Source organism: Micromys minutus, assembly GCF_963924665.1.
Source record: "Micromys minutus genome assembly, chromosome: 21".
NCBI classification, from domain to species: Eukaryota; Metazoa; Chordata; class Mammalia; order Rodentia; family Muridae; genus Micromys; species Micromys minutus.
The window spans coordinates 30,431,197-30,673,113 of NC_137956.1; the positions used below are offsets into that span (position 1 = coordinate 30,431,197).

Genomic DNA, 241,917 nt, shown 5'->3' on the forward strand with positions numbered 1-241,917 from the left:
CCTGGTCGCTACGCCCCACCCTCCGTGGGTGGAGCTTCCTAGGCAGCCAGAAATATATAATGACATCAGGCACTCCTGCAGCCTACACTTCTGATCAGCTAGTCCTTCTGATCACATCTGCTCTGTCTCAGAGAGTTCACAGAGTCTCTTGCCACAGCCAGCCAGACAACAGTTGTCCCTGCAGGAAGTACAGCTCACAGGTCCAGCACCTGGGTCTTACCTCATTGGGCACCGGCCACCAAGAGCCTACACCATCACAACATGGAAGGAGTCAGGTCCTGCAACACCAGCGCTGCCCCTGGAGCCTATCTTTCCAATAGTCCTGGATGCCAACTAGACCAGCCTGCTCCCTACGACTGGCTCACTTCTGTGGTGTACCTGGCCTCTGGCAATGCATTGCAGCTGCCTCTGGATGGCTTCGACTTGGTGCTCGAGCCCCAGCCCACCTCAATACTGCAGGTTTCGCTCCAAGGACACACCGTCCTAGTGGTCCCAGAGGGCCTCCCGGGCTCCGCTTGGCCAGGACATCCTGACTTCTCACCTTCCAATCCGCTTGGATCTGCTCTCGCGGACGTGCCCCGGGAACTGATAGTCATCGATCCAGGGTTGTTCGGTGCTTTGGTAAGAGACAGCTTGGGCTTGAAAAATACCTCTCACTAGGGGATACGATGGATTAATGCGGCACCTTGCCTGGTCCCAGGCCTTCATCTCTCCTCTTCTTCCTTTCAGGGCCAAGTCCCACACTGCCTGAGCCCTTCATTCTCTCCCAGTGCAGAGGGATGTGATCCACGGTCCAGCTCAAGCCACAAAGGCAGCATGATGTCACCTCTTCCAGACTCACCCCTGCAGCCTCTCCCTCCACCTCCTCCTAGGAGTCCCGAAGAACAGCTCCCTCTGAGACCTAGGAACCCATCTCGCCCTCCATGCAAGGCCAGGAGGCGCCTCTTCTAAGGGAAATGGACTGCTCCAGGAACACACTGAGACTAGGACAAGGACCTGACTCCCAGCGCTCCCGTGGATTCCTAACAACCTGACCTCGATCCTGTGTGCACACTGTGCTTCCTGGAGCCCGGTAGAGCCACAAGGGAAAGACTTCAAGAAGAAGGGAGACACTACATCTCACCTTGGTAGTTTTAAAAAATCTGCCTTTGAAAACAGAAGATGGATTGTCAAACTACCGGCTTGACTCAAAACCTTTCGTTTTCACCTCATGGACACTTCGTGTAAGAACCTGTCAGCCGCTCCTGATTTCTAGAAACACTGTCCATCCATGACTCAATGAAGATTGTCCGTGTTGGTTCATGATTCCCTTCGAAGAAACGGACAATTACCAGCTTAGGAGAAGATGGGTGGAGCCCCAAATGGAGGATGCTTCTTTTCTTCTTCTCAGACATTCCTTAAAGTGCTGGACTTCACTTGTGATCGAGACTGTTCTCAAAAGGTCACCAGTTGTTTTCAGCATGTGCTGATGGTCCATTCTTTTTGACTGAAGTTCTCAAGGTGAATTTGTGTTAGACTCATTTAAATTGTTTGGGTTACAGTTTCACATGATTTTGTACTTTTAGCTTAATAACTTTTTTCAACTATTGACTTTTAAAAATGATCAGTTATTGGTTGTGCATTACTGTGTATAAAAATAAAGCATTATTTGTAAAATTTGAGCTAATGTGATAATTTTACTATCAAATCTTGTAACTTCAAGACACCATGGGGAACTGATTACATACAGGTGCACATCATCAGAAAAGGAAAATTAAATAGAAGCCCTTAGTTCAGTCATTAAAGTTGAAGCTGACATGGTATAGTTGCTGAAAGCATGGGGTGGGCCCCGTGTTTGTGGCACATTCCCTGGTTCCCAACACTCAGAAGCAGAGGTGGATATCTGGGTTCTGGGTAAGCCTTGACTATAGAAGCCCTGTCTTTATAAAGAAATAGGGAGAGGAAGCTAGAGATTAGGAAGTGGATGGGGGGAATTTAAAAGGTCTTTGGAGAGTCAGACCTGTAGGATGGTGCTTAGATAAGTCAGATTAGAAGGATTTTTTTTCCCTGAAACAGTCAGTGGACCAACAATATTCTTCTACAGCAAGCAGGTGGAGGACACGTGATGATGGATCTCTCACTAACTACACTACAGTATTTGTGTAACATGAATTGAATAGGTGATCTTAGTTTCTCCGGACCCCATAGAGAGAAACACAAACACACACACAGAAACACACACACACAAAACAAAAACATAAACAAAAAGCTTGTGGAGCTGTGCTGCATTTTCTTGGCAATTCTACTACCTCAGGCTGATTAGCAGAGTGCTGTCAGCTGAGCTAGATTCACCTATTGAGGCAAGTCACAGGCTAAGGCAATCCAAGACTTGGGCTTAAGAATAGACCTGTGGAGAACACATGATGTTTGGAATTAGTATAAACCAGACTGGACAGTGAGAGAGGCTATCCTTGGCTGGCTTGCAGAACAAAATCTTGCTGGTCTCCCCTCTTCCCTGATCTTTGCTCTGTCAGGAGAGGGGCAACTCCTGATATTTTTGTGGTCTGAATTTCTTCTGCCTGCCTGTTCCTGCTAGGGTCTCCCAAATCCTGTTATCTTGTCTCTACCTGAAGGAATCTACATTGGAGAGGTCTTTGTCAGCACTTCAACCTACGGCTGCTGTCGTGTGAATTCTCTGCAATTTCTAGACAATGCAGACATCAGTAACCACAAAGAGCCAGTTTTGAACACGTCCAAACTTCAGGTATCCTGTCTGTGCCACCTCCTCTGGTTGGCGGTTGGTCAAAAGAGAGGTTTAGGGATTTAATGGCCACCATTAAAATAGGCACTGACATATCATTAGGCAGTGTGATAGTTTGCATGTGCTTGGCCCAGGTAGTGGCACTAGTAGAAGGTATTGGCTTGTTGGAGGTAGTGTGTCACTCTGGGGGTGGGCTAGGGGACACCCCTCCTAGCTGTCTCAGGATGAACAGTCTGTTCCTGGTTTCCCTTGGATGAAAATGTAGAACTCTCAGCTTCTCCTGCACCAAGCCTGCCTGGATGCTGCCATGCTCTCATCTGGATGACACTGGACTGAAACTCTGAACCTGTAACCAGCTCCTATTAAATGCTGTCTTTAGAAGACTTGCCTTGGTCATGGTGTCTGTACACAACAATTAAACCCTACCTAAGGCTGAAGTTGGTACCAGGAGTGGGGTATTGCTCTGATAGGCCTGACCTTTGTTTGGAAGAATGTGTATTTGGGTCTTTGGATTTGGAAAACTCTGAAAGGCTTTAAATGGGGCTTAATGGGCTATGCTAGTAAGAATATGGAAGACTTTGCTACTGAGAGTGATTTGGAATATGCTGACCTGGAACAAGCTGTTTCAGTGGAGAATTTCAGGATGTGTCCAACAGACTGTTTTTGTAGTATTTTGGTGAAGAACATGGCTGCTTTTTGCAATTGTCCAAAGAGTCTTCCTGAGTTTAAGATGAAGAGATTTAGGTTCATTGCTTTGAAAAAGAAAGTCTCAAAACAGCCTGGTGTAAATTCTGTTGTGTGGTTACTAAAGCTAACCCTTATGAAGAGCATTTTAATTAAAAGGAGCAAGTTGAGAAAGGAAAGATACAAAATATATGGTTCCAGCATTAAAGGGACTCCAGGAAGTGAAATGGAGCTCAATTCTGTGTTCAAGAATTTTAAATTGAATGAAGAAAGTAAGGACCTTGGGACAAGATCCCACCCAGCTAGTTAGCCCCGGGCAATATAGTACAAACCTTTAATCCCAGATATCCAAGATGAGCCATTCTCTAAATTCAAGGCCAGCCTAGAACAGAGCAAGTTCTAGGTGAAGAAATCCTTAAATACCATATATCACATATATTTCCTAGCACAACATTTGTTGGCTTCTGAAGTTCAGTTTGTAGCTAATAGTTTTTGTTAACTGAAGTATGTCAAAGCAACGTGTGTTGTTTTTTTTCTCAAACATCTCCTCCTGATAAAGGTTTAGGGCTATATTGTGATTTTGAGAAAGCAGGGTAGCCTTGGGGTAGCTAAGAAAGAAATTTTATTGACTTAAGACCATGTATGTGCTGGCTTTTCTCATAAAGACCACACAGCTCATGCATTTAATAATCATTCATGATCTATACATCATAGGTCCATCTTGTATTCTCTATATAAATGAATACATACAATCTCTGCTCACATTGAGAAACGAACTCATTAGGACCATTAGCTTGTACGAGAGAGCACACACACACTCACACTAACACACCCAAAAATGCAAACACATCCACTTATACTAATGCAAAAACACATAAACACTCACACATTCTCAAGTGCTAACGCACACAGAAACACTCACACTCAAACACACTGTTGAAAAACACACACACACACATTACTAACTGGGATTGCTACAATGAGTAGGTGACAATGTGGCAGAGGGTGGAAAAATAATTTCCTGTGTATGTTGATACAAATAAAGGTAATGCAAATCATAAGGACATCCTAGGTCTGATTCCCTTTTCTTGATCCAGAAATTTCCAACATTCTTTCCCCTACCATATCCACTCCCCCTCCCTATCCTGTACCTGGTCGCTACGCCCCACCCTCCGTGGGTGGAGCTTCCTAGGCAGCCAGAAATATATAATGACATCAGGCACTCCTGCAGCCTACACTTCTGATCAGCGAGTCCTTCTGATCACATCTGCTCTGTCCCAGAGAGCTCACAGAGTCTCTTGCCACAGCCAGCCAGACAACAGTTGTCCCTGCAGGAAGTACAGCTCACAGGTTCAGCACTTGGGTCTTACCTTATTGGGCACCTGCCACCAAGAGCCTACACCATCACAACATGGAAGGAGTCAGGTCCTGCAACACCAGCGCTGCCCCTGGAGCCTATCTTTCCAATAGTCCTGGATGCCAACTAGACCAGCCTGCTCCCTACGACTGGCTCACTTCTGTGGTGTACCTGGCCTCTGGCAATGCATTGCAGCTGCCTCTGGATGGCTTCGACTTGGTGCTCGAGCCCCAGCCCACCTCAATACTGCAGGTTTCGCTCCAAGGACATACCGTCCTAGTTGTCCCAGAGGGCCTCCCGGGCTCGGCTTGGCCAGGACATCCTGACTTCTCACCTTCCAATCCGCTTGGATCTGCTCTCGCAGACGTGCCCCGGGAACTGATAGTCATCGATCCAGGGTTGTTCGGTGCTTTGGTAAGAGACAGCTTGGGCTTGGAAAATACCTCTCACTAGGGGATACGATGGATTAATGGCGACAGCTTGCCTGGTCCCAGGCCTTCATCTCTCCTCTTCTTCCTTTCAGGGCCAAGTCCCACACTGCCTGAGCCCTTCATTCTCTCCCAGTGCAGAGGGATGTGATCCTCGGTTCAGCTCAAGCCACAAAGGAAGCATGATGTCACCTCTTCCTGACTCACCCCTGCAGCCTCTCCCTCCACCTCCTCCTAGGAGTCCGGAAGAACAGCTCCCTCTGAGACCTAGGAACCCATCTCGCCCTCCATGCAAGGCCAGGAGGCGCCTCTTCTAAGGGAAATGGACTGCTCCAGGAACACACAGAGACTCGGACAACGACCTGACTCCCAGCGCTCCCGTGGATTCCTAACAACCTGACCTCGATCCTGAGTGCACACTGTGCTTCCTGGAGCCTCGTAGAGCCTCGAGGGAAAGACTTCAAGAAGACGGGAGACACTACATCTCACCTTGGTAGTTTATTAAAATCTGCCTTTGAAAACAGAAGATGGATTGTCAAACTTCCGGCTTGACTCAAAACCTTCCATTTTCACCTCATGGACACTTCGTGTAAGAACCTGTCAGCCTCTCCTGCTTCCTAGAAAAACTGTCCATCCATGACTCAATGAAGATTGTCCATGTTGGTTCAATACTCCCTTCGAAGAAACGGACAATTACCAGCGTAGGAGAAGATGGGTGGAGCCCCAAATGGAGGATGCTTCTTTTCTTCTTCTTAGACATTCCTTAAAGTGCTGGACTTCACTTGTGAGTGAGACTGGTCTGAAATGATCACCAGCTGTTTTCAGCATGCACTGATGGTCCTTTCTTTTTGACTGTTGTTTTCACAGTGACTTAGTGTTAGACTGATCTACATTGTTTGGGTTACCGTTTCACATGCTTTTGTACTTTTAGCCTATTAACTATTTTCTCATATAACTTTTATAAAATTTTCATCAGTTATTGAATGTGCATCTTGTGTATGGAAATAAAATATTACTTGTATATCCTGAGCTCATGTGATCATTTCATTATGTTTTAGCTTCAAGAAACCATGGGGAACAGATTACTGGTGCACATAACTAATAAAGAAATTACTGATTCACTGTACTCTCTCTGTTAATGTTAAATCTGACATTGTATAAGGACTGAAAGAATGGGATGGGCTGGTGATGGTAATACTCCTCCTTAGTCTGGATAATCAAAAATAGAGGACAATATATGAATTCCTGGTCACCCATTACTATAGGAGCCCTTTATTTAGAGAGAGAGACAGGGGAGAGAGGGAGGGGTAGAGCAGTAGTTAATGGCTGGTTTTGTGTCAACTTGACACAAGCTGGAGTTATCACAGAGAAAGGAGCCTCAGTTGAGAAAATGCCTCCATGAGATCCAGCTGTAATGCATTTTCTCAACTAGTGATAAAGGGGAGGGTGGTGCCATCCCTGGGCTGGTAGACTTGTGTTATCAGAAAGCAGGCTGAGCAAGCCAAGGGAAGCAAGCCATTAAGTGACATCCCTGTGTGGCCTCTTCATCAGCTCCTACTTTCTAACCCGCTTGAGTTCCAGTTGACTTCCCTTGGTGATGAACAGCAATGTGGAAGTGTAAGCTGAATAAATCCTTTCCTCCCCAACTTGCTTCTTGGTCGTGATGTTTTGTGCAGGAACGGAAACCCTGACTAAGGCAAAGGATGTGGGGGTAATTTAAATTTTCATTGGAGAGTCGGTCCTGCTGTATGATGTGTAGCTAAGGCAGGCTTAAAGGAAGGTTTCCCAGAGCATACAGTAGACAAAGGAGGTTCTGCTAAAGCAAGCAGATGGAAGGATGTGATGAAGGATGTGTTACTAACTACTCCTGATATTGCTGTACCTTGCATTGCACAGTTGAGCTCAGTTGCTCCTGACTCCACAGAAAGAAACACAGAAAAACTTGTGGAGGTGTGCTGCATTTTCTTGCCAATTCCACCACCTCAGGCTGATTGGCAGAGTGATGTCAGCTGAGCTAGATTCACCTACAGAGGCAAGTCACAGGCTAAAGCAAGCCAAGACTTGTGCTTAAGACAAGACCTGTGGAGAACACATGATGTTTGGAGTGAGTATAAACCAGACTGGACCGACAGTGAGACAGGTTGACCTTGGCTTGCTTGCAGAACAAAAGGCTTGTTGGTCTCCCCTCCTCCCTGATCTTTGCTTTGTCAAGAGAGGCACAGCTCCTGATATTTCTGCTGGTCTGAATTTCTGCTGTCTGGCTGTTCCCACTCGGTCCTGCCACCTCCTGCTATCCTGTCTCTACCAGGCTGGGGCTACATTGGAGAAGTCTTTGCCAGTGGATCAAGCTGCTGCTGCCAACCTGTGAATTCTCTGCCCATTTCCAGACAACACAGACATCAATTGCTCCAAGAAGCATTTCTAAACAAATCCAGTCCTCAGGTATCCTGTCTGTGCTACTGCCTCTGGTCTGTGATGTGCTAAAAGGGAGGTTAAGGGATTTAATGGCCATCATTAAAATAGGCATTGAAATAAGTAAAGGTAGAAAGAAAAGACAGAGCTAGAAGAATGGATTGGTATTACTACTTTCCTTCTTCTTCCTCTCCTTTTACAAAATTCACACCAACCTTGTCATAATCCTTGTAAATTGAAACCCAGAAAATATAAGAGACAAGATATGGCTGGAAATAATTGCATTTAGTGTTAAAGGATAATAAAAGTTTAAGTAGACTGTGATGGTATAATTTATTGTCTCTTCATATGACAAAAACAGAAACAAATGAAGTTGTTAAGTATTTAAAGATTAATACTTTTCATGCAGTAGACATAAGAATCTTAAGTGCACTGGTTGTGGTAAATTTTACCTGTAATTTCTGGGTAAAGCAATAGGAGGAGAATTTAATGCTCATTCTCAGCTACAGAGCAAGTTCATGGCCAGGCTGGATTCAGGGAACCATAAACAAAAGAGGGGAAGAGTCACAAACACAGGAGGCAACACTTATACTAGCAGATGGAGATGTGCTCAGAAATCCAACCCACTAAGTGCAGTAAGAAACAAGTTGTACAACATTTAGGCCCCTCACATTATATTAGTTCAGCTACTTAAGAAGGCTAGGGTAGGGGCTGAAAAGATGGCTCAGAGGTTAATAGCATTGTCTGACTTCCAGAGGTGCTGAGTTTAATCCCAAATATCACATGGGTGCTCACAACCATCTGCAATGGGATCTGATGCCCTCTTCTTGTGTATCTGAACACAGCTACAGTGCATTCATATGAATAAATAAATAAATTTAAAACAAAGGAAGGCGATACCCTCTTGTGTATTGGAGAGGCAGAGGCAGGAAGATCTCTGTTGAGTCCTCTCTGGTACAGATATTAAACTCCAGGACAATCAGGGCAACACAGAGAAACCCTTCCTCAAAACATGAAAACTAACAAACAAAGAAAAATAAAGCTGAAAAAGAAAGAAATGTGGGCAGTGAGCCTGGCAGGGGCCATTTGTTCCTAGCACTTCAGAGGGAGAGTCAGCTCTGTGTGTTGAAGTCTGCTGTGCAACAGATATCAACTGTTTCATTTCTTACTTTTAAAATGATTATACCAAAGCAAAGTCTGCATGTCCAACTTCACTTATAAATTAATAAAATTTGTATAGACCAAAAGAGGTGAGGGTTTTAAAATGAGCTTAACATAAAGAGAAAAAAAGTAACAAATCTACACACTAGAAATTCTGTAGTGTGGGGGGTAATGATAGAGCAGGTTTAATCCCAACACACCTGAGGCAGATGTTAATCAGGAGATACTGAGTTCAAGGTCATTGGGTCTATGTAGTAAATTCCAAGTGGGAAAGAGGAACACCATGAGACCTTTTTATTTTTTTTTTAATACAAAAATCCGTGGTTTCTCTTTTGAAATTATTATAAGACATTTTAAATATTTTCACCACAAAATGATATAAATGTGAAGAGATAAGCAGGGTAATGAGCTTTGTAACAGGGCCCAAGACCTAAGCACAGCTGACTCCATCATGAAGTACCATCATTAGCTGTTAAAAGCTAACACTTAGATACCAACAGCAGCCAAAACAAAGACCTGATCTATCAAAGTCTCTTTTTCTGACAAAGTCTCTGTGCTTTTGAGAGACCAGAATTTTTGGTGCACATTTCATCTTACAGAACCTGACCTTACAGCCATATACATGGAACCAGTTTCCAGGATTCCCCCCAACAAGACCTGTGTCTAGCACCATTTTCCAGGTTACCCTCAAAAAACCTGCATCTAATATGTTTTCAGATTATTCCCCGACAATCTCTACCTTCAGGTTACAAGCCTTTCTCTGAGACTTTACTTCCTAAAAACTACCAATCAGGAGGATAGCAGAGTTAGGTTCATTGTTTGGCTCTCAGCACCAGCCAACTATGTTAAAAGCCATAAAGGCCTCAAACAGATGTGGAACAGGCTAGAAACCCACTTCTTCCTCTGTAAATGCTTGCCTGAAACTGGTCTCAAAGCAGCTTCTCCCATTCTGCTGCATCAGAGATGGTGGTATGGACCAGACTTAAGTATCAATAAATAGACCCAGGTACTACTTCACTGGAATAATTTCATTCAGGTCCTTTCGGTGACCACAAACACTTCCTGGTACAAAATTTGTTGGCTTCTTTAGGTTCCCGTTCTAGCTAATAGTTTTTGTGAACTAAGTTTGTCAAAGTAAGATGTGATTTTTGTTCTTTAACATCTCATCCTGAGAAAGGCTTTGGGCTATACTGTGTCTTGAGAAAGCAGGGTAGTCTTGGGGTAGCTAATAAAGAAATTTGATTGACTTAAGCATTGTATGAGCTGGCTTCTCTCATAAATACCACAAAACAGCTCTGTTTAATAATCTATCTTCATCTATGCATCATAGGTCCACCTTGTATTCTCTGTATAAATGAAAACATGAGAAATGAACTCATTAGGACAATTAGGATGTGAGAGAGAGCAGAGCTCTTAAGAGCACTGACGCTCTTCAAGAAAGGCCTGGTCCAGAGCCCTCATCATGCTTCCAAGTGCATGCACTCAAATGCATGAAACCCCAAACACAAACACAACCACTCTAGTGTATCTGGTGAAGTTGGAACTCTTGGTTTTTTTTTTCTCAAACATTAAACAAAAGAAACCAATTTTAATTCAATCGTACATAAAATATCAGAACCAAAAACTAGTAAAGATACACTAACTTAGTTTTTATCATTTGGCATCAATTCAAACATTAAACATATAGTGATGAGCAGTAAAATCCTAAAAATATCAAATCTCTGAAATTGCCTCTGATCACTCACATGACTGCAAACTGAACTTTTTTAAAAACAAACGAATGTAATCAACACACACTCAAACACACACACATACAAACACACACCCACTAAATATGACTGAGTTCAGTGGGGGAAGCAAACTTTTGAATATCATATAACAAGACCATGTTTTTGCCCTTGAAAACTGAAATTGAATCACTATCTCTGGCTTCACATAATCTGTTCCATCAGGATCCAGAGGTTAAGTTGTGCTGCTGTGAGGTGCAGGCTTGTGACAGGAGCACTGAGGAGAAAAGAGAAGAGAACCAAGATGCAAGGCTACAGTGGATGCACTGACCCTTCTTATGTGGGACCAAGAGTTGAATTGTGAAAGTATCATGTGAAAATGGAGAAAAAGCCCAGTGTGGAGGTGCCTGCCTGTGTTCCCACTAGAAGGTTGATGGCTGGAGGCACGTGTGTTCGGAGTTTGCTCACACACTAAGCTACATGGAACATTCAAAGACAACCCTGTGTACATAAGAAAAGGTGTTACAGAAATTAAGATTAAGACTGAGAGACTGGAGAGATGGCTCAGCACTTAGAAGAATTATGGCTCTCCTCCCTTGGAGGGTTTGAGTGACTCTCACCTGGTGATCATTTAACAGGTATACTGGATATAAGATTTCTATACACCATAATAAATATAGCTAGTTACAGATATGAAAAAATGGAAATACTTTTATGCCTGGGTCAACACAATATGAGGACCTGATTCAATAGGTCCCAGCATGGAAAGGTTGAAGACCACTGCCTTAAAGGGCTAATAAGTCTGCAGCATTCACATGACCTCAGCCACCTGTGACTCCGGTTCCAACCATCCGACACCCTCTTTTCTCCAAGCTCTTGCATGCTGCATGACATAAGAACTAACAAGACATACTAACAGGCACACAAACAAATAAATACATGTTTTCTAAAAGAGAATGAGAAAATGTGAAGGTAAAACTTTTGACACAGGGAGTGTACCTGGTGGCGGTCCTTGGTTCTCAGCTTATATCCATCTGGGATTGACAAAAACCCAAGGGTTAAAGTACACCTTGAGGGATTTTTTGATTCAATCCTTTGAAGGGGCAGACACACCATGAATCTTGTTATCTGGAGGTAGAATAATCATCTTACATGTTTTCCAGCCCTTGTGAGGGGAAGAGAAGTCATTCTGAAGTTCAAGGTTATCCTCAGTTACACAGAGTGTTTTAGGCCAATGGGTTGAATACATGACATTCTTTGTGACAAGAAATACTAAAATTACTTTCAAAGTTATAAAATACAGTGGCACAGATTTAGGAAAATGAACAGACCCAGTAAAGAGGACAGGGCAATGGGCCTGAGTCATACCAAAGTCTATTTGCACATGTAGAGAATGTCAGCAGGAAACTGAAAGACATGAGAACAAATGTAGGGAGGCCTTTGGGAGACATTTTCCCCTATCACTTACACAGCAGGACAGTCAGAATCAAGACACAGCTGTCTCCCTGTTCCTTAACTCACACTGCCAGTGGATATCAATATATTCCTGTAGTAACTACATTGACCTAACATTTAAATGGTTAAAAACCCAAGAAAGATTCAAATGAAAACGTGTGGTATGCTCACCTCAGAGCTCGGGGGTACTTAACAATTACACTGGATACCACACTGACTTAGCTGGTGCCTCATAAATATAGTCAATAAATAAATAATACCATAGCAATGAATGGTCCAGCTGTGTCCCTTAGCTGTAGTGTTTGTCTAGTTTGTGTGAAGGTGAGCTCTAACAGAAAACTGAAGAGAGGAGAGAGACTTAAAAGGAGCTTCAAGTTTCAAACATATATAAATATAGCAAATGCTCAAAAATACCCCTTAGAAATCAAGCACAAAAGTACTTAACTATCATTTTCAACACAAAAGATTTAATTCTGAATTTCCCCCACTGTGATTATTTCTTAGAATGAATTAATTTTCTAAGACAGGATTCAATCGGTCCAGGCAATGGTAGAATTTACTGTGTACCCAGACTGGCCTAGTTGTCACCAGGTAGCAGGCTGGCCTTGATCTCATAGTCTTGTTGTTAATGTCTCCCAACCTCTAGGATTGTGCATGTTGTAAAGTATTCACAAGGATACTTTTTATGATCTTTTTCTGGAGATGGAACCAATTGGCCTCTAGCCTGCTAGGCAAATACTCAATCATCTTTGCATTTTCCCAGATCAATTATGTTCTTCAGTACAATACAAATAGAGGTGGGTTTTCTAATTCAAAAACAGTCACAATAAATATCTTGGTTACTGATGATAAGTCTTAATCTCCAAGAAACAACCAAAGTTTCTCTTTGGTTGTTTCCATTTCTAATTTATTTTGTGAATCAAGTAAATTTCTAGTTCCCCACCTAGAAATTAGAAATGCAATGAAGAGTTCCTGACAACGTGGTAGTGGGTGAGAAAATAATTTTCCTGTGTGCAGTGCCACAAATAAAGGCAATTCAATCCATAGGGACATCCAGGAGCAAATTCCTTTTCTAAACCCCCAAAACGCCCAACATTCCTCTACCACACCCCACAAGCACCTCTAGAATCACACACACACACACACACACACACACACACACACACACACACATTTCTAGGTGGGAGTGATTAAAAGAGTTCATAACATTGTGGCTGGGGTTGGGAAAATAATGTTCTTGTGCTTAAGGCCACAAAAAAAGGAAAGGTAAATCATAAGGACATTCAAGGACTAATTCCCTACTCTCAAACCCAGAAATTCCCAAAGATCCTTCCCCCCTGCCACACCCTCTGAGTGCCCTGCCCTGCCCTGCCTGGGCGGAGCTTCCTTGGAAGTCTGGGATATTTAAAGAACTGAGACCCTCTCCCAGCCAACACTCTAGATCAGCTAGTCTGTCTGATCACATCTGCTCTCTTCCCAAAGCTGGTCAGACAACAACTGTACCTAAAAAAAAAGTACAGCTCACAGGTCTAGCACCTGCATCACACCTCGTTGGACCAGCGACCCACATCACCACAACATGGCGGGAGTAAGACCCTGCAGCACCAGCGCTGACCCTGGACCCAATCCTCCTGCCAAGCGCCCTCGAATCCAACTAGACCACCCAGCTCAGTGGGACCTGGAAGGACCTATCCATCCCTGGACCTGGCAAGGACAGCCTGAGATCTTGCCCACCAGCCAGCTTGGGTCTGCTCCTGTCCACATGCCTGGGATCCAGGGTCGTTCGGTTCTTTGGTAAGAGACAGCTTGGGCTTGGAAAATACCTCTCACTAGGGGATGCGATGGATTAATGCGGCAGCTTGCCTGGTCCCAGGCCTTCATCTCTCCTCTTCTTCCTTTCAGGGCCAAGTCCCACACTGCCTGAGCCCTTCATTCTCTCCCAGTGCAGAGGGATGTGATCCACGGTCCAGCTCAAGCCACAAAGGCAACATGATGTCACCTCTTCCAGACTCACCCCTGCAGCCTCTCCCTCCACCTCCTCCTAGGAGTCCAGAAGAACAGCTCCCTCTGAGACCTAGAAACCCATCTCGCCCTCCATGCAAGGCCAGGAGGCGCCTCTTCTAAGGGAAATGGACTGCTCCAGGAACACACAGAGACTCGGACAACGACCTGACTCCCAGCGCTCCCGTGGATTCCTAACAACCTGACCTCGATAATGTGTGCACACTGTGCTTCCCAGAGCCCCGTAGAGCCACGAGGGAAAGACTCAAAAAAAAAAAAAAAAAAAAAAAAAAAAAAATCAGACTGCACTAGATGAACATTTGTTTTTGACTGAAGTTCTCACGGTGACTGTAGCATTAGAAAGTGTTCGGGTTACTGCTTTTTCAAATTGTTTTTATTCTTCTAAGTTAATAATGTTTTTTTGTCTACAGACTTGTATGAAATATTCAGTCTTCATTGAATTTTTGTATGGAAATAAAATATTACTTGTAAAGTTTAAGCCTGCGAGACAATTTTGTTGTCTTAAAGCTTTTAACTTTAGTTGAGCATGGGGAAAGGCTCAAAGGTGCACATAATCGCTACCTCCTTAGAGAGAAGCTTGGGGAGAAACTAGTCAGCTGGCTGTCTCTGGATTGGCAGGCCCGGGCTGGGCCCAGAAGCATGTTACTTGAGGTAGAATCTTGAATGCATGCTTTTTGCCGATGAGGCCCACGTCACAGCTAGCTTGGAAGGGGTCATGGGGAACCTGGAAAGACAGGGGTCAGTGGTGCCTCTGCCATTCTGCATCATGCCAGTTCACCCTCTAGCAGTCAGCCACCTTACTCTGACAGCAGCAGAAGCTTCCCTGCCTTGATAGGCGCTATGGCGTCCTTTGGAGGCGCCCCTGCTGCGGTGGTTTAAATAGGAATGGTCTCCACGGGCTCTTATATTTGAATGCTAGGTTATTAGGAAGTGCTGTTACTTGAGAGGAATGAAGAGGTGCGGCCCTGTTGGAGGAAGTATGTCACTGGGGGGTGGGCTTTGCGGTTTCAAGAGCTCAAGGCAGCCCCTCGGATCCTGATGTGGAATTCTCACCTTCCTCTCCAACGAAGTGTGTGTGCTACCACGCTTCCCACATAACAGTAAAGTAAACTCTGAACGGAAGCAAGTCCTAGTGGATGGCTTTCTTTTACAAGCCTTGCTACTGAGGCATCTCTTCTCAGCAACAGAACACTGACTAAGACACCTCCCTCCACCACAATTTTGGTTTAAATGACTTTATTTCTCCACGTGGCCTATGAGGGCGGGGACAATTTCTGGTCACAGGGTGGCCAGTGATAGCCCTGGGCCTGGCACATACACTTGGGAAATGTTAATCAATGCAGGCATGCATGAATGAATGAATGAATGAATGATAACACAGATGACATTCTGGAAGCCTGCCAGAGGACAGTTGGAGTCAACTGGCTGAGATTTGGTGGTCTGGTCCCAATTGTCTGTTTTCCACATTGATTTTGTAATTGGCTCCTGATCCAACTTACAACAGCAACTCTGGGTGATCCTCTCTCTGGCTTTAGGGCAAAGCTGGGATTTAAAAAAAAGAAAATCTGTGGCTAAGTGACCAGGGAGCTGCCCATGGCTCATTACTCATCCCAGAAACCCAAATGAGCTGCAATCTTCCTAGTTCACACTCGGAGCCAAAACATCCCAGGCCTGGTTTTACTTTCCCTCCTGAGTCCTTACACTTTCCCAACTGGGGGTCTTTCTGAAATCCTAGATGTCTGTTCCCAAGTGGAATGTTCCATATAGGGCCTGAAGTGGGATTATGGCAGAAGTAAATAAAAGATTAGCTTCCGAGTTTCAGGACTAAATAAAGGATTGGATTCTTGGTGATTGGGAGATAAAAGAAATTTGAGGGTTTGTTCTAGGATGAACCCATTCAGAAACTGTTTGGAGCAGTGGTCGGACCAGAAGCTCAGCTTTCCCTTGGTCACTCCAAGCCACACTCACTATCCACCCCAGCCATCTGGTTTTACTTGTGAGAAAGGAAACCCAGGCTATGGCAGCAAGGATCCTGAAAGGAGTCTGTGTGGAATGTAAGGAACACTAGGTAGTGACAGTCAGGGGTACTTCCATGTGTGACATCCAGGTAACCCTCCAAACATTCCTAGCCACTTAAGACCAACCAAAAGCAGTCATGTGACTCAGACTAGGCTTACTCTAACCCAAATTTAATAGTGCCCTGCTTGTCCTGGGTCCTAGTACACTTGTTACAGCTTAGAAGAGTCTCTGAAGCTGATGTGATGGAGTATGGAGTGCCTGAATGAAGAGAGGGGGAGCCATAGAAGAACTCAGGGAGAAAATGAACCCAAATGCCCTCACTAGGGATGGAGGAAAGGTCATGTGGCCATCTGACAAGTCAGGAAAGCAGAGGAATGGCGGCTGTGCCCACCAAGCCCGGTTTCCAAAAGCAGAGAGCTGATGTGGGCTCCTGTGATGGGAACTATCTCCACGCAAACTGCATTGTGACACACCGAAGCGCAAGGCTGGGAGATGTCATTTCTAACACAGGAGGCTTTGCAAGGATCTCTGTGTTCACTGGACAGGGAGCGGGGAGGGCAAATATTACATTTGCTTTTTACTTTCTACTTCTTGTTTTAGGCGCTATATAGATAAGCAAACCACACAGACACACCCACACACACACACACACACACACACACACACACATATACTATCAGTTAGTTTCATATTTATTGCTTCTTCTCAAGAAATATGGTTTAGGTTCAAGTTGGGGAGAATTATGTGGCACCCTCACAAGGCAGCAGAGGATTAGGGGCAGCTCAGACCCTAACATGCCCTAACCTTTCTGAGCCTGCCTTACAGCCCAGAGTATAACAGCTAAGAACATCTGCCAGCTGGGGACCTGTGTGGGAATCAGGCTTGGCCACGCCTCCCTATACCTCCCTCCCTGGTCCTGAGGCACTCAGAACTCCACAACACTGCCTGATCGGACTCCTGAACAGCAATGGGTACAAAGGGAGGAGGGAGGCCTCGGGGGTGTTAATTTCCGCCTAATCCTGAGCCCATGCTTCCCACAGAGTAGATAACAGACAGCCTGCAGCAGGATTCCCAGGACAGCCTGTAGAAAATGGGATTCCCGGGCCCCAGCCCAGCCATCTGGTTGATCTCCTTGGAGCCTTGGAATGTACAGGCTGAAAGGACTCCAGTCACTTAGATTCCATAAGGACAGAGTCCCACTTCCCTAGACATTCTTCGTGGGTTTGTAGTTCCTCGAGTTTCTGCAGATTTGACATTCTATTGCGCCGCTCTGGGCCAGGCGCTGTTCTAAACGCAGAGGGTGCAGCTGCGATGAGAACCCAGGCCCCGCCTACAAGAAAGCCACAGTGATTTCAAGGATGGGTTGAAACTCCCATTCTACAAATTAGAAGATAGAGCTTAGGGGACGTAAGCCACTTGTCCAAGGTCACAGAGCTGCTAGATGTACCAGTGACTGGGGTCAGACCTAAGTTCCTTGGCCTACCCTCAGAGCCCCGCTGTGTCCGGTAATAAAGCCACAGTGGCTGAGCTAAAAGGGTTGTTAGACAGCAAATAGCTCCAGAAATATCCAAGAGAATGACTGTCATTTCAACTCTAAGCGGTTGACAGTGATTATCTCCATGTGTGAGGGAGAACCCCGTGCCACATTCAGGATCATGGATGAAGATGCTGCAATTGATTAATCATGGTCTACGGTGGATATAAAACCAGGAAGTGGCCGCATGTGCACCACATATGCACATTAGCCCCGTGTATGGACAGCTCTCTCTGGTGTCTCTGATGAGGAAACAGAGGCTCAAACCCTGGACTAAAGGCCTCCTAAATTCTAGCACAAGGCTCTTATTCTAAAGAGCACTGCCTTTTCTGTGCAGCCTAACTCATTAAACAAAGAAATGAACCACTAGGATGGGTTGGAGAGATGGCTCAGCAGTTAAGAGCACTGACTGCTCTCCCAGAGGTCCTGAGTTCAAATCCCAGCAACCACATGGTGACTCATAAACATCTGGAATGAGATCTGATGCCTTCTGCTGGTGTGTCTAAAGACAGCTACAGTGTACTTATGTATAATAAATAAATTTTTAAAAAAGAAAAAGAATTCCCAATGTTAACACAAAAATGGCTTTGGGGAGGGGGAAGGGGGTTGGAGGTTAAACAGAAGAAGGGGTTTAAAGGGTAGAGGGAGTAGCCAGATACCTCCTATTTCTTTCCTTCCAAACCAAAAGGGAGACCCATATTCTGAGCCTTCTCTGAGTGTCTCAGGCACTGTACTAAATATACCGACATACTCATTCAGTCCTTTCCCCTATTCCAATGAGGTAGCTCTGCTCTGTAGGTAAGAAAACAGGGCTGGAGAGGCTGAGTGTGGCTAAGCTGGGCTCCCAGGTCAGTGGCCCCATAGCTTGTCCTCCAAGGCTGTACAGGGGCCAGTAGGGGGTGGTAGAACGCGGGCTTCAAAGTCCAACTTTAAAGACCTTACTTTTGAATTCCAACTCTACCAAAAATTAAGTAAATAAAAATGGCTTCAAGCTTTTGAGCTTAGATGTTCTCCTCCATTTGTTTCTTCATCTATAAGTGGGGAAAAACAGTCCAGGTGTGGGAGCACACACCTTTAATCCAAGCACTCAGGAGTGGGGATCTCCGTGAGTTCAAGGTCAACCTTGTCTACTTATCAAATTCTAAGCTGGCTAAGGCTACATAGTGAGAGCCTGTTGAGAAGAGGGGAGGGGGTGGTAAAGAGCCGGGTATAGCTTAGTGGGTTGCCGTGAGTTTAAATAGTCATTTGGGGGAAGTGTCCAGCCACATACATAAGCGGTACCCCTCACTCGTTGCCTTAGATTCATCACCTTGTCCCCCTCTAACTACTGATGGTCTGAATGACCTGTAGGGAGGCTCACTACCCTAGAGTTGTCTTGTGCACTTCTTTCCCTTAAGAGGAAGTGAAGACCCAAGCCCCTCATGTCAAAACAATGCATGCTGTAGAAGACACCAAGGCAGGGTATCTTCAGATACATTGGGACTGACAGGCAACTGAGCTGGGAGCAGTTTCCATAGGATGGAGGCCTAAGGCACCAAATCGACTGGGCTCCCTTAGATGAGGTCCCACTGGGCTTCTCAGCCAGCCTGTATCTCCTCAGTCATGTTCATACAAGGCGCAGACCTGTCTGGGCACAGCAACTCTTCAGATCAGGATGCTGCCTCTGCTCTACTATTCTCACTAGGGATCATCTGTGATTGGAGTCTTAGCCCAAGAATAAGCAAGGCTTCCTGTTCTGCCCACTCTTTGCTGGCCAAGAACAATCGACAAGCCCCCGTTACATGCATCTTTGATGGAGTCCCAACAGAAACAGAAATGGTGGTATACAAAATTGCAGAAACACCGGAGGCTGAGACAGATTATGAGTTACAAGCCATTTTAGGCGATTTAATAATCCTCTGCCTCAGAAGAAACAAGAACCAGGTTGTAGCACTATGGTAGAGAACTCACCATCACGGTAAGGTGCTGGGTTTGATCCCCTAGTTTACAAAATATACATGCTTAAACAAATGAACCTAAATAAAGAGTTAGGAAAGGAGACAATTAACATTAAGTACTGTGACCTATGCACATATACAAATAAGGGGCTGCTGGTTGTGGGGCGGGGCTGTCCTCTGGCTCATGTCACCTGATGACATTTAGTCTGCAAATATATGAGTTCTAGACTGGCAGGAAAGGACCATTCGTCTCTATTGTCTATTGTTGAACTAAATACTTCCAAGCAGTGAACTTGGAAGGCCTGAGAGCTGACTTCCAATGGATTGTGGTCTGCACAAGCATCTCTCCTGACCCTGAATCCAAGAAGGAGGACCTCTCCCCATGCATTCCACAGCTAGACATTTCTGGTCCATCCCCTGTTGCTAAGTACTGAACCACTGGGCCAAGCTCACCAAACCTTACATAACAACATACCTAGCATAGCATGACTCCTCACAGGTGGAAAACAAGCTAAATGTTATTAAGGATGTTGCCCCAAATTCTCATTCGGGAGGTGGCAGATCCAGGAAGACAATTTAAGTTTCTCTAATCCCAGACTTAATCCCTAACAAATTCTCTGCCCTCACCAAGCAAGTCTGAGCACCTCACAGGCCCGACAGATAAGAGAAGTGGAAAACCTATGTTTCTGCTTAAGGAAACTTGGCCTCTACTTGATGTCAGGAAAAGCAATCTGGTGCCACCATGAGGCTGAGGAGTTTTCCTTGGAGATGCATCTTAGGATAGGAAGATCTGAAAGAGGGTCTGGTGTCAAGAGCCCTTCCCTCCAAGTCTTTCTTACCACCCACTCCACCAGAATCCCAGAGAGGAACCCTTCTGAAGACTTTTCCCTGGAAGAAAGGATGTGCTAAGGCTGGTCTGTTCTAATGACAGAGACATCACAGTGTACATTAGCTTGACCTTGATGACTACCCACAGTGTCCCAGTCCAGAGGAAACACAATCTGTCACCTGCGGCAGGAGCTGATATGAAGTAGGTTTAGAATCCTCAGGTTTCTCCCGATGAACCATTCTGACCAAGAGAAGCACTTTCAAAGGGCAGGTGATGAAAAGGCCTTTTTAAAAAAATTTTCCTTTTGCCAGAAAGCCAGACATCAAATTGGTTTTCTTTTTTGTTAGTCCCATTATTGCAGAAATAGTGGGGAGTTGGTTGTATAACTAATTCCCCAAAAAAGGATGCTTACCAAGTAAGTAAACAAGATCTTTCCAGATACACACAGGTGTGTGTACACTGCTGTAGGCATGGGTCTCTCTCAGAGCATCTGGTCCCCTCACAATCCAAATGCCCTGACCAGGGGGACATATGGTCACCTAAGCATTGCCTCCAAAATCAACTTGAAAAGCAGAAATCCATACTGGAGAAATTATCATGTTAGTGACCCTCAAATCAACTGAAAGTGCAAAATAGAATTATATAATCAGCACATATTTACTGAGCATGAGGTGAGATGCTGAGAATATAAAACCGCTGCCCCTGCCCTTACACAGGATATAAAATAATGGAGTGACAGATGTAAGTCATCATGTAAGCATGAATAAACTGCCAAAAATATAAATAAATAAATTACCAAAGATGGGAGCCCTTGGGGGGGTCAAATGACACTTTCAGGGAAGTTAAAGATTGTGGATTGATGTTGCAGGCAGGTGAGGACAGGCACAAGAGAAGGCAAGGCCTGTGATTGGGCCGTGAAAAGGAAAAGCTGGGAGCAGAGTTTTTGAGAGGCGGGGAGAGAGAGGGAGGAAAGGAAGAAGAAACCAAGATGGGGGAAGAGAAGGATGACCCAGGCCCATGTGACTTTAAATAGCCACAGATATCTATGACTCTCTTATAAGGGATGGGTCATTACAGGACAATTTGTCATATCTAGATGAACAGTTTATATCGGTATCAATTAGCTCTGATTTTATTGTATGAACAATTTGTGGAGTGAGAATTTGCTAATATAAATCTGACTGATAAATTACAAACTTCTAGAGTTTTGATTTTACCGGTTTACTTGGAATTGTGACTATGACCACAGAGGGTGGATGCTGGGAACGTGAGCAGAGTCCACAGCAGAGAGTCACAAGATCGGGCTAGAGAGTAGCTGGCGCTAGTGTGGCATGTTGCCTGGTACTATCTCCACCTTTATCTCTGATATCCTTCACATCAGATATTTACTTTATGATTCCTAACAGTATCAGAATTACAATTATGAATTAGCAACAAAAAATAATTTTATAATTGGGGGGTCACCATAACATGAGGCACTGTATTAAAGGGTCACAGCATGGACTGCTGGATTAAACAAAGAACCAGGTACAAAACTGAGCCTAAGAAAACTTCACCACTGAGCTATGTTGGTATCTCCTCATTACCAAAACATCCCAGTCATTGTCCACCCATTGGTGCTGTGGTTCCCAGCTCTGCCATTGTTTTGTGTGTACATCTGAACCAGACATGTGGTCTCATATAGTCCTTTGTGAGTATTTGATCTCTCCCTGTTTGCCCCCTTCCTGCCCACGCATAATCCTTGTTCGACATATCCACCACTTCCAATCCACACCATCTTCACCTGCTCTGACCTGTACAGACTTTCAATGCCAGCTGGTTGTCCTATGAGGACTCCCAAGCCTAGGTGTTCTTTGCACCAACCACAGGGTTTAAGGAAATACTGGTGCCCTGGCCTCACCTAGAGATGCTGATGAAATGGATCTGGGGGGTCAGCATGTTGGGGATTTCTTCAAGATCTCCTGTAGTGTATCTGGGCAACAGGGATCACAACCATACGTTCACAATCACACGTTTTCAGCAAGGAAAGATGGAGTCACAAAAATTTGCCACAGGTTACTCTGACTTTGTACGTAATTAATTCCGTGACCAAAAGGATCTCTCCAGCACTTCCATTAGCAGCTCCAGTCGGAGCAGAATCTTCCCAGAAAGACATTCACATTCTAAAACCTTAGGAGAAGGGCATCTCTTGCCTCAGGACTGGGAATCTGTGAGGGGCTGAGAGTCAGGCCATGGCATTAAGCAACCTCAGCCTCATCTTGGGTTTGGACCATCACTGGAACTGCTGGAGCTTTGTTTCCCTTCGTTCTGTGTGGAACTGTCACAGGGAGCACTTGCTGCAGTCTCCACACGCAATACCTCCTGTCATAGGAAACTAATAATAAATAAATACTTGTAGGAGGGTTTTTCTTTTTTCAAAAAGATTTATTTATTTTTATTGTATGTGATGAGAGCTTGGCCTGCATGTTTGTGTACTGCATGCATGCAACGCCCACAAAAGCCAGCAGAGGGCATTAGATCACCTGTAATGAAAATTTCAGGAGGTTGTTAGCAATCACGTGGGTGCTGGAAGCCAGACCCTGATCTGCAAGAGCAACAAGTGCTCTTAACTGCTGAACTATCTCTCTGGGCCCACAAATAGAATTCCTAACAGCATCAAGGTTTCCTCCTACCTGCTGTGAGCCCCCCCCCTTTTTTTTCCCATTCTCCCTTTCTTCTCTGGACATTCCTTGTCTTCCCAAAACACTGAATAAGAAGCAAACACGTAGACATTCTCGACGGTAAAAGTGACAATAGGGCCAGCAATATGGCTCAACAGGAAAAGATGCTTGCTGCCAAGACTGACAACCTGAACTGCTTGGAGTTTGATCTCACGTGAGGGAGAGAGAATCAACTTCTTCAAACTGTCTGGACTCTGCATATATGCTGTGATATAGACACCTTCACAAGTAGACACACAGAAAATATTATTTTAAGTGGGAAAAAAGGTAATAATAATGGTGCCCATGTGTCACACACTCTTGCTAACATTTAGATCCTGGTACAGAATCTCACAGCAAAGGCAGGAGGCAGTTTTAGAAAATAGAGATCCCTAAAATGCCACAAGAGGTGATGGCAGCCACAGATGTTTGAGATAAGATTTTTTTTTCTCCCCTTTGTTGGCTACTTTTGCACTCAGATTATGTGACAATCGGAGTCCTGGCTCACATCACAGGAGAAAATTGTATCGTGCCCTGAAGACCCCCCCAGGACCCGTTTTACTTTGCATATGAAGTATCTCCACTTCCCAAATGGTGGCATCATTTTGGAAAGCTCTAGAAACTTTGCAAAGTGGGACCTTGCTGAAGAAAGCAAATCACTGGGGTAAGGCGCTTGGGGTCCGTGGCCACTTCCGGTCTGCTTTTCTGCTTCCTGTTTGGCCAAGTAGTGGAGAGCTCTCCACAGCCACACACTCCAGCTGCCGTAAAGCCCTTCTCAAGTGCTCACAGCCAAGCAACCAAGTTTGGCATTCTCTGAAACCAAGAGCTAAAATGAACTGTCCCTCCCCTAAACTGAGAAAAGTTACAAACACAAGTGCCCAAAATGTGCCTTATGAGCCATGTGAGACAATCTCCAAGAATCCCGACCAACCCCAGCCAGAAAACTTTTGGGCCCATCTACTAAAACCGCGGGGTGGGGGCTGGGGGTAGTTTCGCAGATGAAAAACATTCCAGTTAGTTAGAGGCAAACCTCTCCCCTCCTCTCAGAATGTAGAAAAGACCCATGGCCTTTCCAGTTCAGAGCTTACTCCTCTACAGCAAACCACCATTTCTACAGCCACAGGGGTGCTTCCTCTGCCTGGTGGGCCACTATTAGGGCACAGAGCAGAGGTTCAAACCCCACAGACCAAGAGGTCTCAGTGCCCTGTGTGCACTCCATTCCTGGGTCATTCTTATCGACCCCACTAGCTGCAGTGTCTCAGAGAGCATGCTCGCCCCGTGAGCCGGGTCACCTCGAGCTGCCTGTTTATTTTCCTTCCTGGACACATTGGTGACTTGGTGTTTGAAAAGCTCCAACGAGGATGGAATGAGAGAACACAAGAGAATGGATAGTCACCTCGAGGAGGCCTGCTGGTGATTTGGAATGTCCCTTTAGAAGGCTTTTTAATAAACTTTGTTTGTATCTGCCTTGATGAGGAACACATTTGCCTGGGACCGTGCAGAGATGTTTGGCTTCAAGGCTTCCCTTTCTTGGCCTTAGAAGTTCTTGGTGGCAGTGGCTGCCTGCAGGCCCTTGGGACTCCCCTGTGGAGCACTGACCTGCCTACAGCTTTGTCCCCGTAACTTTAGTCCTGCTACACTTCTGGACCCCATGTCTCTGATAGACTTCAGAGTCAAAAAACAAAACACAGGGTCAGATGGTTTGAGAGTTCAACAGGAAAAGGGGCCCATTACCTTTTTAAGAGGCTTCCAGACTCAGTGCTGGGATTTGTTTTCGAAATCTATCCAGCTTTGACTCCTGTTTCTCCCAGCCCTCCCTTGTCCGGACTCTAGGCATTAACATTAGTGTCTTATCCACATATGCAAGGCAGTTCCTGGCCAAGGGCCTCCTTTGTTATAAGCCAGAAGGTGAGAACTGGACTGAGCATGCCTGTAACCTTAGCACACAGTAGGGCTGCAGTGGGACTGTGAGTCTGAGGCCAGAGAGAGAGAGAGAGAGAGAGAGAGAGAGAGAGAGAACAGTAACTAGCTGTCTTTTCAGACTCTCACTTGAGATAGCTGCCCCTCAGTGCCTGAAGCTGTTCATCATATCCTATTTGGTAAAAATGCCAACAGCAAGGATGAACACTCAGCCCTTGGAGCTCACAGTCTAGGGAATGAAAATAGTGACCAACTGTACTCTGGCGAGAGGGTGGTAACCCTCCTCTGCTGACTCACTCCCATCTGGCTCTAGGGTGCCCAAGGCAGAATGTCCGTGTAAGTAAAACAGTTCAGCTGGCTGTCACTGAAGTCAGGGAAGGGCAGAGGCAGCCAGGCACAGCTCCGATTCCTTTATTCACGGTGACATCCATTTGGTCCGAATGTACTGAGTGTCCACCTCGGGTGACATATTTGATATAAATAATTGCCCGTGTGGAAGGGTAACAGAGGGGCGGCACAGGTGAGAAGCACATGAAAGTCTTGTTCACTAAGACTGAGCCTGGCTGGAGTTAGGGAAGCTCCAGAAAGTTCCATGGTCTGCCCACTACACTCTGCATTTCACATTCTCTTTGCCTCAGTTTTCCTATCTATAAAATGGAAATACTTTCCTTGCCAAAGCTAGTTCTTGCTTTTATGGTTGCAATAATACGTGGGGTGTCAGTGTCATGAAGAGACTCTGTAGACACCAGTTATGTTCGGAGAGAGGAGGAAGGGTTGGGAGATAGGGGAGGTATGCTCCCAGCTTCCAAGCATGGAAGGGCGACACACTTGGAAGAGACAGGGATGGACAGAAGGTGGAAAGGAATAGCAGAGAGCTATTGGAAGACAGTGAGTATCACTTTTTTCTTGAGACAGGGTCTTACTATGTAGCTCGGGCTTGTGTCAAACAGTCCTGAGCCTCTCGCCTCAGCCTCCCCAGTCCTGAGCCTCTCGCCTCAGCCTCCCCAGTCCTGAGCCTCTCGCCTCAGCCTCCCCAGTCCTGAGTCTCTCGCCTCAGCCTCCCCAGTCCTGAGCCTCTCGCCTCAGCCTCCCCAGTCCTGAGCCTCTCGCCTCAGCCTCCCCAGTCCTGGGATTCTGTCTGTGTACCGCCACATCTCACCGTTTTTGCTTTGTTTTGTTTTGTTTTGTTTTGTTTCTCTAACCGTCTGCCTACCTAGGGGTGTGGTTAATAGACTGTTTCCTTTCATTCTGAGGGAGAAAAGAGAGTAAAGAATTTTCGTCAGAGGACCCATAATCCTTTCTTTTGACTCAGCAGTGATGAGAGGAGAGAAAGCTGGGTGTGTGGACCCTCTGTGGTCATTTGCGTGCTATGAAACCCGAGCGAGAGCTTCCTGCCACGCTGGTAGACATGGGCCCCGCTTCAGGCTCCACGGGAGCTCCTCCCAGACCGTAGCGTCACCTCCTTCCTAATGCCACCCTGGAGGGGCAGCCAGATATGTGGTATAAAAACACAGCAGCGGCCCATTCCATAACATCACATGTCCAAATAAATGAAGCTGTTGACTCAGGCTGATTAGATGAGGGGCCTTTCCTAAAAAGCAATCCATGTGAGGCTAAGAAAAACAGGATTCTTGGTGGAATTAGGCCTTTAATCCCCCGCTTCCCCAGCCCGATGGATGGGGGGGGGGTTGCTCCAGAGATGCTGTCAAAAGCTGGCCGGAGAGACTGCATTCCTCTCTTGCTGCCTGCCTCCAGGCTGGCGGATCCTGCTGGACAGCAGGACTCTGGTCTGCAGGTTTCAGTGAGGCCAGGAACCCTGGGCTGCAGCCAGGGTCGGTGAAGGAAGCTCATGCCCTCTCATCACCCCAGTAAACATTTTATTAGAATCCAGTGGGTGCACGCTGTAGCTGCCCTGCTTCACACCTCTAGTGAGAACTGACCAAAATGACTGAGCTGGATTTATATAGCACATGTGTGCACCCATGGCTCCGTACACCTAGCAAAGCATGCAAAGGAAAGAACAGGAAAAGGCAGGAAGAGGCATGAAGTAAGGTCCCTTCAGAGTGGCTAGCCATCACTGAGTCGAGATGTACTGTATCCACAGCTCTCACTGCTGGTATGGTGCCCTGCACACACACACACATACACACTCACACACACACTCACACACACACTCACACACATACACTCACACACACACACTCACACACACACTCACACACACACACTCACACACATACATACTCACCCACACACTCACACATACACACTCACACACACACACATTCATACACACACATTCACATACACACACACTCACACACACACTCACACACACTCACACATACACACTCACACACTCACACACACACACACACACACACACACACACACACACTCACACACACACTGCTCTCATTTCAGGTTCAATGACCTGCATCCACAGCTCTTAGTCAGATACCTAGGAGCAAAGACCTGGCTCTAGTCACATGTATACCAGGGACAGCGCTGATCTAGTGCTTGCCCCTGCTTCACAGATGCTAGAGAGAAAGCAAGTGAGCAAAAGCACAGTGGGCTCTGGAGGGAGACCTATTCCATGCGCTCCCCCTCTAGGCACACTGCCCAGACTCTCTGAGTCTCCAGCTGTCTCAGGAGTTAGCCTGTGCTTGCCTCATGTGGAGGCTGTGAAGACTGAATCAGGAACTGCATGTGAAAAGCTAGACCCCTTAAGTTTGACCTACCCCCATTGCCCATGTGACCCCCTATCATTGCCCATGATGCCTGTGGAGCTTAGCCAAGAGTTGGGAGGCCTGGGGCCCCACTGGAACTGGGGAGGTGAGACTGACTGCGGGAAGAGGCGCAAGCACTTTGGACTAAAAATAAATGTAGACTTCCAGGGCACTGAAACTCCCATGGATATGGAAGAGATGGGCAGGGTTTAGAAAGGAAGGTGATGGAGGCAGGGAACAGGGGCAGCAAAAGCAAGGTAGAAGCCAAAACAGAACTCCATGATAACAGGAAAAAGCAAGTAGCCACAGAGAGGCTGAAGACAAGGCCAGCTGGAGAAGCCTATATCATGGTGACGAAGGCAGGCAGGACAGATAACTGCAAGGCCATCAAGAGGACCAAGCAGGGTACCAGTCCTAACTTCTCCCTCACTGACCCCATGCTTCATCAACTTGGTCCAGTTCCTTGCGTGTGTCTATTCACTTCCTACTACCTCCAAGATCCGCTAAAACCTCCCTATCTTTTGCTCCCATACATACCCACCAACCAGCCAACTAATCTTCCCCTCCAAAACCCCTCTCAGTGAGAAAATGGCTTTAGGGCCAGAGAGGGCTTAAGCAAGCCATTAACTTCAACACACCTAGATATGCGTATTGGCACCATGTAAAATGGGAAGCCCCCTGCTTCCGGGACTGTGATGAGGATGGGGTGCCTGATATCACAGAGGAAGCTTCGGTGCATCCTATAGATCCTATACTTTCCTTCCTCCTTATACTCACAGATATACATGTTCCATTGAGATAACCTCTGCCTTAACCAAAGCCCTCGTGGGGGAGAGACCCTCCTACCTAACATCACACAGCTTGTACTCTTGGAAGGCATGTCTGGCTGTCCACTCTTGGGGACAGAGAGCACACCTTCTTAACCTGTGCCTGCTTTGCATATGAGGTAAGCTAGGCACTCTGCCAAGAGCCGTGCTCAAATACCTTCAAGGGCCCAGCAGGTAATACACATGAGGCAGAGATGCTTGCTCGTACAATGGAGGATGGTAGAGCCTACGGCAAACTGTAGAACCAAGTGGAGCATTACTTGGTTTGTAGAGTGACAGAGGGGAGAGGCTTTGCAGAGACCTAAGAAGTCCCGGATCACCACACACAACTGGCTCCCCTTCTGTGCACTGCAGAGGTACTGTCATAGAGGCCACTGAGCCCATTCAGCCTGACCAGAGCCTCCCCGCCCCCGAAGATCAAACACATCAGCTCTTCTGAGAGCTTTGAAAGCCTGAGGCTCCACAGAGACCTTGGAGACTGTGTTCAGAAGTTCTGACGTTTTCCCAAACCAGTCCCCAAATCTCAGATGATCACGAACAGGTGTACAGTGAGGGGGGCTTAAAAGGCCCCCCTTGCTGCCCTGCTGGGAGCTGCCTCCTATCTCCTAGGGATCTCCCACAGCCCTGGCTCTGCAAAGAGATGGTAATTGGGTCCCTCTGGAAAACAGCAGAACCGGCTTAGGGCAGCTGGAGGCGGCAGAAACCCTATCCCCTCCAAAGCCCTGACAGTCTCACATCAGCGGAGCCTGTGCCTGCAGCCTCCTAAGACCACCTGGCCTCCCTGTTCCCATGGTGCCTTCCCACACACAGTGGCTGGCAGAGGCCAGAGATGGGAGACGCCATCTTCCCTCCAAGGTCCTGGTGGCAGCTGCCAAATGGCACAGTGACCTCCTCAAACCGAAGGTTCAGCGGTCACCCTCACCTCCTAGGGCAGAGGGACACTGAGCCCCAACCTGTGTTCCAATCTGACCTCAGACAGGGAAGCCAGGTGCCCTGGTCACCAAGACCACAAGCTGCATGTGATCAAATGTGCTCACTGGCTTCACATCAAAGGTAATGTGATTGTTGTCAAGACCCAGGCACCTGCTCCTCACGAAAATCTTTCCAAGATCTCCCAGCAAGTCCAGGAGACAGTGTTTTTACTCCTGCTTTTTAAATGGGGGGGAAATTGGCATATAGAAAGGCCAAGGGACAGAAGCAGAACCTATTCCTGGTCTACTGTAAGCTACATGCTTGTGCTAGCAAAATGCCTCATGTGCTAGAACTTACATTTTAAAAACAATTTTTGTTTAATTGTTTTTTTTTTTTTTAAGCTAGGTGTGCTACAGAGCCAGAACCAGAATTCCTGGGACTCGCTGACCAGCTAACCCAGCCCTACTTACAAGCTCCAGACCAGTAAGAGACCTTGTCTCAAGAGGGAATGGTGTGGGGTGGCAAGATGGCTCAGCAGGTAAAGAACAAGGTGTTGAACAAGCCTGACAACTTCCAAACCCACATAAAGGGAAGGGAAGCAGCTCCACAGGTTGTCCTCTGACGGCCATGTGTGCACCAAGGCACATGTGACAGCACTAGTAATAGTAATAATAATGATGATGATGATGATGATGATGATGATGATAATAATAATAATAATAACATATTTTAAAATAAAATAATAAAGAAAACTGGACAGTTCTGAAACACAGCCTCCAGTGTTTTACTCTGCCCTTCACATACACACACATACACATGTGCACATAAAAACGAAGAAATGAGATAAAGAAATGGTTGTCAGTGCTATAAGGAGCCATGTCAGGAGCCGTGTCATGCCTGACAGTGGTTCAGAAAAGCCTTCTGGGTAAGTGTCCATTAAGCCGGGGCCTAAGATCCTGCCAGTAAGAGCCAGGGAGCAGCCATAGGATCTAGGGTTCAGATTATCCCCATTAGGGCTATCTATCACACTCTTCATTAATAGCCATCCTGTCTCTCCTGACCTCTCATCGGTTTGTCTTTTTAAGGAAATGTCTTCTGTGGACCTCTTTATCCCACTCAATGAATTACAGTGTGGCTGTTACATCTCTCCTCTTAACCCAATGTCGAAAACAATAAAAATGTTTATGTCAGCTTTACAATAACATGCACCCAAAACTGAGCAAAACTAAGGTGTTCAACAACGAGACGACGATAAACCAGATGCAACTGCTGGTTGACACACACAGCACGAATTAATTGTTATTATCCAAAAACAGTGCTGAAGGCGAGAAACCTTGCCTAAGAGGGTGCGGCTGCTGAGAGCCCGCTTCTGTGATTTTTCTGTTCCGAGAAAAGCTAATCCATGGAAGGATATCAAGAGTGATCCTCTCCGGGAAGGGACAGAGACTCATCTACAAAATAGGGACACGCGCTTCATAAACACCTGCCTTAATCTCAGCTCACCGAATGGCAGAGCAAGGATGGATCCATCTGTGCCCAGAGAACCATTGAACAGATATTTAACTCCAGTTAACAATGCCCATGCTGAGCTGTTTAGGAGTGCAATGTATTTTGGAAGGTAGAGGGAGTGGATTGAGGCTCTGTGGGAAAGGTACTCACTGCACAAGCCGGCTAGCTGGAGTCTGGATCCCCAGAAGCCAGGCGAGAAGCTCGAGGTTGTGGGGAACATCTACACTATCCAGTCTCCTGCATTGAAACAGGGTGGAGACAGGAGACTGACCCCGATGCTCACAGGCCAGCTACCCAGAGCACTCAGACCGTGAGGGGGGACAAGAGAGGCCTGACTCAAGCAAGGTGGAAGGAGAGAACCAACTTTCCAGGGTTGTCTCTGACCTCCACATGTTTGCCAGGGCAGGTGTGAACACACACACACACATACACACACATACACACACACACACACACACACATGGCAGGGGGCAGGGAATAAGGGGTCCATAGACTAGTAGAGGGCTAGGCAAAGGAACACATCTATGATAAAGCAAATTTAGCAAAACGAAAACGGTGATTTAGAGATTTGATGTGTGTTTGACATGTGATGGATTATGTTTGGAGATTTCCATCATGAAAATCTGGACCTATCGCCATTGAAGGATTCCCTACATGCTGCATTCAGGGGTGTCAGAAAAGCCTGGGTTCAAATCCTGACCAGGCTGTTTCCCCTTGTGTGCTCTGGGTCAAGATTTAGACTTGTGAATACTTGGTATATGAATGCATGAGAGGAAGCTGATAAATGTCATCCGGAGAGCTTGTGGGGATGAGGGAACTGCACACAAAACAGTCTGCAAAAGTTCAGTGTGACCTGAAACTACAACAAATAATCTTTCAGGGAAGGCTCACAGTTCTTCTAAACCTCTCTCTCTCTCACGCTCTCTCTCTCTCTCTGTCCTGTGTGTATGTGTGTGAGTGTGTGTGTGTGTGAGTGTGTGTGAGAGAGTGTGTGTGAGAGAGTATGTGTGTGTGAGTGTGTGTGTGTGAGTGTGTATATACATGTGTGTGTGAGAGAGTGTGTGTGTATTTGTGTGTGTGGGAGTGTGTGTGAGAGTATGTGTGAGTGCATGTGTGTGAGTGTGTGTATGAGTATGTGTACATTCGTGTGCACGTGTGCACTCACCTGTGTGATGTGTGTGTGCATGCAAATGGGCAGGTATATTTCCTGGCGTATGGACACATGGAAGCCAGAGGTGGATGACAGGTGCCTTCCCTGTCACTCTTCCCTTTTATCTCCCCTGTCTCAGATGGGCTGGCTGGCCCACATGCCTGCTGGGACCCACCTACCGCCACACACCCCTGACGGCAGCACTGGGACTACAGAGTGCAGCGTTTCCACACTAGCTAAGGATCGGAACTCTGACCACTGGGATATCCCCTTAGCTCAAAACAACTAAGGCTTCTAATACTCAATAATACAACAGAATAACATTTCTCAAAAGAATTGTCTCAAAAATACTGGGTAAAAAATATCCTGACACAGTTACCTTGTATTATTAATGTATTGCAGTGGCGTGGTTTCTCCATAAATGTGCCTGATCACTACACGTGAACTAAAAATAAAATACGTTCAAGAAGCTACAAGAACAGCACGCATAGTGATATGGATTTAATCTCCACCATTAAAGTAATTAATTTATTTACTTAAAAAAAAAAAAAACAGGCTTGGGACTAAGAGGAGAGGAGTGGTTCTGTGGTTAAGAGAACACATCACACAGAGAAAAGTGTTCTGGGTGCTTGTTTGCTTTTTTCTTTCATTCATTCTTTTTTTTAAGATTCATTTATTTAGTGTTTATGAGCATCCTGTCGCTGATGATGATTGTGATCCACCATGTGGTTGCTGGGAATTGAACTCATGACATCTGGAAGAACAGATGGTGCTCTTAGTCGCTGAGCTGTCTCTCCAACCCTCTTTCTTTCTTTTTGCTCTGTTTGTTTATGGGTTGTCCCACCCCCAAGCCCCCCCCCCACCCGAGACAGGGCTTCTCTTCTCTGTGTACCCCTGGCTGTTTTGTAACTCATTCTATAGAGCTGGCTGGCCTTGAACTCAAAGGTCTTCCCGCCTCGGCCTCTAGACAGCTAGGTTTAAAGGCATGTGCCACCACCACCCAGTTTTAATGTTCACAGTTCACAGCCACCTGTAAGTCCAGCTCCAGGGAATCTGACGCCCTCTTCTGGCCACCTGAGGCACTGCATTCACATCCACACGCTATTATTTTGAAATGGAACCTTAAAACATAACTTTAGGATGTTGATGTGGTAAAGCGCTTCCCTGCTAATTTCAAGGCTCTGGATCCAATAACTCAGGACTTTTAGAGACCTTAACCCTTTATAAAAAGGAGGGGTTAGAAATCACCACCCCCACCCTACCCTCTCATCCCACCAGAACTGTACTGCAGAAGTTTGTCCTTTACAGGTTCTCCCAGGAGAAATCATAGTGCAGGCTAGGGCTGTGGAGTTGGGCTTACAGCGTCCTGTGCATTGATCCAACCCAAAAAATCAGCAAATAAACAGAAAAGACACGTCACAAACCCAGAATAAAATTCCTGTGAGGCTAAACTCCACAATACAGGCAACACAACGTTCTTTCAGATAAAGAAGTCACCACCGAGAGGCTAAAGAGATGGCTCAGTGGTTAAGAGCACTTTCTCCTTTCTGAGGACCTGGGTTCTATTCCCAGCTTCCATATGGTGGCACACAACTGTTTGTAACTCCAGTGCCAGGGGATCCAACACCTTCTTCTGGCCTCTGTGGGCACGGTGCACACACACAGCACACAGTCATACATACAGACAAAACAGCCATACACACAAATAAATAACAAATTCCAGGAATTTTTATTTAGAAACCAAATAGAGCTTCGGAGAATTAAAAGTAAATGGCCGTGCTCACTTCGGCAGAACATATATTAAAACTGAGAAGACACAGAACTCTCACACCCACGCACAAGGACAACACAAATTCTTGAGTATCCTATACTTCTCTCTCTGAGGTGGCATTACAGTGAATATTTACAAATCTCTTGCTCAGATCCCATCCTTTATGCTTATATCAACCTACTTAATTTCTTTTAAGTATGAGATTAAAACCTATGTGAGATCACTCACACGGAGTGAGAGGTCATCAGTTAGCTCAATGTGATAGCAAATACCTGTAATCCTAGAACTCAAAAAGCTGAGGCAGGAAGATCACAAGTTTAAGACCAGCCTGGACTTGTATAGTAAAACCCTGTTTCAAAAAAAAAAAAAAGAATAAATAAAAGGATCAATATTAAAACAGGTAAATCCATAGGTCAAATGAAGCTGAAGAGATAATTTGTGATATAGAAAATCACCGCAGGAATTATCCATAGGATTGAACCGTGTGGCGAGACAATAGAGAGACAGCTAAGGGAGATGAAAGGGTCCAGTAAGTCCGGAATAAGAAACCATGAAAATTGGAAAGAGATCATCTATAAAAGATCCAGTCACTGTGAGTTTCAGTAGCAATGAAAAAGACGAATCCTCATAAGGACAAAGCATTTCATGCCACCAAGCAAATTAAATGCAAACAACCTCACGCCTGGACCCGTCGCAGCAAACATAAAAAAATAAAAATTCCTGAAAATGTCAGGGAAGAAACGTGTCTTCTATAGAGGAATGAGTAGACTTCGTGACGGCGACCGCACATGCCAGATGCCAGAAAATAATGCAATAGCGTTTGTGTCTTCTATACGCTGGGGAGAAATAGCTGTTCTTCCTGTGTTCTGTGTTCAGCTATAATATCATTTGAGTTTTCAGTCAAAAAGTTATGACTCACAGACACTGATGGACGTACACACCACTAGAAGAGATTGGATTCAGGAAGGGATGGGGGATGGAGGTACAAAGAGAATGCAGTCATGGGCTAACTCTTAAGAAAGCAGTGACTGTTAAAATGTACACAGACCAGTTGCGTGGGCACACAAGCTGGACGCTCTTGCTTGGTCACTCCTGGTTGTCGGTGCCTCATCTGAGATGTTATTCTGCATGTGTTTGGGGTATGCTGCTCAGAATCGCTCTATTCACCATGGCTGTCACATCATGTTGGCTTCTTCAGTTCTGGAATGTTTCACCAGTTCCGGTCTAATAAGAATATCCCTTCCTTGTTTAAGCACAACCCCACACTTTATCTTTTTTTTTTTTTTTCATTTTTAACCATCTTTTGTTGGTAAGGGAGGGGATCCTAGTTCTTCATACTAGTTAGAAATTCCAAATGGGTAAGATTTAATTTAACTGGGAAAAATTATTTGCACTCCTTTGACGGCACTTCAAGAAAAATCGGTGCTGGTAAGATGGTTCAGCAGGTAGAATTTCCTGCTGCCTACCTGATGGTAATGTGAGACCTATCCCCAGGACCCACATGGTGGAAAGGAGAGAACCAACTCCCAGAAGTTACCCTCTGACCTCCATATGTGTACACACATACATACACACACATCATATCCACGTAAATACACATGTATACACATGCACACACATGCACATGAGCACACAAAATAAACGAATGTTATCTCTTCAAAAAGAACAATTTTCGTCTGCTGAATTCCAAAGGAGATTCTTACATGGTGACTTGTGTGGTTGAAGGTTAAGGGTCCAGCAACACAAACAAAGCCTGGGAAGCTACCCAGCATGGCTTCCACTGCAACAAATATCTCCGGACAGCCACAAACCCACTGAGATTCAAGGAAAGGACAGAGACCCGACCTTAAGGAGAAGACCACACAGAATATGGAAGCCACAGTATTTGTAGCACTGTTGAAATCAGATGCATGCACAGCCGGAGCTAAAATGTAAGATCTGTAATCGATGCGTACACACTGTGGTCCGTCCATCTTCCATAGTCTGTCTGTCTTGATGTCACAGAAAAGCAATGTGTACTGAAAAGTGCTGTAAATGTCCAAGATCCAACAGCTAGTGGGTGGCCACATTCAGAACAAGATGTGTGACGTGCATTCTTGTTTTAAAACAGCTCTCTTTGTAACCCCGGCTGGCCTTAAACTCCTAAAACATGCATGACGCTCTGATGTGCTGGGGTTATAGGTTTGTGCCGTCATACCGTAAGACCAGCCTTTCACCTACTCTGCCATCAAAACAGAATTAAATGACTTCAGTCCCATTCACTGAAGCAGCCTATGAAGAATGCAAGTTTAGATCCAGCCATCAAGAGAGGGAGGTGGCATCCAGGAGCAAGGGCTTCCTGTGTAAACAGGAGGTACATGGGAAGCGAGGCTGTGGTGCTGGGACAATGGGCAGTGAGCAGGCAGGGCCTCCAGTCTCCGGTGGGTGATCGGGACTGTAAGAGACCAGGCAGGAACAGCTGGGGCCCAGTGCTCTGCTGCCTGGCCCTGGAGAGGAACTGGCCTGCTTGTGGCTTTCCCAGGAGGAAGTTCCCCACTGCTTCTAGGGAAGCCCTTCCCATCCCTGGCCTCCCTGTGCCTCCGCTGGCTTTCTTCTTCAGGAGCCTGTTGTCTTTGGGGCTAATCTGGGAGACAGGCCTCTTGTGAAGTCCCTGTGGCCTGGAAGTGGGGGTGGGAGGTTGGGGTCGGGGAGGAAGACCAGGCCCAAAATGCCAATCCAGAAGGCAGCCCCTACTGGATGTACACCAACTAAAAAAGAATGGGGGGGGGGGGGGTAAGAGGCAAAGAGAGAGAACATGCAAAAAGGCCCAAAGGCAATCCTAGCCCAATTGTGGAAGAGCTGTGTGATCGAGACAAGATGCTTATCTTCCCGAGTCACGATTTCCTCGTTTGTAAAATCAGGAAAAGCATGTTGACCTGAGAAGCCTGGCTGAGGGATAAGACACGCTAACACAGGTAAAGCGACAGGCACCAAGAGTTGTATGAGCAAGAACGTGAGTATAGGACTGGGACTCTGAGCCAGTCTAGCAGGTGTTCCAAGCGGAGGGGACTCCTGAGCCTCACAGGAAGAGGCATATGTCTGTGCCCATAACTATGTGCACACTTTCACTGCACGCATGGGCGTTTAAGTGTGCAGCACAGACTGCAAGGCACACGGAACCCTCAACACGTTTCTGAGTTGATCCATACTTTGATGGTCACCAAGGTCTAGAGTTTGTCTTTGCACACAAACACGTAGTGCAAAGCGGCGGAAGTGTGCTGAGAGGCATTTCACCTTTAGAAGCCAGAAGAGGACAGGCAAAGGATCCCTTAAGTCCAGAAGGAAAGACAGTTGTAAGCCGCAGAGTAGGTGCTGTAGTCCTTTAATAAAGCAGTCAGTGCTCTTAACCACTGAGTCATCTCTCCAGATGTAGCCCTCCCCCACCCGCTTTGAACAGACTCTCGCTATGCACTTCCGGCTGCCCTGTTACTCTGTGCGTGAACCAGGCTGACCTCAATTTCACAAGGATCCACCTGGCCCTGTCTCTAAGTGCTGGGATTAAAGAAGTGAGATAATTTCTCATGTAACTGGAATCAGCAACTCAAACAGCAATTTTATGGACCAAAAAAAATTCTAACAAATACAGTCCAAGGACAGACCAATTCGATACTACACGATAAGGGCTGGAAATAAGAAGACATGTGTAAATTATCTTTACCTTACATGTATGGTTGCTTTGCCAGCATGTGTCTAGTGCACCGTGTCTCTTTATGACTGTTACCAGTAGAGTCCAGAAGAGAGCCTCAGACCCTCTGAAACAGGAGTTAGGCTGTTGTGAGTCACTTCATGGTTGACAGAAATCCGACCTGGTTCTCTGGAAAGAGCAACAATGCTCTTACCCACTGACCAATCCCAGCCCCAGAGAAATGTTTGTGGGGCCTGTATTTTCCGTAGTTAAATCCTTGTACAGTAAAAGTACTACTTCATAACTCAGTGGTCTCCAGTTTGAGTTCAGGGATTCTGGCTAGCATACCTGTGTGGTCAGAACTGGGGCGGCTGCGTCTCTCCACAAGCTGCAGGCGAGCCCTGCCGGAAATATCCAGTATTTGATTTTTTTTTTACTCTTTTTAATCCTTGTTTGTGAGAAATCTTTTAACATTGCCATTTTCCCCTAGGCTGGACAGTCCCATGCTAGTCCCAACAGTTGAAGAAGCTGTTCCCTGGAGCCCTTTCCCATAACAACGTTAGAACCAGGCAGGTCCATCTGTCTTCAAAGGCCCTACACGTGCCTCCATGAGGACTTCAGCTGGTTCCCGAAATTGTGCCTGCTGGGACAGAGTTGCCCTGGGCTTCCCTGGCCCAGGAACCTGCACTCCTGTGCTGAATGCAGACTCCTGGCAGAAAAATGACACCCCTAATTAGGTGGGGTGACTCCCTAAAGTGAGAAAGCCTCACACTCTGGGAGCCCTGCTGCTGGCCCAGAGAGATGTCCACGACGAAGCATCATTGAGCAAGCAGGCGTGGCACACAGGGAAGTGGTGCTCTGATCCTCTGCCCGCCACCCAAGTGTCTGGGACCCGTCTCAGAGCGCTCTTCCTCTGTGCATCCTGCTGCTATTGCTTTTACGTGGACACTAATGAGAGCCACAAACTCTGAGCCAGAGTCCCTCAGTCCCTGCCTCTCACCTACCTATAACTCAAACGGGACTGGTTTGGACGAGGGAGATGATTCAGCTCTCTTTCAGACAACCCAGGGTTGATTCCCAGCACCCACACAGCAGCTCACAACTGTCTGTTACAGAAGTCCCAGGAGATCTGAAGCCCTCTGCTGGCCTCCTGAGGAACCGAGCATGCGCACTGTGGACACGCAGGTGAAACGCCCATACACATTTGTAAAAAAAAAAAAAAAAAAAAAACAGCTTTTTTTTCCCACTAAGACAGGGTATCCTCTCTTCGACCTTGCTGTCCTGGAACTCACCCCATAGACCAGACTGGCTTCGAACTCATAGAGATCCACCTGCCTCTGCCTCCCAAGTTCTGCTGGGATTAAGGCAAGCAACATGACCATAACTGATTTTTTTTTAAAAAGGGGACTGGTACATATTAAAGAATCAATGACTAGCTGAATATTTAATTCCTCTCCAGACTAAAAGTTCGCCTAAAAGAAGAAACTCTAAATATGAGATTATAAGCATTTATTCAGTAAGTGTTTTTCTGCCAGATACTGTAAACATCAAGTCCTTAAGACTATAAGAATGGGGCTGGAGAGATGGTTTACCCACCAAGGGTACTGGATGCTTTTGCAGAGGACTCTGTTTCAGTTCCCAGTACCCTAAAGACGGCTCACAACCATTCGTAGGCACACACCAGCTTCACACCCATACATACTCGAAGGCAAAGCTCACACACATAAATGAACCTTATAAATAGAATAATATAAAGATGAGAAAGAGGTCGGGTGTGACAGAAGTCTGTAATCTCAGCTGCTGTAAACTGAGGCAGGAAGTCACTGGAGTGCAGATGTTTCAAGCTAGTACGGGCATCACAACGTGGGAGGCGGACACAGTGAGGCAGAGATGGGAACGGGCTAGCCTGCCCCGCCCTCTGGGGCCACAGTCTAGTGGGAGGAGACAGAAATGTAACAACTAAATGGTAGCACAGGACAGCAATTTCTCCCATAGGAGGAAGCACAGGCAAGGTGCTCAGGAACCCAAAGAGGGCCCAGCTGCTGCCATTCAAGAACCGGCCAGTGAGGCCTCCAAGAGGTTCCGTGAGACTGAGTATCTGTGGGCCGGCCAGATGGCACAGCAGATAAAGGGGCTTGCCAGGCAAACCTGGCAACCTGTCTGATTCCCAGAATCCACAGAAGGGTGAAAGCAGAAAAGCAACTGCACAAGGCTGTCATCTGACCTCCATACAAGCTGTATGTGCTTGTGTTCCCACACTTGTGGTCACACACACACACACACACACACACACACACATCATACACACACCACACCACACACATCAGACACACATATACCACACACATACACCACACACATCACACACACACACATACACACCACACACACCACACACACACATCATACACACACATACCACATACATACACACACATATCACACAACACATACCATACACACACATACATACCACACACCACACACACATCATACACACACATACCACATACATACACACACATATCACACAACACATACCATACACACACATACATACCACACACCACACACACATCATACACACACATACCACACACAAACACCACACACATCACACATACAACACATACACAACACACACCACACACATCACACACATACCACACACATCACACATACCACACACACACACACACACACACACCACATCATACATACCACACACCACATGTACACACACACACACATTCATGCTAATCGTGAGTTTTCAAAATAAATGAACATATTTTAAAAAGTCTAAGAGCAACTCAATTTTGCTATGTCCATGGAGGTCAGCCAGAAGAATGTACCCCTATTTCAAGAAGACAGGGAGAATGTAGGCATGAAGAACCCCCAGAAGATGGATATCCTGAGATGGCCAAGAGGCTATATCACTTATCCTCCTGACATGTGGACACCTCGCTAAACCATACTGAATATGTGGGTATCTTAGGCACAATAAGACCATAGCTTACACCTCCCAGAGCATGTGATACCTATTTTGGTCACTGTCAGTGTGTAGTTAATGGTCTCCCTGGACTTAGACACTGGCACTCACAGGAAATAGGGAATGACCAAAATCCTTCTTATTCTTTCTCTGAGACCCAACTCTTACCTGTGAGGCCGTCTCAGCTTGCCCAGTCTCAAGTCCCCCCTTTATGCGTCTTCCAGCCTGTGCCACTAGAACATGAGTTTGGAGGGGTACGGATGGTGGGGCCCTATTCCCTGGAGTTCTGCTGAGCAGAACTCCCTGTTCCTCCCATGGGCAAAACACCCATGCAGCACATGTCAGCAAGGAGACAAGGAGTGTGATGGGAAGTTGGAGTGTTTGACAGTCATTCTTTCTCTTTCCCTTTCTTCTCTGGTGGAAGATTCTGCCCGACCTTTCAGAACCGGTGAGTTCAATGGTCTTCCAAGTAGTGAGGTCAGTGGTCTTCCAAGTAGTGAGGTCAGTGGTCTCCCAAGTGGTTATTTGGAATCTCTTTGTCATTGTTATAAACATAAGAAAATTTTCCACTAGCCTGCCTGTCCTTCACAACCCCAAATCGTGGTTATTGGTTTCCTTTCTAGGTTTCCCTTTGTAAAGCAGCTTCATTAATTCCTGGAGAATAATAGAATTAAATTACCACTGTTTTTGCAACCCTTAATGAATAATGTCTCTAGGCAGTGATCATCAGTAATTGTTAAAATCAATAATAAGAATAATGCAGACACCGGTGTCATCTATGACCCTCTCCCCAGTGGAACTGCACAGGAGGAGTAAAAGTTCTTAATCTCCAAAATAATCAGAGTGAGCCTGTGGCCTGCTATGTTAGCCTTCCACTTCTGTAAAGTCTGGTATTCAGTGAACACCCTAGACAAATCATCTTTAAGTGAGGCAAGGCTTACTTTGCTCCAGGTTTTGAAGGTTTCAATTTGAAGTCTTTAGTCCTTTGCTGTGGGGCTTCGGTGGTATAGTGCATCATGTCAGGGACTTATGGTAGAGAAGATCTCAACTTTCTGGAAAGCAGAAATAGGAAGAGGCCAGATAGGTCTGACATCCCCTCATAGGCACACTCCTTGACTCAGTTACATACTTTCTGTTACTGTGATAAAATGCTATGACCAAAAGCAACTTAGGACAGAGTTTATTTTGGCTTTCAGCTCACAGCTCCAGAGAGAAACCATCAAAGCCCAGCCCCTAATGACATGCTTTTTCCAGCAGTAAGGCTCTGCCTCCTAAAGGTTCCATAAACTCCCAAACTTGGGAACCAATAACTGGGAAACAATTGTCCAAATATGGGAGCTTATAGAAGATATATCTAAGGCAACCCACCCACCATGACCTAGCTTTCTTCTTTTAAGGCTGTGCCTACTTAAAGGTCTCTGCCTATAGGACGACAGGCTGGGCCTTCAGGGAGATACTTCTGACCCAAACTACAACATCGACCAAGATCCAGGGACTATAAAGATTAGAGGTGCCACAGGATACAACCAGCATGATCCCATTGTGCTGAACTACAAACTGGTCACTACCTTAAATAGATATATGACAAGAAGGAAGAAGGGCTGTAGAACTAGCTTGGCTGGTAGTGTGCAAGAGTGAGAACTTTAGTTTGACTACCAGAATCTATATTTTAAGTCAGGCATAGTGGAACATGACTGCAATCAGACCCCTGGGATTTACTGAACAGCAAACCTAGACTAATCGGTAAGTCCCAGGTCCCAATGAGAAGCCATGTTTCTAAACACAAGGTAGATAGTTCCTAAAGAACAATACCCAACACACACACACACACACAGTTGTATTAGAAGTGAGGTGGGACAAGTGTTTTCAATAGCAAAAGAAAGAAAAGACTTTATAGACAATAACCAAAGGCAATGTATAGGTCTTGCTTGAATTCACTAACTTAGACAAACCAACTCTTGACCAAACTGAGCAAAAATGAACATTGAATGGGTATGCATTATACCAAAAAGGCTGTTCTCAGCTTTTAGGGGCAATTATGGTATGATCGTTATGTTCTCGTCAGTGTTTACATTTTTGGCCTACAACTTGAAATTCTTGAAAATGAAGTGATAGATGTCTCTGTGGTTGTATCCAAGTAGTCTTCTTCAAAGCAGACATAGCATGATAGTACACAACTGTAATCCCAGAATTCCAGAGGCTGAGGCAAGAGGATCAAAAGTTTAAGGATGGCCTCAGCTATGTAATGAGTCCCAAATCTGCTGGGACCATGTCTCTAATCACAAGGTATACGGTTCCTGAAGAACAACACCCAAGGGCTACCTCCAGCCTACACACATACACAAAGAGACCCAGGAGAAACAGAGAGGAACACAGGCAGAACAGAGAAATGCTAGGTGCCATCAGAACAGTAATGTGACTGGGACACTTCCCAGGTGGTGTTGGGTTCCTGTTATTTTCCTTCTTATAAATTGAAAGTTTCTGTTATTCCAATAAAGTTGAGTATTTTCTGGGAAAAAAAAAAAGAATACTTATATTATGAATGCTGATTGCTGAGATTTTTCTGCCAGACTCTATACTAAATATTTACATACACTACCTCAATTTGTCTATTTGGGAAGCCCACAACATGGATGTTACTACTGTCACCACTGGCATTTGCATTTGAGAGAACCAAGTCATAAAGAGGTTAAGAAGCCATTCCAAAGCCGCCCAACAAATACATCACAGAGCCAGGATGTCAGTGATATGACTGAAACCCAAGCTTACACTTTCTTCCATTGCTCCATCTTGCCTGCTGGTTCCAGCAAGATGGAGGCTCCACTGGCAGCAGCTGAGGCTCTGCTTGGTAGTAACTGGGCAACTTATTGTCTGTTACCTTTGACCCAACACTCCTACCCTTGGCAAACTGCAGACAATGCCCAGTAGCAGTAATGTCTAAGAAAGCCCAAAGCAGAGCTATGGGCAACAGTAAAGACTAGGAAATGATCCAATGCCTCTCAACAGGAACATGGATAAATAAACCACAGCGTGTTCATACAATGGAGTGGTGTCACACAGGGAGAATGAACAGCGCTTGTCTTTGTGTATCGACCAGGAATTTTTTCACAAACATATGGTCAAATTAAAAAAGCAAGCACGTGTCTTTTAGAACAACCAAATACCAGTTACATAAAGCTACGAAACCCAGAACTTGATTTATTGCCCCGGGTGCATACACATGTTGTACACATGTCATAACAGGTACAGGAATGTTAAACACCAAATTTGCCATGATGATCACTCCAGGAGAGAAACAGACAGAAAGAAGCCAAAGGAAGATGCAGATGAGTCCTCAGCTAATCTGTAAGATCTCTACCTTGAAAAGCAAAGATGTAGTGGGTGGCGCTGGCAGATGCCTCCAAATCCCAGCGCTTGTGAGGCAGAGGCAGAAGACACAAGTTTGAGGTAAGTCTGGTCTACATGGGAAACCTCTTCTGCACCTTAAAGTGTGTACTGAAATCTAGAAGAAACTAGACTTTAATTCCCTGCTGATGAGAGCCTATACTGGTGCTTCCTAGGAAGACAGCTTTGCATAACTTACCAGACTCATAAATGTACACACCAACACATAACTGCTGGAAAATGTTGCTTTCAAATATATGGATATGCCTACAAAATTAAGTATACAAGACTGTACACACTGGAGTATTGCTTTTGAAAGCAAAGGCTTGGAAACAACCTAGGCACCACTGTGTTAATTAAGTTTTGTGTTGTTGTGCTAACATATCTGGCAAAAAAAAAGGGGGGGCTGGGAAGATGGCTCAGGGAGTAAGAGAATTTACTGTTCTTCCAGGGGACCCAAGTTCAGTTCCCAGCACCCACACTGGGAAGTTCACAACTGCCTGGGACTCTAATTGGAATCCTCAGGCACACTCACACACATGTACACACATATACACAGAGACAAATACACACACACACACTGGGTAGGTATACACATACACAAATAAAAAAATTATACACACACATATGTCATGTGCGTGTGCATGTATGATAAAAGCCATCATTTGGGCTCCCAGATTGAGGTTGTATACAGTCCATCATGGTAGGGAGCATGGCAGTTAGAAGCATGAGGCAGCTGGTCACATTGTGTCCACAACCAGGAAGCAGTGAGATAAACGCTGCTGACTTCCTCCCATCTTCCATCTGCCCACTTCCTCCCTTCTTTGTATCCAGTCCAGGGCCCCAGTCCCTGGGATGCCCTCAAGTACAAACATGCTCACAAGTGTTTCCTATGTGATTCGAAATTCAATCAGGTTGACAGTGAAAATGCAGAAACACAGCCGCTCTCAGCTCTATAAAGAAAATGCATCGAGATGGGGACTGAAATCTGAGAGTGGAAAGGAGGAGTGTCTCAAACTCCAGGGTACTCTGTAACTATGAAAGTAGCAGTGTGGAAAGAGAGCTTGGATGGGCATAAAGCATGAGGCTCTGGCTGCCTGTGAGACAGGTAACTTAGGAAGAGTGAGAAAGAGACTTTGTACTGCAAGTCTTCTTTCTGTATTTGGGGGCTCTTCAAAAACTGGTAAAAAATGTAAACCGTGAAGCAAGACTTCCTTTATTTCCCAGGCTAGTTTAATTGAGAGTTAAACATGGGCCTTTGTCATCTGCCCCACTGTAGTGGTGTCCAGCCTGCCAATGCTACAAACAGACTGTGCCGTGCGGTTTGTTGGCACATACCTCTAATACCCATGCTAGACGTGCAGAGGCAGGCAGATCTCAGCCAAGGCCAAACTGGTCTACAACGAGAGTTCCAGGCCAGCAAGGACTATACAGTGGGACCTTGTCCTAAAACAAAACGACAGAGCCAGGCATAAGGACCCCCATTCTTTCTACACCATGTACCTCTGTGGGCTAACACGGACCATGCATATTTCTGGGTTTCCATGTCCATACAACAGTACCCTTTCTGTTCAGACAGGTCACTGATCTTTAATTTCACCAATGCCAAAACCAAAAGGTACCTGAAACGGGGCACACCAGTATCCTCAGTTATCCTCTGCCAAAGACCCCAAATGCAGACTGCTTGTCCCAGCTTGTGCTGCCACAGCAGTATGCCAGTAATTGTGTCCAATCACAATCCCAGAGCCCAGCAAGGCTTCAATTAGTCTATAGAGGGTCCTAAGGAAGGATGCTCAGACTGTTAAGCCCTTGCATATGACCTCTTCGGAGACCTGATAAGAAGTGGTTCCGAGGGGACAGCAGTTGGCTTATCTTGACTCCCCACCACCACCACCACCACCACCACCAAGACCCTGTCCACAAACCCACTTCCTGCCCTCTGGCTGTCCACAAACCCTCTCCTGGGAGCACTTTCCAGAACAAGGTGCAGCATCTTCAAGTCAGTGCCTCGGTCTAGAACATGTGACCATCCCCGAACAAACACTGGAGAGAGATGCTCAGGCTGGGCTTCAAGAAGGGAGACAGTGGCATCTTCTTTATGGTACTGAGAGACAAAAGGACCCTGGCCCGATCTGCAAATGTCCTGAGAACACTACTGGGTCTCTGGACCCACTGTCTGGCAGATGTTCACAAAATGGAATTCCCCTCACATGGAGCAAGCCTCTGGAAAGCCATGAAATGGGAGGGCATGCTGGTGTGTAAAGAGGCCTAAAATCCAAAACCCCATTTAACACACTTCTACTAAAAACGTTCAGGATCTGAACTAGGATTTGCAACAGGTAGGCTGGGGGAGAAAAGGGATGGAGAGGATTTGGGGTTGCTGGGGAGTGGGGGGTGGGGGAAACACTGTGTGTTAGAGAGACCTATGCGAAAGCTTAAGTTGTAGGTGTGAAGTTTGAGGTGGGTAGGGAGTGAACCCCCTACGGAAGCTCTCCTCTTTCCAATGTGTTGCAGAGGCAACTTGCACAAAAGAGGTCTTCAGCCTCCTCCTGGCTCTTCTCTTCTGGCAGGAACTATGGCTGGGACCGATAAGAAAGAGGATCTGAGGTACTAGCAGCCAGCTGAGGGGCTGAGTCCGACCTAAACAGTGCTGGGCAAACAGCAGCCTGCTTCTCTTAGCGGTCTGCGGTGCTTCAGCTGCAGGAAGCACCGGAGAAAAGCATCTTGATCAGAGAGCGACTAGACTTCAGAGCGCTAGACCTGAAGACTGAGAGGCTGCTCTGTCCGAGGCTCCCTGACAAGGCAGGCAGTTCTCCGGAGGCACGAGGGATCTGGAGGCGCTGAGGGCTCCTGAAAAACCCGGCCAGAGAAACGTGGAGCTCCGGAGCTCCGCAAGGTTCAAAACCGAGGCCGCTGGCGGTGGGCGCAGGCCAGGGGACCACGAAGAGGACGGTGCCCAGCCTTGTCAGAATAAAGCGGGCGAAAGCCAGCTGCCCGCACAACTTCTGCAGAACGGGCCTGAAGGAACAGAATCCCACTGTAGTCAGGACCTGGGGCCCCACCCAGCCTGCCTAAGGGGGTTGGGTAGGAGTGAGAAGTAAATTAAAGTGTGCTTGCAGCATCCACTGCCTGCTGGACCGCCAAACAGGCACGCACTTTAGCCTTAGTCTTCTTAGCTCTGGTTGCTTACTAAGGGCCAGACGCACAGGGTCGGAAAGGTGATCCTTGCAGGCGCCTGCAGTTGTTCCCCAGCCTTGTATACACAGGAGGCACCCTTTCTCCACCTGGGATTGGGCTGCTGACCCTGCAAAGGACAGCAAGAAGTCAGTTCCCCGGGAATGCGTGACTCTCTCGTTTCCACTCAGACAACAAACAAAAACAACAACAAACAAAAAAAAAAAAAAGTAAAGAGACTCTGAGCACCACTCCCAACACACACACACACACACACACACACACACACACACACACACACACACACACACCTCGGGCTCCTTAAAGACTGAAAAGGGAGCCGACAGAGGAATTCGGGGAAGCGATGACACATGCCACAGTGCCGTCACACCTGGCTGCTGAGGAGCAGCGGAAATGGAGCCCATGGAGGGGGTGGGGGATGAGACCCAGGGTCAGCTTGGGTGGTCGAGAGAACAAAAAGAAGAAGAAAGAAAAGATGAGAAATGGAGAGACTGACCTCCGTCCTCTTTGGTCCGGACCAAATATTTCACCCCTGCCCAGACCCATAGCCCAGGCATGCCTGAGGTTGAGGAAGAAGACAAACACCTGCAGGCCTGTTCAGAAAGCAGACAAATTCTGAAGAAGCGCTGTACATCTTGAGTGTGCTCAGGGCAGTGAGAGATAGCTTAGAAAAACACGAGGCCAGTTGGGAAATTTATCAATAAGGGTTAGAAGTGGGTCTCTTCCCAGAAAACTTTGGAGAAGCCTAGCTCCCTCCCATCCTCGTGGCTAGGCCGGGTTTGCCCTGATGATCTCTCTGGAGTCATCTTTGAGATGTTGGGTTACACACACACACACACACACACACACACCTTTTCCTTCATCGGAGAGTGGGGAACACACAGTGTAGATAAGTGATCTTTGGGATGCTGGAGTCACTGGCCAATGTGGGCTCGTGGGATTCTGGAGAACTCTTAAAGTTCAAGCAGCCTGAGAGAAAGCAGTAGAAACAGGCACTGAGCAGCCACCTAGACATGCCAATCGCTGACTCAGGTCGGCTTTCTTTCAGACCATCACCCTTCACAAGGTGTCTGATCCCTCTCTCCCAGCCTCTCACTCTCCCAAGACTGCAAACTTGTGTTAAGGCTGAGTGGCAGGCACACCTGATTTTGTGCTGGCACGGAATTCCTCTAAGTCCGTTTTCTATTCTTGAAGATGTAATTGGATCCCCACCAGACTTCTGTTATTATTTTAAAAACAAGGGGAAAGACCATGAGAACTACAGCCCATTCATGACTGAGGTGCGAGCAAGCACCTCAGCAGCCTGTCCTTTTCCTTTTGAGTCCTTCCTTCCTCACCTACGCCGGAAGGGGAAGAGGCTGGTAAAGGTTGTAAGGGGAGGGAAAGAAAAAGAAAGACAGAAAAAAAAAAGAAGACATTATATCCACGAACCATGTTTACCCCGTTGCTTGATTTGTACGCCTCACTAAGCTGAAATAAACAAATATAATTCTCACACCTTGTACGGAAGCATACCTGGGTTTCTGAACAGCACACTTGCTCTTGCGCGGTATTTCATGGATCTTAAGAACAGATGTTGCCCCATGTCTTCCACGCGTGGCACTTGTGCACGCAACAGTCCCCAAAGCCCCTCGACAATATCCTCATCTGTGTCTAAGCCAGAGTACAAGGGACACCATTAAATCTTTAAAACACACACCCAAACTGTGGAACTGCAAGGCGAATTCCAAGGAGAAAGCTGGCCCCTACATCCACAGCAGCACAGAGAAGCGAAGCGTCGTCGATGCCAACGGAACTCCTGGTTGCCTCCTCCAAGCGATCCTCTCCCCAGTCTCATTCGGGCCCAGGGAGCTCGAGGGACAGAGCAGGCCAAAGCTTCTGCCTTCCGTGACAGGAGCCCTGAGCTGGTTTACCTCCAGCTGCCGCAGAGTTCGGCCACTCCACCCCGGTCCGGCCCCCTCGCCATCTCGCCCCTCCCCAAGCCTCAGAACTAGAAGTCTAGCCTCAGCACAGCCTGAAGCGCACAGCAAAGGGTTTATTTTCTTTCACCTGAAAGCTACCAGAAGGCTTGGATCACCTCTCCTCTCTGGGGTCTGTGTTCCGGGGCACTGGCCGGGTGCAGCTAGCCCCAACCAGGGCCTTCGGCGAAGCAAGCACCCGTGGATTTCAAGGACTCACGAAAGCGTAAACCCCGCTGTCGGCGGGGCCCCGGGAGGCCGGGGAAGGCTGGTCCAAGCTCTGCTGGCCGTTTGAGAGAGAGAGAGAGAGAGAGAGAGAGAGAGAGAGAGAGAGAGAGAGAGAGAGAGAGAGAGAGAGAGAGAGAGAGAGAGAGAGAGACTTAGAGATGAACTCGCCCGTGCGCTGATGGCTGCCCCGCTATAGGGGCGAAGGCCCCTGACGCAAGCGGAACTCGGCGGAGCCCATACGAATCAGAACGGAGCGAAGCTCCTGGCGCACTAGGGACTCCAGGAGGCGGCTGCGCCAGAGACGCGGGTCGTGCCTCGGGAAACCGGGCGGTGGGGGGAGGGGAAAGCTCAGCCAAGAAAACCCACCGAGGCGGGGACTGGCCTGGACGGGGAGGGGCGGCGGGGCCGGAGCCCCTCGCTGTTGGGCAGACTCCCGATGGCCAGAGGCTGACTTCCACTCCCGCCGACCGCTCCCCGGGGGAAAAAGAGAAGAGAGCGAGAGCCGCGCGAGGCCGCCGGTCCCCGCAGCCTGCACAAGTTAGAGGCTCTGCGGCGAGCGCACACTCCTGCGCCCGCCTGCAAGGCAAGCCTGCGCCGGGAGAGCACAGCCCCCCGGCTGCCGTGCCGTGGAGAGCCGGCTTTTGTCATGATGGCCAGCTACCCGGAGCCCGAGGACACGGCGGGGACTCTGCTGGCCCCGGAGAGCGGGCGCGCAGTCAAAGAGGCCGAGGCGTCGCCGCCGAGTCCCGGCAAGGGTGGCGGGACAGCCCCGGAGAAGCCGGACCCCGCGCAGAAGCCCCCGTACTCGTACGTGGCGCTCATCGCCATGGCGATCCGGGAGAGCGCCGAGAAGAGGCTCACCCTGTCCGGCATCTACCAGTACATCATCGCCAAGTTCCCGTTCTACGAGAAGAACAAGAAGGGCTGGCAGAATAGCATCCGCCACAACCTCAGCCTCAACGAGTGCTTCATCAAGGTGCCGCGCGAGGGCGGCGGCGAGCGCAAGGGCAACTACTGGACGCTCGACCCGGCCTGCGAGGACATGTTCGAGAAGGGCAACTACCGGCGCCGCCGTCGCATGAAGCGGCCCTTCCGGCCGCCGCCCGCTCACTTCCAGCCGGGCAAGGGGCTCTTCGGGAGCGGAGGCGCGGCGGGCGGCTGCGGCGTGCCGGGCGCGGGGGCCGACGGCTACGGCTACCTGGCGCCACCCAAGTACCTGCAATCGGGGTTTCTCAACAACTCCTGGCCCCTGCCGCAGCCGCCCTCGCCCATGCCCTACGCCTCCTGCCAGATGGCGGCGGCCGCGGCAGCCGCCGCTGCAGCCGCAGCAGCCGCCGGCCCGGGCAGCCCCGGTGCAGCCGCGGTGGTCAAGGGGCTGGCCGGCCCCGCCGCCTCCTACGGGCCGTACTCGCGCGTGCAGAGCATGGCGCTGCCTCCGGGCGTCGTGAACTCCTACAACGGCCTGGGAGGCCCTCCCGCCGCGCCCCCGCCGCCGCCGCCGCCGCCGCATCCCCACCCGCACCCTCACGCACACCATCTGCACGCGGCCGCCGCACCCCCGCCAGCCCCGCCACACCACGGGGCTGCCGCGCCTCCCCCGGGTCAGCTCAGCCCGGCCAGCCCGGCCACCGCCGCGCCCCCGGCCCCCGCGCCCACGAGCGCGCCCGGCCTGCAGTTCGCCTGCGCCCGGCAACCCGAGCTCGCCATGATGCATTGCTCGTACTGGGACCACGACAGCAAGACGGGCGCGCTGCACTCGCGCCTGGATCTCTGAGTGCCACCGCGCGCCGGCGCGGTCTCTCCCGGAGGTGGAGGAGCCGAGCTCGGGGCGAAGCCACAGCAGCCAGCCGGACTGCGCGCACTACGGGACAGCCTCTTGATGCAGACACCCCCGCCCCCGACCCCCAGCCATCCGCGCCTCCTCCGTCCGCCCAGCTCCTGCGACTCGCTTTGTCGCCTTCGCTGCTCCCCCCGGTGCTCTTCCCCACCGCGGCCTCTGCCTTCCCGCGCTGCTGTCCCGAGGCCGCCCCCTCCGTGCTTTCCGCAGGCCTCCTCTCCTCCTGGAGTCCCAGAGTCACCGCAGGGAGTGAGTCCCCGGCCGAGGTGCAGTCGAAGTGTCCGTGGCACGGTTTACCTCTTGGCCTTCCAGGTCGGTGGACTCACGCTCGATTTTTTTTTCCTCTTCCCACCCCGACTGCCTTGCTGTCTGCGGCTAGAAGTGCTAGGCTGCTGGGGTAGTGGGACCCACACGGCCGGAGAACGGAAAGAACGAGTCCGGTCGCTCTGCGATCCCTCCTGGAACTGATCAGAAGCCGCTTGCTGAGGGGCCCACGGGGCGGGGCGGGGGTTGAGCCCCGGGCTGGAGCAGGGACAGCCTCGCTCCGCGGCCTGTAACGGGGTTCTCATCCCCTGCGCCTCGCGAGGCCGCGGTACCTCCACTCCGCAACGCACCGCTTCGGGCACCTCCAGACCAGGTCTTTATAAAAATAAAAGATTGGTGATGCTTCTGAAGATATTTTTTTAAATATACTTTTTAAGAAAAAAAGAGAATAAAGCATTCACCGGGGGAAAAAAAAACACGAAGTGGAGTTTGCTAAAAACCAAACAAACAAAATCAAAAGTTTTAGTTTTCTTCATCGTCCCTGCTGGGAGATTTGTGTAAGAATTCCCGTGGTGACTTCATTAGGCTATGTTCAAAGGCCGGAGAAAATAACTAGCTAAAAGAAGGTTTCCACGACAAATTGGGAGTTTTCCTCTCTATTTAAAAATTAAATTCAAAACAAATTTCCCCGGATCTTCCGATTCTAGCTCCGGATGCCAGAAGAGATCACTGGCTGACTGGCACACACCGCCCGGATAACATTCCCATCCCTGATTTTTGTTTTTCCAATGTGTTGCCTCTTCCTCCTTCGGAAGGAGAAATGTGAAACTCCACGGCCGGCCCACACGGGCTTGTGGCCCCAGCCCGCTAGCCCGAAATCCCGTGATCTGGTGGTTGAGTAATGTCTTTCCGGGGACCAAATTTTCTAGAGGGAACGAGAGCACTTTTGTTGTGTTTGTTTCTGTGTGCGGGCGTCCCTTGTCAATCTCCAAATAAAATTTTTGTTCTTTTTTTTTCTTTTAACACGAACTTACATGATTTCTTTTTACGCCTTAGCTCAGCTGCGAGCTAGCTAAAAAGAGCGAGCCTTTCGAGCAAAATTGTGTTCTTTTAAAAGTGACACCGACAGGAGTTGAGGGCGACCCGGGTGGCAGGCGCTTTGGGCTGTCGCTACTGCTTTGTTTTTCTGGAGATTGTTTGTTTTTCTGTGTCATTGCTGGTCTGTTGCGGCTGTTTTAACGCCGGCAAAGATACCCGGCCCTGCTTGAGGCTACTGTAGGCAAACTCTGTTCTATCTTCGCGTCCGTGTAAGTTTATATTTTGCCTCTTACATAATTGTACTAGGTGCGTGCGCTGTGTTTTCATTACTCTCCTCATACTTCTAAGACTTATTTGTGTCCAAAATGTGTAACGATTTGGGTTTTTAAATATAAAATCCCGATTTCAGAAACACCCTGGAAGCAGCAAGCTTTTCTACAGTGTAATGGGGTGGTTTGTCATACTGTTGTTTTTAACTATTGACAATCACATATCTTAAAATGAGTGTAGGAAACCTGGTTCTTTTGAGGGAGATTTTCGTTCACAATGTGCTAAGGAGGTAAGCTTTTGCTTTCTCTTTACTGAGTTCATCAAATAAGACCCCCGCTCTCGCGAAGATACAAAAGGTGTTTGACCTGGTTGCAGATTAAATCTCTCTGGTTGGTTAGTGGTGGCTGGCTTTCAGTTTTCCAATGGGGTGACAGATATTGGATCTCCCGAAGTGGCTGGGGGCTTGCACAACGGGAGCTAGATCCCATACCTCACCATGCATCTGTCACCTGCCTTTCTCCCTACCTGGATAAGAGACAGATCCAGAGGAATGAGCTGGGAGTAGCCAAGAGCTTCTGGGAATGAACCTATTTCACATTTCAGCTACCTGAAGGTCTAGCCTTAGGAATGCCAGGGTGGTATCTAGATTATATGTGCTGGGATCAAGGGATGCCTGTCCTGCTCAGAATGCACTCTCCTCCCTCCCAAGATCTCAGAAGGAGGCTACAGGGTATAGAGGAGGTTCTGTGGATTCCCGAAGCTGGAAACTAAAGCTTGCCCTCCTGCTGGGGGTAGGTTGAAAGGGAAATCTCAGCTGCAGTGGGAAGCAGAAGAATCCCTCAGGCCAGAGGCTGCATATGTACATGTCTCAAATGTACGGATAGCTGTGTGGTCTGTGCCTGGTTCGAGTGTTTCTAGTGTCTGTTATTAATGGTGATAGGGTAGGAACTGTGTATCTGTCATTCACCTGCAGAGAGGGGGGATGACATATATTTAGAAAAATGTACTAACCACAAGAATAATATTAAGGAGTGCTTACTAGAACCCCCGTATGTGTTGCATTCATACCTTGGGCTGATCTACACAGCTGTGCTCTGGGTATGTGTTTCTGGCTTGCTGAAGGATAACAAAATATGTGCACCCTTCAGTTCCTCTGACAGAGGCTCCCTGTTCTGGGACTAGCTGTCGGCACCCCAACAAACTGCTATCCAGAGTAGAAAACAGGAGGACAGCTTCAGAAGTGGACAGGTCATTGCCCAACTCAGTAAAATGGAGAAGCGGAAAAGGAGCCTGCATTGGAGGATGCCTCTCTGCACCCAACAACTAACCAGCAAGAGGCACGCACAGCTGGAAAGGCTTTGCCAAGTAAGGAAAGTTAGATGAAGGAATCACGGGGGCTTTCCCAAGTCTACACCATGGATGGCTGAGGTAAGAGAAGGGAGCCACTTCCCCATAGATGCCTCCAGGAAGACATCTGTGTCTAATTCCAGCCCTAAGGGGTTCTGCAAAGCGCTAAAATTTGGTCCTTTTCCCTAGTTGGGGACAATAACAGACCTTCCTTGTCTCAAATTTCCTTTCTCTCCTTTCTCCCCCACCCCTCGCACTTTTTTAATTTGTTAGAGAATCTGATTCAGATAATTCCCTAAGTGAGAGCAAAAATATTCAAGAGAGTTCCTGGTGCAGAACAATTATGCCTGAGTATACACAGTCTGGCGTGGGTAGCTAGCAGCCCATGTGGGTTTGAGCATGTGTGTTCGCAACATAAGCACAACATAAACAGAATTTGATATAAATATCCTACCAATTTCTGAAGAATACGGGCAATGAGTTGTGAAACCTGGTACTGAATGGTGTGTGTAGCAGTGGGGGTTGCAGGTATTGTCCCTAAATACTGACAGAATGCAACATTTTCTCTATGTTTGAATTCTTAAAGTAACCTTTGTGTTCCCTAAGAACCTAAAGTAAGAGGGTTGGTGGAGGGAAGTCTAATTCTCTAAAGGGACTAGGAAACATTTTTGCCAATGCAAGAGATACACTGGGGGAATCGTATTCAGCCTTTACATTGTCGTTTGCAAACTAGGACTGAAAAATTAGCCATGTAGAGAGAGCCCCCTGGTGGTAGGTAAAAACTGGGGGGCAAATCCAAGCTTCATGAAGCCAGGTAGCCATCTTCTGATAGGGTTGGGAGGGGAACCTTAGTGAAGGCTAGCAGCTTTTCAACTGCTAACTCAAATTCTTGCTGCCCAGAAAGGGGTCCCAAAGCCTGGAAGTGACTTGGTCAAGGTCAAGATTCCCCAAGTGTCCCCAATAGTACTTCCAAATATTTTCTTTTGGCGTGTTACAACTGTGTGGCAGCCCCTGCTCCTTCGCCCATGAGACCCATAGGAAGGGTTGAAATTAGGAGCCAGAACATACCTCTCTCTCTCTCTCTCTCTCTCTCTCTCTCTCTCTCTCTCTCTCTCTCTCTCTCTCTCTCTCTCTCTCAGGGACAGATCTTCAAACCAAGTAAGCCGGTGACTGTGAGCTTTCCGGACAGAGTGGGTTCCACACTGTACCAAAGAGTGCCTAGATCTCAGGAATCAAACTCACACAATTGAGTACCTAAAAAAAAAAAAAAAAAAAAAAAAAAAAAAAAAAAAAAAAAAAAAAAAAAAAAAACTGCCCTGGGTGCCAGTTGTTCAGACTGTTCAGCAGGAACTGTGATTTGTGGCCCAAGTTCTGGCTTGAGAAGAAGCTGTCTGAGCCCCCATTACCCCAGAAAGGTGGCTTGTGAAGGATGACACAGAAATGAGCCTGTCCACAGGGAAGAACACACCATGGAAGTCCAGTGTCCTCCTTTACTAACTCTAACCTTGGCAAAATACTGATTCCGAGTTTCTGTTTTCTCATCTATAGAACAGAGATAATGGGTGACCCATCCACCAGTGATTACAACAGTTAAATATTCCAGTTCAGAATATCTAGTTTTACTGTTAGTATGTTTCCCATTTCTGGAAGAAGGAAGGAAGAGAAGGATTCAGCCTGTAGTCATATCTCCAGAGGGTCCCACCAGCGGTCATTGCCAGGTCACCCCTGAATACCCCAGGACCCCCACCAGCCAGAACCTACTGGGCTCCAGGCACAGCCGATGGAGTCTGTCTTACCCAGTCCCTTGATATCTGAAATGAGGGATGCATGGTGTTGAGCAATTGTGCCTGAAGACACACAGGTGATGCACTCTTGGACTTACCCAGGAAATGTCCCCATTGCTTCACCCAAGGCCATTTTCTCAGATACTCGAAGTTTTCTCCGGGACAAAAAAAAAAAAAAAAAAAAAAAAAAGATGTTCCCCCACCAAAGGTCTCCCTCCTCACAGGTTCTGGAATGTTTTTTTTGTTTGTTTTGTTTTGTTTTTTGTTTGTTTGTTTGTTTGTTTGTTTTTTTCCTTCTTTACCTTTTTCCCCTCCCTGGAAAAGCAGAAGGTGAGGATTCTCTTGTGAAAATTTAGGGTGGGAGGCTTGTGTTAGTCTGGGCCTTTGTTAAGAATCTGGGGGGGGGGGAGATTAAGGTTGGGCAAACGCTGGATCCGGGCTAAACTGAGTCATGGAAGATGCTGGGAGCTGAGGTAGTGTGAGAACAGCTGCTGGAAAAAAAAACCCAAAAAACAAAACAAACAAAACAAAACAGGTGCTCAACCTCTAGTTTGCATGCTCAACATGCAAGCTCAGACCCTCCAGCTTGGGTTGAGACTCTCCAGCTAGCTCTACACATACTTTGGAAATGAGAGAACCAATGATTTGGCAGGCGGGTCTGAGTCTAAGGTAGTGTGCGTTGTAAGGAAAGGGAAAGAATCCTGTGGGGGCCAAAAGCCCGCAGTGGGCAAGAGCAATCGGACAAGGGAGACCAAAACTGAGACCACAGCTTGATTAACTAACTGTCTTTGGTAATATTACCAGCACATCAAACAAAGCAACGCCTTTCCCTGGATTCTCATCTGTGTAAAAGAAACTTGGTTTGGGCAGACAAACAAAAGTTCAGGGTCCCGGGAAATGTTCATCCCCGCAGCCTAGGGGGAAGGGGCATTTACCATTTGCTTTTTTGTTGTTTGCTTCTAGAAGACAGAGAGGGGAAAAAAAGGAAATTCGCACATATTTTTTGAAAAATCTTGCCCAACTACCACTGAAGGCTGCTAGAGTGAGCCGAGAGTCAGGAAACCGGGCCCCCGCCCGTGATGACATCGGGCCTTTGTCCTCCTTCCTGAAGCCCCCGCGACTGCTGACCGTGCTGAGATAAAGGCCGGGTCAGGGCCTTGTGGAATCCCGGGGGAGGGGGCAGCAGGTCGTCCTGATGGCCCTTTCAACTCCGTGTGGAGAGTCGACGTTTCCAACCTGCTGACCTCGTGGATCTACGGAACAGGGGCCAGAGCCCGCCTGCGTTCCCAAGCCGCTTCTGCCCCGAGAGCTTTCTGCCGGTCATTCTTACCAGCACTTTTATTTTCTATTTAGAGATTTGGAAGGGGAAGAGCTGTGCTCCCTGCGGACTTGCCCCTCATCGGAGAGACAGTGTTTAGCTTTTGCAGCCACTGCTAGGGTGGGTTGTCCCTATCGGATTCCATCTGGTGTCTGTGCTACCCTAACTATGTGCTTGGCGATCTTTGTCTCCCACAGCTGAATTTCAGATTGTCTGGATAGTGTATTCTGCCCTCCCAAAACCTCCTCAGAGAAGGCAAGAGAGAGACTGGGAGCCTAGGGCACTAATCTGCTGGGTCTCAAGCCTGCTTGGGTAACTTTTGTGACAGTGGCCTTGGCGTCCCCAGGGTGCACCGGAGGGCCCTGCTGCTCAGAACTCCTCTGAAGGAACAGAGGAGGAGAGCCAAGCAACTGGCTGGTGTGGGAATGCAGTTACCCTGCAGCCAAGCAGAGCACTGTCCCTTCAAGCCTTGTAGTTCCCTGAGACTCCTTAGCCCCAAAGGGCCCTGGAGGCACACATTCTCCCAAGGCACCAAGTTCTACTTCTTCCTCCAAGGAGACTTTCCGGGGAAGACTCCATTCGATCTTCCCTGAACCAATTGTTTTTTTTTTTTATATATATATATATATAATTTTATTCATTTATTTACTACATTAGATCTCATTACAGATGGTTGTGAGCCACCCTGTGGTTGCTGGGAACTGAACTCAGGACCTCTGGAAGAGCAGTCAGTGCTCTTAACCGCTGAGCCTTCTCTCCAGCCCTACTTTTTATCCTCAGGATAGTTAGACCTGAGGAGGACCAGGGTACCCTCTACCACCTCCTTCTCTGGCTCTTTGCTCCCATCAACCGCCCGCCCGGGGTCTCTGTCCCCAGTGAAACTGGAGCTGCCCACCGCCAGCAGATGAGAGGATGATAAAGGAACCCGGTGGCGCCAAGTCGAGCTGACCTAGAGACCCGGATCCGGCCTTTCCGCACCCCAGAGCGGCAGAGCAGCACAGGAGACCCTACTTCCACGGAGCCATTGACCTAACTAGGTAGAAATAGATCGGCTGAACAATGTATACACCCTGCCTGCTAAGTGCAGTGTGCACGTGCTTGGCTGTGGAAGGATGTCCTGAATCTGTGTCCTTGTCCAGGCATCCTTGTCACTGTGTTTGCACAGAGACCAACATGCACATTTAACACAGCAACGATGCTAATGTGCGCATGCACACAAATGGCAAAATACACAGGTAGTAAACAGGCCCCGCTACTTGCCAGTCACGATGATAACTTACACTTTGGCTTTCACGGTTTTCAAACATGATTTTCACAACAACCCCGAGAAACGCTCTTCTTTCCAATTTTACAGAAGGGGGAAAGAGCCAAGAGTTATCAAATAAGGGCCCTTTACAACCAATCTGAGAGAGACAGAAATTAGCCAAAGCTCCCGGGATTTTAGCTGCCTAAGTTGTGTTTGCACAACTTAGAGTTCTCCCAAAAGCGCAGCATTTATTTAGGGTTTTCTGGGGACCCCAGCTAGGTAGACCTTTTTGTTTCTTTGGACAGACTTTCTTGGAGACAAACCACACCTAGCACAGATTTTTTTTTTTCATTCGTTTGCAATGATCCCTCCCTATCTGGGTGACCCAAGTGCCCATTACAGAATAGTTCCAGGTGGGCATGAAAGCTGTGAGGGCACTTCCTGCTGCATTCAAGTGGTGGCCTGACCTTGTGAAAACAGATCCCAAATCTCACCTGACTTTCTGAGGCAGCAACTCTGGCATGGAGAAAAGATTGTCCCCACCCCACCCCCCAAGACAAACCTAATATCTTTGTTGAGCCAAAGAAGCAAAGAGACCTGAGTTCATTTAGCTCCTGCTGTCTGGAATCCCTAACTTAAGACCCAGAGCCAACCGTGCCTATTTTTCAGCAGTGATTACTAGGAGACTAGAAGCAGTGAGTTCTTTCAGCTCACCACCCAGCGAAGGGCAGGGAAAGGCTGGAATCCCTAGTAAGGATCCTAACCTTAGGTCCTTCTGTTCCAGTGGATCAGCTGGTTACTGGTAGCTACGTGTCTACACGTTGGGACCATCCCACTATTAGCCTCTGACCTCCCTTGCCAAGGACTTTTCCCTAGAGTTCACTAAACTAAGGTTTCTACACGCTTGGACTTTATTGCGGGATAGGGTAGAGCAAACATTTCCTGGATACAGAATCTTTCCCTTTTTTTCCTGAGGCAATTGGTCCTCACCCCCAACCCCCACTCCCCACCCCGCCCCGTGCCCTTCTCCTCAAACCCTCATTGTCGCAGAGTGAGGTTGCCCGAGAACTGTAGCTTAACCACATCTAGCAGGGTGCCCTTGGGCCTCGGCGTCTGGCTCCTCCGACAAAGGTCGCTGCTCTGGGAGCTCCAAGGCCGCCTCCGCTCTGCAGGGTCGGGTCACTGGAACCCAGCCCGAGGTTCGCAAGGCTGTCGTTCGGCTTCACGGACTACAGGCTGCCCTCTGCTGGCACCGAACAACGCCGCCACCTCCTTTGTCACTCGGGAGGGGTAGCCATTAAAAAGGTGCAGAAATAGGCGCCCCTACTCTTACTCGATCCCCCAAAGTGAATGTCGCACCTTCAACTACCAAACCCTCCCATATGCATCACCTATACTAGCTCATAAATATATATATAACTCTAGGTGGTCTGCGCTGGCAACTCGGTGGCATTGCGGTTTTCACCAGGACCCAGGACAATCCACCCTCCCCAAGACAAGTTTGGAAAGAGAACCGGTAGCGCCCGGCGGCGCCAGCCAGACTCCTGTCTGCAGACCGCTGGAGGGCTCAGGGGTCTCCAGGGTGAGCTCTAGGCTGTGCGCTCAGGACTTTCAGCCACCAGCATCATCCAGACCCCCAAAAGCGTACTCAACACCACTGCCTGGCTCTAGGTGCCTCCTAATTTTGCAATGCATTGCATTTGCCCCATCTCCCTCCCCCCCCTCCCCAACAAATGGGCAGTGCTGCAGCGACAGAGAGGGCCCTCCTCCGGGTTTGCTGACAGGACCGATTTCAGATGACTCTAGAAGTATGTTCCACCCGCTGTAATCCACGCTGCGGTAAAATCAGTAATCACACCTGTGCGTCTCCAGGGGGACTCTGCACATTCCCACTTTTCCCTGTAGTTCCAAAAATATTTCAAATTAAAAATCAGGAGAGTAAAGTATTAAGATGTGCTCGCTCTCCTGTCCTCTCTCTCCGTCTCTGCATCTTTGTCTAGTTTTCTATCTCTATCTTAATCTCTCTGTCTCTATTTTCCTTCATCTTTATCCATCTCTCTGTTGTGTCTCTATCTCTGTCTCTCTTTCACACACACACACACACACACACAAAATTACAGCAATCCCAACCATCCTCCGATGGAGGTGACACAGCTAACATCTTTATGACACTTCTCTTTTAGTTTATTCATATGCTGTAACACAAGTCAAATCCAATTCCCAAATTAGCAGACTGTGATTTTCTTACAAGTTATAGGATCTTGGTATTATATGTCGCCCCAGCTGGCCTCCTCCTGCCTCGGGCTCCCAAGTGAAAATTTTCGATTTTGTGTTCTGCTTGTCTTAAATGCTGTCTATAAGGATTTCTCCAGATCTTGTTTGGGAAAAACAAAAACAAAAAACAAAAAAACCCACAATGACTGTTTAGTAACTCATCCTGTGGATGAGCCACCAAGTCTGTCTCCTCATCAAGACGAGTTCCTTAGCCATTTGGAACTATACCTCTTGGGCCATTCAATACACATCTGATAGTTAATCAGAATAAATATTAACCTTTAAATAGTCTAATAAAGAGAGCTAGGGTCCCATTCTTAGGACACAAAGAATCTACCCCAAAATGTGTGGCTGTCCTGCTGTGGAAGAGAGCCTTCCAGTCCCTTCTGACAGCTATCTTCCTCATCTGGAGACCCCAGAGCCAGATTGATAAGATGGCTTGGAAATCAGCAGGAATCTGCATTGTATCTGGATAGCCGTCTATGCTGCTTCTAGGACCAAGGCCAGGTAAACTGACCTGGGCTTATGCAATGCCTTTCGAGGGTTATGGGTCAAACATGCATTCACTTGACCCCCAGAAAAGCTACTAATGCTCCCGGAACTTAAATTCCATCGACAATGGAGCACATAATTACAGTCCTAGCCTGGTGACTGTACAAAGAAGGCTCCATGTGGTAGCTACCACTCTCCTGTCTCTGTCTCTGTAATCAACTATGGCTGCCACTCTCTGCAGTTGTCCTCTCCTTCAACTCCTGACCCCATCGCTACTGCTAAACATAAGCCAACGTTCTGGCACGAAGCCGGGCACAGGTTCTCAGGGCTCAGGCAGTTGTTTCAACAGGCTCCTTGGGCTGCTCATGACCCACTGACAATCAGGCTCGGGCTTGGGTTGTTAAAACAGGAAAATATGCAAACCCTTCATTCACAGGGATCCGGCTATTGTTGGGTCAGAAGTTATATTTTTGTTTCTAAAATAAAAGGTACATTTGCTGCCATGCACACTCACACATACACACACACACACACACACACACACACACAGACACACACACACACACACACACACACACTTTTTGCTTGCATATCTAGAGCTCAGAAGGCAAATAATCTGATTCATTTCACCAGCTCAAAGAGCCAGGCTGGAAAGGCCCATTTGGCTTGAATTTATGTCTGACATACTCCAGAATGATTAAGCTTCTCTGGGTTCTGGTTTCTTTCCTTCTTTCCTTCCTTCCTTCTTTCTTTCTTTCTTTCTTTCTTTCTTTCTTTCTTTCTTTCTTTCTTTTTTTTGTCCATAATAAAAGTAGGCTTTTACCTGGGCTATGGTGGCACACAGCTTTAATCCCAGCACTCAGGAGACAGAGGCAGGCTGATCTTGGAGAGACCAGCCTGGTCTACACAGTGAGTTCCAGGACATCCAGAGAAATCCTGTCTTGAGAAACCAAAATAAGGAGAAAAAAAAAAATAGTCTTTATTGGTTTGCCACCCAAACTGCCTCCCAAAACCCATCTGCCAGATGAGATAATACGATGAGAACACTACTTCCCCTCTTGGAAAGGAACTCAAAAGTATTTGTTTTTGTTTTGAGACAGGGTTTCACTATGCAGCCTTGACTGGTCTGGAACCCACTGTGTGTATCAGGACAGTCTCATGCTCAATTCTGTGTCTGCCTCAGCCCATTAGAGGCATGTGCCACCACACTGAACATAATTTTAAAAAAACTTTAATTTAGACTCAAGTTTGGTAACATAATCTCAGCACGCAACAAACAAAGCAGGAAGATCCATGTGTTTGAGGCGATCTTGGGCTACATCAAGGTAGAGTAGGTTTCCTTGGCAAGACCTGTCTTCAAAACAAAGCAACAAAGCCAATTTTAACCCAACCTGTTTAACCCTGTAATCTCAAATGCACACACACATACACACATACACACATACACACACACACTTATCACAGAGAAAGTTTTAAAATCAGATAGATGAATAGTAACATCGATAGATTAAATAGATAAATAGACAGATACATACATATATACATATTATATATACATATATGGATTCATAGATAAATATATACATAAATACATAGAAACATCATACATACATACATTATGCATACATAGATTAGAGTTAAGACAAAGCCTCACTTTATAACCCAAGCTGGCTTGAAACTTGCTATGTGGCCCATTCTAGGCTTAAACTAATAGCTTCTTTGTGCTTTAGTCTCCCGAGTACTGTCAAAAGAGGCATGAGCCACCCTGCCCAGCTCTTTAGAGAATGTCTCTGTTTCTAGAGATGCTTTGCAATCCTGGAGCCTGTAGCTCCTCCACAGGATGCTGATGAAGCGTGTGCAGTCACATCAGGAAATCGCTGATGTTCCTACTTGAACAGAAAATTGAGGTTTTTCCAAGTGGTCAGATTTACAGAATTCCTGAGTCCAGCATGTATGTGTGTGTGTGCGTGCGTGTGTGTGTGTGTGTGTGTGTGTGTGTGAGAGAGAGAGAGAGAGAGAGAGAGAGAGTAGATGTCAGGTAAATGCACATTTTGTTTCTGTGAATGATGGTTATGCTGTCATCTTGGTAAATGACAAGTCACTTTGGTCACAAGAAACATAAGTGACTTAACCAAACCATGGGCAGAAGACAGGTATAAAGATTTGTGGGTGATCATGGAACCCCAGTCAGAATACCTAAAAGACTACCAAAAAAAAAAAAAAAAAAAAAAAAAAAAAAAAAAAAAAAAACTCAAGGGTTTTCAGAATTAATTTGTCTCTGGGCATGGTGTACATGCCTTTTATCCCAGCAGTGAGGAAGCAGAGGCAGGAGGATCTCTGTAAGTTCAATGCCAGGCTAGTCTATATATAGGTTTCAGGCCAGCCAGGGCTTCCTCATCAGACCCTGGCTTCAGAAAAGAATTAATTTGTCTTGCTGTTCCTGGTGATGCACACTTATAATTCCATTCATTTGGGAAGCTAAGGAAAGAAAGCTGCAAGCTGAAAACAAACCTGAGCTATGCAGCAAGTTCAAGACCAGCCTAGACAACTTAATGAGCCCCTTTCTCAAAATAAACAGTTAAAAGGTGCTGGGGAGAGAGCTCAGTACCAAATGACATGCCCTTGCCCCAAGTTCAGCTCCAGTAGCAGAAAAACAAACAAATAAAAAATAAATTAACCTGTCTCCCTAGCCTGGTCAGTTCTTTCTTCTGCTCTGTGCAAGAGGTGAGCCTCAATTCCATTCTCCTATTTGAAAGGATCTGACTGGCCCAGCAGGGCCCAGCTGTCCTGGTTCTGTCAACTGGAAGTGTTGAGGGAAAAAGTTAGTACTCATTGGAAAGCAGGCAAGCAGACAACCTCTAACCTCTTAGTTTCTTTAGTCTGGAACCAATCAAATCATGTACTTGCTATAGTGGTTTAAATGAGAATGGCCCCCATAGGCTCATCTGCTTGAATACTTGGTCCCTAGTTGGTGGAACTGTTTAGGAAGGATTAGCAACGAGGTGTGGCCTTGTTGGAGGAGGTGTGTCACCAGGAATGAACTTTGAGATTTCAAAAGCCCATGCCAAACTCAGCACCTGCTTATGGATGGTCTGCTGTTCCAGGTACCTATACCATGCCTTCATCTACCATCATAGACGTTGACCCTCTGGAACTGGAAGCCCAATTAAACACTTTCATTTTATAAGTTACCTTGATCTTTGTAAGTACTCACTGCATCTTACCATTAGCAATAAGGAAGGAACTAACACACCCACTCAAGAGTTTCTGATCCCAACTGATGTCTAAGAGTATTTAGGTGGCTTTAAAATGACGGTTCCCAGGCTCCACAGGACCCTTGGGGTTTTCTAAAGTAACCTCTGACCATTCCAATATAGAGCGGAAATTGAGTTCCATAGCAAAAACCAGAAACAAAACAATAGCTAATTTAGCCATTCCACAACAACACAGATTCAAAGGAACCAAAATTAAGAGAATTATTAAAATATAATTTGGGGCCGGAGAGATGGTTAAGAGCACTGGTCACTTTTCTAGAGGATCCAGGTTTGAGTCTCAACACCCACATGGTGGCTCATAACCATCTGAAACTCCAGTTTCAGGGGACCTGATGTCCTCAGCCGGCCTTCTTAGGTACCAGGCACACAAATGGTGCACAGACCTATAGGTAGGCAAAACATCCATACACATAAAAATAGAATATAGATTGTTAAAGTGATAGTTTATATACATTATTTTTATCTAGATACTTACATCTTAATCTAATTTTCAAATACCATGCTTATTCACATTTGGTATATTCTAAATCTCTTAAATAAATTCCCAAAGGAACGTACTTTTCCAAAGATCTCAGGAATAATATTCCCTGTGCTTTCCCAAAGCTCTTTCCAAATTGGACAGTATCTCTCGTGCCTCCAACCAGAGTCTCAAACTTCAGGATGCCCGCAAAAGTGTTTCTAACCATCTCCCTGCCTTCAGGTCACAGAAGAGACTAGCCCCCTTCTAGCCTGGAAACAGTGATCCAGACCTGCCCCAGTTCATGGTGTGCTGACAGAATGACTTCATTCTCCCTTGTTTTCTTTCCTCCCTGGTAGTTTTCCCTAACCAGTCAACCACCAGATAAGTCAAAACTGCCAAATGCGGGGGGGGGGGGTCCTAGTGTAAAAAGAGAAGTATCACCTCAGAGTTGTCCCTGGCAGAAGTGCCCAAGCTGCTGCTGCTAGCTTGGCTTTGCATGGACCCTGAGGTGAATATGAAAGGGATCCATCCCCTCCTCTGGGAAGGGAGAGGGTAAAGGAGAGTAGAGAAAGAGTTATGAGAACAAAGAAAGGAGACCCTTTCTTCCCAGAGACCCTACATCCAAGACATTGCCAAGGTTTTAGAAAACCGAGCAGGTTTTACAGAGCCAGGTATAGCTCTATTTTGACAAACCTCTGCAAAAATCACCACACCTTCAGCTTGCTGTCAGTAACCTACTCCTGCCCTTACCCCCAAACTGTTCCAGGCAGGATAACACCAGGACCAGGAACCTTCTCTAGCCACTACCTGTGCATCTGGAATGAAACATTGCCAAGAGGGATCGCCTGGAGTTTCGTTTTCAAAGGGGTTTGACAGTTGCTCACACACGGGCACAGGCTGTGGGGGGGCAAGTCCCAATAGGTTCAACCTTCATCAAGAACTCATGAAACAAGACGGGAATATTCATCTCCTGGTGGGTCCTAGTGTGTGTGCGCGTGTAGAACTCCCTAGAACTCATCCATCCATCTGAATATGGACATGGAGGTGGGATGAAGTAGCCAGACCCAAGACCAAGTTGCTCACCTGTTCACATCTGTCAAACGACTCTCAAAGTGGTACCACAGGCCCAATTACCTGGAAAACCCACCCATTCTGAGGCTCCGCCCTCACCCACCTATGAAGCCAGAAACTCTGGGTTGCATCCCAACACTTCAAACTTCATCTGGCCCCTCGGAGAAGCCCAAGCTTGGAGACCTCTGCTCTGAAAATGATTTGCCCTCCACCCCCACCTACTCTGCTGTAGCTTTGAGCGCAGAGTCCCTGCCCAGAGTCGCGGGTCCTCAGGCCAGGGCCGCCAGCGAAGGCTGGCGGAGAGGAATGAAGGCCGTGAGATTCCGCCCTGACTGATTTTGTTCCATTCCGGGAGGAATAATTTGTTTCGTATTGGAATCAAAGCGCCTCTAGCGGTTCATGCGTTTTATCTCGGCCGCTCTCGGCCCCGTGGGAAGAGGCTTGGCCTCCGTGCTGCGGCTGCTTCCCATTAGGCCCAGCATGGTCCCCATTATGCGCCCAACTCCGTGCGGAGCCTGTCCCTGCTAACTGGACGCAGCTGACCCGCCTGTGCGTGGCGACACCCAGGACCCGCCCCTCCCCACCCGGTTACAGATGGCCCCACAGGGGAGAGGAAATGAGTGGCTGGGGCGCTGCGGCAGGAGGTCACAGAGCCCACTGTCGCCTGCCAGGACACTTCGAAGGAACACCCTTCTGATTAGATGCTGTTCCCCCAAAGAGCACCATAGACACCTGTCCCTTGGGTGGAAAGTGAGTGAGTTCAAAGGTCTCTTGGCTTTAGTTCTGGGCCTACTCAATGTGACACTTAAGAATAGCAGGCACCCCTAACCTGGGAGAGAAAAGTAAACCCCCTTCACCTGTCGGGACCCCCACACAGACTCTATAGATCACTTGTCTGCCTTGAGTGGCATCCGTTTCACGGATAGTGTCAAACATCAGTGAAAAGAGAAAAACCACACCGGGTCCCTTTCCTTAAGATCGCTAGCAGATGAGGACAGATCCAGAACCCACTATAAAACCGATGAGTGGTCACATGGTTTGGGCAAACCAAAGAGCAGTGTCTTCCACATTCTGGCCTCCAAGAGAGTCAACGGGTCTGCCTTGGGGACCTGCCTGGGATGTGAGAAACAGCTACGTCCTGCAGCTACGACCGACCGCAAGAGAAAAAGGATGGACTCCCGAAGTCACACACAGTCTGATCGAATTTCACACTTATTTTCTTTTATTTCATTAACTTTTTATTACAAAACAATATTGTAGTAAATCATGGTAACTTACAAATAGGATGAGAATCCAACAATCTTCCTGTCTGACCACTAACAAAGCCATTAATGTATCCATTTTTCTACACAGTTCTTAACCATTTAAAAACTCTGGTGTCAATGCAACCTGGTCTATTTAGCCACCCCACTTTAGGAGGCTACCAAGTTTTCTACTATTATAAAAAGACAATATTGTTGTAGGCATTTTGATTGCTGCTTTTTTTTAAATTGTGTATTAAGAAGTTCACATTGTGTTTTTATGAGTTTTATGTGACTATACCAGCAGTATTTTTGAGCAGGGAATTCGAAAAATTAGGAACATAAAAATGTAAAAATTAGCTAAGACTCCAATTCCTCTTTTGCTCATTAAGCCTTTTCTTGCCTCAACTCTGACAACACATGTTCCCATTGCTCCTTTATGTGTCTCCTTTTGCTTTGTATTTCACGGTTGCTCTCTCTCTCTCTCTCTCTCTCTCTCTCTCTCTCTCTCTCTCTCTCTCTCTCTCTGTGTGTGTGTGTGTGTGTGTGTAATTGTAATATGGCTAAAGCAATGTTTGTACTTTTTTCATTTGGATAATAACCATTACAACTAGTTTGTATTGTGGCCTGGGTGTGTTCGAGCCACAATACTCTATCACATTTATATTTTCATCTCTTTCAACTTACAAAGAAAGTAAGACTAATAAAAATGAAACAATTTGTCAGGGTCCCCAGCTTGGAATTAACAACACCAGGGCAGAAACTGATTCCACACCCATAGGCTTTCCACAACATAAATCAGAATAGAATTCCTTGCAACAGGACCTCTAAGTCTCCTCCAATTCTGGGTACTTTCATCTAGTTGTGATTCATAACTGCTATACCTTTGTATCTGTCACTCAAATGCTGAAGACATTATTGTTGCTGTTGTTGTTGTCTTACAAGAAGGGGTACTCAGAGATCAGTGTCTCCAACCTGATACAGGAGCTAACAGACCTGCTAACCAACCCTGCTACTTAACCACCTTTTCCCTCCCAAGACTGCAGAAAACATCACAGTCACACTTAAAATACCCAACAGCGGGAGGACCCAGCTCTTCCAGGATCTCCCTTTGGAATCTGAACCACATTCCCAGAGGCCTGTGGTGATTGCTAAACTCTGTCATGTGCTTGACTGACAACCAGCCCATGGTGGGGAGGAGATGGGCTGCCTCAGGCTCACTGGAGCATATTAGAGTGGACACCAGATTGCTATAACATTTGAGTTACTGAAATCTCTGAGGTACATAGCACTCTGGCATTGAAAGGAAATGTATTCCCCAAGATTAATGGACTAGATATACCTAGCACATAGAAGGCTGAAGCAGGAGGATTATAGAAAGGTCTACAGAGTAAGTTCCAGGCCAGTCTGGACTTGGAGACTCTGTCTCGGAAAATAACTAATGTGTATGATCTATAATTTAAGCAATTTGAAAATCTTCTTCACTCATTTGGAATGTTTGTATGTGTCTTTAAACATTCTTGAATGTGTCGATAGTTGTTAAATCAGTTAAATGCAAAATTTCGAATCAGTATGGTTTGGATCATGAAGTTTTTCTGAAGAAAGAAAAGGGATGTCATTGTGTGGTCTTGAAACTGGATACCAACAGTACCAGGGTTTCTCTGTGGTCTGGCTAGCCAGCCCTCCCTCCCTCCCGGACAGCTTCTGCTTTTCTTACATTTACCACAGTCTGATGGATCAACTTCTTGCTCCCTCCTGGAGCTGTTGTACAATGATCCTCCTGTCTCTAACCCCTCTGCCAACTGACAGCCTCACCTTTGTTGCCCAGATTGGCCTTGAATACATGGACAAGCAATCCTCCTGCCTCAGCATCCCAAGTAGCTGGCTTGCCTCACCAAATTATGCTCTGCCTTTCTTCTCTTTCCTTTCTCTGTCTTCCTTCCTTCTTTCCTTCTTCCTTCTTTTCTGATTGTGTGTTTATTGTTGGAGCAGGGAGGAAAATGTGGGTGAGGACATTTCTCACTAAATAGAACAGAGCATCAATGGTTATGTGACTCTCCCCTCTAGCCAGAATACTTGTGACCCATAGCCACACTCCCTCCTTCAGTAGTTGTGGTTGGGCAGTGCTGCATCAGTGTACCCTAGCTCCCTGCTCTCCAGACCACTATGGGGATTAGGGTTGTGAAGAGCTGTCCACTGTGATGTGGCAGTATTTCTAGCCTTTGCCACTAGATGTCAGTGCCCCTTTCCTACCCCAACTCAACTTTAACAACCAACCCTGTAGACAGTGCAAAAGTCTTGGTGTATGTGTGTGTATGTGAATATGCACACATGTATGAGTGTGCGTGGTGTGTGTGTGTGTGTGTGTGTGTGTGTGTGCGCACGCTCAAGCATGTGTGTGTGAGTGCCTGAACATATTTCCCCAGGTTGAGCATTGTAGCACAGCTATATTGATAGAAACCTGTCCATCACAGCTAGGATTGGAGCTGGAAGCTGAGATGGGAGAGCAAGTGGCTACAGTGAGATCCTGTCCCAAACAACAAAGCACAAAGCTTGGAACATCCCTCCCTTGAGTCGGTGCCTTCCTATCATGTGTGAAGCCCTTGGTTGAGCTGCTAAAACCGCATAAGCCATCTGTGTTGACACAGGTACATAATCGTAGGATCCAGGGTGCTGAGGCAGGGGAACCAGTAGTTTAAGGCCATCCTGGCTACACAGTGAGTTTCAGGCCAGTCTGGATCACAAAAGAACCTGTCTCAGAAAACAAAACAGTCCAAAAACAAAGCCCTGGTCCTTGACCAGAAGCCCATACTCTATGCCAGGCACACCAATAATCTCAAAAACTGGGAATGGTAGCCTTCATGTTCTTCCCTTTATAAAAGACAAAAGCAAGGGCTTGTGCCTACAGGACACTGCAGGAAGGGCTTGTGCCTACAGGACACTGCAGGCATGATCTTCCCTCCTCACCTTCAGCTTCCCCTGCCTCACAACCATCTCCTTTACTAGAACACAAAGGATGTTCCTAGACCCAATGTCTCAGCCACGGACACACATTAGAATCACCAGAAACATCTCTTAGACCCGACCTTTGGAGAGTCTGGTGAACCGCTCAGTGGTAGATCCCAGAATATGGTTAGTTTTACCTCAGCCAAGTGGTTCTAATGCTCATCGAGCCGGCTGAGAACCTGAGACTGTGAAAGGCCTGGGCACCTTCCCTCTGCACGGGGCAGACTGCCAAGTCAAAGACACAAGGCCCGGAGGAAATCAAGTTGCTATAAAACAGCCTTTAGGGGAAACTATTTCCTCTCCCCAGCATGATATTAGTCATTTCCCTTCTCTTTGAAGCAGTATACAGCAAGTATTTCCTTAGTTACTTAATGGGAGATAAGAGACAGACAGAGAGAGAGAGAGAGAGAGAGAGAGAGACAGAGAGAGAGAGAGATTGGGTTTAATTTATTGGTGCTGGACAGCCACAGCCTGGTCTGAAGAGATTTCTGTGTTAGTCACCTAGTTGAGGCAATGAGAGCCATGCTCATCACGGGGAATGTGATTACACAACCCATCCTGAAGATCCTGGAGTCCATACACTGTGTGTGGGGGGGGGGCACCAACTTCGGTTCTGTGAAGTTTATTTTTAGAAACTCACTCCCTAAAAGGATGGCTCTGACCTGACTGTTGAGCCTCTTGGGAACTCAAGGCAGCCACTCCTGAGAAGGGAACCAGAAGGGATTCCCATTGCCTATCAGGGTCTCTGCTGGTTTCCCCTGTTCCTCCTAATGTCCTGGACGTGGGGGAATCTCAGCTGGAAATCCTTGCTGTTAAAACGTCCCCTCTTAGCTAGATTTATACACATCTATAATGACAGCATTCAGACAGCGAAGGCAGAAGAAAAGGCAGAAGTTCAAAGTCCTCCTTGGCCACATGATGAAACCCATGCCAGTCTTCACAACTCTAGCAACTGCATAAAAAAAAAAAAAAAAAAAAAAAAAAAAAACGAGTAAAAATAAACAAACAAGTAAATAAAATCCCTTGTTTCCTGAACTTCCAGTAGAATCTGTCTTTGTTACTATAGTGATTAGCTCTAACAATTGACAAGTCTATATTGTCTCCCCAATATTTTAAGGGTTCACAAAGTCTAAAAACTAAGAACTGCCACACACACACACACACACACACACACACACACACACACACACACTGCTCTGGGGCTCATAGGAGCCGGAGAGCCTTGGCTTTTCCAGTGAGATTTTCCCTTCCTCTTTACTCATTGTGCCACATTAATGATATGACTTACAACACCAGCTCTTTTAAAACTGACCTCTGCACCTCGGAGCCTTTGATCAGAAGCATTGTTGAACTGTCACCAGTGTTTAAATGATTAGTGTTTAAATGACAAACAAAGGTACTTGTACTATAGAATGTAGAAAATAATGAGTGAATAGTCATTCTATTACTGAAATCTTAGCAGCTGGGCCTAGATGTAACTGACTCCACAGAGCAGATGAACCACAGACTTTGGCTTCTACCACAGCAGACCTGGGTCCTGGTTCATGGTGGGTGTGGCTGCATCATCAATCAGAGTAACTGAGAGAGGGCATTTTTTTAAAGAATCAAACAGGTAAACAAACAAAATGAGAAAGGGGGTTAAAAAGATAAAGCTGCTGAAGAAGAAGAGGAAGAGAAGGTGGAGAAGGAGGAAGAGAGAGCAAGAGGGAAAAAGAACGAGAACTGAGTACACAAGCCCCCCCCCCCCCATACATCAAACTGTTAAAACAAAATGTGGATTGAGTCATAACAAAAAACGTCAAGGGCCGGGGTCAGGGGTGCGGGCCTTTAATCCCAGCACTTGAGAGGTGGAGGCAGGTGGATCTCTTTGAGTCAAGGCCAGCCTGATCTACAGAGCGAGGTCCAGGACAGTCAGGGCTACACAGAGAATTCCTGTCTCAAATTCCCCCACCCAAAAGTGATGAGAAACCTTGGTCCTGCAACAAAGTCTCCCCAATCTCCGTGCTGTCTCCAGCTTGATTTCTGCCCTGGGGGAGTTGGGCCAACCTTGTTTGTGGCCTGACTAGGACCAAGCCCTTGCCATAGTTTAATGTTTTATCAAAACAAAATCTAAAAGTAGATCAGTAGGAGGTAGACGGGGAGAGACAGACAGACTCTCTCAATCTCATAAGTAGATTGCTCATTCTTAACTCTTCAAACCCCAATCCCCCTGCACCATAGAATACAAGCCAGGCTCCAACCTCTAGCTGACAAGGACCAGGAATCTTGGGGCAGTGAGGACAGGTTGGGAGCCAGCTCCTTACACCAGGGTGCTTTGTTAGGGCTACCAGCTAAGGCTAGGTGACTCCCTGACATTGGTTCTCAGGAGCCTCACCACCCACCGCAGGAGAGCCAAGTCTGAGAGGAGGAGAAAGTTGTCGCTGAGGTGGGGTCTGGGGTAAACTAAAGCCCTCCAAAAATAAGCGGTCTTTCCCCCTTGAAAAAAGAACGCTTTCCAAATGACATCAAGGTTCCTGCCGGCCTGGTCTTGCATCCTCCACCCTTTGCATCTCCTGGAAAGCAAAACTTCAGAAAGTCTCTACAGAACCGCAGAAACGCCTACAGTGTCCTGCGCCTGCGCAGAGTCACCTGAGCGGCTCAGGCCGGTGCCCGCCAGAGGGCGCGCTGCCTGGCGACAGGAGGATACCGGTTAAGTAGCTATAAAATGCTGGGCTGTTGTCTCAGACCTTTTGTCCTGGCAAGATGTTAGCGAACTACAACGAAATAAGACATAATCCTGCGGTTGTGAAGCGTTTGTTCAACTTCAGGGGAGGCAGATATTGTAAAAGGGTGTCAGAAGTGATAACAAGGAGGAGGGGCGCGGTGCGGGGAGCGGCTCAGGGTTAAGGGAGAGCTCTGTGAGCCAAGAGCCTGGCTCCTTACTTGATGGTCAGACTAGCTGAAGGGAGAAGTCAGCCAAACAGCTGTTGAAGGTAAGACTACGAGAGTATGGGCAGGGGGTAAAACTGTGTGTATGTTATATTTAGTAAGCTTTTAAAAATTCCTACATTTTGTTTATTTGCAGGGGTGGGCACATGTCTGCCACAGTGCCGGTGTGGATGTCAGGGGTAGTGGGGTTGTGTGTTTCTCTACTCAGTGGGTCCCAGGGATCAAACTCAGGGCCTCGGGCTTGGCAGTAAGAACCTTACCTACTGAGCTAGCTCATCAGTCCTCAAATGAGTGAGCTTTTGTTTTCCTTAGGATATACTAATATGCATAATGGGTTTCATACATGTTCATACTTGAATACTGTGTTCTGATTGTATATAACTCTCTTTTTAACGATTCATTTATTTATGTATTTTATCTATATGAGTGTTCTATCTGCATTCCCAGAAGAGGGCATCAGAACTCATTACAAATGGTTGTGAGCCACTATAAAGTTCCTGGGAATTGAACTCAGGACCTCTGGAAGAGCGGCTAGTGCTCTTAACCACTGAGCTACCTCTCCAACCCCCTTATATTTAGCTCTTATTACTTCCTCTTGTCCCCTTGCCATTTCCATCCATCCCCTTCCTTTTGTCAGTTTAGTCACCTTCTACTTTGAGTATCTTCTGCTCCTGTGAGTAATCCCTTACAGGACCCACACTTGGTCCTGTAAGTAACCCCTGATGAAACCCATCTGTCCACCAAGTTGGATGTTGGTGGTATCCTTCCTTGGTCTGTTGTTGGTTCCTTATCTAGGACGAGTAGGGTAGATGTTTGCTCATGTCTATCCAGGAATAAAGTCACAGAACAAATCTTCATGACACAGTTGTACCAGTGGATACATCTTACCAGGCAGGTCACTATTCAGCTTTAAATTTATGGATGAGACGGGGCTGGACCTAAAACCCAGTCAACTTGATTCAGATAGCAGCCCCAGACACAGTATGAAATGCTCAGTCTGAGTGGGCTCCTGCAAATGGTGACCTCATCTCTCAGTCTCTGAAATGTCTGTGTCATGTTCTAGTTCCATCATAGTCAGAATGAAGTTGTTTTTACTTAAAAAAGCAAAAACAAAAACAAAAACGTTTGTTTGAGATATAATTTTAAAGGTAGCCCAGTCCAGTCTGGAACGTCTAAACCTCCTGCTCTTTCTTCCCAGAGCTAGGATTACATGCATTTTGTGCACCACACACTGAGGGCCCCTCCCCCCTTTAACTGCACATTCCACCATTTCATTTCCATGTCTGTGTAAGGGAACTAGAACCGAAATACACCCACTATAAAGACCTGCCTGTATGGAATCTCATCCTTGGCTTTATATTCTTTCTGCCATCTCTTCTGGGATGTTCTTGCATCTTGGAGGGAGTTCTATAGATGCCTGCACTTAGGGCATTTATTGTTAGAATTTAAAAAAAGACTTATTTATTTATGTGAGTACACTGCTGTCTCCAGACACACCAGAAGAGACATCGGATCCCATTACAAATGGTTTCGAGCCAACATGTGGTTGCTGGGAATTGAACTCAGGATCTCTAGAAGAGCAGCCAGTGCCCTTAACCACTGAACAATCTCTCTGGCCCCTATTCTTAGCATTTGACTAGTTATGAATCAACCAGTGAACTTTAAAGGACAGGTAACAAGCCTTAAATGCCTCTCTATCTGGTTTATATTACCCTCCATACCTGTCATCAGTGGGCATCTGAGGCCTATACTGGATATTTTCCAGTTTTACTATAACCTACTTTCCTGATGTTGCCACCAATGTAATTGGGGAAAAAATGTGTGAATTTATGATTTTCTTTGTTATCCTACTATAAACATTTCATGAAACTGGTACCACATTTGAACATAGAATTTGGGCCCCAGTCACTTTGGGTTACTGAGGTGATGTGTTCTTGTGTAACATGTTTTAAAATTAAGGGGTACACACAAATTGCTCTCTCATGCCAAACAATATAAGAATAGTAACCCTCCCTCTTTATCTTGTAAAATTGGGTATAGTCATGTAGCGTAGGCTAGCTGAGCTGGCTTCCAACTTGAGATCCTCCTGCCTCGGCTTTTCATGTACTGAGATAACAGGCATGCATCACCACTATTGTAAGTGTGTGTTATCCTACGTGACTGATAGATTTGCTGTTGCCAAATCTTTTCCAAATAAAAAAAAAAAATCTTACAAACCAGTCATGGCGGTGCACATGTCCTATCTCCATAGGAGACAGGAAACTGAACGGAAGACCCTCGAGTTGCTTGCCAGCCTTGGCTCTGTAATGGGGTCTCATCTCAGAAAACATCTTGCAGAGTAGATGCATAGCAACTGGATGTTTAACTTTTAAAAGGACTATTGAATCCAGGTATGGTGGTGCTCCTCTGTGGTCCCAGCATGAGGGGGGTAGAGAAAGGCAGGGGGACCAAGAGTTTAAGATCATCTTCAGCTGCAGAGAGATTAGAACATCCTGCATTTTAAGACAGATATGACCCCAGGCAGGTGTCCTGAGAAAGCAAGACTGCAACCCCAGCACTGACCTTGGACTGTCCTCTTCTGTCTCATCCTCTAAAACACAGGGCTACAGTTCTAGTGTAACCCATTGCTTGGGGCCTTAGCTTTTTGTATTGATATTCATGTAGTGACTTTGGTTTTCTTTACCTTGCAGCTTTTCTGCTCTAATTGATACTTTTCTGATGTCCTGAGGCGTGGGATGGCAAGAGTGAGTCCAAGAGAAAGATGAACGAAAACTTGGACTATTTTAAAGAATCCCAATGAGCATGACAGAGAATAAGAACAAGAGTGTGAATGGGGAGACGGTACCAAAGCCATCACAATGTTTTTGAAAGCTACATGCTTCCTTGTATAAACAAAATCCAGGGAATTCCGAAGAGCCAATGGCAGAAGGAAGAAAATGCTTTTAATCCAGAGGCTTAGATGAGTACTTCTTGCAGCAGCAGCAGCAGCAGCAGCAGTATCTTGTCCCCATGGGAGGGATAAAAAGTCCCTGGCAGCTGTGGGCACATTTGCACACTGTGCTGTGCTCTGCTTGGCTGGATACAGCCTGGGCACACACCAGGAAATCTAGCCAGTTTCTTAGCATGCAGCTATCTCCTCCATATTTAAGCATTCCTTGGGCTGGAGAAGTGGCTCAGCAGTTAAGACTGCTCTTCCAGAGGTCCTGAGTTCAATTCCCAGCAACCACAAGGTGGCTCACAACCATCTGTAATGGGGATCCGATGCCCTTTTCTGGTGTGGATGAAGATAGGGACAGTGAACTCACATAAATTAAATAAATAAATAAATAAATAAATAAATAATCTTTTAAAATAATACATTCCTTATGAAGGGAAGGGAGAGAAAGTAGGAGGTTGCTCAGGAGGCAGACTCCCAAGAAAATTAGAACTCAGAAGAATGCTAAGATTCATGAGGCATAAAGCCCCTCACTGAGGTCATTTAAGCAGTAAACTTTTGCTGGGGTTGAGGAGACTCTCCTGTGGAATTCCTTGCAATCTGTAAAATAAACCAATCTGTTCACAAAGCTGGATAAAGTTGGACTAATTTCTCTGGCCAGTGCTTGGTGCCCTGGGGTGAGTGGGGAAAGGTGTCAGCTCACATCCCTCCAGGAAAAGTGGAGTTGCAGGTCTCTAAAGGATGCTTTGTACCACTTCCAATTTCTCATCCGCCAGCGTGGGCAGAATCAGTGTCTGTGACACATCATGAGAAAAATGGCTTCTTTGTGATGTGAACACTTTCCCTTACCAACCGGACTGTTTGTCTGTTTGTAGTTGTATGTGCTGGTGCGGTCATTCATTCAACATGTGTGCACCAAGATCAAGGTGCCCAATGGACCAGTTTCTACTGTTAACAGATTGCCATAGAGATAGTAGTAGCTGAAAGAAAGAAAGAAAGGAAGAAAGAAAGAAAGAAAGAAAGAAAGAAAGAAAGAGCATATATCACAGCTCTAGAGGCTGACAGGTTGATATGGACGTGCTGGCAAACCCTGCTCCCTCTGCAGCTTCTAACGAAGCACCTTTCCTGTGTCTATTTCTGTGACAACGCACCTTTCCTGTGTCTATTTCTGTGACAACGAACAGTCCTTGGTGTTCTTTGATTTGTGGCTGCACAGTGCTCCAAACCCTGCCTCTGCCTTCAGTTTCCCTCTGGGTCTGTATGTTACAGGTTAAATTATGCCCCCGCCTCCAAAATTTGTATGTTGAGGTGCTAATTTGCAGAACCTCATACTAGTGTTTTTACAGAGTAAATTAAAATGAAGAACATAATTGCTCTAAATGGTCTTTAATTCTACTTAACTTATAAAGAAAGGAAATGGCTCACATATATATGTGACACCCCCCCACACTCACACACGTACACACACACACTGAAATAAAGGATGAAGGCAGAGTCCAGGGTGGTGCCTTTAGTAACCAAGGACTGCCAAAGACGGAAAACCAGCAGGAAGGCCTTCCCTCTCAAATTGAACAACCAACTCTACTAACACCCTGATTCAGGACTTGTAGCATCCAAGACTGTGAGGGAATTCATTTCTCTCTTTTAAGTCTGTCCGTTTGTATACAGTCATCATCCCTTTGGTGTCTGTGGAGAATCAGTTCTAGAAATTCCCAGTAGATACTGAGATCTAAGGATGAGGGCTGAAGGTTTAACTCAGTGGTACATACATCCTCCTAGTATGTGTGATACCCTGGGCTTAATTCTCAGCACTTAAAAAAACAAAAACCAAGAATGCTAATATTCCACTTATAATGTCCCCACATTTGCACAAAATCTATATGCCCAACCCCATATACTTAATCATTGCTCATTTGTAATATGGTTGCTATATAAATAGTCATATCATATTTATGGGCTAGGAAGATGGGAATAATAAATCTGCATGTATTCAGTATGATTAAATTACAGGTGTATGCATTTGTGCATAGTGATTTTTTGATGGTGTGTTTTGTAGCGTTGGGTATTAGATTGAGGGCTTCATATATGCTAGGCAACTCTTCAGACCTCACCAAACATTTTTGAGTTGCAGTTGGTTGAGTCCATGTGAGCTTAGACTCTCCCCCACCCCCCATGCTAGAGATCAGAAAAGGTAATGTCTCTTTAAATTGATCATTTATATTTCCAGTCCTTTTAATATCCTACTTGTACATTGCACTAATAATTTAAAAACACCATTTGGCATTTAAAAAAATCTATTCATAGAAACCCTTTTATGTAAGGGTACAATGTGTCTGCCATCTGTTTTGTACAGTTCTCCCTCATTTGATTGTTCTTTCCTTAAAAAAAGTGTGTTTCCATGTCAGTCTGAATTTTCAGAATAGTAAGTAGACCAATGTTCTTTAATGTTGCGGATGTCCTGCCTAAAACTTCTGCTCCATTAAATTTTACTACTTCAGTTTTTGAAACAAGGCTTAATCCTAAACCTTAGGGTAGTCTGGAACCTACATTCCTCCTACTTCAACCTCCTGAGCGCCTGGTAGATAGATAGGCCTGGTGATCCACGCACTGCAGAGACTGAGGCAGGAGGGTCTGGAATCCATTACGTAGTGAGCTTCTCTTAAATATCAACTAAACAAGAACAAACACTCCCAAGTTAAATCTTTATCAAGTTTTTTTTTTTTTTTTTTAAATTCTGCTCCTTGAGTTCTGCTCAAGGAGGCTCTATTTGTACATTCTGACACTACTCATGTTTGTCTGAGTTTCTACAATAGCAGTATGTTACATTAGGAACAATGCAGTCATTGTGTGTTTGTATATACATATTATATACATTAAAAAATATGTTACCCAGGACTTCACTCAGGACAACTAAGTGCCCTATTATTGTGCTCTATCCCCATTCCCCAAGGTTTGTCTGTCAGTAAGTGAAATTCAAACATCTCACTAAAAGAAGAACTATAACATTTAGCTGTAATAAGGAGAGGAGGTGAGCAAAAAAGCGCTGGACTAAGTGTAAGTAAGGTTCAGAAGCCAAACGACATCTGTGGTCATGCAGAGAGTTTCAAAGGCTGGATGGACTCTTCCACCTAAAATGACCGTTCATATAGCCGAAAATGGAAGTCCAGCAGGGCAGGGGGAACAAAGGGTCTCTGCAGAGGAGATGCCTCACCCGGAGGTGCAGGTTAATCCCTAAGGCTACAAACAGGGCTGCAAAACACCAAGAAGCAACTACCCGCAGGGCCTAGGGGCTGCAGCAGCGCAGCAGGGTTCTTTCTATACAGCGCTCCGCTGGGCACCGCGGAGCACAGCAGGAGTAGGATTGGCCGGAGAGCGGAGGTAGGCGGGGCCTCTGGAGGCGGACACCAAGAATTGGCTTTCCGCGTAGAGGGTGGGCGGGGCCTCTGGAGAGGGCTCTCGCACTCGCGCAGGCTCAGTAGAGCACTGGGCGGGGTCTCCTTGAGCCCGGAAGGCAGTAGGAGGCTGGGCGCTTGGCATGCGGGTGCGGGAGCCCGGTGGGCGCGGCCGCGAGAGCTGCTGACTACGTCGCGGGCTCGGGAGCCGGTGGCGGCTCGCGGAGCAGGTGAGCGCGGGAGGCGATGCTAGCAGCTTCGGCGGGCGCACCCTAGTCCGCTCGGCCAAGCGTGCAACGAGTTGCGCGGTGCCCAGGCCTCGGTCGGCAAACACCGAGCCGCGGTGGACTCAGGTCAAGAGGCCCAGGAGGGGACGGGTGCGGGGCGGCTACTGGCAGCTGAGGACCCTCCGGTGCCTCGGCGCAGTGTTGGTCGATCCGGAGTTCTCAGGCTTCGGACCCGTCGGAGTCTCGGTGCTGCTGCTGATTGCGTCTCCGGCGGCCTGAGATACCCCTGAGAGACGTGAACCGCCTACTTGTACCTCCCAGGTTTGCAGGAGGCTGAGCTAACCTTGCTGTACGTGCTCAGTAGACAGGAACTCTTGAGAGCTGCCCGCTGCAGCATCTTTGCAGGCTGTGGCTACTTCCTTCATGTAGGTTGGCTTTGGGGACAAATTTATTCTTGAACCGCTCTTGTGTTGGTCTAAGGTTCAACTCGAGTTGCTTAATGAAGGAGCCTGTTATCTTACAGCGGCCAGAGTAGGATTCTGTAGTCGAATTCTGTAGTTTCTTGCAAAGGCTGACTTGGAAACCTGTCTCAGGTATGTAATGAATTGGTTCAATGAAACCCAGCGAAATCATGCTTTACTCAAGGTGGAAAGTGGTGGGTCCGGGAAAGTGAGTTGTTTTGCTGTTTAACCATCTGAACGTTGCATTCAGCCTGTCACCTGTTACAGCGTGTACTGCAACCAATGCTCATGTAAATTCCACTGTGGGTGGTGGTACTGTCTGGTGACAGTAACATAATTAGATTAGATAAGCACCGTTTCTGAAATACTGAATGAATGTTTGGAAATACCGTTTCTAGTAAAATCATCTCTATGGAGTCTGAGCACTTAGCAGGTCGTTAGTCATCTGGGGGTTGTTATTCTACTTTATAAGGTTTTATGCTAAAAGCAGACCCGTGCAGGTATGATGAGGCTTAGGACAGAGGTGAGCATTGAGGTCTGACGCAAGCATGAAACAAGTGAAAATCGAAAGGTATAATATGAATTATATTGACCACAGCCAAAGTAATTTAAGAAAAAAGAAACTGTTGGAACAAGAGAGCAACTCCAATTAACTTTTTTTTTTTTAAAGAAAATTTACTTATTTTATGTATGCAAGTATGCTGTTGCTCTTGTCAGACACACCAGAAGAGGGCATCAGATCTCATTACAGATGGTTGTGAGCCACCATGTGGTTGCTGGGATTTGAACTCAGGACCTCTGGAAGAGCAGTCTTGACTGCTGAGCCATCTCTTTAGCCCTCTAATGAACCTTTAAAATACTGAACTTGAAATCTGTAAGATCACAAGTCACAAGACTATTGGAACTTCTGGTTAAAAACAAAACAAAACAAAAAAAAAAAACCAAAGCTTGTAGTGAAACTTTAAAGCAGGACCCTTGCAGAGGTGTTTTGAACGTGTTCATAAATGTTATATAAGATTCATTGATGAGGATTACACTTCCAGATGGCATCTTGTGGATTCACAAGATGGCACTGAGTGTAAATATTCTTTACACTCAGGGCCCTCTGTGCCTGTGGTCTTGTTGGAAAGTTGAACAGATTAGGAATAGCAATGGAGTGTCACTTAAAGAGGCTTCTGTTACTTTGCTATCTCCATAAGGAGGGAGAGAGTCTAGCAGAAGTGAGCTCATTGGTTTTGCAACAACTTTTCATTATGGAAATTGTAGGACTGGGTTGTAGCAAGGTTTAATCCTGGCTTAGACAGCATGTTTAAGTTTCTCCTTGAAAGCAGGGCAGGAGTCCATGCTTTGCAGCCTTTCAGAAGCCTTGAATGCTGTTAAAAGATGCTACAGTTCTTTTTAAAAAAGAGTTTTAGGTCTTTGGGGGCTGGAGAGATGGAGGTTAAGGGGGCATACTGCTTTTGCAGAACAGAGTCCCAGAGGTTCTCAACCACCTGCAGCTCCAGTTGCAGATCTGCTATCCTCTTCTAGCCTCCATTGGCACCTGTGCTCACACGTGTGTGTGTGTGTGTGTGTGTGTGTGTGTGTGTGTGTGCGCGCGTGTGTGCTCTCAAAAAAATAAAAATAAAAATAATAACAAATCTTATTATTTTTTAAAGTCTTGCTTGGATACATGATACAGGGCAAACTGAAACACTTGCTGACTTTCATTAAGGCATCCTTTCTCTTATTTGGGCATATCTGCAGAAAAAACAAAGGTAGAAACTAACTTTGTGTTGATTTGTGAATTTGTGTTTCGCCAATTTGCTATGCACAAATAGAATTTGCCAGCTACTTGCTTACTCTGACCATTTTATATAATTTTCTCCTAAGATGTGTACTCTAAATTATGGAGAGCAAAACATCATTAATTTCTAGATAGTCCCTGAATAATTGTGCATGTATCAATATCTGTCGATAGCTTCAAATGGTTTTTAAAGATAAAATGTCATCTTGGGTTTTTCTGTGCTATGTTCATTTTAGCTATTCTGGACAGGGTTTCTTTGTGTGGCTCTGGCTGTCCTGCAACTCACTCCGTAGGTCAGGCTAGCTTTGCTCTCACAGAGATCTGCCTGCCTCTGCCTCCCAAGTGCTAGTATTAAAGGTGTAAGCCACTAACTACTACTGGCATAATCTTTTGTTTTTTAACTTCACTTTCATTTGTTGGTTTGTTTGGTGTTTTGTTTTGTTTTTGAGACAGAGTTTCACTCTGTAGCTCTGGCTATCTTGGAACTCAGTATGTAGACCAAGCTGACCTCACGGAGATCTGCCTGCTTCTGCTTCACAAGCACTGGGATCAAAGGCATTTGCTACCATACCCAATGACCCAGTACTTGGATTATTGTACTTGGATTAGAAAAAGTGTTAAAATTAAGGTGATCCTATGTGTTAGCTTTAAGAAAAAAATTACTTTTTATATTATGTATGTATGTGTGGAGGGGTGTGTATGCATGCACTGGAGTGCCCGTACCCTTAGAGTCTTAAGAGGACATTGAAACTTCCTACTGCATGAGTTACAGGTGGTTGGGAGCTGCCTAGGTTGGGTGGCAAGGCTTGAACTAGTGTTCTCTTAGAGAATAGTTCATGTTCTTAACCACTGAGCCATCTCTCCAGCCCCATGCTTTATTTAGTGCATCTTAGTAATATTTGGAGCTCTCTATAATACAGAATATACCAACTTTCTCAAGTTTGAGTGGTGACCTTTCTAGAACACTCTTAAAAGTTGTATAGCAAAATTTGAGTGACATCCCTTCGTCCTCTGAATTGCTGAGAATAGCCCAGCAGTTACAGTACATCACTGGGCGTGTTCTATTGATAGACATAGAGACCTTTCTCTAATGTTTTTTAAACAATCTGTGGCCCTTGTCTTTTTCCAGCAGAAGGGGCTGAGAGGCTCCTCTTGTTAGCAAAGGGAAAACTCCCTTGGACACGCAGGCGGTGGTGGTGGGGAGACGCTTATTGAGGAGGATGTTAAAACTGGAGTAGGCCGTGGGAGGAAAACACAGTCAAATCTATAAAAGCATTGCAGGAGTAGGCTGCTCACAGTAGCTTCCCCATCTGCCTCTCCTGTGCGTGTAAGCATTCGTAAGCTTCTGAGTAGTTCTCTAGCACCTCAGCCTTCTCTGTGTAGTGTTTGCTGCGCACGTAAGGGTAGGCGCACTTCTTGCTTACAAAACTTAACTAACACTAGAACAGTGCCCTCATTGCTTGGTCCTGGTCTCTGCTTCTAGGTGAGACTCTGCTGGAGAACTGAGTCCACAGCCTGTCGCCACAGGACTCGCTGGCTTTCGAAATGAGCAAATAAACTTTGCTCTCACAGAACAGGCTAGCATACCCTTAGCTACTTCACACAAATTCATGATTTAAATTATGTGTTAGCCTTCTAAAATATACTACAAGGATTGGGTTTTAAACCTCACCCTGAATATTGAAGCTGCCATTGTGTTTGCTTTGGAGTTTCACATACTTACTGAGTAGAGCTGTTTGTCTAGCATTTGAAGTGCTCCCTGGAGCACAGCCTCAAATCCTTGGGGCTTTCTGTGCCCCAGGCAAGACACCTGAGACTAGGATGGTTTCTTAGGCTCCTAGAGCTCCAATATGATGTAATATTCAGGATAAACTAGAATTTGTGCCTCTATTTTAACAAACTATTTTTAAGGAATTATAAATGCTTGCCAGGCAGTGGTGGTGCACACCTTTAATCCCAGCACTTGAGAGGCAGAGGCAGGCAGATTCATGAGTTTGAGGCCAGTCTGGTCTACAGAGCAAGTTCCAGGACAATCAGAGCTATACAGAGAAACTCTGTCTCAAAAACATTTTTTTAAAATAAGTAAATAAATTGTAAATGTTTAACATAGAAAAATGGATGATTTGTATGCTCAACTTTCTCTGAAAACAAAGACTGCCTTTCCACTGTACATAAACGCAGCTTCATTGGGACATGCAGGCAATTTATGAAAGGATCACAGAGTTTCAAAACAAAACAAAAGAACAACAACAAAAACTTTGTAGCTGCCTTGTGCTTCCAACCCCTCTCTGCTGCATTTCTGCTTTTCTCTCTTCTGGCTGCTAATTGGATTGCAGACTGTTGCTAACCATGGCATCTGGAGATGACAGTCCTATCTTTGAAGATGATGAAAGGTAAAAACGTCTCATTTTGCAATAAAACTGGCCCTTGACAGTTTGGGGGTTGTTAGGATAGGCTGGAAGGGTTCTGCATCTGTTGGGGACACGTTCTCTGTCATCACAGGGTGCAGACTCTGCTTTCTGACTTAGAGGAGGGTAATGGGTGTGTGAAAATGGCCACGTCAATGTCCATAGACCCTTTTCAGCACAGAAGGCTTAGCAACCACTTGAAGATGATGTAGAGCAAAGTAAGAGATTAGAACAGGGAGAGAGGGAGATTCCGGAAACAGTGTTGGAGCCAGAGTCCTTAGTTCACAGCATACTCCTATTGACATTTACTCTCACCGTGGCCCTGCTTAAACTTGGGGACTCTGTACCTCCTCTTTAAGGGACTGGCAGCATCCTTCTCATGAAGAGGAGTCTGTGATTGAGTGATGAGAGTGGTTTACAGAGAGCACCAGCCAGCCACAGGCAGCTGTGACCACCATTACTGCAGTAAACATTTCTATACGAAGCTCATCTAACTTCTTCCATGTTAGTTTTTGAATGATCAATCAGAACACTTTTTTTTTTTTGATGTTGTTGTTAAATTTCCAGTTATTGGTTTTGAAAAGTTTGAAGAATTCTCATCTGGGCTTTTTTTATTTTTTATTTTTCAGAAGTGGTCAGTCATAAAGTAGAGACTTTCACTGACCTTTCTGTGTGCTAGACTGGCCCAGCCCAGCGTGCTGTCCGGGATTAACTGTTACAGTCTTAATCTTATTAGTATTTAGGTGACTTTGGGATTATTAGACTATACCTGTCAGAGTTGCCACTTGAGGGAAGAGCTGGGGAGAGAAAACAGTTGCATGTGCTGTGAGTAGGGTACCTTGGAACAACACGTTATCATCTCATAATTTTAGGGCCCTTGAAAACCTGGTATTTTCACAGTGGAAAGGATAAGTTTCATTCTCTTGTTGTCTTGGCCCATTCTAATGGCTGTTTTATCCCTCTAGCCCTCTCTATAGCCTGGAAAAAATGACAGATCTCGTAGCTGTTTGGGACGTAGCATTAAGTGATGGAGTCCACAAGATTGAGTTTGAACATGGGACCACATCAGGCAAACGAGTTGTGTATGTGGATGGGAAGGTAAGAGAGCATATGTGTGACTTTGTAAGCACATGACAGCAAAGCTCGGCTTTATCTGTGTAGATTGCTTATATAAAGCAGTCTAATGGCCATTATAGACTACAGAGACTTTAACTTCTAACATCTAAACTTATAATGACTGCCCTGTGAGACCTGGACAAGAAGTAATAAACATATAAATAGTATTGTCACTCGAACAGTCTGAAAATTTTTTTTATGTAATTTTTAAAATTAAGTACTAATTCTTCTCTCTGTCTATTAAAACCATGTATGTTATCATCTAGGAAGAGATAAGAAGAGAGTGGATGTTCAAATTGGTGGGCAAAGAAACGTTCTGCGTTGGAGCTGCAAAAACCAAAGCCACCATTAACATAGATGCCATAAGTGGCTTCGCATATGAATACACGCTGGAGATCGACGGGAAGAGCCTCAAGAAGTACATGGAGAACAGGTCAAAGGTCACCAACACCTGGGTATTGCACTTGGACGGCGAGGAACTCAGAGTTGTTTTGGGTAAGCTGGGGCTGTTTCTGCAGAGCCTTCTGGCCATTGTGATGTCCTGCCCTCCTGGCTTTTGTGGATTCTTTCCTAGGCAAGGGGAAGGGTCTTCATTTAGCTCACTGGGTTTTGCATGGGGTGTCTTAATGCCAGGTTTGATACGGTTGGGTTTGAAGATGATAATCCTGGGTTTAAGTAATAACTCTCCACGCATCTACTGTTTGATATTTCTCTTTATAAATAAATTTTAAAAAGGCAGTTATAAATTTAAGAATTCTTGAAAGGACAAGAATTTTCCCCAGGTAATAGTAGGAGTAGGGTTCCATGAGATCAGAGCCCCCAAAGCCCAGTTGAAAATGAACTTTTGAAGAAGTAACCTTGCCAGCCGGGCAATGGTAGAGCAAGCCATTGGGAGTCAGAGACAGGCAGACCTCTGTGAGGCTAGCCTGGTCTACAGAGCAAGTTTCAGAACAGCCAGAGCTACACAGAGAAATCCTGTCTTGAAAAACAATAGCAGCAGCAGCAAGAAAAGCAGCACCTTTTGTTCTTCCAGTGCTCCCATTTCCTTCTCGCATTACTAAACGAAAATGGTGCAATAAATCATCTTAATTCCTTATTTAGGTCATGTTTGTTGAGTGCCTCTCAAAAAAAGACAATCTACCAGGTATTGAGGGTGCACAGGCAAAAGGGAACTTTGGCATGGCTTGGTGGTCCACATTCTAGCTGGGTGCAGGTAAATAGGGTTTTTGTTTGTCTGGATTTGATTTGGTTTTAGATGGGAAGTGTTTGTCAACTAATAAGTCACATTAAAAACTCAAAGCCAGGAGTGGTGGCTCACATCAGATGTCCCAGCACTTCAGAGACTGAAACAGGACAACCGGAAGGTTGAGGCCAATCTGGGTTACAGAATGAGACTGTGTTCTTTTGTAAGAAGAGAGGGGGGAAGTACATAAATAATTACTTACTATAAAATATCAGTTTGGTTTGTGGTGCTTCCATGTTTTCTTTAAAGTGGTACCTAGCTGAAGAACTGTCAAATTTAGGTTTTATTGGATTTTCTTTCTGGCAAAGCCAACTTAGAGTTTGCTGGTATCTTGATGTACACACAGTGTACATTGTTCTTTCTCTTCATCATTGACAACTGTGATGTAAATGTTCCCTAGTCAGGGTTTCCGAGAGAGAGAGAGAGAGAGAGAGAGAGAGAGAGAGAGAGAGAGAGAGAGAGAGAGAGAGAGAGAGAGAGAGGGAGAGAGAGAGAGAGAATTTGTTTTGAGACTGGGTCTTGCTCCATCTCTGCTGGCCTAGTGTTCACTGTGTCCACCAGGCTGGTTGTAAACGTTTCTGTCCTGCCATCCCTGCCTCCCAAGTGCTTAGATTACAGGTGTGAGCCACAAAAATGTGCTGTTTTAAACCCCCGAGGAGCTTGTCAGAGTGGTTCCTGAGTCCCTTTGGCATATTCTTAGTGAGCTTTGGCAGTTACCTCCAGCCTCCTTCCTTCCAACATTACAGGATGATTGGAGCTGTTTTGAACATTTGTGTCAACACTTGGATATTGAAGAAAAAAGTATTTCAACATTTGAATGTAATCTGACAAATACCAAGAGGGTTCTCTCATCATTTTCTGATTTTCAGTTAGCAGAACAAGGAAATTAGATTGGTTACAGATGGATGGCTAGATGGATGGATGGATGATGGGTGGGTGGATGGATGGATGGATGGATGGATGGATGGATGGGTGGGTGGGTGGATGGATGGATGGATGGATGGATGGATGGATGGATGGATGAATAGATGGGTGGATGATGGGTGGATGGATGAATAGACGGGTGAATGGATGATGGATGGATGAATAGATAGGTGGATGGATAGATGATGGATGGATGGATGGATGATGGGTGGATGGATAATAGGTGGATGGATGGATGATGTGATAGATGGATGGATGATGGGTAGATGGATGGATGAATGGATGATGGGTGGATTGTTGGAAAGATGGATATAAAAGATAGGGAGCAAGAGTGGTAATAGGACAGGGAAGAAGGAAAGTGGAAGAAATAGGGACAGATCTTTTCTGGTTTTGTTTTGTGTTTTGAGACAGGGTCTCTCTGTGTAGCCATGGCTAGCCTGGAACTTAATATGTAGACCAGATTGGACTTGGACTCACAGATCCTCCTGCCTCTGAGAGAACATTTCTTTGAGGTGTCTTCTGAGTTCATAATGATACTTGTTAGGTGAAGTTGAGAAGTGTAGGTTTTATTTAATCTTCTCTAACACCATTTCCCCACACTTAGAATCTTCCTTTTCATGGACACATGGGATGAATTACAGTATCACATAACTTACTTGCTTTTTGCCAAATTGCAGACAGATATAATAATTCCATGACATTATTCGTACTGCCAGCATGAACATAATCACCAGAAACACGTTCACACGGTTTCTGCATCATTCTCTGGCTGCTCTGTGCTCTGCTCCCCTCTTGCTGATCCTCACTACACGGAAATCAAGTCATGTTGTGGCTTCTGTCTGGTCACTGTGATGCCTAAATATTCTGTCAACATTCCCGAAGAAGGGCTCATGGAAACAGTTTCTTGAATTTTTGTATAGTGATAGTCTTATGGTGTGTGTGTGTGTGTGTGTATACACTTGAAAGTCAGCTTCACCCCATGTAATAGCCTCAGATTCGCAGTTTACATTTTCTTTCAAGAATTTTAGGTATAACAGGTTGAATTTGAAATGTCCCAGACAGCTCATATGTTTGAATACGTGGGCCCAAGTTGGCGAGCCTGTTTTGAGAGACTGTGAAACCTACTGGACAGAGGGTCTAGCTGGCGGATGTGTCTGGACCCTCAGACATGACTCCTGACCATAACTTTGTTCTTGGATCCCAGTGCCCATGCAGGTCACAAACATAGGCTTTCTCTGCTTCCTCATCTGGTTTCTTGTGATCACACTCTTCCAGCCCATTCTTAGGACACCCGTGTTGATGGGCAGTATTGGGGATTCCCCCTGCTGTGAACAATGTTGCGAACTACAGCCTGAGGATGCTGAGTGACCTGTGTCCCCTTCTTCCCTACTGTGGAGTCCCACATGTGATCTGTTTCTCCTTATCATCTAGGAGTTTATGCCACCATGAATGAGACAGGAGTTAGCTGGTCACTGGTGCTAAGTCACACTTCCAATGACCATTTCAGCTTACTGTTGTTTTCTATGAATAAGGCCCTCCTCATTCCCCCATTATTAGTAACTTCCTTTACAAAGAGAATTTGTTCTGTTTAATCAAACTTTTTAACCACATTCTGATGGGACTATGGCCTTCTTAAAGGATTTCAAAACTTTTTTTTTTTTGTTGTTTCATTTATGAGCAGAGTTTTTTTGAATTTTGAACATTCCAAAGACATTAAAAGTATTGAGTTTTAGAATGTTATTATAGTTTATCACTATACTGTTTCCAACTTTACAAAAGAAGTTAACCTGGGTACAGAATCATAACCTGAAATTCATGTCGCTCTCACAGAAAAAGACACTATGGATGTATGGTGCAATGGTCAGAAAATGGAGACAGCGGTGAGTTGCCTTCCTTTATCCTGGTGTATGAGTGACAGTGACAGTTCCTCGTCCTAGAGCTTTTAAAAAATAATATAGAGGCAAGGATATAGGGGTGGGGAGGGCAAAAGCTATAGAAAACTGCCAAGCAAGCACAAGGATCTGAGCTAGAGTTCCCAGTGCCATGAAGAAGCTAGACATGATTCTCTCTCTCTCTCTCTCTCTCTCTCTCTCTCTCTCTCTCTCTCTCTGTCTCTCTGTCTGTCTCTCTCTCTCTCTCTCTCTCTGTCTCTCTGTCTCTCTCTGTTTCTCTGTCTCTGTCTCTCTTTCTGTCTCTCTCTCTCTCTCTCTCTTCCCTTCTCTCACTCCCTCTCTTTCTGTCCTAGGGCGAGTTTGTAGATGACGGGACTGAAACACACTTCAGCGTTGGGAACCACGGCTGTTACATAAAAGCCGTCAGCAGCGGGAAGAGGAGAGAAGGGATCATTCATACGCTCATTGTGGATAATAGGGAGGTCCCAGAGCTCACGCAGTGACGCCATCTTACTGAGTTCTGAGCTGAACAGGTGACCTCAGGACTCCCCGATGGCTGTGGTAATTAAATGTGCTCAATGTGTACATATTGGTAGATTTAGTCTGCAATGTTTTTGTTTTTATCTTTTGTTACTTGAAACTGTAATATTCTAGTGGTCAAGAAAAAAATATGGACTCATAAAAATTATTTTTTAACTAATGTAAAATGTTTCTAATTCAAATGGAAAATAAAATGTGGACCAAAACGACTAACATCTCACAACAGTAACCTTGATTATAGTGAACACTATATAATAAAATGGTGCTGCTGGCTGTGCCCATATGAGTTTGGTTTCATGTGTTTCATGCTGTGAAGCTAGGCTGGCCTGTTGTTTGAAGCAATTGATGTCATCAGAGAAAATGAGGACATTTTTCTGCCTGAAAGCAGGAAAAAGAATTCAGTGATGTCATCAGAGAATGGAATTTAGGTGTTGAAGAGAAGGTTCAGCAGTTAGGAATGCATGCTTCTCTTGCAAAGGACCTGGGTTCAATTCCAGTATGTACCTGGCAGCTCACAACTATCTGTAATTCTAGCCCCAGGGGATCTAATACCCTCTTTCGGCCTTCATGAATATCAGACATGCATGTGGTATATATTCATACATCAGGACAAAACAATCGTACATTCAAAAGGAAAAAAATCACACCTTTAACCTTAGCACTTGGAAGACAGAGGCAGGTGGATCTCTGAGTTTGAGGCCAGCCTGGTCTATAGAGTGAGTTCCAGGACAGCCAGGGTTACACAGAGAAACACTGTCTTGAGAAGAACAAAAAAAAAAAAAATCAAATCTAGATAAATTCAGAGACAGAAAAAAAAAAAAAAAAAAAAAAAAACCCTTATATATGTATATAGCCTTAGAAGTCCTTTTTATAATGCCCACATTGGGAGGAAATTCATAACCAAAAGTGGCAAAAAAAGGAGCCTCAGGGCTATGATAATATTCTTGTCTTCATCCGAATGCTGGTTATAAAACAACTTATAAACATTAATATACCTATATGCCATTTACTTTTCTGTAACATTTGCTCTGCACAAACCTGAAAATAATAATTTTATAATTGGGTTTAGGGATAAGCTCAGTGGTAGAATCTGTGTTTGAACCCAGCACTACCCCCATGTGCACACACATCATGATTTAAATATATACATACCTACTCAACACATTCTTTAGAAGCACCCTCATTCTCTTTGAAGTCTATCACTTTGGAATGAAACCATGAGCGATCACTCAGTGGAAGAGAACTAGCCAGCCTTGAGCTAAAATAAATATCTGTGTCTTTTAAATTGTTTCCCTTGGGTATTTTGTCAAAGTGATGGGTGTGGCTCTCTTGCTCTTGCACTATTGCTCTTTCTCTCTCTCTCCCCTTACCCCTCCTCTTCCCCTTCCTTTAAAAAGAAAAAAGAAAAAGTGATGGGTGTGATCACAGAGGGAGAAGTAAAACAGATCCATGTAGAGAGAATCTCTTTAAATGTCACCTGTCAATAACAAAGTCAGTGGCCAATAAGCTGAGAAGCAGGCTGGGACTGAAGGAGAGGTAACTAACTACCTCACAAGTTAGGATAAGAGCAAACCAGTACAAGTGCCCACTCAACAAGGGTGGAACAGATACCCATAGCAAAAAATACAGCTCAAGACCAAACTCCAGATACAGATCCTACCACAAAACAAAACATGAATGACCAAGATAAAACATCTCCAAAATGAGTATCTCATAGTTGTATTCCCTGAGGAAAGCAAGTTAATGATACACAAAAAGTTATTTTAAAATAGCAATTACAAAGATGTCAAAGGAACTCAAGGAGGATATGAATAAATACCAAAATGAAGACCGAAAACAACTGAAAGGAACAAAGGAAGATGTTCAACATATGAAAATAGAATTAAAACCAAAAAGAATTTCTGAAGAAAAGAAAAAAGGAAACAAAATTATTAAACACTAGTTTATTCTCACTAAAGATTTCTTTTTACCAAGGATTTCTTTTTAGGCTGGTGGAGTGCACAAGGCACATTTCATTGAAGATACAGGATCAAGTACTCAGCAAAACTTAATTAAAAGATCAATCGATGTAATCTCTGGGGCAGATTATCAGTCTGAAAAAGAAAGGCATTTGCTTAGGAAAAGCAACTGTGTATGGTCATGTAAAATTTACATATGCTAATGAGAATTAGAAATATATTTTTAAATGTCAACAGTGCAAACCATTTACATATACAAACATATAATCCGAAGACTTGGGAGGAAAGGCAGAGGGAGCCCATGTTCAAGGTCAGCAAGAGCTACTTAATGAGACCCATAAAAATAAATCTATAATACAGATAAGAGTCTATACTGTCCTTGGGGCTTGAGAGATCTCTCTGTGATTAAAAACATTTACTGCCCCAGAGAGGACCCAGATTTGAGTCCCAGTATCCATATGGAGGCTCATAATTTAATGCTAGTCGCAAGGGATTTGACACCCTCTTCTGACCTCTGAGAGCAACAGGCATGCCTGTGGTGCAGACATACATATATGCAGGGAAACACACAAATCTTGAAATGATTTAAAGAAAGCACGTTGCCCTTATTAGAAAGCACAAGTGGGACTGCTGAGCTGGCTCAGTGGATAAAGCATTTGTTGGCAAACCATACACCTTGAATTTGATCCCTGGGACACACATGGAAGGAATAACCAACTCCTATGCGTTCTTTTATGACCTCCAGCATGTGTCATGGTACTTGAGCACACTCACACACACAGAAATAACTGATAAGAATACATGCACACATACATGCATAAGTAAACACATGAAGTGGTAACTGATAAATAAGAGAAATGACATGAAGTGTACTGAGGAATGCCAAGAAGTGCTTGGAGCAGTGAGATTGAGAACTATGGTTGGTCACTCATTCTGCTCACGTATTTCCCACTGTAGGGAACGTTATTACCTGGCAGCACTCAGACCAGACAGTGCCTTTGACTAGGGTCTACACTTACGCCGCTGCCTGCAGGAGACAGCACAACCCCACCACCACTTCCTCCCGCTGCCATGCCGCCTGCGAGCTGCACAGTGCATTTTCCTACCTAGTTCCTCTGCAGTTGTACCCCTGCTCAAGAGGAGCAGTTCAGAAAACCCTGACTTCCACATGGAGCGCTTCCTCACCTCTCCCCTTGAGTCCATAAACTAGAAGGAACGGGGAATCGCCTGCTTGTGGATGTGGGAGGGGCCATAGTCCCTTATTGTCTACACCTAGGGTTGTACCAATCAGAAATTCCTATAGAACACGTGACCCCCACAAAAAACTCTTCCAAATCAATAGACCCTAGGTCTCAAAACAGGGAGGTTATCTGCCATAACAGAACACTAGCCACCACCTGCATCCCGTCTGCTACTGTAAGAAGACCCCACTGTACTGCCAAGTACCACCTTTCCGATTCCTGAACTTGAAGGTATCCACCACGTTCCCACCCGGTCCACACAGAGATAGGAAACTTTGCAGCCTGCCGATCATAAGGAGCCCTCTTGTCCTCCCGATCACCGGCGAGAGCTGCTTCCCTTTGCAGACCGCCTCATCCCCCATTTTAAGGATAAAACAGTGACATGAGGGATGTAACATCACTGCCCGATATCCACGGGCTTCTCCAGTCCCTCGGTTGTCCTCTCTTCCAGCCCCAGTATCCTGAACTCCCAGCTCTTCACCTCAGAAACCACATCTGTCTTGAGCGGAAACTCAAGCTCAGAGCGCTCCCACGCATCCTTGAAGGGATGACTCGACAGGTATGGCCACAATTAAAGCTTTTTGCACTCTCTGTTTCCATACACACAGAGTAGACTGAGAAGAAATTGATTTAATGCTCAGGGCAAAGTCAGAAGACAAGGACCAAAAACAACCGCCGCAGTGCAAGATGCAGCTCCGGGTTCTTAGTCTCACAATAAACTTTCACTTATTTTGAAAATCATCAAGAAGTTTGCAAAGAAGTTATTCACTTCTTATTTTATTTTTCTGATCTAAACACATAGCTTTATATTTTAAGCTGTGTGAGGACATTAGAAATACTTTTGAAATGTTACATTATAATTCCAGGGCTAGGGATGGGGCTCAGGGGCAGAGTTCTTTCCTGCCAAGTATGAGGTTCGGGTTTCACTCCTAGCATAGTAAAAATGAACAAAACCAATTATTACTGTAAAAGCCATTTATTTGGCTTATGTAAGTGCTGTGACTTCACCCCTGTGACATTTCACCCTGTTACTGAGAAGGCGCTCTCTACCAGCTACAGTAACTTACCAACAACTGTCAGCCGAATGGTCCTCTTGGCAGTACCAAGGGCATGGGAAACTCCACACTGGTAAGTGCCAGCGTCAGAGAGCTGAACATTAGTTATGTTTATGGATGCGTCACCAGACCTGATGTTATTACTTGTAAATTGGACACGTTCTTTCATATCTTCATAGAAGTTGTTGTAAATCTTGTCTGCTAAATATACAATAAACTAAAACAAACAAAAAAACAAAAAAAAAAAAAAAACCCAAAAAACATAAATATGGGCTGAGGAGATGGCTCAGTGGTTAGAAGCATGCAGTTCTCTTCCAGGGGACCCAAGATGAGGTCTTAGCACACATAAGGCAGTTCACAATGGCCTGTAACTTTCAGATACATGGGATTTAATGTTCTCTTCTGACCTCCACAGACACTAGACACGTATGCAGAGCACAGATGTATATGTAGGCAAAAGACTCAAATGCGATAAAAAAAATAAATCTAGAAAAAATTTTTTTCATTAAAGATACACATACATTATGTCACCACAAAATTAAAAAAAAAAAAAAAAACAAGAAAGAAATAGAAATAGAAATAAAGAGAAAGTAAAGAGCTGTCGAACTGGCTCAGACAACAGAATGTCTGACAGTCAAGCACAAAGGCTGGCGCAGGTGTGAGGCACTCGCCTCTAATCCCCACAATCGGAGGCCGGAGGAGAGGGCCGGACCACTTGGAATCAAAGGAACGGCCATACCGCTGCTGGTAACTGAACCCAGGTCCTCTGGGAAAGCTGCCAGCACTTCTAAGTGCTGAGCCAAATTTTTGGCCTCCAGACTCCCATTTGGAATGGACACCCCGGTTTCAGTGTGATTAAATAATTTCTGATAATTAGATACCACAGCCCTGTACTAGAGAGAGGGTTGGCCAGACTGGACAGGTCCACACACCGTTCATTCATGTATATTCCTGTCTCCCAGCTGCATCAGAGGGTGTAGTAATAAGCCAAGTAAAAACAAAAACAGACTACCCTTTGCCCCCACAAAAGACTGATTATAGTTTATCTGTTTTTGTTTAAAAAGGACAGTGCTTGGCAGCACAAATACTTAAAACAAAACAAAACAAAAAAAAAAAAAAAAAAAAAGAACAGATTCCTTTGGAAGCAAGGCATGAAGGGACACACCTATAGTTCCAGTAACTAGAGAGGCTGAAGCTTGATCATGACAAATATACAGGACATAGAACACACACTACACACACACACACACACACACCCTTCTTGCCCAGCCTGCTCATCCACAACATCCTCATGTCTCCTGAAGCCTTCAAGACATCTAATGACCTTACTTCTTCTGAAATCATAGGTTATTCTATCCATGTTCACAGGCCTGGGCAGTGAGGCTTTGGACACAACACCATAGCTGCCTAGTGTGAGCAGGCACAGGGGGCACTCACCATGTGGTTCACCACCTCATTTTGAGGTCCAGTCAGCTGTATCCAGTCAATGAAGAGTGGTCCACGGTCAAGGCTAGGAGTAAACATGCAGGGCAGATGGACAGTTTCCCCTTGGGCTTTCTGAATTGTCTGTTCTGGAGTAGTGATGCTCACACTCCCAGTGAGATCTAGAGAGAGAGAGAGAGAGAGAGAGAGAGAGAGAGAGAGAGAGAGAGAGAGAGAGAGAGAGAGAGAGAGAGAGAGAGAGAGAGAGGGCACTGAGCATCTGCTGTCGCTCACTGCCTGGCTCCAGGCTGAAGCCACTCAGGATGGGGAGATGGTGAGACCTGGAACTAGAAGGATGCAGATCCCACCTGGGATGCCCAGGTTAGTTCATGCCTTCATGAAGTGGAGTGACTATGGGCATTTCCTCATCCTAAGTTATCTCCTTAGAGCACCATCACCTTCCTGCATTATGCAGACATGAGCTTCCAGCAGGAAGCTCTTGCTCTTCCCAGCAGGCACAGACAAGTGAACTTAGCTAGAGCCTTGGGGATCAGCCTTGTCTGCAAATGCAAGGCCAACCTGACCCAGGCTAGCCGCAGGACCACTCTAGCACTGCACACAGAGGCTAGAAGAAGGTATAGATCCCTGCGATTGGAGCGGCAGATAACTGTGAGTATCCATGGAACCCCTCAGGACTCCTATCCCAACCTCCTGTTGACCAGATCTTACTAATTGTGGAACTAAACCTGGAGAGCCATGGCAAAGTTAGCAGAGAGGAGAAGCAGCATTGTGGGGTGGCTTCGATCCTGTCTGCTCACACAGACAGTAGCAGATTTGGAAAGAGTCGCCAGAAACTGCAGTCTTTGGTACAAGCTCCACAAAAGAGAACAAGGTTTCTATCCTTTTATGACTTAATTCTCTCCTGAACATTGCATAACCCGATACTAAACAAGGAAAGGTGTTCCGAGAATGAAAGAGGGGGTAGGAGTAAGAAACTACTTCTGCTATGCACTTCTCAGTATAGAACCAAAGGTCACATGAAACACAAGCACCGCGTTCCCCCACCCCCAATTATTAATCCCATTATAAGAATCTCAATCAGAACAGCCTACAAGGTCTTCCAGAGAAGACATGTTTGCAGAAAACCTGCATGTGGTCAAGCCAGCCAGAATCCCAGGATGGATGGGCTTGGAATTTAGAAGTTTGTACATCTGAGGAACTGTTGGTTTCTCAGGAGAGACTTTTCCTCCAGGATAGAGGCCCTGAGAGCCTGTCCCTACGGCAGGAGATGAGCCTCATCCCACACACAGAAGGCAGCACTGAGTAGGGAAGAGGGGGGCAGACAAAGAGAGGGAGAAAAAAAGGAAGAGGGAACTGGGGGTAGATTTGATGAAAATACATTATATACATATAGGATATTCTTGAACAAAAATCCCTTCACTTGTTTTTATTTATTTATTCATTTATTTATTTGTGAATTTTAAAAGTTTGCCATGGTCTGGGGATGGTGCTGAATGCCCTTAACCCCAGCACTTGAGAGGCAAATGCAGGTTTATCTCTGTGAATCTGAGGCCATCATGGTTTACACAGAAAGATCCAGGCCACCCAAAAATGCAAAGTGGGAGCCTGCCTTAAAACCAAGTGGCTGGAGTGATGGCTCAGCAGCAAAGAACATTGGCCACACTTCTGGAATACCCTGGTTCCATTCACAGTACCCACACGGTAGCTCACAACCATCTGTAACTTTAGTTCCAGGGGATCCATCACCCTTTTCTGGCTTCCAGACATACATAATACATACATACATACATACATACATACATACATACATACATACATACATACCAAGATTCATATGCTTAAAATAAAATGACAAAAAAAATGAGAACAGAAAGAAAATGAAGCAAAAACAACATTGCTTCTTTTCTTTTGGGAAAAAAAAAGTTCACTTTGTTTCATACAGTGTGAGGTTGTTAGAAATACCTCCAAAGTTTAAAATTGTTATTCCAGGGCTAGGTGTATGGTTCAGTGTCAGAACCTTTCCTAGTAAGCATGAGCCCTGGGCTTCTCCCCAGAAGCATATATATGTATGTATGTATGTATATATATATATATATACACACATATACACACACACATATATATAATTATTTCTCCAGACTCAAAGCTTTGTCTTATAAATTACTGTGACATGTGCGTTGAGCACTTACCCTGATTCTAAGACACTCATCTACCAACAGAAACTTACGGGTGACAGCCAGCTGGAAGTTCCTGTTCACGACGCCAGGGTATTTTTTCACCTTGCACTGATAGGTGCCGGCGTCTGAGAGCTGGACATTTGTTATATTTATAGATGCATCACCAGACCTGACGTCATTACTGGTAAAATACACTCGTCCTTTTAGATCTGGATAGACATTGTCATGAATTTTGTCTGCAGAATATAAAATCACCTAAAAGAAATCAAAGAAGAAAAAACTAAACCAAAAACCAAACATGGGCTGTACTTGTGGAGCATGTGTGTGGTTATCTGCTGTAGTGGTCTGAATAGAAATGCCCCACCCCCCACCCCCATAGACTCGTGTGTATGAAAGCTTGGTCCATAGGGCAGGTGACACTCTAAGGAAAAGCATGTCATGGTGAAGGTGGGCTTTGAGGTCTCCTATGCTCAAGCTATGCCCAGTGTAGTATATAATCTCTTCCTGCTGCCTGTGGATCAAGATGTAGAACTCTCAGCTCCTTCTCCAGCATCATGCCTGCCTGCCCGCTGCCATGTTTCTTACCATGACAATAATGAGATAAATCTTTGAGACTGTAGCCCAGATCCAATTTAATGGTTTCCTTTACAAGAGTTGCTGTGGTCGGGGGGTGTCATCACAGTAATAAAGCCCTATGAGGGCACTGAGGAGAGAAAAGACTACTGGGTCCTTTGAGACTGGGTTTCTCACTGAACCTGGATCTGGCCTACCACCCAAAATGGCTCAGTCATGCTCCTGCCTCTGCCCTTTGAAAAGTTGGAGCTAATGGCATGAATTACCACACACAACTGTTTCTGTGTAGGCCAGGGCTTATGTTACAGTTCCTTGTCCTTCCTCATGATCCATCTCTCCAGCCCAAGGTTGATTTCTTAGATAAAACGTGTCAGATGAGGTAAAGCAAAACATGGAAGGACCCTCTAAAAGGCAAGTGTGTCACAGGTTCACTTTTAATAGAAAACCTTCTAGAACAATGCTCTACCTGATTTCTATAATTTAACACTGACGTTTTACAGACCTAAAATTTTTGCTTGTTCATTGTTTCTTATGGGGCCTTCCTATGTAGTTCAGGCTGCCCTGGAACTTGCTATGTAGCCCATGCTAGCCTTTGACTCTCCTCTCAATCCCCCTGCCTCACCGCACCTACATGGCAAAGGAGTGCAAGCATGTGCCGGCATGCTCAGCTTTTTTTTTTTTTTTTTTTTTTTTTAAGAAATTTGTTATATGGAAGATTTAACTTGAAATGAGGAAAACAGACTGATGATGCCCACCATTCTCTGTACGTTGAACTCCACTTTGCTGGCTTTAGGAGCCTCACATATATTTTAAAATATAGCATGGCCAGGTGCGGTGATACACACTTGTAGATTAGCTGCCGGGAAGGGGAGGCGGAGATACTGGAGGGCTATTGGGCCCTGGACTTTGAGACCAGACTGGACAGCACAGTGAAATGAAAGGGGACAAAAGTAACAAAGGCAGAGGACACTGATTCTAAGTTATGACAGAGTCTCTAGTGACACTGGCATACACACAATGTATGTCACCCTCGTTGCCCAGCCTGCTCAGCACACCCGTCTTGTTTCTTGTCTCCCATTACACACTTTCAGAACATCTACAACATCCTCTTGGCCTCTGAAGCCTTCACCATTCTTCTTCTGAAATCAAAGGTCATTGTTCTCAGGCCTAGGCACTGGGGCATCTGCCGTGACGCACCATACCTACCTAGTCAGAGTGAGCAGACGCAGGGCACACTCACCACACGGTCCATCGCCTCATTGTTAGGTCCCGAGAGCCGAAGCCACTGGATGTCCAGTGGTCCTTGGTCTCTGATAAAGGTGAACATGCAGGGCAGATGGACAGTTTCCCCTCGGGCTTCCTGAATTGCCTGCTCTGGAGTAGTGATGCTCACACTCCCAATGAGATCTGGAGAGAGAGGAGGGGGTGGTGCATGGCACTGAGCATTTATCTGCTGTCACTCACTTCCTGGCTCCAGGCAGAAGCCACTCAGGAGACAGGGTGGGGAGATGTGGGTGAGACCTGGGCCTAGAAGAGCAGGAAGCTCTTGCTCTTCCCAGCAGGCACAAACAAGTGAACTTAGCTAGAGCCCTAGAAGTCAGCCTTGTCTGCAAATGCAAGGCCAACCTGATTCCTGCTAACCACAGGGCTACAGGTTACATTATAATTCTAGTGCTAGGGGTGGGGCTCAGAGGCAGAGCTCTTTCCTAGCAAGCATGAGGCCCAGCCTTCACTCCTAGCATAGTGAAAATGAGCAAATTCAATTTTTGCTGTAAAGGCCAAGTTTGTCTTACATAAGCATTGTGACTTCAGCACTGTGACTTCTCACCCTGTTACTGAGAAGCTGCTCTCTACAAACTACAATGACTTACCAACAACTGTCAGCCGAATGGTTGTCTGGGCAACACCAGGGGCTTTTTTCACTCTGCACTGGTAGGTGCCACTGTCTGCAGACCGAATATTTCTTATTTTTATAGATGCGTCACCAGACACGATGTCATTACTTGTAAAATTCACTCGTCCTTTCAGATCTTGATAGAAGTCAGAAAAAATTTTATCTACAGTATACAAAATAATCTGAAGGAAAAAAAAAAACAGAAGAGAAAATAGCCCAAACAGAAAAATATAAATGAAAACCCATTTCATTACAGCTCTGTACATATTATGCTGCCATAGAATCAAAATTAGAAAGATGGAAGGAAGGAAGGAAGGAAGGAAGGAAGGAAGGGAGAGAGAGAGTAAGGGAGGGAGGAAGGGCCTAGGAAGGGTAGGAGGGAGACAGAGAGGAAGGGTCCCAGGGGAAGGGAAGGAGGGAGGGATGAAGGACAGACAGGGAGGAGTGGAGAGAGGGGGGAGGGTTTGCAGGTTGAGAAAACCTACAATATTTAAAGCACAAGATGACAATGTGGAAATGCACCCACGTGACTCCTGCTGCAGCCCCACACCCCCATTTCCAATAAATAGCAGAGCCTGAGAGTAAGTGGTGTTTGGTGAGACTGGACAGGAACACATGCACGTCCATTCCTTCTGCTCCTGTCTTTCAGCTGCCTCAGAGGCTGCAGCCCATCACCAGGGAGAAACAAGAGTGTGCCTCCCCTTTGCTTCCGAAGAAGGCTGATCATAATTTCCCTGTGCGAGCTAATAAAAACACAGGTTTCTTTCTTGATACAAAATTGGAAACCAGGCATCATGGGACACACCTGTAGTTCCAGTAAGTAGGAATACTGAGGAATGATCATGAGTTCAAGGCCAACCTGAACCTCCAGGCCAGCAGCAAGCTCCAGGCCAGCTAGAACTCTAGAGTGATTCGCAGTCCTAAGAAACTAAAATTAAAAAATAACACTACAGAGCTTTTGGCTGCTCTTTGAGGGGATCCAGACTCAGTGCGCAGCACCCATGTGGCAGCTCACGGCTATCTGTTCCTCCAGTTCCTCTGGGTCCAGGGCCCTCTCTGGCCTCTGTAGGCAGTGCATACAACAACCATGTATGTATAATAAATAAATAAACCTTAAAAGTACTACTTAGGCAGTTACAATTCATAAGTGCTAATAAAAAAAAATAGCAGAGCAACTGCTTTAGATAGTTTAAAAACCTACAAACAGAAAACCCAACATCTCCCAGAACTTACACGTCTAAAGCATGACCCCAATGCCAACGGCATTTCAGGCTTTCCCTGTTACAGGCATGGAGGGTCACATCTAAAGACAGATTTAGAAGGCAACAGACCCTGTGTTAAACTTGAGCTGGGAAAGAATTGTAATAATCTCCTTGATAATCTTTAAAGCCAATTTACCATGTCTTCTAATTTTCACATTGCTAGCAAAGTTCCTCACTGGAGACACATAAGACTTGTAACGGCAGCGCCTGCGTCCTAACCAGGAACGAACACCGCTGTGCCTTCCAGATGCATTTTCAATTAACTGTGGTGCTGAGCCTGCACCATCAGAGTCATTGGCATCTGGGAAGATGGCTTTCCAGGTGGGCTCTGTGGGAACCTACTGAGCAGAGGGGCAGGGCTCCTTGTCTGTGTCTCACACCCCTAGCTTGCAGATGCTCTCCCAGACCCCCTGGAGCTCCCCTCAGTATCTTCTCCAGCATCTTGGAAGCTAAGTACATAACAGATGAGGAGCCTAGGCTGGTTTCTCGCCACGCCTCTGAGTGTCAGCCAGGAGCACAGAAGATGTGTGCTCTTCACCTATGTCCACCCCGGCCTTCAACCATGTAGCCACCACATGAGAGTCTTGGATGTCGGTGGCAAGCCATGGATCTGTCGAGGGAGAGCAGGGAGTAGCAGAATCTGGGGTGGAAGCTGGTACTGAGGATTGTGGGAAAGGAAAAGTGGGGAGAACAAAGGGGACGGCAGCGTGGGTGAGTGCAGAGTTGGGTCCTACTTGTTATGCTTGGGAGAGAGTAGGGAGTTCCAGCAGCAGAGTACACAGAAGAAGTGCATTCTGGGAGAGGAAGACAAGCCATTCACAACCCTTGAAATGACCTCAGTTATCATCATGATGACATCATGGGCAAATTGCTGAAAACAACCAGCTGTCTGGCTGTCCTGGTTCATCACTGACTAGAGGAACATAACTTCTAGAGTTAAAATGACTATTTCTCTATGAACCACAAGTAAAAGCATTTCTTTCATGAAATATTTATTAGCTGACTCAAGAGATGGCTCAGTCCTTAAGGGTGTTTGCTGGTCATCCAGAGGATTCAAGTTCCAGTCTCAGTACCCATGTTGGAGGGCTCACAACAGCAGGTAACTCCAGCTCTAGGAGATACTGACTCATTGACCTCTGTGGAAACCCTTACCTGGGGCACATTTGCACTCCAAAATATATATATGCAATATATATTTATATTTTCATGTGCTTTCTTTCCCTGAGCTAATATAATTTAAATATCATTTTTATCATAAATACTGTATTTTCATTCATGGGCATGTGTGTGTTTGTGGGCCTATAGGTCTGCAGAGGTGAACAGACAGCAATGGGTTTCACTGAGATCACACTCCACCTTATTCCCTTAGGACAAGTGTTTTAGTTACTATTTCTGTGACAAAACACCATGACCCAAAGCAATCAGAGGAGAAAGGGTTTGATTGACTTCTGCTTCTTCATCATAATTGAAGGAAATCAGGAACTCACCAGGGTAGGGAGGGACCCAGAGGCCGGAGCTGCTGCAGAGGCCATGAAGGGGTGCAGATTGCTAACTTGCTCCTCATGGCTTGTCTAGCTTGCTTTCTTACAGAGCCCAGGACCACCATCAGAGAGATGGCACCACCCACAATGGGCTGGGCCTTCCCTCCATTGTTCACTAATTGAGAAAATGAGCTACAGGCTTCCTTACAGTCTGGTCTCTTGGAAGCATTTTCTTAATTGAGGTTCCCTCCTCTCCAGTGAATGACTGTAGCTTGTGTCAAGTTGACCTAAGAGTAGCCAGCTGAACCAGGGTCTCTCAGTGAACCAGCTGAGATAGAAACCAGCAGGCCTCCATGGTCCTCTTGTCTCTTGCCCGGGGCCCAGCGCTGCTGTTGCAGGCAAAAATTTCTACACAAAGCTTTCTACAGGAGTGCTCAAGTTCTTAGGTCTGCATAGCAACTACTCTTATGTCCAACACTGCTTAGTTTTTAAGGTAAAGGTGTCGAGTGGAGCTGATATAAAGCATTCCGAATAAAATATAAAAAACACTACATGACATGGGGTCATTGGGTGTGTCTCCTCCTAGGTACTACTGTCTTTGGCTTTCCAGTATTCTTTATTTGGCTCTGATCACTTTGATTAGAAAAACTTCTTATGGTGGTTTGAATATGTTTGGCCCATAGGTAGTGGTACTGTTAGTAAGGGGTGGCCTTGATGGAGGGAGTGTGTGTCTGTGAGATTGGGCTTTGGAGGTCTCCCTGATGCTTAGGCTCTTCCAGTTGTGGAAGAGAGCTTCCTCTAGCTGCCTGAGGATCCCAGTCTCTCCTGGTCGCCTTCGAATCAAGATGCAGAACTCTCAGCCTCTTCTCCTGAACCATGCCTGTCTGGATGCTGCTACGTTTCTGCCTTGGTGATAATGGACTAAACCTCTATGTTTGCCTTTATGAGAGTTGTCTTGGTCATGGTATCTCTTCATAGCAATGGAAACCCTAACTAAGATTCATCTACAACAATATTTCACATGATTTCTACAGTTTAACACATACTTTTATAGACTTTAAGGTTTTCTTCATTTTTATCTGCTTACTTGCTATTACTGTGCAGCCCAGGCTGGCCTCAGACTCTCCATCCCACTGCCTCACCCTCCCTACATAGGAAAGGATTGCAGGCATGTTCCATCATGCTCAGCTTTTGTTCTGCTTTTTAAGAAACTGGTTGTATGAGAGATTTATCTGGGAATGAGGAAAATAGACTGTGAGAATATATAGGCTTATCCCACTGTGTACATCTCATGACCCCTTTGCTAGTTATAGGAGCCTCATATAAATCTTAAAATCCTACCAGGGCCAGGTGCAGTGCAGTATACTTGCAGACTGGATGCTGTGAAGGAAGGGTTGATGTGGAAGGATGACCAGGCTCTGGAATTTGCATCCAGGCTGAGCAACAAAGGCAGAGGACATTGATTCTAAATTCTGACAGGGTCTAGTGATTCTGGTTCATACACACTCCACACACACACACACACACACACACACACACACACACACACACACACACACCCTTGCTGCCCAACCTGCTCAGCACACCCCTCTTGTTCCTTGTCTCCTCTTACACACTTTCAAGTCCACATTTTCAGAACATCCACATCATCCTCTTGTCTCTTGAAGCCTACAAGACATCTGATGACCCTTCCTCTTCTGAAATCGAAGGTCATTCTATCCATGTTTACAGGCCTGGTCAGTGGGGCTTCTGGCCACACTACATAGTGAGAATGAGCAGGGAACACTCACCACATGGTCCATCGCCTCATTATTAGGTCCAGAAAGCCGAAGCCACTCAATGTCCATCGGCCCAAGGTCATCAGGGCTAAGGGTGAACATGCAGGGCAGGTGGACAATTTCTCCTCGGGCTTCCTGAATTGTCTGCTCTGGAGTAGTGATGCTCACACTCTCAGTAAGATCTGGAGAGAGAGAGAGAGAGAGAGAGAGAGAGAGAGATGGCACTGAGCATTTGCTGTCACTCACTGCCTGGCTCCAGGCTGAAGCACTCAGGATGGGGAGATGGTGAGACCTGGAACTAGAAGGATGCACATCCCACCTGGGATGCACAGGTTCGTGCCTTCATGAAGTGGAGAGACTATGGGCATTTCCTCATCCTAAGTTATCTCCTTAGAGCACCATCACCTTCCTGCATTATGCAGACATGAGCTTCCAGCAGGAAGCTCTTGCTCTTCCCAGCAGGCACAGACAAGTGAACTTAGCTAGAGCCTTGGCATCAGCCTTGTCTGCAAATGCAAGGCCAACCTGACTCAGCCGCAGGACCACAGCCTCCCTGGGGGCCCTGTGTGCAGTGCACATGAGGATAAGTCTTGATGTATTTTCTGCCAAATTATCTCTAATTCTAAATTTTTACGAAATTGGTTCCATAATTTTTATTGATACTTTGTTCTTGTGGCAGTGGTCCTGAGGACTTAAGCTAGAGTTTATTTATATTAGGCAAGCAGTCCACAGTGGGCGATATTCCTAGCCCTGGATGGTTAAAATTATTTCTGAGGAACAGGTTTTGATAAAGGTATTTTATAAAGAAACACTGAGAGGTTTATATTTCATCTACCTGTCTGTTTATCTACTATCTATCTTCTATCTATCTATCTATCTATCTATCTATCTATCTATCTATCTATCTATCTATGAATATATATAAATATATTCATATCTTAATTCAAAATACAAACTAGTGCTGGTGGGATGGCTCAGTAGGTAAAGGTGCTTGCCATTAAAGCCTGGTGACCTGAGTTTGATCCCGGGAAACTTCCAATGAAGGACAACACTAGCCCCTGAATGTTTGCCCTGTGACGTGTGTACGCCATCCGTCCTGCACACAATTCCTTAGTTACTTATTATTGCTGTTATTAGACACCATGACCAAGGCTACTAATAAAAGAAAGAGTTTATTGGGCTATGATTCCTGTCCATGGTGTTGGAGCAGAGGCACAGGGACAGGTGGTCAAAGAAAAGCTGGGAGCTAACATCTCTTTTTGAAAAATTATTTAATTTTATGCACATATGCCTACAGCATATGCATGCAGTGCCATTGAAAGCCAAAGAAGGTGTCAGAGTCCTTGAAACTGGGGTGACAGAGAGGTGTGAGCCATAATGTGGGTGCTGGGAACCAAATCCAAGTCCTCTGCAAGAGCAAGTGCTCTTGACCACTGAGGCATCTCTCCATTTTGACTCAAAGCCAGGAGGTAGAGAAACCACTGGAAATAGCACAAGTCGTTTGAAACCTTGAAACCTGCCCCCCTGTGATGCACTTCTTTCAACAAGGCCATAACTCATTGTCTTCCCCAAGTAGTTACCAACTGGGGACCAAGGGGGGCAGTCTCATTCAAACCACCATATACGGTAATAATAGACAACATGGAATTTTAAAGAATTCAAATTTAAAGCTGAGCCCAAGGACACATGTCTTCAATCCCAGCCCTAGGATGGGATTAAAGACAGGTGGATGTCTATGAGTCTGAGGCCAGCCTGGTCTACATGGTGAGTTCCAGGATAGCCGAGACTGTTTCAACACTCTCTACCCTCACCACACACACACACACACACACACACACACACACACACACAATTCAGAGGCTGCAGATATCCTGTGCCTCCTGGTGTGAAAGATGCAGCAATGCTCCCAGGCCCTTGCTGAGGAAAATTCTGGAAGCCAGCCAGGATGGAAGGATATCAAGTGAACTTCATCACTAATGCACTCCCTGGGTAAATAGTTTCTGTTGTTTCTAGTGTCTCAGTTTCTCCCTAAACTTAGATAAACTGCACTAGGGCAACCAACACACTCATCCCCACTTCCTGTGTTTATTCCTCTGCCTGTACTACCCATACGGCACTCACCCCTATAGTATTCACTCATATGGCACTCACCCCTATAGTATTCACCCATATGGCACTCACACCTATAGTACTCACTCATATGGCACTCACACCTATAGTACTCACCCATATGGCACTCACCCCTATAGTACTCACTCATATGGCACTCACCCCTATAGTACTCACCCATATGGCACTCACCCCTATAGTACTCACCCATATGGCACTCACACCTATAGTACTCACCCATATGGCACTCACACCTATAGTACTCACCCATATGGCACTCACACCTATAGTACTCACTCATATGGCACTCACACCTATAGTACTCACTCATATGGCACTCACACCTATAGTATTCACTCATATGGCACTCACACCTATAGTATTCACTCATATGGCACTCACACCTATAGTACTCACTCATATGGCACTCACCCCTATAGTATTCACTCATATGGCACTCACCCCTATAGTATTCACCCATATGGCACTCATCCCTATAGTACTCACTCATATGGCACTCACACCTATAGTACTCACTCATATGGCACTCACACCTATAGTACTCACTCATATGGCACTCACCCCTATAGTACTCACTCATATGGCACTCACACCTATAGTACTCACTCATATGGCACTCACCCCTATAGTATTCACTCATATGGCACTCACACCTATAGTATTCACTCATATGGCACTCACACCTATAATACTCACTCATATGGCACTCACACCTATAATACTCACTCATATGGCACTCACACCTATAGTATTCGCTCATATGGCACTCACACCTATAATACTCACTCATATGGCACTCACACCTATAGTACTCACTCATATGGCACTCACACCTATAGTACTCACTCATATGGCACTCACCCCTATAGTATTCACTTATATGGCACTCACACCTATAGTATTCACTCATATGGCACTCACACCTATAATACTCACTCATATGGCACTCACACCTATAGTACTCACTCATATGGCACTCACACCTATAGTATTCGCTCATATGGCACTCACACCTATAATACTCACTCATATGGCACTCACACCTATAGTACTCACTCATTTGGCACTCACACCTATAGTACTCACTCATATGGCACTCACCCCTATAGTACTCACTCATATGGCACTCACACCTATAGTACTCACTCATATGGCACTCACCCCTATAGTATTCACTCATATGGCACTCACACCTATAGTATTCACTCATATGGCACTCACACCTATAATACTCACTCATATGGCACTCACACCTATAGTACTCACTCATATGGCACTCACACCTATAGTATTCGCTCATATAGCACTCACACCTATAATACTCACTCATATGGCACTCACACCTATAGTACTCACTCATATGGCACTCACACCTATAGTATTCGCTCATATGGCACTCACACCTATAATACTCACTCATATGGCACTCACACCTATAGTACTCACTCATTTGGCACTCACACCTATAGTACTCACTCATATGGTGATAACTATAAGTACTTACCACATGGCATATCCTGATTTGCATTTACCTTTGTAACTGTTAAGGTGAAGCTCATGGGCTGAGTTTTATCCCAGCTCTTAGCTTTTGATGGTCATTTCTTCTTCCCAAACTACTTGTACCCTTGGGTTGTTGTGGATTGGTTCTAATGCTATTTGTGTTAATTTGGCCCTCCCGAATTCCATGGGAACCAGCACATGGGCCTATAAGACGCTGAGGTTCCCTGCCCCTAGTTGGGTTTGGTTGGTGAAATAAGGTGTCTGGTGGCCAATGGTTGGGCAGGGAGACAGAGACAGGACTTTAGATTTCCTGGGCAAGGGAGCAGGAGGGAGGAAGAATTTTTAGAATTGCCATGGCAGGGGTTAGGGGGTTGGAGGAGCAGAAAGATCAAGCCTGAGAGCTGCATGAAAGAAAGCAAACAATATGTAAAAATTGGAGTAAAGTGACCCCAGGGGCCCTTCCCCCGATTGGGTCTGGGTAGCAGAGATAGAATATAGATTTTAGGGAGTGATTCAGGAATATCTGAGGGGAGAGTGTGGTAGCCATGGGGAGGTTTGGAATGCCGAACCATTGTTCTGTTTAAGGTATATTAAAAGTAATGTAGGCTCCCCCCCCCCCAGTATGTGTGTGTGTGTGTGTGTGTGTGTGTGTGTGTTTGTGTGTGTGTGTCTGTCTGTCTGTCTGTCTTTTGGGAATGCAAGTCATTTTGGGTGGGTGTAGAGGAGGAACACACTTCCACCAGGGAGTTTAGAGCAGATTAGCAATTTACCACAACACTGGGTATATTTTTAAAATGTTTATCCTGGTGAAGCACCAATCATTAGCCTCTTAGGATAGGAGAAACTGTAGATTTCTCTGAGCCTGTTGTAACTGTTTTCATACTGAAGGGAGCTGGTACCTCAATGTACATTTGATCACTTATAAAAGTGATGAATGATGTCTTCCTAAGTTCAATTTCTGGAACAAGGAATGAGGATTTTGAAAAATCCATTAATTTATCAATCCATTAAAAATATCATTAATGCATAATATTCCAGAAGCAGCTCCTGAAAGTTCAGTGGCTTTCTTACAGATTACAGTCTATTGCCAGTATTTACCTTCTCCAGACACGAATACTTTGTTTCAAGAGAAGACTGAATTTCTAGGTATACTCCAGTTTGAAAAGTTTACCTAAAATGAATGAAGATATAGCCCCCATACATGAAGATACAACTACATAAATGAGTGTTAGTAAGATGGCTCAGTGGGTATAGGGGCTTGCCACCGACACTGACCACCATAAACACATCCCCAAACACATAAACATACCCCAAACCCATAAACAGATCTCCCAAACCCATAAACAGACCCCAAACTTATAAACAGGCCCCAAACCCATAATCAGACCCCAAACCCATAAACAGACCCCCAAACTTATAAACAGACCCCCAAACCCATAAACAGACCCCAAACCCATAAACAGACCCCAAACCCATAAACAGACCCCCAAACTTACAAACAGGCACCACACCCACGAACAGACCCCAAACCCATAAACAGATCCCAAACCCATGTGGTGGAAAAAGAGAACCAACTCCTGCAAGTTGTCCTCTGACTTTCACATGTGCACTGTAATAAACACATGCCCAACACACACACACACACACACACACACACACACACACAAATAGAATGCAAATATTAAAAACATGTGCATGTATGTGAGAACAGACATTTATCTAACTAACGATGAAAGCATCCTGGTTTCTAGGTACCATCACAGTTTTTATTTTGCAGACTCAAACAAAAATTTAATTGTCTCAGTTGAACATCTAAACAAGTAAAATCTCAAACCTTCCTGATTTATAAGCAGTTCTTACCCTACTTACATAGTCATCAGAAGAATATATATCTTTCATTCCTTCTTATTTGATACACAGGAATACTTTTATTTTAAAAACCCATCTTTGGCTGGATGTGTAGTTCAGTTGGGAGAATGCCTGAGTTCCACATCTTACACTGAATAAAACTAGGTGTAGTGGTACGGAGGCAGGGGGTTCACAAGTTTAAGGTCGCCTACAGCTAACCTAGCATGTTAGAGGTCAGCCTAGGATGAATGAATATATATATGCATATATATGGCACTGTTTTAAAATTAAACTAATTAACTATTTTTAGCACCCCTTTAAGAAGGGTCACACATAAGTTTAAAATTATCTGGAAAAATGGATGCCAGACTGTCCACACCAGTCTTCGAGAGATGAGAGTTTTAAAAAGATGACTTCACAGTTCTCTTTCTCAATGTCCATGAGAATTCTTTCTCGTACTGATATTGTATTAACCCAGTGTTATTCATGGAGCAAATCTGAGCAATATATAGTTTAAAGACTTATTTTATGTGTACGTTGTTTTGCTTGCATTATGTCTGTAACCATTTTCATGCACAGCCCATGAAGCCGAAGAGGGTGTTGGATCCCTTGAAACTGGAGCTAGGATGATTGTGAGCCACCATGCAGGTGGTGGGAAACAAATTCTGGAGGGAAGCTCCTTAAACAGAAAAATCCTTAAACAACTCAAAAAGCTCCAGGAAGTTCCTGAAACTGACCAGACTTGGTAGGCCCCTACCTCCCAGAGTAAGCAATAAAGTTGCCAAGAGTCACTTTCAGACACTTTTTTTCCATTAGAGAGCTTAAATTATCTAAGACTATATTAGTATAATGCTCTTCAAAGACATTTATTGCCCACCCATGTCTGCTCTAACATGCCAGAGTGATCCCAATAAACCTTGGGAAGGTGTTAACAGATCATTGATAAGAATGTCATCAGTTAGCATCTTAGACTGACACCATGTTGCTATTTACATTCCCACCATGTGTCTGAAGAAGGCTTCATGATCACTTTCTTTGGTTTTGGATCTACAAGAATTTATATAACAACTTCTGTTGCTATGGAAAAACATGAGACACTGACAAGCTGAGGTGAGCAGTAGCTACCACCATGGAGGAAAGTACCCTCATAGGGTGAGAGTGGGCCATGGCCTGATAGCAGATAATGCCCACCTACCTATTCTAATAGGCTTTATGATATACAGTGTGTCTTGAAAAGTATACATTTCCTGAAAAGAGTTTTCCTATTCACATAATTGACAGAATATTTTGGGGAACCCTAAAAGGAAGAGACAATAGCAAGGCTTTATTCTTTACCAGAACCCCTCTGACTGCCATTGGCAGTAATCTTGTGATCTCTTGGGTGGTTCAGAAACTCAGGACTCAGGTCCATCAGAAACAGATTCATGAGGTTGCCTTTTTAGTTCCTGGTTTTAGAAGATACTGGTTATGAGGGAGAAGTTTATTCCCAGTGGCCTTGGAACCTGGTGGAACCTGTTATGAATCACAGAAACGATGCTCAGACATGAGGCTCTTTATCTGAGAGAACAACAAAAGAAGATCAAAAGAGATGAGAGGTGTCAGAAGAGGAGAAAGGTACGATGAATCGTGACTGAACATGACCACAGACAAGTCCTCGATGTCCTACACCTGTACAGATTACATCCAGAAGGAAGAAATAAAAGGGACAGCAGTGACACAGATGAGTAAGCCACACTGGGAACCCTCGTGGGATGTTCTGTCTTTTTCTGGCTTTCTCTACTGTTTCTGTTCTAGAGCCGACTAGTTATCAAAGCCAGTCTTTCTGGTGACCAGTCCCTCTCCATTCCCACGGGCAGCATTGACTGCTCTCTCTGTGTTTTATCAGAATTAATTAGTAGGATCTCAAGGGCCAGGGATCAAAGGGGAGACCAGATTATACAGCATTTCCTCTATTCTAGGAAATTATTTACAGGTCCTACCCTCAAGGACTGGGATTTTACTTTCTCACAAAGACTGGATACTTATCATTGGAGGGTGTGTCTGGCCTTTTTCATACCGAACCCAAGTGTAAGCAGAGGGAGGTGCACAGAGAAAAGTGAAACAAATTCACTCCATAAGTCCAGAAATAACTCACCTGCTGCAGTAAAATGCACGAGTCAGAAAGCTGTGGGGTGGCAGCATTTGACAAAAGGAAAAGAACAGGAGGCAAAGTGTCCGGAACATAGCACAGATCTCCATAGAACCATGCAGAAGAATCAGCTACCACCCAGAGCCTGAACAAGCTTACCTCCCTGAGGAGGAAATCTGGGGGCTGCTGTACAGCTTTGTGGACCACAGACATTAAATCAGCACAGCCTGCATCATCAGACAGCAAAAGTATCAGGCAGAGCCAGCTTTGAAGATGTGCATTCTGCTCCATTTCCTGACCTGACCTTAGATGTCTTGGCTCATTTTATGATGATGCTCTGACCTGGACCCTAAAACATCTCTCAACTGTGTGCCGTTCTGTGTCCACTGACACCAGAACATGAAGCAGATTCTCATAGAGCCATGCAAATGAATAAATAGCAACTCAGGGTCTGAACACCAGTTATGTTTCAACTCCATTGCAGGTTTTTTGTTTGTTTTGTTTTTCTTGGGACAGAATCTCCAGGGTAGATTATTATTGTAAGTGACTTACGGCCTTCCTCATTTCTGCTTTAGATGACTCCAAACCATGTCCCCCACCTCCTCCCTCCCCTTCTCTCCCCGACTCCCCAAGAGAACATCAGTGTGTTCTCAAACCTAGCTTCACTGAAGATGAGCCATAGAAATAACAGGGGCTCCCTGTGTAGCCTAAGCTATCCACACATTCGCCATCCTCCTGCCTCATCTTAAGTGCTGGGATCACTGGCATGTATCACACACATGACTGGTCCTTGCATCTTAAAAATGCTTCCTACCCCAACACCCACCCACTGCAGCCCCGCTGCCAAAGAAGGCAAAGCAACACAATGTATTTGATGTATTCTTTAGGGATTACCAAGTTATTCTGTCTGGTTTTAAAAAAAAAATCAGCCAATAGGTTATGAACATGAAGCAGAGGCCAGAGCTCCCTTTTGTATTTTGTGGGTCTGTAAGAAACAGCACTACTTGCTTTTTTGTTAGTTAACAACCCTGGCTGTGGTTGGCCTCTAAGCCTAAGAATTTGTCCATTCAGTGGCTTTCTTTTAAGGTAGCCTGGATTATCCAAGGCTGAGTAGTTGGGTATCCAGTAAATTTAGAATTTCTGCCAGTCAGCCTGTACCTGACCAAGCATTTGAAGTCTCTGGACAGATGCTAAGGAGAGACTAAGCACAAGTTAACATGGGACAAGGCAGAAACGAATCAACCACGTGCTGCAGCCTGGGCGACATGCTCTGGGAAAAAAGCAAGAGGCTCCCCTACCTCCCCTCTCCTACCTACCTCAGAGTTCAGTCCCCAGCTCTTCCACCATGCACCACAGACAGCTAGCTCCCTTGCAGAGGCTTCCTCCACTCCGAGCTCCAGCTCCTGTCCTTGCCCATGTCCTCCCTGGTGGCCCCATAGAAGCAAAACTAAGGCTGGAGGCCTAATGGCCCTTACCTGTGACTCCACACAGGAACAGGAAGCCCAGCAGAAGCACCATGGTGGCTGTCCAGTGGGGCTGTAGCACCAGGAACACAGCTGTCACTCTGGGTCCCCAGCTTCCCTAGAAATCTACTGGCATCAGGATTTCCCATCTAACAGAGCAGGTGCACCTGGTCCCTGTGCCAGCTCCACCCCATGTAAGGTGGAACCTGGCACAGCTCTGGACTGAGGGAAACTCCCAGTGCTGCTTGAGCTGAGCTGTCTGAACTCACCTGTTCAGTAGCTGGGAGTTTAAGCTCCTTGCTCTCTCCTGGCCCCTGCCTTTTCTCCAGAAACTAGTTGCAAGCCATGCTCCTGCGCCATACAACTTGCACCACTAAAATGACCATGTAGGTATCTCCAGCCATCTTTTGTCCCACCACTCACTGCAGAGCCTGGTCCGGAGTTCTAGGGAGCAGGAGAACTGGGCCGCTGCATTAGCAATCTTCTTCCAGAGGCAGGTGAGCTAAGGTAGACTGCATGAGATGACTTTTCTCTAGTAAGGTCCTAAGCCTGCAGCTGGGACTTGGGGGTTTCTGTTGTTTTAAAGATTACTCCATTATTGAGATTTAAGAGTGGAGCTATGCAGGACCAGCTGAAGGTGTAAGGTGGGCTGTAGGATGGAGGTGTGAGGACTGGAAGTCCTTCCGGGTTAGGCTGGTCCCTCGAGGTCAATTATGTCATCCTGCTGTTTGTTCTGGGTTGCTCCCCCTGGACAGTGTCAAATTGGCTTCAGAGAAACTCAGGGTTCCACTGCGGAAGCAGCAGCTGTGGTACGGCTGATGGCCTGGCCACCATCTGTCTGAGCTAGTTAGAAATGGCTCTATAGTGTGGGGAGACAAACACAGGTTTCCTGCTTGGCACATGTCAAAGAATGAACATGATATCCTGGGCCTGGCTGTGGTGGTGGTACACAGAGTTCATCCCAGCACTGGGAGGCACAAGAAAGCAGATTTTTGTGTTCAGGGTCAGCCTGGTTTACACATCGAGTTCCAGGACAGCCAGGGCTACACAGAAAAAGCCTGTCTCAAGGAAAACAAGCAAAGAAACAAATAAAAACCCACCTTTTTGTTGGGCCAGAAAGAACAAGAGAAATTAATTAGATTAACTCAGCTGCAACACCGGCTACACATTGTTTATGTGGAGAACACTTTTATTCAAAGACAGGGACAGAGCCACAGTCTAATTTAACTTGGCAGAGTTCTGTCGACTTAAGGTAAGTCTGCATACAAATGGGAGGTGACAGACCCAGGGAACTACCTCTTAGCCAAGGAACAAGAACCCTCCCAGCTATGGGTGCAGCTCGAAGCATTTAGAATTTAAATCTTTACCTCATCACATTTTAGGAGGTAGAAAAAGTTCGAAGTTATTCACTGTCACTGTTGAATGAAGATCTTATGGTGTTTTCGTACTTGGGTGGAAGGAAACGTGAAAGATGTGGGGAAGGGGAAATCATCCAGGTGGTCTTGAGGTAGGTGCTCTAAGATATTGTGGATAAGATACTGCTTCAGAGAATCCTGGAGATTAGTGAAGTGGTATCCTCCCAAATCGGGTGGCTTAAAATTCCTTCAGGAGTAAACAATGGTCTACTCCAGTCTATCTATTAAGTAGGTAATAAGACTACATTATTCCAACTTCAGCTGGTGGTAACCCCTCAGCCTGTTGCTGTGAGGAAAGCATTTATCTTACACTTCCACATTACAGCACATCACTGTGGGAAGTAAGGCCAGGAACTCAAACGGCGGGAACCCAGAGGCCATGGAGTATGTTGCTTGCTCAGTTTCTTATACCACCTAGGACTACCATCCCGCAGTGGGACCACCCACTCAGTCTGGGCCCTTCCACATCAATCACTAATTAAGAAGATGCCCTATGAAGCCTACAGCCCAATCTTACAAAGGCATTTTTTAAAATGCCAAGTAACCCACTGGTAGAGGTTACAGCACAAGTGCCTGGCTTTATGCCTCAAGGGGCCAAAACAGGAGCTGGTCAAGGCAGATGCATAAAACACATGCTGAAGACCTGACACCTCTTTTAAGGGCACCCGTTGACCCAAACGAGAATAGTGGCATCCTTAGGGTTCCTTTGACACTGAGGGGAATAGAAAGTATAGCTTCTGGGTAGAAGTTCTAAATTCAGGGTCGCAGGAATATAGTTATTTCTGAAAATCAAGTTAGAAAATACTAGGAACCATTTCTACTTGATGGATAGGTCTCACGTGACTCAGTTTGCCTTCAAACTGATTGTGGCTGAGTCTTGAGCTTCTGCTTCTCCTGGGTGCTGGGATTACAGAAACACAACACTCCGGCTCATACCTGACTAATCTGAGACATAGTTAACACATGCCCCGGGAACAGTGACCACTGTTCACCTGTGATCTGATGACCCTCAAGCCTGGGAATCTGTCAACTCTAGCCTGACAACCTCCAAATACTAACACCAGGGGCTTAAAGACAACCTGGAGGGAGTCTGGGCCTTTGGCTGAGAGCCAGAGAGAGAAAATGTGCCACATAACAAGGTTGGCATTTAAGGAAATAGAGACATACAGTAAAATACAGTGTGCTCAAAGTCAAGGCATTGGCTAATCAGTCTTTGTTCAAGCAGATGTCAGTACAGCCTGGAGTGTTCATTCATTCTAGAAAGAGGTTAGCTTTCTGCCTTCCAGCTTCTCAGACAGAGACAAGCAATTCAGCAAGAATGGATGGAATATCGTCACCGTCTAGCCACTGAACCACACTACCCTGGCTTTCGACCCAGTAAGATCAAGAGAGATGCGTTTGTTACAGCAAACTGACTTAGGTTTGCACTGGTCCAAGAGGCCTCCCAGGTTGTCCACGTGAAGCTAGAAAGCAAGGAGGAGCAGGGCAGAGGCCCTGAGCCCCAGCCTGCTCCCGAGGCTGGTTTGTCCACTGACGTGGCTATTTGAGAGAATCCAATGGCAGCAGTTTGCAAAGACTGTGCTTCCCAAGAAAGAAGACACCCACATGTCCCCAAACAGCCGAAACCACCCGTTTATTTGACTGAGGACATTAAGAAGGACAACAAAATTAAACACTCTTTAATAAAATTCCTATAGAAAACTGAAGTCACAGGGCAAGCACTCAGTTGTGTTTCCCTGGCCACTGAGGATTGAGGGCTCCCACGTGTCTTTGGAGAAGAAGCAGTAGTTTTGCTGGATCCTGACATCCATTTATACAGCAAACCAGTGGTTCCTATTGCACACGTTAACATCATTCGTTGCCTAGCACCCTAACTATATGGTACCTCAACAAATAAATTAAAGTTTCCCATGTGGCATGAATCCACTTCAATTTGAACTAATACCATTGGAAAAAAAATCACATTGTTATGCATTTTAATAAATACATTAAGAACAGCTGGCATATTACTAAAATACTGAAATTTAGGTTTCGAGTTTATTCCATAAATAGATTCCTTTTCATTCGCTCGCTTCCTTGGATACATCAAGTATTGTGTTCTATGAAATGAACTCTCAGAGCTACATAGAGAAAACGCATTCACGCGTGCCTCATACTGAAGCAGCCGGAAGAACTGGATCCACAGTTAACAAAAAGTAACTCAGGAAAAAGCTCCGCTTTTGTAAAACTTTAAAACACAGGCTGAAGAATACCAAAGAAACATCTTTTTATATAGAACTCCCACTAGAAATTTTATAAATATATATGCAGCATATATATATATTATATATATATATTATATTTGCCCCACCAATAGATTCTCAGTCTGAAATGATGCCATCATGATAAATATTAACAAAATTAGTGAGTTTTCACAGGTTTAAAATATTTCCTTTGAAAAATAATAAGTTCAACATAATCAATGTAATTTGTAGCTCACACGATTTAAAAAGGAGAGGGGATGCCTTTCTTTTAACAGTTCCCAGATTCCAAACATGGCAGGTTGCTGGCTGGGTCGCAGTACTTGGTCACAGCACTGAAAAGAAGTATTTACACCTCTCTGGTAAAGTACCAAATACTGAAGAAAAGAAAGAGAAGATCCCCAACGGTCCCTAGTAGCATTCCTCGGCGTGCAAGGTCAGCAGGAAAGGTCCTCCATGCTGCTGCTGTTCATGAGGAGTCCCGGAAGCACTCGAGAACAGAGGGTGGGCGTGGGGTGGTTCAGACCAGGCTCTGTGGGACGCCGTGCTCTGAACTCCACTCCAGGCTTCAGGATTTCATTCCCTTTGCATGGCTGGCAGGGTCATGTTCAGTAGTGCAAGTGCAAAATGGAGAGGAAGCAAACGGGCAGGAGCAGGAGAGCAGGGCGGGTGCTAAGACCTGTAGTCTTTCCGAACCGTGTGAGCCATCCAGTTCACTTTAGTAGTCCAGCTTTCCCTGAGCGCCTCATCAAACTTCTGCTTAAATTGTTTGAGTGCTTCTTCTTCACTCTTTCCTAAGGCAAGAGAGTCCTAAAACCGAAAGAGAAAAACGTGTGACGTTCTGCAGTTTTAGAAACATGTAACTGCCGTCCGTCATCTATAAGATGCTGGTGTGGCCAGCCTCTCCATTCGTCAGAATTCCAGGTTTCCATAGAAATGCCACCTGCAGAGCAGGATAAACACCAAGAAAGGACAATAATATGGCCTTAGCAAAGGACTTTTGAGGATGAAATTAATTTGTAATTATTGCAAGACACTCAACTATCTTTCTGCTCTAATGACTGAGGGTCAAAGACAAAGTGGTGGAAACCAAAGTGCCCAGCAGCTAGTGCCCCAGTGTGGGGAACAAATGCCAGTGTGGTAGCACCATCTGAAAGCCCTTCACTGTGGAGAAATCATCTACAGTACACAGTCTTTCATGGGAACGTCCTAGGTTTGGGTTTGTTTGTTTGGACGGTTGGTTTTTGGTAAACACCAGGGGAAATGACTTTGTTCCACTCCCTTCGATGCTCTATTTTTAACAGGATGACTGGAGGTTGGTATCTCTTAAAGTCATCTTTATAAAAAAATTATTACATTTATTTTGTGTACATGTGCATGCCCATGCCTGTGTGTGCACAAGCGCATGAGTGTGTGTGTGTGTGTGTGTGTGTGTGTGTGTGTGTGAGAGAGAGAGAGAGAGAGAGAGAGAGAGAGAGAGAGAGAGAGAGAGAGAGAGAGAGAGAGAGAGAGAGAGAGAGAGAGAGAGAGCGCATTCATGCAGTTTGGAGCAGATCTTTAGGGAGTCAGTTCTCTTTCCAGGGATTGAACTCAAGAGCTTCAGGCCACCTTCTCTGGGCCATCTTGCCAGTTCCCTTTGGAATGAATGAATGAGTAAATGAATGAATGAATGAATGAATGAATGAATGAATGAATGAATAAATGAATGAATAAGAGGCTTTCTGAGAGACAGGGTTTCTTTGTATAGCCCTGAATGTCCTGGAAATCCTTCTGTAGATCAGGCTGGCCTCAAACTCAGAGATCCAGCTGCTGCCTATCTTTGCTTCCTGAGAGTGATGGCTTTAAAGGCATGTGCCACCATTGCCTGGCTCCTCTGGACATTCTGAATGGAGCTCTAAGCCCTGTACCCACAAAGTCCAACAAACATACAGAGGAAGGTGTTTTACCTTAAGATACTGTATGTCTTTGACTGATGTGAGCTCAGGAAGCCCCGCAGTCAGCATCAGCGCGAACAGGGTGATGAAGAGATTCCCATGCCGCCGTAAGATCAGGTATGCATCTTCGCAGCACTGGCGGAACCTTGAGTTGAAGAAGCACCCCAGGGGCATGGCATTGGAGGGAAGTGAGACATTTGCAAAGAAAAACAAGAAGACATCTTTAGAGCCAGAGCATCTCTATGTGTGATTCTCTGAAAATAGTCTCCACACCACAATTTACATGATTCAAGCTTTCTAAAACCATAGGTCTCTCTTCAAACCAGAAATAATTAAGACTCGACAGTAACAGGCAAGGCAACAACAATCCATGTGGTGCATCTTCCCACTGACCACTTAGTTCCTTTTGTCCACACTGCTGACCACAAAACAAAGCAGCGACAGTTCCAATTCCTAGGCCTTTGTAAGCGTCCTCCCAAGCTCCAGCTTATCAATCTTTTCAGACCTCAAAACTGAAGCTGATGGTGTGCAGTCCTGTTTGTTTCTTTTCCCCCTTTAAGACGGTAGTGGTAACCAAGCCAGTTCTCACAGAGCCAAGGCACCATCAGTCTTTGCTGAGCACAGTCTAGCAGCCACATGGCACTCTGTTTCCACTCAATCACTTTTGCTTGCATTAACATTTCTGTTCACATTTATATATTCATTCATGCATGCCTTCATTTAGAGGGGAGAGTGAGGGGAGTAGCAGGGGCCAGGGGATAATGTAAGATAACTGGTTGTCCTTGCACCATGGCATTCTGAGGCTCAAACATTGACCTCAAGCTTGGTGGCAAGCACCACTTCCTGCTGAGCCATTTCTTCAATGCCCTTTGTCCACACTAAGAAACAGAGGCAATATAAGTGCTAGGGAACATTTGAGCAACAAACCCAGGCTCCCTGTGTTCCCCACACAGAATGACACTAGAAAAAACTTGTTTTCCCAGCAGTTTCCTGTTTTGAAATAAAGTTTTCTGAAGCAGGTAGAAAGGACACTAAAACACAGTCACGTCACATGTCTAGCCTTTTCTGTATTTCCCTCCTGGTCACTTTGGAACTGGTGAGGGATCTGACAGTAACTCCTCTCCGTGCCCTTCTTCTGTTATCAAACCAAGAATCTCCCAGACCTAACTGGTGTACAGTGTCAACTGTGCACTGGCAGGATCTACAGCAGCTGGGCACTGGGTCTGTGGGTGTGCCTGTGACTGTGAGCCTTGAGTGTGTTTAATCAGGGGGAGCACTAGATGCTGCAGCTCCCGGCTTCTAGCCTGTGGACACAAGGTGACTGCCCCCTCCTCAAGCTCCTGCTCCTAGGACTTTCCCCACAAGACCCCTAAACTGTGAGCCTCATAAGTCCTTTCTCCAGTAAGTTGCTGTTGTTGGGGTATTTTACCACAGTGGCAGAAAAGTAGTAAGACAGTCAGGAAATATGAGTTAGCCGGTCAGAAGTGGTAGATATTTCGCCTGGACACAAGGGCGATACTCACCTGCCAAATTTTTCTGTGTTTCCCGTTTTTCCTTGCTGAATGACATGAATGAAGTCATAAGTAAGAATAAAAGGTACTCGCTCTCTTTTAATGCCAAATTTAGATTTGAAATTTCCAAGAATATGCCCAAAATCTATGTGGAAAAGCTGTAAAACAAATGGGATTTTATTTTCCAAGTGATTCTCAAATATTTCTACTTGGCATGACTTCTGTAGTGCTAAGCCCTAACTTAATGTATCATCTGCTTGAACCATTCGCCAGATTGCAGCCTACACAGGACCCCGCTGTATGCATTGCTGTGTGCTTAGCATCTCTGGTCTCTACCCACTAAATACTGTAGCACTACCCTATTGCCCTTATTTGGAACATCTGGAACATCTGGAAAATGGCAAACATTTAAGGGGAGTATCTGGTTTAGACTGGCTTTGGTGGCTATCTTTTTTTCTGAGAAACAATATAATCCTCAATATAAACTTGTGCTTCATCCCATATCTAACATGGGGTCTTTGCTCCAGTGAAGCACCCAGTGTCTATGAGTCAGAAAACCAGTTGTTTTCTGAAACTACATCTTCGAGGTCCTTCTGGGAGGCTGGGGACGGGGGGGGGGGGGGAGCACTAGAAGAAAACTACTCTGTAAGGAACTCTCCACAACCCCATGTTTAATCCTTTCTGTATCTCTGCCTTGAGCTGTGCTGGTTCTTCAAGTTTCTCAGTTTCCTGACACTGCCATGGCTCCCTAAAACATTCAGGTTCCCATTCCTCGCTCTGCTGGGCATGGACACTGGTCCCTCTTACTGCTGTCACCCCTACATCTGTTGATGTCTTTCATTTGCTGGATTCTCTTCCTATTGTCTTTTACTTTTAGATTTACACAAGTTTCTGAACACTCTAGATGGGGCATCAGGGGAAAGTATATAAGCCAAAGTACTCAGTTTGTAACTACATGTTAGAGAGTCTGGGTTTGGACATGAGGCACACATATCAAAGCCCCAGCAGATCACAGCATCTCCTAGGAGGTGTAAAATTCTGTTCCCAATCAGCTAACCTCTGATCCCAAGACTCCAGAAATACTCAAGAGGCAGGCAGATCTCAGTGAGTTCAAAACCAGCCTGATCTACACAGGGCCCCCCAGCTATCTCATATCCACATGTTAATGTCTACCCCAGGACTACATTACATGGTAACCCAGAGATTTCCACTATGGTATGCCTCTAGCTAACAGCATCCAAGCATAGCTAAACTGAAAACCTATCTAAGTGTTTCACCTGCATAGTCTTTAAAAAATGTTACAAATAACACCTAGTTGTCTATGAACAATTTAGTTTTTATTTGAAATTAAAAGATACCACCTGGATTTCGTAGCTATCTCAGAAAGACACAACCTATATTTCTCCCAACTCCTACAATGATCAAGTTAGATGGTTAAAACATAATAAACAAAGAAACAAGAAACAGACTCCATGTTGGAGAGACGGATCAGTGACCAGTGGCTGAAAGCACTGGCTGCAGCTTACAGCTTCTCTCTAAGTCCAGTTTTAGGGGAGTACATACAGGCAGGATACACGCACACAAATAAAATTAAGAAAGAAAACTCACTCAGGTTCCATCCTGACTTTTATTTTTCAGCATTGGTTATTTTAAAAAGATCTTATTCAATACTTATTTGCATTGAGTGTTTTTGCCTACACGTATGCATGCCTGGTGCCTGTAGAAGATGGTGTCAAATCTTAACTATAACAGGAGTTACAGACAGTTGTGAGCCACCAGGTGGGTGCTGGGAAAGGAACCTGGGTCCTCCGGAAGAGTAGTGAGTGCTGAGCTACTGGGTCATCTCTCAAGTCCCCAACTGGTCATTTTCTTAAATTTTTACTTATTTAGCTTGAGACAGGGTCTCAAACAAGCAACTCCCCTGCCTCAGTCTTCTGAGTGCTGTGATTACAGGTATGTATCATCAAATCAGGTCCAATGCAAATTCTTTTAACGAAAAGACTGGCCACTTTTAAATAACAGCAGCTGTTAAACATTTAAATAAATGTTAGCATCAGATCATAAACAACAACACATAAAGCAGGCCGCCTCTAGAGTGGGGTTGTGTAAAGCAAGGCCATCGCTTTTTTACTGGCAGATGATGCTTACAAGAGATTCTCTCCACAGAGTTGGCAGGAAGGTGAAAGAAAAGGCCACACACACACACACACACACACACACACACACTCTGCCATTACTGCCACCCACAGCCTCTGCAGTGCAGCTTACCTGGCCGGTTTTCTTCACCATGATGTTGTCGCTGTGCCTGTCACCAATGCCGAGGACATAAGAAGCTACACAGTAGCCAGCACAGGACAGGGTGAACTCCTCAATCGCTCTGTCCAGGTCATCCCTGGAGACAGACACAGCAGTGACAGGAGTTAGAACTCCAGTTTGGTGGATGAGAACGAAGCCCCATCGAGGCTCACAGAACATAGCACCACGTTGCTAAGCTGAGTGAGCAGATGGGGCTGGGAAAGCAGATGAGTCAGGCTGGCTGCGAGCCCCAGCCACGTGTCCCTATGTCTCAGGGGTCCTGTTCAGCAAGGCTTAAGAGAGGCCACCATGGGTTTTGTTGGGTTATCCTTGGGCCTGGGAACATTGTTACCAGCTTTTGTATTTTAGCTGTTTGAAGGCAGTCTTACTCTACAGCCCAGGCTAGCATGAGTAATAAGCACGGAGCTTGCCAGGCCTTAAACCCATTGCAACTCTCTCCTCCCTCAGCCTCTTAACTGCTGGGTTACAATAGGAAGAAGCCATTCTAGTTAGGTGCCTCATATTAGAATCCAGGCTTCGGAGCCTCAGAACTGAGGACACAAACCCTTTGTAAGAGGCTGTAAGACTAAACTGGTCTGTTCTGTCTTGACGTGAATGACGACATGTAAATCTGACTTAAGCATTTGGCCATTTCAGTACCTGGAAAGCACCTTCCTTCACAGTGAGATCTTTACTTCCTACAGTAGTGATGCTGTCCATTACCTTAGCCATGAATAACACTTATTCATATGGCATTATGGAAGCAGGGTCTCGTGGCTGTCTTCTGCCTCTACCTCCTGAATCCTGAGATTACAAGCATGTATCATTTTCCAACTGTCTGTGGTCCTAGGGCTTTTTGCAAATACCAGGAGAGCACGCCACTAACTGATAGATACCCTCCAGCCCAGTAACAAATTTTTAAATATTTTTCCTTTGTTTTAGAGAGAGCAGACTATATAAACCCATTAACTTTGATCATAAAGTTAACTTATTAGGGCTAGAAAGATGGCCTAAGAGCATTTGTTCTTCTCCTAAAGGACCTGAGTTTAGTTCCCTGCACCCACATCAGGTGGTTCACAGTCACCTGCAACTCCAGCTCTAGGGCATCTAAACCCCTCTTCTGGGCTCCATGGGCCTCTGTGCTGAATGAGGCAATACAGACATCCCCTCTGAGCAGCAGGGCTTCTGGTCACCATGACCTGTCCGAACGTTTATGTGGAGAAATGAAGAGGGCATACGCACCCGGAATTGTACTCTTTTAGCCAGTTCAGGAGCGCGTCTTTGTTGAAGGCTGCTGTGGCAGCCACATTGCTACTGTTGAGCTGAATGTCAGCGATTGTCTCAGAGGTGCTCACAACCTCAATGAGGCCAGAGCGATCTCCTGTTGCTAAACAGCCATAGGGGAGCATCCTGAAAGGGGAAACAGAATCCATGAGAGGAAACACCAGTTTTCTAAGTTTTTCCTTTGATTTAAAAGAGTTTTATTATTGACAGCTTATCAGTCAGTAGTGCCATATGGAAAACGAAAAGTTCTACCTCCTACTAGAGAATGAAGCTTGGACACATGGAATGGTCTACCAGAATGATGCAGCTAAATGCATCATTTTCTGTATAATTATGTCCATGAAAGATTCAATTTGCCTGCACTGATGAACAGGAGCACACGCAACAAACAAGAACGCATCCCTTTTTACTCTAAAGCTCCAGAACCGAGATCTTTCGTTTTTTTCCAAGACCGGTTTCTTAGGCTGTCCTGGAACTCGATTTTATTCTAAAGCTCCATTATTTTTTCAAGTTAAGGTTTCTCTTATGTAGCTCTGGCTGTTCTGGAATTCCATCTGTCGACCAGGCTGGCCTCAAATACAAGAGAACCTCCTTAGTGTTGGGATTAAAGACATCTGCTACCAACACCAGCTTTCTCCAATTTTCTGTAAACTGTATTATAAAAAGAGTGATTTGTGGAAAGGCAAGATGCTTCAGTGGGGAAGGTGCTTGATGCCAAGCCTAATAAAGACTTGAATTCAATCCTTTGGAACAACATAGTAGAAGTTAAGAACAGATTCCTACAAGTTGTCCTCTGATTCATGCATAAGCCTCAGGACATGCACATCTACAAATCATTTTTTAAGAGTTACTTGGGCTGGTCATGGTGGTATATGCTTGAACTTCCAGTGCTTGGGAGTGGGAATCAGAAGTTCAAGGTTAGCTTTGACTACATAGCAAGTTTAAGGCTAGCTGGGTTCCATGAAACACTTGCTTAAAAAAAAATGAGAGGAAAAAAATATGTTGGTAATGGAGTGTACTGTCTTGGGAGAGTCCAATAAACATTAAGTTAACTATGGAAAATAGGAACAAAGCAGGCCATGGTAGGACCTGGTTGTAAGATTCATCCTTGGTTACATAGCAAGTCTGAGGCTAGCCTGGGCTATATATGACCTTAGCCCAAACAACCAACCAACAGACATAATGTATGGGTTCAGAAAATGGTTGGGTGCAGCTATGGGGCACACTTTCTACCAGATTCAGAAATAAGCAGTCCCTACCCTCACTAAGCTTGTGAACCACAAGGCACACACTGCCAGTGTGGTCACTCTAAGAATATGCCCTGGCAGGAGTCCAGGGACACCTCCATGGATGGGGCAGGGGAGAGGGCTCAGTACCTGCTGCTCTTACAGAGGATGAAAGTTCAGTTCCCAACACCCACATTAGACAGCTTACAACCTCTAACTCGAGTTCCAGGGGGATCTGATGCCCTCTTCTGGTCTCTGAGGGCACTGCACTCACATGCACAGACTACACAAATAGACATAATACACAATTTATTAGTGTTTTTAAAAGATCTCTAAGAGATGGCTCAGTGGGTAAAATGCTTGCTATGTAAGTATGAGGACCTCAGTTCAGATCTCCCAAAATCTACATAAAAAGCCAGATGTGCTGAGGAGACAAGGATGGGGAATTGGTGGGAATTGCTTATCAACAACCTAACTCTAGATTCAGTGAGATGCGTTCTTTCAAAGAATAAGGCGCGGGGGGGGGGGGGGTAAGGGAAGGAAGGAGGGAGGTGGGCGGGCACCTGGCTTCTTCCTCTGGCCTATGTGTTCCCCCCCACACACCCCTCTTCCCAGAGAGCTGAAGTCTTGTCTGATCTACACAATAAGACCAAGGCCAACCTGAGCAACTTAGAAAAGCCTTACTGAAGACCTTGAGGGAAGACAGGTAGCCTCCAAGACAGGGCCAGAAAAAGATGCAACATGTTAGAAAGCTGGCTTGGGGTCCTGCAGTTCATGTGAGGTTTAGAGAGTGAGAAATCAGTGTGTGTGTGTGTGTGTGTGTGTGTGTGTGTGTGTGTGTGTGTGTGTGTGTACACCAATCAGATAAAAAGAGAGCTGGTTTAGTTTCAAAAATTACTTCTAAAAAAGAATTCAATTATTACATACTCCTTTACACATTATGGCAAAACAAAATACTAATCAATTGTTTTAGACCTATATTAATTTCTTCTCTTTATAAAAAGATAACTAAGGAACATTAAGTATTTTACTAGTGCCTGTCAGCCTATTGTGACACAACCCGTGCAAAGCAAACAGTGCTGGGTTAAAGTGAGCTTTCTTGCTTTCCTGAGTCCCCTTAAATCCCACTCAAATCCCAAACTGGGCAAAAGTCCAACAACTTCCTCTTCAAAAGCAAGCAATGATGAAAGCAATCAGTGACTTAAAGATGGGCTTTCACAATGGGAAGGAAAAAACACCCTCATCTGAAGGACAGTTTGACAGAAGTCATGCTGGGGACAAGCTTAGACCCACCCTCCACCCATACCGATCACGTCAGGGCCTCCGTCCAGTCTTAATAAAGGAGATGGCAGCACCTTTTACATTCCCTTCCTTTGTCACACTCTCTGACCTAAGGACAGTGCTACTTTCATGGGAGAGCACGGATTCTACAATGAGAGAGGTATAGAGAAGACAGCAGCCCTCCAAGCATGTGTGCATGTGTTTGGGGGGAGGGGCAGTGGGTCTCAGTGAGCTAGAGACCAGTCTGGTCTACAGAGCGAGCTCCAGGATGGCCCAGTCTGCATAGTAGGGAGTTTCTGTCCCCTCTTGCCTGCCTAAAACAACTTCCATCTGTAAAACTCCGTTCTGAATGAAGACAACTACCTTGATTTTAGTTGGCATGTAGCACTGGGCCAAGGGACATAGACGACTGTCAAGTCTACCAAGTGTGGGACAGAATTGAGGCTGACAACTTTTCAGTTGGCAGGAAAAACTGACTGCTAACTATTAAGCCAAAGACAAGGTGTCTCTACATATTTATGCCTTATTAAATGTTCTACTTTTGGCATGAGAGACACCAGAGCAACATGACACAGAGAACGTTTAAATGAGCACATGCACTTTTGTCACCAGAGCAGGGCATTGTTCCAAGTACTAAAATAGTAGCATATAGGAGGCACCAAATAGTTGACAGAGTGTGTGCTGCCCCAGGAAAAACAAGCACAGCAGGCACACGGGAGCACGGTTATTTATAGAAACAGTCAAGGTTTTGTGAGAAGGAGATAGGAGTTTGAAAGAACTCCAAGCACTTCACTTTAAAAAAGGGAGGGGGTCAGAGGTCACTCCCCAAATGTCAAGGCGGAAGGAGAGTCACTGTAGCACACATAGACACAAGGAAACATTACGGTCCGTGCAGCAGCTTGAGTGAAGAAAGGTGAATGTGGGCTCAGGGTTCAGAGGGTTTCCTTCTGCTGTGTGGGGAGTCACTGGGGCCAGACCAGCTCCTGGCCCTGGAATCCTGAGGTGCCCACTCACCCCATGCAGATGAGTTAGAAAGCAGAAGACAAAGGAGAGGCAGCGTCAGCAGCAGGCTTTCTTCTTTCCCCCTTTTTTGTTCCATCCGGAAGCACAGCACAGCTAACCCTCTCTGGCTACACCCTCCTAGACACATCCAGAGGTACACTTCACCTTCCGCCATGACATTCAGGGACTGAACTCAGGCACCGTACTTGTGCTGTAAGCAGGTTTACCCACTGAGAGATCTCACTGACCTCCAAGTTTTGTCTTGGTAGGAATTCGTCTCAACAACAAAAACAATTCTACCTGTGGTGCATTTCTTATGAGTGAGTGGTTAAGCAAAAAATAAAAATGAAAACTTAGTTTCCTTCAAGGGAATCTCACCAGGGAAACAAACTACTCCTAAGAGAAGGCTGCATGTCCAGCAGTAGACGGCCAATAGGAAATGAGCTCAGTAGTATATTTGTCTCATGATGTCAGGGCTTTTATATTTACTTTTTAAAGCTGTTTTATTTTTCTCTTACTTACCATATCCTCTGAGTATATTCTGGATTTCAGTTTAGTGTTTTCAGGGGATGCCTGAGTGTGTGCACAGGTGAGTCACTGTTTCTCGTGGCTTCTCTTGGGGGGGGGGGGATGAGGGTGTCTTTTCCTTCTGTCTGTCTGTTTTGTCTAATTCTGGCATGTTAGTTTTTGTTGTATAGTATATTCTATCTTACTATTATCCCTTAGGAGCCTGTTTGTTTTGTAATGAGAGACAGGGAGGTGGGAGGAACTAGGGGGCATAGAGAGAGGAGAAATTGTAATCTGGATATGTTATCTGAGGGGGAAAAATCTACTTTTAACAAAAGGGAACAAATTCCCATCTAGACTGTTCTAACTTAAGGAAACTGGATAAGCAGATTCTAGAAGGATCTAAAAACAAAGACTCTTCCTTTAGAACATAAGAAAATGGAGCAAGTGAGATGACCCAGTGGATGTAATGTTTACAGTCAGGCCACAACCAGACTCTTGATCCCCAGGATCTATAGAAAGAGAATGCTAACCCTCAAGGTCTTCTGACCTCCACATGTGCCCCCATTGTATATTAACATGCACATGTGCATGCATACACACAAATGTTTAAAAGGAGAAAACACAAAGTAGGAAATGAGGCATTTTGAGTACTGTCATATTCTGGCAAACAAAAAGTTACTGGACATGTCTTTGTATACTACCTTTTCACATTGATAGGCCAATAAAATAATAGAAAGACCATCCTGGGTGTGAGTTGGGCACTATTTAATATTTTTGTAACCTTTGCTTTAACATTACTACTGTCCTGATTCTTCTCACATGGAGCTGTGAGGTTTGCAGGGGATGATCTATGTGAAGGCCCCAGAGTGCCTGTCAGGCAGCACACAGCAACGGTTTCAAATCTGTCTACAAAAGAGTTCAGAGTGTGAAGACGCACACCTGGAATTCCAGCACTTGAGACACTGAATTCAAGGCCATCTCTGTCTGTAGAGTAAGTTCAATATCACCCTTAGCTCCATAATGGACCCTGTCTCAAACCAATACTACCAAGCTTGAAACTAACCTGGCGTGTGATTCTGGATGTCTGTCCAAGTTGTATTATACTCCAAACCTACCCTTTCTCAGGAACCTCAAGCACATGTAGTTCTAAGTCTGATGAGATTCCAATAGGGCAATGAGTAGAAAGCACATTGCAAAGGGCCCAATAACTATTACTATGAACAAAAATTAGAGGAAGGAAGCGCTCAACAGGAGTACAGCATAAAATAAGCAAATGCTCTGGGAAGCTCACCGAAGGTCCAAGCCAGCTTCTTTCCACAGGAGATCCATCAGGCGCAGCATCTGCAGCGTCAGCATGTCCTGCCGCAAATCTAAGGGAAACACCCGCTCAGTTACACAGGCCTGCAATCTTACGCCCTCTCCCACTAACTCAGTATCAGTCATTCGGTCAGACTCACAAGACCATCACCAAGCACTGTACTCTCCCTCCAATTTGTAATCTTGCCATAGCTACTCTGTCAAACAGGCTCAGCGAATGGCATGAACCCGTGCAGTTTCAGAAAGTAAAATGTCAACCATTTCCTGCTGTGCCAGCCGCAGGAGCAGTGAAAGTATACTTCTACTACACGTGCCAGGCTGTTAACTTTTCCTGCCTTTAGTACCACACAGAAAGCTTTTAGGGATCACAAGGTTCCATTAGGAGTCCAGAAAACTGTAAGGGTTGAATCTATCTGTGACCCTCCCCATGAGAGCTTCCAGTCTCAGCACTCAGAGTTGGAGCAGGAAGACAACAATTTTGAAGCCAGCCTTGGCTATATTGTGAGATCTTGGGCCAAAATAATGAGTAATGAAAGTTAAAGAATACTTTCAGCCTACATGATGGCCATACTGTAACCCCAGTACTTGGGCAGTGAGAAAGGTTGGGTCAGCAGAGTTCAAGCCCATTCTTAGCTATATAGTGAGTGCAAAGGGTAACCTGGGCTACACGAAAACATCTCCCTCTCCTCCTAACCTCCCCAAAGAGTACTTTCACATAAAATCATGTTGAAGTAATAACAATCTATTTTATACTATCTTATGGTCTAGTAAAATACTTAGCAATATATTAGGGGTGTAGGGAATGCTGGCACATTCACATAATCTCAACACTGGAGAAACTGACTCAGTATCACAAGCTTGGGGCCAGCATGTACTACAAAGTAAGCTGTCTCAAACAATGTGAACCACCTGAAGAACTTCTGTTAGGTTGCAAGCATGTATAAACGCATTATTTATTGCCAGTTCCTTTAAGGACTCTGTTAGGAAGATGCTATCACCTTCCTGAGATGGAGAACCTAATACTCATCACCTGCTGGCCATACAGCTTACATACAGGACTGCCTTTAGCTGTTGCAGTTTCGAGGGGCATTTCTTTATGAAGTCAGGGTCATCAGCTCGTTAAAGCATGAACTGGTATCAAAGCTGCTGTCACGGAACAGAACACAGGAATACACACAGGACACCCTTGCTTTTCACAAGCCTGACACCCACAGGTTTACCATTTGTATTTTACAGAGCGAAATGGGAAGGCTTATCTGGTCAGTAAATGCACTGTAGAAGTGATTTCCAGAAAGGAGGGGTGGCTCTGGGGTCGTGCTGGGCTCACCCGGTGAGGATCGGCAGCTGCATCTTGCCTGCTGTCACATGGTCACACACACTTTCCACCATGCTGCGAGCTTCTGGGACTTACCATCGCCATTTTTAAAGATCACTCCCACCGAGTCCTCTCCAAAGGCTCTGTTGCTGTAGACCAGCCACAGGGGCTTCATCTTGGAGTCCATGTATTTGCACTTTTCAATACTGAAATCATCAAGGGGGAATCAGCCACTTCACAGTGTGCACGACTACACACATGCCTGAGGCACCAGGCCTGCAAGCCCCTCAGGTGAGAGCCAGAAAACTTGCTCTGTGTAAGAAGGAACCAGGGCAGCTCTGGTTGGCATACACTGATGCCCAGAGGGACAAAGCCCAAGCCCAGGGTCTGACCTTCCTCTGGTTCCACTTGTTACCCTCCTTGTTTTTCATACTTCCTTAACATTACTATATTTAGTAGTGGGTAAAAGATTTGTATTAAAATCGGGACTACCACTGGCTCTTTGTAAAGACACTTTTATTTGTGTGTGTTGGGGGGTGGGGGGGCTACAGAGGACAGAAGAGAACGTCATGTCCCCTGGAGCTGAGGTTCCACACTACTGTGAGCTCCTGAAGTAAGTGTTGGGAACAGAGGGCTCTTAAATGCTGAGCTCAGATCCTTGATTTCATAACGAGGGACCAATTCTGAATACTTTTGTTAACACAAATTATAATCTTCCATCTCCGTAGGAAAAGTGAGAACCAGTTTAGAGGTGCATTTAAGTTTCATTTTAAAATGGGAAGTCAGTAAATAATGTGTTGTGGCTGCCAATGTTTTGCTCATACAGGATTATCAATTCTTAGAGATTGATATTATATCATAATTGATATTATAGAGTAGTGGCACACACATGTGTTACCTGCATTAGGCAGGCAGGAGGATTATGTGTTGAAAACCAGCCTGGGCTACATAGAGAGTCTAAGGCTATCCTGGGCTTCATAAGACCCTGTATCAAAACTAACTTGAGCTGGAGAGATGGCTCAGTGGTTAAGAGTATATATCGCTCTTAGAGAGGGCCCAAGTTCAGTTGCCAGCACCCAAGTCATCATCTTACAACAGCCTGTAACCCGAGCTCCAGGGGATCTGATGCCTCTGGCTACTGTCAACACCTGTACCCATCATGTACTCGGACCCTCCCTCCAAACTAAAAATAATTAAATCTTTTTGAAAACTTATACATGTTCTTATATATAGCCTAAGTTATATAAATCCTAAAAAAATTAATCTGCAATACTAGGCTGTTCCCCCCCCCCACCACCCCAGAGAAACCTAGCTAATAGCTATACAGCCTAATATCAATGTGGCCTGTGAAGACGCAAGACTTTCCTTCCTGACTAATGACCAGCCCCACCCGTTCCCTAACACACTGACTCGGAAACCTCTTCTGCATTGCTAGTCCCACAGGCGGCTTGCTCACTGTGCAGGTCAGACATTCACTTACTAGAGCTCTGAGAGGATGACACAAGGGTTCAGAGGCGACTGCAGGTCGGAGAGCGCCTCCCGGTAAGCGCTCTGTTTTAAGCACGTGTGCATGGCCTCCTTTCCTTTAGCTCTGTTCAGCTTCATTGCATTCAATTTGATTAAACTATTTAACGTTTTTAACTTATTGAGTGCTTCAACCTGGAAAATAAGATTCCCCACCCCCAAATTCACTTATGGTTAAAAATATGGAATCACGCAGTCACATTCACCAGTAGCTCCAACCAAACATACACAGAATGAGCTGAAGTAAAAACCCTGAGAATAAGAAGGGTTTTACAAACAGTGAGCTTAATTATCATTTATTAGTCAAGGTATTTCTTTTAAATCTTTTGTTAAAAGACATATTATAAACTTGAGAAAAGTAAGCAGGCATCGGATAGGTGTGAACCTGTATTCAACTCTACACTTCACGGAGTAATGGGATTCGAACACCTCCATCTGAACTATTCAGTTTGGCGCAGAATCCATCCACCATTCCTGAAACCGTACTAAGGTACTTAGTGCCTACTTCTGTGTGCTTCTCTATAGTTTGACATAGCCTTTTATGTAGTCCATGCTGCTGAGCCTCTCTAGGAACTATGGTTACGTGTCACCGTGCCTAGAGACACCTGTCATCATCTGTCTGAAATCTACCGTTTTCTTTCTACTGCCAAGACAACAAGAAGAGATTATAATTCAAGGTATTAGTTGTCCAAGATGAAGTTGCTTGCTTTTAAGCTGGTACAGTGGTGCATGCCTTTAATCCCAGTACTCGGGGGTTTGGAGGGGGGCAGACATGGGCCGATCTCTGAGTTTGAGGCCAGCCTGGTAAGCAAAGTGAGTTCCATGCCAGCTAGAGCTGCATAGAAAAATGCTGGCTTAAAAAATTGTTTTTACTTGCTTTTTTAAAAAAGACATGTCTTATTTTTAAGTGTGTATATGTGCCTATGCCTGCGTATATGGGTGTGTACCCACTGAGGCTAGAAGAGGGTGCTGGGTGTGAGCCACCTGACATAAATACTGGGAACTGAACGTGGGTCTGCTACAGAAACAAGTTCTCGTAACTACTGAGTCATCTCTCAGATCTGGAAAAACTTTGGCTTTCAAACAAACAAATAAACAACAACAAAACCTCCAGGAAAACAGCTAAACATTTGACAACAATCTGGCTTAGGTAGCAAGTTCCTGACCAGGCAGGGCAATTACAAGTAAGGTGGTGACCTTACTTGACCCACAAAAGTTCTTGTTATCACCTAATAACTGGGAGTCCATTCATCTTATATAAAACTCATGAGACTACAATAACCATAAACCAGAAGGAAATTTTCATGTAATTAAAACTAAACACAACAAATAATAACAAACACATATAAAGAAAATATCAAATATATGAGGTATACATAAAGAGCTTTGGTTTGTTAATTCCTTATCAGGGAATTTATTTTGTATCATCTTTTCATTTTAAAATTTGCTTTCTGTGCAAGAAAACCATTCAGACTATGAATTGATGTGGATTCTCGCATGTAGTTTCCAAAATTTGGCTGAGACCTTGCTCATACAGAAAAGTAATGGCTCTATGTAGTTTAATGATTAAAAGCAAGACGGCCAGTGCTTGCCAAGTTAGCCAGCTGTCAAAACCACAGGCACTTCATTTTTAACAGCTTCAGGAGCTGCACAACAAGAGAACCAGATGAAAACTGAGCTATGCAAACCAGAGCGTTGTGAACTATTTCAAACTAGAACGTCTTCCAGGTTTGTACGGTTGGGAACTGCTACGCCCCATTGCTAACTGTGCCGATACTCTTTTCCTGGAATAGTATCCTAAGTGGCCATAAGTCAAAAAACACTTTGAAGTGTTTCAACAATTGCCATTTTACAACTTTATAATGATAACAAAAATACCATGGTGGGCTGGCAGAGTACTTGTGGCCAAGCCTGGAGATCTGAGTTCCATTTCCTGCCATAGAGAACCATTCTAACAAGTCACCCTCCGACACCCACCCCTGATCCCTATCCCACCATGGAAAGAGTAGAGTTTTTCTCTAAGAGTAATGACCGGCCCTGGTGGTCCCAGGCCAGCCTGGGCAACTCACTCAAAATAGAATTTAAAAAATAAACAGGGGTGGAGTGAGATGGAGACTGGGCCTGAAGAGATGGTTCGATGGTCAAGTGTGTTTGCTGAGGGCTGGCGTCTGGTTCCCAGCACTCACACAGTCAGCTCACAAACACCTGCATCTGTGGCTATCTGCACATAGGTGTGTATACTGTAACATAGAAAAGAGCTGGGGCTGGAGCTTAGCAATACAATGCTCACCTATGGTGCAAGAGGACCTGGGCTCAGGGGAGGAAGATGGGGAAGGGAAGGGTGGTATGCATGCCTTGTTAGAAAAGTCACACTAAACGCTCCTAGAGAACCAAGAGGATATTCGGTATGCTTGACAACTGAGCAAGGGGAGCCTCAGGGACATAATGAAGCCAAATACAAAGCAACTAACTGGGACCTTATAAGCCTGGGTAGAAAAATCTGGATTTTCTGTGTTATAAAAAAAAAATACTGTTAGGGATTTAAAGAGGAGAATAATATGACTAGATAAAAAGATCACTTAACCAATAACTAATCAAATGTTCACAGGCTGCGCTGGGGAGGGGAGGCAGACAGGAGAGGGTAGGAATGAGAAGCCTGTTGTAGAGGTAGGGAGTAAAAGATAATGGGTCAGATTAGGAGACCACCGTGATTACTGGGTTCCAAATTGTGGGAATAATGATACTGTTTCATGGTGTGAATGAAGATTCTCAGCTGAGTATGTGAGCAAGGAATGGTAGCACATTCTTACATTCCTAGCATCTGGGGCAGGGGGTCAGAGTTCAAGGGCAGCCTGTATTTTACATACATAATAGTTAATTATCAGGTGCACAATTAGAAGGATACTTAAAAACAGTATGAGGTCTTGGCACAGGGTAATTATTTAATAACTTAATGGTAATATCAGCAATACTTCTGCAAGAACATACTACAATTTTAGGTATGAAGATATAGCTTGAAAAGGTAACAAGGATTCTGAACTAGAGAAATCACATATGTATACCTCACTGTATCTTGGTCTAAAAGATGCAATGAAATACATGCATCATAAACACTAAAGAGTTGTAAAGCTTTAGAAACACACTACCCGAAAAGAGTAATGCAGACTATGAAACACTAGAGGCAGAAGATCGCCTCCCTTATGTCCATCATGAAATACATAGACTATTATTAAAATGTAGGGCATCCTATTAATATAGAAAGTATGAGATATGCTTGAACGCTAAGCTGAAACTTATCTTGACAGTTTCCTGAACGCTAAAGGCTAGGAAATAGCTCAGCGGTAGACTGCTTACATGTCAGGTACACAGTTGTGAGTCTATTCCTGAGTGCACCAAGTGCTGAGGACCCCAGCACTCAAAAGGCTGGGGCAGGAGGATCTCCTGACCATGGTCCTACTTGACTAAATAGTGAGTTCAAGGCCATCCTGAGTTTCATGAGACTCAGTCCATTCCCACAAAGTATTGATGAGGTTAGTTACTGAAAGGGCAATGAAATATGTGGCTGGAGAAATTCTATTTGATAAGCTCGATTGATCACTGTGTGCTAAACTGAATTAAAACAGAAGCTCGCACCTGTTTGGAAAGCACTTTCATGTGCCCTACGCTCCCCCGACAGTATGCCTCCAGGATGACACCAAACTGAACGGACACAGCAGGAGTGTGCACCTCTGACCTGCAGAGAAGCAACGTTGAAATGGCTTGTAATCAAACACTTGAGAGTGTGTGTGACCCAGCTCCAGGGGATCTGACACCCTCAAGCAGGCACACATGCAGTCAAATTACCAATGTACATAAAATAAAAATAGTTTTAAAAAAATGAGCAAATGAAGTTAGGAGGGAAACATGACAGTGAAAGTTGGGGAGGAGCACGTAGTGGTAGATTTGATCAGAGCACACATGTAATAGATATATTAAATCAATATCTTTAGACAAAAATTAGTTTGTTAGACAATATTACAATATAACAGTTACTAGTTTTAGTTAAAAATCTAGAAAGTATCATAGACTACTTACCTGAAATACTTTGCCAAATGATGAAAACAAAATTTAGGTATCAAAAAATAAGAGAAGGCACCAAAAAGTGTAAAAGTTCTAGATGGATCAGAAACCATCAAGCTTCTGGCTAGTCTGCTGAGGGTCTTACATCACACTGGAGTAGTTATTAGAGCACATAATGGTATAAAATTAAAATAGAAAAGGCTTACCTAAGATGCCAAAATAGAAACTGCCCAATCCTCCGATTATCAAGTGCTCTTTCTAATAGGAATCTGGAGAGGGCACAGTCAAGAAAAGGCTCGTATTTCAAAACCTGCACCAGCTGTAAAAGATACTGAGAGAGTTCTTCGTCACTGAAAGAAACAAAATCGACAGAAACTCAGCCACCTGTGCCGGAAATGACCCCTCCCTACTATCTGTCACATGCCACTGGCTAATGTGCATGGGTCTCCTGGACCAAGTTTGTCACTACACTTAATGTTCCACGTGATTATACATATAATCTGCCAGGAGTCATGCCCGCTACCTCCAAATAGCCATTTTAACATAATAATTTTTGTTGTGTTTGTGGCATGTATGTGGTGTGTGTATCACAGTGTTCAGAGGACAATGTGGTAGAGTGAATTCTCTCATTCTCTGTTTAGGTAGGGTCCAGGGGTCAATAAAGACATCTGGCTTCCATGGTAAAGCTTCTCTATGTCCACTTATAAAAACTACTAGAAACAAATATAAAAGTGAGAGGCTGCTTCTCCTATTCGTGGGATTTTACATCTCGACTATTACAGAGGTTACATAGTTGTTGGGTTTTTTTGTTTTGTTTTGTTTTTTTTTGTGCTTATCAAACTATTTAAAATAGACCTGATTTTAAAAGCAAGGAGAGATCATAGCCAGAACTTGGGGCAGGAGGATCAGTCTGAGTTTGATAACTAGCTAGCCTGGGCTACACAGTGAGTGCAATGGCAGATCCCTTGAGAAAATAAGCAAACAAACATGTCTCCATCACAGACTACTAACCCTTCTGATTTAGGACAATTAACTATGGGGAAGGAAAGAGGCAACAGAGGCATGGCTGCTCAGTGTGGAAATCTGGCCTCAAGGGCTGGCCTAAGGCAGGCACTTGGACACTTTGATTTCAGAACTCTGTCCTGTAGTGAAAGGGAAGAACGGACTACCTACACCTCACCTGCTCTGCAGCAGCAAGGTTTGTGCTGCAGAGCCGGCAGAGGGCGCTAAGATACGCTCCCACAGAACCAGGCCGCCAAAGTTCGCACAAGCTTCCTCTGGCCCTTACCTTACTAAAGCAACATTCAAGGAGCTCAGATAATTCCTTGCCCCAGGACGGTCCCATTAAAAGAGATACCTCATCTGTCGAAGGCAGCCTACAGCGTACTCCCGGACATATTGGTCTGGATAGTTGAAATCCAGGAGCTCCAGTGCTTCCCTGGGGGGCAGTTTGGGCCAAATCTGCAGGAGCGCCTGAAGCTGTTTAAAATTAAAACTGGGTCAGAAGTATGGTGGACAAAAGTAACTTATCTTTCCTGGTACATGGGAACAGGGATGGTCAAAAGAAAGTAAACGTTTAATTACTGATGCCTCAAACAGTCTAGCAGATGCAGACTAACAAAGGTTGTCTTTGTTTCTGAAAAGTCATATAGAAGTTTAAATGGCCCTTCTCACTCCCAGGCCATCTTGGCGGCTGATCTTGGTTGGGTGTTATCTTGCACATAAGGCAAGAAGATGGTGACCGCAAAGAAGACGAAAAAGTCTCTGGAGTTGATCAACTCTAGGCTCCAGCTTGTTATGAAAAGTGGAAAGTATGCACTGGGGTACAAACAGACTCTGAGATGATCAGACAAGGTGAAGCAAAGTTGGTTGTCCTCGCCAACAACTGCCCAGCTCTGAGATCTGAAATAGAACACTACGCCATGTTGGCTAACACTGGTGCCCATCACTACAGTGGCAATAATACTGAACTGGGCACAGCGTGTGGGAAATACTACAGTGTGCACATGGGCTGTCATCGACCCAGGTGACTCTGATATTATTAGAATCCTGCCAGAACAGACTGTGGAGAGGTAAACAAAGTTTTCCCTTAATAAAACTTTGCCAGAGCTCCTTTTGGGGAAAAAAAAGGTTACTATGTACCTAAGGAAAACAGGAGTCTACAGTGATTAACCACTGCATAATTTAAGAACAAAACAGGTATAAATAGGCCAAGTCTTAAGCTAAGTGAAGATGTATATATTAAAAAAAAGTCAGTAACTTAATATAAAATTACCAAGTTTAGTATGTAAGTATGTGTTTGGTTGTTTTGAGGCAGTTTTTCTGTGTAGCTCTGGCTGTCCTGGAACTCCATCTGTACATTAGGTTAACTCAGAGATCAGCCTGTCTCTCAAGTGCTGAGACTGAAGACATGCACTATCAAGCCCAGTCACTTTTAAATGAATCTTTAAAGAAATCTATTACTTTGCAGATTTTTTTTTAAATCAGCCAGAACACTGAGGAGCTCCTCAAATCAGAATAAATATAAATAATCCACTTTAAAAAACGGAATTGCGTACATTCTTTTTAATGGCTACTGAATCCTATCACAAATGCTAACCGGACCTTAGACAACAAGACTCTCTGGGCAGGAGCTGTAGCTGCAAGTGAAAGACACAGTTGTGGGCACACCCAGTCCTCTGAAGAGGAACCCTGCCGTGCCTCTGTGACATGTGGAGTCCTGCTCCTGTGGGTCCAATACATTTACAGGACAGAGTCTCAGAGGGACAGACAACTGGGAATGAAACTTGTTCTGACTGAGAGTGGTAAAAAGTTTGATTTGTAGTAATCAAATCAAAGCTCAACACTTGATAAACCTTCCTCTAGTATTTGATATCTCTTGTTGGGTTTTTCTTGAGTATCCTGTACCACGGGCAAGGTCAGTGCTGGATCGCTATGCTGACTAGATCATCGTGAGGAGAAGGTGTTCCTTGAGCTCCTCAGAAGCAACTGTGCCAGCATGGTGGCACATGCTTTTAAACCCAGCCCTTGGGAAGCAGAGATGGATGGATGTCAGTGAGTGAGAGACCAGTGTGGTCTATACAGTGAGTTCTAAGCCAGCCAGGCTTACAGAGTAAGACCCTGCCTAAAACAACAAACCACTTGGGGTTCTATGATGAGACTGGTAGACTTGACTATCATCCATTTTGACAGATGGTGGCTCCCAAACTACTGTTCCAGTTTTGTTAATATAAGGCCTGGTCCCCTCACCCTGACTCCAGGATTTCTCAAGTTACACGGGATATGTAAAGGTTTACAACCTCATCCAACAAGTTAGGTAGCATGGTGCACATCTGCAATCCCAGTACTTGAAGGTAGAGACAGAAGGACTAGGCATTTGAGAGAGGCAAAGCTATATAAGTAAGAACCTATCTTTAAGAGAAAACAAAAACACCCAACAAATGGAAATACTTCTAAGGAAATACATTTTACACAAAATCAAAGACTAATGTATACACATGTATATATACTCTCTCTCTCTCTCTCTCTCTCTCTCTCTCTCTCTCTCTCTCTCTCTCTCTCTCTCACATACAGAAACTGTTTTTGCTATTTGGGGAAAAGAAAGTGGAGGGAAAGAAGACAGAGATGGGAGAAGAACAAGGAATTTTCTCTCACCTGAGCAACATCTTCAAGTTTATTCCACTTGATTGACAGGAGTAGTTTTGGCAGTGACTGTGGGAAATTTTCTCTGCAGTCTTGCCGTAGGGTCCAAATAAGGTCCATTTCATTCTCACACAGTTGAGACAGGGGGTCCCTGTCCAAGATTTCTTTCAGTACAGCAAGAAATTTTTTCCCACCACGACTCTTTAAGAAAATAAAACAGTCATTATGGAATTTAACTGTGCAAACCAGAGGCTCAGCAAATTTATATACAATGACTTTATAATTGTGAGCCTTACAAACTGAAATTCTGTACAAAGATAGATGAACATGAATCCTTTTAAAAAGTTTACACTGCTCTGTATTAATAGGTTATATGCTATGCATAAAGGTTCTTTTGTAAAAATCCAAGTGCAAACACTAGATGGCACTATTGCTTTAGGTTAAATATATTCCATCATTTAAATAGCTTATAAATTCACTATTATTTGAGTTAGTTTTTCCTTTAATTTGCTCTGTAGATCAGGCTAGTGGGCCTCTGCTTCCCAAGTGCTAGGATTAAAGATGTGCTGGGTGGCAAGCACTTTTATCTCCTGAGCCAACTCACCATCTCCTGAGTTCTACCAACCCCCAGCACCACCCCCATAGCCCAAACATGTAACAAGTAAAATAAAAATAATAAGCAGAGACCTTTGCTTGTGCCTTGGCATAAAGGCATAAAATTTGTATAAATTAGAAACCCTGTGATTGGAACTGGAGAGATGGCTAAGAGGTTAAGAGCACTGACTGCTCTTCGAGAAGTCCTGAATTCAATTCCCAGCAACCACATGATGGCTCACAACTGTCTGTAATGGGATCAGATGCTCTCTTCTGGCCTACAGGCATACATGCAGACAGAGCACTATATATATACATACACACACACACACACACACACACACACACACACACACATACACACACACACACACACAAATCTAAAAACAAATAACCCTATAATCACAAACAGTAAAACTCTATAGCCTTGGAACATTTACTCAGTTGCAAAGCACTGGCTCAATTCACAGGACTCCATCCTAACACAGAAATGAAGTAGTTCCCTAGTGATGTCGTGAATCCAGCATTCAGAAGGAACCAAAGTGCCAATAAACGCAGGTGACCATGTTTAAATAGCAGCAAAAACAACAAAGCCACCTTCCACATGTGGCATGGTACACCTGCAATCCCAGCACTTAGAAGGATGAGGCAGGAGATTCAGGGGAGTCCAAACATCTATCTTCTGCTACACATAAGTCTGATGCCAATCTGTCTAAAATGTGGTGGGGGTGTGAATATGAAATGCATATGGACCTAGCAGGGACCCGTTAGTGAGAGAATGCAGCTGTGACGAGGAATTGGGGCCTTCAGGCTCAGGGAGCAGTGAGGTGCTAGGTACAGTTCTAGGGAACTCCAGCTCAGATTCAAAGCGTGGGTTGGGGGGGGGGTCAGCTAGAATTTGGAGTAAGGTATCTGCCTGAAGAGGAAACAGTGTAGCTGGCCATGCATGCCCCTATGTTGCACTGTGACAGTAATCCTGTCAGCAGGTAAAAGTGTTGGGCCCTTGGGAACTACCAGGTCCCAAGATACTTGGGAATCTTCATATGTAGGAATCTACATCCTGAAGGCACATTACAGTGAACAGGCAGATAACCAGAGTTTAAAAGTGTAAGAATACAGAAAGCAGAAATCTGCATCATTGAGGAAAATGGAGAAGGCTGCTTGTTCCAAGTAAGAACCTGAGCTGGAAGCTATCTCAATGGAGGTAGTGAGACACTTGGTGTGCCAACACAAAGACCCAAACTTTGACCCCCAGGATCCCTGTGAAGACCAAGCCATGTCTGCATCTGTAACCATCCATGGAGAAGACGAAGCAGGTAGATGACTTCCAGTAGCTTGCTAGCTGGTCAGTCTAGATACCACCTCACAGTGACTGGACTCTGTAGGAAGCAGTAAGATTTAACACTTTGTTCTACTGAAGAAGGTCCTCACTGAAGATGTGTAGTGTGTAATATTCAAAAACAACACATGCTATCTGTTCCCAGCCCTGGAATTATGTGGTGCACTAGCAGCTACTGTGGGCCACTGCCCTGAACGTATGCAGAAAAGGGCTTCCCATCCAAGTCATACGAGCCACTAACACCGAGCTTCGCTTAGCCAGCAATGGGCTGTGCACACTTATCCATACCAGGACTTCTTCGGGGTTAAGTCTCCCACACGTTCATTAATTACAACAGACAAAGTAAAGGCCTCCACACACGGAGCTCGATACTCACTGACACGTTAGCACTGTCTCCACTGGCAATCTCAGCTGCCTTCTCGATGATCTGTCGGAAAAAATAAAAACTTACACTTCATCCTGATATTTGTAAAACGGATAATGTGCACAACTATGTTTGATTTGAATTACAAGAGACTGTAAATGCTTGGCACTCAAAACCTTTATAAATAAAAAATAAGTAAAAACATAGAACAACCCCCAAAATCAGTGTTCACCCAAGGGCTTCAAATCCCCTGACAACACGGAAACCATGGCGTCACTGAGGGGACTGCAGAGCAAAGCGCTTGCAGACTGCTCCTAGATAAGGAAGAGTTGCGAGGGTGGGGGCTGAAGGACCGCTCAGTGGTTAAGAGTACTTGCTGCTCTTCCAGAAGACCTGGTTTGCTTCCCAGAACCCACATGGTAGTTCACAATCATCTGGAAATGCAGTTGCAGGGGATCTGATTTTACCTCCCTGGGAACTGCCGGCATATGGTACACAAATATTTGTGTCAGCAAAACACTCCACATATAAAATAGGAATAGTTTTTTAAAAATGTTAAAGGGTTCTAAGGGAGAGAACCGCCTACCCTCCAGCAGTCTGAGCAGGTAGAAGACACACAGCGGCCCACCGGCTGCCAGGCAACGTGGATGAAGGAGAGCATCCAGAAACCAGCCTGCAGCCACCTGGCATGGCCATGCTGTACACTTGCCATGGAGTGGGCAAAGAAAGACACCCAGAGGCCCACCAGCCAGGTGGCCTGCCCACAGTGGGAGCCACCGCAATGTGCAAGTGGTGGTCAGATGGGAGAGAAAGAGAGCACAGCAGTTCAGCATTATGAAGAGCTAGAACTGGAGACCCGAGGGCAGAAAGGAGTAGCCTGCTGTGAGTAGCCAGCACAGCCACCTGAGGCCAGGGTGAAGTCCTAGCCAGTACTGCCACCTGAGGGCCGTGTCTGGGCCTGTGTTGATGTGCATGGCTTATATGACCATAGAGATCTGGCAACCACCTGGGCAGTACGGTGGAGCTGGCCCTGGTAACAGGCCTTGGGTGAGCTGTGAGCGTGAGAGAGTTGACTCTGCCAGCCACTCATATGCCATGAGGTGGTGTGGAAACGGTGTATGTCTCCCCACCCGCTCCTGGTTCTCACCATCAGCAGGAGTTAGGAGAGCGGATGACCTGGTCCTACCTACTGCGTGGAGGGCAGCAGCACTTAGAGCAGGCTCTGAACATGCCTGGGCAATGCAGAGGAGCTGGCTCTGGTGACACAAGTGCAAGTGAGCCACTTGGAGAGTATGAGAGCTAAGAGACGGAGAGCTCGCCCTGTTTCTTGCTGGTTATGGCACCGGGTGAGCTACCCAGGAAAGGGCTGGAGAGTTCATCCTAGTGGTATGGATAAGAGAGAGCTGGTGGGCTGTCAGCTACCACCCATGCCCAGACACCTCATTTATGAACTGCTAGAGTACACAAAGGCCAGCATTCCTGATCCAAAGCTGCAGGACAACAGGATGTCCAAGGAGAGTCCTGGTGAGGACCCGATATTGATAAGATATCAGAAGCCAGAGGCCTTGAAACAGACCAATGACTCACTACGGTGAACATTTACAAGGTGACACACTACCGCTCCCAGGATGTTTTCTATGATTTCTTTCTTTGTTTTTTGTTGTTGTTGTTTATTTTATTTTGCTTTGTTGGGTAGGGGGAGGTTGCAAGGGCACATAGAAAGGATGGGAGAGGAATGAACTAGGGTGCATGCTGTGAAACTCACAAAGAATCAGTAAAAAGGTTTTAGAAAAGTTACTCACAAGTAAGCCTTGTTACATTTGACTTTTTACAGTTAATAGACATCAAGGGCTAAGGTATGTATAAGTCAAGAGGAAAGCATTTGCCTAGTTAGTATGTTCGAGGTCCTAGAAGACGCAGAATCTACAGCAAGTGTGAGTCCAGTCTACTGAGGGACACAATGTAATAGAAGGAAGGATGGCAGAGAGCAAGCAGGAGAGGGGGAAACAGCAAAGCAGAACTAAGACTGCAAGCCACAGGTGGGCGGAGAGCGGTAAAGACCCTGAGAAGCACGGACGGACGCAGTGGATGCCGAGAAGCAGTTCCCAGTTCCCCCACATAGGGAGGGCTTGTGCTCGTGAAAAGACTGGAACATACCAATGTGGGAGACAGGAAAGGCTCGGGAGTCCCAGCCTGTGACTGGAGTCTGTTAAAAGTGGTCATTCCCAGCCTGCTCCACAGGGTGGTTTCTAAGGTCAAGTGAGAGTAGTCACCACTAAGCAATGGTCATAAAATTCCCTCGTAAAACGGGAGATAAAGAAGACAGTGGCAGAGCTGAGAGTAAGCTGGACTTTAGAGGCTTCTGCCTTTTACAAACGGATGACTTATTTGTAGTCATCATAAAACTCACGGAGACAGGACTGATCAAGGTCTGCCAGGCAACCTGACACAAAAGACATTTTAAATGTAGGCTAGACGGAGCCACACGGTGAGGCCCGATTCAAAGAGAAGAAAATCAGGGTTGGGCCAGGGATATAGCTCTACCGAGGAGGACTTCCTCACACCTACTGTTTCAGTACTCGGGAAACTGAGGCAGGGGAGCCGAGAGGGAGGATTAAGGACGACAGAGCAACAGTGAAATTATACATGTAAAGAAATTCGGCTTCTCTAAAATGTGATACATGCGAAGTATCCGTGGAGCGTGTTAGATGTGTGGTCACACACCATGGCTGACGATGGAGCACATGAAGCAGTGACTTAGGAACAAGCTCTGGTCTAAGGACAGCTTCTGGAGCACAGACATGGACCACTCACCACATTTACTTTCTTCCCTACTCGGTGTGTGTAAAAGTGGCGAGTTCTTAACACAGCAGTGGTTTTAAGAAGCACAGCTCTCTTCATATGGTTTTAAATTACCAGTCAGACTAGTACTTTAATCATATTTTTAATTCATTTGCTTTACAAACTGGTGCTTGAACCCAGGATCTTGCACAGGCTGGGCATGCACTCCACTGAGCTATATCCCCAGCTCGCTTTTTACTTTTGTTTTGGAGAAAGAGCCACATTATAAGTCTCAGGGCAACCTGGAGATCACAATTCTCCTGCCACGGTCTCACCAGTACTAGGATATAGATGCAAGGTGCCATACTGAACAGAAAAACTTGTTTGTTTGTTTTTGTTTTTTTCTAGACAAGATTTCTCTTTGTAGCCCTGGAACTCACTCCATAGACCAGGCTGGCTTCGAACTCAAGAGATTCATTCACCTGCCTGTCTCCCAAGTGCTAGAATAAAAGGGGTGTGCTACTAATGCCCAGCTGAAAAACACTCTTAAGGACCTTGTAATGATAAATTGGATCTTGGATGGATTCAACTGATAAAGTTCAAATGAATAAAGCAGCACTCAACTACATCAATTAAATCTGCATAAGACTAAAAACCATCTCTGGGACTGACTGAGTGCACACACATAACTGCATTTGAGTTCTGCTTAGCATGTATGAGGCTGTAAGGTTCAATATCACTAGCTCCCCCACTGCTACACCACACTCAAGTCTCTTTTATACAAGTTTGGTAATGCTCAGCATGAAAATGAACTGAGTTTGTAAATGAATTAATTTAAATACTAATTAGTACTTTAAATGTAGTCTTTTCTCACTTAGGCCAAGAAATTGATTGCACATATTTTAGAGATTTGTCCAAAAATTTTTGTATTAAAATCAATACCAATTATACCAAGAAGAGAAAAGAATGTCACACCTGAAAATCAAAACATTTTAGAGGCTGGAAATATTTATTTCTCAGTGGTTAGAAGCACTTGCTCTTCCAGAGGACCCAGATTCAGTTCCCAGTACCTACATGGTAGCTCCTAACAGTCTTGATGCCAGGTTCAGGGAATCTGATGCCTTCGGACCTCCTGTACACCAAGCACATTCATATTCATAGGCAAAATACATACCCACATAGAGTTACCAACGAAATACATAAGCATTAGGGAAGGGCTGGGTGCTGCTCAGTGGTTAGGGACGTACCTCGAAGACCTGTGCTCAATCTCTAGCCAGAGGGGGAAGGGAAAGTACAAGGCCTTAGCTCTCTTAGCATATGAAACAAACCATTTCAGCCCTGTTTCAGGAACCAGCAAATAATCTCACTTCAGAAACATGCATGCAGCTGGAATACTAAGGATTATTTTAAAACACCTCTTGGAAGGTGGAGGCAGGAAGACTGTCAACTCAAGGCTAAGTGTGAACTACACAGTGAGTTGGTGGTCATTCTGGCTAGAGTAGGACACTGTCTCAACAGCCACGGCCCTCAAAGTCCTGACAACAGCAGTCTCTCTTCTTCTACTGTATCCGTAAATCTGAAGACACGACATTTTCCACAACTCAGTGAACATTCACAGTTATGTGTGAATATATCCAAGAGACTCTTTACCTTAGAAAAGAACTCAGTTAAAGCTCTCTTTACAAACACGGCTCCTGAACTCCAGAGACGCCGCATTTCACTTGGTCGGTGATAAGCGAAAACCAAGTGCCATGTTGTACAGCCTTCCTGTGGGTCTCGCTGCCCGTGAACAGTTACGTAGCTTTGAAAGAGAGCTGGGCATGCTGAGGCCGGGTGAACACTTTCACCTGGCAATAATGCCAGTCCTCTGAGCATCCTGGCCCTTTAATGAGCTCACCTTATCGAAGGGGGGGTAGTAATAAGGCTGCTTCTTATTCTCTGGAAACTTAATATGCAAGGCGGTTGCATTCTCAGCATATGGGTTCGTCTGCACAGTCCCCATGGGGTTCAGCATTTCTTCCAGCTCATCTAAAACAGGCAAAGAATCTGGATTCTTATTTGGATAGTTAAGAAAATGGTTTTTTTTGGAACTAAACTTTAAAAACAAGTCTGGAATTAGTCTTCCTTTATGAAAATGTCCTAAAGGTTGTGTCACCCAAGCAAGTTTAGCATACTGTATCAGTAAGCCTTTGGGCACATGAGAAGAATTCATTCCACTTGATCATCAAGCTAAACCTAAATGGAGAACAAATGCTTTTGCTGTTTTCCATCTCTGCAGAGCATTCATTCACCAGTCAGGACAACGATAAGCAATAGGCTTGCTATAAAGAAGACACTGTCGCTTAGGTTTCCTTAAACCTCTACAAAAATCAAATGTTTAAAGCACCAATACGCTCATTAGAATTATATATATATATACACACACACACATAATATGTATCATGTTAATATAGCATGCTTTATATAATTATATAATGCAATATATACTGCGTATTATATATAATATACATATGTGTATCTACACACAATAATTTCACGACTATAGCAAAATGCTCTCTGTAAGTCAATGTGGATACAAATAACAGGTAGCTGGGTGTCACAGACTTTTAATCCCAAGAATCTGGATGCAGAGGCAGGTGGATGTCTGTGAGTTTAGCATGACCAAAACAGTGAGTTTCAGGTCAGCCACATAGAGACCCTGTCTCAAAAGAAAGAAAGAAAGAAAGAAAAACAACAAAAGAGAGTAAGTAAGGAAGAGAGTGTTTTTGTTTTTTACTGAAGTCCGACGATAGTGAGTCAGAGAAGCACAGAGCGGAAAGACACTAGCTGCTCACAGGACTAATCACTGCCCTTAAGATGTAAACCTTAGCCAGTGCTGGGGGCACACACCTTTAATCCCAGCAGGCTGGAGGCCAGCCTGGTCTACAGAGTTCTAGGACAGCCAGAACTACACAGAAAAACCCTGTATTAGAAATTAAGAGAAAAAGAAAAAAAGAGAAACTCTTACCAGGAAACGAAGACCAGCTGTGCAATATTACGTCTCCAGATCTCAGCTGTCCTTTAAAGTCAAAAACCATGGTATTTACCCACGCGACAGGATAATGCTGTTGGAAAAGGCATTGCATAAATAAACCCAGAATGGACTTCAAGGCTTCACAAAGCCCATGTTTCCTGTTTTAATGTAAGTACTTGAAACTTCTGATGTTCTGGGTAATTTCCAAAAATTCATGCAGATTGAAAACAATACAGTAGCCATTTCAGTATCTTTATAACTTTTCAGAACAATTCTACAAGCCAATGAATATACCACAATAAAATGGTATGCACACAAAACGGAAACATTTCTGAAACTGGGGGAGAGTTTGTAAGTGATTACCACAAGGTAGGTGGCACAGTAGATCCTAGCACGGGAGGAGGCAGTGCCTCTACAACTGCAGGAACCACTTACACGGCTAAGAGGGGCACTTTTCACGAGTGGTGGCTCACACCTGCAGGGCTACAACACTAAAGATGAGGAGGAAAATCTGGGACCATAAGCACTCCCTCTGCTTATTATGATATATCCTACTAAAAATAAATCAATGTCTCAAACATCATAGAAGGGCTGCTTCCTTTGTGGGTTTTTTATCTTAATCATAAAAATTAATAATTAATAATAAAAAAAGTTTCAAAAATGTGTGTGTGTATCTAAGAACACACACAATTATTTGTTTTTATGTACATTTAAAGACTTTGACCTGGGCTGGCCTTAAACAGGCTATTTATGAAATCTCTCCAAATAGATTTGAGAAAAGAACATAAAAAAGATATGAACATAGAAGCTAAACATCTCCTTGAAATTAGTTCTTAGGGTTCAAGTCACACAAAGTAATTTAACTTCTGTTATTCAATTCTCCCAGAGCTTTAAAATGTTGCATTATATAAATAATTTTCAGAAGTTATTTCTTTACCACTTTCCCAGCTTTCCGGATGGTCTGATATTTAGAGGGATTAATAGTTTTTGTTGATTTCTTCGTTTTTACTTTATCCAAAACTGCATAAATAGCAAAACATAATCGAGCCATTCTTGGCAAGTCACAAATATTAATATCAAATTCCAGTTGTTCATTCCAAATATGGTCATTCTTTCCTGATATCTCCGAGCTTACGACGGTTTTGCACAGGAGCTCGGTGCCGTGAAAAAGCCCGGCTCTGACATGAACCTGTGACGGGAGAAGGAAACAACTGTGAGTATTGCTCAAGGACAATGACAACACTGAAAGCCACACAACAAGGGTTACACACTCGCCTACTGGTGTCGGCAAGCACTCACTACACAGTGCTGAGGTGATCTGGTTTTCCCTTAGTAAGTGGAGTAGTTACAACAGCCAATACTGGTCAAAACACCAGTGGTCTCTAATGAAGAATGGAACTAAAGAGGGTTTCAAGGTTAGCCTCAGCTACACAGCAAGTTTGAGACCAGGGTGGACAATGTGAGACTCTCTCTCAGAAAACCTAACCAAACAAGAGGAAAAATAACTTATAAATGCATTATCATCTGTTATCAAGCAGCTAAAGATATTCTACCTGTATGCACCTATATGCATCACTCCGTTTTTCACATACAGGACAATGCAGAGCATACATAAAATGTCTAGTAAGATTTACTAGTGCCAGGGTTGTAGCTTTTGTGGCAGACTACTCGCCTAGCATACACAGAGCCTCCAATGTGGTTCCCAGCACTGCGTGTGAATTAAAATGAACATCTGTGGCTACTCTTCACTCCTGCATCTTTAGTGGTACCCAACATGGAGTCCAGGAACTGCTTGCCAGCACAAGAAATGCTATGGGAAATGAAAACGAATTGACTTCACCTGGCCCCTGTAAACAGATGTCCTTGTGCTCCTGTGTGTGCCACTAGAGGAAGAGGCCTGCACTGCGCGTCCACTGTACTTTTAAAGATGAGTTCTCTCGGTAGACTGGACCTTATTAATTCAGCTTGGCTGGCTGGCCAGCAAGCTCCAGGGATCCACCTCAGAAGAGTAATGGGTTCTCCTCTGAGAAGCCTGTACTCAGTATCTCGGCACATCTGACTTTCTGTCTCCCAACCCTCATACTGAAACGTGAACCTTTAATAAAAGATCCCTGTACTGGGGTGGTGGGGTCAGGTAGATCTCTGAGTCTGAGGCCAGCCTGATATATAAAGCTCCAGGACAGCCAGGGCTACACAGGAAAACCCTGTCTCAAAAAACAAAACAAAACAAAACTTAAAAAGAAACAAAATAAAAACCAGTGAGGAGCAAAAGTAGAAATAAAAGCAGCTTTACAGGGTGGAGACTGTAGACCTGCTTAATGCAGCGGAGCCTCCCAGCGGAGCCTCCCAGTGGAGACTCCCAGTGGAGACTCCCAGTGGAGACTCCCAGTGGAGCCTCCCAGTGGAGACTTGTGTCAGCAGCACCATACACAGAACAAATGAAGACAAATGCCTTGTATCATCTTATTCATATGATGCATGACACATATTTGCTCATTAAATAATCATATATGGGATTTAACTGTTTGACATGGACTGGAGGCCTGATGTTTACAGGTAGATGATCCTCGTGTTACTCAAAAGCTCACTTCTCTGCCCTCGAGTCTCACTTCGCTCAGGACACACACTGTAATACTTATGTCTGTGTGAGTGGGCTTACCGTTTATTCTCTCCTTGTCAATAAAAATACAATAAAAAAAAAATCAACCAAGGGCGGGGCAAAAGAGAATGAGTGGAACTTCCACCAGCCAGGGTAGGGGAAAGAGAAGAAAGGCAGATTCAGCCACAAGGAGGGAGAGAGGAGACATCCTGGGAAAATACACCTCAGACTAATACTAAAATGCAAGTATCTGGAGGAATTTGGCTTGGAGGTAGTCCAACTATCCTAGAGGATTAAAATAAATAAAACAATGACTGCCAGGTATTGCGCAGTAAAGCTTCATTAAATAAATCCTGGTCTCTCTGTGTCATTACTGGGGAACTGGCTAGGATAAAGTGTTAACTTACTGAATACGGTTCTATTAATATTATTTGTTACTGTAGGTTGTCACATCCCAGATTTGCCATTCAAATGGTGGTCCACCTTGCTTCCAACTCCCCAGGCGCTCTGTCCTGGCTCCTCTGTTCCTTCCCAGAAGAAACTATCTCAGCATCACTAGCTTATCAGCAGGCAGGTCTCCTCCATACCAAACTCACAAACCTTCCTTCCATAACCACTGATGCTTTCTACCACACTAAGAATAGCATCAGCATCCATTTAGACACCTTTGTCTTTCATCTTCAATCCATCATAGAAACCAATTAAAATATATCTACAGCAGGATCTTAAATGAAGACAGCAATAATTCAGTTACTGTTAAAAGCATATTTGTACTGTGACCATGTTCTGGAAAGAACATGAATAAAGTAATTTATAATTGGATACCAGGAATATTAGTGACTGTCAACCCCTATATGACTTTTGATTTTACTTTTGCTATCTTTTAAATATTTCTAAATTAATATTCTAGGAAGCATTTAAAATGATTAGACTTTTTAAACTGAAAACCTTATTTAGGACCAGTGTTCAGCAGGTAAAGATGCTTTGTTACTATTCTTGATCCCTAAGACCCACACAGTGGAAAGAGAAACAATTCCCACAAGTTGTTTAACATCCAAACATGTATGTGCAAACACAAAATAGAAGGATGGAAGGAAGAATAGATGGAAGGAAGAATGGATGGATGGATCGATGGATGGATGGAAGGATGGATGGAAGGATGATCGATGGAAGGAAGAATGGATGGATGGATGGATATTTTTTCGAAGTAACATGATTGACTTCTAGTCTGCACTTGCACACACACACCCATACAGATACATACATGTACAGAATGCAATAAATGAGGCTGCATGTGTAGTCTCTGTAAGTGGATGCAGACAACAGGACCAAGAGATCTAAGTATTGAAAGCCAGTCTACTCACCTCAGGAAAACAATCTGGAGCTAGATAGACAACTGTTCTTATGGAAGACAGAGTCAAGTTCAGTTCCCGGCACATAGTGCCTAGAACTCCAGCTACAGATATGACACCTTCTCCTGGCCCCCACAGGCAACTGCACTTATGTGCACACACCACACACATATGAATTAAACGTAAAATAAACCTGCCAGGTATAATGGCATGCATCTTTAATCCCAGAATTTGGTGGGTAGATCTCTGGGAGTTTGAGACTAGCCTACTCTAGCAAGTTCCAGGCTAGTCACAGCTAGACAGTGAAACCCTGTGCCAATCAATAAACGAAGCAATCTTTAAGAAAATTGGTCCTTGGGCTGGAGAGATGGCTAAATGGTTAAGAGCACTGACTGCTTTTTCAGAGGTCCTGAGTTCAAATCCCAGCAACCACATGGTGGCTCACAACCATCTATAATGAGATCTGATGCCCTCTTCTGGTGTGTCTGAAGACAGCTACAGTGTACTTCTACATAATAAATAAATCTCAAAAAAAAAAAAAAAAAAAAAAAAAAGATTGGTACTTCTTTTTGGAGTGGGGGTGAAAAACACAAGGGAGGAAGGAAACATGCTATCTAGCTTCTGAATTCCTTGGCTCCAAAATTCCTGGCAGTACCTGCTTTCTCTGTCCTGAAAATCTAGTCACACTTTGAATTTGTCTTCTCCCACATCCTAGTACCCATAAACCACTAATTCTTTTATTTCATGTTTTTACATTTTACTCATTTTCTTTGTGTATGAATGTATGTGTCAGGGCATGTATATGGAAGTCAGTGGAAGCTGACTCTCCTATCTTGTGAGTCACAAAGATGGAACTTAGGTAGCCTGGTTTGACAGCAAGTACCTCGGCCTTGTGCCCACTGTAGGCGTCTTCCTTTATTTACCTGCTGTGACAACTCACTCCAACACTTCCAAGGGGAGACCTCACCTTCATGAACTCTGTTTCACAATAACACACATTCCCTCAGCTGTTCTGCCTGCACTGCACCAGAACTCCCAGGTCCCCTTCCCTGTCACACTCTGGAAGGCCGTATCTGAGATCAATCTAATTACTGTGAACAGACTAGCACTGACTGACCTGGGTCACTGGGGGGGCCACCCCTTACCTTGTCCTCACTCTTCAGTACTACACGACTTTTACTCTCGTGAGATGAGCCAAATTCAGTCAGTAAGTACAAATGTTTCCAAAGCCTGGTAAGCTATCCTTAGAGAGGATTCCTGTTACTTGATGGATTATCTTGACATAACAGGTTACCTTCTGTAATCAAGTCAATTTAAAAGTTGTACCATATTAGATCAATGAGACAGTGTCTCATTATTGGTTGAGGTATATTTTTTTAAATATTAAGATCAAATCATGTACCTAATATAAAGACCAGGTTTTGATCCTTAAAAAGCGGAGACACACCATTGGCAATATAGAGTTAATTCATTTAGGAGTGGTACACTGGAATGGGCTGGCAGAGCTTGGAACCTAAAAGTCAGATGTTTTTATGGCTACTGAAGACACTGCACATCTTCATAAAGGCATAAAGGGTGGGTACCATGGGCCATCTGCTCCGTGGGATCCCTGGTGAGGAACTTTGTGCCCAAGGAGGACTTTAACTCTACCCTGAACTCGTATGATCTTTATTTAATTACTCACTTTTCAAAATAGATGTTTCATATTTATTCATTTTATTTAATGCTTAGGAGTATTTTGCCTGAATATATGCATGATGTATGAGGTGTCAGATCCCTGCAATTGGAGCTAAAGATGGTGTCATCTACCATGTGGGTGCTGGGAGCTGAGCTCAAGTCCTTTCTTTGCAAGGGCAGCCAATGAATGACCTTAACCACTGAGCTACCTCTCCAGACGTCTTTATGTTTTCTTTGAACTCCTGAACCTCCTGCCTCCTCCAAAGTGCTGGGACCACAGGGATGCTCTACTATACCCAGCAGAGCAGAGTGTATTCTACCTAATCCTACCTTAAGCCCAGTATGAACACACACACACACACACACACACACACACACACACACACACACTCACACACACAATTTTCAAAGGGCACATGATATATTTGATTTGTTTGGAAAATTCAAATAAAATAGAATGGCCAAGTGCCATTGCCTGAAATCAGGTTGAGGTCTCCAAGAATGATTCTGTTCAACTGTACTGCCAACCATACTTTAAATCTACCCAGTGAAAGACATGGCTTTATATACTACACTAACTCACTTACTATATCACCCGATGCATCTGCTTCATAATGATTCACTAAATGTACTTTGTTCGATTGATAAAATCACCAACTGCCAGATCATAAACGACTGCTTTTATTTTATGAGATTATGAATATCATAACTAAGTTTTCCCTTTGTTTTGTCTATTGAGTATATAAATACCTAAATATGTGGCCTACCAGACAACTAATCATATGAACACACAGGAAATACATTTTCTTTAAAGATACTATCTCATGTAGTTCAGGCTGATATGTGGATAATCACTAAGAAACTAAAACAAGCACCCACCACATGTGTGATGAATAAGTATTACTTAATAATAGCTTAAAAACAATACAAGAGAGAACGCCCAGAATCTCAACACTCAGGAGGCAGATGTAGGAGGCTCTCTGTGAATTCAGCCTGGTCTGCAGGGCAAATTCTAGGCAACCAACAAACTTCTGCTGGGCCTTAGACACAGGGAGTGGTGTGGCACTGTGGGTATTATGGGTGACTCGGCTTACAAAGCCCCAAAGACTCAAGTGCACTGGCTAGAGAAGCCCTCTGCTGGCTGTCAGCAGCCAGAGACCAGTGTGATCTGAGAAAGAATAACAAGGAACTAGTCTAACTTGGGCTTGGTTATAATAAAGACCTATAAACCCTAAAGAAATGTGCTGGACAGAATTTAAAAATTATTATTTAATGTCCTATTATGATTTATTTAAGAGGAAGTCATTTCTGCTTGAGAATTATGGTAACTCACTAAATAAATTTGAAAATGGTTAGAGATAAGTAGATGTTTTAAATGGTTTACATAATAAAGTGATGAAAACTTTATTTTCTGATTTTAGAATCCTGATATTGTAACAAAGTTTCTTTTTGGAAAAACATAACATATGAAACTGATTTTGTTAAAAAAACAAAGCAAACAAAAAATAACTGTCCCTGTTCCTAATATCTGAGTCTCTTTCAGTATTTCCAAACCTTGAGAATTTTCAAGTGTCGTCACGCACCCTACAGTCACACTTTATTCTCACTGTATTAAAGTTCTGAGACACTTCCTCACAAGTCCTAAAACAGTGGAAAACAAGAGAAGTAGGCTTTGTCATGCAAAGGAATGGCAACTGTGCTACAACAGGGACCTGTCAAGCCAACACACACCACATTCCTATACTCACCAAGTAAAAATGTTGTGTTGGGCAAGATTTGAACCTTTTCACAACATCAACACTTTAATTTCCTTCTTGTTCCACACTGGCCAAAATCCACTACTTTTTGCCTTTAGGTATCAGACACAAAAAAGAGATAAGTGTATCACTCTGTATCCTTATCACTTGTCGAAAGGAGAACCTATCTCTACTCCAAATTCAGGCACCAAAATACATGGGCTTTTCCCCCTGTATGAACATCCTTCCCCTGTGTGAACATCCTTCCCCTGTATGAACATTTTCCCCTGTATGAACATCTTCCCCTGTATAAACATCCTTCCCCTGTATGAACATCTTCCCCTGTATGAACATCCTTCCCCTGTATGAACATCCTTCCCCTGTGTGAACATCTTCCCCTGTATGAACATCCTTCCCCTGTATGAACATTTTCCCCTGTATGAACATCCTTCCCCTGTATGAACATTTTCCCCTGTATGAACATCCTTCCCCTGTGTGAACATCTTCCCCTGTATGAACATCCTTCCCCTGTGTGAACATCTTCCCCTGTATGAACATCCTTCCCCTGTGTGAACATCTTCCCCTGTATGAATATCCTTCCCCTGTGTGAACATCTTCCCCTGTATGAACATCTTCCCCTGTATGAACATCTTCCCCTGTATGAACATCCTTCCCCTGTGTGAACATCTTCCCCTGTATGAACATCCTTCCCCCATATGAGCATCCTTCCCCTGTGTGAACATCTTCCCCTGTATGAACATCCTTCCCCTGTATGAACATCCTTCCCCTGTATGAACATCTTCCCCTGTATGAACATCCTTCCCCTGTGTGAACATCTTCCCCTGTATGAACATCCTTCCCCTGTATGAACATCCTTCCCCTGTATGAACATCTTCCCCTGTATGAACATCCTTCCCCTGTATGAACATCCTTCCCCTGTATGAACATCCTCCCCCTGTATAAACATCTTCCCCTGTATGAACATCCTTCCCCTGTGTGAACATCTTCCCCTGTATGAACATCCTTCCCCTGTGTGAACATCTTCCCCTGTATGAACATCCTTCCCCCATATGAGCATCCTTCCCCTGTGTGAACATCTTCCCCTGTATGAACATCCTTCCCCCATATGAGCATTCTTCCCCTGTATGAACATCTTCCCCTGTATAAACATCCTTCCCCCGTATGAACATCTTCCCCCGTATGAACATCTTCCCCTGTATGAACATCCTTCCCCTGTATGAACATCTTCCCCTGTATGAACATCCTTCCCCTGTATGAACATCCTTCCCCTGTATGAACATCCTTCCCCTGTATGAACATCCTTCCCCTGTATGAACATCTTCCCCTGTATGAACATCCTTCCCCTGTGTGAACATCTTCCCCTGTATGAACATCCTCCCCCTGTATGAACATCTTCCCCTGTATGAACATCTTCCCCTGTATGAACATCCTTCCCCTGTATGAACATCCTCCCCCTGTATGAACATCCTCCCCCTGTATGAACATCCTCCCCCCATATGAACATCTTCCCCTGTATGAACATCCTCCCCCTGTATGAACATCCTTCCCCTGTGTGAACATCTTCCCCTGTATGAACATCCTTCCCCCATATGAGCATCCTTCCCCTGTGTGAACATCTTCCCCTGTATGAACATCCTCCCCCTGTATGAACATCTTCCCCTGTATGAACATCCTCCCCCTGTATGAACATCTTCCCCTGTATGAACATCCTTCCCCTGTATGAACATCCTCCCCCTGTATGAACATCCTCCCCCCATATGAACATCTTCCCCTGTATGAACATCCTCCCCCTGTATGAACATCCTTCCCCCGTATGAACATCTTTCCTCCCCATAAGGACACCCTACAGTTAATCCAGTGCTCACACTAAACACAGCCTTGGGTCCACAAGCCTTCTCCCCACTTCAGTTGCAGGGTTCATGTTCCAGGTCTCAATACTTCTGATCAATTAGAAATAAACTAGGGATTCCACAACCCTACTTCCAAATTCAGTGTACAGGAAGCAAGACCACCAGTTTATTTTAGTAACTATTAAAAGGGAGAGGGATGAACAGCCCAGTGATGTAGTGACCAACCCCAAATCCATGTGAACTACTAGTTAAGAATTTTTGTTGTTTTTAAAATAAATTAAAGTTGATGTGTATAGATGTTTTGCCTGCATATATATCCATGTACTACCTGGAATTAGAGTAACAAGTGGTCATTAGCTGCCATCTAAGTGCTGGGAACTGAACCCTGGACCTCTGGAACAGCAAGCAGTGCTCTTAACCACTGTGCTGCTTCTCCAGCCTCTATAGTTTTGTTGTTTGGAAATTATGTGTTTTCCCTTGTATGTATGTAAGCATGATTGTCTAGTGTTCGCTGAGGCCAAAAGAGGGCACCAGATCCCTGGAATCAGTTATTTAGAGATGTAAGAGGGCACTTGATCCCCTAGAATGCAGTTAACAGACAGTTATGAGCTGCCATGAGGGGTCTGGGAACCAAATCTGAGTCCTCCAAAAGAGCAGCTAGTACTCTTAACTGTTATACCATCTCCACCCACCCCCCGCCCCTTGTTAGAGAACTTTCATTAGGAGTCCAAAGTAGGCATGAATAATTAATCACTGACCACTGGTCATTAAGTTGTTCACTAGTCTCATGCCTAATCTGTGCTCATCAAGTGAGACTAGGATTTAACCCACTATTTACACCGTATTACTAGTACCTCCGATAACCAGCCCTTATCCTGGGGTTATGTATGTAAGGTTAGGGGCATTTAAGCTCCTGGTAAACTCATTAATTTAAAAACAAAATCAATGAACAAGATGAAATTCTTCAACCACTATACACACACCAAGTATTTTGGAAGTTCTCTCTCAGAACTAGGGACTGTGTCAATTTTTATACTAATCCAGCCAGATATATTGGCGCTTTCCTGATCCTAGCACTTGAGATGTGGTGGTGAGAAGAGAGTTCAAAGCCAGCCTGTACGATATGATATCCCATCCTCACACTGCCCAACTTGCTCACTATAATTAGGATTCTCCTGTCGTTCAGGAAATGACATGAGCTTTGTAAGCTCTGTGCCAGAGACCAAATGTTAATTTGTTACATCACAATCTGTCAAGGGCAGCTTTGTTCTGACTTAAAGAGGAAAACTACCCAGGCATGCCTCGGTGGTGATGATGGCTACGTTAAGTGTGCAAACTCACCACACAAAGTATTTAGTGTCCAAGACAAAAAAAAAAAAAAAAAAAAAAAAAAAAAAAAAAAAGGAAGACAAAAGAATAGAGCTTCAAATTTTTTCTCCTTACATATAGTTTAATTGATTAGGAGTGCTGAAACCCACATCACAGGCTAGGAGGTATTGTGATGGATGACATGTAATATGCCTGTGTCAGGTTTGGGTGCCACAGCCAGCTTCATAATCTGTATGCTTAGATCCTTTGCCAATATGAAAAGGTTTTCTGTGATTACTTCTTTAAGTAAGCTGGGTTTTCTGAATTGTACCCCTTTGCTTCTCTGTCTGGAACCCAGCCTGAATTCTGTAAGAGCTCCTGGAACTGCCTCATGATCCTAAAACCCACAGCATTCTTGCCCACCATTCTTAGCTTCTTGACTCAGGTTTTTGTCTGTTTTAGAGAGATGTTAGGCAATAGCCCAGGCTGGCCTGGATCTCATCCTGCCTCTTCTCCCAAGTAATGGGTTCACAAAAGTGTGTTATCGCATAGTTTTAGCTTTGGTTTCTCAGCTGAGACTTTCTTCCTTTACATATTCTGACTCTGATACACCTGCATCAGCTCAGCGTCCCATTTGATGACTGTCACTGTCCACACAACTTGAAATTTTCTTAGTTTTTTTCTACACCAAGTGCTTCTGAACTCTACCTCAGACATTCTATTAGTAATGAAATGCTGGGTTGTATGCACATCCAATGCAGAGCCCTGCCTTTTTATTTGAGGCACTCCAATGAGCCTTCTAAGTCAGTTACAACTCCAACACCTTCAGGGCTGTGTAGGGCTACTTGCACATGTACGCATACCAGCCAGTCTGAGACTGAAGGCACAGGTCCTCATATGCACAGTCAAGAAATAAGTTGAACAGCATATGAAACTTAACTGTACTTTCCAAACTCCACTTATTCTGTAACCTTACAAGTAATTTATTATAACTACAGTATCTTCTTCATCCAACCAGAAAGTTGGGGTTTTATACGTGTGTATTTCTTGCAAGCTATGCTAGTATTTTCTGTTCAAAAGAAGCAGGGAGAAAAGTTCATAATCATGCACCATACTCTTGGAATTACAATACCTCTAATGGAAAGAAAACTAGCCTGAGATTCCGGATTCTGCCCATCCTGAAAGCTATCCTAGATACTGTGCTGCTGCTGTTACCTACTTAGATACTAGAGTAAATGAGAAGAAACTAACAGAGCTGACCAGATGACTCGGGGTAAAACTATCTCCCACAGAGGAAGGAGAGTACCCATCAACTCCCCAAAGTTGTCCTGACCTCCACACAAATACCATGTGAAAACACTCAAACACATACAATAGATCAAAAAGATAATTTAAGAGATAAAAATAAGATTGAAGCTAAGGTGAGTTTCTGCTGTCTTCCCAACTAGGTTGGCTCCTGACTTCTCTCTATGCCCTGACTGCCTAATGTGATCTGTACTGTGAGCAAGAGTGAGCTAAGGCATCTGCTGAACAGTGAGATGTGATCTGCATGGCAGCACATGCCTACATAAAATGTGTATGTCTGGCAGTATGTGTACGTAAGACACACACGTGCCTATAACCCCAGCAGTTGGGATATAGGACGATCAAGAGTCTGAGGTCATCATTAACTGTGAGTGAGTCTGAGATGAGCCTGGACCACAGGAGCCACTATCACAAAACAAACAAACAAAGCTATGTATACACAAAAGATGAAAGAACACAGAACTGGGCCAAGACTGACCAGGAAGCCAGAGAGCAGAGAGTAGTGCATCATCCCTGAGCAGCTCGAGTTTTCTGCTCAGACCTCAGAGAGCTTTGTGTGACTTCTGGTTTTGTAACTGTGATAGACCGTGCTCTGGTGATCAGATGTGCTACTCACCAACTTCACAGAAGGACATTATCTTCCTGAGCCTGGCCTATCTGGTGATTCTTTAAAGGGATTCTACAGCTCAAATGACTTCTCAGGCTAGGAGTACTCACTGCTTTTACAGAAGGCCAACCTTAGTTCCTAGCACCTAAAAAGGGCAGCTTATAACCTTGGGCACCTACATTAAAATGGCACATGCATACTAACACAAGCATGTGACATGTGCACACATACACATACACACACATATGCATGTACACACACACACACACACACATACACACACACACATACACACACCAGTGGCAGCTATAGTGGCACAAGCCTTTCATCCCAGCATTTAGGAGATGGAAGCAGGTAGATCTCTGTGAGTTGAGACCACTCTGATCTACAAAGTGAATACCAGAATAGCCAAAAAATACAGTGAGTAAAACCCTGTCTCAGAGCCAAATAAACAAAAATAAAGTTTGAGGGGACACCCTTTAGATCAGTAGGGACTTCACTGAAAGATAACAGTTACCAAAATGGGCACAAAAGAAATAGAAAATTTTACTACTTACATAGCCTCTGAGGAAACTTAGACAATTTAAAATTTCTAAATTAACATAATGTGAACAATTAAATGTTTAAATTTTCTTATTTCATTTGTTTATTTATGCATTTATTTTGTACATGTGCATGCATGTATGCATGTAGGGCAGCCTGTAGGATTCAGTTCTCTTCTTCCCACACATACATGGGTTCTGGGAGTCAAGTTCAGATCAGGTAGCAAGAACAGTCATCTGCTGAGACAGCTAGCCCATTCCAAATTATGCTCTTTTATGTATTTAAGTGTTAAAGATTACATTTTATTAATTATGTGTGTGTTTGTCCTGTGTGCATGTGAGTGCAGAAGACAATGGAGGACAAAGGTGTCAGATCCCCCAGGAGCTGGAGTTATAGGCAGATGTGAATACAGCCACTCAGTTTGCTGCTGGGAATGGAACTCTGTAGTCCAATCCAATTTTCTTTTCTTTCTTTGGATGGCCTAGGACTTTTGTAGACCAGACTGGCCTCCAATTCATACAGATCTACCTGCCTCTGCTATCACGTGCTGAGATTAAGCCAATGCAACACCAAACCCAGACTTTATATTTCTTTTCTTTTCTTTCTTTCCATTCATTTATTTATTTACTTACTTACTTACTTACTTATGTACTTACTTATTATTTACTTACTTATTGAGACAAGGTTTCTTTGTGTAGCCCTGGCTATGATCTGTAGACCAAAGTAGATCTCAACACACAGAAATCTGTCTGCCTCTGCCTCCCCAGTGCTAGAATTAAAGGCATGTGCTACCACCACCTGGCTGTTTCAAATTTCTTAATGAAAACCCTTTCCACAAAGAAAAATTAAGCATAAGATAGTTTGAAGTATTCTCTCAAACACTGAAGCAAGAAAAATTACTGTATATTACTTTATATTGAGAAAATAGACGAGGCAGAAGGGGAGAGGCTGAAGAAATGGTTGAAGGCAATGGGGGTGGGGAGCTGGGGGAGTGGGGAGTGTAGCTCTAGCTACAGTTCCAAAGGACTTGAATTACACCCCAGCACTCAGGCAGGGTGGCTCGAAACTCGAAAGAGGTTGAACACCCTTTTCTGGACTCTTAGAAAACTGGGACACATGTGACATCATACATGCACAATTTTTTAAAAAAATTAAAATGCCTTTAATCCCAACACTTCAAACTCAAAATCTCTGAGTTTGAAGCCAACTAGGTCTACAGAGGGAGTTAGTTCTAGGACAGCCAAAGCTACACAGAAAAATGCTATCTTAAAAAAGCAAAACAAGCAGACAAAACAGTAAAATTATAGAAAAGTAGACAATTGAAACATTTCTCCACTTTATGCATCTGACCGTTGTCTGCTTATCGATAAAGCAGTCCCTAATCACCCAACCATCTGTCCATTTACTGTGGTACCTGCACATGCACATGCCAGACAAGTCATGCTTTTGAGCTCCACCCCAACCCTCCTCACCTCTGGGCCAGCATTATTCTGATACAAATGAAAGGTACTGCAGGTAAAGAAGCAAGTCATCCAGGTAATACATAATAATAATTAATGGTGAGGCTGAGGCTGGAGGGTTTCTGCAAGTTTCAGTGCTGCAGTGTAAGACTCCTGCCTGGCCCACCCTCCAAAAAAGAATAAACATTGTCCAATAGTTTTCATAAGCAACAATAAAACCCTACAGACTAGCTATTAAGTCTTATAACCTGTAAAAGACATGCTTTTCTCATGCCATAGTACTATGACTGAAACACTAACTCTCTGGGTCTTCAGCCAGACTTCAGACATGATCTGTGTCATGAACATTGTGTGGGGGTTCTCAGCCTTTCTGACTCAGACAAGAATAAACCACTGGTTCGCTCGTGTCTCTGGATTGTCAACTTTGCAGATCCTGAGGTGGCACTGCATACTTCCAAAGCCATTCAAGCCAGATCTTCCTAGTAAGTCACCAAATGTGTGTTCTCATGTATCTGTGATACATGTGAACAGTCACAGGTAGGCATGCACAGTGATCCTCTCTTAGCTGTTGTTACAGGAAATGCTCAGGCACTCACACACCCATCTCTTCTGTTTGTAATACACATCTCAGCCAAGGGTGTCAGGAAAGAAACAAAGTACTTGCTTTTTGTTTGTTTTTCCTTTTTATTAGCACAGAACTAGAACACCTAACCTTTCTAGCAATCTGTATCTACAGGAAATATGGTAGTTGGTTCTCTTTACTTATTCTATGATGCCATAAGATGGAAGGACAAGAGAATCAGTCAAGGTGAATAGGTGGGGAAACACACATTAAGTAGCATGTCACCAAGCACATCTTTTTTACTGCTGATGGAAATTACAAAGCTGTGGGTCTGAAATACTAAGGACTCATCCTGCCACTAACAAAGAAATGAAGTATAATGTGCTAGAGAAAAGCAAAACACACACTAAACACTTGATTAATCTTCTGGAAGAAAAAACTGAATAAAAGTAAAAGAGGTATTATTATTAAATAACAATAAAGAACCACAAAAGCAGCAAAGAACTAGGCCAACAAGATGGCTCAGTGGCAGCGGTGTCTGCAGCTAAGCACAATGACCGCTGGGACCCAAGGTGGAAGGAGGAATCCAATGTGTGACCAAGTCCTCCTATGACTTCATATGCATGCCATGGCACAGGCATACATGCATTGACACACATTTATAATCAGTAAATAAAATGTAGTTCATTTCTAAAGACCTAAAGAACTGCTCAGTGATGTGGGGCTTGCTTACTGTGTGCAAGGCCCCAGGACCAACACCAAATAGAGTTTAAAAAAAAAACAAAAAACCAAAATAACTGATAAAAGTTTTGGAAGTCACACAGTAGCCTCCAGAGGCAAGGAGCAAGGGTGCAGCCCCATACATGCATTTCTGGGTGAAAGCACACACATATATACAATATAAAATATACATTATGTCCCAAGGATCTGACTATATAAAACTCTGCCCATATATCTTTCCAGACTGGTTTAAATTCTTGGTCCTCCTATAAGTGCTGGATTATAGGCTCATAACACCGCATTCTACCACTATGTTTGGTTTCTGCTTTTAACAATAAAATCCTTAAGGAACTTCATTGAGTGTTTGCTAATCCTCAGGAATGTCTAAGATGTACTCAGAAGTGAATAAAACAAATAACTATTTGATCATTAGCAACACTCAACAAAAATAAATAAATACATACACACACACACACACACACACACACACAGACACACACACACACACATACACCAAACATTCTTGCTGCCAATCCTGTGTGGTTTTTGCACCAGTTTAAACACAAAGGACAGTGATGAGGTTGAGTTAGACTCTCTTCTGATGGCAAGATGATGTCAAGAGAAGATGAGCATCTTTCTCCATCCTTATAATACTGTGTTCTAAGTCAGGAGACACTTTTTACAAAAGTTTTACTTACTGTTTGTGGGCATATGTGCGTAGTTATATGTGTATTCATGCATGCACGTGGGTGAACTCACACATTTGCCTATGTGAATTCAAGCACACCATGAATATAGAGGAGCCCATGGAGGTCAGAGAGTGTATTGGGTAATCTAGAAGTAGAGTTACAGGTGGTTGTCAGCTGCTATGTGGGTGCCAGGTACTGCTGAATCCAGGTCCTCTGCAAGAGCAGTAAGTGCTCATTGACACTGGGCCATCTCTTTTACCCTGTGACATACTTTTTAAATTGGAGAAATAATAAAAACAAGGTATGGGGGCATATGCCTATAATCCCAGTGCTTGGCAGGCAGGAGGCACCAGATTAGGAGTCCAAGGCTATCTTTTTTGCAAGAATAAGTTTTAGGCCAGCCTGAGCTACATGAGAGCCTGTTTCAAAGAAAGAAGAAAAGAAAAGAAATCCTAGCAGGACAGCTAGGATTATATAGAGAAGCTGTCTTTAAAAAAAAGAGACAAAACAGAACAGACGAGAAATAAAGAATACACAATAATAAAATTTTAAACTAAAAGGAAAAGAAAAAGATACCATTTAAGCAAAAAAATTGGCAAACTGCAAATCAACCATAAATATACAGTTTCAAAATGAAAGCTGAGCTGAGAACAAGACAACAGCCCTCATTTTAATACCAGCTGCTCAAGTGTTATCTGCAAGCTGTACAGAGAAACTTTACTTCTCACATATAAACACTTCTTTCTGTCCAAGTTCCTGATCTAAAGGCAGAATTTCCTCTGTGATATACACTAAAAAAAAATAATGTTAGGCTTTCCAATACATCTCTAATTAAATAATTCTTTAAAAGTAAAAAGTTGTCAGGCATAGTAGTTCATGCACAGTAACCCAGCACTTGGTTAGCAGAGGCAGAAATCAAGGAGTTCAAGGCAAGCTTTAGCTAAACGGCTAGTCTGGATTATATGAAATTCTGTCTCAAAACAAAAACAAACAAACAAACAAAAAATGGGGCAGAACACTCAATAGTTTTACAACAAGCTGCCAGACTCTATGAATGATACCACAGAGTTCATCAATTATACAAATAAGTGGTCAAGACCATTCAACTCTTAGCAAGTACTCACTTTCACGGTTTCTTCTGTATTAAGCTTATTTCCTTTTACCAAGACAATTTGGAAAGGGTTGTTGTTGTCCCAGACATGCTGTAAAAGAACAAAATAAACAGGCCTTTTAGTGAAATACATGAATATGACATGACAGTTGGGTGGCTAGGCATATGTCAACCTGACCAAAGCTGCAGTCATCTGAGGAGAAACCTTAGTGGAGAAAAAGTTTCCATAGGATCTGGCTATAAGTAAGACTGTGATGCCTTCTCTAGATTGATGTAGAAAGGCCCAGTCCAGGTGGCCCTGAGTTCTACAGGAAAGCAGACTGAGCAAGCCATGAGGAACAAACATTCCTTCATGAACCGTATCAGCTCCTGCCACCAGGTTCCTGCACGGTTTGAGTTCCTGCCTTGGCTTCCCCCAACAAATTATGACTCAGGATATGTAAGCCAAATAAACCCTTTCTAAGCCCTCACGTTACCTTTGGTTGTGGTGTTGTATCACAATGGTGACCCTAACTAGCCATGACAGTCTTTCAGCTCTCAAAGAGCACAGAGTTGTGAAAACAGGTCTGATCTAAAAATTAAGGAACATTTTTTCCTGGAACAAAAATTTCCAGGAAACATGGTGCACACCTCTCATCCCAGAACTCCAGAGGCAGAGGCAGGTGGCTCTAAGTTCTAGAAAAGTCTGGTCTACAACAAAGTGCATTCTGGGATAGCTACGGCAACACACAAAGAAACCCTATCTTGAGCTCCATCCCCTGCCAAACATCTTAAATATCATATTAAACACGACTGGCACTTGTTTTTTGTGTCTGTTAATGCTAAGAAATGAAATAAGGGAGAGAGGCAGGCAGAGGGCAAAAGGTGGATGTGTTGGAAACTATGTTTAATTCAAGAACATAGAAAGCTGAGGCAGGATGATTACCTTGAGTCGAAACAAGTTCATGCCAGCCCAAACCCACAATGAAACACTGGTTTGAACCCACACAGTCACCCCCAAACTGTTCTAACAGATTAAACTGATAGAAATTAAATATGTGGCACTTAGAAAGCTGAGAATTTCTAAGCCTCAAGTCGGGGACCAGAGCTACAAACAAAAACTGAGAAAAAGAAACAACAGAAATATACTACCTATTGAGACATCCCGTATCCTATGTCTCAAGCTGGTCAAGTATAATGTCTAATCTGACAGTATTTGGTGAGGAGGCACTAAAAGCACCATGCAGAAGAAAGCTACTTTTCAAGTGAATGGCAGTGAACTTTTGACAAAGAGGTTGATTTTCACAGAAGGAGAAGTGAGCAAAGGAAATGGGTCTGAGACTTAGCACACAAACTGAAAGTCACATGGCTTTGGGGTTACCAAAGGCTGACACAGAAACTTACAGAGATAACTCGTGTTTTCTTTGGTGGTAAAGGGAGAGGAAGGCTGGACGAGTTTCGGTTGATGGCAGCCTCTATGGCAATCATTTCTTGTTCATACATTTTCTTGATCTTACAACATTCCACAAGGATGAAATGGGGCAGGGTCCTATTCATCACACAGTTCCGGATATACTACGGCAGCAAGAGAGACGAGGGGACAGATTTTCGGGCATCATTTAAATCGACAAAAAAATTAATCAGAACAACACTATACTAAATGTACAGTATATTAACTATACTATATGTTACTCAACTTCGTATCAGGAATATAATCACTTACGATCACAACACAGGAAAGCTGGAGACCCCCAGTCGCTGACTACACCAGGGAATCCTGCAACTATTTCCACCCTCTGTGGGCACTGCATATGCATGGTGCACATACGTACACATGGGCAAAACTCCCATACACATTACATAAAAATAATCTAAAAACTATTACAACACAGGAGTCAGTGAGATGGCTCAGCAGGTAAGTCAATAGTCACCAACATGATGACTCATGTCTAGCCCTGACCTACATGGTGGTAGGAGTGAGACAACTCCCAACAGTTGTTTCCTAACCTCCATAAGCACACTCTGGTACACACAAATGCATACAAAACAAATAAATGAAAATGTTATAAAATCATAGCATAGCAGAGCATGGTGATTCATCCTTGTGGTATAATGTTCGGAAACTAAACCCAAGGGACCACAACTTTGAGGTCAGTGTAAGAGAACAGTAGGTTAACTCAGTATGAGCAAGAGGCCCTGTCCAGAAGACTACAGGCCAAGGATAAAGTTTGGAGGTAGGTCATCTGCTTAGCAGGTGCGAGAAACCCAGTCTAATTATTAGCATCAAACAAGCAAGCAAACAATCATCAACAACAAAAACCCCACATAAAATAGCCACTGTTAATTGAGCACCTAATTACCTAGAACAGAGAAAGACACGTACATCACGGTTATTCTTAATAACAGCCTTCAAGAGACCAAGTTCCATTTCACAGTTTGTGGCCATGAAAATCAGAAGGGTTAACTTACACATCTCATATCTCTAAGACCCAAATATAAATCCATTTGTCTGATACCCAAGTCACACTTTGGCCAATCAGCCAGAAATGGTCTAAGTGGTTCATTCCAGAAGATTCCTGATGTGGGCCTTTTACAGCAAGGATTCTAAGTGAGCGTTACCAGCAGTTTACCAAGGAAAGACCTTCTGGTCTTTCAACCTAAGGTTCTGTTTTATTTTCATAAAACCAGGAGACTCCACAAAGGATAAATTAAAAAAAACAAAACAAAAAAAAACAAAAAAACCAGACAGTGACTGTTCCCATTGCCAAAGATTACAAATATCTATGTATAAATCCCATAAATTCCTAAAAATAAATGTCTCCTATAGATCCAAAGTATCACCCAACTTGTTATGTGCAAGCCTGATGGAGGAAACCTCGTGCATGAGGAAGAAAGTGCTTCCCGGTTGCTCACCTTGCACTTTTACTTTCTTCTTCCTGCTCAGAGTTCAACGGCTGACTACCCCAGAGCTGTGCACATAAGCTGTCCTGTCCTAGGCCCCTCCTGAACCACAGGACACAACACAACCTTAACAGACAGTATAAAATCCATAACCTGTTAGTTGAATCTCAACCCACTTTCTCTTTGGTCACCTGAAACAAGGTGGCAAACAGCCTTGACTGGTTGCTGCCTCTGCCTCCCCACTGCTAGGAGCCCATGGGTATGCTGCCACCCTGGCTTCACGCTTTCTCTTCACACATATCACTCAATCTACGGCACCTCCATCCTTCCCACCACAGCTAACTCACTCGTGTAGCTCAGCAGCTGAAGGCTGAAGCAGGATTACATCCCTGTGGGCTAAAGTGAAACCATAGTCTCACAAACCCTAACACTACCACAAAATGGAACAGAATCCAACCAACCAACCAACCAACTAGGCAAGCCCAGACTTTAGACTGTCCTACTGACCTGAAGCTTGACCCCCTTTCAGTTACTGCTCCTATAACAACCACCTTTCAGCTTCGAAATCAATACCATATCTTTAAGTTCCTTGATGACAATCCCAAACATTCTGGTAAAGAAATTTCGAGCCAGGTGCGGTGGCACACACCTTAGTCCTAGTGCTCAGGAGGCTTAGGCAGGTAGATCTCTTGAGAGTTTGAGACCAGCCTGGTCTACAGAGGAAGTCACAGTGCATCCAGGACTATCTCTCACACACAAATTAAACAACATAGAAAGTGACTCGGGAATGATGGAGTGCCTTGTACAAACTCAAGTTATAAGGTTTAGAAGCACACACCTTTTACCCATAGAACCAACTAACTGACCACTGCAGACAGAATATACTCAAAGGCTAATTGAGATCTAATACTTGCAATACTCCTCCCACAAGTGGATATAATAAGAAAGAATAAAGGAATAAGAAATATGACAAACAATGAATGGGGACTAGACAGTGGAAAACCACATACTCAAAATACAGAAGGCCCTGGGTTCGATACCCAGCAGCAACAAAAGAAACAAATAACTAAAAATCTTTTTTTCTTTTTAAAAGGTATTACTATTGTGTGTGTAATGCATGTGTGTGAGCTGTGGAGGTTAGAGGACAACTCTGTGGGGTCGGATTTCTCCATCCACCTTTACAGGAGTTCCTAGGCTCAACCTCAGTTCTTCAGCAGTGCTCAGCAACCACCTTTACTGCTAAGCAACCTTGCAAAAAAAAAAAAAAAAAAAAAAAAAAAAAAAAAAAAAAACAACAACTTTACTTTTTCTGAGATGCTTACACGAATCTATTTAAACAAGTAGGTTTTTTTTTAAAACTTCCCTCAGAATATAACACTTACATATGTTTGTAAAAACTTAACAGGCAGCTATAGATACCACAGTTGGAATCCCATGCTCCAGAAAAACAATGTTAAGCACTGAAATAATCCACCAGCAGAATGCAAACATACAGACACATATTCACACACACAATCACTGTCCAAAGCAAACATAACTGGGAAGAAAAAAAGCTTGCCAAAACTTTAATAATGATCACCTAGGAGCAGGGTCCAGTAATAGATGTTTATTATATAATTCTGTAAAGCTTTCTGTAGGCTCCAAATGTTCAGTCAGCTACAGGCACTTCCTTAAAGACCTGGAAGGTAAAGGCACCTATAGACACTGTTGTAGTGACAAGTCAGTCACTATACATACCTGGAACTGAATTAGTGGATGATCACCAAACACATACTCCACTCTCCCACTGACTTGTAACACGTAGTCACAGGGGCTAGTTTCATCTTCCTTCCCACGAATAGTGAGGCGTTTCTGGATTGCCAATTCATTTATTTTTATAGGATTTAAATTGGGAGACACTTGAAAACTAAACACATCCTAAAGAGAGGGAAGGCAGAAACTGTGATACATTTTTATATTAGCCTGCAAAACACAACTGTGCTCAGATGTTCTATATGCTAAACATGCACACACTTATAATTTGTTTTCTGATTATTTAGAAGTAATGTTATTGCATTCTGAATATCACAGCTCCCAAGGTAAAATTAATATTTAGCTAAAGTTGGTGGGTATAGTGGCATTCTCCTGTAATTTCAGAATTTAGGCAGTAGAGCCAGAAGGATCAGAAGTTTGGGGCCAGCTTGAATACTCTGAATCTCTATACTAAGTTTATTCTTTGGTTTGGACTCTTTGTTAATAGGAATATTTACTGGTCATTTAAAAAGATATTACTTGAGGAGACTCAGTTTTATGAAAGTAAAACAAATGTGATATGCATATGACATTGTTTCTTTATGCAAACATGCTGTTTAAATATCATAACCATTTGTTTGTTTCAAATAAACCCACACCAAAAATCAGCTGAAGTTTATTCTCAGTAAGAGGTCAATGGATAGTATCCAATTATTACACAACCTGGGGCTAGGGGTAGAGCTCAGCAGCAGCCCATAGGTCAAGCATGATGGCCTGGTTTGTTATCGTTAATGTCATTTGTCTGTTTTGTTTTCAGTTTTGGAGGCAGGGTTTCTCTGTGTAGCCCTGACTGTCCTAGTATTTACTCTGCAGTCTAGGGTGGTCTCGAACTCAGATTTGCCTGCTTCTGACTCTGGAATAAAAGGTGTGCATTGCTGTGCCACCCTCTAGGCTTTGATGCCCAGCATGGGCAAAAAAGTATGTGTTGGTAAGTGGTAAGAAAAGATCCAGACCTTATTACTGATTATCCTATCAATTGATGATTTCTGTCCAATTTCACCAACTGTCGGAGGTTAGGGGAGAAAGAACTGCTGGGGATTGAACTTGTGTGTACTTCTGAGCTACACAAGCAAAGAACACCAACTAAAACAACAATGGAGGCTCAGTTCAAGTGTCTGCCTGGCAGGAGTGATGCCAGGGATTCCAAGCCCAGTGCTGTATAAACCAGGCTAGAATATGCACCTGCAATGCCAACAATGGGGACAGGGGACAGGAGGAGCAAAAGTTACAAGCCATTCATGAGACCTGACTCAAAAGAAAGAAAATTAGAAAGGAAGTTTAAAAAAAAAAATGAAAGAAAAAAAAAATCATGTAACTAGCCACCCCCCCCCCACTCCCAGCACTCACACGACAGCTCACAACTGTCTATAACTGCAGTTCTAAAGGATCCAAAGCCATGTGGCCTCTGTGGACACCAGGCATACAAGTAGCACACATACATGCAGGCAAAACACTCATACATATACAAAAAGTAAAAATAAAACACTGTTTCCTTTACAACTTTAAAAGGCAATTAAGTATGGTTTGACAACTCATTTTTATACTACTGTAACACGTCAAAAATGTTCGTACAAAGGCTACCACTGTCGACAACCATACACAATTACAACTAAGTCTATCGACTGCAAAAAAATTTTATAGTAGTGCTCTCTAAGCAAGAAGCACTTCTAAGAATGGAGCAGCAGTCAGGTAAAATCAGAGGCTCAGTATAAGATAATATAAGTAGAACACCAAACACTACCTGGCTATTTTCAAAATGCACAGCCACAACCAGCTTCCCGCCGTAAAGTTTATCTTCCAAGTTCTCCAGGACGGACGGCTCGTGCTCAGGTGGATACGTGTGCTTCAGCCAGTCAATCCAAGACAGCCCTACCAGAGACTGGATCTTGTCCTCACTGAATTTGCGCATTTTTCTTCTAAATTCATTCACTTCAGGATCCTTCAAGGCATCAAATTCATGAAGACCTAAAGAAATTTTGTAAATATGTTATATTTTTCGTAGCTAAAAACAATTTTAAAAAAACACAAAATATCTTCAATACAAACTAGCTTGGATATTTGTCTTTTACTAACCAGATAAAACTGAGTAGGAAACTACCATGAAAGACAAACTTAACACAGATAAAATGGGTCTCATATATAAAATATACATGCTGTTGGATCTCTGAAACACACAAATTTAAAACATTATGTAGAAATATAGGTGGGTTATTAATCTTACAACAATCAATACTGGGCACGAAGGTGCACACCTATAATACTTGGAGAATTTGGGAGTGGAGGGAGGAGAGCCACTACAAGTTTCAGTGATGGCTACAGAGAAAGCAGACTACACTCACAAAAGTAAAAATGTAATAATAAGAAATAAAATTCATAATACACAATTTAAAAACCACATGATAAAAAGATCCATAGATTTTCCTGAACAGTCCTGAACCTATAAAAAACAAACACCCTATTGCTGTAAATTAGCTGTGGATGACCTATATAATTTTAGTAGAAACATTTGGGCCCCCAGCAGGCATGTATTAACAGACACATATGCCCCGGGATAGCTATCAATATGATTCAACACAAAATGTTATGAAGAACTGGGGAAAGGAGGCAACTTTTACATGGTTTGTAAGCATGAATTCTGTAGGTAATAAAATCATGCTGCCTACAATGGGAGTTTCTTAGAGTGCCCTGTTAACATTCTTCTATTCACAGATAATGGTTAACAGGGGAGGAAAGAGAAATGAATATCCAACAGCAAAACCAACCTCCTAAATACGTCCACTCCACCTCTCAGTGTGGGGCATGGGGGAATGGTGGAATACTTGAAACACGGTTTACCACAGCCTAGGCTGCTCTCAAATTCAAATTTAAGGTAGTTTTCATGCTTTGGTCTGCATGCTGGATTGCTGGATGCACTACTATACCAGCTCTAAAATACCTTCCCAATGTCTTCAAATTGTCTACCTGTTTCTGCAGCCACCCACCCAATGCTATTCCTCATCCTCGCTCCTTCAGGTGATTTTTACAACATTTTCCACAGAGTCCTTACTTGAAGACTTTATTTTAAAGTTACATGTTTATTGATTTGGTGGAAGGGTACAGACGCATACAGACGTGCACACACACACACACACACACACACACACACACACACACACACACACACACACACACACTAGAAGACTGTCAGTCCTTGAAGGTACTGGGAATCAACCTCAGGTAGTGAGACTTAATCTCCAGTGTCTTCACTCAGTGGATGGCCTTGCAGCCTAATCTCTAATCTTATATCTGTGCAAGATTTCTAAGTGCAAATCTGATGTTACTTCTCATTTAAATTCTTTCAACAGAAAATTTCCTTGAATGGGACTTAGCTTCTAAACGTGTACGCTGTTCTTGCAGAGGCCCAAGTTTGCTCTCAGCACTACTTTAGGGGCGGGGATGGTGCTCATAGCCAACCGAAACTCCAGCTCCAGAGAATCTGATGCCCTCTTGTAGCCTCCACTGGCACCTGCATTCTCGTACACACCCAAATACCCATAAGTTAACTTCTTTTAATTTCCCAGAGAACAGAAATGGGATGAGAGTCCAAGCCACTGTCTAGGCCAAGAGGATGTTCACAGAGCCCAGATTAAAGTGAACTCCAGAGGACTTGGCTCTCAGCTGAGACAGTAGTATCCCAGTTCACAGATTTCAGCAAACGGGCCTCTCGAATGTCATTGTTCTCCTTGGAGAGCTTTTCTTTTTGTGAATGTTTAGCTTTTCCTATTCTTTTAAATTATCAGGAAAAAATATCTCCAGCTCAACCAAGATAAAATGACTCCTTCCCACAGATTGACATCCAGGGTCTGTTTCCGTGCCCCCTCTTCCCCGAAATTAAAGATGGAATTTAAGGCATTGTACAAAATTTGGTATCTTCCATGTCTTTCAAGCCCAAACATTTCACAGGATCTAAAAGATAATAGTGTTAACTATTGGTTTTGAAGTTATTCTTGATGGTCCATCACAAAGTGAACCATGCCCCTTTGCTCACCTTCACCTGCACCTCATCAGCATCTGTTCAGGATTAGACTCCCCGAGCAGCTTCCCTGGACTTCCCTGCACACTCTGACCACAGCCCTTTGTGACTTGGCAGTGTAGCCACTGCACTCTAGTGTCTGCCTACTGAGCCATTATTTCCCACCAAGAGTCCCATACATCATGGCTACAATACCAAGTATAAAGATTCAACATATACCAAAGTAGAAAAATCACTGCTGATTTGGTATTAACTGCTTCTTTAATGCATATGTGAGGGTTTATGCACATATGTGTATTTATATGCAGGTTGGGACCAACAGACAATTTCATACACTGTTCTCAGCAGCACCTTCTATTGAGAGAGGATCTCTCACTGATCTGAAGGTCATTTATTAGGCTAGAGTGGGTAGCCAACAGCCTCCAAAATCCTCTTGTCTCTGCCTCCCAAGTAGAGACAAATCTCTGAGATTACAACATTTGCTCCATGATTTGTTGTTGCTATTGTTTTGTTTGTTGGAATGGGGTCTCTCTATGTAGTGATGGCTGTCCTGGAACTTGCTACTTAGACCTGGCTGGCCTCAAACTCACAAAGATCTTTGATGCTTCTGCCCACCAGTGCTGGGATTAAAGGCCACACCTGGGCTGTGTATATTCTTTATATAAAGTAATGCTTCACGAATTTTGAGGACCACTGAAAAAATCTTTTTAAAATGAAGTTTGGGGGCCAGCAAGATGGCTCAGTAAAAGATACTTAAGTAAAGATGCCAAGGCTGACAGTTAAAGTTGATTCCTGGAACTCATGGAGGAAGGAGAGAATGGACTCCTGACAATTTGCCCTCTGACCTCCACGTGTGCACCAACAAGCACACACATAAATAAATGCAATTTTGATTAAATTTTGGAGTAAGTGAGGTGTCTCAGTGGTAAGTGCTTGCTGCACAGGTGGACATTCTACGCCTGGAACTGAGAGAAGGGAGAGAATGTTTCAAGGTTTGTCGACTCTGTATGTGCAATGTCCGTGCACAAATTCACACTTACAGAACAACAACAGAAGTTTCATTTTTTAGAATTTAAGGGCTAGGGTTAAGTGTGGTGGCATACTTGTGAAGCAAAAGCATGTGGGGCTCTGTGAGTTCAAGACGAGCCTGTCTACACAGTGAGCTCAGCCAGCCAGAAGGAAACAGAGAAATTCTTATCCTTGGGAAAAAGTTAGTATTGTTATGACAATGATGATGATGTAGTAAATCAGGGAAGAGCAGCCAGGCAGTGTGGCAAATGTCTGTAATCTGAGGAATTCAGAAAATTAAAGCAGTAAGCTCTCAAATTTAAGATCAGCAAGGTCTACATGAGCTAATTCCAGGTCAGCCTGAGTGGCACAGTAAGACCTGTACCAGAAATCACTCTGCATGCTACCAAAGAAGAAAAGTTAATGCCAGCTACAAACCTGACAGTCTATAATGGCATCCTGCCTGCAAAGCAGATGGACCCCACACCCAACACTGCTTGGGTGACTAAAAACATGTACCTACAAAGTCCTGCAGCAGACAGGAACAAATACAGGGTCCTGAGAGTATGCAGAGAAAAAGACTTGAAGCACTCACCCCTAAACAGTATGTCTCTATAAAATCCCTCACCTCAGGACTCAGGAAAAACCTGGTGAAAAATGTGTAAGAGCCAGAGGGGATGGAAGACACCAAGGAAACAAGGCTTTCCAAAGCACACATGAACTCAAGAGACTGAGGCAGCACGCACAGTGCCTGCACGGTCTGCACCAGACAGGATCCTACAGCTGAAAGTGGACAAATACCCCATCCCTAACCCTGAACTGTCTCCAGCTGATAACCAATTGCAAATGAAAAATGTTTTCTACAAGACAGTCTTAATGGGAAACTACTTTCTTTTTAAAAGACGTATTTATTTTATATGTATGAGTACACTGTCACTGTCTTCAGACATGCCAGAAGTGGGCATCAGATCCCATAATAGATGGTTGTGAGCCACCATGTGGTTGCTGAGAATTGAACTCAGGACCTCTGGTGGAGCGGCTGTCAGTGGTCTTAACCACTGAGCCATCTCTCCAGACTAACAAACTACTCTTAATGGTAGGCTTCATATCCAGCAGTAAATGGCTAATGAAAAAACAAAGTCAATGGAAGTCAATGGCATCTTATCTTTGGAAGTTCTTTGTCTCAAAATGTGTCAGGGCCTTCAAAAGTCTTCAAAGGTCTTTTGTGTGTATTACGGGGCTCCCGTGGGTACAAGTGTACAAATGAGTTTCTTGGCTTTTCCCTGTTTGTTTTATCTTATATCTTATTATTATCCTTTAGATCCCTGTTTGTTGTCAAACTAGACAGAAAAAGGTGACTCCAGATGGGAAGGGAGGTCGGGAAGAACTAGTTATATTAAAAATATATTTTCAGTAAAATAAACTGGGCTGGAGAGATGGCCCAGCAGTTAGAAGCGCTGACTGTTCTTCCAGAGATCCTGAGTTCAATTCCCAGCAACCACATGGTGGCTCACAACCATCTGTAATGGGATCTGATGCCCTCTTCTAAGATGGTGTACTCACATCCATAAAATAAAAATCTCTTTTTTAAAAAATATAAATAAAATAATTTAAAATTATTAAAAATAAAATAATTTAAAAACCTTTAAAAATTATAAAAATTTGGAACTGGAGAGTGTCTCAGTGACAATGAGCTTGCATAGCATTCATGAGGGTTTGGGATGATTCCTAGGACTAATACTAACATGGGTCAGATGTCATTAATAACTTAAGTAAATTTAAACCTAATTTTCCATATCCTTTCTCTTAGGAAAATGACAGAAAACAGTGCATGACATATAGGCAAATATAAAAGGCACAAGAAAACACAATGATCACACTAAAAATATTACTATACTCCTACAGACAGTCAGGCAATCTGGTCAGTGACCGTCTCCTCCAGCACTACTGAGTATAGCCATGGGAGACCAGGCCAAGAGTTGGAAACCAGCTTGGGTAAAATACTTAACCTAGTCTCAAACAGAACAAAACGCAGACCTGGTGGGGGAGGAGACCTGAGTGGCAGTGGGGCTGGGGATTGAACTCAGGGCCTGGGACATCAAGCCAGTGTTCTACCAAAGACACTCACAGCTTTCTTCTAAAGCGCTTCCTCTGCACCAGAATGCAAAACTGCCTTGGAGGCTTCCACTTGAGATCTTCCTTCCCTGGCCTCTGAATCAGCGGGATTACAAATTTCCAAAACCAGACCCAACTCAACAGTCTACGAAGATGAGACTGCTGATAAGCTGTCTGCCGTGAGTCTGCTTTACTGGGTGCTGTAGAAAGCAAGGCATGGGAGCATGCCCTTTCACCGGAGAGAGCAGTTAGAGCACAAAGACCAACTAGGTAAATAACTATTTAGAATAAACAGTAAAGAAATATCAAGCATACCATCCTGGAGGAAATAGTATTTTTAGCCTGCACAGGGCCTTTCTGCTGTAAAAGTTCTATTGTTTTCTTTGGACAGAGGAGGGAGCAACCTTGTTCCTGAAGTTAAACTGAAGTAATTGTTTATTGTTTTCTCAGGAGGCATGACCTCACCCAGCCCTGGATACAGTCACTATGGACAGAGCAGCAACTGCAGACACCGACTCTTTAGGTATGAACAGTGAGGACACACTCTGAAACAGACTTATCCATAAAAATGTTCAGTGTGTGATCTTAAAAAATAGCCAGATTGCCTAAGAAATAATATTCATAAAGAGCTGAGCATATAAACTGCTTAGTTTGTGCTATAAACATTGTTTATATCTTGGTCAACTTGCAGAGCACATTACACAAACCACAGATGCAGTAAGTCAAGATACTACACGAATGTCTATTGCTCTATAACCTGGTGCTGTCTGGGTAGGTAAAGGCTGCAAGACGAAAAGACAGCACTGCTTAATCACACCACAGATAAATCCTGAAGACATGTTTTAGCCCAAGTATATCCTGTGAAATGCTGGTATCTCCTATATTGTTATTTGCTAAACTAACCGAGCTTAGGACAGTTAGTGGTGGCTAGTTAATCCATACCTGAGATTAAGAGTAATCTAAATTTGGGCCTACAGGATGGCTTAGTACCTGACCACCAAACCTGAAGACCAGAGTTCAATGCCCAGAATATACTTGGTGGGAAACCAGCAATAACCTTGTTCTATGACTTATACACACAAAGAGAGAGAGAGAGAGAGAGAGAGAGAGAGAGAGGGAGGGAGGGAGGGAGGGAGGGAGGGAGGGAGGGAGGAAGAGGGAGGGAGGGAGACAGGGAGAGTTAGGCAAACATCCAAACCCAAATAGATAAATAAATTTAATGAAAAATTGGGGTAGTAGGTGAGCACCTTACCCCCACAAAAAAAGCTACCGTAAAGGAGGTGGCACTTTATTATGCTACTGCAATAAATCTCACTAAAGCAGTTAGTCAATCAAATCCTAAAGGCTCCAGAGACTTTCTGATTTGGGATTAATCTTCAAAGCCCTATCCTTAGTAACCCTTGTAGTTCCTAAGTCGGATTAGCACTTTCTCTAAAGCAAGATGATGACAGACATTAAATCTTGTCTGCTAAGATTTCTACAGTAAGAGAAAATTAATTCCTCCGTGTCCTTAATTTTCTCCAGAAATTCTTTTCTTTTCTTTTTTTTTTTTTTTTTTTTTTTTTTTGACAGGGTCTTGTGTAGCCCTTGGGAGCCTCCATGTAGCTGAGGATGACTTTGAACTCCTGACCCCTCCAGCATGCATCACCATGCCCATATTTGTTTACTTGGATGGAGCTCAGGGATTCACAAATCCTAGGCAAGCATTCTACCAACTGAGAGACATCTTCAGCCCCTAGAAATAATTTAAGAAATTATGGATATATCTTTATTTGATAGAAACTTCTAATTAAAATTAACTTCAGTAAAAGAGCAAAAATTTGCCAAGGACATGAGTTAATTTATAGAAACATTAATCAACTTATAGTCTTAAGTGGTAAACAGTTATATATAAAATAAGCTCATATTAGGTGTTTATAGGTAGTTCATAAAAAAAAATAAAAATCATCTATTACAAAAAGGTTTCTCAGCCAAGAAAAGTAGAGCAGGCCTCCAATATCTGCACCCATGAGGCCGAGGCAGGAGGATAGCCATTTTAATCTGTCACACTATTTATTCCTGGCTGCCCTGTAACTTGCTATGTTGACCAGTCTGGCTAGCTCACAGAGTGCTACATTAAATAAGCACATGATCACACTCAGTGGATAGCCATTCCAAGACCTCAGCTTCTCTACACAGTGAGACAGAAACCCATCTGGGCCATTATATAAGACATGTACTGGCAATTTTCTCAAATTACCTGTTTCTCAAAAAAAAAAAAAAAACTTGTGTAAAATAAAAATAAGCCATTAGTAAAGAAAAGTACATGAAATGCAAGCCCGTGGGTGCAGAGGCAGCATCGCATAGCTAGGGCTGTGTCACAACATTCAGCCTTCAGTTGTTACTCTCCAACCCTGAACACATATCAGTGCACAGACTAAATACTGAAACTGAAGCCTTAGGATATACTTACAAGTTAACACACAGAACAAAGACTTCATAACTGGAAACTTTTGAGTTACCTTTTCCTATAAGAACTCCAATTTTTGAGTCCAATTTCTCTGCTGGGTCACAGCTTCTAGTCACTAATTTGAGAACTGGAAGAAAAGGTCTGACGTCACAAAGTCTTCGTGTTTCATCTTCAAGTTCCTCATATACGGCAGTTTGATTCACACATGCAAACATATAGGAGTCAATGTCCATAAGGAGGTTAAACATTGGGTAATTGTGAACTTGCTTCCATAACATCTGCAGGGAAATATGGTAAGACATTATCTGGAATGCTAGCACACGTGCACAGAGATACATATACAACAATGCCCACTGCCAGTTTACAAAAGTCAAAACTCATGGGGCTAGACAGGACTTAGCTATCAGCAACATTGGCTGGGAGCAGAGGTATGCCTTTAATCCCAGCACTTGGAAAGCAAAGACATGTGGATCTCTGTAAGTTCAAGGCTAGCCCGGTTTTAAGAGTAAGTTCCTGAAGAGTGAGCCAAGGTTGTTACACAGACCTTGAAAAAACAAAAAGGAATAAAAGAACACTGTCAGCTCTTTCAGGAGCAGGGTTCAATTGCCAGGCCCCATACTCAGCCCATTGCCATCTGAAACTCCAGTCCCAGAGGATCCAATCTTCCGACTTCTGCAGACACTGCAAGCATGTCACACACAGACATACATGCAGGCAAAATACCCATATACATAAAAACTTGCAAAAAGTCAACTCACAGAGAAGCTAAATGTTTAGTAGTAAGGGCGAGATAACTGGATTACAAAATCATAATAAGCTAACGAGAACAGAGATTAAAACCTGACTAGGGAACTTAGGCCATATGGATGAGTGGTTCTCTTTTTGCTGGTGGGGATATAACTTTGTATGTGGCTTCAAACTTTCAGTAACCCATTTCACCACACCCTCCCCCAAGTATCCAATTACAGACATAAACCATGCCTGGTGAAATTTTTTTGTCTTCTTTTTCAAACAAATGTTACATGCATTGGATTGCTATGGTGCCCTGTGCTATTTGAACTCACTGAGAAGGTGGCTCTGAAAATTGGGTTGTTTCTTCCCGTTTCAGACTCAAACCTGTGTGTCTCAAAAGTAACTTCTAGAGCCTTGTCTAGGGATGGGACCTAACTGAAAGCCAAACAGCCCAAGAGTAGAAAAACACCATGCTCTTGAGAACAGCTAGACGACGAGGCGTTCCTCAGGCTACCCTGGAGCGCTCCGCACTGAGAATGGGAGGCAGAAATTCAGCCGAGGGAAGTTTCTGCCTGATGCCTTAATTTGATGGTGTTTTGCTATCTATCTTACTTTTATTTGTTCTCTTACTTTTGTTTGATATATATACTTAATAAACTCATTGATTCAAAACCAAAAGTATAGCTATTATAGATCATTCTCTTGCTGATACAAAACAGTAAATTAAAATAGGTTATACAGGGAATTGTTCTACATTCCTATGTAATATAACACAGCACGAAAAATATGTGAAGAAAATTTCCCATGAACATTAAGAACCAATGATATTTAACATACCTAAAAATAGCTTTCAATTAAAAACAAAACAAAACAAGGAACAGAGTGTGATGGGATGGCCTACAATCCCAGGGCACAAGGCAGAGTCAAGAGAGAGGGAAGGGCTCTTGGCCTCTCTTGCCTCCTGGCTCTCTTGCTCTCCCAACCCTATCCCTCCTCTTCCCCTTCCCTTCCCCCCTCTCTCTCCACGTGCTCACGGCCCATGGCCGGCCCCTACTCCTCTACTTTCCTCTATTCCTCTCCTCTTACCCCCCCCATCTCTCTCTGCCTCTACCACCACCCTCTTAACTCTCCTATGACCTGAATAAACTCTATTCTGTACTAAAAAAAAAGAGGGGGAGGGGAATCAAGGTTATCCTCTGTTGTATACAAGTTCAAGCCAGTCTGTACTACAAGAAACTCTATAAATGACTAAATTATACATCTTAACGGCATGCATATTTTTTAATTTTTAAAAAACTGGAGAATATCAATGATTAACTCAATCTCAGGCAAGGTCAGATGTCCTGCTTGTCACTGGTGACTGGAAACAGAGAAAACTAGTAGGAAGATACACTCGGTGACTCCGGTACCTGAGTGGAGGAGGCAGGAGGAACCCGCCAACCTCAACTACACAGTGAATAGAGATCAGCCTGGGCTACCTGAGACTGTATCAGAAACAAAACAGCCATGCATGGCAGCACCTGTGGTGATCTCTGTGAGTGTGAGGGCGGAGCTACATAGTAGAGAGACGCTGTCTCAAACAAAAAAACCAAAGCAAACAAAAAAGGACAAATGAACAGAAACTCTCAGCAGCAACAAAGTAGCTAAACTCTATATTTCTTTTTACTTTAGAAATTACAGATTTAGAATTCTCATATATCAATACTTATTATAAAATATATCTCACAACTTTTCTGATTTTAATATGCAACTTTCAATTTTGTCGCGGTTTAAACATATAATTTACTGAGAATTTTTTTAATGTCTATCTATGGCTTAGTTGTAGTTCCTGGCAATTTCCTTCATGCTTAGTAGTCTTATAATAAATGCACTGTAGGGAGAAGGCAAGGTGGCTCTGATGACAAGTCTGATGACTGATTTCAGTCACTAGAACCTCATGATAGAAGTGAGAAAACCAACTCCTGTGAGCTGGCTCACTCACACACACACACACACACACACACACACACACACACACACAAATACATGTAAAGCAAAAACAAATGCAGCCATCTGACAGGGACCTTGGGACATTAGCAGTGCTCGCTGTAAAGATTATCCCATATTTTATTTTAAACTAGCAATGAGCCAAATTTAAGGACCCAGAGTACATGACCTTGGGCAGGGCCTCATGCCTCTCCCAAGTCATTTCCTCAGAATCTCAACTATTAACCCTGCTTACATTGAAGATGTGCTCACTTCCTGCATCCCTGAGATCTAGACTTTCCCTATCAACTGTAATCCTGCCATGTGTGTCCCTCCTCCCCCAGGATCCATCTGGTGATCTCATTTAGATTCATTATCGACCATTAAAAGAAACCCCCAAACCCAAAGTAGTGTGTGTGACTGACTTGTTAAAAAATGTTCAGAGCAGTATTCTCATCTTTAAGAAGCCCATAAGCAGCTTTGCCAAGCACGGTAGCTCATGACTTTAATCCCAGCTCTTAGGAACTGGAAGGAAGCAGATCTCTGTGGCATTCAAAACCTGCCTACTCTATAAAGAAAGCTCCAGGCCAAACAAGACTACATAGTGAGACTTCTGTCTTAAAGTGAAGTCTTTAATCCCAACTCTGGGACAGGACAGATGGTTCAGTGAATAAGGGCCTAATGACCTGTGTTGGGTTCCCCAAAACCCACACAGGAGAGGAAGAGAACCAACACCTAGAACTTGTCCCTTGGGACCAGAGTTTGATTCCTAGCACCTACTTATTAGTTCACAATGTCTGTAACTAGTCAAAGGATCTGATGCCGTCTTCTGGCCACCATGGGCACTGCACACATGGTATACAGACATACATGCTGGCAATCACACACATGAAATTCCTTAGGCTGCTTCATGTGGGGAGCTGTGCCTGTCCCCTCGCCCTCATCAGCACTCGGAAGGCCAAGGGAGACACAGTCAGCTATGTGTTCTAAACCAGTCATGGCCAGAGAAAAATTCTATTGGGGGTTGGGGCCCTTCATGTGTCAGTTGATTTTTAGTGACTCTTCCCCTGGCTCATGATAAAGAGTGCTGGGTATGGGGACAAACATCACACAAAAGAAAGAAGTGTGACAAGCTCAAAAGTCAGGATTTATAGAAGGAAGGGTTCAACTTTCTTACCCTTCCACAACAGGGTCGACAGGTAGCACAGGCTGACCCCAAACTTACTGTTTCTACCTCCTACCCCTGCCTCCCACAACCAAAGGCTGGGATTATAACATGTCACCACGACTCGTGCCAACCTTAACACAGCTGTTACATGTTGATTAAAGACAAAGATGGGAGAATAAACATGTCTATATAAAAATAGGGCATACCAAAAATTTTAAGATGCAATGGCCTGAAATTTAAATATCTCTTAACTTTATCAATGATTTACACAAATAACATTTTCTGTAATATTCTTTCCAGTAAGTTACACAGAAAGTAGCTACATATTGAGTAATTCTAACTATAGACATACCTGTTTAATATAAGAAATGGTAGCTTCCCGAGGTACTTCCAACTGGATATAAATCCCAGTGGGCAGAAGGAAATCGACAGATATGGAGCCATCAGACGCAATCTGTGAATCCACTGCCCAGATGTCAAGGACGTCTGCCATAGCAGGAGGCATTATAGGGTGGAAGCACATTCATAACCTCGGGGCCCTGGAATTGAGTAAAACAGAAAATCAGCCATTAGTTCATTTTTATAAAAACGCACAACAATCCAGGCATGCTGGGACATCCACATAGTCCTAAGCTATCTGAGATACTGAGGCAGGAACATCAGCTGATCCCAACACCTAGAAGCCTAGAAAGCAGCAAAGCACAGAAAAACTTTAAGAAAATAAAAAGTACTTATATAATTAGATCTTTAAAACAGATTTCTATTTGGTGTGTATATGTGAGTATATATGTGCCTATGGACAAGGGTAGTACCTATAGAGACTTAGAGGGTCATGGGGTTCCCTGGAGCAGTTACAGACTATTTCCAGCTGTTCAGATTGGGTGCTAGAAACAAAATCCAAGCTTCCTGCAAGAACAGAAAGTTGTTTTAAACCTCTAATTCATATTCAGCTCCTACAGTTAGCTCTTAATTTCAATACAGGTAATAATGCAGTAGGTTTGTTTACTTATTTTAAGTAATGGGGTGGGGTATGGCAAGATGACTGACAGTGTCCACTGGGGCCAAAAGCATAAAATCTGGAGCTTGAGTTATAAGCAATTACTAGCCACCAAGTGTCACACTGGAAATTGAACCTGGATCCTCTTGAAGAACAGCAAATGCTCTTAACCGCTGAGCCATCTCTCCAGACCCCTAAATGTGGTATTTAAAACGGCAAAGGGGAGGCTGGAGAGCTGGCTCAGCACCAGGACCTGTAGTGAGAATTTTGGTTTCTCTGCAAAGCACAAGAAACAGTATGAGAATGTTTGCACTGTAATCTCAGGTGTGGGATATGGGGCTGCTTCAGACTATCCACAGCAACTATGATTTGCCTCATGTTCTTGGAGGGGCATAACTTTGCCAGCTGCAGATAGTTTCTGCAAGTGTGTGTGACATTTGGGATCCTGGGGACTTTTCAGAGGATATGTAAATACTAGGGCTCTAGGAGACCCGTTGTTGATTATTTGTGGTTTTTTTTTTTTTTAAACAGTTTTGCACAAAGAAGACAGAAGAATAAATTAGATATCCTGACAGCAAAGATCAAAATTGCACCAAGGACCTCAAGCCATTAATGTTACTACCTCCTTTCCTCTCTATCCTTTTTTCTCCCCTAACTCATGTTAGGGGTGGAGAAAGGTGGAAGAAAAAAAAAGACCCCACAAAGTAGCCAGATAGACTATAAGGACCTACATGGAAAGAGAACCAATCCCTATGACTGTCTTCTCTTAGGGGAAACATACACGCACGTAAATCAGATAAAATAACAAAATAATAAAATAACCAGAAGAGGGCAGGTATGGTCGCTCATGTCTGGAATCTCACTACTTGGAGGCTAAATTGAAGAAGCACTGAGTTTGACAACAGCCTGAGCACAAAGAGACGCGGCTTTTAAATAACTAAATTAAATTTAAAACAAAACATGGCTAGGGGGTGGTTGCTCCTTCCTCCTGCTCTTACTGAGGACCCAAGTTTGAGTTCCAGCACAGTTTGAACGTCTGGACTCCAGAGGTTCCTCCAAGTTCTTAGGGATCTGTAGTTATGTGCACATATCCACACACAGACACATTTAAAAAATATGTTAAAAAACAAAAACCACACACACACACAAAAGAAAGTTGCTAGATACCAATTATTCAGTTCACTTTAAGTCACCAGTATGTAAAATTTACAGACACACATCTAGAAGCCACACTGACTCAGATCTAGGACACTGAGTTGTGTATGCTATCTGACTCTAAGTATCCAACAGACCCTTTACAATAAGCCACAGTGGGAATGGTAAAGCCTCTGCAGAGGTTTCTTCAAAGTGCTTTTAGCTATGAAAGCCTCATTCAGGCTAGTCTCAAAATGGAGACGCTCCTGCCTACTATAGGACTAGGTAACAAGTGTGTGCTGTCATATCCTGCTTTGTGGAGGCCTGGCTTGGCTTCCTTTGGTTTGGTTTAAGGGGCTCATTTGGGGAAGCCAAAATCTTGTACTTTGTTAGCCTAGGCTGGCTCTTAAAATCACACTAGTCTTCCCACGTCAATTTCCCAAGTGTTGGGATGTAAAAAAGACCACGTCTTAAAAAGGGCAACTCCTCCCACCAAAATAAAAAGAAATACTTTTTTAAAAAGACAAATACAGCCAGCCGGTGGTAGTGGTGGCTTCAATCCCAACACTTGGAGATAACAGGCGGGCAGATCTGTGTTCCAGGATAGCCAGAGCTATACAGAGAAACCTGTCTTGAAAAACCAAAAAGAAAAGAAAAAAAAAAAAAAAAAGGAAGGAGGAGAGGGGAGGGGAGGAGAGAAAAAAAAAAAAAAGAAAGAAAGGAAGGGAAGGAACAACAAAGAAAGAAAGGAGGGAGGGAGGGAGGGAGAGAGAGAGACAGAGAGACAGAGAGAGAAGGAATAAATGACTAGTATGGTGGAGAAGAGCCTGTCTAGCATGCATGAAATTCTGAGTTCAAGGCCCAGCACTGCACCTCCCATTGCTGCTAAGTTGAAAGTGAAACGTTTTGTTCCTCTTGCCATCCTTCCACAGAGAGCAAGTACTACAAGCAGAGAGAGCCAAGTCTATGTGCTTCAGGTAGGAGGAGTCTTCAGAGTAATATACTCTCCTCATTTTAAAGGTAAGAAAAACTAAAGCCCAGAGATATCCCTACCCAGGAAGACAGAGACAGAAGCAGGAAGAGTATTGTTTTATTTTTCAAAGCAATTAGCCATGCTTTCCTTGCCTCCTTTAAAGGAAATGTTCTGCACATGACTACCAAGTCTTTAAGCTCTTAGGTCACGTATCTTAGGTATGAAAGCATGAAATCTAACATTGAGAACAAGAAATATTTTTAAATATGACAACAACTTCTCAGGGAAGTGTTATGGGTACAGAGCACAGCAGGAACAACTGGCCTCACTGAACCCTTAGACAGGAATTACAGAACACAAGCTGTATCTGTTCACTGGAGAAAGGAACAATACAGAGACCCCCACTTCCCCAGCAACATGCCAGCTACGCCACTAACCTAATCAGGAAACAAGGAGAAACCAACGCACATGTGAACATATGTGAACACCACCAAAAACCACTCTGAAAATAGAAGAAACTGAAAGAGAATAGTAAAGTAAAGCCCATTTTATTTTCTATTTCCATGATAAAGTGTGAAGAAAAGTGAGTCCACTGTTCCATGTTTGACTTGAGAACCGAGGGGACGCCCACTTCCAGGTTCTGTTCAGTCCTGGAACAAAAAGATGGCTGAGGAGCATGTGGATTGTAAGAGAAATTGTTTCTAGCAGAAAAGTCCTCCAGAGAATGAAAAAGGAACAAACAGTAGGGTTCCACAGCTCTCCCCAGGTTGTTTAGACATAGCTAGCACCCACTTTCTCCCACTTGTGGAGACTGTGGGCTTTTTCTGTAAGCATACTATTTTAAACATGTATCCTTGGTAATGCAAGGTTTCCCATCTTTCTCTGACAACTGGATTCTTTACCACCATTATCCTGTGTGCCCTACTCCAGCCACTGGAAGGCGCCGTCCACACTGCTGTTGCAGCCTATAAGCTTCCTTCAGAAGTGACTGAAGGGATGACTGCCCCATGCCGAGGCGTATACTGCTTCTCAGTGACCAGACTTGCTTAAAAGTAAGCAAGTTTGTTACTTTGTTTTGTCGACCTGTTTTCACTTTGTAACCTAGGCTAGCCTCAAACTTGTTATCTTCCTGACTGAAGCAAAACTACAGAGGATTACATTATCATAACTACCATGAAGGACTTCACCATTTCATCCTAAAAATAATCTTATTTAAAGCCTTGTAATGCTATGAAAGAGATATCTCTAAAGTAATTAAAATTTTTTCATGTGCACACACACAAAATGTACAACAAAATATAACATTTATTATGAAGTTGAAGTCTAATTGTACACAAGTCTTTAAACACATATTTGAGTTTTTAATTCTTTGATTACTACTTTTGTTTTGACACAGGGTCTCTCTACATAGCCCTGGCTATCCTGGAACTGCCGGCCTCTGCCTCCCAACATTAAAGGTACATGTCACCATGACAACCGGGTTATGTGGGATAAAATTCACTAATACTGGACTAGATCCATGGAGGTGTTACTTATTAAAACACAAAAGTTGTCTTTTCTCTGAGTATAACTTTCAAAATGTATTATTTTTTGACAATTTCATACACATATATAATACGGCCTGGTCACTTTATCCTTCCCCCTGTAGCCCTTTTGTGATGAACCCTTGTCCCTTGTCCCCAACAAGACTGTCATAGACAAGCACTGCAGTGTTTCTTGGCGATGTTTGGTTTCTCAGGTAACAATTTGGTAATGGGATGCTGTGGGTCTCAGCAAGGGCATTTTTACTTCATTTATTGCAGCTTTCTTTCACTAATTTGGATTTACTGTTACTGCTGTGTAGCTACCATTCCTTCGGGATCAAGGGCTGGAGTATCCCTCTGCAGAGCAGTAGAGTGTTCACTGTGGATTAACAAATCAAAATCAGTTCAAATAAGAGCTCAGAATTACAAGACAGCAAGAGGGCTCAGCATGGCGGCAAGGAATCTGCTGTGCAAGCATGACAACCTGAGCTTGCTCCCAAAACCTGAGTGACAGCGGAGAGTCTGCTCATGCGCACTGTGTAGCACCCACATACACAGTAAAGAAAGACCAAACTGGGGGTTACTTTAAAGTCAAATCCCTCCTGACCAAAACAAACACCATAACTGTTTTACAACTGCTTAAAACTCATGATGATGCCGATGCCAAGTTCTCTGAAGGAATGAAATGGCCTACTACAGTCCCTTGCTCCCATTACAAAGGCACTGTATCTTGTGCAGATGAACAGCAGGACCATCACTGATGCTTGTATACATCCCAGAGATTCTGCCTTGTGACATAGGACTTCCCTTAGTACTTATCTCAGGGACAAGTACTCATGAAGCTTTTTCCTATTTGTGAATGAAAAGCCATTAACAAGATTAAGGTTTTTTGTTTGTTCTTTGTTTTAGGTCATTAATCTGTAAGCCAAATCACAGAATGTAAAGCAGCCAAGGCCATGAAGCTTCGGACATACTTGGTTAGGTCAGACTGTACCTGTAAAAGGAACAGACAATAGGGACCTAAGTCCAAACACAAGTATCATCTACTACAGTTTTGCCTAAGTATTTCCAAACCAAACCAAAGCCTCTTACTAATGTTTAGCCAGCATGGTTCCTATAGCTTACCACCACCTTGACTGGCATGAGGGGCCGTATGGGTCCTCGATGACAGAGGATAAGCAGAGTATGCAGAGTCCAAGTGGGTTTAATTAAGAGGCAGAGAGAGCTGGATGTGGTAGTACACCTCTTTAATCCCAAGACTTGGGAGGCAGAGGGAAGTGGATCTCTGTGAGTTTGAGGCCAGCCTGGTCTATAAAACAAGTCCAGGCCAGGGCTACACAGAGAAACCCTGTCTCAAGAGGAGAAGAGAGGAGGAAAGGAAAAGGAAGAGGAGAAGAGGGGAGGGGAGAAGAGGGGAGGAGAGGGGAGGAGAGGGGAGGGGAAAGGAGGAGAGGGGAGGAGAGAGGAGGGGAGGGGAAGGGAAAGGAGGAGAGGGGAGGGGAGGGGAGGGGAGGGGAGGGGAGGGGAGGGGAGGGGGAAAAGCAGAGTTTGGCGTGGTAGTGAAGCCTTGAATCCCAGCACTCAGGAGGCAGATATAGGTGGATGTCTGTAACTTCAAGGCCAGCCTGACCTACACAAAGAAGATCTGTCTCAGAAAAGAACAAAAACACCCCCACATATTTGAGTTTTTAATTCTATGATTACCACTTTTGTTTTGTTTTGTTTTGTTTTGACACAAGGTCTCTCTACATAGTCTGGAATTCAAAGATCTGCCCACCTCTGCCTTCCAAGATTAAAGGTGTATGCCACTATGACCAGCTGATTATGTGGAACAAAACAACCCCAAAAGGCTAGAAAAATCTTGATCAGTATAAGTAAAAGAAAACTATCCAGAAGTTCCAGTGTTTGAGAGCTGGTTGGTTTCTGTTCCTTACTCCCCAGGTTGTGTCTAACAGTCTCTTGGTGGGCTCTTTTGAATGTCAGCAAATCTTCTAAGAATTTTTTTTTCTTTTTTAATTACTATTAATTTTTACTTATTCACTTTACATCCTGCTAACTACTCCCCTCCTCAACCCCCTCCCACAATCATTCTCCCATCCCCCCTTCCCCTTCTCTGAGCAGGTGGGGGGCCCCTGGGTATACTCCACCGTGACTCTTACTCATAAGTACTATGACAATCAGCAAGGACTAAGTGTGGCAGAAGATACGTAAGTGCTGTGAGAATGAGTCATGAGCCAACTGTACACGTGTGTGGCGGTGCTAGTGAGAAACCATCGGCCTCACATCTAGGAACTGAACCAGGGCCAGACAGCCATCTGGACGGCAAACAGCAACAGGAGAAGAATTTTAAATAGCTTCAGCCGTAGGAAAGACTCTACTACATGCTCTGGACCTCTTAACTATTTGCTGTCGTTTTGAAAGCGAGTGGTAATATATGCAATGTAAAAGAGCATGCTACTCACAGCCATTTCAGGACTTACTATTCTTTAGTATATGGTTTAACTTTGGTTTGCACGGTATTTATTGGTCAGTTTTCATTGTGCCCTTGGTGACCAATTTTCCTTTTAAGATATCCGGCCATGAATAACAGAATGGGTTTTGTGAGTAGCTTTGTTTCTCACTTCTTGACAGAGAAAAGAAAGTGGGGAACTAAAATAATAAAGAGGTATCTACCCAGGGGTCTCTGTGCGTTGTCTGTTCTCGTCACAGGACACAGTAAGCTCCTTTAAGTTGAAGACACTGAGCGAAGAGGAGGGAGTCTAGTGATGAATCTCAGAGGTGGAAGGCCTCACTAGCAAGGTCCTGAGTCCAATCAGTGTTTACTACGTAGTCACTCTGTTAAAGGCACACTGCACATTGGTTTGAGGAAAGATAAGATCTAAAAAATAGAACACTAGAACTGGAGAGATGGCTCAGTGGTTAAGAGCACTGACTGCTCTTCCAGAGGTCCTGAGTTCAAATCCCAGCAACCACATGGTGGCTCTCAACCATCTGTGATGGGATCAGCTGAAAACAGCTACAAGTGTACTCACATAGAATAAATAAATTAATCGTAAAATAAAATAAAATTAAAAAAAATAAGGCACCAAGCAGTCTGTATGTCTGCTGAGTGGTGCAGTGAGGGTCAGGTCTACTCCACCTCTTCCAGACAGCATTCCTTATATAAAGGAAGCATGGGAAAGTAGATATAGCTGAAATGGCTGGTTACAGTGATGTTCACCTCAGCCTACAGGAGCCTCAACCACAAGGGTCAGGGTGACCATTGGGAAAGACTATAGAGCATTTCTTGAACGTCTCAAGGAGGTGAATGGTAAGGTGAAGTGGAAGGGCTGTTGAGAGCAAGCATGGCAGGTCAGTGGAGGTACGATCCTCTGGAGGGATCAGTGTATTTCTCATGGAACTGAGTCCCCCTCCCTCCTAACTCCCCCCACCTCATGTGTGTGTGTGTGTGTGCACCTGTGTATGTGCATGCTTTTGTGTGTGTGTGTGTGTGTGTTCTGCACAGTGAATCCCAGGCAAGCTGTAAGACATAGTAAGACCCTGTGTCAAAATCTAAAATATAAATAAATTAACAAGCAAGCAAGCAAATAAATAAATTGAACAGTCACACGTCCTAAAGAACACAGACTATTTAAACAAGTTCTTAATAGTTCAAAACTAGCTAAGGTACTAATACGTTTGCCAATTTGCACAAGTTTACAACTCCAGAACTTCCATTTATATTCTACAGTAATAACTTTCATTTGCTATAGAATTATATCGAAGTCTTGTTTCTATGTTTTTTAGACAGTGTCTGAAGTCCCTGGCTAGCCTTAAACTTAGCAGCAATCCTCCTGCCTCAGACACTTGAGTACTGAGATTATAGGGTGGGCTGCCATAGAGCCTGCATCTAGGATCTGGGGAAAGCTAGTGAACTTCAAAAGCCTGACTGTGATAACAGAGCTAGTAAGAAACACCTGTTACAGAGTACATTTCTATACCATGGGATTGGGGTAGACATGCTGGGTAACACTTGGTCTTCATCACTAAGGAAAAGCTCAATGCTATAAATCTTGAGAATATGGATTTTTAAATATCCTTTCCCTTTTAAAATTGTATTTGCTTTGTATGAGCAAATGGGGAAAGGGCAAACATGTGCATTACATCATATGTGTAAAAGAGAACTTGTAAGAGTTGATTTTCTCCCTCCACCATGTTGGTCGCAGGGATCAAACTCATTCTCAGGCTTCCTTCACCTACTGAGCCACCTTACCATCCCTGAACTATGGATTCTGTATCTTAAAACATTTAAAACTGAGACCTATGATGGTGCACACCTTTAATCCAAGTGCTGGGGGTTGGGGAGGGGAGCAGGGGCACGGACACCACATAGGACAAAGACTGAGGCCTAAGAAATAAGATGGCTATACCAACGTCACTGTGACAGACTCGGAATTGTGGTGGGACACCAGATGAGTCATACATTCCAGCTTCCTGTGCAGTTACAAGTGCCTGCAAGTTCTCTCCGAAGGTCTCTCTGCTCAATGGAATGAGTGGAAATGAGTGTGCCAACCTCAGATCAGGGATTTGCAGAATGACAACCTGTGTCATCTCATTCTCTTACAACAGTGACAAACAGTAGCCGTGGGGTGGAAGAAAGAGATCACTCTGTGCCAACAACTGCTTCTTAAATATGAACACAAGTAAAGTCTGCATTTGGTCACTTCGTTTCCAGTCTGTTACAATTGATCGTCACTAATTTAGTCACACACACAGTTGCAAAGCTGTAATTAAAACCCATTATCATTTATCAGTCAGTTCAATATCAAATGTTTTCCTTCTCTGTCCAAACAGGAAACAGAATCCTGAGGAAGCGTGAAGACAGTGCCTCCATGAAGCCAGCTAACGCTAACCCACTGCCCATGGAAGCCAACACAGCAATGGCTGGCCCCCTTTTACAGCCTTCTGAGAATTTCTGTTTCCACAAATAGCTGCAGAGGTGCAATGAAGATGAATCTGACTTAAGGCAGACATGAAACTAGAGAGAAAGAACATCAGAAGCCTTACATATTTTAAGAAATGCAAGACCATTAAGACTGAAACTCAGGAAGTCAGAGAACAGGCACAGAATGCCAGCCAGAGGCTGAATTCATGGTTCCTCTTGATGTAAATGAACAGAAAAATGAAGAATACTCAACGGATGAGTACAAAATGATTAAATAAAGCACGGTTTTAGGAGTAGGGATATGGCTTGACCAAAACCCTAACTTCAACTGATCATGAGCCAAAGCACACAATTTAGTCTACTAACAAGTTCCAATGTGAAAGGGAATAGATAAGAAATATGAATCTAACATAAAAATCACGATAAGCAGAAATTTACAAAAGCCCAAATCACCCCAAAGCATACAGGTAGGAATGCTTCATATAATTACTCACTAAGGAAATAAAGATTAACATGGCAATCAAGCCCGTGATCACTCACACCTTCAAGCCCAGCATGGGAAGCAGAGGCAGGTAGGTCTGCATGAGTCAAATCTACAGTGTCTACCTCAAAATAAAGGCCAAAATCAAGCAACAAGACCCTCCGATAGTCACAGACCACTGTTAGCAGGTGAACAAACTAACTCAAATCTTTTCTACATAGACCATCAAAACTCCAGTTCTTTATTTTGTGACACTCTTACCCAAGAGTATCAGATGTACATGAACATGAAAGTTGAAAGTGTTCACAATAAACAAAAGAAGCTCAATTCAAACAAACATTAATAGAATAAGAAATTGTACTGAACATTTCACAATATGGATAAATAACTAAATATAACTATATACATGACCATTAATGAACCTCACAAACACTGTTAACAGAAACAAAAAAGGCCAGGCATGGCAGCTCACATCTGTATCCACAGTAATCAGTGGGCAGAGACAGAAGAATTGCTACTAAGTTTCAGGCCAGTTTAGAATAATGAGACACTGTCTTGTTTTTTGTTTTTTGTTTTTTTAAGGAGGGGTAAGGGGAATAGAAAATAGCAAAAGGACACATACCATGATACCAAATTTACTTAACTATAAATAACAGTTAAAATATTATTAGAGATAGGCATAGTGACTCAGAAGGCTGAGAAGGGACCGTCACTGCTAGTTCCAAGCCACAAATAAGTTCCAGGCCAGGCGGTTACAAAGTAGGACTCTGTCTCAAAAACAAACAAACAAACAAAAAAAACCAAACAAACAAAACACCACCAACAAGAAAATGAAATCAAAACCACTGGGAATGGTGACGCATACCAGCACTGAGGAGGCAGAAGCAGGTGGATATCTGTGAGTTTGAGGACAATGTGGTCCACGAGGAGCTGGGGCTACACACTTGAAACTGTATTCACACAAAAAAGGGGGGTGAAGAGGGGGAGGGAGAGAAAGAAGAGGAGGAGGAGGAGGAGGAGGAGGAGGAGGAGGAGGAGGGAGTGGGATAGGAAAGAGGGGAGGAAGGAAAAAAGGAAGAAAAAATTATTTACAGATCATAAAGATATAAAAACATACTAAGAAAATTAAACAAAGTTCAGTAAAATGTCTCTTGCGAAAGGGAGGAAGCCAGGGGACAGTGCTAATACTGCCCAAGGTAGGTGCTCATGTGTGTATAGAGCCTGAGGCTAAGTCTTCTCCCATTGCTCATATTCACTGAAGCAGGGTCTCTCCAGTTGTACCAGAGCTCACAGTATGGCCAGTCTAGCTAGCCAGCTCACTCAGGGAATCCTTCTCCACTTTCCAAGTATGGGAATTATAGTCAAGCTGAGTGAGAGGTTCACCCAGAATTTACTGGGTTCTGGGGTCTAGTTTGCTGTTTGCACAGTGAGCATTTTAAATGTTTAGCCCCTTCCCCTTTTGTGCATGCATATTCTGACACTGACAGGAAAAGGCCGGGCATGAAGAGCAGGCAATGGGAACTTGTTCTCTAGTCCGCTCAGTCGGTGACAACCCCGACCACTCTGCTCCCTGAAGCTGCACCTAAGCGCCTACCATCCACCTGCCCAACTGCTTGCTGTACCTTTTGTCTTTACCTCCACATTTTAAGGCAGAAGAGACATTATGGACTATGGCAAGGCTTTACACCTGATAATTGCTGCTCACAACACTATTAATAGTACTTGAACTCCTATATGGCTCTGGGTTCAATACCACATACACACAAAGTCTGGATTACAGAGCATTTCAGATTAGGAAACTCAATCTATACTATCCATTTTATAAAATTACATGTAAAATAGATCCTACATATTATGCATAAAACCAGTAAACGTCAGGGCTAAAAAGATGTCTCCTTAGACAACTAAAACAAACAAACCTGGACTGGTGACATGATTCTGGAGGCAAAAGTGTTTACTAGCAGGTAAAGACAACCAGTTAGATCTCTGAAACACATATAAAGGCGGAAGGAGACCAATTGGACAAACTGTCCTCTGAATATATAAGTGCCATCATCCCCCCCAACACCCCCACACCAAAAATAACAACAATAAATGTTAAGACAGCCTTAACCGAAGTTCACATAAAGATGCATACGTACTAGCATGACTGTACAACACCCTCTTCCCCTAGAACACTGCACTGAGAACAAGGCAGCCTTTTATGCTGCCCTTCATCTACTACTTCCTCTATCAAAAGACTAAATGAGATTCTGGCAACATAAAACAACAGTTTTGAAAGGTCGTGCTGTGCAGACAGTCCCAGCTTCCACAGTACCTTACTGTCTATGGCAGCCTACATGACAATCTGAGCAGTTACGTTCAGAGTAAAAGGAAAACGCACATTGCCACTGCATTGCTGAAGGACCAGAACTACACGCAGACACTCAATATCTTTATGAACATCAATTCCAGCTGCATAAACATCCAGGGCATATTAATGAAAAGGATCCCTGAGCAATGGAACAGAATGGCAAGTAGAACACCAGCTTTCCCGAACTCTGGCAGGCAAGCTGAGACTGGACCACTCCGCTGACCCTGAGTTTATAAAAAACATAACCTTTTCAATTAAGACAGACCAGTGCCAGGCTTGTGATCACCTGCATATAATCATAGCACTTGGGAGGGAAAGACAAGAGGTTCTTATGTCAAAAATCCCAAATCATGGTAGTACATAGGACTCTAATCCCAACACTTGGAAGCTCAGTCAGAAAAATCAGGAATTCAAAGTCAGCCTCAGATACAGAAAGAGTCAGAGACCAGATTATGCTACATGAGACCCTGTTTCAATAAACAAAAAACAAAACCACACACACACACAAAAAAAAACAAAACAAACCCAAAAACAACTTTTTAATGTGTCATTTTCCAAGAAAAAGCCTAACAGCTACATTCCGCTGCAGGTATCCTTAGTGGCGGAGCGTGTGCTTTCCATGTGTGAGACGCTGAATTAAACCTGCAGGGCCTAGAAAAGTACATTAGCCCTGCTCATTGGCGCAGTGGCATACATGTCTCAGTGCCAGCACTCTGGAAGCTGAGGCAGGAAAATAGCCCTGGTCTGAGGCCAGCCTCAACTACAGAATGAACCCATATTTCAAGTGAATAACCAACCCCACATTGATCATTCTCCCCTTCCGCTCCTGGTGTTCCCCTCTGCTTTCATATCACGTGTCTTATTACTTACTCTCCCTGACTCAAACTGCACATTCTTAAAAATTTCCCTAATTTGACTACCTCAAAAACCTGTCAGCCAGGCATAAATCAGGCACTCAGAGACAGATTTCTTTGAATGTGAAGCCAGTCTAGCCTAAGCTAGTTCCAGACCATTACAACTACAGTGAGAGTAAGACACTGTCTCAAAAACTAAACAAACAGATAAGTGGAGCTGGAGAGATGACTCAGCGATTAAGAGCACCAGCTACTCTTCCAGAGGACCCAGGCTGATTTCCAGCATCTACATAGCGCCTTACAACTGACTATCACTCCAATTCCATGGTACTTTGTAGACAGCAAGTGTGCAAATGTTGCACATGTATACGTGCAGGCAAAATACCCATACACATAAAAAATGGTACAGCTATGGCTGTATAGCAGAGCACTCCTCCACCCTTCATGTCCCAATATTGTCATACACCAAAAAAGGGCAATGAATCAGTAAAAATTATCCACCTTCTGAAATGTCCAAACTTGGAGGCTGGAGAAATAGCTCAGAGGTTAAGAGCACTTGCTGCTCTTCCAGAGGACCCAAGTCTAATTCCCAACCGATATGGTAGCTCACAACTGGCTATAACTCCAATTCCAAAGGAACTGACACCTTCTTCTGGCCTCAAAAAACACCGCACACACAATGAACATACATTCAGACAAAGTACTCATACACATAATTTTTTTTAAAGAACCGTTCAAACTCATAGGTTAATAACAGCAGTCTGGGGCTAGAGAGCGCTCAGCCTATTAAGAACACTGCCTATTCTTCCAGAGGTCCTGAGTTCAATTCCCAGCAACCACATGGTGGCTCAACAACTATCTGTAATGGGATCTGATGCCTTCTGATGTGTCTGAAGACAGCTATAGTGTGCTCACATATATAAAATAAATAAATCTTTAAAAGCAGCAGTCTGTTTTGCTTTTGTTATCTAAGCTAAGCCTTGTGGTCTCAGCAACGCTATCACCTGATAAATTTAAGCCAATAAGAGGGCAGGGGCACCACCACACCTGTGCTCGGAAGACAGGTAGGCACAGCTCTGTGAGTTTGAGGTCAGCCTGGTCTACAAAGCAAGTTCCAGACAGCCAGGGATATACGGAGCAACCCTGTCTCCAAAACCCAATAACAACAATAGAAATCACCTTAATTCAGTACAGCGTCTCCCTGCTGTGTTCCCCGTGCTCTGCAGACTGAAGAAGCTCACGTTACAAGCTCGCCTGTGCTCTGTAGTCAATTTCAGAGCAGCTTGGGCTAACATACCAAACAAACAGAAGCAAGCAAGCACATAGACAACCCCTCTGATTTAAGCAACCCTAGGGACCCAAAATACAAACCATGTCAGAAGCTACAATATTCACACCTTCCTTCCATATTCAATTGTGTAAAAGACTGAGAAATAAATTCTATGGAACTTACCTCAAAATAACAGCTTCCATTTCAGTCTTCTGGGCATATATGATATAACATTTTTAAATGTGAAGTAGTCATGGAAGACTTTTTCAGATTAGAAGATGGACTGCAAAATAAAAGGTTGAAGACAAAGTATTAATCAAAATGGACAGTGTCAAATGTTTACTGCCCGTGTGTCACTTGACTGTTTACAGCTACACACAGTTTAATACCCTGGCTGAAAAGACCACATTATGTTTAGGATCTATATTGCAATGTTCTCAGCTTTGGGACATTAAAAAAAAAAAAAATCTGATACCTTTTCCTTAATAATGGGTTTACATATTCATGATCAAATCTAAGTAAATAATTTATAGAATGTAGTATAAAATAAAAGTGCAGGACCACTCAAGCCAGCCAGGGATATATAGTAAAACCCTGTCTCAAAAAAAAAAAAAAAAGCAAGACCATTTTCCCAAGATGGCTCTACAAGGAATTATGCTATGCCTAAACCCAAAGTCACTCATAGAGGACAAGAACACAGACTGAGCAGAGTCCACCTGTCTGTGTACATTCTGGTGGCCTATTGCCACCAGATGCCTTGGACAATCATCTCACAGGAGAAGGAAGCTTAACCACTATGCTACCACGAGGTGTCTACTGACCCCTGAGACTTATGCTCACTGAAGACATCAAGGCCAACCAAGCAACAAATCAAACAGGATATGAAAGCTGTGTTCACACTGATACCACCCAGGACAACACCCTGAGTTCAGCCTAATGAAAGGTAGCATTTATTCAACTGGCTCCTGACTAGGATTCTCTGGACACTGTCAAAGTCATGATCACCATAGTAAAACTGGCTAATTGTAAATGTAAATCTCTTATCTCTAAAAGAACGTTTAGTGCTGGAAAAAAATTAGTATTTGTGATGGTTTGTATATGCTCTGCCCAGGAAGTGGCACTATTAGAAGGTGTGGCCTTGTTGGAGGAAGTGTGTCACTCTGGAGGTTTGGAGACATTCCATCTAGCTGCCTGAGGATGCCCAGTCTGTTCTTGGCTTCCTTTGGATGAAGATGTACAACTCTCAGCTCTGCCTGTACCATGCCTGACTGGGTGCTGCCATACTCCTGCCTTGATAATGGACTGAATCTCTGAACCTGTAAGCCAGCCCCAATTAAATGGTTGTCTTTTATGTAAGACCTGCCTTGCTCACAGCAGGAAAATCCTAAGACAGTATTGCTCTTCAAGAGAACCCAAAAAGTTTGAGTCCCAGTACCAAGACCAGGCAGCTAACTCCAGCTCTAGGAAAATCACACACCTCTGGCCTCTGTAGACAGGCACCTGAATGCATGTGCACATACCTAAGGGCAGGCAAAAATCTAAAATAAAATTTAAAATGTTCTAATATGTAAACCAGGCATGGCGGTTCACACTTTTAATCCTAGGACCCAGGAAGCAGAGCACATGGATCTCTGTGAGTCTGTGGCCAGTTAGGGCTACAAAGTCGATACCCAGTTTCAAAATGAATGAATCAATGGATAATGCAGGGTTACTCATTCAAAAATTAAGAATTTTAAGACAGAGCTGGCTTAGCATTAGATTAAGCACAGTTCCTCCTCAAGTAAGGAGCCCTGTGTAACTACACAGATGACATGCCCATGGTGTCTGCCACGGTCAAGATACTAATTTAAGGTTTGGTGACATGTCTCCAACACCTGGAGGCAGATATAATCGAAGCTCTGAATTTGAGGCCAGCCTGGTCTAAACAGTGAGACCCTGTCTTTGAAAAAAAAAAAAAAAAAAAAAAGACACTAACTCTCTATTAAGTTTATTAAGTGGACAAGTATTATTTGTCCAGCCTGTTACAATATACCTGTAATCATAAGATTTAGTGGGTAGAGGCAGGGAAATTATGATTTCAATGTCATCCTCAATTACATAGTGAACTTGGCGCCAATCTAAGCTACATGAGACCCTATGCCCCCCCACAAAAAAATCAGACTGACCCCAGCACCTCCCTAGGAAAATCCCCCAGCCCCTACTAACTGGCTATCTCCCCAGTCATTTTACAACCTGTAAGATAGTAGCTGAATAAATTCTCAAGGCTGGACTTGATGGCTCAGTCTTCCTGCCTCAACCTCCCAAGTGGCTCCCAACTTCAGCTTCCAGGCAAGCACTAACAACATTAACTTCTTCACACACTCTTCCTTCTTCTTGGTTTTTGAAAGCAATGTCTCACACAGCCTACAATAATTTTGAACTCCACACACACACACACACACACACACACACACATTTGAACAAACATGAGGATGTACACACACATATGCCACAAACACAAATGGTCCCCGTTCTGTCTTACTTTTGTCCAATTAATTTATCATGTAAGATGTAGCTTGCTAATCTTTTTTTAAATGAGCTAAAACTTACCTATTTTTAAACATAGAAAGCTGGCAATAAGATTTTAACAAAATTCTCTAGAACTCAGTATGTGTATATGTGTGTATGTATGTATGTATGTTTATGCATGTATATACATACTACATATGTACAAATATGTACAAGAATAAAATATCTACCTTATGTTCATTGGTGTTTTAAAAGCCAACTTGTATATCTTTGTGAGGGTGTCAGAAGCTCTGGTACTGGAGTTACAAACAGGTGTGAGGTGCCATGTTGGTGATGAGAATTGAACCTGGGTCCTTGGAAGAACAGCCAGTGTTCTTAACCACTCAGCCATCTCTCCAGCCTCTAGAACCCAGTTTCTTAAACTGGGGGTTATGGCTCCACATAGGGATTTTCTGGGGATCACAGAGAAACTGGCAAAGGTAAAAAGTCTATGAACATGGAACCACCAAGTATCAATTGGAAATGACCGAACAGATGCCTGCGTTTCTGCAGCCACCTCGACCATCTCAGGTCTCGTCTGTGACAACTGCAGTCCTGCTCTTATAAATGTACTAAGTGTGGGAATCAAACACTTCCCGTCATTATTTCCCACCGTTACTCCTCAGCATGTACGTACCAATGTAGTGTCTTTAGACTGTGTAACCAGGCACTGCTAACACATGCCTTTAACCCCAGCACTGAGAGGCAGAGGCAGGTGAATTTGAGACTAGTCTGGTCTACATTAAGAGTTTCAGGACAGCCCTGTTTTAAAAACCAAAACAAAAGTTCTATTTAGGTGACTTATCACCAGAACACATTTTTCACATGTATAAAGCTATCAGGGGTGGGGGGGTGATTTTTGAAGTCCTTTTTTGAGTCGCAGACACAGGTTTCATAAACAAAAATGTATACATAAAGTTTTGGCTTGGGATTGGATCATGATTTTTCAGTAACTTTTGAAGTGGCCTGACATAATTCTGACATTAAAAATTAGCAAGCATATCCACTTGTTAGTATGAAATTTTGTTTTTATCTTTAATACATGAGAAAAATAACTACATACCAAAGAATTACTTTAAATTAAACTTAATGCTATCAATAAATCTTTGATTTGTATAATCAAATTTCACTGTTTCATATGCTTATATACTAGGAGCCATGCAAAAGTGTCTTGAATAAAAAGAAGTCCCAAAGAGAAAGAACAAACAGCCCACTCTACCTAGTAAAGGGGGTTAGCAGTCAGAAGAGCAAGAAGCCAGATATGGCCACAACTGTAAGCTCAGTCCTCAGGAGGAAGCATAAGTGTGGTGTGTGAGACCTAGGAGATGTAGAAAGCCCTACTTCAAAATTAAAGAGATGAGTTTAGAACCCAAGAAGCTTTTTTATCATATGGGTTCTATCAACTGATATTTACTGAATTGTAATCAAAACTAATTTTATTATTTACCTTAACTGCTAAACATAGTGTTGAAAGCCTACTGTCCTGCCATGCAAGAGGCAGGAGGAGAGGGTCATTGCAAGCCTGAGGGCAGCCTAGCCTACAAAGCAAGTTCAAGGCCCACCATGGTTACAATGAGATCCTGCCTTAAAAGAAGAAAAATGTTATTAATTTGTTTACTTGTTCCATTTTGTTGTCCTACCCAGGGCCTTGACCTTGGCAATTAAGAATTAAGTTGTACTCCCTGCCCCATTAAGATTATGTTTAGTAATTAATACTTTATCTTTTTAGTAAGTAGTAATATCTTGATAAAGTAGTCATATAAAAATAATAAACCCAAAGTTTTACATTAAAACGTTTTTGGTCAAGTTACGCACACCTTTAATCCCAGAGCTCAGGAGTCAGAGACAGATCTCTAAGTTTGAGACTAGCCTGGTCTACACATATGGAATTATTATGGGCCAACCAGGGTCTCATAGTAAGACTGTCTCAAACAACAGAGACGGTTTGTGAGGGTTTTTTTGTAACAGGGCTCCATGCCCTGGGCTGGTCTCAACTCTAGGGTCAGGTAACTGCTGACCCTTCAGTCTCCACCACAGAAGTGCTAGAGTCACAGGCAGGCTCCACCATGTTTGCAAAAACGTTTTATTTGCTTATGTGTATAAAATGTTTTGCTTGCATGTATATCTGTGTACTATATATGTGCCTGGTGCCAAGGCAATCAGAGGAGGGTGTGGGACTCCCAAATCTGGAGTTACAGGCTGTTTCGAGCCACAATGTGAGCCAGGTCTCCTGGAAGACAAACCTGTGCTCTTAACCACTGAACCATCCCTCCAGCCCATAGAACCGTTTTTAAAGGTAGGGTCTCACTATGTGAGCCAGGCTTGCCTTAAGCTTAGGGACACACTGTCCCTGCCTCCTGAGTGTGCACTGTCTACTGTGTTTCTCTTGAACCTCCACCCGTATGCATCCCCGATGCTTCACAAAGCATCAACAGATCCTCTCAACAAATGTCCATGAAGAAGTCAATGCCGGAAAAAGCTCACATGCTCTAATGTTAAAAGTGTATGTGGATGAAGTAGACATTCCCACAACCAATTCTTCAGTCAAGAGAAATGGATAAAGGAAAACTCATGATAAACGATGTCAGCTGTAGAATAAAGAATACATTCAGACCTGGAATGGCACAGTAGATCAGACCTTCAAAGCTCTGCCCTACGGCAGCAAGGAAAGCTGGCCCCGAAAGGCAACTCAACTCTGAACACCCACAGCTCCAGTCCTCTGACGGAAAAAGCATCCACCTCTGCTCAGAAACAATCGCACCACTGTTCTTCAAAGGGCGGGAGAGGGCAGTGACGAGGTAGGGAGAACCCCAGCAACTGGGGACTAAGAGACACAAGCATCTGGCGTCAGTGAAATGCATGTGTACTTAAAAATTTCATCAAAGTATAGTAATAAAATAAACAGGGCTGGCTTGTAGGTCAGAAGGGAGCAGACATGACCCCTGAGTGACTGATCACTATCACCAAAAATAAATTAAATAAACTAATGTTAAAAATTGGGCTGAGTTGCAGTGTACCATAGACTAAGATATACTCACTAAATATCTGAACTCTCCATCCAAGGAAAAATAAATCATTTACAGAAAGAAAGGGCTTGGAGCAAGATGCCACACTAGCCAAGAGAGCCCTCCCCCTCTCGACCCCAGGCACAGCAGCCTTCAGCACAGCTGAGCTTGCTCTATTCCTCTATTCTCTGTTGTAAAATGAAACTCTTAAATCCAGCAACTGTGTACTATGATTTGCAAAAAGTCTTTAACCCGTGTACCAAGAAAGCCTTAACCTCTTGGAACGAATCTGGTATTCCAAGGATTTACATCCTAATCAATCAACTCACCAACAGTGCAGATTGTGTTGGAAAGGCATCCACTTATGGTTAGATCATTTACAGACAAGGTGATATCGCTCCCACATCTTCTTTAGTGCATCCAGTTACTTATTTAATGTCCGTGTACACAGACACATTCAGTTTTTTTCTCCTTTGCTTATACCTGTGAACTAGTACCTTGAGTAGATGAAATACAGGTGATCAGAAGGAAATCTTAATTTCTGGGCTAGAGAGATGACATCTCAGTGGTTAAGAGAACTTTTGTGAAACCACGAGACTTAAGCATACACACCCAAATAAATCTTTAAAAAAAAAGAAAGAAAACGTAATTTCTGCTGGGGTTCATGTTACATAATTAAGAACAAAACACTTAAACTGGAGAGACGGCTCAGTGGTTAAGACCACTGACAGCCGCTCCACCAGAAGTCCTGAGTTCAATTCCTAGCAACCACATGGTGGCTCACAACCATATGTAATGCAATCCAATGCCCTCTTCTGGTGTGTCTGAAGACAGCAACAGTGTACTCTCAAATACATAAAATAAATATATCTTTTAAAAAAAAAAAGAAAGAAACCCAGAGTGTTACAAAAGACCCAGCATTGATAATAATGTTGACAATAAAGAAATAAGCAATTCAGGCTTATGATTAATAAAATTAACAATAACGTGGACATTGGCTGAAAAAAATACTATTAACCTCAGTACTCACAATCATCTGGGACTCCAGCTTTGAGGGAGCCAACACCTCTGGCTCTCACAGTAACCTGTGCTCATATACACATGCCCACGTGCAAACAGCTACACACACACACACACACACACACACACACACACACACAAAATTTCAAATGATACAAATAAATCTTTAAAAACAGCATCGAAAAGGAAACCCCCTTATGGGCCTAAGTACTATTGAGGACAGATGTGATCATGTCTCAGATGTGTGTACATCCTCTCCTTTCTGAAACATTGAAAAAAGGGAGGGAAAAAGACCAAACAATGCATGTGTTTGCTTTGTTGTTGTCTGTGTAGCCCTGGCAGTCCTGGAGCTCACTCTAGGCCAGGCTAACCTTGAACTCACAGAGATCTGCCGGCCTCTGCCTCCTGAGTCCTTGGATTAAAGTTGAGCACCAGCATCACCCAGAGCTCTACTCATTGTTTAGAGTGAAAGGCTTATCCATTATACTCCATGGTCTGTCTACTGTATTTCATTGGTTCATCTATTCAACAACAAATATGTTTCCCTTCCTCTAAGCCCAGAACTTTAAGATTAAGCTCAGGAAAGTCTAAAAAACAGCAACTACTAAGGCCTTCTGACCCAAAACTCTTTCATTGATCTGCACACATATTTAACTATGCTAACAGGATACATTTAAGATTAGAAAGGTTTTATTTGCAGAGGGTGGTATGGGCAGGGTCTCACGAGGTATGTAGCTTTGGCTGGCCTGGAACTCATGAGTAAGCCATAGCTGGAACTGCAGGTATAAGCTACCACACCTGGATCATTAGACTTCCTTGCTAGTTACTTTAAAAGGGTGGGGGGGGGGGTGGTGTGCAGGGACTAGCTCAGTGGCAAAACACCTATCTAACATGAACAAAACCCTGGGTCTTTAGTACCTGTTCAGAAGTATTCTAGAATAAATTACACTTAAAACAAACCAAGAAGTATAGAGCTGCTACAATGGTTACCAGAAAAATACCACAAAAAATAAAGTCAGGGTGTGGTGGTGCACGCCTTTTAACCCCAGCACTCTGGAGGCAGGTTTCTGAAAGTATGAAACCACCTGGCCTATGTAGAGAGTTCCAGGACAGCCAAGGCTACATAATGAAATCCTTTGTATCAAAAAACCCTAAGCAAACAAGAAGCTGGATATGTTGACTTACACCTGTAATGCCACCATTTAGGAGACTAAGGAGAAAAAAGATTACCCCAAGTTCCAAAGCAGCCTGGGCTACAGTGAGACACTGACTTTCAAAACCCAAAACAAAATAAATCAAATTTAAGACCTGAGGCTGTGACTCAGTGGTAGAGTGTTTGCATAACATTCATGAAGCCCTAGGCTCAAAACAAACACAGCCATGGTGATGATGATGAAGATGTTGGTGGTCTGGTGTGGGAAGAACACCAGGCCAGCCTAGACGACATACCCAGCTACTTGGGGCAGGAGAGAAGAAAACCAGACAGACCTAAAGCTACACACCTGACTCTCATAGGGCTAGATAGATGGCTGAGTGGTTCTGATGGACCCAGAGAACCCAGGATCAACTCCCAACACCCCTATGGCAGCTCCCAACCACCTTTAACACCAGAACCCTCTCCTGGCCTCCATGGACAAAGGCACACATGTGATACAGACACAGATGAAGGCCAAACACTCATATACTTAAATTAGTAGTTTTAAATTTGACTCTCAGAGCTGGAGAGATAGATCGCAGTTAAGAACACTGCCCTTCTGGAGAACCCGAGTTTGACTCCCAGCACCCACTTGGCATGGCAGCTCACAACTGTCTGTAACTCCAATCCCAGAGAGCCCAATGCCCTCTTCTAGCTTCCTTGGTTACCAGGCACACAAGTGATCCACAGACATACATGTGGTTAAGAGCACTGGCTTCTCTACTGGAGGCCCCAGGTTCAATTCCCAACCCCACAAGGCAGCTTACAACTGTCTCTATATAACTCCAATTTTAGGGAATCCTACACACAGACATAGATGCAGGCAAAACACCAGTGCATATGAAATAAAAATAAATGTTATGAAGATTATATACATAAAGCAGTATTTTTTCCTTACATCTGACTCTACTACACAAAAACACTGCTGCATTTGACATGTAACTTCCTGCAATTCCAGTTTCCTCGGTGATGTCATCAGTGCCTTCATTAGAGAGTTGTTACAAAAATTACAGAAAGCACTTAGCACAGCCTGACATGTAAGTAAGCATCCAATAAACATCTGTCTGCCTAGTCCCATATACAGTAGGAGACACTTGGGAGTTTTACTCATATGCTCCACTCACAGACACAGCTTTAAGAGGCAAAGGTTGTAAGAGGAAGATGGTGCCAGGAGGCACAGTAGCAAGCATCAGGGAGGTAGAGGCAGGAGGATCAGGGGCTTGAGGGTATGCTCAGCAGCAGTTTGAGGCCAGCCTACACTATCTGAAATGTTGCCTTTAAAACTAAAACAAAATATAGGCCAGTGACTCACTTGGTAGGATGCTTGCCTAGCACTCATGAGTCCCTGGGTTCAGTCCCCAGTACTCAAACTAGGCAAGTGCTGTTTCAATCCCAGGACTACAGAGATTAAAAGAGAAAAATGCTGAAAGTTCAGCCAGCCTGGGCCGCAGAGTAGTAGCTAAGGTCTGCCAGGTTTACATAGCAAGACTGTCTCCAAACACCACCACCTCACTCTGCCCCAAACACAAGTGACAAGTCTGATTACTGACTCATCACAGAGGCAGGATGAGAACCTTCCACTCACAAGTTCCTCATCAAAAAGACATGGACAGAGAGAGGGCTGTGGTGTGTCTAGTGGCCAGTGTGCATGACGCTTGGGTTCATACTCAACAACACAAAATAAAAATACTAGAATAAAATGAAGTCACACAGCATGAGTTAACAACAGACTGGGTGTAGTGGTGCCCAGGCAGAGGAGGTCAGCCTGACTCTGGGGACAACCTTAGCTAAACCATAAGGCCCTGCTTCAAAGACAAGAATAATATGGAAGTGAGGGTGTGGCTTAGATTAGAAGGCTTGCCCAGCACACAGAAAGCCCTAGATTCATTCCCAACACTGCAAAACCAGTAACTTTAAACACTATGTCAACTAATTGATGGAAATTATCAAGCTATTATATGAAATCTGTGTGAGGTAGTAGTGACCTGGCCTTAAAAACAACATCTCTCAACCAGAAGCCAAGGCAGGAGGATCACAAGTCAGGCCAACCTGAGCTCAAGAGTGAGACCTTGCCTAGGGTGTGGGAGTATCTCTCATACTTCAGATGGCAGGCAGGCCTTCAAGGTATTTAACTTCTATGAAAACTGCCATAGATTACTTTAAGCAAACTCCAACTGTGATTATATTTGAATAGATAGATAGATAGATAGATAGATAGATAGATAGATAGATAGATAGATAGATAGATAGTTTAAACTAGTAATATAAAAATGTGTCCAAATAAGAGTTTTGACCTCTTGTTGGCAGCCACTGAAAATGCCTTTAAGTGGCTCAGTAGGTAAGGAATTCATGGAATTCTGGTCTTCAGTCTAAGGATTACTGTGGTTGACCATAGTCAGCACCAAATTATTTGGACAATGCAGGTTGGTCATCTAACTACTTGAATGCCTTCCATCTTTTCCCCACTTCACAACTGCCATTACTTCAAGCATCAGGAAGAGTACAGTTTGTGAATATAATACAGTTAGAAAATACAGTTCTTATTTATTAGAACTGCCCAGGGACAAACTATGGTCAGGAATGTGGATAAACTGTAGTTTAAAATAAAGCTTCTGGATTACTACCCGATTTCTCTTAATCTACTTAATCCTTCAGTTCGGGCACGAATAATCAGGATCACATTACTGTCTAAGGCAAATGATCATTTGTCTGGTGGTCTCCACACTAGAAGAGTCAAGCAACAGAGCAATTGGAAACTGAAAACCTGGACCATAATGACACCACAAAGAAGGACTGTTAGATTTCAGCAGTATATTCTTCCCAGTTAGGGACCCAAACCTCGAGTTATCTGTTCAATATTATAAGAGCTACTTTATAGGCCACATATTGATTTATATAATCCTAACACTGTGCAATTATGAGTTCCAGGATAGCCTAGGTTAGAGATGGAGACCCTGCCCCACTCTTCACCAGTCCCCAGAAAAATGAATCAAGGATTTATATATTTTCTGAGGCAGTAATAGAACACCAAACTAAGCATATTAGGCTAGAATCAAGAATTAGCTACATATGCAAAGCACTGAAGGAAGAGGTGGTGTACCATCCCATTCACTAGAAAACTGACTACCTAAAAAAGTGCTAGAATAAAACAAACAGGCTACCAGAATGCATACACAACTGAGAGAGATATCAAGAAGAGCTGGGTTGGAGAGATGGCTCAGCGGTTTAGAGCACTGGCTGTCCTTCCAGAGGTCCTGAGTTCAATTCCCAGCAACCACATGGTGGCTCACAACTGTCTATAATGTGATGCGATGCTGTCTTCTGGCCCAAACAATCCAGGGATACAAGGAGAAGGGAAGAGAGGGGATCCTTTCTCTCCTTGAACTTCATGTCTGTCCACTATTCTGCTTCTAAGACTTCACATTCCAACATCTTCCCCTGTGTTTCTACTTTGACAATGGACTTGCATACTTCAAATTTTGCTTTTCATTTTCTGAGACAAGGTCACAGAAAACCTGGTAGCCCAGGCTAGCCTTTGACTCATGGCAACGCTTCTGCTTCAGCCTCTTGGGTGCTGGAATTACAAGCACAGGCCACTTCTGATTTCTCTATGACCCTTCTTTGCTAACCAACCCGCTGTACAATTTCCAGGATTGTTATCTCAGGAAAATCAGGGAGAAATTCTGAATGAATTGTCTCTTTATACAACATGAATAACATTCTCAGTAGTCAGTAGAAACCAGATGACAGGCATTTTCCCCCAAATAAAGTAATATGTGGTAAAGATTATACACACTACTGCCACAGATACACTTGAGCACACACACACACACATTCTCACACACATATACATACATATAATGAAAGGTTCTCACACCTTTGATCCCAGCACACCATTGGCAGAGGAAGGTGAAACCCTGTCTCAAAAGAAACACAGACAACAGAGCAGGCAAAGCAATTAGAGGCTATGAAAATAAGGTTTGGATTTTCTTCAGTTAATGAGAAGCCACGGGTACCGCAGAATGGTGGGAATTGCTGATTGCTGTGGAAGTGCACCTGCAATCCCAACACACGGGACCTGTAGGCAAAGAAATCACAAGTCTAGGCCACCTGCACTATACAACCAGACCCTGATGCAAAAAGATATGATAGAAGGCAAGGGAGGGAAGGGCTGAAGAGGGACAGGAAAAAGGAGAGATGAGAAATTACAACCCAGGAGGAACAGGGATGCTAGCAAGTAGGTATGTGAAGAAAACTCAATCTTGATATATCTTACAAGTGAATTTGAAAGGCTTACAGAGCCGGGTGTATAGGTAGAAGGGAGAGTGGGACAAAGAGGGGACTTGGAGATGCACTCCTGTAATCACAACCCTTGAAAGACCAAGGCAGAAAAATCACCAAGAGTTCATGGCCAGCCTGGGTTACACAGTGAGTTCCACAGAAGAGACTGCAAAAACCAAAACAAACTGTATGGCCACTGGAGTTTTCATTCAAGAATAGAGTGGGGATAGGAAGACTCATAAGATGAACAGGTTGCTGGGCAGAGAATACAGGCCTGTAATTCCTGCACTAGGGAATCAGACGGATCAGGAGTTTGAAGCCAACTTGGGCTCCAGGAGGGCCTGTCTCTAAGCAAGTAAAAAACAGGTTAGAAAGTTAGGAGTTCTCTATTACTTACACACACACACACACACACACACACACACACACACACACACACACACACATTATGAAACTCAAGATAGACAAGTGCTCTCTCTACCCGATAAGCTAATGCCCAGTCCTGACCATATTACATTTAAAATGCCTACAAATGGGACTGAAGGGATGGCTGTTTGCTAAGAGTACCCACTGGTCTTGCAGAGAACCTGGGTCCAGTTTCTGGATTTTTAAGACAGTGTCTCTCTCCATCTGTGATCTTGCTAGCCTAAAACTCACGTACAACCCAGGTTGGCTGTTAAGGATTCTCCTGACTCAGCCCTCTAAGTATCAGGATTACAGGTGTGCATTCATAAATCATCTCTTCATTCATTATTCACTCTACATAACCAGTCCTTTAACCCTTTCAAATTTACTTCTAAAATTTACCATCTGCAATTTCCAGATCCAGAGGATCCAATGCCCTTAAAAAAATTATTTATGAGTACACCATTGCTGTCTTCAGACACCCCTGAAGAGGACATCAGATCAGATCCCATTACAGATGGTTGTGAGCCACCGTGTGGTTGCTGGGAATTGAACTCAGGACCTCTGGAAAAGCAATCAGTGCTCTTAAACACTGAGCCATCTCTCCAGCAACCAATGCCCTTTTCTTGCTTCCACTGACAACCAGACACTCACTTAATTCACAAACATACATGTAGGCAAAATACTTAGAGCCATAAAATAAACTTTAAAACTTAAAAAAAAAATTAAAAAGGATGCCTAGAAACAGGTCCAGGGACCAAGGGGTAGCTCAACATTGGAACACTTGCTTGGCAAGAACTTGGAGCTAGATTCCATCTTCAGAACCACAAAACCTCCATTTCTATCCAGATCCCCTCCCCCCAAAAAAATTAAAGGAAAAAAATGTATGTAGCTGAAGTTTAATGCTCAGGACTGGTGATAAAAATCTGAGTCAACAACATGTGATAATATTTAAAGAGGAAAGAAAATGACATCATTCAGGATGAGCACAGGTAAAGAAATGAAGAGGGACAGCCAGGAGGCCCTCAGGGATTTTGGGATGTTTTCAACACAAGGTGTGAGGCTGAAACAGAGAGGGAAGAAAGCCTGGAAACTCTGGGGCCTAGAAAGTTCCCTGCCATTATATGAGTCTCCCCCAAAACCACCTCTTCCTAACTGCCACATATTTAGCTAATGTCTATCGTTTCAAATCCTGAAGTTCAGAAAAACTGGGCAAAATCCCAGCTCTTTCCGACTCTAAGGTCAGGGTCTAGAGCAAACATAGTGGGGTAGCAGGAGCAACAACCTACAATGCAGACAACTGGGCTATGGTGGCACTGCCACTCCAGAGGCAGAGGCAGGTGAATCTGTGTGAGCAAGAAGCCACCTTGGTCTACAGGGTAGGTTCCAGGACAGCCAGGGCCACAGAGAAACCCTGTCTTGGGAGGGGTGAAAAAAAATCATCTAGGCTACAGGCTTCACTTTTGCTTTCTATATAATTTGTTGACATTCACAAAACAAGTTGATTAGGGACTGACCCACCTGTAAAAAAATAAAAAATAAAGCAGGAAACAGGGCTAGGGATGTTAGCTATGGGCATTTGTGAAGACCTGGGTTCAATACTCAGCATTCACACAGAGAAGGGAAGCCCAGGCAGAGTCCTGATGTGGCAGGCTGGTACTAAAGTACTTAACTAGCTTGCAGGAAGCTGAATTTGACCCCCAGCTCAGCATAAAACTAGGCGTGGCTTACAGGTGTGTGGAGGAATCCCAACACTAGGGAGGGAAGATGCAGAATTGCCCAGAGACACAAGAAGCTGGAGCTACACAGTAAGTCACAGGTCAGCCAGAATAGAGCAATATTCTGTTCTGGGTTTTGCTCTTTAGCAGACAGCGGGTTGGGGACACATAAGCTCTGAAATAAAGCATGTGCCTAATATAAAAAGCCCTGGGTTCAAAAAAGTCAAAACAATTAACACCTGACTATTAGGTGTTAGGCCATTGATCTTCAGCACAAGACAACCAACCAGATTTTTCCACTTCGTAAAAATTCCCCGAAGGTGGAATGTCCTACTCAATGTGTGAATCACAAGGGTAAACTAAAGATGTTTCTTAAATCCTTTTGGCTTTAGTGAATACAATTTCAATTTTACAGTTTCAGATTTCTGCTTTCTGAAACCTTTAGGGCAACAGCCTAATTCAAACCACCCTGGTCTTTGACACATTATAGACTTTCTACACAGTTCTGCTTCCTGCTTTTTTTAAAAAAAAAAATCTGTGTGTGTGTGTGTGTGTGTGTGTTTCCCAGCTAGAAGCCAACCTCAGGTATCCTTCCTCAGATGCCACACATCTTATTTTTTGAGGTAGGGTCTCTCATTGGCCTAGGGTGCCATGATTCTGCTAAGCTAGCAGGTCTACCAGCAAACCCCTGGAATCCACCTGTGTCGTCCCCCCAGCCCCAATCCTCAGCAATGGGACAAGTGGATGCCACCCTAACTTTCTTTTTAACATCTATTCTGGATATGCTCGTTTGCATAGCAAGGACTTTACAGTTGCCGAGTTCTGTAATCCAAGGACAAGGGAGAAAGACGCATGAGTCAAAGCCAGCCTACTCTACAGAGTGAGTTCCAGACCACTGAAGGCTAACACCGCAAAATTCTGTCTCAGAAGATCCAAAACAAAACAAACAAACCAACCCTTACAATAGTACCAAAATCCGCAAGTGATAATGAACTCCTGGAAACTCAGACTCCTTGGAGATTTCATTACGGATCATATTCCCAAACATCCATTCAGCACTTCAGAATAAATACTCATCTAATTTAATTATGATGACTTCACCAGACAGTAAGTAACACTGCCCACAACGATGTTTACAAAAGCACTTGTCACTCCCTTCAGATGTAGCAATGCAGAAAAAAAAGGAGTATGTTTCCATACTCTTCCTGTGTTTATACTCTGTAACAAGTGACAATTTAAGTGTCACTTCAGTTGGGTTAAATAACAAAGTCAGGTAACAGGTCCCACCATCTTCAACGTAGTGTGAACTGCGATTCTGATGGGATTCATAGCACTCATTCACTCCGTACCCAGGACAGGTTTCCAAGTCAGCCTTTGCAAGAGAGAAACTACAGAATTCTACTAAAAGACTACAGAATCCTACTCTGGCCGCTGTAAGGTAACAGGCTCCTTCATTTAGCAACTCGAGTTGAGCTTATTGCAACACTAGAGCGGTTCGGAAATAAATTTGCCCCCAGTGCCAACCTCCACGAAGGAACAAGCCAGAGCCAGCAAGGATGCTGCAGCGGGAGGCTCCCAAGGGCTCCCATCCGTCCACCGAGCACTTACAGCGAGGTTAGCTCGGCCTCCCGCAACCCCGGGAGGTGAGTATTCACAGTTCCCGCTTCACATCTTCCCCGGGTATTTCAGCCAAGGCCGCGCGGGTTGCTTGAGCGGCGGCACCGGGACTCTGATCGGTCCGAAACCGGAGAGCCTGGAATCGCGCAGCGAATGCTGCGCCGAGGCACCTGAGGGTCCGCAGCCGCCCAGGCTGGGCCGTTCCGCACCCGCACCCTCTGTGGTCGCCCACGGGACGCCCTCGCCTCCTCCGTGTCCGCCGCCCGAGGCCTGGGCGCCGCGTACCTCGGAGCCCGCGCGCCCGCGGCCGAGCCCGGCAGGAAGCTCCCGCCCGAGCCTCCAGCGCCGCAGCCCGCGCCGCCTCCCGCGCTCACCTGCCCCGCGCGCCGCCCGCCGACTCCCGATCCCGCAGCGCCGTCAGCAGCTCCCGCAGCCGTGCCCGCCCGACTCCGGCACCCGCATGCCCGGCTCCCAGCCTCCTGCTGCCTTCGGGGCTCAGAGCGACACCCGCCCACCGCCCACGACCATGGCCGGCTCCGTCGCAGCCGCTGCACCGCCCGACGGAGCACGCGCGCGCCACCGCCGTGCCCGCGCCTGCGCGAGCGCGCGCGCAGTCCTCCCGGGCTCTCCTCCCCGCTGCCCGGCCCCGCCCACCCTCAAGGGCCAATCCCCTGGCGCCTGCCTCCAGGCGTCCCCGCCCACTCACCGCGCAAGGCTTGTCCTGGCCCCGCCCCTCGAGGGGAGGTAGCTCCAGCCTCGCCCTGTGCGGCTGTCTGTGCTGCGTTCCTACTGCGCTGCGGGCGCGCTTGGGTTGGCTCGCGGAGCACTGCGGTGTCTGCAGCCCCCCGCTCGCCGCCTTCGGGAAAACCTGCACCTCCCGGTTCCGCTTCTCCGCAGACACCCCTTTGTTCCCACGGCCCAGCTGGCCCTCCATTCCCTGCGATGTGAACGATCATTTAGATTTAAAGAGTCCAGCCTTAGAAACACTTCTGTGTTCGTCTCTCTGCAGCACCGCAGCTGACGTTCGGCTGCCAAACCTTACACTTCGCGGGGGAGGGGTTGTTGTTGTTTTGTTTTGTTTTGTTTTGTTTTGTTTTTTGCTCCTCTGTCTCCGGGGCGTTGGGAAATATCGTTGCTCTTCCTTTAGTGAGACGCTTGAATTTCACCTACTGTCAGCCAAACCTTGGACGCTAGGGATAGAGCTCAGATAGCCTAAGAGGTCCTGCATGGGATACTTGCAGTCTTTTTTGTTTACGTATAATAAACCTACTGTTATCTAATGCCACCCTTAGCAATTCAAGCAAATACTTGAGCAGTCTGGGATAGAATCTACAAGTAGAACGAAAATACGACAAGGTGGCAAGACAAAAGTTTGATTCTAGGGGTGTAGCTCAATGATTTAAAAAAAAAGAAAATCAAGCGTGGTGGCTAAGGCTTACAAGGCTCATCGTACAGGACCCTAAGGCAGGTGCACTGCCTAGCCAGCTGTGTTACTTCGTGAGTTGCAGACTAGGCAACTTGCATAGCAAGGACTCTGTCTCAAAAAATAGAGGTTAACCTATTTCTTTCATTTGTACGAGTTTGGGGTTTCTACAAGCAATTGTATGTGAAGCTGGCTTTTCAGGCTTCAGCCCATTGCCAGTGGGAGGTCAAATGCTTAACCCAACTGTGAAGCCCGGGTCTGTTCAGTTGTCCAATGACTAGAATTCCCCTGAATATTTAGCGAACTCACAGCCAGAAATGTCAGTAATGGACCTTCCCAAGTTGAACCTCAACCCTTATACCAAGCTTCCTTCCCCTCCACCACAAGGTCAGTCTCATGCCCAGGAGAGAAGCGAAAGTATCTTGCACTAGACGAGCGACGGCTTTCTGACCAAGCAGAAAAGGGTTATGAAAACACCGGGTACAGTGACGCAAGCCAGGCAGGCAGAACTGTGAGTAGAAACCAGCCTGGTCTACAGACTGAGTTCCAGGACTACAAAGAGAAACCTTGGAGAGAGACAGAGACAGAGTAAAACAAGAAGCTTGCTAGTCAAATACCTGTGAAGTTTCTGTGGGTGGTGGGGATGGAAACGCTAGAATAGAATTGCATTATGATAAAGTAAATTTAGGCCTAATCTTTACACTGTTTTTTTGCTGATAGAATTGCCTTGCAGTACTTAGAAAAGCAACTCTGGGAGATTAGACTGTACACCAGTACATTTTGAATAATCTGTGTGTGATGAGAGTTCTGTGATGTATTCCCCTGTCATCTGTAACCTATAAAGAATGAGCACAGTTTGGGTGTAGATGAACGATTTAATTATACCTTCATGCTTTGATTTGTAATTCCCATGTGTTTTAAAAGCTACAAGGCTGAAATGAAATGCAGTAGATCGAAAGGGTGCAAATAGAATAGTGGGTTGTTTGGTTAGAGGGTAATAATTTGAGTAGATAATTAGGTCTTTCTGGTGTTCAGAAATTTCAATACAATAAAATCTTGTGTTGTTTTAGAGGAAATGATTAAATGCCAGTCAATTTCAGAAACCTAGGTTCAAGCACCCCATCCCCCATTCTGCCATCCCCTCATTCCCCCATATCCCCATACCGCCATATCCCATACCCCCATATCTCCATACCCCCATATTCCCATACCCCCATATCTCCATATCCCCATCCCCCATACCCCCATACCCACATACCCCCATCCCCAATGTAGCAATGAAAGAGGCATGTAAGCAAGAAATTGAAGTACATGCATCCCAAAGATACATCCTTAGGGAATCTGAATGTGACCTTAGCTAGAAAGTAATGCTTGCAGGTATAATTAAGTTAAGGGCTTTGAAATGAGGTCACTCTTCCTCTAGCATGGACCTAGCCCAAAAGATAACTGTCCTTATAAAAGAAAAGGTAAGATCAGGCCTAGTTGTGCACACCTTTGATGCCAGTAGTTGGGAGGCAGAAGCAGGCAGATCTCTGAGAGTTTAATAGGCCAGTTTGGTTCACAGAACAAATTCCAGTATAACCAGGGCTATTGCCCAGAGAGACCCTGTCTCAAAAAACAAACAAACAAAAAACCCTAAAATAAGTAAATAAATAAATGACACACCTGTAATGCCAAAATACAAGGAGCCTGAGCCTGGGTTAAACTTTGAAATCTTGTCAAAAGAAAAAAAAAAAAAAAGAAGAAGAGTGGAGAAAGAGAAGGAGGAAAGTTAGAGGCCAGTCTGGTCTACATAGTGAGTTCCAAGCCATCCAGAGCTATATAGTGAGACTAAAACCCTGACTAGATAGATAGATAGATAGATAGATAGATAGGTAGGTAGGTAGGTAGGTAGGTAGGTAGAAAGAACGAAAAAGAAAGAAGATTGATTTGGCAAACAGAAGAGGGCAATGTGAAGAATGTTGATAGAGGAGCAATATTTTACCACCTAAAGACACTAAAGGTACTAGCAACCACATGAACTAGGAGAGGGACATAAAACAGTGTTACACTCCTTAAAAGGAACCAACCTTGCAGACATCTTGACATCACTTTTGGAGTCTAGAACTATGAGGAACTAAATTTCTGTTGTTGTTTTTTTTTTTTTTTTTTTTTTTTTTTATTTTTTTTAACACTAACTTGGCAATGATTTCTTCAACCAGACAAAAATCGAATGCAAACATTCAGTATAGTACTGCTCACAGCAGCAAACAAACAGGAGGAACCAGAAGGGGGCATGACTGGGAGTCCAGTCCACTCGATTGTTTAGACCTCTCATTTTATTTTAACAACCTTGAACATCTGACGTTTTGGGATTGCAGATATGAATCACGATCCTCATCAACCCGGTTTTTGGGAAAAGTGGGAAGAACTACACATGGCATAGATGAATTACCAGCCCAGAATGGAGGAGAAAGCCTAGATGGCAAACTGGCATAGCAGAGACAGCCAGGGAGACCTCATCCCGTACTACCCACAGTGCTGGCCTGCAGCCTCTCTCTTCCCTTCAAGGATCTGGAGAGTAGATCCAGCCTCCTAAATTAGTGCCCGGGACCCTGGGAGGAAGGGGACAGAAAAAGACAGATAAGGAGCAGAGGGGGAGGGGAAGAGCAGGCAGCAGCCACTTGTGCAGAGACAGACTGCAGTGGGTTAACCACAGATAAGAGAGGGTGGAACTTCTGAGAGAAGGTGAAGCAGAAAGCTGCCCTACCCCCATCTTTTCTTGACTCAGGCAAGAAAAGCATCATTTCACAAATGCTTGATACCTGGCATTGTTGTTTGTATTGTGTATATTGTGTATGAATGGAGTGTGTGCTAGGGTTGGTCCCTGGGCCTTAGAGGATGCTTAGCATTGCTATGGCATCCTGTATCCCTAGCCCATGGTTTGCTGGTTTTTGAGACAGTGTCAGTTTTTGTTTTTTTAAAGTGATCCTGGCTGGCCTTGAACTCACTGTAATCCAGCTGTCTCAGGTTCCCAAGTGAGGGGATTGCAGATATTGATCACCATGCTTGTCTTAAATCAATTTGGTTTTTGCTATTTGTTTTGTTTTACTTCGTTTTTTTTTTAAGTTCTAAGTTTTATACAATATATTTTGATTGTATTCTTTACCCTCCCCCAAATCCTTTCAGATTCCCTCCCAACTTCCTGCTCAACCAACTTTGTGTTCCCTCTCTCTCTCTCTCTCTCTCTCTCTCTCTCTCTCTCTCTCTCTCTCTCTCACACACACACACACACACACACACACACACACACAGAGTCACACACACACAGAGTCACACACACAAATAACATGGAGTCAATCGAATGTGTAGGTTATTTACTCTTGAGTCTACCCTGGAGTGTGGTTTATACAATACCGTGACACTCCACTGGACAAAACTGGTTTTCCCTCTTCCAGACATTATTGATTGCAAATTGTTTCTTATTTAATGGTAGAAATGTTTTGACCTTGTTTTTTTTTTTTTTTTTTTTTTGAGTAAAGGTCTCAGTCCAGGTTGGACTTACTCTGTAGCCTAGGCTGGCCTAGAACTGGTGGAAATCTTCCTAAGGCCTGGGATTACAGGTATGAGTCATCATGCTTGGGGATGATTTAATTTTTATGGTTATTTATTTTAGTGTGACTTGAAATTCTTATCATGACCACTTCTGTGGTATATCTATAATGCGTCTAGCTTGAATATACACATATATGCATAAGGAAACATTAATATTCTGTAAGCGGTAGCACACATTCTGGCACTCTGGAGCTCGGGAGGAAGGAGGGTCAGGAGGAGGCCAGGCTCTGAGACATAATGGGTTTGTTAAGTAGCCAGCCTGGGCTACTTAAGATTATGCCTTAATAACAGAAACCATATGGGAGGACTGTAATTTGCTAAGGGAATGACTGTCATTGAAGAAAGAAAAGCAGAAGCAGGGAGACAGATGGCTAGGGAGCATGACCGTGTGGCCTCAAGGGTAGCTCCAAGGGCAGGAAGTAGGCTGAGAAACCAGCCTTGCAGACTGAGAAGGCCATTTCACACTGTAGTTTAACCACTAGTTCTCAGCCCTGTAACCGTGAGGACCTAGAGTGGTGTTGTTCTGTTCAGGAATACAAGAGATAATAAACGGGATACTTTACAAGTCATTTCGTGCCAGCATATGTAATGAGAGGGATCAAAGAGAGGAGCCCTGATACTGAAGAGGTCTGAGTGTGACTCTGCCTTGTGGAATGTGAACTATTTATCAACAAAGGCTCTGCCCTGTTTGTTGTTGACAGGCCTCTCTAAGCCAAGACTTAAATTATTTTTATACCTCAGGAAGGTAATGCAAGTAAACAAACAATTTGCACTAGGGACAAACCACTGAAGAAGAAAGGAAGGACTGCTGGGTGGCTGGGAGAGAGAATGTTTAGCTGCCAGGAAGATCAGGTCTCTTTCTCCAGCATCAGAGAGAGGGGGAGAGAGAGAGAGAGGTGTGGTGTGTTTAGAGTTTAAGGCAGTATTAAGCAGTATTAAGAAAGCTTGTAGAGGTAAGAAAGAATGGCTGAGGTAGAAATGTCTACACAGCACTAGTGGCCCACCTGAAGCTTGCCCTGATAAACTAAAGAAGGAAGAAAGAAGGAATGAAGGAAGAAAAAAGGAAGAAAAGAAAGAAACAAAGAGGGGGAAAGAAAAGGGAAATGAACTTTATTACAGCCCTTTTCTTTAAAAAATAAAATAATAAATACAAAAAAAGCCCAACAAATTAGACACACACACACACACACACACACACACACACACACGAGCACGCACACATGAGCACACAGGCATGCCCCTGGCTCGGTTTCCATATCCTCAGTCCTTGGATTGCAGATAGTTGCCACCATGATTGGTTCTTCAGATCTCTATTTTAAAAACAAAGTCATCCCTGGTGGCTCTGGTCTGTTATCCCAGCTACTCAAGGCGCTATGGCAGGAGGATTGAGGGTCTGCTGTGTCTGGGAGGACTACAGACTAAACTCAAGGCAAGTTAGTAATTTAGAGAAACAGTTCACTACTCTGTCTAAAAATTTAAAAAATCAAGCACGCACACAAAGCCAACCAGCCCGAGAATATCACAGGTGTGGCTGAGTATGGAAACCTACTGGCTTCCAGGTTCTTGTCTCCCAGAAAAAGAAACTGGCCCAGGGACACTCAGAATAGAGTCAGACATGGAGACAGTTCACTAAGAAAGGCTCACCCAGATGGTGAAGTGGGCTGACAAAGTGGACAACAGATATCCAGAAGCACATTGTCACGTGAGTTCCGATGACTCATGGGAGATTTACATAAATTGGTGCTTGTTTGTTTTTAATTTTGTATTACAGTGATTGATTGATTGATTGATTGATTGATTGTGGGAAGAAAGCACATTCATATGCTGCACCTTACAGAAACTGGTTCTCTCCTCTCCTCTATGGTTTCTAGGGATCAAATTCAGGTCTTCAGACTTGGCTGTAGTAACTTTATCCTCTTTGGGCCATCTCTTTCCTTTTCTTCTTGTCTTTCTTTTCTTCCTTCCTTTCTTTTCTTCTTCTTCCTTTGTCCCTTTTCGTTTTGCTTTGTTTTGTTTTATTTTGGTTTTAAGGTTATTTCTTTTTATTTTATGTGCATTTGTGTGAGCCGCCACGTGGTGCCGGAAATTAATCCCGAGTGTTCTGGAAGAACAACCAGTGCTCTGGCCACAAGCCCCCAGTCCTCAGTAGGTCCCAACTTGGTATCAGTGTACTTGCCTAGCCTGGAGAAGCCCGTGAGCTGGATCTGAACACTACAATTAAGAAATAATAATAGCTAGAATAATAAAAAAGAATTGGAAACAGTAGTGGATAAGGCAGTTTGGGTTTTATTTTTATTTTTGAAACAGGGTCTTACTGTGTAGCTCAGGCTTGCCTTGAACAAGTGACAATCTTGAGTGTTGCCCTTGCAAACCTGTTCCAACAGGCAGTTTGAATTTTTGTTTAAGCATTTGATAATTAGTTAAGTGAAGCTCAGAAGTACCTGGCAGGTTGGAAAATTTTTATGCAAATGAACGAGGAAGCTTGCAGGTACAGGATCCCTCTCAAAAACAAAAAAAACCTGCCTTGCTCAATTTGAAAGGGCGGGGATAGAACAAATAAACAAAGTAACTTCCCTAATCTTCAGTTCCCTACAATGTGCACAGGGGCAGATAAATGTTCCTCTTACGCGATCAAGATTTACACCATAGGGCCATTGAAGTGGCTCAGTTGATAAAAGTACTTGCTACCGAGCCTCAGGTATTGATTTCTGTCCCTAGAATCAACACAATGGAAGAATTGAGCAGAATGATATACTCTCACCTCCCCATAAGTGCACACATACGTGCAATTCATATGCATGGCCTCATTAGATGTGGCAAGAAATTTGGGCAAGTCTCCCCTCGAGTCCCTACTTGGAGTTCTGAGTCTCCTTAACGAAAGTAGTAGATTCCGGACTCAGCAGAAGACTTGTGGGAAGGAAAAGTGCATTATCTCATTGAAAGGGATAATTGTTAATCCCATCTTCTGGCATGGTATTAAGTGAGTTTACCTTCCTGAGCTATGGTCCCTTGGCCAGGTGTGTGGCCAGACCAACCGGATTAGCTCTTGACAGGAAAACAATGGCGTCTCCATGCAGACATAGGATTTTATTCTCCCCCACAAAAAGAATCTAAGCAGGACAGCTCTGGCTGTGAGGACCAGGCTGCCCTGAAACTCAGAGACCCACTTTTCTGCTTTTCTACACCTCCCAAGTGCTGGGCTTAGAGGTGTCTGCCATTACGAATGGCAGGCAAAGATCAATCATCTTTGGAAGTACATCTCTTTCTTAAAACTGTCCCTGTTTCTGCTATAATGTGTATCTGCTCCACTCTTTGTTCCAGTACATGAAAATCTGGAGTCTGCAGGGGTCAGCTGATTCCCAATAACAGCCAATAAGAGTAGAGAATTTAGCATTTAAATGGGCCCCCAACTTCAATCCCTAGCACACACACACACACACACACACACACACACACACACACACACAAATAAATAAATCTCAAAACAAAAGGCTACCCAAATAAATTCACATAGGCATTGGTGTTAATACACTTTAAACGTGGAAAAAAAATGTTCCCGGAGGCTGGAGACTATTTGTTCTTCCTTTCAGCATCAGTCAAAGGCACTGGGAGGCAGGGGTGGAGACGGGAGAATGAACAAAACAACAGGATTCCTGCAGCTGGGGCAGCAGCGGAAGAAACAGTCATAAATGAAGTCATCACATGATTAACTGCAAATTACATCTAAGTGACATGAAGTCGGGGCGCCTGATGTTGTAAAAGCAAATAATAATAGGGGGGATTGGTTTAGTCAGAGGGGAAGTGAAGGTTCCCCTAAGGAAGGCCAGAGAGCTTAAGTTTGATGGAAGTTCTGACTTAAAGGGAAGAGGGATGGGTAAAAAGCTCTGCAATCACAAACAACAGCTTGGGCAACTTTGCAAAAGCCTAAGTGGATGATCCCTGAACATGGGAGGAGGAGGCAGAAGAATCGGGAGTCATCCTCGGCTGCACACTCAATGTGAAGTTAGCCTGGGCTCCCTGAGACCCTGTCTCAAAACAAACAAATGCATAAACAAAAACTACTTAGGGAAGAGGCCTGTGGCCCTCTGGCCCTATGGCAGGAAGGGACCTGGACAAAGGAGAACTCAAAAAAAAAAAAAAAAAAAACAGACAAGATAGGGGCTGGGCATGTAGCTGTCACTCACATAAGGAAATCCTGGGTTTGATCTCTTAGTATTGCAAAAGCAACAGATAAACAACAAAGCTCAAAAAAGCAAGAAAACAAACAAATAAGCAATGCTCCCCCCACAGGGGAGGGGAAAAGCCCCCACTTGTCAGTTTCAGTGTCAGCAGGTCTGTGGGTCTTTGAGATTGAGACAGGAGGATGGAAAGTCCATGGCCAGACTGAAAGATGCAGTGAGGTGCTTCGTTGAGAACCAAATCTCTGTGTTTCTCTAGATCTTTTCCTTCTTAAGTGCTGATAGGAAAGTCCACAAGGAGGAGCAACCTGGGCTTCAGCCAATGCTCAGGAGAACTGTCCCGGAGGGCTTCCAGGCTGGCAACAGACTATTTATGAATTAGAATAACCATTTGCCATTGTTAACTATGAATGGCAGGAGATCACTGTTTGAGACTCAGCTCCCACACGGAAAAGGCACAATCAAAACAGAGAGTGATGTCATGTGCCTGTGGTCTCAGCATTAGAGAAGGCAGGAGCAGGAGAATTGGGAGTTCAAGTCCTACCTCAGCTACATAACAAGTCTGAGTCTAGTCTGTGTTGTAGGAGACCCTGTTTTATAAAATAAAAAAAAAACAGATCAAGAGTCGCTGCTTTTCTGGGAGGTGGGAGGTCACGGCAAACGCCGTTAATTCCAGCACTTGGGAGCAGGGGACAGTGGATCTCTGAGTTTGAGGCCAGCCTCCTCTATAGTTCAGGACAGCCAGAGTTACACAAAGAAACCCTGTCTCAAAAACCAAAACCTTACTGACTCAAATTTGATGTCTCTACACGGAATCTAAGGCGATTGTCTTACCTTAAATAAATCAGTATTACACAAGCAACACCGAATTTCCTAAATTATCAACTGACAGGATAATGACATTTTCTCTCCCTTAATCCTTCCACAAACAAGGGAATCTTCGATTAACTAGTCAGTTACGTTTGTATTGTTCATTGTTTCTGCCCTCCCCCCCGCCCCCGGCCTATCTGCTTCCATGAACCAGTCCTTCTAAGCCAGTTTAGGGTGGTGCACAACCATAATTCAGCACCTCAGGGAGATAAGGCAAGAGGATCATGAATTCAAGGGTAGCTTCTAATACAGAAAGAGTTAGAAGTCAATGGGGACTCCATAAGTAGAGTCTGTTTCAAAAGCCAAAAGCATGGATGGCTCCAGAGCTGGCCGGCTAAGAATGCATGCCTATTCTTGAAGACCGGATTTGGTTCCCAGCACTCTCTTAGGCCGGGTTAGGGTTAGGGGCACACCACCTGTAACTCTAGCTCTGTGGGAATCCGATGTCTCTGACCTTCACTATGCACCTGCACACATACATGTGTGTAGCTCTTTTTACCCCCCACCTTTTACCCCTTCCCTACACATATATGCATAATTTTTTTAAAAAAAAGGAAAATGAGATGGAACAGTGGATAAGGTCGTTTGTTGCCAAGCCTGATGACCAGAATTCTAGCCCCAGAACCCACATCATAGGAGAGACTCAACTCAGTCCTCTGATTTCTATACATATGACATGTGTTAACCTGCACACATACACACACATGCATACACAGATGCATATACACTTTTTGAAAATGTAATAATAATGCCAGGCATGGTGGAGCACACCTATAATCCCAGCACTCCGGAGACAGAGGCAGGTAGCTAGCTGTCTGTGAGTTCGAAGCCAGCCTGGTCTACAGAGTTCCAGGATAGCCAGGGCTACACAGAGTAATGGAGCGGATATAAAAGTAATGGGGTTGCAAGTGTGAGCTTCTTTGATGCTTTGGTCTACTTTCCTTCTCTCTCTGTCACTGTCTTTCTCTCTGTCCTCTAGTTGCTGAGAGTAAGTTCCTGGTGCACGCTGGGCAAACATCCTATCACTGAACTACATATCCCAGTCCTATGTCACATTTCCTAAAGGTGAACAGGAAACATATACTGAAGCCTGGTGTGGTGGCACATGCCTGTAATTCCAGCATTTGGCAAGAGGTGAAGAGACCACGTGTTCCAGGCCACCCTGGGCCACTGAGCAAGAACCTTGCTTCAACAGCAAAAAGTTCAAAAAAACAGATGGGGTGAAGAATGAGGGGAAGGGGAGGGAGAAAAAAAGAACATAACAGACAAGCATTGCACCCCATAAAAAAAATCTAACTTTTTTTTTTAAGGAGCTCTATATGTAGCCCAGTCTGGCCCTGAACTTGGAATTCTCTTGTCCTCTCTTCCAGTTCTAATATGATAGACAGGAGCCCGTGTGTCTGGCTTTATACATATTCTCTTCTTTTCTGTGTCTCAAACAACAACAACAACAACAACAATAACTGGGGCTGGAGAGATGGCTCAGCCGTTAAGAGCACAGACTGTTCTTTCAGAGGTCCTGAGTTCAATTCCCAGCAACCACATGGTGGCTCACAACCATCTGTAATGGGGATCTGGTGCCCTCTTTGGGTGTGTCTGAAGAAAGTGACAGTATACTCACATACATAAAATAAACAAATAAACCTTTTAGAAATCCAAAAGAAAATGTAGACAATTATATTCGCTCATGCATTCAATTACAGTACTAGGGAGGCTGAGGCAGGAGGCTTGCCTTAAATTTAAAGTGGGCCTGGGCTGCATAGTAAGTTACAAAATAAAACCATAATTCAAAATAGGACTTCTCCTCAAATACTGGTCTGAAGGTGTAGTTCAGTTAGTAGAGTGTTTACTTAGCATCCAAGAGGCCCTGGGCTCCATCCCCAGCAATAGGTAAACTGGCCTGGCAGCCCACATCAATAGTCCCAGCTCTACTGTGTTCAAAGCACTCTGGAGGCAGAAGGATTAGACACTGCACATTTTTCTTTAGGTGCCAACCCTGTCAAAAAGAATTTGTATATATACATATTTCATCACACATGAGTTATGTATGCATGTGTCTATGTGTATGTTTCTATGTAATGTAATGTATGTATGTATACACATAAAATTCACATCTAACCAGACATGGCCTTAAACTCACTGTAAAACTAGCTGGCCTTGAACTAGCTGGTCCTTTTACCTCTGTCTTTAAGTGGCAGGACTACAAGCATACATCACACCCCAGCTAGAAACTTTTCCCATGTTTGACTCTAAATAATTAGGTTATCTGCTATTTGGAAGAGAAAATGTAGAGAGTACACTCCTGACTAAATATGCCATCAAATCACCTCAAGGACGTAACACAAGCCAGCACAGCACAGAGTTCACCTTGCAAGCATCTTGAAATTGTGCCTCCAATTCCACTCAGTTCCTTGAATGAACTTCCTAGGTGTTGTGTTCCAATGACTCAATGTCTGGAGCTCTGGGACCCCTGGGACCAGGAATAAATATTCTTGGTGCGCTCCTGCCCAGACAGAATTCAGGCCATGTTTTCTTCATCCCCTCTTTGATTCAATAACCAGTAAGAAATGCATTTTTTTTATTATAAATACAAGTAAGTGAAGAAGAACGGATCTGTTTGCAATGTTGTACACAAAAGTGCAGATTTACTGAAGATGATGTCATCTATACATGATTGTCTCTAATGCCTAATTTATCATTTAGTTAGCATGCGTGCGTGCTTGTGTGTGTGTGTTTATGTAGGTCAGAGGAAAGGTTTGGGGAATTTTTTTTCCTTTCAAGGCCGATCCATCTTATAGCTTTTTAAAAACTTTATTTTCATTATTTTTAATTATGTGTAGTGTGTGAGTGTACATGTGGGTCTGTCTGAGCATGTGAGTGTAGTACAGGTCCCCTTAGAGGCCAGAGGCTTTGGATCCCTGGAACTGGAGTCACTGATAACTGTGAGCCACCTGCTAGAGATGCTGGAAATGGAACTCAGGGAAGAGCAGCAAACGTTCTTACCCATGGGCTCACGCTACAGTTTAGACTAGCCTGGCACTCCCTCTGCAGCTCAGGCTGCCCTCAAACTGACAGAGATCATCCTGTCTCAGATAAAACACTAGGATTATAAGCAGGTGCCTCACTCCTCTCCTGATTTTTATTGTGTTTCATGCTGTAAAAATTCTAGCCAAGTGGTGGTGGCTCATGCCTTTAGTTCCAGCACTCAGGAGGCAGGTAGATCTCTGTGAGTTTGAGGCCAGCCTAGTCTACAGAGTGAACTCCAGGACAGCCAGGGCTGTTACACAAAGAAATTGTCAGGCTGGAGAGATTGCTCAGTGGTTAAGAGCACTGACCACTCTTCCAGAGGTCCTGAGTTCAAATCCCAGCAACCACATGGTGGCTCACAACCATCTATAATGAGATCTGATGCCCTCTTCTAGTGTGTCTGAAGACAGTGACAGTGTACTCACGTACATAAAATTAATAATAAATAAATCTTTTTACAAAAGAAAGAAAAACAAACAATATATTATTTCACAATGGGTGTAGTAGCGCACACTTTGATCCCAGCACTCAGGAGACAGAGGCAATTACGCCTGTGTGAGTTTAGGCCCAGCCTTACCTACATAGCATGACTGTCTCAAAGAAGAAAAGGAAGTCTATTCACAACTTGGGTGTGTTGGAGCATTGACTCCAGAAGCACCTGGGCAGTTGAGGAAGGGGTGTGGGACTGATTTAAGTTGAAGTTCAAGGCAAACCTTGGATGTTTGTGTGTGTGTGTGTGTGTGTGTGTGTGTGTAAATAATAAACTTTCAGATTAATTTTTTTCTGATCTTCTCTGGCATTCCCACCACCATTATATTAACTTATATTGGAGCAGACTTTTATAATCCAAATGTTTCCTTACCCAGTTATCAGTTCTATTTGATAAGTTTATTTTTAGTTGTATTTATTTTATGCATGTAACTGTGTTTCCTACATGTATACATGTGTATCACATGCACCTCTAATGCCCTTGGAGGCCAGAGGCATGGGATCCTCTAGCACGGGAGTTATGGATGGCTGTGACGCATTATGGAGGTACTGGTTACTGAACCTGGGTCCTCTGCAAGAGCAACAAGTGTTCTTAGCTGCTGAGCCACTTCTTTGGCTCCCTATCATTTAAAACAGAACAGATATCTTAAGCTACTCCTCAGTAAAGAATTATGAAACTGTTAGGAGTGGTGGTGTATACCTTTGTTTTAGTCAGGGTTTCTTTTTTTTAAGATTTATTTATTATATATAAGTACATTGTAGCTGTCTTCAGACACACCAGAAGAGGGCATCAGATCTCATTATAGATGGTTGTGAGCTACCAAGTGGTTGCTGGGAATTGAACTCAGGACCTCTGGAAAAGCAGTCAGTGCTCTTAACCACTGAGCCATCTCTCCAGCCCTTAGTCAGAGTTTCTATTCCTGCACAAACATCATGACCAAGAAGCAAGTTGAGGAGGAAAGAGTTTATTCAGCTTACACTTCTACATTGCTGTTCATCACCAAAGGAAGTCAGGACTGGAATCCAAGCAGGTCAGGAAGCAGGAGCTGATGCAAAAGCCATGGAGGGATGTTACTTACTGGCTTGCTTCCCCTGGCTTGCTCAGCTTGCTTTCTTATAGAACCCAGGTCTACCAGCCCAGGGATGGCACCACCCACAATGGGCTGGCCCTCCCCCTTGATCACTAGTTGAGAAAATGTCTTACAGCTGGATCTCATGGAGGCATTTCCTCAACTAAGTCTCCTTTCTCTGTGATAACTCCAGCTTGTGTCAAATTGACACAAAACCAGCCAGTACAACCTTAAAAAATAATTCCAAATTTAAAGAATTTTTTACATTTTTTTTTACTTTGCTGAAAATTATTTTTGTAGTGTCTATAAAACACATTGTTTTTGCTGTGTCGTAGCGGCACATGCCTTTAATCCCAGCACTTGTGAGGCAGAAGCAAGTGGATCTCTGAGTTCAAGGCCAGTCTGTTCTACAGATCAAGTTCCAGGACAGCCAGAGAAAAAAAGGAAACACAATTTACTTTGTGTGTGTGTGTGTGTGTGTGTGTGTGTGTGTGAGAGAGAGAGAGAGAGAGAGAGAGAGAGACAGAGAGAGAGAGACAGAGAGACAGACAGACAGAGACAGTGAGAGAGATTTTTTAATTAAGTAATCTAGAACAAACATTATTCATTAGACTTGACATTTGCTTGGTACATAAGATTCAAAGTTTTCTTTCCTTGTTTTGTTGTTGTTGTTTGTTTGTTTGCTTGCTTTGAGACATGATGCCTATGTAGCCTTAGTTGGTCTAGAACTTTCTATACAGACCAGGCTAGCCTGAAACTCACAGTGAGCCTTCTGCCTCCTGATTGCTGGGATTAAAGTTGTATGCCCCCCAACAGTTGTCTTCCTTTTTAAATTTTGTTTTGTATTTTTGCAATCTTTTCTGTGATGTTTAAAAGTCTTACTGAATATAACGAACCATGCCTTAAATCCAGTACTTGGGAGGCAGAGACTGGCAGATCTCTGCTGAGTTAGGGGACAGCCTGGTCTATATAGAGATCTCCACACCAGCTAAGTCTATGTAAAGAGACCTTGTCTCAAAAAAAAAATTCTCTACCTGTGTCTGCCTCCCGAGCTCTGGGATTAAAGGCATGCGCTGCCACACCGGGAGAAATCCTCAATGTTTTTGTACTTTGCTGATGAACAAAATGTCTTGTTTATGGTCCCTGATGAATTTTAAACAGGTAGCATTGCTAGCTGCTCTTTGGGAAAACTCTTTAGCTTGGTGGCTTACAGTGAGCTACAGTTCCTTGAGAGCTGGGGGACTCTGGAGACTCAAGCATATGAGGTCATTGTGACTTATCGATGTCCGACAACATGCCAACATGCCAGCGATTTTAACAGCAATGGCATGAATAAGAGGAAACAGACATTCACTCAACATTTTCTTCTGCTCTTGAGGTGGGATAGATGCCAAGAAGGAAGTAGTAAAAGGTTTTTTTGACTTTGTACATGCACAGCAGGCTGATGCATGGTAACTTTTGGCTATGTATTAAGATGCTCCTGGGAACTGTAGACTCCTACAGGATACTTATACCAGGCAATGGTGCAGACAGCAGCTGCAGGATGCATACCCATTGTCTGTGTTGATCGTTAGCCACAGGGTGTGTTGACCAGACTCCTGGAACTTGTAAGGAAGCTGACCTCATCGTACACTAGTTCAGGAGCAGCTGTGCCGTAGCACCAGGTGCATTGTGGAATGGACGAATGTGCCCTGAACTGCTTGATGAGGTCTTTGTTTGTTTAATCTGTTTGTACTTTGTTTTTCAACTCAGGGTTTTTCAGTCTATAGATCAAGGCAGCTGTGAACAGAAAGGTCTGCCTGCTCTGCCTCCCAAACGCTGGGATTAAAACTGAGCGTCTGGCTTGAGGACTTGGTCTTACTTGGGTTAGGAGTGTGCAGCATGGACTCTGAGCCCATGGGATATTGTTAGGAAGCAGCACGAAGGAAGTGCTGGCCACTCGGGTTGGTTAGGATGGGGTGGAGTTTGTACTCTGGCTACTCCATATGTTCTGGTTAGGGAGGAGTGCCTGGAGCTCTTCTTCATGCTGAGCTAAAGGTAAGCATGGCGGCCTCTGGCTTTTGTTGGTTTCGCTTATAATTTATTCTCCCCACCCCTTATTGTGCTTTACTGTTGTTTAATTTTTAAGACAGAAACCCACCATATGGGCCAGGATAGCCTGGAATTAACAATCTTCCTGCTTCAGCCTCCCAAGTAGGGGATTACAGGTTATACACCACCAAACTCAGCCTTATTAGGCTAATTTTTATTGTCGACTGAGTCAAACACTGGCCCAGTGCACATATAGATTCTACTGTAGGACTTTAAGCATTTTGAGCACAAAAGTACAAACACCTTGTTTAACTGAGTCTTTAGCCTCGGGACCCTTTTGTTCTCTGAGTAAACAAGGCTGTGGATATGTAACTGAACCAGGAGGCTGAGTGTAGCTGTGACTAAAATTGAAAGCCACAGCCCTAAAGAGACATCTGTACTGACCCCTAGACCCTGCAAGGTACAGGGCACATTGAGGAGGATACAGCAAAAATAATGTGGGAGACAGGATGGGGAGGACTGTGAAATTCTGTCTTTGGACATGACATGGCCATTATACTCCTGAACTGACCACAGCTATGGTCACCTGTGCAAGATCAAGCAAACAAGCTCCGTCAGTGTGCTAAGCAAGCAGTGCTAATTGAGCTAGGTGGGTCCCAACGAAGCAAAGCAAAGGAAAACAAGAGGAGAGGACACAAGAGAAAGAGGGAGGGAGAATTGGGGATGGGTATGAGCAAGACATATTGCTTACATTTATGAAACTGGCAAATAATAAATGAAAGGAATACTTTAAATAAAAAAAGGAAAGAAATTTAATTGGGGGCAGGGACCTAGGAAGCTGTGCCCCGGTGGAATTAACAGCCTAATGAGCGAGATCACTTTTCATCTATTATTAAACAATATCAAAAGTTAAATAAAACTTCTAGTTGCAGAATTGCTCTAAGAGTGCTAGTCAGACAGGTGAAACGTGACGTGTGCATCCAGGGGAAGTATCTTAGGGAGGCTGTCCCGGAAGTAGTTGTCTAAAGGCCTAGTAGGAATCAATCACACTTGAGGGACAGGGTCTGGGCAGGTGGCTCAGTAAGTGAGGACATGAATTGACATGCTGCAGAAACCTTCATGGGGGGTCTCCTCTATCCTGTGACCTTCTCATGCACACCCTGGCACATGCACACATACTAAACAAATGGCTTTGTTTATTTAATTTGCAGAACTGAGCAGTAAGGCTGTATGGGGTGGAGGTAGTCTAGCACTTCCTCAGCTGAAGCAGGAGGGTTGTGAGCTAAGGCCAACCTGGGTTTACAAATAAGACTTTGTCTCAGCTGGGCCTGGTGGTCCGGCTGTGCAGCCCTGTGATCCGTGTTGTTCTGGAGGTGAAGGTTAGTAGGATTACAGATTCAACACCTGCCTGGGTTACAAATTAAGTGCAAGGTCAGCCGAAGTGACCAACTTTGTGAGGCCCTGATTCAAAAACTATATGAATAAAGAGAAGAACTGGGATCCAGGTAGGTAGGCAAAGAGTGTTGATCTCAGCACTTGGGGCAGAGGTAGAAGGATCTCTGTAAGTTCGAGGCCAGCCTGGTTCCAGGACATCCAGAGTTATGTAGTGAGACTCTGCTTTGAGAAAAACCCAACCCAATCCAACCCAAAGCAAAGCAAAGCAAAGCAGACCTTGTCTCAGAAACAAAATAGAAAAATGTTACGTATAGGTAAGTATAGGTGATAGTTGAATATGGGTAGGAACCCCCTCACCATTACTTGGCCAAATACAGTGGGGAGCCTCAATATTTAGGTAAGAGAACAAAAGGAAAAGGAAAAGAGAAAACTCAAATAAGATCTGTTTCTAGGGACCCGCACCTGGGACCAGTGAGGTGCTGTCTGGGAGTTGGAAAGTATTTGTGTTCCTCCGGAGATGGAGGTCTGAAACTAGACTCATCATTACTCAGCATTACGTCAACATTACTCAGCAAAGTGCTGCCCACAGAGCTGCTGTGCTCTGTGGACTGACTGCTGTTCGATGAATCCTGGAGCTGTCCAAACCCAAAAATCATGCTCATCTATGTGTTCATATTCGTATTCCTCCAGAGATGGAGGTCTGAGCCTAGTCTTTGTGCAACAAGATTATATATCCTTCAGTAACCTATCCTCAAGGTTCTTTGCTGAGTTCAGGCCCACGGGAAAAAGTTGGGGTTCAGGGTGCAGTAGGATGAAGGAAAAAAAATTAAGATTCAAGATGAGAATCCTGTGGCAGCAAATGAGATGTGGAGACACAAGAGGTATGCAAGGTGTGTGGAGTGGGGCAGGGGGATTACAGGAAGACATGGGTGTATTAAGCCCTTATCAGGAAAACCAAATATGAGACCTTACTGGACATACTAGACTGGGGTAAGGGAGCAACTCCCTCACTTGGATCCTATACAGAGAACATTGAGTTGGTGATGGCTCATCAGTTTGTCATTCAGTTTGTCATCCAGCCATCCAGTGTGTGTCAGGACACTAACAGGCAGAGAACTCCTCAGTATTCTGGGACTTCAGCTTGGCTCCTTCTCTGCTACAACATGGCCTACTCAAGTTGCTGTGTATTGCTGGGCTACACAGTCATCTGTCTGAAGTTGCTGTCTGTCCATGTGGACCTGGGCCTTTACCATTGACCCTCTCTTCCTTCTGCAGCCCAGATCCATCCTGGGGCTTGGTTCACACCTTGACTCAACCGCTGTGGCTCCAGCAGACCTCCAGCAAGGTTAGTTAGTTGTCCCCCCTTGCCCAGATTCTCTTCGTCCTCTTCCGTGTCCTACTTTCTGCCTAGTAGGTTTCTTTGAAACTCTTTAAACTTTGCTACTATCTGTCAAACCCTCTTTAACCGTGTTCTATAACCCCGCTATGTTTACTGTGCAATGTGGGACAGCGTGTGATCCGAGAGTTAATACTAAAAATTCAGAATGGAACACAAGAACCTGCGTTTCCTTCGGCCAAGCCACCAAGGACATCAACATTACTCAGCAAAGTGCTGCAAATGGAGCTGCTGGGCTTTGTGAACTGATTGCTGTTCGGCGAGTCCTGGCGCTGTGCAAAGACAAGAATGTGTCTATGTGTTCACCGCAGTACACTCACGATGTTGTCCCAAACACCACGAACTGAGAAAGCTCAGAGATGAGGCTTGTGTGAAGATGTCCCTGTAGGTAAATGTTTCTCTGGATCAAAGGCGTCCTGACTCCTCGGGAGTCCTCGAGCCAGCCAGGCAAGAGATGGAAGCAGGACCACAAATTCGAGGCTGTTGTTGACAACATAGTGAGTTCGAGTCCAGCCTGGGCTACAGGAGACATGAAACTGGTTCACCCTTCCCAGCAGCTGACCTCACTCCCTGCAAGAAAACACAACAAAATAAAAAGAGTAAATAAGCCAGCCCACCTGCCCACCGGGGACCTTATCAACTAGGCAGTTGAACAATTTGGATTTTTATTGCTTCACTCTGGACATTAGATGGGACCAGAGTCGTTGTCATAAGGGCTGGACATGGTGGCACATGGCTGGCATCCTAGCACCGGGGCTGCCAGGCAGGAGCGTTGAGAGTTGGAAGCTAGCCTAGACTATGTAGTGAAACTCTGTCTTAAAAACAAACAGCTGGTTGTCATGGTTTGAGCCCAACACTCGGGAGGCAGAGGCAGGCAGATCTCCATGAATTCCAAACTAGCCTGGTCTATGTGGCTAGTTCCAGGGCAGCTGTGACTATGTGGCAAGGGGGCAAGGTCCTGTCTCAAACAAGCAAAACCAAACAGACATAGTCAGATCACATATCTCAAAGGGGGAAAAAAAAGGAGGAGGTGTCTTTCAAAGGGGCTGCCGAAGGGCCAAGACAGATAGAAAACAGGACCACCAATCTGCTTCTAACCTGGACAGGCAAGATTGCTGGCCCTCACCCCCCTACACTCTACCCCTGGCTGGAGCTGCAACAGAAAGGAGAATTCAGAGAGACTAGACATGAAGAAGCCAGGCTCTGTCCTGGTCTTGGGGGAAAAGACTGGTTCAAACTAGGGCCCTCTAGGTCACTTAAAGCTGGTTATTATTTTGTTCGTCCTTGTTTCCCTAAAGAGGAAAATCTGGAGAGAGGGAACGGTAGGGTTGGGGAGGCAGCTCTGTTAGTGGAGTGCTTGCTTGGCATGGCAGGAAACTTTAGGCTCGAACTCCAGCACCACATAAAATCAGAGATCAGGCTGAGGTACATGAGACCCTGCCTCAACATAACAAAAGATGGCTCAGGAGTTAAGAGTATGGGCTGCTCTTTTCCAAGGATGGGGGTTTGATTTCTAGCATACACAGGGTGGCCTACAAATATCTCTAACCCCAGTTCCAAGAGATCTGAAGCTCTCCCTCTTCCGGCCTCCTCTGATTCCAGGCACACACGGGGAGCACCAGATTTACACTCCAGCAAGATGCGCATGCGCATAAAATCAAACGAACTAGAACATTTATGAGCTGAAAAGGAAAAGGAGATTCAAGGGGATTGTTGGAGGGCACTGCAATTTGGGGGACATTTCGGGGGGGCAGTTTGACTGTGAGGCTTTTGGTGCAGCCTCCAGGTTGTGTGATGGGAGTTGGTGGGGGAGGGAAGCTGCGGAAATTCTGACTCAGACTTACCAGAGTAGCCTCATGGGGAACCTCGGTCTACCAGGTGGGGAACTTTTTCCTATCAGTTGCTTTCACAGTTAGAGGTCTAGGAACTGTCTGCTGTGGGAGAGAGCAAAGGAGGAGTAGTTCTGCGTCTCCCCCTCCCTAAGCTTCCACAGGTCCCCGCTACCTCTTCTGTCACTGAAGAGTTCTCCTATCATTGTCTTTTCTTGGTCTCCCCCGCACCAGACCGAGAGCGTCTAAGGGAATAGGCCCAGGGTCTGATTCACCTCCTTCAGCCTCACGTTGCTGCCCAGCAGGGGGCTTGACGCTTGGACGTTTCTCAAAGAGTTACTTGTTGAATGGACGAACAAAGGGATGCTTTCTCTCAACTGCTGGGAACTCCAAATGGGATTTACAAAGGCGCCTGCGCAAAGCTCTCTGCTCTTTATACTCTTTACCAAGATGTCCCGGTGTCTCTAGGACTCAAGCAGGCAGTGAGGCCCTAGAGTTTGGCTTATACATTTGTAGGCATTAAAAAACAACAACAACAACAACAACAACAAAACACACACACACACACACACACACACACACACAGGCAGGAGTCTGTCCTTTATCGGTCTCCACAGAGTATCTTACTCTCAATACCATTTAAGAGAAGAGTCACAGGAAAGGGTAAGGCAAAGGGGTAGAGTGCTTGTCTAGAATCCATGACATCTAGAAAGGCAGGGAGGGGTGGAGCATGCCTGTGGAGGCAGGAGGAACAGAAAGTTCAAAGCCATCCTCAGCTACACATGGATTTCTGAGGCCAGCCTGGGCTACATGAGGCTCTGTCTTAGGCTGACGAGATGGATCATTGGGTAAAGGCACCTGTTCCAAAATTGATGACCTATAGTCCTATCTCCAGGTGGTGGAAGGAGATAAGCAATTCCAGAAGTCCTTGGAACCTCAATGTGTATTTGTGCATACACAATTAATAAGTACAGACCAAAAAAAAAAATCCCTCACACACGCACAAAACTGGGAAGGAGGGGTTTGCCAAGGATACAGTTCGATCCAGGGTGAGGATCTTCCATAAATGTGCCCAGCATTGATTTTCCTGAACTGACTTGGTCTTTTTCCAATATTTTTTCCCCTTCCTGCATAGACTGTGCACAGCTTGTTTTGTGCTGTTAGATTCCCCGGGCTCACTTCAGTAACAAGATAGCATCGCTTTTAAAGTCTCCCAGAACCTCCCACTGGAGCCACAGCCAAGGCACCAGTTCAGCACCAGCTACCCTTGCACTCGACTGGATTTACAACCGTTCTGCCAACCGGAAGACAGAGTGTGATACAGGTACGAAATCGAGACCTCAAGGGCAGAAGCTGAACCAGGAAGAGAGAACGGAGATAGCCAGTTCTCCTTCTGGCACATTCGGTGGTTGCCCCTTCCTCTGCGCAGCAAGGAAAGGAAAGAGGAAGTGGAAACAATAAGGTATAATCGAGTTAGAACAGTAACTACCAGGACCCTGGAGCTTACATCGAGAAACTCAGAGAAAGGGGGGTTAAGAAATCCCAGCTATATAGAGAGTTCTTGTCTCAAACAATTAAATGAGAAAACCCAACACTTTTGAGGTAGAAGCTGGAGGATCAGAATCCTCTTCAAGGGTATCCTTGACTACTTAGGAGGGTTCCAGGACAGATGGGCCATCTGAGATTCTGCCACAGGAAGGGGTGGGGGGAGGAGGAGAAAGAAAGAGAGGAAGGGAAGAAGAAGGAGAAAAAAAAAAATAAAGGAAAGATAGCCCTTGGAAGATGGCTCCAAAGGAAAGTTTACTGTAGTTCAAATCCTAAAAGCTGGGCATAGCCAAGCATGTCTGTAACCTCAGTGAGAGGAGGCAGAGACAGAAGACCCCCAGAGCTCACTGGCTAACGAGCCTTCCTGAAACCAGGAACATGCACACAGGCACGAAAATGAGCATGTGTGCAGGAACACACTTGGACTCACAAACACACACCCATAAGCACATACACACACATGAGTGTACTCATGCTTGAAATCAAGGAGACTAGGGAGTTTGGAAGTTAGTAAAAAATATTTGTACAGGGAGGCAATAAAAAAAAAAAAAAGAAAGAAAGAAAGAAAAAGAAAAAGACCCCAGTACTGAGCTAGACAGGAGCCAGGGAAGCTTCAGAAACCCAAGATTGGTAATAAAGGCTGAAAAGATGCTGAGGCATCTGGAGAGGAAAGACAGCTCCAAGTGAGCCTGGGGATTTTTCATCAAAGGCTGTGGCCTGGTACTGAGTATCGGTGCCCCAAGGAACAGATGAGTCAGTCCTAGAGCATCCACTCTTCCTGTGACAGGACTTGCTAGCAATCTCTGCATAACACAATCCTAGCCTGGCTCAGAATGTGAAGGAGACCTGAGTGCTTGAACAAGAAGGTCGAGCATGAAGTGCTATTTTGAATTCTTCCTCATTCTGGAAGTCTCAGCTGATTTGCTCTCAGAGTTGTCTAAAGTCAAGGTTGCCAAACAAAGCCAATGGATTAAGTGTCAGATCTACTGAATACATATTTCTGCAGGAGGCAGGAAAAGAGCATGGAAACCCAAAACTAATTTTGATGATTGGTGTTGTTGTACATCCTTGGTCTGGTGCATCCTGGGAGACAATAAAGATCTGGTTGACCTTGGCCTGACCCCAGAGGAAGATAAACACCAACTCCCAACCTTACATCCACAGCTGAAGAAAGGATAAAAGCATCTCATGGTCATTTAGCCTAAGTCTGTGCTTGGGAACATAAAAAGTGACTTTGGGTGGGCATTGGCTGCTGTAGAAATTGTTGGTTGGGCCAGGAGTGGTGGTGTATGCTGTAAATCCAGTACTTGGGAGACTGTTGCAGAAAGAGTTGCCTGGCAAGACCTTGCCTCAAAAAAGAAGGAAGGAAGAAAAGAAGGAAAAAAGAAGAAAGGAAGGAAGAAGAGAACTTCTAAGCACACATGCATACATGCACACATGCATACACACACACACACACACACACACACACACACACACACACACACACACACACACAGTTGTGAGAGGACAATAGAAGGCAGAGGGTTAGCTCTGTACAAGCTGGTTTGGGACTGATACCACAAATAAAAAGACAAACTCACAGACAGTCTGCCTGGCAGGCAGGACAGGCCAGGTAGCATTCCAGGTAACACGTGGTCAGACGGTGGTTTGAGGTAGAAAACAGCAGGAGGCTCAGTCCAAGGCAAGCAGTGGCCCTGTTAGACCTGCCTCTGTCAGCTACCGGGCTTCTGGAAGTTAGATGAACAGTTTTTTCCTGGGTCAAATTAAACGAGTCTGGTGACAGGAGTGATGCTGGTGCTGGTGCCCTAAGCATAACCAAGAGAAAAGAGGAGGGTGGTATGTTCTTAATAAGGTCCAGGTACAGCAGCTGCTGCTTACCCGGCAGCACACGACATTCATCTCCCTTGAGGGCTGTCTTCATGATATAATAATAGGCTGCTTTGAAAAGGCTCCCAGCAGCACCTAGGGGCTCGAAAGAGTCCAAATGATATCATGCAAGGTATCCTGGTCCTGATTTATGAAGTCTGCCATCAGGTTTACAAAGGGTTGGCTTCAATGAGACCAGATTTAGAGTCACCTAGGAAACACACATCTGCTGCATATGTGGAGAGATTCTTGGAGGGGGGGCTGCCCTGAATAATGGGGATGGAAAGACCTGCCCTGAATAAAGGGCACCTTCTCCGTGGGCTTCGGTCCTGGGCTGAATCAAACCAGAGTAAGGAAAAAGCAAGCTGAGTGGAAGCATTTATAGCCCGCTGCATCCTGTCTGCAGATGCAATACGAACAGCCTGGTTACCCTACCCCCACAGATAGAGGTGCTCTTTCGGCCGGAGAGGACTATAAACTCACTGTGAGCCTAAATTAAAAAAAAAAAAAAATCCTTTCTTCTTTCCTTAAAAGGAAGAAAGAGAGAAGGAGCTGGCACTATCACGTTTTGAAATCTATATGTTACCACATATGAACAAAATATAGGGATAAAATACTTGGAGCCCTGAAGGGCCGGTGGCAGAGGGAAGCGAGTGCTTGTAAGCAGGAGACTGGATGGGAGATTCCCTTAACAGCAGCTGTGTCTTGGCCCCCATGGGAAGGATAAAAGGTTCGTTGGCAAGGGCCCACATGGGTATGTGTTCTGACCCTGCGCTGTGCTCTGCTTGGCTGGGCACGCCCCTGGGCACGCCACCAGGCTGCGTGGGACAGTTGCAGCTTTTACAAGAAGTTCAGTCCCCAGACTCATTTTGCCCATTTCTCCTTTCCTGGTATCTCAGTAGAGGAAGGGTCAGTCTCCACGGCCGATTGTATCACATCAGTCTGGCTCAGTGGTTAAGAGCACTGGCTGGTCTTGAATTAGGGTTCAGTTTCCCAGCACCCCCTTGGCAGTTCACAAACACCAGTAAGTCCAGTCCAGGAGCCCAACTCCTCTGGCCTCTGTGGGCACCAAGCATGTACATGGCATATATATGCAGGCAAAACTCTCATACACATGAATAATACATTTTTTTAAGAATTACAAAAGAAAATGTTTCATTTTTAAACTAAATGCTTACCTGTATCCATCTAGTAATTGTATGTACATGTTTTGAGATTTTTTTTTTTTTTTTTAGCTATTATACATTTAGAGAGAGAGAGAGAGATCTTAAAACATTTTTGAGAAGGGATGTGTGATTGCTAGTTTTATGTTAACTAGACACAAGCTAGAGTCATCTGAGAGGAGAGAACCCCATTTGACAAAATACCTCCATAGATTGGGCTGTCAGCAAGCCTGTAGGACATTTTCTTAATTATTGATTGATGGGAGGGCCCAGTCCATAGCTGGTATTGCCACCCATAGGCTGGCGGTTCTTAATGCTATTAAAAAAAATAAACAGATTGATCATGCACTGTTTTTGGTCTTTATAAGCCCCCACTTGAGTGCACACACATCAACACACACAGATAAACACATAAGCATGTATAAACATATACACACACAAGCACACACATATATAAATACATGCATATACACATACGGACACACACCAACACATTAAAAATACATGTATACATGGACACAGAAAAATGCACATATGCATACCATCAAACATACAAATCAACAGACATCTAGTCACACATATATAAATATACACACATGCACACACACATACAAATATTAACACATAAAAATACATACACACATGTACACACAAATAAACACATATACACACAAACATACACAGATATGCATACCCTACGAGCACACACATATGAAACCCATAAACACACACACTAAATTAAAAAATAAAGTGTAAAGAAATGTCAATTAAAGATGTGATGCCAGCAGAAGCTGGAGTTAGTGAATGGAATGGCTTTGTTCTCACAGCCATTAGAAGCAAACAAAACTTAGTCTCCAAACCTGTGAGAGAATGTATGTCTGTCACCTGAGCCACTCCATCTGTAAACAATCATCCCTGGGGCCTGTGGAGAACTGCTTCCCAAAATTGCCAATAGATACTGAAATCCAAAGACAGGTATTGGAGGCTTAGCTCAGTGTTGGAGAGGTAGGGTACTCACCTTACATGTGAGGTGTGTTGTGTATAAGGACCTGGCTCATCCTAGCATGGAGAATGACAAATCACAAACATGCTATTCTGCAAACATACTGCTAATATTACCTATCTTTCCATTTAATTTTTTAAAAAATTGAGACAGAGTCTCTCTACATATCCCTGGCTGTCCTGGAACTTACTGTGTAGACCAGGCTGGCCCAGTACTGATCTACCTGCCTCTGCCTCTGGATTAAAAAATGTGCACCACCATACCTGTCCTTTTTTTTTTTTAAAGTATTATTATTTTTGAATCACAGACTCCTGTGTTACAGGCTGGCTTTGAACTCACTATGTAGCAAAAGATGACTTCAGGTTTCTGATTTTCAACCTCCACTTTGCAATGCTGGGATTAAAGGTCTAGATCATCACCCCACAGTTTCTCTGGTACTGGAAATTGAAAGCAAGGCTTCATGCACGCTAGCCAAGTATCTTAGCG

The 241,917-nt window shown here is 44.4% G+C and overlaps 4 protein-coding genes and 2 pseudogenes across 6 annotated transcripts; 4 read left to right on the forward strand and 2 right to left on the reverse strand.

Annotated features, from left to right (window-relative positions):
• The first annotated feature begins 13,543 nt into the window (after positions 1 to 13,543).
• Positions 13,544 to 14,088, forward strand: LOC308434383 (annotated as a pseudogene). The gene has a single exon. The product of its transcript is annotated as an uncharacterized misc_RNA (transcript).
• Positions 14,089 to 49,886: 35,798 nt separating this feature from the next.
• Positions 49,887 to 51,014, forward strand: FOXL2 (forkhead box L2; the record flags this gene model as incomplete). Its single annotated transcript, XM_080934118.1, has 1 exon — positions 49,887 to 51,014. One exon carries the CDS (start codon positions 49,887 to 49,889, stop codon positions 51,012 to 51,014), a length of 1,128 nt encoding a protein of 375 aa, XP_080790244.1.
• A 28,510-nt stretch (positions 51,015 to 79,524) lies between these two features.
• Positions 79,525 to 90,287, forward strand: LOC308434054 (fas apoptotic inhibitory molecule 1). Its single transcript, XM_080934236.1, has 5 exons — positions 79,525 to 79,648; positions 85,266 to 85,398; positions 85,683 to 85,911; positions 89,414 to 89,463; positions 89,829 to 90,287. Exons 2-5 carry the CDS (start codon positions 85,288 to 85,290, stop codon positions 89,976 to 89,978), a joined length of 540 nt encoding a protein of 179 aa, XP_080790362.1. The 5' UTR covers positions 79,525 to 79,648; positions 85,266 to 85,287; the 3' UTR covers positions 89,979 to 90,287.
• Positions 90,288 to 93,611: 3,324 nt separating this feature from the next.
• LOC308434384 (coxsackievirus and adenovirus receptor homolog) lies at positions 93,612 to 114,001 on the reverse strand (the record flags this gene model as incomplete). Its single annotated transcript, XM_080934667.1, has 8 exons — positions 93,612 to 93,752; positions 94,286 to 94,486; positions 95,707 to 95,873; positions 97,940 to 98,144; positions 99,703 to 99,869; positions 100,334 to 100,538; positions 104,890 to 105,059; positions 113,959 to 114,001. 8 exons carry the CDS (start codon positions 113,999 to 114,001, stop codon positions 93,612 to 93,614), a joined length of 1,299 nt encoding a protein of 432 aa, XP_080790793.1.
• Positions 114,002 to 117,019: 3,018 nt separating this feature from the next.
• On the reverse strand, positions 117,020 to 215,062 carry PIK3CB (phosphatidylinositol-4,5-bisphosphate 3-kinase catalytic subunit beta). The gene is made up of 24 exons (XM_080934886.1): positions 214,924 to 215,062; positions 198,945 to 199,044; positions 184,605 to 184,791; positions 180,440 to 180,665; positions 172,545 to 172,768; positions 170,750 to 170,929; positions 167,516 to 167,686; positions 166,146 to 166,223; positions 149,530 to 149,781; positions 148,587 to 148,683; positions 147,477 to 147,607; positions 142,811 to 142,861; positions 140,514 to 140,702; positions 138,217 to 138,338; positions 137,066 to 137,209; positions 136,434 to 136,533; positions 132,757 to 132,935; positions 131,373 to 131,482; positions 129,936 to 130,014; positions 124,584 to 124,751; positions 123,315 to 123,438; positions 121,059 to 121,204; positions 119,548 to 119,680; positions 117,020 to 118,411 (listed from the first exon to the last, which is right to left on the reverse strand). Exons 3-24 carry the CDS (start codon positions 184,773 to 184,775, stop codon positions 118,274 to 118,276), a joined length of 3,213 nt encoding a protein of 1,070 aa, XP_080791012.1. The 5' UTR covers positions 184,776 to 184,791; positions 198,945 to 199,044; positions 214,924 to 215,062; the 3' UTR covers positions 117,020 to 118,273.
• On the forward strand, positions 138,594 to 138,935 carry LOC308434151 (large ribosomal subunit protein eL30-like; annotated as a pseudogene). Its single transcript has one exon. The product of its transcript is annotated as a large ribosomal subunit protein eL30-like (transcript).
• Positions 215,063 to 241,917: the final 26,855 nt, after the last annotated feature.

Coding starts and splice junctions, on each gene's coding strand:
- PIK3CB (XM_080934886.1), bottom strand. CDS start 184,775: ATGTGCTTCCACCCTATAATGCCTCCTGCTATGGCAGACGTCCTTGAC. Junction 166,224..167,515: donor AGAAAACACGAGTTATCTCT/GTAAGTTTCTGT, acceptor GTTCTTTTACAG/CATGTCTGGGACAACAACAA. Junction 147,608..148,586: donor CAGCTGGTCTTCGTTTCCTG/GTAAGAGTTTCT, acceptor TGCCTGTTTTAG/ATGAGCTGGAAGAAATGCTG.
- LOC308434054 (XM_080934236.1), top strand. CDS start 85,288: ATGACAGATCTCGTAGCTGTTTGGGACGTAGCATTAAGTGATGGAGTC. Junction 85,912..89,413: donor GGAACTCAGAGTTGTTTTGG/GTAAGCTGGGGC, acceptor TCGCTCTCACAG/AAAAAGACACTATGGATGTA. Junction 89,464..89,828: donor GTCAGAAAATGGAGACAGCG/GTGAGTTGCCTT, acceptor TTTCTGTCCTAG/GGCGAGTTTGTAGATGACGG.